We start from the raw sequence: 288,358 nt of genomic DNA, 5'->3' as shown, positions 1-288,358 counted from the left end.
AACAGACATTACTGTGAACCACCCAGAGAGCTTCAGCTATGGGGCAGTATTCAAATGCAATAAATAAATAAATGAATAAATAAATTTACTTCAAAGCATAAAGCAAATGGATAGCTATTTTGAAAGAGGAAGCCTGCCCCCCACCCCAATCTGGATCAGGCCCATAGCATGTGGAAAGGATTAAGGACTCCTTCACATGTGCACACTAGGGTCAGGACACATAAAAGGAAGTACTTCTCCATGCAGCACCTAGTTAAACTATGGAATTCACTACCCCCAAATATAGTGATGGCCACCAATTTGAATGGCTTTAAAAGGGGGGGGGTTGGATTAATTCCTGGAGGAGGAGGAGGCTATCCATGGCTACTAGCTCTGATGGCTATGTCCCACCTCCAGTGTCAGAGGCATTAACATCAGCTGTTAGGGAACATGGATGGGAGAGTGCTGTTGCGTCATGTCCTGCTTTGTGGGTTCCTGGTCAACAGCTGGTTGGCCACTGTGTGAAAAAGATTTTTATTTATTTATTTATTTATTTATTTAAGGATTTCTATGCCGCCACTCAGCTAAAAAAGGCTCTCACGGCGGCTTACAAAAGTATTTCTTGACAGTCCCTGCCCACAGGCTTACAATCTAAAAGACATGACACAAAAGGAAAGGAGATTGGGAGGGAGGAGGAGGAGGGGGGAAAGGAAAGCAAATTCAGGCACTACAATCTTAGTTGCAAAGTTCAGCAGTTACAGTTGACAGCAGGAGGGAGGGGGGCTCTCAGCTGGAGCTGGACCCAGGCACGATGGAGAGGTGCCTGGCTGCTGCTTCCTCTCTCACTGGTGGCCTCTGCAGAGACAGTTGGTAGCAGGAGGGAGGGGGCTCTGAGCTGGAGCTGGACCCAGGCACGGTGGAGGGGTGCCTGGCTGCTGCTTCCTCCCTCACTGGTGGCCTCTGCAGTGACAGTTGGTAGCAGGAGGGAGGGGGCTCTGAGCTGGAGCTGGACCCAGGCACGGTGGAGAGGTGCCTGGCTGCTGCTTCCTCCCTCACTGGTGGCCTCTGCAAAAGATGTTTGACTAGATGGACCCATGGTATAAGCCATCCTGGAACCTCTTATGTGCTTATGTCCCAATTGAGAATGGGTCATTACACCTCTTCTAAACTAAAAATGAGGCAAAGATGTAGCTGTTTAACCATTTAAATAAATGTCTGTTTTGTCCACTACATGACAAGGAAAAGGAAAGGAACCTCTCGTGCAAGCACTGAGTCATTACTGACTCTTGGAGGGATGCCAGCTTTCGCTGACGTTTTCTTGGCAGGCCTTATAGCGGGGTGGTTTGCCGTTGCCTTCCCTGGCCGTTATTACCTTTCCCCCAGCTAACTGGGTACTCATTGTACCGACCTCGGGAGGATGGCAGGCTGAGTCAACCCGAGCCGGCTGCCTGAGAACCAGCTTCCGCTGGGATTGAACTCAGGCTGTGGGGAGAGTTTCAGCTGCAGAAACTGCTGCTTTACCACTCTGCGCCACACGAGGCTCTACCACAATATGACAGCAACTACCTAATTGTGCTTTTAGGACTCTTTCTGTCTGCCTCCATGCTTTCAGATGGCATATGGTGTGTATTCGAATTCATAAGATGGGTTGGAGGGTGAGCATCTCTTGCAATCCAAATTCCTCCCTCTTTCTACCTTTTGCACCTCAACCTGCGTTCGCAGTTCTGTTGTGCCACAGGGTTTAGTCCAGTCCAGCTGCTGGAGAACATGCTATCTGTGCCAATTATGGCTTCCTCTCCGTGTGCTGTGACCCATCTAAAAGGCAGGGTGCCTGAAGGGCAGACACCTGCTTGGCTTTCCACGACAGATGCAAAGTGCTTCTGAGTGAGTGATTGCAAGGTTGTTTCACTGAGAAACTTAGAGGTGCATGAAAAAACACCTCCCAATTGCTGTGTGCAAAAAAGGAAGGGGAAAAAAAGACCTTCCTGTGGCTGGTGTGTGTGAAAGGAAGAGGGCAGGTGTCAGCAAGGTGGTGGAGATACACAGCACAACATGTCAATATTCAGAAAAGGTGACAGACAGAAAATTGGCCAGCAAAAGACCCAGTGTGTTCCACCGAGGCATCGGGGACTTTTTTCACACAGAGGCAAGAGATTGTTCTTCTGTTCACATTTTCCTGAAATCATGCCTCATTTCTCACTTTCAAAATGCGATGTGAACCAAAATTCACCTAATCATTTAAATTTTGCAAATTTTGAAGATCTTCACTCTAAAATATATATACAAAAATCTGCATATCAGGAAAAATAACAGCAACAACATTTTTTAAAAAACAAACATTAAAATGAATTATTTTAAGGACAAAGGTTTGCAAAAGTATGTATATCAGGAAGAACTGCATTTTAAAAAATGTGTGTATTAGGAGAAACATGCAGAAAGATGATAAAGAATGTTCAGGCAGGCAGTTTTTAAAAAACTCTCAATGTTTGGAATGAACCAAACTTTCAACTGGAGAAATTAGGGATACACATTACTGGGAAATCTGTTGTTGTTGTTTATTTTTTTATTACATTTCTATACTGCCCAATAGCCGAAGCTCTCTGGATGGTTCACAAAAATTAAAACCACAATAAAACAACCAACAGTTTAAAAACACAAACACAAAATACAGTATAAAAAGCACAACCAGGATAAAACCACGCAGCAGAAATTGATATAAGATTAAAATACAGAGTTAGAACAGTAAAATTTAAATTCAAGTTAAAATTAAGTGTTAAAATACTGAGAGAATAAAAAGGTCTTCAGCTGGCAATGAAAGGAGTACAGTGTAGGCGCCAGGCGGACCTCTCTGGGGAGCTCGTTCCACAGCTGGGGTGCCACAGCAGAGAAGGCCCTCCTTCTAGTAGCCACCTGCCTCACTTCCTTTGGCAGGGGCTCACCGAGAAGGACCCCTGTAGATGACCTTAAGGTCCGGGCAGGTACATATGGTAGGAGGCGTTCCTTCAAATAACCTGGCCCCAAACCGTTTAGGGCTTTGAATACCAGCACTTTGAATCTGACCCGGACCTGGACTGGCAGCCACTGAAGCTGGAAAAGGACTGGCGTAACGTGATCTCGCCAGCCAGTCCCTGTTAGTAAACAGGCTGCCCTGTTTTGTACCAGCTGAAGCTTCCAGACTGTTTTCAAAGGCAGCCCCACGTATAACGCATTGCAGTAATCCAAACGAGAGGTTATCAGAGCATGGATCACTGTAGCTAGGCTATCTCCGTCCAGATAAGGGCGTAGTTTTGTTTGACGGAGTTATGTGGTGTATATGACTTGTTTGTGTTTGTATGACAAGCTGGGACTCTTTCTCGGACTCTGAGAACTTCTTTGCACATTTTTAAGGTTTCACAATTTAAACTGATTTCTGAGCATTTCCCCCACATTACTGCCAAATCTATGCCAATTAAATAGCTCCAGCCATAATTTGTGCAATGTATGCACATTTGGCCATAACACGTGCAAATTCAGACATAATTTGTGCAAAGTCAAACATAATGCACACAAATTTGGCTGTAATTTCACAAATAATAATAATAATAATAATAATAATAATAATAAATTTATTTCTTACCCACCTCTCCCTTTGGATCGAGGCAGGGAACAACATTAGAACAGGAATCAACACATCTGTCTTCAAAGCTTCCTTAAAATCACAGAGAGAGTTAATTTTATGAATTTCCTCCGGCAGACCGTTCCACAATCCGGGGGCGACAAAAGAAAAGGTCTTCTGGGAAACCTCAGAAATATGTAGCAATGGCAGAACATTCCCCCTCCCAAAACGCACAGAATTCCCATAAAATCCCCAACGGTCCTGTCTCACTGCAGATCACTTTGGGAACCATAGTGGACATCAAAACAAAGTCCAGAGGGTCCAAGCCGAGGAAAACTCATAGAACTCCGCCCCGCAAATGGATTTCTCCAACATCCTAGGAGAAATTCTCCACGTTTGAGATTAACTGACTTTAAGATTGGGTCAAAAAAGATAAACTGAGAGAAATGGGAATTGATAGGAATATCCATCCCTACTTTTGCACCTACGGAGAAGTTGCAAGGAGGTTCTTCCTACCTCTTGAGAATGTATTCTCTAGCAAAATGCCCATGGTTGAGCTGGGTGGGGCATTTGTTGAATACCAATCTATCATAGTACCTGTAATAGTCTCTCCAATTGTCTCAAGTCATCATGGAGAGCCCTTGTTTTTAATCGGTTTTTAATGCTTTATGTGTGTATGTTCTGTGTTTTAGAGTTTTAAATTTTGTATTCTTGTTTTTACCTCAATTTTAGAATTTCTGTAAACCGCCCAGAGAGCCCTGGCTATGGGAGCGGTATATAAGTGTAATAAATAAATAAATAAATAAATAAATAAATAAATAAATAAATTGTCAGCTCAGAAGGATGGCACTCCAACATGAAGCTCTGGTGGCTCAGTGTGTGGAACAATGCCACATTGATCTGCAGGTCCATGGGGATATCCTGGTATCTCCTGTCATCTCAGTGCAGAAAGCTGGAGGTAACCCTCAGGACAACATTGCTCCAGGTTCTGGAGGAGAAGCTTATCAATGGCTAGTAGTCCTGGTTGGCCACTGTGTGAACAGAATGCTGGACTAGATGGATCCTTGGTCTGATCCAGCAGGACTCTTCTTATGTTCCTGAGCTGAAGTGATTGCACACATATATTCACAATTCAGGACCTTCGGCATGCAAATCACGTGGTCTACTACTGAGGCTACACCACCTGCCGTGTAGCTGTCACAGACAAGGATTTTGTCAGGAAAAACAAAAAGAAGAGAGAGATGGCAGCCCCAATTAAGTGCTAACTTGGTTGAATACATAGTTTCAAACCCAGACTTTAGGAACTATGGAGTCAAAGCCTGGAAGAATGAATCTGTTGCTTTCAGTCTCTCCCACATTCATTTAAAAATAATAAAAAAAGAAATCTCTAGTTCCCTTTGCCACAAAGATGGAGAGCTTTTGAAGTTTCCCCCCCCAGTTCATATCAAACTGAAGCAAAATTCTCAATGTCTGTAGTATTGTCATATGAAAATGTGAACCCCATGAATTTCTCACTCATTCCTAGTTTTGTAGCACCTTAAAGATGAAGGGTGCAATCCTCTCTTATAACAGTAGAACCCCAATGGGGTCATCCCATGAAGCTGACTGGTTGGAGCTTCAGGACAGATTAAAGGAAGGATGTCTTTACACGATGGAATTTGCTATCACAAGATGTAATGATGGCCACCAATTTGGATGGCTTGAAAAAGGGGGAGGATAAATTCCTGGTTAGGCCTCATCTAGGCCACAGCTAGACCTAAGGTTTATCCTGGGATCATCCAGGGTTCGCCCCTGCCTGAGCACTGGATCCCCTGTGTGTCACCTAGGTGAACAGGTTTGACCCCTGGATGATCCAGGGATAAACCTTAGGTCTAGCTATGGCCCCAGAGTATTGCGTCCAGTTCTGGGCTCCACAATTCAAGAAGGACACAGACAAGCTGGAGCGTGTTCAGAGGAGGGCAACCAGGATGATCAGGGGTCTGGAAACAAAGCCCTATGAGGAGAGACTGAAAGAACTGGGCATGTTTAGCCTGGAGAAGAGAAGACTGAGGGGAGACATGAGAGCACTCTTCAAATACTTCAAAGGTTGTCACACAGAGGAGGGCCAGGATCTCTTCTCGATCCTCCCAGAGTGTAGGACACGGAATAATGGGCTCAAGTTAAAGGAAGCCAGATTCCAGCTGGACATTAGGAAAAACTTCCTGACTGTTAGAGCAGTATGACAATGGAATCAGTTGCCTGGTGAGGTTGTGGTCTCTCCCACACTAGAGGCCTTCAAGAGGCAGCTGGACAACCATCTGTCAGGGATGCTTTAGGGTGGATTCCTGCATTGAGCAGGGGGTTGGACTCGATGGCCTTGTAGGCCCCTTCCAACTCTGCTATTCTATGATTCTAGGATTCAGTGGCTACTAGTCTTGATGGCATAACCTCCAGTATGCTTATCTACACCATTTGCTGGGGATCATGGGCATGAAGGCGCTGTTGCACCATGTCCTGCTGGTGGGTTTGACTGCTGATTGGCTACTGTGTGAACACAAAGCTGGACTAGATGGACTCTTGGTTTGGTTTGGATGGACAGCATGGCTCTTCTTATGTACTTATGTTCTATGCATGTTTAGGCAGAAGAAAAGCATGGCTGGGTTGGGAATGCTGGGGGTTGTTGGCCTTTTTTCTGTCTGAACTTGCATAGGGTTGCACCTTAACATATTTATTATGGTGTACACTTCTGTGGACAAGGGTGTATCAGATGAAGGAGAAGGTATTGACCCGTCCATGAAATCTTAAGCAATAATACACATTTGTTATTCTTTAAGATGCTACATTGCTACAAACCTCCTTGTTGTTTCTATTGATTGACTGATATTTGTATGATGTTTGAATTGTGTGTGTTTTTAATATTTATTTTGGTTTCCATGGTTGTGAGCTTTCTTCTACATCCTTCCCATTTAAAACATGATGTAAATAGTTGAGTAAAATAAACATGGAAGGTGTGTCCAGAAGTTACACCTGGATTTTTATGTGGTTATTTCAGTCTTCGGGGCAGATATCGTGACATATTCAAATATATATCAAATCTTTCCTCCCCAACATGCCTGTTCCACCCCTGCCTTGGAAACGGATTCATCTTCTCATGGCAAGAGAGGTAAGAAAAGTAAGAAAGTAGAAGAATGCAAAATTCTCAAGCACAATGGAACACCATTTTGCCTCTGCTTTTGAAAATCCAGGACATGGCTATTGTGAAAAAAGGGTATTTGTCAGCTTAAAGTTTCAACCACTCTTGCAAATTTCCTGTTTCCTTAAACACTGTTCATATGCATGCGGAGTCTGGAGTGGGATCGATGAGATAACCCACAGAAATATAGGTCAATATGCACATATCGATTTAAGCAAATGGAAATTGAGCAAGAACCTCCCTTGAAAAGGGCAATGTGGATAGCAGAGGAAAGATATTGCTTAGGTATGTTCCACAATTATTCCGAAATGTGTAATGAGTTAAACATTATGAACGAAATTGTTTTTTTTCACATACAGCAATGTTTCAATCTATTTATTTGTACAGTTTGTGATATGTAGTCCTGTATTTGTGCATCTTTTATTATTATTTACTTATCTGTAGTCATGATATTTTTGAAGCACTAAACATAATTACACAGATTCATGGGTTAAAAAGAAAAAAATAGTGATAGAAGATGCAGGAGTCAAACTTAGTTTGACACTCAAACTTAGAATGTAGAATTATGTCACGCACATGTGTGCCTTGCTTCTTTGTAGAAGTAGTGCCTGGATTGCGCTGTTAACCATTTAATAAATTCATTTCTCATGGCACACTAGCGTGCCCAGGTACACAGCCTGGCTATTGCCCACTGAGGGTGACCAGAAGAAAGAGCCATGCTGTCCATCCAAACCAAACCAAGAGTCCATCTAGTCCAGCTTTGTGTTCACACAGTAGCCAATCAGCAGTCAAACCCACCAGCAGGACATGGTGCAACAGCGCCTTCATGCCCATGATCCCCAGCAAATGGTGTAGATAAGCATACTGGAGGTTATGCCATCAAGACTAGTAGCCACTGAATCCTAGAATCATAGAATAGCAGAGTTGGAAGGGGCCTACAAGGCCATCGAGTCCAACCCCCTGCTCAATGCAGGAATCCACCCTAAAGCATCCCTGACAGATGGTTGTCCAGCTGCCTCTTGAAGGCCTCTACTGTGGGAGAACCCACAACCTCCCTAGGTAACTGATTCCATTGTCGTACTGCTCTAACAGTCAGGAAGTTTTTCCTGATGTTTATCAGATTTGGATAAAGCCTGAAGCCCACGCAGAACTGGACCACATTGGTTTGGTTCTGTTGCTTTCCAAGGAGAAGCAGACTTCCTTCTGAAGGCAACAGAATAGATCCTATTCCAGGATGAGGCTTCATTAGCGACTTGCATTTCATAGAAGTACAGGCTTTACGTGCCCTGTAAACAGCGTCTTTCGATTTCGTTTCTCTCCATGCTGATTATATAGGAAGGAGGAAGAGGGAGTCTGGTTCAGTGACTGACAGGGTCACCTTCTAATTCTATGGAATATTTTTCAAGGGGTTCTCCATTCTTTTGGGGAAGGCAAGAATGGGACCATTCTTCCAATGCCACCAGGCTCCATTATGAAAAAAAGAAGCCTTAAACTGTTTTTCTGTCATTGTAGTCCCTGAAATTATCCTTCTGAAACACTGCATGTTTCTTGCCAGGAGAGAGCTCTATGACATTTGCCAACTTAATGTCCCACCCAAAGCAAACAAAACCCCATACGCAGAGGGGGGGAGGGGAAGTGAAATAATTTAAAATGAAATACTGCACCTATCTTTCTGAAACTTCACAGATTTCATATTCAGGGACTCTAGAATGCCTGTGATTATTCACAACTATGATCTCCAAGAAACATACGGGCACAAGCACGTCCTCTATGGATGCCCTTGAAATGTCAACCCATATGCCTATCATCCAACTATGACAAATAGAAAAACAGGTACAGTCATTTCTTGATTTCTCATGATAATCAGCAGGAAACATGATCCCTTGGATTTCTGAACCTCTGCTTGTATTTTATACTGAGTTGAAGCAGCCGGCATCTGGCTTGGTTTGCACTATTTTTATTTTCAAATCAGGGTCCAGGTTGAAGCCAGGAGTTGTTACACATCTCTGATTTGTATGTTCCAGGCCAAACATCTGCCCAGGAAGTGTATAACTGGTCAGTTTCTACTGGGCTATGCAAATATCAAATTCCCCAAGGATCCCTACTTGCAAACTACTTCTCTTTCTTTATTTCTCCATATCGTGCACCCGGCATTTTTTTTCCCTGCGAGAATGAGATGTTCTGGCCCAATGATCTTCTCCTGTAATTTACGAATAAATGACACAAGCACAATGAACATGCCTTAATGTGTTCATTCTGACATTGACACAATGTCAGCGAATGAACTCCATGGCCCATTGCAATTGGCTCTTTTGGTGGCACATAAAAGCTGCAGGCAGCGAGGACTCATGGTCGGGCAGGGGCGAGGAAGGTGCTTTAAACAATTGCACACTTCTTCCCCCCCTCTTGATGGATTTTCATGTTTCATTTACTGAAAGGTGTTCCCACCAAGCAATATTCCGGCACAAGGCTTCCTAAAGAAATGGTGCAGGGCCCAGTGGGGGGTATGTTTGTGTCTGTGTGCTAGAGGTAAACTGGAATAAGCATCTCAATGCTGGGCAGTGTGTCACTGCAGAGGGAAGGTAGCTGTCCATGAGTCATGCTGCCTCCTCCTCAAAGGATGACTTAGAGCATTTTAAGCCAAATGTTGCAGAGGACCTAACATCATCAGAAAAACTTGAAGAAGATTAGGGTGATCTTGCGCCCTTGGGGGAGACAGCTGCCACCCTTTCCTGTCAAGATAGAGTTATTTATTTATTGCATTTATATCCCACCGTTTTTCCTCCAAGGAAGCCAAGGCGGCATACATAATCCTCCTCCTCTCCATTTTATCATCACAACAACAACCCTGTGAGAGTTTGTGACTGGCCTAAAGTCACCCAGTAAGCTTCCATGGCCATGTGGGGGTCTAGACCTCAGATCTCCTGACTCCTAGCCCAACACTTTAGCCACTACACCACACTGCAGTCTGAGTTATCTATCTACAAATCCCTCTACAAATCCATCAGATTATGCACACCCACAAGAGTGCAGGTGCTGAAAGGTTCAGGCTTCGTCTGGTACTGGTCATAGAATTGCTCCCCTGATGAATAAGGACTCCTCACGAGTAAAGGTAAATTCATGAGCTAGAGTCTGCTCATGAGTAGACCATTCCTCAAAGGACATGCTCTTAGACTCCTGCCTTGAAATGCAAAACCTAAGATTTCCAAAATCCTCCCAATCCCATTTCGGAGCGTCTTCCAACTTCAGTCTGTAGCAGATAGTGAGCTTCACTTTTTTTTCTTTCCGCATGAAAATTTGTGCATCTTTCGTGCGCATTTCCCAAAATGTACACATCAATTGTGCACATCTTTGAAGTGGACACATTCTTCTCTTATCGATTAAAGCGTATTTGTCTGCATTTTTCAAAAGTCTGTATTTTTCCTTGCACATTGTCCAAGTATACAAATGCTGTTGGACACATTTGTTTCGGTCCACGAATCACACTGCAAGCTCCAAAACGTACAGACTTTGGATAGAATCCAACGAAAGTCCTACTTTGTGTAGACCCATTGAAATGAATGGGATTAAGTTAGTCATGAGTAATTTAAGTTCTATTCACTTCAATGGATCTACTCATTGAGCTCTACCCTTTCATGCAGATTGGGTCCGTGTCTGTGTTCAATCCAGAAGATTCAAACTGAGTGAATCTAGATCAAAAATAAACTGAAATGAATTTCTCAGACATTCCTCGTCCTGTCTCATAGGCCTTAGCTAGTCCTAAGGATTATCCCAGGCAAATGGAGGGGACATCCCTGCCTGCTCCCAGGATGCCCTGTGTGTCATTTCGATGCACAGGGATGATCCCGGGATGGTCCCAGGATATAGGCCTGGTCTAGCTATGGCCATATATTTCTTGGTAACTTAGCTCTTCCCTGCCTATGGACCTTCTTTTTAGAACTGGCCCAAATTCATTCACTGGAACTCTGGCCTTAGCTAGACCTACCTGTTAGTCCGCGATGGAGGGGTGAAGATCTCACGATGGTTTTATTGTGAGATCCCCCTCTGTTTACATGTGACGCACAATGACCTCAGATGGAGGGGCGTTGCACCCGCCATTTTTATTTTCTTAAATGGGAAGATGCGCATGAATGCTCGTGCACAAAAGGTAATTTTTTTTCTAAAAAAATAATTACTTTCCCTGTTCACCCCATCCCACCCCTGATGGGCGCCGTGCTCCTGAGGAGCTCTGCACCCCATGCGTGGGTCCCAGGTCCTCGCGAGGAGCCAGGACAAACCTGGCCACATGTTCTGCAGTCTCAGGCTCAGCCTGAGACTGTGGAAAAACTGGGCTTAAAGGATAAGGCAAGATTCCCTGTGCATCATGTGAACGCACCGGGATGATCCCGGGAATCACCCCGGGATTTTGCCCCCTCTAGCTATGGCCAAAGTCTCTCCATCATTGCAAACAGGACAATAACCAAGAATGAGCCATGGGGAATTCCCAAGCATAATGTCCTGGGATATGGACCCGCCATTTTGGAAGCTTGGAATGATGGCGGAACATAACACATGATTGGGGTTAATGGGAGGGGGATACTAAAGGGAGATGATAGAGCAAAAGAGATAGGAATGGGTAATGATTTACTTTCAGTCAATGAGTTTATCCAGCAACCACAGTGCACTGCAAATGAAGACAGAAATAACCCCTTTGAAAAAGCCATACCTGCAGCGTCAGCTAGGTGGGTCATCAAAACAATTCAGGGGCTGGACCAATTCCCCTACCTGGAAAGGCGATAGCATTGGGAGCTTTTTAGCTTAGAAGAGAAGGGGATTGCAACTATGTTTTCTTTGCTCGATTCATTATTCCATTTTTGTTTTGTTATTCCCACTTGTTTTAATTTCTCATTCCGGATGGATGGATCTGTCAATCTCCTTCTTGACAAGATTGGCAGATTTTGAAGGTCAAGTTTGCTATTTTGGCATGAGTTTGCTTTTAAAAAATTGTATGTGTGTGTATACACGCACGCACACACACACACACACACACACACACACACACGTGCACAGTTTGCCCAAAGTACACATTTTCCCAAGTGCTTATATTGCCACAATTCAATTTTGTGTTCACGTCTCAAATATATACATTTTTCCCGGAGTTGAGCTGCATTTCAAAACTTGCAAAAATACAACTGTGTCTCAGCTCACTTAAAAGATCAGGAGGTGTGAATTAGGTGTTTCTGTTTTTAACCACCACCACCCTGAACATGTTTTTTCATCCATCCCTATTTCTCATTCCCTCAATTTGAAACCTTACTGTTAATCCGCTGCCTGTAAATTTCAGTGTTTCCCATCCAAAGGGCATTTTGTAAGGCATCCTATTAACTTTCAAAAGGATTAGGCTTGCTGATTTTCAGACAGAAAAAAGTGTACCTACTTTATAGGCAATTTAAAAGCCACATAGACTATTTGGAATATAGTGTATGTTTAATCCAAGTCCTGTACCCCAGTAACTATCCATGCAAACAAATTAAAAACCCTGTTTGAACATTTTAAGTTCTCAGGAATGGTAAGGAAATTTGGTGATGTTCCGAAGTCTTGGAGGAGGCATCCAATCCTCAAGCTTCTGTATTTAGCCTAAGACCGAAGAAAACACTATGATAGATTTTGCTAACTAGGCCATGCTTACATTCCATGTATGCCTTTTGATTATGGTTGAGACCAAAAAGACCGCCTCCCTAGATCCCTTGGGAGTGAAACATCTGGAGCGATTACTTTTTCTTATTTTAAAAAGCAGACTTCCTTCCAGATGGCTTTGAAGAGGATCGGGCCAATTCATGACTACCACTCATGGTGGTGATATGAACCTTCAGAAGAACCTAAGAAGAGCCCTGCTGGATTAGAGCAAGGGTTCATCTCGTCCTGCACTCTGTTCACACAATGGCCAACCAGCTGTTGACAGAAAACCCACAAGCAGGACATGAGTGCAACAGCACCCTTCCACCCATGTTCCCCAGTGCATAGGCATACTGCCTCTGATACTGGAGGTAGCATATAGCCAACATGTCTATTAGCCATTGATAGCCTTCTCTTCCAGTGCATCACTCCCCTTCTAAAGCCATCCAAACTGGTGGCCGTCACTCTGCCTTGTTGTAGAAAATTCCATAGTTTAACTCTGTGCGGTGTGAATCATAGAATCATAGAATAGCAGAGTTGGAAGGGGCCTACAAGGCCATCGAGTCCAACCCCCTGCTCAATGCAGGAATCCACCCTAAAGCATCCCTGACAGATGGCTATCTAGCTGCCTCTTGAATGCCTCTAGTGTGAGAGAGCCCACAACCTCCCTAGGGAACTGGTTCCATTGTCGTACTGCTCTAACTGTCAGGAAGTTTTTCCTGATGTCCAGCTGGAATCTGGCTTCCTTTAACTTGAGCCCGTTAGTCCGTGTCCTGCACTCTGGGAGGATCGAGAAGAGATCCTGGCCCTCCTCTGTGTGACAACCTTTTAAGTATTTGAAGAGTGCTATCATGTCTCCCCTCAATCTTCTCTTCTCCAGGCTAAACATGCCCAGTTCTTTCAGTCTCTCTTCATAGGGCTTCATTTCATCTGTCAAATCTACCACCAATCAGCTTCATGGGAAGACCCCACTAGGTTCTAGTATCATGTGAGAAGGAGAATAACTCCCATGTTAAGAGGCAGCATACTACAGTATGAGCATTTTGTTTCTGTTTGCAAATCAGATGAACATTATCCATCACAGTCCTGAAAGTAAACTCAAGTGGGCTCCCCCAAATGCTCACAAGTTCCAGAATTTGCAATCAAATTAGGAAAATGCAAGCTCATTCTTTCTTTCAAAATGCACACTTTAAAATCACTTCTTCTTTTCTTTCTAAAATGCATTTTCACACTTGATTCAATGGGGCAGTGATAGTGCACACTTTTGAAAAATGTGGACAGAAATGCACTTTTCCGATTCGAAATGTGCGCTTCCCCATTTGAATGAGCCAGAAGGCAGGTCAAAAATGTAAACAGGAAGGAGCTGAAATGAGTGGTGAAGAGATTTGGGGAGGATTTGGGGGTGCTCAAAATGGCTTCTTCTGTCCCTACACAGAATATCAGCTGTTGTGGGGGAAAAGATGTTGCCTGGGGACTAGATGAAGCTTGGTCTCAGGAAGTAGGACTCTTCTTACATTCTGTTGGATGCCTAGATGCCGTGTCAGGAAAAAGATGCTAACATCTGACTCTTACCAAGAAGATTTTCTCAGGGAATGTCTTCTAACTGTTCTAATGCTTGCAGACAGGGTAACATCTGTAAGCTTCCTGTGAAGTTGTTGAACATGATTTACTTCCAAGAGAAAGTGGAGTTGATAATGCCAGTTGGGTTTCCATCTGCTCAGGCATGGCAAACCTGCTTTGAACGCCTCTTGAGGCACATTGGTGTGGCATATTTACAGCAGGTCAGGAGCTGGGCCTCTGTGCCACATTTGGCCAGCTGGGTCTACACTGAAACCAACCCCCTCCCTGATTTTTCATTGATAACGTACAGGAATTGTGTGTGTGTGTGTGTGTGTGTGTGTGTGTGTGTGTGGCTGTTGTGGTGCTGGTATCATGACCTCTTAGATCAGAATTCCCCAATGTGGCACCCTCTAGATGTCTTGGACTACAATTCCCATCATGCTCTCTGGGAATGAGAGGACTCAGAGGGCATATATGGGGAAGGTTGTCTTAGATTAACTTGAGAGTGCCTTCTTTGTGTAGTGAAGTGTAATCCGCACCCCACCTGTCAACAATGTTTTAAAACCTTGCTCAAATTCTCACCCCCCCCACAATTTTTGTATGTTCATCTGAAAGCTGAGAGAGAAGTACAGCCACTTTTTTCACAATCTGTTTTTAGTACCCTTTGCAGGAAACTTCATTGCTCTGTTTACTTTGGGCCTGTTCAGACAACGTGCTAAGCCATGGTTAGGCTGCTAACAGAAAATAGTAGGTTAGCATCTTTAAACCATGGTTATGTAGCCACCATGGTTAGGAATGGTTCACGCAACATGCTTCATAGGGCTGTGCATGGACCGCCCAATCTGTAACTTCCGGATTGGGCCCGATCCTCTTTGGGCCAATCCACCCATCCCCCGCTCTGCAGAGCTGAGCAAGATCTGTCTCCACCTCTGTCGCTGCATGGACGCTGCCGCCACCAGGTAAACCAACCCCCCACCCCCTTACCTGTGTCCATCATCGTGGGCTTCAATTGAGGCCCTGGCTTGAAGCGGAAGAGGCCTCGGCCTTCACTTCCAGCTTCAACCGGGGCCTCAATTGAAGCCCGTAACAGACTGTGACAGACACAGGTAAGCCTCCCTCCTCCCTGCCCCCTTACCTGGCTCTGCTGCCGCCACTGCATGGACAGCATGCCAGGTAGGCCAACCCCCCTGCCCCCTTTCCTGCATCTGTTGCAGTCCGCCGCGGGCTTCAATTGAGGCCCCTGCTTAAAGCGGAAGAGAAGGCTGCGGCCTCTTCTGCTTGAAGCTGGGGCCTCAATTGAAGCCTGTGACAGACCACAATGGGTACAGGTAAGCCTCCCTCCTCTCTGCCCCCTTACCTGGCTCCATTGCCGTCACCACAGGGACTGCTGCAGTGGCAGCGCCAGATGAGTCCCCCTCCCCCCCACTTACCTATGTTCGGAGCTCCGGATCAAGGAGATCCTCTTCGCCTTGATCTGCAGCCCCCTGACTCGCTTCTCCTCCGCCTTTCCTGGCGGTGAATCAGGCCGCCTTGCTATCACTTCTACACTCCGAAGCAAAGCGGAGCACAACCCTAATGCTTAGCATGTCATCTGAATGTGGCTTAGTCTGCCTTCTGAACAGGGACATTAGCATCACTGCTCCTTGTTCTCCATTGCCTTTCCTGGCATCAATCCAGACCTAAACCCTACTTGCTCTGTAATATTGGAATGGCAGCCTATGCACCACGTAATCCTTGATTGGGTGTGACCCATCCAGAAAGAAGAAAGAAATGGCAGAGGTTGCGAAGTGGTTCTGAAGGACCACCGGTCATGAGGAAGTAGATATGCATGGGAATTTCATTTCAGTTCATTGTTAAGGACTGACTGAAATTCACAAAGTTCCTCATGTCTATGAATGTGGGAGAAACTAAAACTGATAGATTCGTCCCGGCAGGCCCAGGCCTTTGAGTGATGAATGGTTAAACATCTGGATTTGAAGCTCTGTGTATTCAACCATGTGTGTGGTACTTAATTGGGGTCACCCTATCTTTTTTATGTCAGGCTCCATGTCTTTAACAGCTATTTGGCACCTGTCGCTCCCAAATTTGGCTGTAGCGGATGGGTGAGAATTTTATTCAGTTATGTCTTGATCACAATTTACCAAAATTTACAACACTGTTCATATTCAGGAGAGTAAGAACTTAAGAGTAAAACAAACACAAACAAACAAACAAAAAAAATCAAATATCGCAGATGGACAAACTCACCCACATCCAGTTCATGGGATGCTCTCTATTCCACTGCTGCCACCCACCTCCGCTCATGCCTTTACTCTTGAATGCTCCATTCACACCATTGCTCTCGTGTAAATGGGGGCCTTTATGGCTGCGATTTACATAATGGGGAAATATATGTAATTTCTGGAGCCTCCATTGTTGCCCACAAAGGAGGCTCCAGACGAGGCCGGATGGCTGCTGGGCCAACAGGCTATGTGGATAGTTTAAGCACAGGTCCTTGAATGCACCACAGGCTCCTGATTGGGTTGGAGCAGATGTGGCGGAGTCCGTCAGATGCCTGGACCCATTCAGTTGCCTGAGACATCCCTAGGAGAAAGCAAAGTTGATAGATTTACCCATACCTATAAGAGGAACCCATAGTCAACACTCCCTTGTGACTCCACATGGATTGGAAGATCAGTAGTGGTAGGAAATTCGTGAGTGCTTGGCCATTTTGGCATATCATCTATCTATCTATCTATCTATCTATCTATCTATCTATCTATCTATCTATGAACTTCTATAATCTTGCGAGGAACCCTAGAGGGGCCACAGAACACAGTTTGAAACCCATCATAACGTTGAGCTGGCATTATGTTTCTACGTTGTCCTGCACACCACAAAGTTGACATTTTCAACCCAATTCATTTCTTCTTTTGTAATAAATTACTCAATGCTGTGCCTTTTTTTAAAAAAATCCTCTTTTCCACATGAACAATAATGTTGAACTGAATGTCAGTCATCAGGCAAGCATAATTGGATTGTGGAAAGTGTTATATTGTGAATTAAGTTGACTGATGGGGGAAATGTCAGTATTATTAACCAGCTTCCTTGGGATGATAATTTTATGTCTATAAGGATGAATTGCAAAAGAGTACTCCAAGGCATCCATTCAAAATGATGGAGTCATTTTAATAAAAGGCAGATTTCTCTTTCATATCATTGTTTTTAAACAGTTTATCTCCTTGCAGGAAAATGGAACCAAGTTAAGAGCCAAATGTCAAGGTGCCTCTATGTGAAAAAGCTGATGGAAACAGTTTTGCTTTAGAAACATGGACGGCCCTGCATCAAAACAGTTATGCATTGGAATTTAATTCCCATCATCCCCAGTCAGCATGGGAGTTGTAGTCCAACAGATATGGAGGGTGCCAGCTTGGGTGGGAATGGATCTATTTACTTATTTAAAACATGTATCCTTTGGCTTCTACCTGAAGCTAACTTCAAGGATAAAACCATAAATTAACAATTTAAAACATCCCCTGAGGTACAACAACAATGCACTGCAATATCAGAACAGCAGCATTTTATGGCACTGTGTCATAATCTGTTCCAGATCCTCCTCCCACTCCATCTCCTCTCCCCCATGAAAGAAAATTCTTTCTTTTTTCTGCTTTCTTCTCTGGACACGTTAGAATTTCCTTTGCTGGTGTTTTGAGCTGACTTCAAGGTTGCATGGTGGCTAAAGGAGCTGAGTATTTGTTTTGTTATGACACTCCTGTCCATCACTCTGCACCGTGACGTGCACTACAGACTTGTAGCTTTGAGTTGATTTCAGGACCATGGAGAGCAGCCATCTGGCTCTACTTCTGATAAATCACTAGGGCTGTGCTCTGCCTCGCTTCAGAGTGTAGAAGCAATAGCGAGGTGGCCTGATTTGTCCCCGACAAAGGTGGAGATGAAGTGGGTCAGGGGGGCTGCAGATCGAGGTGAAGAGGATCGAGACCAATCGGATTCTTCGCCTTGATCTGGAGCTCCAAAAAAAAAAAGGTAAGTGGGCTGCTGCAGTCTGTGTGGTGGCAGCGGTGGCAGAGCCAGGTAAGGGGGCAGAGGGGAGGGGGCCTTACCTGCCTCGGTTGCGGTCTGGCGGTGGCTTCAACTGAGGCTGAGGCTCAAACCGGAAGACCAGGCCGCAACCGCGGCCTGCCCTTCTGCTTTGAGCCTCGGCCTCTGGTGAAGCCGCTGCCGGAATGTGACAGATGCAGGTAAGGGGGGAGGGGGGCTTACCTGGTGCCACTGCTGCCACCGCAGTCCATGCAGCAATGGCGGCAGAGCCAGGTAAGGGGGCAGGGGGGAAGGGTCTTACCTGAGTCAGTCGTGTACCGGCAGCGGCTTCACCTGAGTCCGAGAATACAAACCGGGAGACCAGGCCACAACTGCGGCCTGCCCTTTTGCTTTGAGCCTTGGCCTCAGGTGAAGTCACTGCCAGAATGTGACGGATGCAGGTAAGGGGGGAGGAGGGAGGGGGGCCTTACCTGTCGCCACCACCACCACAGTTTGTGCGGTGATGGCGGCAGAGCCAGGTAAGGGGGCAGGGGGGAAGGGTCTTACCTGAGGCTGTCGCGTTCTGGCAGCGGCTTCACCTGAGCCTAAGGACTCAAACCGGAAGACCAGGCCACTGAGTCCTCGGGCTCAGTTGAAGCTGCTGCCGGACCGTGACGGATGCAGGTAAGGGGGGCGGAGGGAGGGGGGCCTTATCTGGCACCGCCGCTGCAGAGCTCCAATTTGGAGCCGGTGCTCCATAGTGTGGCAGAGCGGACCATAGGTGGATTGACGCGGGGCAGAGTGGGCCTAATCCAGAATTTGCAGATCGGGTGCAGAGCAGATCGGGGGGTCCGTGCACAGCCCTATAAATTACTCTAGCACTGGCTTCGAGCAACCTTCCTGCTCACTGAAAGATCTGTCCATTCCTTGGAGGCAGAGGGAGTGGTCAAGGGTCCAACATGGAGGCCTCACTTGTGAAGGACCAGGAACACATTTTGACTCCCCCTCAGAGTTGCTGCCACTTGGAACCTCAGTCTCAGAGGACACTCACTCCTGTCCCATGATAGAAATGGGAAATGTCTCATTCTGAAAACAGTGTCTCTCACTCATTTCACATTTTTGGATTCCTTAGAGCAGACTTCCCCAACTGTCCACTCTCCAGATGGGTTAGAGCCACAACTTTCAGCATCCCCAGCCGTTGCACCCATTGACCATGCTGGGTGGGGATGATGGGGTTTGTAGTCCAACCGCCTTGGAAGGCGAATGGTTAGAGAAGGCTGCCTTAGAGGATGAGCAAAATCATTTTCTCAGGGGCATCTTAGATTGGGTTGCCAACCATCGAGAAGAGCAATAGCAGTAATGTTACTTAATGTTGTGATAATTGAGAAATATGAACATTGACATCTCCTAAGGCCTGCCAAATATGATGTGAGTATTGTGGCACTGATAGCTTTCCTCTAGCTTCCACTTCTCAATGCCTGACATCCAACTCTCTCCCACAACTTAATTTGCATGCTTGCTGCTGGCATGCACTATTGATGAGATCCAAGCACCAGGAATGTTGGGAAATGTAGTTTTCCCAGTTCTACTGACAGATGCTGGGGGCAATGGATGTCATTGAAGTCTAAATTACCTCAGTGAAAAGGGATGGAGGGAAATTTGTTCAGTGCACATTTTTACAGAAACTAACCTAAATTTGTTCATTCAAACCAATACACAAACCAAAATCCATTTATCAATGAAACTTTGCACTTCTCTGAATCTTGCAATGAATTTTTCCAATCAAAACCTGCATACAAAAATGTGTATATAATGGGAAAGTGCAAACAAAAATACCAATATTTGTGAAAATAATGTTCAGTTTTCCAAATAAAATTGGCTTGCAAAAATGTGTGTCTTAGTCAAATTGCATCTACAAATGCATGTACTTGTATATGCAATTTTCCAAGCAAAATTAGAAGCTTAACTCTCTTGTGCACCACTTCTGCTTAAGCCAGAATGTTGTGCTCATTGGCAGAATCCTTTAATTTTAGTTGGGCTGGAGCATTTGGGGCCAAATTTAGCATCGCCTTTTTTTTTTTTTTTTAACCCAGCGCACATACTTGAATTGTGTTTTTGAACTGTCAGAAATATCCATGACAAAAATTAATAAAATGGTGAGCTGTTTCGCTGTTGTGCCTTCGCAGGCAGTCTCATTCCTCCTTTGGACGTATTAAGTCAACATCTCAACCCCAGGGAGGTAGAGAGGAAAATACGACTGCAGGATCCTCTCTCATCTTCCTAAATAACATCATAAGAGCTTCTTATCCGAGAATCTGACAGAACTTTAATTACTGAGAGCATTTCTGGGCCCCATGGCACACATCATACAAATCACAAAAAAAGTTCTGTTCAATTTGGGTTGCTCTCCCTCTTTTGACAGTAGTTTTTACTACCAAAGTTTTTTACTCCAGGCTTTCATAACCTGGTTATGAAAGTGTTTGACTACAGAAGTGTTTGACTACAAATACCATTATCCTCAGGCAGCTATGTATTAGACTACAGCTCCCATAACCTTAGACAGTTATGAATTGGATTACAGCTCTCATAGGCCATACGTAGACCTAAGGTTTATCCTGGGATCATCCTGGGTTCGACCCTGCCTGAGCACTGGATCCCCTGTATGGCATTTAGATGAACAGGTTTGACCCCAGGGAAATCCTGGGATAAACCTTAGGTCTAGCTATGGCCATAATCCCTCAGCCAGCTATGTATGGGACTACACCTTCCAAAATCTCTCATAACTGGTTGGGGATCATGGGAATTGTAATACAAAACATCTGGAGGACATCAGGTTCGGAAAAACTGGTTTACTCCATTTGCCCTTAGAGACCTCTAGAACTGGGTGAATGGCAGGCTCTCAGTAAAGAACCTTCAGGCCCTCCATTGAGTTGATATGGAAGTCCCTTGTTTTGTGAGGCTAATTAAGTTTAGAGGATAGCTCCTACCACCCACACTCCCTTCAGGTGTAAAGAAGTGTCTATTTACTGAATAAAACTTTGTGGATTGCACAGCAGGCTTCTTTATGGACTCACCTCTCAGTAGGAAGGCTTGCAATCCCAACAGTTTACACTCAGGCCTTAGCTAGACCTAAGGTTTATCCCTGGATCGTCCAGGGGTCAAACCTGTTCATCTAGGTGACACACAGGGGATCCAGTGCTCAGGCAGGGGCGAACCCGGGATGATCCCAGGATAAACCTTACGGCCAGCTGTGGCCTCAGTGATTCAGTGACCCTAACCCAAACCACCCAGTGAGCTTCATCAATGAATGGGGACTGGAACCCAGGTCTCCTGACTCCTAATCCAACACTCTAACCGTTAAACCACAACGACTCATGTTGTCGGCAGATGTGCATATTTTGCAACTACGTGGCCAGTGTTGATGGATGTGATTGACTGTTTCCCCATAATTCTTTTTGTTGAATTTATCAGCAGGATACAAAGATGATCTGAACACAAAAGAAGAGAATGAGTCAAACAAAATTAACCAAGAGCTCACATCCAATTTCAAGACCAAAATAAAATTAAAGATTTAAAAATGAATAGGAAACAAAGGTTGTCATGTAAGTTGAACAGTAAGGTATGAGCAGATAAAGTTGTATTCATCCAAATGTCTTTCCTAAATGCATTGATTAGCTAAGAGGGACTGGAGAAGGGATGAATTATTGTGGCTCACATCTCATATTAAGCAGAGATGCAGGTCCTCTAGCTGAGGGGCAAAATTCGGCCTTCATGGGTGGTCCCAATCTCACCTTTCAATCCAAGAACACCTATACCTGAGTCACCACCACCCTCTCAAGTATCTTGCCCCCCAAAGGGGTCTTCACCACCTGGTGGTACTTACTGTGAATCTCTGGATCAGGGGAGGTGTTTTCCCCCCAAGGAGTGGTCATGCCATCACCTCTTTAAGGGCAACAGGGACCACTCCTTCAGACAAGAATGCATTCATTGGCCACCTGGTCAATGGCATTGGCTAGTTTGCATTAGCTATGATGGACAAGGGTCAAAAAGGTATGCAGAAGAATCATAGCATCTAGAATAGTAGAATTGGAAGGGGGCTATAAAGCCATGTCCAACCCCTTGCTCAAGGCAGGAATCCACCCTAAAGCATCCCTGTCCATGTCCTCAGGGTGCAGAAGCTGGAACTAATCCCACAAAACTGGATAAGGGGGTTCATTGGACACCTCATTTGGACCTGTTGTAACAGCAGTGTTAGTATCTCTGTGAAGGTGAGCAGTTTTTTTGTCCTCAGAAAGTCTTGCAAAATTGTCACAGCAGGCCTCCCAAGGCTGCAGCATCAGGGTTGCATCACAGTCCTCATACCTATGAGGAAAGGTTACATCAACTGGGATTGTTTAGCTTGGAAAAAAGGAGGTTAAGGGGAGACATGATAGAGGTGTACAGAATTATGCATGGGGTGGAGAATGTGGAGAGGGAGACATTTTTCTCCCTTTCCCACAAGGTAAGAACCAGGGGACGTCCCATGAAGCTGGTTGGTGGGAGACCCAGGACAAATAAAAGGAAGGACTTCTTCACACAGTGCTTAGTTAAATTATGGAACTCACTACCACAAGTTGTGGTGATGGCCACCCATTTGGATGGCTTTAAAATGGGGTTGGATAAATTCCTGGAGGTGAAGGCTATCAATGGCTACCAGCCCTGATGGTTGTATGCTACGTCCAGTATTCAAGGCAGTAAGCCTGTGTGCACCAGTTGCTGGGGAACGTGGGTGGGAGGGTGCTGCTGGATAAGAGGAGGATTATGTAACCTGCCTTGGGCTCTTTGGAGGAAAGGCAGGATATGAATATAACAAATAAATAAAATAAAATAAATAACATGTCCTGCTTGTTGGTCCCTGGCCGATGGCTGGTTGGCCGCTGCGTAACCAGAGTGCTGCACTAGATGGACCCTCGGTCTGATCCAACAGGGCACTTCTTATGTTCTCACTAGTTGTAAAAGATCTGCTGGTGGGCTACATGGATTTACAACGGGGCTGGTGAATGGGAGATGCAGCCCAACAATATCTGTAGGGCCACTCAATCAATGCTGTTTTGGGCTGCATTAATAGAAGTGTAGCTTCCAAATTGCGTGAGGTCCTGGTTCGTCTCTATTCGGACTTGGTTAGGCCTCATCTAGAGTATTGTGTCCAGTTCTGGGCTCCACAATTCAAGAAGGATGCAGACAAGCTGGAGCGTGTCCAGGGGAGGGCAACCAGGATGATCAGGGGTCTAGAAACAAAGCCCTATGAAGAGAGACTGAAAGAACTGGGCATGTTGAGCCTGGAGAAGAGAAGATTGAGGGGAGACATGATAGCACTCTTCAAATACTTAAAAGGTTGTCACACAGAGGAGGGCCAGGATCTCTTCTCGGTCCTCCCAGAGTGCAGGACACGGAATAACGGGCTCAAGTTAAAGGAAGCCAGATTCCAGCTGGACATCAGGAAAAACTTCCTGACTGTTAGAGCAGTACGGCAATGGAATCAGTTACTTAGGGAGGTTGTGGGCTCTCTCACACTAGAGGCCTTCAAGAGGCAGCTGGACAACCCTCTGTCAGGGATGCTTTAGGGAGGATTCCTGCATTGAGCAGGGGGTTGGACTTGATGGCCTTGTAGGCCCCTTCCAACCCTGCTATTCTATGATTCTATGATTCTATGAATTGATTGAAGGCAACCAAAGACAGGTTTTAGCCAATTCACAACAGTTATACATAGAATTTAAAAGTGTGTTATATATAAAAAACAAACAAACAAACAAAAAAAACCCCCAGATAAAATATCATAAAATGTTAAAACATACATGCACATACAGCTAACACCTTACATTGTCTAAGCCGGGCAGCCTTCATGGCAAATTTGGCTGTGTTAAACATTACAAACCTGTTTGTAGTGGATATAGTAGGTATTTGACCTTATCCATATCACTGAGGGTAGGGAATCACCCTTAAGAACTTCTCTAAATATTGGTGTTTCATACAGTTTACAGTGTAGCATATAGTGTGTGGTGTCTTCTACCCATTGGCTGCCACAGATACATAGGCACTGATCTCTGGGGATTTGCTTGGATCTGCCTTCCATAAAGTTGGATTTCATTGCCTGGCAGTGCAGGGCAGTGAATGCCCTGTGAAGAGGTGGATTTAGATCAGACAAGTATTTCTCTATCCTGTGGTGCCGTTTTAAAAAAGGGTATTAGAAAATCTGGGTGGACAGATAGCGGAGGACCACTCATTCTCGAGCTTTGTGATAGCTCCAGCCCTTCCTCTGAGTAACTCCAGCCGGGGTTTCATTTCTAGGCCATGCCATAGTGTGAATGAACCCAGAAACTGGCTTTTACATAAAGATTATAAATAATAGAGGTGTTTTCGTTAGTTTGTTCGTTTGTTTAAGAGGCCAGATAATCTGGTTGCTTTTCCTCCAAGAAGCAGTAGCTTTCAGGATATTGCCTGAATAAATTCAAGTACTTGCAGACTTCTGTTTGTTTTTGTTTTAAAATCCTTATCACTATAAATTATACTTTTCTTTGTTGAATGCAATAAATGCCGATTGGGTTGGAGACAAGAGCCGGCAATGCTTTAGAATATCAGACAGGGTAGTTATTTTTTGAAACTGGGGGAAAAACCCCATGGGAAATGCTTCAGTAGCTTCCTAGGGCCCCATCCATGCACACACATGCATGTGTTCATTCATAAATGCTTTATATCTCTTTACTTTGAACTAGCAGACCACCAGAAGCTGAGCTGTGGGAGAAGCAAGGTTTGTGTTGGCATTAACACACAACAAGAGATTGTCTTTCAGGTTGTGGGGCAGTGCAGGGAACACAAGAGCTGTCTTGCTAGATCCAGACCAAACGTTCACCCAGTTAAGGGGTGGGCAACACCCCCCCCCCATTGATGACAAATAACATGTGACCTATGCTGCCCCACTAAAATTTGTTGGAGCAAAAATGTTGATGGTTCTCAAACTACATTTGAGCGCTTACCGCTCCATAGTGGTTTGTCACCGAAATGATAGTGGATTCCATAGCTTGACTACGCCATGTGTGAAGAAGTCGATCCTTTCATCTGTTCTGAATCTCTCGCCATTTAGCTTGATGGGATGACTCCATCGGGTTCTAGTATTTTGGGAGAGGGAGAAAAATGTCTCCCCATCCACATTCTCCACACCAGGCATCATTTTGTCCACCTCTATCCTGTCTCCCCTCAGCCTCCTTTTCTCCAAGCTAAACAATCTCAGCTGTTGTGAACCGCCCAGAGAGATTTGGCTATTGGGTGATATAAAAATGAAATAAATAAATAAATAAATAAATAAATAAATAAATAAATAAAATTGTAACCTTCCTTCATTGGGGAGATGCTCCAGACCCTTCGTCATTTTCTTTGTCCTTTCTGCACTTTTCCTTCAGAATGTGAACCCGGTCCCAGGTAGATGGGTATAGGATTGCAGCCTCAGTGTCCACCACCTTGCAGCTGATCTCTTGCAAAGGTCACCTTCCCTGGCAAACTTGTGGAAGAGGCCTTTGTGCTATGACTCATTGGGAAATCATAGCTTGGTGTGTGTGCATCATGTCTCCCCTTACTCACCATTTCCCCCCACTTGGCCAAAGATCTACTCAGCCATGATGCTTACTGGGCATGAGCTTGCACCCATCACCAACTCTTAGCCTACCTGGGCTGGTTGGTGATCCAGGTTGAGAGAGCTTTGTGCCTTCCAGCCCTGATTGCTCTTTGGGCAAAGAACCCATTCATCGTCCTCTGGATTGAGCCAGGATCTCCGAGGCTTTGCGAGAGGGGGAAATTGTTCCTCCAGCGTTACATGCATTTGGGGGGCAGCCGAGGAAATGTTGGAAGGAGGAGGATTCCTTACATCTTAGGTAAGCATTTTCTGGGCTGAGTGCATTAAACTAGCTTCCTTTCTGTCTTTGCCAACAGGAGAGATTAGCAGATGTTTTGCACAAGCCTGGGAAATAGCAAAGACTTCTGTGTCTGCAAAGCAAGAGTTTGGCTGTCCTACCTCTTCCCTATTCCATAGACAGTCCATTTCGAAGAAGAAGAAGAAGGAGGAGGAGGAGGAGGAGGAGACGACAACAATTGTCTTTCACTCAGATCTGAACTTCCATCTTTTCAAAGCATTGAGCGACAGAAAAAGGATTTGCATGGGGAATGAATTGCATTTGATGCACTTATAAATGCCTGTAAAGGTTAGATTTAAGACGGTTCTTATGTTTTGTTTCTCACTTATATTTTTTTTTAGTAATTTTTCACCCCTTGGGAGAAGCTTCATCTAGATGAAGAAGATTTTGTTTGGAATTCATTACTCTCTAACTGATCTAAAGGGAATGTTTGATTATTTTTTTAAGGCAAAGCTTAGAGGGGGGGGGAAGGAATCACACTGTTATGCTTTGAAGTGCGAAGGGAACAATTTATCATTGGATCAATATATATATATATATATATATATATATATATATATATATATGGAAAAGAACAAGCATATGAAATCTCTGACCGTAGAGCTTTTCCCCACCCCACCCCAAAATATTTTTTTTAACAAAAAAATTGCAAGACTGCTTCAGCAATGTACTAGCTTATTTTACTTGATGTTAGGGTTGTGTCAAATCATATCCAGTTTCAATTTTGGATTGGAAAGGGTACAAAATTAGATTTCTGTATATCCATTGTTTTCGAAGGAATACTAGAAACCCCCCATTGTAATTCTTTGCTGTTCCTTCTATTATCCCTGACCATTTGTGTTACTGGAGCACCTTCTACACATTGATAAAGTAAGAAGAAGAAGAAGAAGAAGAAGAAGAAGAAGAAGAAGAAGAAGAAGAAGAAGAAGAAGAAGAAGAAGAAACCTTGGTGTGATCTTCTGTGAGATTGCATCACACTTCTCCATGTCTGTGTCCATCTCTTTTCTGCTTTGGTGTTCCTGAAGATTAGTAAAGCCCTGCATAAATAGGATCTTGGGACAACCATATGTACTCTACCATCACAATGAGCTTGCTTGTTTTTGTGAGTTACATTAATGAAGGGTGCAATCCTATCACGAAGGCTGTAAGCTGACAAACTCTTCATGCTCCCTCCTGCTCTGCAATTTAGCTAGATGGGCTTCCCCCCCATCTAGCTGGGCCTCTGCAGAGTGGGAGGGAAATGGGCTTGGGAGGCCTGGGATACAGCATAACCCAGCCTCCCCAGTCCCCCCTTCCTTTCCACTGGCAGGCCCCCTTTCCCTCCTCTCTGAGGTTACGACCTCAAAGAGGCAGCTGGCATGGTTCACTCCATGCTGGCTGCAAGGGGGAGGCGGTTGGGTGCTCAGATTCCTGGTTCCGAGGCCAGTGTCGTGGTTCCAAGCCCTCCCGCTGGAGTGTGAGACAATAAAGAGGTCTGCCAAGTAACCATCAGAGCTTTGGGCGGGAGGGTGCTGTTGCACCATGTCCTGCTTGTTGATCCCTGGCCGATGGCTGGTTGGCCACTGTGTGAATAAAGTGCTGGACTAGATGGACCCTTGGTCCTATCCAGTATGTCCTTTATGTCCTTTATGTTCTTATGTCCTTTACGCAGTAAATAAACATCTATTTGCACCTCAAGAGATTTAGAGGGGGAATCCATACATCGTACCGAGACCGCTTCTAAGCGACCCCAGTGCGACGTGAAAGCGATTGTGTAACTTGCCTTTGGAAGAGCCGAAGAACCGGACGGAGAGCTCGGGGGAAGAAGGCGGGCTCTCCACCCCGCCTTCTTCAGCCGAGCTCTCCTCGCCAGCCGGTGAGGAGGTCTGTGGGTGGCGGCGGCAGCGGCGGCAAGGACGCCGGCTCTTCGGCTCTTCCAAAGGCCAGTTACACGATCGTTTTCACGTCGCACTGGGGTCGCTTAGAAGCGGTCTCGGTACGACGTGCGGATTCCCCCTAAGCCTACGAACCTTCCTCTAGGCTAACACTTGGCTAAACTAAGTGAGACAATTGTTCTTTCAACGAAGGCGGTGGTCTTTTCCCTGAGTCCCTTTCACTTCAAGGAGGATTTCTTTGAAGAAGCCTTTGGCGAGAGGCTGGCTGAACTGACCGCCTCTCGCCTACCATTAGCTCCATCCGTTTGAACATACGGCATACTCTGGGATCGGTCAGCTCTGAAGTCCCCTCAGCCTCAGAGGATTCCCGAGTTCCCACAGAGTGTGTGTTGTTAATGTTCTCACAGATAAGTTCCTGTAAAGATTAATCCCTGGCAGGTGAAGAGCCTGGGAGAATCACCTCCCCTATTTCCTGTGTAATGTGGGACATTTCTAGTCCTGTTTCTTCAGCTTCAGAATCTGATTCTGATTGATAGCTTGAAACTCCTTCCCCCACACCAATTTGCTGTCTCTGATCTTGGATCCAGGAATCTGAACTATCCTATGACTCTCTAGACTCTGTCTTAGGGGCCATAGGATAGCTTCCTAAGTCACCCCATTGGTGAGATACACTGGAGAAGAAACAAATTAACTGACCTTTGCAAAATCATGGAAGACGGGTGAGGTGCCGGACGACTGGAGGAGGGCTAACGTTGTCCCTATCTTCAAAAGGGCAAAAAGGAGGAACCTGGGAACTACAGACCAGTCAGTCTGACATCCATCCCTGGGAAAATTCTGGAGCAGATTATAAAGAAGTCAATCTGTAAACACCTTGAAATCAATGCAGTGATTACTAGAAGCCAACAAGGATTTGTCAGGAACAAATCCTGTCAGACTAATTTGATCTCATTTTTTGATAGGATAACCTCCCTTGTGGACTGTGGGAATGCTGTGGATGTCATATATCTTGACTTCAGCAAAGCTTTTGACAAAGTACCACATGACATTCTGATTAACAAACTAGCTAAAAGTGGGCTAGATGGAACAACTATTAGGTGGATTCACAGTTGGCTACAGAATCGGACTCAAAGAGTACTTATCAATGGAACCTTCTCAAACTGGGGAGACGCAACGAGTGGGGTGCCGCAGGGCTCAGTCCTGGGCCCAGTGCTCTTCAACATTTTTATTAATGATTTGGATGAGGAGGTGCAGGGAACGCTGATCAAATTTGCAGATAACACAAAATTGGGTGGGATAGCTAATACCCTGGAAGACAGAAACAAACTTCAAAGTGATCTTGATAGGCTGGAGTGCTGGGCTGAAAACAACAGAATGAAATTTAATAGGGATAAATGCCAAGTTCTACATTTAGGGAATAGAAACCAAATGCACAGTTACAAGATGGGGGACACTTGGCTCAGCAATACTACAAACGAGAAAGATCTTGGAATTGTTGTAGATCGCAAGCTGAATATGAGCCAACAGTGCGATATGGCTGCAAGAAAGGCAAATGCTATTTGGGGCTGCATTATTAGAAGTATAGCTTCCAAATCACGTGAGGTACTGGTTCCTCTCTATTCAGCCCTGGTTAGGCCTCATCTAGAGTATTGTGTCCAGTTCTGGGCTCCACAATTCAAGAAGGACACAGACAAGCTGGAGCGTGTTCAGAAGAGGGCAACCAGGATGATCAGGGGTCTAGAAACAAAGCCCTATGAAGAGAGACTGAAGGAACTGGGTATGTTTAGCCTGGAGAAGAGAAGATTGAGGGGAGACATGAGAGCACTCTTCAAATACTTAAAAGGTTGTCACACAGAGGAGGGCCAGGATCTCTTCTCGGTCCTCCCAGAGTGCAGGACACGGAATAACGGGCTCAAGTTAAAGGAAGCCAGATTCCGGCTGGACATCAGGAAAAACTTCCTGACTGTTAGAGCAGTGCGACGGTGGAATCAGTTACCTAGGGAGGTTGTGGGCTCTCCCACACTAGAGGCCTTCAAGAGGCAGCTGGACAACCATCTGTCAGGGATGCTTTAGGGTGGATTCCTGCATTGAGCAGGGGGTTGGACTCGATGGCCTTGTAGGCCCCTTCCAACTCTGCTATTCTATGATTCTATGATTCTATGATGGAAGGTCAAATTCCCATTATAAAAACAGGGGGGGGGGGAAACACCTTCAAGCAATCATGCATCCTATCACATTGCAGTCTTTCTTTCTTTCTTTCTTTCTTTCTTTCTTTCTTTCTTTCTTTCTTTCTTTTTTTTATCAATGCACAGATTGATGAAAGTGATATGTGTGGATTGATAAGGTGTGCAGGCATGTGTGTGTGTGTGTATGTGTAGACATAAATCTATTGGAGGACCTAAAAGCTTCATCATGCAGAGGACAATGTTAAGGAATAGAAAAATGAATGCTGCAGAATTTTGAATGCATCAATTTCACTTTGGAAACCATACCAAAAGCCTCCCCCCAAAAAAAAAGGCTTGGAAAAAAGGAGGCTAAGGGGAGACCTGATAGAGGTGTACAAAATTATGCATGGTATGGAGAATATGGACAGGGAGATATTTTTCTCCCTCTCTCAAAATGCTAGAACCCGGGGTCATCCCATGAAACTGATTGGTGGGAGATCCAGACAAATAAGAGGAAGGACTTCTTCACACAGTGCATAGTTAAATTATCGAACTAACGACCACAAGATGTAGTGATGGTCACCAATCTGGATGGCTTCAAAAGGGGGTTGGATATATTCCTGGAGGTGAAGGCTATCAATGGCTACTAGCCCTGATGGTTGTGTGCTGTCTCCAATATTCGAGGCAATAAGCCTGTGTGCACCAGTTGCTGGGGAACATGGGTGGGAGGGTGCTGTGGCACCAGGTCCTGCTTTGTTGGTTCCTGGTCAACAGCTGTTTGGCCCCTGTGTGAACAGAGTGCTGGGCTAGATGGACCCTTGGTCTGATCCAGCATCAGGGCACTTCTGGTGTTCTTAAGTATCCAATGCAACATAAGCACTAATGTATGCTGTGTTAGCATAAGGGACCTGTAGTACAACAGCAACGGCATTAGCTGAAACAACAGGGTTTGGGGGGAAATTCCACTATGCCTGCTAATGCTATTGGTGTTGTGCGAGAGATGAGGAAGTATACGGATTTCATTTCAATTTGCAAGCCCTGTGAATTTTCTGTGCAGACCTGAGCATGAACAAGAGTCCATTTTCTAGATAATGTTCACAGAGTCTTGAACTTATGATCGCATTCAAAAAATACAATTAAAAAAAACCCATGCGCACTTGGAATTGTGCATTTTTAAAGTGCATGTTCAGGCTTTAGCACTTTTCCCATTAGAAATGCACACTTTTCCCGTTCAAACGAAATTAACAGATTGGATCCAAGAATTGGGGGCCATGACATGCTGAGTGAAGTTAAGAAGAATTCTGTGAGCTCAAACGTCCCTGGATCTTCCATCCCTAGCTAGAATTTTCTTAGGTTTGACGTTGGCGTCATGACACAATGGATACTGTCCAAGTCCTAGAGTTGGATTGAGGTTCTGCCAACTCTGAGAAGGGCTCCAGGTAGCGATGTGCAAACCCATCCTTGCCAAAGTCCTCCAAATTTCATCTCAAAGCTTGTTCTGACTCAAGTCCACATCAGAATGAGAACTTTGTTTTTTGTTCGTTTTGCATGGGAAATCCATGTGTTTGGGGGGGGCACATTTTCTCCCCCAAAATGTACAGATCAATTTCGTGCGTCTTTGAAATGTAGGCATTCTTCTCACACTGATTACAGTGTATTTCTCTGCATTTTTTCAAATGCACGCATGCTGTTTGACGCATTTTCTTTGGGGTTCACGAATCACATCGCAAGCTCAGAAATGTAAAGACTTTGACCACAGTTTGCATCTGAGTCTGTGTTTGGTCTGGAAGGAACAAAGTGGGAAAATCCTGATCAAAAATTGAGCTCCAGCATCTTTGCCAGGGAGAAATCCAGATGAGGAGAATTTTAGAACCACCCTAACTTCTTCCTACCTTGCTTGGGATCATTGTTCCTCCTGCCTCCTGCTTTCTCTTCCTTTATGAATCAGTTGCAGACATGATCCCACTTAATCCTTTAAAAGGGACAAAGTTTAAAAGCTTCACATTTTAACACAGAGCTGCACAAAGACATCACTGAGGGTAAGTGAGGGCAGTTAAAAGTGAGGGCAATCAGAATGAATAAATTAACCTTTCCCCAAGGAGTTCTGAGAAACAGGGAGGCGCGCATATCATGCTGCATAATGTGCAGAGTGGCTTTAACTGGAGTTGATAGAGACCGCATCAGAAAGTCAGAAGCTGAGACGACGTTTCAGCTCAAACCTTTTCCCGTTCCCCTAATGCAAATTCACTTTATCGCTTGCTACATTGTGTATTCAGAGCAAGGAAACTTTTTAATGGAACAGGAGCCCAAGAAAGCCGCTTGCTGGATCTCCCCAACTGCCTCCTTCCCTCCCTACTTGCCTTTACTAACATGTCGAAAATTAAAAAATAATTGAACCAGATCCAATGCCTCCATTTATTTTCCTCTGAGTGGCAAGGGAGCTGTAGAGCTGTAACGCTCAGCTTTTGTCGCCTTGTCACTTTGATAAATTCTTCAGTAACATCTGACTTTAATGCAAAGAGAGACTTGCTTTACCCTGCGTTCGCTGTCACTTAAATGCCAGATGGAACAATAGCTCAGGTTGGAAATCAGGAAGCCTAATTTGGGAGGGGGGGGGAAAGGATGCGTACACATTTCTGGCTAATCAGCAATTTATGTTTCTTCTTGTAAAAGCAAATTATGCATGACAAAGGGATCTGTTAAAAAACGACTGCCGTCTCTTGTTGCTTCTTTTCTGGGTGGCTGAAAGTTTTGTGACACTCGCCTCTGCCTGGCCATTGAGTCTCTTCTCTGGCTGCCACTGGTTTGTAGAGGCACTCCTGCACTTTCACCCAGCAACACCAGAACCACATATTAGAACCCTGCTGGTCTTTGGAATTACGTGATACCAGTGGGCCAATCTGATACTTGAACATACGGTGCTTAGGAAACAGACCATTGGTCAACTTTGCAGAGGATTCTATGGCCTTAGCTAGACCTAAGGTTTATCCTGAGATCATCCCGGGGTCATCCTGGCCTGCTCCTGGGATCCCCTGTGTGTCATTTACATGAACAGGGATGACCCTGGGACGATCCCGGGATAAACCTTAGGTCTAGCTAAGGCCTATGTGGTTGCTGTTCTGCAGGCATTCTATCAAAGGTCTTTCAAACCTCTGCTACCTAAGAAAAGTCATCTGAGTTTCCTTCTAGACCAAGGGTTGGCAGCTTGGTATCCTCCATTAGAGATGCAAGAGAATTTTGTTTTTTCTTGCAAAACATGCCCTTGTTCAATGCCATAGAGTCTATCATGAGTGCAAACAGGTGTCCGTTGAAGATGTTCACAAAATGCTGGACACGTGCTCATGTTTGATTCACACAGTTCAAATTTGCACAAATTCCCTAATTTTTTGCAAAGCCCCCTGTAGACTGAATCAGGGGGGAATTCTGCATATTTCACATTGGATCGCTGCTGGATTTGTGCAGGTTTTTCTTCTGTCTGCACAGTGAGCAGCGATCACAAATGTGAACATGAATCTGGCTTGAGATGAGCAGTGACGTGCGGCTCAGGGAATCCTAGTGATCTCAAGCCATGCTCGTTCGCCCATCCCTTCCCTCCACCGTGGATGGCGCAAGTATCTGGCACTCCCCCATCACTCATCCCCCTGGAGCATGCTCACTGACCCACTGCCACTTACCTGAGTCAGTGCAACTGGAGGGATGCAGTCCACAAGCATATGGCAGCCACGTGCTCCCTCCCCGAGTTGCCGTATCACAAAAAAATGGAGGCTCAACTATTTCCCAAAATTTGTGCACCTGTAAAGGGGCCATTTCCGCATCACATGCTTCCTTGTCATCTTCCTCTGTAGTGTTGCGCAAATCGCCCCTTTATGGCTGCCGTTTGAGCAAGATTACATTTCCAAAATACCTGAGCTGCCATTTTTATGTGACATGGCGGCTGCCAGACCAGCACGTCAGGTGTGCAGAGGCTCAGCCTGCAGGTCCAGATAGCTCAACGTGTGGGTCCAGGGCATTTGAGCTGGAGTGGGGCATCTTATAGAGCACTCGGCCAATCTGGACAGAGGTGAGTCCATCCATGTCTACACTCTATATGTTGTTGGAATACAACAATCCCTGACTACTGGCCATGCTGGTTGGGACTTATGGGAGTTGTGGTCCAAAACAGTTACAGGGCATCAGGCTGCCTACCACAATTCTAAGTAGAAAGCCTCCATTGTGTTTGTTGGAGCAACATCTCTGCTGTTCTTTTGGAACTGTCCATGGTCTGGGCAGAGGATTCGCCACCTGTTAGCCACCTGTTAGCCACCTGCTCCTGCTTCTATAGATGGGCAACTCAACTGATGTCCTCTTTATGTCATATTCATGTGTGTTCATCCATCGGTCATTTCCATCTGTTTCTACATCAATCTGCACTTTTTAAAAAACAAACAAAACCAAACTGCATTCCAGTCTGTGATCAAAGGCATATTTAAATGCATATATTCCACACATTCTTCTCAAAATGTGCACTTCTAAATGTATTTTGATACTACATTTGAGCCAAGAACACCACCAGAACATTATAGAAGTGCAAAAATCCCGTGGGTAACTGAATTCTAATCCATACCTTAGACTGGGAGCTGTGAATTTGTGACAGTTCATTCTGGAATTTGCACAATGAATAAATACAAATGAATTCCTGTTTTTTCTTGGCTTTCTGTCCACACATGAAGCTCAAGGCTCAGTAGTTTGCACCCACTACTATGTGTGATGAAATGGCACCTGGAATTTTTCAGCCCCGTTCATGGGCTGCAAAATAGGGGGGGGGGGTGATTTCACAAATTTTCTAGTGGGGGGGTGGATTCTGAAATTCAGATGGGTGTGGAATTACCTTTAGAAATCAGGATGGCTGGCTACTTTCTACTTTAATCCCACCCCACCCCATACACATATTCACACTCCTGATGTTTTTTGTAGTAGCAAGAGCAAAACTCATATGTATTGTGTTGTATTTTATAATATTTATTTACTTAATATACTTTTAAACCACCTAAGAACCAGGAGTTTCTGGATTGTTTATAGCTCATAAAATGGGAAGATTACAAGTCCCGCCATGTCCTGGCTTTCTCCCTGATGACTCCCCTTAACGACAGAAGGAGAACACAAAACAAAGATTTGCTACACTGCAGAGGCTGAAGAGAGGTCAGAGAAGTGTAAAACATGTGTGTGTGTGTGCGCGCACACACAGATATGCACACGCACACACACACACACATTTTTATGCAACTCCCATAATTTTCCTTGATGAAATTTGTGCACAATAATGTAAAGTTTTTTTTAAAAAAATGTCCATAAGTCCATGGAATCTGTGCAGTTCTTAAAAGCTAGATCTCTGTGGATTCCATGGGGTGGATTAAAAGGAATCTGGTGTGCTTGTGAGCTGTTGAAGATTTTTCCGACATTCGTAGCCACAACACACAACCGTATATATCGCAGCCCATTCTACTGCTCCCTTCTCCATCACAAGAAAAGTCAACTCATTTCATCAATCCCTGATCCGGTTCTATGCAGTATCTATGGGCCCAATTGGGCCCTGACAGGACAGAGGCTCAGTCATTGCACCACAATTCCTTGGACAATGATATCTTCCAAAGAGAGCATGATTACAAAGGCAGTCTCCTTCCCCTTCCCCTCTTCAGCTGCATCGCCAAGGGAAGCTAGAGTAATTGCGTTGGAAATCTCTAAATCCCGTCAGTGCCGAAAAGCACACGAGATAGCCTGTGGGGAACTATTTGAGGATAATGATAATAACTGGATGTCCGGGGTGCAGAAGAATATTATTTAACGTCTTTGATAATTTCTTCAGAAAGCAGAACTCTCTGAACACACTTGGTTATTTTCCTTTTGGAATGGAGTTCAGGGTAACTAACCCATCACCCGTCAGAAGGTTACTGGTCTGATGGAAGAACATAAAAGCACACAAAGGACACAGTTGGATCAGACAAAAGGTCCGTCTAGTCTAGCATCCTTCCTGTTCCCCAGAAGCATGGCACAAAGGCTATAGGTCTCTCATGTGGATGCCTCTCCAACCAACTGTTAGTTAGAGGTACAAGTGGGACCTGAAACCAAAAAAGTTGCAATGTGAAGTGCTGCTTTTCACAGTTCTAGACAGACAGCCAAAGTGCCCTCTTCCAGGATACTCCATTGCATTCTCTGTCTTGCTATTTTCCAGTGCTTCATCCCGTGCCCCCAGAAACTGATCAGCACTCCATGCCCTCTGATCATACTCAATCCTCATTAGGCTGGTGGGGGGTGGTCCTCTTGAGTTTTGTACTTCAAGTAGCCCTTGATATCTCTCAATGAATCTCTAATTCCCTTTAAAAACCACCCAGTTTGGTGGCCATCACTGCATCTTGTGGTAGCAAATTCCGTAGCTTGACTGCTTGTTCAGCTTGACTGAAAAAGCTGGACCGTGTTCAGAGGAGGGCAACCAGGATGATCAGGGGTCTGGAAACAAAGCCCTATGAAGAGAGACTGAAAGAACTGGGTGTGTTTAGCCTGGAGAAGAGAAGATTGAGGGTAGACATGATAGCACTCTTCAAATACTTGAAAGGTTGTCACACAGAGGAGGGCCAGGATCTCTTCTTGATCCTCCCAGAGTGCAGGACATGGAATAATAGGCTCAAGAGAAAGGAAGCCAGATTCCAGCTGGACATCAGGAAAAACTTCCTGACTGTTAGAGCAGTATGATAATGGAATCAGTTACCTAGGGTAACTTCTAGGTAACTGATTCCCTCCTACCCATGTTCCCCAGCAACTGGTGCACACAGGCCTACTGCCTCAAATACTGGAGATAGCACACAACCACCAGGGCTAGTAGCCATTGATAGCCTTCCCCTCCAGGAATTTATCCAACCCCTTTTAAAGCCATCCAGATGGGTGGCCATCACTACATCTTGTGGTAGTGAGTTCCATAATTTAACTTCGCGCTGTGTGAAGAAGCCTTTCCTTTTATTTGTCCTTGATCTCCCACCAATCAGCTTCATGGGATGTCCCCTAGTTCTAGAATTTTGAGAGAGGGAGAAAAATTCTCTATACCATGAATAATTTTGTACACCTCTATCATGTTCAATAGCAGTCAGCATTTTTCTCTATGGAGTATGTTGAGTCTTTATTGGCCTGTTTTGGATCCTCCCTGCTTAGTATGTGTGACAACTGCGAACCTTGGGGTTCCCCAGAGCCTGCTGGCACCTCCGTCTGGTGCATGGCTGGTGTGTTTTCACTACATAAAGAATAGCACTTGGACAGCTGAGTTTGCTATTGAGTAATAGAACATGATTCTGCCTCTGAACACAGATGTTCCATCCAGCTACCATGCTTAACAGCTGTTTTAAGACCTGTTCACCATAATGGTTCTAATCATCTTTTAAAACCACCAGTTGACACCACCATAATCGTGGCAGTAAATCCTATAAATTATGGGTTAAATGCAGACTTAGTCATAATTATAGTGGACCTATTGAACTCTAAGTGGCTTACTGTATTTCTTCGATTCTAAGACACACTTTTTCCCCTAAATAAACAGCTCTAAAAATGGAGTGCGTCTTAGAATCGATGGCGTCTTAGAATTGAAGCAATACGGTAAGAGGAAAAGAGGAAGCTCCTGCAGCAGCCTCGAGCCATGGGAGCGAGGAGGAGCTGGTTTCGTAAGTGCCTGGTTTTTTGTTAGTTAAATTTATTCGTAAGTCCCATCGATTTCCATGGGACTTACTCGTGTGTCGTCCCCCCCTGGTGCACAGACAAGTAAAGAGCGGGACTGGAGAGTTAAGCATTTTAGCTCCTTAATTGCATCTTCTCCTCTCTCTCCCCGCCCAAAAGTATTGTTTACTCTTTGTTTCAACGCCCCCTTCTTCCCGCACAAACGGCGGTTTCTTCTCTCACAAAGGGAAAAAAGAAAAGGACACAACCATTAGAATAAAGTGCGGGCGGGGGGGAGGTTGGCTGGGCAGTGAGGGAAGAATTTCTTCGATTCTAAGATGCCCCTTTTTCCCAAATAAACATCTCTAAAAATGGGGTGCGTCTTAGAATCAAGGGCATCTTAGAATCGAAGAAATACGGTAAGTTAGTTAGCATTCTACTCTGAGTATAACTAAGTCTGGACCCACTCCATTGTGTCCTTTGAATAAGTCATCGCTCTCATTCGCAGGGATTAGGGGCCGATGAATCCGTCCATTTACTTATCTTTCAGTTTCTCCTACATTCAATGTTCTTCCCAAATTTGAAGACATTTGCAAATTTTGGATGAGGGATTATGAACAATTTCTTCACCCATTCCTAGTCCTGGATTTCCTGTCAATCAATTTAGCTGTATGTCCCTGAGCTTCAGTTTTTGAGAACAGAAGAAACACTTCTTTATATTCTGTTTCTGGGTGGAATTCAGAGAGCTGGATTTAAGCTTTGATGTGCTACACCCTGGGGTTCACTATTTTTTTTTAAAGGCTACATTTCAAAGAATATGATGGCTCCAATCACTCACAGCCATGAGCCAAAACACAGGCAAAGGGCTCTTGAGATTCCTCCCTCCGTAGGTCCTGCACCAGAGGCCTTGGCCTCCATACATCCTCAGCTGCGATTCAGATGTCGGTTCTGTCGCTCTTCACTAGGGATGTCATGAGAATCCACAGCAGGGTGGAGTCTGACAGACTCCCCCTCACTCAACTTCCCAGACCCCCACTCACCAAGCTGTAAATGGGCCATTTACACAATGCTACTTTTACAGAAAATCCCGAATCGCCATTTCTACACAAAATGGTGGCTTGCTATGGGTACGGGCAGCTGTTGGACATACCATTGGGTCCATGGCCACTCGGTGAGTGGGTCTGGGGTGTGCATGGAGGCTCAGCAAGCAGGATCTGGGGGGCGAGGGTTGAACTTTGATGGTGGTTTGGCAGCAACCCGGAGAAACTGAATGGATCATAACAAACTGTGGCAAGTTCTTGGTGGTAGGGGGATACCAAGTCATCTTGTCTGCCTCCTGAGGAATCTGTATAACGAACAAGTAGCAACGGTAAGAACAGACCACGGAACAACGGACTGGTTTAAGATTGGGAAAGGAGTACGGCAGGGCTGTATACTCTCACCTTATCTATTTAACCTGTATGCAGAACACATCATGCGACGTGCTGGGCTTGACGAATCCAAGGCTGGAGTTAAAATCGCAGGAAGAAACATTAACAATCTCAGATATGCAGATGACACCACTTTGATGGCTGAAAGCGAGAAGGAGCTGAGGAGCCTTATGATGAAGGAGAAAGAAGAAAGTGCAAAAGCTGGGTTGCAGTTAAACCTCAAAAAAAAAAAAAAAGATTATGGCAACCAGCTTGATTGATAGCTGGCAAATAGAGGGAGAAAACGTGGAGGCAGTGACAGACTTTGTAGTTCTGGGCGCAAAGATTACTGCAGACGCTGACTGCAGCCAGGAAATCAGAAGACGTTTACTTCTTGGGAGGAGAGCAATGACAAATCTTGATAAAATAGTTAAGAGCAGAGACCCCACACTGACAACAAAGGTCCGCATAGTTAAAGCAATGGTATTCCCCGTAGTAACCTATGGCTGCGAGAGCTGGACCATAAGGAAAGCTGAGCGAAGGAAGATAGATGCTTTTGAACTGTGGTGTTGGAGGAAAATTCTGAGAGTGCCTTGGACTGCAAGAAGATCAAACCAGTCCATACTCCAGGAAATAAAGCCAGACTGCTCACTTGAGGGAATGGTATTAAAGGCAAAACTGAAGTACTTTGGCCACATAATGAGAAGACAGGATACCCTGGAGAAGAGGCTGATGCTAGGGAAAGTGGAAGGCAAAAGGAAGAGGGGCTGACCAAGGGCAAGATGGAGGGATGATATTCTGGAGGTGACAGACTTGACCTTGGGGGAGCTAGGGGTGGCAACGACCGACAGAAAGGTCTGGCGTGGGCTGGTCCATGAAGTCACGAAGAGTCGGAAATGACTGAAGGAATAAACAACAACAACTCTTCACTCTAGAGAAAATGGGTGGAGGAAGTTTTTGTTCATATCATGGAATGAAGAGTTTCTGCAGCAGGCTGGCATTTTTCAAGTTGCATACATTCTGGGGACTTCTACACCGAGTTGTTTTGTTTATTTGTTTTTCCTTTGCGGGGGGATTTGTACAATTTCTTCCATTCACAAATGTACATTTGGACTATTTTGCACCACTGCTCATTTGCTAATGACCAAAACTGTTGTAAAAAAGATCAAATTCCATTTAATTAATTAATTATTATTGCATTTATATCCTGCCTTTTTTCCTCCAAGGAACTCAAGGCGGCATACATAATCCTCCTTCTCCTCTCCATTTTATCCTCACAACAACCACCCTGTGAGGTGGGTTGGGCTGAGAGTCTGTGAATGGTCCAAAGTCACTCAGTGGGCTTCCATTAGGGCTGTGCTCCGCTTCTCTTTGGGTCAGAGAAGCAATAGCGAGGCGGCCTGATTTGCCTCTGGAGAAGGCGGAGGAGAAGCGGATCGAGGCAAAGAGGATCGCTTCGATCCGGACCTCCGAATGCAGGTAAGTGCGGGGGGGAGGGGGACTCATCTGTCACTGCCGCTGCAATCCCTGCAGTGATGGCAATGGAGTCAGGTAAGGAGGAGGGAGACTTACCTGTGTCCGTCACAGGCTTCAATTGAGGCCCCGGTTGAAGCCAGAAGTGAAGGCTGAGGCCTCTTCCGGCTTCAAGCTGGGGCCTCAATTGAAGCCCATGATGAACCGCGATGGACTGCGATGGATGCAGGTAAGGGGGCGGGGGGGTGGCCCACCTGGCGCCGCCATCCATGCGGTTGCCGTGGCCGCGGAGCCAGGTAAGGGGCAGGGAGGAGGGAGGCTTACCTGTGTCTGCTGCAGGCTTCAATTGAGGCCCTGGTTGAAGCCAGAAGTGAAGGCCAAGGCCTCTTCTGGCTTCAAGCCAGGGCCTCAATTGAAGCCCGTGATGATGGACACAGGTAAGGGGGTGGGAGGCTTGGCTTACCTGGTGGCAGCGCCACCCAGGGACGGGCGGATCAGCCCAAAGTGGAGCAGGCCTGATCCGGAAGTTCCGGATTGAGCCACAAAGCAGAACAGGGGGTCTGTGCACAGCCCTGGTTTCCATGGCTGGGGATTAGAACCTGTATCTCCCGACTCCAAGTCCCAGTCCTACACCGGCTGAATGTGGTGTAGTGAGTGAACAATGCAATTACCGATGCCTCTTTATGTAAATAGACATTTGTGCACATTGCACACACAATTCAGGGAACTTGCACAAATTGGATTGTAATTTGCTGTAATTACAGCTGCAACTTGCACATTTTTTTTTGAAATTCTGCCTGCACTTTGCGTAAATTGCTATTTACTCAAATTAAAACAAAAGTGCCTGGATTTTGGGAAGGAATGTGTGGCTCATCTCACAAATGCAAGCTGAGTTGGGGGGTGTCATGAAAACCCAGCAAGCCCCCAAAGGGCTGGGTTTCCCAGGAACAGGCATCCTTAGTCTAACAGCTCCGACAGGTGGGGCAGATGGCAGTGGCTTCAGGTGCTGATATTAAAGTTCAGGCAAACTGATACAGGTGCTAGTGGTCCTTCAGATAGCCTGGTCTCAAGGTAGGAAGAAAGGGGTGATTCTCAAGTTTTTATGGTTTATAGACAATGGCTATCACAACATGAATAGAAAGTACACAAGTATAAAGCAGGAAAACATGTGACACAATAAAACAAGAATACATATAAAATGACCAGGATTTAGAACATTCCTTCTGCTTATCCCCCTTAGGATTTGACAGTGGTATGGTTTAGAAAGGCTGCTCTTCTCTTCCTTGTGTCTAGCACAAATAAAGCTACCCTACAGCTGATGAATTTGTCCACATCAGCCAACAGCCATCTCATTTTAAAATCCTCTGATTGGCCTTCTAAGGTGGTCTGGAAAGGGAGAATAAATTCAGCTCTGGGTGAATTATATAATGGACAGTATAAGATATAATGTATGAGATTTTACAGGTCTATTAGAAAATCTTCCAACCAGATACTCAGTGGGCCTCATTTGAAATCTGAGCTGGGTAAAAGCATACCTAACAGAGAAGAAAGTCAATTCTCGCAAAAAAAGTGGCCCTTTTATGATCCGTTTTGATTTTGGTATACCAAGTAGCAAATTTGCAGTTTTTTATGTATTCAGAATCTCTGTTGGCATAGGAAGAAAGGAGGTGGGGCCTTTTAAAAAGGGGTGTGGTCAAATAGGTAGATTGAATTTAGAATCAACAGCCCTGACCAACGGTAACCATCTTGTGTGAAGCGTGCCACCTATTTTATTTTGGGCATCAGAATTTTGGGGAAAGGGTGGCATTCTACCACTGCCCTATCTTGGTTCTGACAGATTGATCATGAAGTTTCTTCATGGAAACTTCCAGGGTGTGATATTAATTCCATTCTGTTTGTTCTGCTTGGACCCTTCAGAGTATTGGAATTCATGGATCCCCCCCACTGTGCCACAGAGGATCCATCCCCCCCACCCATGAGCCTTCCACAAAAATTAAAAAACAAACCCATGATTTAGAACGTTATCTGCTTGGGAGCTCTCTCTGAGCACAGCTGCCGCTTTGAATAGAGGGTTTGAATATTCATTTGCAAAATGTATAATTTATAGTTATGGCAGATGATTCATAATTTAAATGTTATTGCCCTAAATTAACTATAGCATTTCAAACTTGCGAGAGACACTTAAACATAAAATCATAAAACGATGCCCAAACAGGAAACACTCGCGCGCTCACACAAATCATTGAGCTGGAAAGGTCTCCCTCCGCAGCTACGTATTCGACCCCTGTGCTTTAAGTAGTCATAGATGCCTCTCATTAAGACATCAGTGTGGAAGAACTCGGGGTTTTGAACTGACTAAAATTCTCCAAATATCCCTTGGGAGCTGGGTTTGGCTGTTTTTCGGTTCATTCAAATGGGAAAAGAGTACATTTCTGGCCGCGTTTCCCCAAAATATGTTGGTTTTCCCCACTGCCAAAACCATGAAAAAACACTCTTTTCTTTTCTTGCTTTTCTTTTTCTTCCTTTTTGTGTTGTTGAAAATCTGCATTTCAAAGTGTGCCTTTAAAAAGCAACAACACATTTTTCTAACACATTTGCGAGTTCAAGGGGAAAAAAAGTTTGAAAAAAGGTGAACCTGTGAACTCAGGGACATTTATAATTTGTTTTGAAGTTGTTTTGTGATGGTTTTTTGAGCTTGCACTATGAGGCGGCCGAGTGTGCTCTGTGTGTTTTCTTTCTTTTATGCATCTCTCCACTGCTCTGCAGCCTCCCAGGCTCCCTGGGTTTCCTGACCCGAAAAAGCCCTATGGGAGAAATTACCTCATGATCATAGAATCATAGAATAGCAGAGTTGGAAGGGGCCTACAAGGCCATCGAGTCCAACCCCCTGCTCAATGCAGGAATCCACCCTAAAGCATCCCTGACAGATGCTTGTCCAGCTGCCTCTTGAAGGCCTCTAGTGTGGGAGAGCCCACCACCTCCCTAGGTAACTGATTCCATTGTCGCACTGCTCTAACAGTCAGGAAGTTTTTCCTGATGTCCAGCTGGCATCTGGCTTCCTTTAACTTGAGCCCGTTATTCCGTGTCCTGCATTCTGGGAGGATTGAGAAGAGATCCTGGCCCTCCTCTGTGTGACAACCTTTTAAGTATTTGAAGAGTGCTATCATGTCTCACTTCATGATGTTTTCTCCTGGGCTTTCATTGAAGTGTGGGAAGCCAAGGAGATGAAAGGCTGACAGAGAGATGAGTGGACAATGAAAGACAGGACACGGACGGACACACACACACACTCCTTGGCCACCTTGTAAGTAAGGTAAACCCAAGAACTCTGAACCCCAACCCATGAGCATTTCTCTCTGATATTGTCTTCTCCCTTGAATTTCTTTTGGAAAACAATTTATTTTGCTATCAAATTGAATGAGAATGGTTGAATGGTGGAAGACATGTTTGGCATAGTACTGGATGCTGTTGAGTGGTGGATTAAACTTTGCCTGTGGGCCAGAATTTCAGTTCTCTAACTTGGGGTGACACTAGGGTGACCATATGAAAAGGAGGACAGGGCTCCTGTATCTTTAACAGTTGCATAGAAAAGGGAATTTCAGCAGGTGTCATTTGTATATATGGAGAACCTGGTGAAATTCCCTCTTCATCACCACAGTTAAAGGTGCAGGAGCTATACTAGAGTGACCAGATTTCAAAGAGGGCAGGGCACCTGCAGCTTTAACTGGTGTGATGAAGAGGGAATTTCACCAGGTTCCCCATATATAGAAATGACACCTGCTGAAGTTTCCTTTTCTATGCAACTGTTAAAGATACAGGGGCCCTGTCCTCCTTTTCATATGGTCACTCTAGGTGACACCTAGAGTGTGATTTATAATCACACTCTTTCTCCTTATTGCGCAATGGAGGGGTGAAGATATTGTGATGTTTTTATTGCGAGATCCCCCCTCTGTTTACACATGGTGTGCAACGACCTCAGAGGGAGAGGTGTTGCACCCACCATTTTGGTTTTTTTTTTTCTTAAAGGGGAAGATGTGCACAAGTGCTCGTGCGCAAAAGGTAAGGGTTGGTTTTTTTTAAAGAAGTATTTCCCTGCTCTCCCCACCCCACTCCCTATGGGTGCAGTGCTCTGGAGGAGCTCTGTGCCCCATGCATGGGGCCCGGCTCCTTGTGAGGAACTGCGAGGAACCGGGACAAACCACGACGCCTGGCCACACATTCCGTGGTCTTGGGCTCAGCCCAGGACTGTGGAAAAACCACCCTCAAAGGGTAGGGCGAGATCCGTGGGCAAGGGAGGTGATCTAGTAGCATTGACTCCAAGGAGGAATTAGAACCTGTACCTGGAGCTTTGCAAGATGGAGACACGAAAGGTGTACAGAATTATGCCTGCTGTGGAGAATGTGGACAGGGAGACATTTTTCTCCTCTCAAAATACCAGAACCCAATGAGATCTTCCCATGACGCTGATGTAGCCATTAGTGTGCTAATCATGGCCTTAAAGGCCATCTCAAAACCTTGATGGCCCGCATTGGTGCAGGGAGTGGGGGAGAGAAAAGCCATTTCTCCAAGGCTGGGGACTGTAGGGAGAAAATCTGCAATTTCCCCTGCTGCATTAATGGTGGCCGAGGGAGAAGGACGAAGGACCTTTGGTAGCAATGGGGCAAAAATCCACTGGGTGCATCTGTCGGGGCCTGCGGGGGCTGGACATGGGGCCATCTGCTGTCATTGCGGGCCCAGGTGGATTCTTGCTACATCACTAATCAAAACTCAGACCAGTTAAACTGTCCCTGACAGTACATAAGGTTGTACTGAATCCTGGAAGTTACTGTTCCAATATAAAATAAAGAGAGCCCCTTTCCCCTATAAATACATAATTTACTGAACGTCCCTCTCTGACTCTAATTACTTTAGTTCATTTCATCATTGAGGCCATAACCCAAACTCCTCATACACCAATTGTCAATTGTTGGAGGATTTATTTATTTACTTAAAGCATTCCCGCCTCTGCTTCTTCTCCTCTGATAAGAGTTCCCAAAGCCGCTTACAGATTAAAAACAAAACAAAAGATAGTTCCTAAGCTCTGGGTTACAATTATGGATGTAGAGATTGTGTGAAATATGTTCAGCCTGTGTTTTGTGGATTCTCGGTCACCTTTCATTCCTTCGTCCACTCATCAATGGACTCAGGTTTTTGGTTTTTTAAGTTTCTGAATCTGCAAAAATGTGCAACCCCCTCAAATGTGCACTCCCCCCCCCAAATGTGCATGTTTACACTTTACCCTATGAGGGAAATACACATTTTCAGCTTTAAAAAATAAGTCTATTTCTCTATTACTTAAATTTGAACAAAATTCTGAAAAGTTAGAAAAATTCCATGGAATCCGACTGGGGGTTGGATTCATAAAAATGTGAAGTCATTTGATTGCATTGCGGATTTGTCCATTTCCCTAATTCCCATCAAAAAGATGCTGCTAAAGGAAAATGGGATGAGGAAGAGAGCAAATTCCTTCACCAGTTTTTTTTAAAATTCGAGTTCTTATAACAACCATCTGGGATGGAAGGAATCGAGGAAGCTGAGAGAAGGTAGCAGTTGAGGGATTAGAAGATAAAAAGTAAGTTGGACTCTCAGCAGGGCTTTTTCCTTCCTGTGCTGCAGGCTAACGGATCCATCAGTTGACGTCACAGGCAACATCCTATGCTGAGTCATAACCTTGGTCCATCTTGCCCTGTATTGTCCACACTGACTGGCAGCAAAGCCTCGCTAGGATTTCAGGCAGGATTCTTTCCTCGGTCTCCCTGGAGATGGCAGGGGTTGAAGCTGGGACATTCTGCACGCAGATGTGGTACTCTAAAACTGATGTGTGGATTGTGCAAAATCCATTCGGTCTGGGTCCTGCAGATCATCAGTTACCTGTTGTTCTGTTATCTACCTATCCATGTAATCAGATATTTTATATGTCCATGTGCAAATGTATAAATTTCCCCAATATGTACATTTTACACTTTAGCCTATGGGGAAAATGTACTTTTTTGGGGGGCTGGGTTATTTATTTGAGTGAAATCCAGAAGGTTAGGAAAATGGCCTGCAAATATGTGGGCTCCACCTGATAGGAGAAAAAGCCAGTCTGCTGTGGAATCTTGGGTCAGATTCATTAAAAAATTAAACTCATTTGGTTCCATTGGAGGTTTCTCTTGACATTGCTAGTTACAGTGTCAAAGCCAGCCATACATGAGGGCTCTGAGTTCAATTGGTGACATGCGAGTTGGGGGCTAAAAAAAAAGCAGGCAGAAGATACAGCACTATTGAGTAGAGGAGGGCAGAATCATGGTATCATTGTATACCAAGGTACAGGGATGTCCTGCTTCGAGTGCAGCAAACTCCGACTGTAGTGAAGTCAGTAAACCTTCAAGCCCACAACTGAAAATCTAATGAGGCTCAGGCTATGACAGAAGTGGCCTTAGTCCAGGCAGAAATCAGAACACAGGCATTGGGTCAGATAAGAGGATCAGGCAACAACAGGAGTGAGCACAATTACAGGCAAGAGGTCAAACAGAGTAAATCAGCCAGGTACATCATGCAGTCTAGAAACAGGGTCATTCAGCAGCCCAAAAAAGTCAGGAAGCAGAGCATCAATCACAGCTAAAGCAAGATAGATCAAATTGTTCCATCACTGGCTGAGTTTCTAGTGAAGGTTTTTAAACCCAGAGCCTGCTGGGCCCCACCCAGGGCTCAGCTGCAGTAATCAAGCCTCCCCTTCCAGGGCCTTACTCATGAGGAGTCCTTTTCTCCTTAGGAGACTTTTTCTGGAGGTGAGCAACTCCTTTGCACAGGAGTCCTACTAGCTTGTTGCTTGAGGCAATGACACTCCTAGGGGTCAGGAGGTGGGTCAGCCTCTACCTCAGAGGCAGAATAATTTTCCCCTGACAGGGATCATCCTACAACCACCTCCCCTGAGGGCTCAGGCTCCTGCGAGTCTGATGGCAGTCCCTGGTCTGGGGTGCCCTGGGCTTCTGGATCCTCTAGCTCTTCCTCTGAGGGCTCCTTCTCCAGTACGGATGAAGACCTCCTAGATGTTGGTGAGTCTGTGGCATTTGCTTTCAAGCCACCAGGGTTCCTCCCGTCATGTTAGTTTTTATTAGACACAAAGAGGCAGTGGGAAAGAGAGAAGAAAATTAAACATGAAAATTTAATTAAACCATCCACTGATCACTCTCTTCGGAATGGACTTTTGCTCCGAAGATTATTTGTAAGAGAGCAATAATAGCACCTAATTAGGATACGAATCAACCTGAAATGGGAGGGGGGGGGGAAATTACAAATCAACTTGCCCCATAAACATTGAGGGGAGCCGAATCTTATTAAACTTATGTTTTATAGCTCAATTATACGCCACTTTCCTTTTGCTTATTCACGGGTTCCTTTTGATTTAAGGCCAACGTACGTGTCTAATTGAGAGAATATGTGGCTGCATATTGCCTTTGTTTTGGGAGTAAATGTGGTGAGTCTTCATCTAATGGAAAATAGATGCGGAAAACACATGATTTCTGTTGTGTTAAGTCCATCTTCAAAAGGGATGAGTTCCCTGCAGGCTCAAACAGATTGGCTTTTGGGTGAAATCACTTGGCTTTATCCAAGCCAATCAGAATCGCTTTGGGCCTCGTGACTGGAAATACGACGTACGTGACACCTCTAATTCATCTTCTCCATATAGCTGAGAGGCATTTATTGGCATGTAGCCTTAGCAACAGAGTTGAGTGCTAGGAATAGTGGACTGCAAAACAGGTAAGGAGGGACCCCATTGCTGAACGTTTGCCCTACATAACAAAAAATCCTCCACGAAATCCAGAGATTTGTAGCTTAGATTGTTCCCTGCTCTAAAAAGTTTCTATTTGCAGGGAATGAAAAACTAATAAATAAAGTCAAGGGACATTTAAACAATGGCACAATCAATTTGCAGTCTGATGATGATGATTTATTTTATTTTATTTATGATTTTATTTATTACATTTTTATACCGCCCAATAGCCGAAGCTCTCTGGACGGTTCACAGAAATTAAAACCATGAAAAGCATAATAAAACAACCAACCGTCTAAAAACACAAATACAAAATACAATATAAAAAGAAAAACCACACAGCAGAAATTGATCTAGATTAAAATACGGAACTAAAACAGCAAAGTTTAAATTTAAGTTAATTTAGGTCTTAAAATACTGAGAAAATAATTCTTTATTATTCTTTATAAATAGCACCATCAATGTACATGACCACCGAATGGCCAGGCTTCTTATAAGTCCACTTCCTGAAAGCCAACTGTCTGTAACCTATGCCAGTGGTTCCCAATTAGCTAAGTACTGCGGACCCCTTGTTTTTCAAATGCCAAGCCATGGACCCCCTACTTTAGAAAAAAATGTTATCTCTATGGTAGTTACCTGTGCAGAGCAATTTTTTGTAAAAAAATTAGGGGTGGCTCCTAATAAGCAAAGGATTTTAGGTATACTAAAAAACAGACCATAACATTTGTGATATTTGTGATATTACCACGCAAAAATGACAATGGTTTAGTTAGGAATATAAAGACGAATTTAATTTTACTAACGTCTAGTTTACATTTGAAAAAATTATGACATGTCTAGCAGCTACTAAACCTAAATGTGATGGGAGAAATCATGCCTCTTTTTGTCCCAAACAATCCCTTCCACATCCAGTTCAATATTTCCTACTTTTAATCTCAAATCTGGATCAACATCGAGCTGATTTATAGGCTTGTTCTTCATATAACAAAATGTCAAAAAGGTTTGTTCACAAAGATATGTGGAACAAAAGGGAATTAGATGTTTCAAAGCTTTTTCGCCTAACTTCTTATAATCAGGAAAAACGTTCACCCAGAATTGGTCCAGTCTATATTCTTTGAAAAATGATTTCATCACAAGTCACGTCAACAAGTGCATCTCGCTCTTCCGCAGAGAGAGTTGTTTGTTGTGCATCACCACATTCAAAAGGATTCCTTATCCATGAGTTTTCAGGATTAGGTGCAGGGAAGTAACCTCTGAAGATAGTTGCTAAATCACGCAGGTGCTCAGGGATGTTATATTTTACTTCTGGTAGGAATTCGTCATCAGTGGACTCGAAATGAATGGTGAATATGTGAATGGTGCCACGGGCCCCCTGGGTGGTGCACGTGGACCCTCCGCAGAACCCCAATTGGGAACCACTGACCTATGCTGTTGTTCACCACCTGTAGGTCACAGACATGAAAGGAAATCTGACACTCTTCTATTCCATCATACAGCCTATTGCCAAAGTGCATACCAGTACAATTTGGGGGAAGTTTATACGGATTCTCCCTCCACCCACCCCTGCTCTGCACATGTAGCTGTCAGCTGAAAGGTTTTAGATTTTCACTAGTTTGGGAAATTAAAAATGAAATAGATCTCCCCTTTCAAGATGACTGGTTAAATTTTTATATCAAAAAGCAGGAGGGGTTTCATGGCTGGGGAAAATGAAGTGGCTCTTACATACAAAGTTTTTACATCCCGGTGCATAAACAAACAGACAGACATTTTAACGGCTTATGATTGTAATTTGTATTGTAAGGAACACGAACCAGAGGGTTTCTATATCTGAGGCCTCAAATGTGGTTGATGCACAGCGTGGAGAAAGTGGATTCGGAGATGAAGCCCAGATGCTAAGAAATTCAGCATGTGCAGAGTTGAACTCGTTCCCTGTAGAGAAGGCCACCAATTTGGATGGCTTTAAACGTGGGTTAGACCGATTCATACAGGAGAAGGCCTTCCATGGCTCCTAATCCTGATGGCTATGTGCTACCTCATTTGTGGTGTTATTCATTTAGATCAGCCTTCCTCAACCTGGGGCGCTCCAGATGTGTTGGACTGCAACGCCCCAGGTTGAGGAAGGCTGATTTAGATGGTCTAGATTTTGCACAGATCACGATTTCTATAAATATTTCCAGGCACAATTTTATGCAAATTCTGACTCGCAAATAATAAAAAAAAGAAAGCCAACCAAGTTCCCAAGTTTCAGGAACTGAACCGTTGCTTGGCTTGCAAATGCAGAGATCTCTCAGGACCCCAAAGGGCTAGATTTTCCCATTATGACCATCACTTGCTGGGGAACATGGGAGGGAGAGTTCTGTTGTTGTCATGTCCTACTTGTGGGTTTTCTGCAGGCACCCGATCAGCCACTGTGTGAATACAATGCTAGGCTAGATGGACCCTTGTTTTGATCCGGCGGAGTCTTATTTTCTTAGGGTGACATCACTGTGGACAAGGGTTTAGAAATCTCAAGAATGATCATAGAATCATAGAATAGTAGAGTTGGAAGGTGCCTATAAGGCCATCAAGTCCAACCCCCTGCTCAATGCAGGAATCCACCCTAAAGCATCCCTGACAGATGGTTGTCCAGCTGCTTCTTGAAGGCCTCCAGTGTGGGAGAGCCCACAACCTCCCTAGGTAACTGGTTCCATTGTTGTACTGCTCTAACAGTCAGGAAGTTTTTCTTGATGTCCAGCCAGAATCTGGCTTCCTGTAACTTCAGCTCATTATTCCGTGTCCTGCAATCTGGGATGATCAAGAAGAGATCAAGAAGAGATCCTGCCGCTCCTCTGTGTGACAATCTTTCAAGTATTTGAAGAGTGCTATCATATCTCCCCTCCGTCTTCTCTTCTCCAGGCTAAACATGCCCAGTTCTTTCAGTCTCTCCTCATCGGGCTGCCTCAGGTGGCTGCTAGCCTAACCCAGGTGCGGTGGAGGAAGCTGTCATGTCACCACTGTTGAAGTAAAGTACGGCTGGCAGCCTGGTTGACTTCTGATTGTGGAATTGGTGTGTGTGTGGGGAAGGGATTCCACCTTGTTTTTAGCAAATCACATAGCAAAATGTTCCGAGGCGTTCCACCTCACCATATGGCAACAGCTCCTGGGAGCATCTGTGGTTTAGCCACATGGTCTAGATTCTGTCATGCATGCTCATGACAAAGCTGAGGCCAGCACACTGCTAGGAACCCACGATGGGAAACGTAGTTCTCCTTCCTCCAGCGTCTGTTCTGAATCAGTTGGGAAATCCTTTCCCTCTCTCTGCCCTTCGGACGCCTCTCCTAGAATCATCTGCTTGCTCTTCAGCTCCATCTGCTGCTGCATTATAGCCTAATTTCAGAGAGTTGGGATTTTCCTGGACAACCAGCACAAGAGATGAGTACAAGGCAGAAGCTTACAGCATCAGCTGCTGTGGCAAGCTGGCCACAAGCCTGGAAGTTCTGAGTTCAACTCTCGCCTCCACAGCCAATTCATTGAGGTTGTCCTGAAACATGCGGGTGCACTATGAGGGGTAGAATGAATAATCATGGTCTGTCATTACAGTTACTTAGTTGTGAAGCAGGGCTGTGCACGGACCCCCACAATCCGATCCGCACCTGCTCCACAAATTCCGGATCGGGCCCGCTCCGCCCCGCATCGATCCGCCTATGGTCTGCTCCACTCCTCTGCAGAGCTCCAGATCTGAATCAGAGCTCTGCAGTGGTAGCGGCAGTGGCAGGTAAGGCCCCCTCCCTCCTCCCCCTTTACCTGCATCCATCGTGTTCCAGCAGTGGCTTCACCTGAGCCTGGCTCAGGTGAAGCCGCTGCCAGAACGCGACGGATGCAGATAAGACCCTTCCCCCCTGCCCCCTTACCTGGCTCCATCGCCGTCGCCGTACGGACTGTGGTGGCGGTGGAAGCACAAGGTAAGGCTCCTCTCCCTCCTACCCCCTTACCTGCGTAAGTCACGTTCTAGCAGTGGCTTCACCTGAGGCTGAGGCTCAAAGCAAAAGGGCAGGCCATGGTTGCAGCCTGGTCTTCCGGTTTGAGCCTCAGTCTCAGTTGAAGCTGCTGCCGGAATGTGACAGAGGCAGGTGAGCCCCCCTCCCCTCTGCCCCTTACCTGGCTCTGCCACCATCACCACACGGACTGCAGCAGCACCAGGTAAGCCCCCATGTACCTTTTTTTCTGAGCTCCGGATCGAGGCGATCCTCTTCGCCTTGATCCGCAGCCCCCCCGACCCGCTTCGTCTCCGCCTTTGTCGGAGGCAAATCAGGCCGCCACGCTATTGCTTCTACGTTCTGAAGTGAAGCGCAGTACAGCCCTATTGTGAAGAGCTAGGAAAACGTGCAGAGCTCAGCATCCTTTGGAGGGTCCAAATGTGGCAAGGATCCTTTGTGGAGGAATGAGATGTGGACGTGATAAGTGTCTGTGTGCTCTGGGGAAGGATGTCAGAGGAATCCATTCTGGGGTCCACCTCCTCACTGCTGTGTGCAAAATGAAGGACAGGGGAGCCACACACATACACACACATCTCACTACAAAAATGTATAAAGGTTTTGTTTGCTTATAAATGTAGGCCATTATACACAAGACAAAGGAAGCTGTCTTACACTGAGTCAAGCCCAGGATCCATCTAGCCTAGCGACTGTCCAGCGTTTTAGGCAGGATTCATTCCATGATGGAGATGCAGTAGATTGATCACTAGGGTTGTTGCGAGTGTCCGATTGGGTCCATAAGGCCAGCGGACCCCCCTTGCATCCAGCCTTCACGGACCCAGTGAGACTCCTCAGCAACAAGTGCAGACATCTGAGTGTGGAAGGGGGAAGCAGAATTTCTAGAACCTCCAGATATCTCTGGTCCCCCACCCCAGCATGAATGGGGGCCTTAAAGACCCCATTGACGCAAGGGTCAACCTTTCACCCATGGCAACTTTTCGCACACAAGGGAATCAGTGTAGGCTGGTAGCTCAAATTCAGTCTGCTTTGGGTTTCAGTCAGAACCATTCAGAATTTGAAAGTAGCTGTCCAAGAGCACCTTGGATTGCCCCTTTCATGTTCTGACTTGTTTTGGCTGAAACCTGAAGCAGATTTACAGCCCCACTGAAATGGGAGCCACCAGCCTCCACTGCAAGGGACGTGTTCTACCTCCCCTTATTAATGCGTGTTTGTGGGCATTTTCAATAGCACACCTTTTATTTTCACGCACATTTTCCTAATATACACATGCTGCAGAATGCAATTCGAAGAGGTCTGCCAATCACATTGCTAGCTCAGAAATCAACCACAGGTTGCTTTTGAGGATGTGTTTGATAAATCCTAGATTCACAGAATTATAGAATCATAGAACAGTAGAGCTGGAAGGGGCCTACAAGGCCATCGAGTCCAACCCCTCTCATTGCAGGAATCCACCCTAAAGCATCCCTGACTGATGGCTGTCCAGCTGCCTCTTGGGGGCCTCTAGTGTGGGAGAGCCCACCACCTCCCTTGGTCATAGAATCATAGAATAGTAGAGTTGGAAGGGGCCTACAAGGTGATCAAGTCCTGCTCAATGCAAGAATCCACCCTAAAGCATCCCTGACAGATGGTTGTCTAGCGGCCTCTTGAAGGCCTCTAGTGTGGGAGAGCCCACAACCTCTCCAGGTAATTGGTTCCATTGTTGTACTGCTCTAACTGTCAGGAATTCCTGATCAAACATGAAGTGCATAAATCCTGATTGACAATGAACTGGAAACTACTTTCTCATAGATCCCTAAAATAAACTGAAGCAACTAACAGGTAGCTGGGTCAGACTGCACATGTACATTCAGGAGATATGGAGTCTAGGGGCAGAGCAAACACATAGATTTGGGGGAACTGCTTACTTTCAGGGGTGAATGACTGTCATCTATTTTCCCCACACCTGGTGTTTCTCTCTTACAAATGGAGTTATCTCCATTTCACATCCTTTAATATGCTCTTACAATCCACTAGGACGTACCACGGAACAGCTTGGCCTTGGTTATTCCGGCTAATGTGTGCCGAGTCCTCATTTCAAGATTTCGGATTCCCTCAAGGCTGCCCCGATTGCCCCCTCTGCAGTATCTTGGCTGCCATCCCATCCCTAATACCACCGGGGCTTCGATCTCTATAAGTGGATCCAATTTAGCTGATTCATCTCCTGTGTTTAATTTTCATGTTAACATAACAAGATTATATAATTGCATCGGGAGGGTCCAGAAGACGGGATTGGAATTTCTGGCAGGCGGCAGTATTAAGAATCCATACAGAAGGTACATTACCAACATGGAGGCAGCGGGGTGGGGGTGGGCTCTTAAAACTCCAGTTTCAGTTCTAAGCACTTGGGAATCTTTCAGCTTGATTTAAAAATAAGATGAGAGCCGCTGGCTCCAAAATCTGTGGTTGACACGTTGCTAGACTCTGTGGTGCCTAAAGTAAAAGAACCAAGAGAGACATGCCAAATATTTATTTCTGTATTTATTTATGGTGTGTGTGTGTGTGTGTGTGTGTGTGTGTGTGTGTGTGTGTGTGTGTGTTTATACTGGCCAATTGTATCCCCAGACAGTTTACAAGAAAGAATGACACAATTAAAAAGAAAATCATCATCATTATCATCATCCATGAAAAGGCCTCAAGATCACAAAAGCAACATCAAACATTCCAGGAGATGAAAATGGTGTCTAAAAAGCTTGAATAAATAAAAATGACTTGGTGCCAACAATAAATGGCAGGTGCCAGGCGAACATCTCTGGGGTGTCACCACTGAGAAGGCCCTTTCTCTCGTAGCCATCTTGACTAGCAAGGGGCGGTAGACCCTATTTTCTGGTATTTATTTATGGTGAATCATTGCACTGTTCTTATTTTGCCAGGGGAGGCTGGTGGCTACAATTTCACTGGGGCTTTGATTCTGTTCTGGGTTTCAAGTCAGAACCAGTCAGTACTCTGAAGGAGCTATCCAAGGTATCAAAATCACTTTGGGGATTGGGTTCAGCACCTTGGGTAAGTAGTGGGAGTAAGTAGTGGTGGACCAGTATTTATCCATCCTCCGACGTTTATGCAGGGTAAACATCAATGGTCAAAGCAGAATTCACTCTGTTGTCTGAGGAATCAATCTCTATTTTGTTCTACTCATCCACCAATTGCAGTGGGCACCTCAGAGCTCATGGGAATCCAGTGGCCAAGGTGTGAAGTTTTAGGGAAGAGAGAATCAGTGAGATGTCACAGAATCACAGAATAGCAGAGTTGGAAGGGGCCTACAAGGCTATCGAGTCCAACCCCCTGCTCAATGCAGGAATCCACCTTAAAGCATCCCTGATAGATGGCTGTCCAGCTGCCTCTTGAAGGCCTCTAGGGTGGGAGAGCCCACAACCTCCCTAGGTAACTGGTTCCATTGTCATACTGCTCTAATAGGCAGGAAGTTTTTCCTGATGTCCAGCTGGAATCTGGCTTCCTTTAACTTGAGCCCATTGTTCCATGTCCTGCACTGTGGGAGGATCGAGAAGAGGTCCTGGGCCTTCTCTGTGTGACAACCTTTCAAGTATTCGAAGAGTGCTATCACATCTCCCCTCAGCCTTCTCTTCTGTAGGCTAAACATGCCCAGTTCTTTCAGTCTCTCCTCATAGGGCTTTGTTTCCAGACCCCTGATCATCCTCGTTGCCCTCCTCTGAACACGCTTAAGCTACAGCTTCTCAGAGTTCCACCTCGAAGCTTATTCGGCCTTATCCCCATTCCCTACTGCCAAGTTATTTTCTTTCCGTGTTCAAAACTGGTGAACTGCCCACCAAAAAAGGTATCCTTTCCCCCCCACAATTGAATAAAGACTGAAAATGTGCATTTTTATAATGTAAGCAAATTGCCATTACAGTGTACGAGCTTTGCAGGAAAGACACGGTCATGTTTGCCTTCGGAGACGAAAACAGGGCCTGTTGAGATCTTCAACAAACAAAAAATGTTGTAGATCCATTACGGGGTGTGTGTGTGAGTGAGCACAACCTTGGTACTGGGCCTTTCTGTCCCCTCGCCCGCGAATGTTGCGTCAAGGACGAAAATCACCCGCGTACCTTCTGGGAGGTCGTTCCTTCTCTCCTCATTATGTTTGCAAGAGCATCTGGGCTCCTGAGGGAGAAAGCACGGGCAAGAAAAAGGTGGCGGCTTAAACTTTGTTGAGTAGGAGAGGAAAAAAGGTGTTGTTATGGCAACTAATTGCTTGAATTCTCCCAAGAAAGCTCAGGTTCCGTTTTAATAAGCGGAGAAGCATCGGGAATGTAAAGGGATAATAATATTTCATATATATCCTTTTTTATGCGGCTGGTGTGTACAGTATTTCGCCGGGGGATGAGGGCAGAAATGTGGCATTTAGAAGCTGGTCTGACTGTACCGTGCGTGGGTGCTCTCTCTCTCTGCCGACGGGGCTACACACAGCAGATGCCAGGAAGGAAACCGTGGGCGTCTTAAGCCCGTCCTTTGCAGACTGCAATGTGCCGTGTGTTGGAATCCAGACTGTGTCCAGGATCGACTCTGTTCAGCTCATTGTTCAACCAGGATTTTCCTCCTCTGGTCGGTAAAACCGTCTTGTCTTGGAGGGGCCGTAGCTCAGTGGTACGGCCCCTGCTTTGATGGCAGAAGGCTCAAAGTTCAGTTCTCAGCATCTCCAGTTAGGGTTGGAAAATCTCCTTCCGGAACATCTGGAGAGCTGCTGACAATACTGGGCCAGATGGACCAGTAGAAGTCAACTTCTGATGTTCTTATCTTAGGTAACTAGTATTTGAGTGTTGAAAAGAACCAGTGGTGCACCTACATCTGGACATTGGAGCTACTGCACAGGGTCCTACAGCCCATGGTTACTTTTTTCTTTTTAATAAACTCCCAATGAGGGGTGATTTCAGCACCTTGTTGCGGCTGCATCTTTTCCTCTTATTTTTTAGAAGGGGGTGGCAAACCCTGTCTGTACACAGATGTGTGAAGTCCTTATTCCTCTCCACTCGGCACTAGTGAGACCACACTTGGAGTATTGTATATGGTTCTGGGCCCCACATTTCCAGAAGGACTTTGACAGGTTAGAAGAGGATCAGAGGAGGGCAACAAAGATGATGCGGGGACTTGAGGCCAGGCCCTGTGAGGAAAGCCTGAGGAACTTGGGATGTTCAGTCTGGAAAAAAGACAGAAGGAACACTGTGGGCAGTGTTCAGGTACGTAAAAGGATGCCACAGGGAAGATGGACAAGAACTATTTTCCGTGGCCACAGAAAGCAGGACCCAAAATAATGGTAATAAGTTACAGCACCCTAGATTTCGATGAAATATTAAACAATGCAGTGCCACTGTGCAGCCATGATGGGGTATACACAGCATATAGACAAGCCCTTGATTAGGAACAAAATTACCGCGACTTCGTCAACGATCTGTGGTCACCACGTTGTTTCTTCATCTGTCGGTGGTGGCCTTGGCTTGGGTTAACAAGTCGGCACTGCTAGGGGCAGATCCAAGAGCAGAGTGAGCGCGGGAACACAGGGCAGGTGGTGGGCTTGACAAACCAAATGGTTGCCGGTGCTGCTGCTGTGTAACGTTATGAATTCCGCCTTGCAGCAGCGATGCTGTGCAGTTTTAAGGGATGAGCTACCGAAGCCGTGTCATATGGATCCCCTTCCACTCGTTTGTATGTGATGTTTGAATTAAGCCTTTGTTTTTAAGCTGGGTTTTATTGCTGGCTGCCTCAAGTGCAATGGGGGGGGGGGGAGAAAGGTGGGATATAAATTAAAGCTGTTCACTGCTTCGGGATGAATCCCTGGATCTGAGACGGGGTGGGCCGATTTGGCCTGCCTCGGCCCGAATCTGGAGGGGCCTCGGTTTGGCCTGAGGTGCCCTGATGCTGAAGCAGATTGGCACTGAACTCAGGAACCTGCAAGGTGACCCACTTCAAGGGGGCAAATCTTGCCTCGGCTTTGGTACCAAGGCAAGATGGGCGCCCCCGAAGCACCCTGAGTGAAATCGGGGCCATTTCAGCGGCTCTGAAATGGCTTCTGAGGCTTGTAGGGTGTGCCTGTGCCCTGCACAGCCCTAATGTAAATAACAATCAACCCAACCATAAGAAATAAATGTGATGCACCATGAAAGAGGGTGGAAAGGCTACGTGACTTTGCCGTCCCTCGGGCGGGGACTTCATTTTGGGCGAGCTCTATTTCTTTCTAAGTTCACTCATTGCATCCGGTTGGTTCTACCGCCAACACTGCGTCCACGACAGGAGGCTGTGAGCCCAATTTAGCAGAGGTTCCCCTGGGCTGCAGCCCGCGTGTTTATTTAGTAGGTTTCAATTCCCCTTGTCTCCAAGGGGGCACTTGCTTGTCGGGGAAAAGGCTGTGTTGATAAGGAACAAGGTAATTAGGAACGTGCCAGAAATTGGGTATTAATAGAAGCACTATTAGAGGATTTATGGGGAATTTAAGATGCTGCGTCTCCGCTTGGCGAAGGCCTCGTCAGTTTAAGAGCAGTAATTGCCTATTACCTTGCAGCTTCTGATGGGAGACGCGGGGAGATACAGCCTATATTTAAAGTGTGAGCTCCAGTTCAAGGTGCCTGTCAGGTATTTCAATCAGGAGAGTTTAATAAAATCTTAAATGGTGGTGGTGGCAGGGAGGGAAAGAGGGAGCACGTAAGGAAGAGGAGATTTCCCATCTGTGATACGGAGTCGGGATGTGTGAGGATTGCGAGGAAGTCATGGAATGGAAGACTTGAAAGGGAAGTCAAAGATCATTTAGTCTGACCCCCTGCCAACGTAGGAAAGCAAGTCTGCGGTTCACCTAAGTCATCCACTCACTATGGCTACATTCCTATGCATGTTTAGGCAGGAAAAAAAAAGCCCTACAACTCAAAGGGTAACTTAATTTCATTTCACAAATTGGATCAAACATGTGGAATTGGGTTAGTTCATAGTGAAATGTGAACCAAGCTAAATTATTATTGCATTTATTTATTTATTTATTTATTTATTTATTTATTTATTTATTTTATATCCCAACTTTTTTCATCTTCAAGGAACTCAAGGAGGCACACATACTCCTCCTCCTCCTCCTCCTCCTCCTCCTCCTCCTCCTCCTCCTCTCCATTTTATCCTCACAACAGCAACCCTGCGAGGTAGGTTGGTCTGAGAGTCTTCCATGGCTGAGTAGAGACTAGAACCTGGATCTCCTTGTACCAATGCACCATGTACATTGATGGTGCTATATAAATAAATAATAATAATAATAATAATAATAATAATCTCCTGACTCCCAGTCCAGTACTCTAACCACTGCACCACACCAGCTCTCCCTCAATCTGCATCCCTTGTGGCAAGACGCTAGGGAGAAAAGGGCAGGAAAGAGTCATAGGCAAGAAGGGGAGAGGACCACAAGATGGAGCGAAGGCCACCAATTTGGATGGCTTCAAAAATGTATTGGACAAGAGCATGAAGGAAGAGAAAGTTATCAATGACTGCTAGTCTTGATGGCTATTTACTCCCTCAGAGGAATATTCTATATACCCATTTCTGGGGAACATGGGTAGGAGGGTGCTCTTGCACTCATGTCCTGCTTGTGTGTTTCCTATGGGTAGCTAGTTAGCCACTGTGTGAACTGAATGGTGGACAACTGGACAACCCTCTGTCAGGGATGCTTTAGGGTGGATTCCTGAACTGAGCAGGGGGTTGGACTCCATGGCCTTGTAGGCCCCTTCCAACTCTGCTATTCTATGATTCTATGACTAGGTGGGCCCTTGGTCTGATCCAGGATGGATTTTACTCATGTTATTATGCACCTTCCTGACCTAAAGGAGAGACAGTCAGTGGAGCAACATCCTGTCTGTGGAGTCTGCTTTATTATGAGGAGCAATGCGATGTCTCCTCTGTCAGGGATGCTTTAGGGTGGATTCCTGCATGGAGCAGGGGGTTGGACTCGATGGCCTTGTAGGCCCCTTCCAACTCTGCGATTCTATGATTCTATGATTCGATGATATAGGAATATGGGGTAACATTTGAATATATGATCAAATATGAATGTACTGTTGCCAAACCAGACACAGGCCTGATCTACTCCAAGCAGGAAAGGACACTTTGAAACCGGGCATAGGCATGCACATTAGGGTGTGCACTCAGGGAATGTTATTTATTTATTTTTCAGGAGAACATGTGTTGAATATCCGATCATACAGAACATTATTTTTATCCATTCATTTATTAAACACTGCAGACATTGATGCCCTATGCCACGTATGGCTTGCCTGACCATGGGGAAGGGACCTTTGCTGGTGAGGGGGGAGGAATGAGGAGACCCCCCTCAAGCCCCAGCGTTGGTGGGGCTTTGTGGTGACACTGGCTGGAGGAGGCGCTTACAAGGTGATATTAGCCTTCAGGGTCCATTCTCCTGGCCTCTTTGAAGTGTGGCTCCTGGCAAAGAGTCTCCTGGCAGAACGATTCCAGTAGTGAATAGTTTATTTGTTTATGGCACAAAGACCATTACAAAATACAGAATTGCTCACATATAGCAACACACAATATTTGAAATATTCAAAATATACAAAGTACGATCCTTGCTCAACCAAGGGGTCAGTCAGGGGGTCACTCTAGGGGTGCAAGGCAGAACGATTCATTTTTTATTCTGCTGCTGGGAACAACGGTGGTCTCTTAGAGGCAGCGGTGGCACCAGCAGCAGCAAAGAGCACCTAGAGGACTGTTCCCACTGCACCTGGGTCCCCCTAGAATCATAGAGTCATAGAATAGTAGAGTTGGAAAGGGCCTATAAGGCCATCGAGTCCAACCCCCTGCTCAATGCAGGAATCCACCTTAAAGCATCCCTGTCCAGCTGCCTCTTGAAGGCCTCTAGTATGGGAGAGCCCACAACCTCCCTAGGTAACTGGTTCCATTGTCATACTGCTCTAACAGTCAGGAAGTTTTTCCTGATGTCCAGCTGGAATCTGGCTTCCTTTAACTTGAGCCCGTTATTCCGTGTCTTGCACTCTGCGAGGATCGAGAAGAGATCCTGGCCCTCCTCTGTGTGACAACTTTTCAAGTATTTGAAGAGTGCTATCATGTCTCCCCTCTGGATGCCTACTCAATGGTCCCCTCAATGCGGTGCTTATTGCTTGAGACATTAGGGCGTGCCTGGGCACACCCCACAGACCCCTTGTGCACACCTATGAAAACAGTTTTAAAACTGTCTATGGCACGTGTCCTGGACCCCAACAGTTGTCACTACTGTTATAAACTGTTTTAAAACAGTAGTGTAGAGGCTGCCACACATGACAAAACCAAACCTGTTGTTGTTTTTTAAAAAATCTGTTTTATTATCATTGTTAGTACGTGCCAAAGAGAGGATAAGGAGACCGGTGCAATGTACACAGGCACGCTGGAGAGCTTGTGAGATTCTCTGGCAAGAGAGCGAAACAACTGAAGAAGATTGATGGGGATGAATGAAGAGGGGGAGGTATTTTTCCTCTTTCCCTTCAGATAAGCTTTTTTCCCCCCGCCACAGCCAAAAGACTTTCAAGTGATATGTCGATGAGGGACAGGAAACTATGGTAGCTGAAGCAGCAAATACGCCCTTCTCCTGTGGCAGTCAGAAAAATAAAACAGTCTCTCTCTCTCTCTCTCTCTGACTCTCCACTCTCTCTTCAACCCCTTATTGCAAACGCAGTGCTTGATCTGTCAATATTATTCCATCCTCTGTCATGTCACCTGGACAGGAAGGATTAGGCCAATAAGCACAAGAATTCAGAAGGAAGTTAAAACATGACCAGAGCTGGGACGAATATGATTGAGCTTCAGTTTTGAGGCAGCGGGTTCCCACAGAATTATTGTGTAGGAAAAAGGGTTGGGGATGGGGGGGGCATGAAGGCTGCCCACAATTCAATGAAGGAAGGATAAAGATTAGAAACAGCCTTACAACGAATGGCCCCATTCAGACAATACGCTAAACCATGCTGCTTAACCACAAAATGTGTCTGTTGGTCCACCTCTCTCAGCATCACCTGTACTGGATGGCAGCAGATGGCCAGCATTTCTGACAGGGGTCTTTCCCCGGTTTGGAGCAGTGGGGGGCTGTTGGCTCTGATTTTGGTGGGGCTAGGATTCCATTCTGGGTTTCATTCAGAACCAGGCAGAACTCTAAAGGAGCTATCCAAGGTGCTGAACCCATTTTGGGGATTGGGTTCTGTGTCTTGGATAGCAGAAGACATTGTGGTGTGGTCCTCCCCCCTTAACCCTTGAACTTGCAGAAGTCTTTTGAATTCGATCTCAATGTTCATTCCAACTTCAATCTGTATCGGATTGTTAGCGTTGTCCTTTGTACATGAAAACCTATGCATATTTCCTTGCATATTTTTCCAAATTTATGCCTCCATTGGGCACGTCTTTGAAATCTATGCATTCTTCTCCCAGATTAAGGCTGATTGATGCACATTTTTCAAACGTACACAATTTTTCTTGTGTGTTTTTCCAATGTACCTATGCTGTCGAATGGTGGGTTTTTTTGGTGGGTCCTCAAATTGCAAATAAACCTCGGAAAGGTATGGACTCTGACTATAGATTGTGTCTGAGCCTGTATTTTGTCCGGAAGCTGAAAATTGGGTAAACACAGATCAAAAATGAACTAAAACTAATTTCTCGTGCTATCAGAGTCCTTTTCCCTTGTCAGCATTCAAGAAGAGCTTCCCTAGCACTGACGAGGGAAATCCTGCTCTTATCTCCAACAGTGACTTGAGATAACACCACTCTTATCTCGATTCAGTTTCCCACATCAGTGCTAGCATTAGCCTTCTCTAACGCTGGCAAACAAGGAGGGATTGAAGCACTAAACAAAGGCAAATGGGTGTGATGTTGTGAAGGGGGCATGTCTGTCCTCGGAAGTGACGTGGGCCATACTGGGGACTCTGGTGGGCCGGGTTCAGGTCACAGGCTGGAGGTTCCACATCCTTGTGGACACAGCAAGCTTTGAACCAGATGCATCCACAGTGTCTTCCCACTGGTGGGGTATCTGGCATGTGCCTTTGAGCACCCCGAGGCTACGAGGGCCTCACCCGTGTGCCTTGCTTCCTGTCATAGCTGTGGCCTAGCCACCACCCTTTGGAGGAAGTGAGATGCTCCATCCTTATTTTGAAAAGTACAAGGCAACCTTTGTGTAAACATCAAGTTTCTAGTCCTCAGTTGTACCACCCTGTTTGGCTGTATTTTTTCCTCCCATCCATTTACATGCCTCCTTCAGGTTTATCTGCATGTGACACAGCTGAACTGAGAAAGCAGCCGCCTCTGTTGAGCTATACATTTCCCTTTGTTTGCTCATGTTAATTGACACCTTCTATTCATAGCTGATTACCCGTACCTGGGTTTCACTCATCTACATGAAATTTGCATAAAGAGGAATCTAGTGCAACTCTTATCGGCTGCATAAAAGGCCCTTTTATCATAACAGAGGACGTTCCAGGAGAACATAAGTGCAAAATGTCTGGAATATCAATTTACGTTCTGCCTGTTTTTTCTATCCTTTTCTAGAAATGGGTGAGTCTTAATCCCTCCCCAAACAACAACACCAAAACTACAACAACAAGCCAAAGATGGTGGACGAAAACATAGTTGTAAGCACTCAAATCTCACCTCTTCCATGAACTCACTCTGTAAACGTAGACAAACCATTCTCTCTTTTCCTCAGTTTCCCCCTCTGTAATGTGGACCATACTAACCCTGGCTTATCTTAAAGCAGCCTTCCCCAACTTGGCACTCTCTGGATGTTTTGGACTCCAACTCCCATCAGCCCCATCCAGCACTAGGGATATGCAAATCTGCAAAACTTGAGCTGGCTATAGTGTTCCAAAACCCAGCTGTAAACCTCACTTGTGCACGTCTTTGAAATGTACACATTCTTCTCCCATTGATCAAAGTGGATTTGTGTGTGTGTTCAAAAGTAGGCATTTTTCAAATGCACAGATGCTGTCAAACACACTTGTTTGGGTCTGCAACTTGTGTCTGAATCCATCTTTGCTCTGAACGGTGCAAATTGGGTAAAATTCTGATAAAAAGTGAACTGAAACAAATTTCTCGTACAACCCTAAGCATGGCCAATGCCTGTGAAGACTTACCCAAACATGCACTCCAACACATGTTAAGTGCTACGTCCAAGTCAACATCCATAGGATTTGGGGAGACCTTTGCTAAACCTGCACTGCTAGCATTTTTGTTATTGTTTAAAGAGAAAAAGGACGAAGCAGCCATTTGAAAAACAAACTCGTTAAAGGGAAAAGGTCATTGAGAAGTGTAAATATTTAAGGGCTGTGATCGATAAAGGTATTTGTCATGCAGCCTGAGAAGTACATAGTAATTCACTCGACAGAGGGGAACATGTGTTGCCAAAAAAAGAATTAATCACTCATGAGCGCAGCTCGTAGCATCCATCGCCTGACAAGGGTGAATGGAGTCACCCAAACTTAGGCTAGGGATGGTGCAATTCTCATATGGATGTGCAAATTAATGCTGGGCCAAATCCTGCTCCCTGTTTTGGGGAACTTCCTCTCTCCCTGCAAAAGAGGCTCCCCCCCCCGCCTCCTTCACAGGGAGAGGCAAAATTTCAGAGAATTTTCTCCTTGGGAAGGAAGGGGACACAGGATTTCCATATACTTTTTTTAAGTGTAGCCAATTGCTGAGTTGCCTTCTTCGTATTGTTTTAGCTTTTCAAAGAAAAGTATCCCCTTCCCCCAGCATTTCGAAGAGCTGAGCAGTTCTTAGTGAATGCCTCAACCAATTTTGGATGGGGCTACACTCCCCCCCCGAAAGACTGTGTTCGCAGCTTGGGGATGCTCCTTGGCCCATCACTCCAAATGACAGCCCAGATAGATGTGACGGCCAGGAGTGCCTACTATCAGCTTCGGCTGATATGCCAGCTGCGCCCCTTCCTAGAGTTGAAAGACCGAAAGATGGTAGTGTACATGCTGGTAACTTCGAGGCTTGATGTCTGCAATGCGCTCCACATAGGGCTACCTTTGTGCCTAGTCCAGAAACTTCAACTAGTTCAAAATATGGCAGCCAGGCTGGTCACCGGTACACCTAGGGGGGACCACATTACACCAGTCTTAAAATCCCTTCACTGGCTGCCAATTAGTTTCCGAGTGAAGTATGAAGTGTTGGTGATCACCTTTAAAGCACTACATGGTTTGGGTCCAGGCTACCTGCGGGATCGCCTTCTCCCGTACAATCCACCCCTCATACTCAGGTCCTCTGGGAAGAATCTACTTCAGTCTGCCAAAATTAGGCTGACAAGTATTACTCAGAGGACCTTCTCTTCTGCTGCTCCCAGACTATGGAGTGGCCTGCCAGAGGAGACGCATCAACTTAACAGTCTTTTAGCATTTAAGAAAGCTATAAAGACTGATCTCTTCTGGCAGACCTATCCAGTGGAATTTTAGGATGTTTTTAAGATGTTTTAATAATGTATACTATGTTTTTAATTCAGTTTTATGTATTTTATCCTTATTGTTGTTCCCAGCCTCGATCCAAATGGAGAGGCAGGTAAGAAATAAAATTATTATTATTATTATTATTATTATTATTATTATTATTATTATTAGAGACCGTGTGACCTTGCTCTCTCCAATAAGCATTCTGGAAGAACTCCTGGGCTCCTGAAAATGCCGGGGTGTTTAAAAAAAAAAGAAAAAAGAAAGAAGACCCCTCAACACCTGGCTACATTTAAAAAGGGAATGTGGAAACCTTTTCTTCCTCCCCAAGGAGAAAAGGTCTCCAAAATTCTCACCACACCCAGCCTCTGTTGCCCGAATTTTCATTCCTTCCCCCCCATGAAATGCTGAAAATGGAATACTCAGTACAGCCCTAGCGCAAACCATGCCCGGCGTTCCTTGATGTTTAAAACCAACCAACCAAACAACAAGGAAAAGAAGTCAAATCAGAAGTATTGCCTCTAAACCAACCCAAATTGTGGATCAGGCTGTACCATTTATTCTGCTTCATGAGATGCTGTGACTGTCCATTTATCGACATGGGCGGATGGGTTAATTCTGTAGAGGACACTTTTGCTCTGATGGGCTTGGATTAGAGCAGTGAAGCCACCCATCTCATAGGAAGCTGCCTTTGACCATCTAGCTCTGTATTGTCAACACTGACCGGCAGCAGCACTTCTCCAGGGTTTCAGGCAAGGGTTTTTCCATCCCTACTTGGAAATGCTGAGGGTTGGCCCTGAGACCTTCCGCATGGAAGGCACTGACTCTTTCACTGATCTACAACCCCTTTACCATAGCAAAAGTCTGTCAAACACAATGTTGACTGACAGTTCCTCCCCAAGGCCTTAGGCCAGCCTTCCTCAACCTGGGGCGCTCCAGATGTGTTGGACTACAACTCCCAGAATGCCCCAGCCAGCTGGCTGGGGCATTCTGGGAGATGCAGTACAACACATCTGGAGTGCCCCAGGTTGAGGAAGGCTGCCTTAGGCAGACATCGTCCCAGCTCTGTCACCAATAATCAGGGATGCACAAAATCTGTAAAGCTGAATCTAACTGAAGGTCTCCAAATTCCATCTCGAAGCTCAATCCAGCTTGAGAAGATGGAGAAGAGTTGTTCTCTTTTTCTGCAGAAAACAGAACTATAATCAATGGGTGGAAGTTGCAGGGACCCAGATTTCAGTGAGAAATGATGAGGTGGCCAAGGGTTTTGACTTTCCCTGATTTCCACATTTTTTAAAGTTTTGCCACCACTTCATGTAGCTCAGAAGCCCTCAGAAGCACTTAGATTTTGAACACAATTGTCCATGGGAACAAAGTTGTGTCACCTCCCATCATGTCATAACATTCTCCCAGACGGCTGTTCCCTTTGGCCAATATGGGAGCCATCTTTTTTGCCCAGGGATGCCTCTTGAAATGACACTACATTACGACATAGTGTGGTTCTTATGGGCATTCTGACCCAAATTAGAAAGGAACACCTCCAGGCTTCTGGATACAGCCTAGCGTCCATTTGACGTAGTGGCTAACCGCTCAAGTTGCCTGAAATCCATCCTAACACTCGTTTTGACCCAAGTCAATATCAGATTACAAGCTTTGTAGAGTGTTTTTTTCTCCTCTTTTTGAATGAAAATTCATCCATATTTTCATGCATTTCCTACCAATGTGTGCACCAGAGGTGCACATCACTAAATGGCAGATATTCTTCTCCTGTTAATTAAAGCATATTTGTGCCCATTTTTCAGAAGTGCACATTTTTGTCCTGAACAAATTTAAAATGTACGCATGGTATACACATTTATTTATTTATTTATTTACAGTGTTTATATGCCTTCCCCTTCCAAGAATTTTGGAGCAGTGGGCCAAAAAAATAAAAGAATAAACGTAGAATAAAAACATATGAAAAGTACATTTTTAAAAGAAACAAAGGGCAAATTTGTTTCTTTTAAAAATGAAACAGGAAGAGGGCTTTCTCCGCTGTGGCACCCCAGTTGTGGAATGAGCTCCCCAGAGAGGTCTGCCTGGCGCCTACACTGTACTCCTTTCGTTGCCAGCTGAAGTCCTTTTTATTCTCTCAGTATTTTAACACTTAATTTTAACTTAAATTGAAATTTTACTGTTCTAACTCTGTATTTTAATCTTATATCAATTTTGCTGCTTGGTTTTATCCTGGTTGTGCTTTTTATACTGTATTTAGTATTTGTGCTTTTAACCTGTTGGTTGTTTTATTATGGTTTTAATTTTTGTGAACTGCCCAGAGAGCTTTGGCTATTGGGTGGTATAAAAATGGAATAAATAAATAAAATAAATAAATAAATAATAAAACCATGGCTGGTCATTAAAGGAAGGCTTTCTGGAACAACAATGTTTTCAAGAGGCACCAAAAGGAATATAAAGTTGATACCTGCCTGACTTCCAGAGGCAGGGAATTCCATAGGAGCAAAACACATCACAAGCTCAGAAATGTATGGATGTCGACCAGAGTGTGCCTGAGTCCATGTTCAGTTTGGAAGGTGTAGACTGTGCAAATCCTGATCAAAAATGAACTGAAACAAATTTCTCATACATTCCTACCGAAGATTGAAGAAGATAATGAAGATAAATGGGACCTGCAATAAAATGTTGCAGTCTAAAAAGCTCTTGTTCAACGTTCCAGTTAGCAAGTCTTTCACGATTGCCATTGTGCATGGATGGTACTGTTTTGACGATATAAGAATCTACACTCACCTCTGAACTTCAAAAGTAGAGGGAACAATTGTGTTCCGATGGGAAGTGAGCAAAAGGACAACGAGGTCTGGAAATAACTGTTGCTCGTTAAGTTTCAAAAAACGTTATTGCCCTTCCACTCTGAAGCCTATTTCAGGAATCAAAGACTAATATCTGTTCTTGCCTCTGTGATTGGATTTATTATTATTTTTTGGTAGAGAAATGTTCAGTTCTTAGCGAAGGGAAGCCACACAGCAGATTAAAAGAAGTGTTCTGACCCTGGGGAACGCGACATTGCAATCTTGCTAAACAGGCTAGTTCAGAAGAGATGGAATACTTCAGCATGCACTTTCAGAGAGAACTCCGGAATGGTCCCACGGCGCGCCAACTTGAATGCAAAATAATTGGAGGCAGGTGAAGGCAAGGATATAAGGCGTCTGTTGGATCAGACCAAAGGTCCATGTGGTGTAGCATCTGGTTTTCCACAGGGACTGGTTGACATCAGACCTTTCTAGCCCCATTACTCTCCAGCAACTGGTATTCAGAAGTAAACTCTGCCTCTACTTAGCTAACATTGTTTACATAAGAAGAGATGGGCCAAAAATCTCTTTTTCAGCCATTCATTAGGGCCATGCAGTGGTCCTTGGAAGCAATTTCTCTGAAATTTGGGGTTCTGATGGAGGTGTATAGTTGTCACTTACCTTATCTAACTTTATAAAGTTTCTGTGAGAGTTTTTGAGATGCTCAAAACATCTGGTGCTCACTTGGTGAGATTTTATCTGCACTGCAGCATGGAATTATCTGCTGGTTCTGAATTCGATGGGACTGTGAATCCATTCTGGCTTTCAGACAGAACCAGCCATGACTCTAAAGGAGCTATCCAGTTTTTTTGGGGGGTGGGAGGGGCTTCAACATTTTGGATCGGAACCCAGAATGGATTTATAGTCCCACCAAAATAAGAGCCACCAGCCTCTACTGAGATTATTTGCAGACTCCTACTGGCTGCAGATACTCACATGCTTTTTGGAGGAGGGGGCTCCATGTCACATCATATCATTCCCAAGGTATTCTGGAAATTTTAACTGCCAGAAAGCCACAGAGAAAGCCTGGTCGCTCTGGTGTCATGGCTTTGGACCCTGAACCCTCCTCCTCAGAGGATTGTGATCCCATGCCCTCAGAATAGGCTCCAGGGAGAGGATGAGGCCACAGAAAGTTGTCACAAGGATTTCATCTGCCCAGGACACATTTCTCTAGAAATACCCCTTAGGGTGGGTCCCCTACATCCAGATGTGGTTGCATTTCCATCCTCAGACTCTAAAGACTAGGGTCATGAGGAAATTAGCATGCCAAATCCACTCCCGCTTCATTGCAGCCTGAGATTGTGAAAATTGGCCAAGCCTCTTTAGAAGACAAGGCCTTCTTCACTGTGGAGGTGGGGCAACCATCCTAAAACCAGCCAAACTCTTATTTAAGGCTCCGTCTTGCTCTGCTCCTTGTTGGAGCAATATACAGGCAAGTCTGTCAGGCTTCTAATCTCAGGACTGCTCAGAGCTTTCCATGGTGGTGTTTTACTCCTGTTCCCCTAACCTTGCTGAAAAAAAACCATCCATAAGGGAACCCTGAAATTCAGACCTCACCAACACCTAAATAATGCTAAGCTCTTGCCACATTAGAGGCAGAACATCTGTGCATGGTGTGGGACTTTAAACAAGTTTACAAAAAAAAAAAAAAGAAAAAGAAAAAAGAAAAAAAAAAAGAAATAGAAACTGCTCTTCTATCTCACAAGGTTAAGTATGATCAACCCGAAACTCTCTCTCTCTCTCTCTCTCTCTCTCTCTCTCTCTCTCTCTCTCACACACACACACACACACACAGAGGGAGAGACAAAACCTAGCAACCCTTCCCAATGACACATTAGAAAACCAGTCACTGTGATTTACAGAGGGTAATATTTTTCCAGAAAACTGGGGTTGGGGGTGTCAGCCAAAAAATGGAGGACAGTAACAAAGAGTATAAGAGGAACACTTTTAGAATTCTTTATGCCAGCCTTCCCCAACCTGCTGCCCACCAGATGTTTTAGATTTCAACTCCCATAATTGGAGAAATCTGCTTCTACCCACCCTGAGTCCTCAGTTTCTGTTCTCTGTACTTGGAGGTGACCTTGCTTCTCAAACCTCCTCCTCCACCATATGAAGTGGTATCCCGTTCAATCATTTTACTGTAACCCTGTTAGAGTGGAAACAATTTACTGCTTAAATAATTTATCCAGATTCAGTACAGAAAGTCTTTGAAGAGATTCATCAGCTAATAAAGAAAATTGATCCTGGGAGCCAAAGTCAATAAGAGGTGAGAGAAATGTTATGTCATTTGCATATGGCTTTAATTATGAGGTCTTCTGGTCTTCTGCGTGGCCAGATCCACACTGTGGCACCCTTTGAGTAACAGACAGTGGTCTTCTCATTCAGCTTTCCCCAACCCGATGGCCTCCAGATTCCAACATGGACAGTGGTGATGAATCCTCCTGAGACTTGTCGCCCAAAGATATTGAGGTCACTGTCTACTATTGTAGACCAAACTGCCTCCTTGAATGGATCTGAACCCTTGCATGTCACTATTGTTGACTCCTCCTTACACAATCTCTCCTCTATTTGAAGATTGCTGGTGCATTATAGGAAGATCCATTCTTGAAATAGCAACAAATGATAGGTCAGTTTCATAGGGCTTTAGACCAGCATAAAAACCAGGGATGGAGAAATCACAGCAGGATCCTATACACACCTGCTCAGATGTAGGTTCTGTTAAATTAAATGGGGCTTACTCTCAGGTAAATTGGTATAGGATTATGGCCTAAGTTGATTTCTGATCCATGTCACTTTCATATGGAGAAACTCATAAGAAGTCTGTTCTATTTAGAGCTGTATGCAAATGGCCTCCCAAAATTTCCCACCCTATTTGTGGGAAAAGAACAGGGGGATTTCACTACATTTTTTCATGGGGAGGAGAAATTCTCCAACAGTTCTTTGGGGGTGGGGCTAAGGGGTGCAGATGGGCGAACAAGCAATGTTCAAGGTAAGCGGGATTCTTGCATAAACTGAGCGGCAATCTAATGGGAGATTTGCACAAATCTTCCCAAATTTGTGAACATTTCCTAATTGGGGCAAATTTCCTCCACAGACTAAAGCAGAGGTGATTCCTTCAACTGAGAGTATTTACACGAATTATGAAATTTTGCACAAATCATCATGCAAATCAGGAATGAGGCAAATGTGAGCATGTGTTTGACAATTTGTGGATATTTTGGGGGCTCAGGTTTGGAGCTTTGAATGGGTCGTGCTTGCAAGCAAAAATATTTTCATACAGCCCTACTCAGGGGGAGTAGTACAGCTCTTTTCTTTTTTTTTCTTTTTTTGTAAAGTGTTTGCTTTTTTTCTTTCTGTTTACTGCTACTGCAAACATTTTGTATTTTTTTTTTGTCCCAATAAAATATCATGGGGAATCTTGGGAAAATTTCTCCAAAGTGGCCCCCTTTTCTGGCCAGTGTAGGGGAAGAGAAAAATCTCAAATAAATCTTGGGGGGGGGGAGTTCTCCTGAGAAATTTCAGTGAGCAACTAGTTCCACCCCATTTGCCTGTTAATCTTCAATGTTTCCATGAAAAATTCTGGGCAAAAGTGTGCATATAAATACATATTTAAAATACGAATTTGCCTAGGCAGTTCCTCACAAAATATGCATTTCTAAATGTATTTTTTTCGATGATACGCCATTTTCAGTGTGTTTTGATTGAACCCGTCTAGCATCAAATGCAACAAAAAGGTGATAACCGTAACCTAACACAATATAAATGAAAGCAAGGAAGTTAAGGGAACAGGTTAAAAAATGCAATTTTATAAACTAAAATATAATGTTAAAAGTAACATACACAGAGCATTTCACATGTACAATAATGCAACAAAACAATCAAACTGCTAGACAGAAAACTCTCAGTAGACTTAATCAATTTGGCCAGATGCGTTTCGACTCTTGGTCTTCCTCAAGGGCCAGTGGGCCAAGCTGACTTAAAAGTTTCGAACAATGTAGATAATCAGTAGGGCTGTGCTCCGCTTCACTTCGGATTGGAGAAGCAATAGCGAGGTGGCATGATTCACCTCCAACAAAGGCAGAGACGGATTGGGTCAGGGGAGCTGTGGCCTGGTCTTCCTGTTTGAGTCCTTGGCCTCAGTTGAAGCCGCCGCTGGACCACAATGGAGGCAGGTAAGTTGTGAGGGGATAAGGGGGACTTATATGCCGCTGCCGCGGTGGCAGAGCTCAAATTCGGATCTGGAGCTCCTCAGCAGAGCGGAGCGGACCATAGGCGGATTGACGCAGGGTGGAGCGGACCCAATCCGGAAGTTGCGGATTGGGAACCGGAGTGGATCGGGGGTGGTGGTGGCATGCACAGCCCTAAAAATCAGCATTATCATGCTTGTGAGCAGTAGCTGTTTAGAATACCTTCTATGGGCTTCCTTTGAATATTTGGAATTATACCATATATTGTGGGAAGTGACATCTGATTATCTATATTATTTGGAACTTTTAAGTCAGTCCCGAGAAAAATTAGCCCATGGTACTAATCAGCTTGGCCCACTGGCCACTGAGGAAGACCAAGGGTCGAAACACGTCTGGCCAAATTGATTAAGTCTACTGAGCATTTTCTGTCTAGCAGTTTGATCGTCTTGTTGCATGTGAAATACTCTGTGTATGTTACTTTTAACATTATATTTTAGTTTGTAAAATTGCATTTTTTTAACCTGTTCCCTTAACTTCCTTGCTTTCCATCTAACATCTCCAGTGAAAGATGGGTGGGCAGAGGCACTCCATATGTAAGCAAAGCCTAACAGATGGCAACGTAAGGTGGCTGATTTCTCCGAAGACCCATCCCTCCCGGTAAGAAGTCAATAGAATATTTGTATTCAGGAAGTGAATGGCCATCATTACTCTTTGCTTCCCCCTTGATGAGATATATCAAAGGCATGTCTTGAAGAGACCAGCTCCTTACATCGCCGTGGCCTCTGATAAGTGAGAAATAGCCCAATGTGCCCTTTTCAATTTCCTTGTTAACACCGATTTCTACTTAATGATCCGCCAGCAAATCCGTTCAGTTCATTTGTAAAACACCCTGTTTGCTTTCCTGGGACTGTCTGCCCACTGCCACTCACACACGCCTTGGTGTATCAATTTGCAAAGAAAGGGAGTCTTCTGTAGCCACGATGGGAACAGGTTTCTTTTCTTTTCTTTTTTTGGCACTATTTAGTCGGTTCTTCACTCCTCTTATCTCCCGCACACTCCTGCGGCAGGGCGCTATCTGGACACCAATTTTCCCTTCCTGTCAGCTGGCAGCGGCTTCCCTGTTCTCAGCTGTCTTGCAAAATGAGATGGGTGAAAAAAATCCTCCTGCAAATATGTAAAGTACCATCGCTCATTTGAAAGGGGGTGGGGGTGGGGGAAGAGAGTAACAGGGACTAATTCGTTATGATGTCCTCGTTGTGCATCTCCGTGATGTGTTTAAGGAATGGGAGTCAAAAGCAGAAGAGGTACTTAACAAATGGAAGTCAGGAGTTTGGAGTGTTTCAAAGTAGGGCATGTCTGGGTGCTGTGTTGATTTCAGGACCATGGACAGCAAAGCCATAGCTAGAGTCTTAGCACTTACTCCTGCACTGAAGGAGAGCAACTGGCAAGGTTTGATAGTCAGGCCAGGCGAGTCTTCCAGGAAGCCACACCTTCTCAGGTGCTTCATTTGCCTGATAAAGGGCCAGCAGCCCTTTCCTGAAGGTGTTGGCTTCTCCAGGGGAGTAAAGGTTGGAGGAGAGAGGACTCAATTGGGGACAGGTTCTCACTGCCCTCGAGAGGAGTCTGAGGTCCATTCCTCAGAGTCAGAGGTACCTCCTAGGCATCATATGGATAGGATATGGGAACTGAGGCAGTGGTCCTAAGTTCAGAAGGGCCAATTTCATAAAAGGCGGCATTTCCTAAAGGAAATAAGGAAAGAGGCTAATCTAACCTCCCTACAGAGATAATTCCATAAGTAGAGTGTGGCCATAGAAAAAGCCCTCCCTCATGTGACTTCAAAATAAAATTCTTTACATGGAGTACATAAGGCAGGTCCCCGGAAGGACCACAACCTACAGTCAGGTTCAAATTGCAGGAGGAGGTATTTCAGATTACCACTTGCCAAACCATTTTGTGTTTTATAGGTATTCCAAAGCCAATTCAAAGTGTTGTTTTTGACCTTTAAACCCTGAAATGGTCTGGGACCAAGTTACTTGAAGGACCACCTTCACCCATATCAGCCTGCCTACACCTTAAGATTAGAAAGAGGAACCCGTCTTATTTGCCTACCTGTGAGATCAATTAGGTGAGTGACCACATGGGAGAGGGTCTTCTCTGCAGTGACTCCACAGCTCTGGAAGAAGCTGTCATTGGAGGCCATGCATGCTCTCTTACTGCACACTTTTAAGAAGGCCTTGAAAACATATTAGTTTACCATGTCCTTCTCTTCATCTGACTGTAGTTGTTGCTGTTATTGGCGTTGTAATTATTGCTGGTTTTATTGTTGCCTTTTGTCGTTGATTTAATTGCTAATTAATTGTGCTTATGTATTTAGCGCTTTTAAAAGTCTAACTGTTTTTTTAAAAAATATTTATTGTTGTGAGCTGCCTTGGGAGTGCTTCTGCCCTGAAGGGTAGCCAAAAATGTTTTAAATAAAATAAAATAAATATGCACTAGCACATTGAATTGGGCCTGGAAAGAAGCTGCAATTGCAATTGATTTAAGATTTGTGTAAGATAGTCTGAAAAATGCACACCAGAAGGCGTTTTGTGTTTAAGGATGAGCCCATGCACTCATGTTCATTGGTAAAGCACCACATTAAATTATTCGGATACAACCTTGCATACAATGACATTAAGCTTGCTCTGTTTTTTTGGCAGTATCTTAACAAAAACTTGAGCATATGTGTGCATTGATAATATGATGCACAAAAAGAATTGTGAAGGAATTGTATGTACAATGACATGAAAAAAAATCTTTGTCTCTCTGTCTGTCTCTTTCTGGAAGTGTTTTGTCAGTGTGCACAGCCACAACAGTAATGCCTTGGAATAGTGTGTGCTTCCAAAAATGTACATCCCCCAGATCCTCATTTCAGCCATCACCCTGATCCATTTCAAAGGCCAATTTGAATTGGCCCCAATCTGCTTCGGGCCACTTCAGGCCCAGTCCAATCCGCTTCAGATCTGAATCCAGTTCCAGACATTTGAAGCAGGTTGGATGTTACATGTTCCCAGGGATGATGGACCATAAGGAAAGCTGAGTGAAGAAAGATAGATGCTTTTGAACTGTGGTGTTGGAGGAAAATTCTGAGAGTGCCTTGGACTGCAAGAAGATCAAACCAGTCCATACTCCAGGAAATAAAGCCAGACTGCTCACTTGAGGGAATGGTATTAAAGGCAAAACTGAAGTACTTTGGCCACCTAATGAGAAGACAGGATACCCTGGAGAAGAGGCTGATGCTAGGGAAAGTGGAAGGCAAAAGGAAGAGGGGCCAACCAAGGGCAAGATGGATGGATGATATTCTGGAGGTGACGGACTTGACCTTGGGGGAGCTGGGGGTGGCGATGGCCGACAGAAAGCTCTGGCGTGGGCTGGTCCATGAAGTCACGAAGAGTCGGAAGCGACTGAACGAATAAACAATGGGGATGATGCCTCACTAGGGCCAAAAGGTGATACAGAAATGCCTTAATTAATCTACACACAAAATGTTTATTCCTCAGTCCACAGATCATTGCAACACATACAAACTTGAAATTTTACTATACTGTTATACAGTACTACATATGGTTAAAACGACAGAGCTATCAAGTACATAACATTCATTACTGAAATGATGGTAAAATGGGGTGAACAGCAGACATACAGAAACATTTAATTACTTTTCAATCACAATTCATTTATATCTCTGAATCTTTATAGAACCTCACACCAATGTATCCAAAAACTTTGCTCTATATTTATTTATTTATTTATTTATTGCATTTACATGCCGCCCCACAGCCAAAGCTCTTTGGGTGGTTTACAAAAGTTAAAAACAGTAAACATTAAAAACAAATATACAAAGTTTAAAAACATAAAAAGCATAAAAACAACAGTATCCTTATAAAAACAGCTATTCTGGGGTCTGTTAAAAACAAACAAACTCAGGATATGTTGTTAAATGCTGTTAAAAGCCTGGGAGAAGAGAAAAGTCTTAACTTGGCACTGAAAAGTTAACAATGTTGCCTCCAGTCGAGCCTCATCAGGGAAATATTCCATAATTGGGGGACCACCACTGAAAAGGCCCTCTCCCTTGTTGCCATCCTCTGAGCTTCCCTCAGAGTAGGCACTCGGAGGAGGACCTTAGATGTAGAGCACAGTGAGTGGATAGGTTCATGTCGGGAGAGGCGTTCCATCTATTAGCTTTTGCTGCAAATAGTGCAACCCTCTGAATCACATATGGGTCAGGTGAGTGTAATAAATAATTAGTTTTTCCTTAACACCCATATATTTCATTTCATAAAACAGGCTCCAAATAACTTTTTCTTATGTCTGTGTATAAGGGACAGTCAAAAATGTAATGCGCTTATGTCCTCTGGAAATTGCTCTCCACAAACACACAACCTGTCTTCTACTGGTATGCCATGGAATCTCCCCCATTTCATCATAGTATCCATTTGTTCAAATCTTAAACACGTAAGAGCTTTCTGATGTTCCATTTTCATGGGTACTGATAGGTATTTCTCAAATTGGTGCAGATATTTTGTGCTAGCTAACCATTTTGCTGTTCTGAAGGATGTGAGCGCTGTTATATCGGTTTGTGCTCCTAGCCTTAATTAATCGATTGATTGGATGTACCAGCACTTCAAACATTACCTTTTGGGGTTGTGAGTTATGCACATCAGTAATGTAAAGTGAGAGGTATGAATGTAAATGAATAGATGGAACTAAAAGCTGCATAAAACTGTGCATGCTTCAATTCCAGATTTAATTGAAGGATTACTCCTAGTTAAATTCAGGCGGAAGGGAGTTTGGGGCAATATGAACCATAGGGACATAAAGGAATAGAAAAGGGGAGTATTTGTTTATCCCTGCAGATCACCAAAGGTTGGAGAAATGGTTATTTTGCAGCAATTATTTAAACACAGGGAGCATTCAAGGGTGGTAAAGTTCAAACCCGCTTTTGAAGCCAATGAATTGGAGAAGGTGTGTTCTAAGATTAAGTCTTACAAGATCCAGAGGAAATTAATTCTTTCGAAGCTGAGGGAAGAAAGGGGGGGGTAGGCGGGCTATAAAATTAATGAGATATTACTGAAAGAAAGATAAACAATTAGGTATATTAAAAAGAGAGAGCGGGAAGATGAATGTAAACCTGTTGCCACCCAAACTGCAGAAACTAATTAAAGTGAAAATTACAGCATAACCGGGTGAACACAAAAGCAACAACCACAAAAAACAGAAGATAAACACGAGGGTGAAAATTAACAGGCTTAATATGCTTTGACATTATGATTATTAGCAATGGGGGGTGGGGATGTGATTAAATCCATTCATTCTCGCATACAATGGGGTACAAAAATACATGTCCAGTGGGCCATGGGCTGTGGTTGGAGATGGTCAGTCCAATTGGCTCAGTGGTATTGCTGTGGCTGGAAAAAGATTTGGGAGTCAGAGTTTGCCAGAGTTAGCGGTGGGTGGGTTTCCCGGTCCCCATAGTGGGTGGGCACGCCACCTCAAATGGATCCACGATGCTGCTCCAGAAGAAAAACCCCCAGCAGCAGTAAGCATTGCTAACATTAACATACAAAGCCCTAAACATTTTGGGGCCAGGTTATCTGAAGGAATGCCTCCTCCCAGATGAGGAAAGTTGGGCCTGATCTGTCATTGAAAAGAAAAGAGGCTTAGAGGTGAAATCATATTTCAATCGTCCAACCTTCCCAATGATTAATAGTTGCACATATTCAGCAGTTTTACTAGAAATGTGCCATTTCAGTAGTGTAGACCCTGCCCTCCTGCCCCAAATACAGTTAAACTGTATAGATATTCACCAGTATCCACTCCAATCCTATTTGTAAGTGTTATTTCCCTCTGGTAGTTCCAATGTGAGCACCATGTACTTCGCTTGCTGCTTTTTCCTGTTCTTTGGAGATCCTACCCAATCAGGGATCACTCGGCGAATGCTCCACAGCCAATCAGATTTTTGGCAGCACTAACGACATCACTGGGGGCAAATGATTATTTATTTATTTTTTATTTCCTATGGGTTGCGCCCTGGCTACTCGTAAGCTCCTCCAGCTGGGAGTTCATAGAATCATAGAATAGTAGAGTTGGAAGGGGTCTCTAAGGCCCTTGTGTCTGGCCCCTGCTCAATGCAGGAATCCACCTTAAAGCATCCCTGACGGATGGCTGTCCAGCTGCCTCTTGAAGGCCTCTAGTGTGGGAGAGCCCACCACCTCCCTAGGTCACTGGTTCCATTATCAGACTGCTCTAACAGTCAGGGAGTTGCTCTAACAGCCAGAATCTGGCTTCCTTTAACTTGAGCCCGTTATTCCGTGTCCTGCACTCTGGGAGGATCGAGAAGAGATCCTGGCCCTCCTCTGTGTGACAACCCTTTAAGTATTTGAAGAGTGCTATCCTGTCTCCCCTCAATCTTCTCCAGGCTAAACATGCCCAGTTCTTTCAGTCTCTCTTCATAGGGCTTTGTTTCCAGACCCCTGACCATCCTGGTTGCCCTCCTCTGAACATCCTCCAGCTTGTCCACATCCTTCTTGAAGTGGGGAGCCCAGAACTGGATGCAATACTCAAGATGAGGCCTAACCAGGGCTGAATAGAGGGGAACCAAGACCTTATGTGGTTTGAAAGTTATGAGTGCAGGATGGCTGCAGCCCAGAGGGGATCATCTCCTCTGGGCTCTGCCCATGCTGCTTTTTCAGCTAGATGGCTGATTCTGCCTGTCTAGATAGGGTCATCAGAGTGCAATGAGCTGCTTAAGCCAGGTTCCATGGTGCCCTACTCTCCCTGCTCCCAGGACTGCCCATCGTTGGCCTCTCCACACTCAGTTTATCAAACACAGAGAGACAGCTGCTGCATTTCACTCCATGCTGATTCTGAGCTTGGGGGTGAGAGCAGGTTTTCCTGGCTCTGAGCATGGAAAACAGACAAATCCTATGTCTCCTGAGGTGCTGTCTGTATAGGATTGCTCCCTAAGGAATGAATACATAAGGCCAAGTGAGTAAAAATATAAATGACTGAAATGGCCTTTTGAAAAAGGGTGCTGAATATTGTATTTATTCTACATTTCTCCCCCCCCCCGCATAAAATTATGTGGCATTGAATTGGATTGGTTCCACATAAAGACAGGGACGTGTCCAATCTAATAGAATGAGCAGCAGCTAGTCCTCATTGTTTGTGATGAAAGGCAAGATTCCAAAGCCCAGCCTTAATGACTGATTATTTTAAAGCGCTCACTTGCTTTTTAAGCTGCTTTGTATCAGCCTACATCTCCAAAGTTCCAGCCCAGGTATTTCTGCATGTCAAGAGGTGTATCATTCTGAATTTGAGCTTAAAGGCTTTGTTCCTTTGTTAATTTGGGAGAAATGATCGATGAAAAACCAAATTACTTGCCAGAGTCCTGATTATTCCCGCGCCACCAAGACACGCAATGTAACGTTGAACTGACCTTGGAGAAGAAGGTGGCAGAAAAAGTCCGCTGAAATATTCCAAGTGGCAACCGTTAACAAATGTCTCTTTCAGACTTAATTTACAGGAACATAGTAATTCTGTCATCAGTTAAATAATATATTGCTCAGCTAGCAAAAAGAAAGAAAGAAAAAAGATTAATGTTAAAGGAAAATTATTAGCTGTACCTATAAGATCATCAAATGTTTCAGTGTTGCTGTATAGCTTCTTAATTTGGGTTAGTGTTGGGCACCGTTGAATAACAAGTTTTTTTAAAGAATGTAGAAACAATTTTATATGCAAGACCCTCCGTACACATAGTATTCCTTCCAGAACATCTTATCTAGAACAAGATAACACTGTCTGATTCTGAGGCAATCCCCATGTTAAAACATTTGTACCTGCAAGCAGACAGGAAGATTTTATTAAAGAAAATGCATTATATTATTGTTCAACGCCATAAATTCACTAGGTAAACACTAGAGTCTTCATAGAATCGTAGAATCATAGAATAGCAGTGTTGGAAGGGGCCCACAAGGCCATCGAGTCCAACCCCCTGCTCAATGCAGGAATCCACCCTAAAGCATCCCTGACAGATGGTTGTCCAGCTGCCTCTTGAAGGCCTCCAGTGTGGGAGAGCCCACAACCTCCTTAGGTAACTGGTTCCATTCATGGTGAACAGAGAATTGGAGACCCTCCTTAACATAAGAAGATTAAAAAACAACAACTCTGAAAGGTATCAGGCCAAAGCTCCCTGTTCTCCAGGAGAGTAGAGTGCAAGGCCCCAATCCAGCCTATATTCCCTATCTGACCCACTGGAGATCACCAGATAGTCTTACTTACTTCCCTTTTCTTGACCCGCTTGCCTCTAACCCTGATCATTTAGTAGGGGTGGGCAAACTCACCTGCGCTCACCTCAGCAGGCACTCACCCTACTGTTGCAGCCTCCTGGCACACTTGCCTGGTTGTGTCTCATGACTAGGGTTGTTCACCTTAGGCTGGGGGAAGAAGTTTCTGATGATCAATAGGAATCAAACTGTGAAGCAGAAGAGACAGCGCCTACAAGGGAGGTGCGGGAGGTGATTCTCATGGGCTCTTCACCAGCTGGGGATGAATCTTCACCAGACCTTATCACTGAAAACGTTAACAACACACAGTCTGTGGGAAATCAGTATTCTTCAGAGGGGGAGGGCACTTCAGGGCTAGCTGATCCTAGAGTCCGCCGTAGACTCAAATGGGCAGAGCTAAATGAAGGTGAGAGAAGGTCGGCCCGGCTAGCTTCTTGCCAAGGCCTTCTTCAGAACGTAGGCCTTGATATTACAGTATTTTTGCAAGTAGCAGCCTATTCCCTCCTCAGCAGTCTCCTCCTCCTGACAATGCCTCCCTCCGTGTTGCAATCAGGTTTCTTAAAAAACCTCCACAGACAACAATGGAGGCTTTTTAAAAGCCTATATGTTATTTTGGTAGGGAAGCAGGCAGTTGATCTCCAATCAGCAAGAAGAGATAAGTCCTGGAAATGGGTAGGTTGGATGGGAACCAAGCTTGTGGGAGGGAGGCATCCTGTACCCACTAGTTGCCAGGTACTGGAATACCACTGCCCACCTGGTCTGCCCCATTGATTAGTGTTACCTTCCTGTTCAGGCATGACGTTAATCTTTTATGGCTCTGGCTTATTTTGACTCTTAGGTTGTTCTCTGGATTTGACCTCACATCTCTAGCTCCATCTCTCTTGACCTCCTGTCCCCATCCCATGTTTCCTAGATCCCTCTCTATGGCCTTAGATAGACCTACCTGTTAGTGCATGATGGAGGTGTGACAATCTCACGATGGCTTTATTGCAAGATCCCCCTCTGTTTACATATGGTGCGTGACGACCTCAGAGGGAGAGTTGTTGTGCCCGCCATTTTTTATTTTTTAAAGGGACAGCAGCACATGAACGCTCATGCGCAAAAGGTTTTTTTTTTTTAAAAAAAACCCAATTATTTCACCCACTTCCAATGGGTGCAGTGCTCCTAAGGAGCTCTGTGCCCTGTGCGCAGGTCTCGGCTCCTCGCGAGGAACTGGGAGGAGCTGGGACAAACCGCAGCACCTGGCCACATGTTCCACAGTCTCGGGCTCAGCCTGAGACTGTGGAAAAAACAGTCCTAAAGGGGAGGGTGAGATCCTGGGGCAAGAGCAAGATCATCCCTCCCTGATTCTGGGATCCCCGGTACATCATGTGAACGTACAGGGATGGTCTCGGGGATTGCCCCTGGATTTTGCCCTGTCTAGCTAAGGCCTATGGCTGCCTGTGGCTCCCCTCTAAAACCAGGATGCATTTATGTTTTTTTTTTTTTTTACATTTCTAATCCACCCCCCAAAAATTGTTTTCAGCCGCAACCCCCATGATGTCTCCGAGAAGTTCTTGTTCCTTCCAGCTTCGGAGAATATTTCCGTAATGACATTTCTTGAGATGTACAACATCCTCATCAAGTGGCAAAAAGAAGAGCCGATACTGGTTCCCTTAGCGGGGAAACCTAGAGAAACATGCCATATTCCACAATCCAATTGTCTATGTTTAATGGAAACAAATTGTTTCCTTTAGTACCGACGCTGCTGAATGGATTCAACTACCTGAAAGGTGTCCTGGGTCTCATTATCTTTGGGTAATTGGGGTTACGAACAGCTTCCCTTCCTTGTTTTGCTCAGCATCTGTCTCAGCAGCAGCGTGAAGGAGAAGAATCTCAAGGATAAATTGCCACATTTTTGGCAAATGAATGAAACCTAGAATATTTTGTAAACATGGACACAACTAGGGATACTGCAAGTGCTGTCTGGATCTGAACCCAGTCAGATCCTCCCGGACTCTGCTTGGCAAACCACCGCCCCCTCTCAGTGACCCACGTGACCCACCAGCCATTACTGGACTCATCCGTGAGTGCCTGGCAGTCCTCCATCTCTTCGGCAAGTCGCGATTTGCGTAAAAATGGCGACTTGTGTTTTTCCGTAAATCGATTCTTATGCAGATGGGGCCCATCAAGCAGCCATTGACTTGATATTACAGACACAAATGGTCCATGCACAGAGGCATGCTGTAACCAATGGGAGGAGAATCCAGACATTTCAAAGATGGGCAGAATTGATGGATACATTTGGAAAGAAGGAGCATAAATAGAGAAGGCAGTAGTTGATGCAAACAAGATACAACCGAATTAGTGCACAAGGCACACAACTACTATAGCATGAAAATTGGAGTCAAAGATAGGGTGAACAACAAGCAGAAGGTTTTATAACGAGAACAAAAATTCAACAATTTTGTACCAAAAGCAATCTTAACAGATAACATGAACATTATAAACAAATGCATGTTGTGCAATCATCATCATCATTATCATCATCATCATCATCATCATCTACAGTGTTGAGACATGAATAAGTCTCTAGAGTATTATAACTAAAACACACACAATACAATGTAATATAGTTACAATAAGAATCCACAGATTGAAGACACAAAACTGTCTCTGAAGTGTTTTTAAACCTTTTACTTTAAGATACAAAATTGTCTCTTCACTATTTTTGAAACCTTTAAACAGGCTACTGGTTTAAAAATCCTGTTTTTGCAGATTCTGCTTGTGTGAAGGGAAGAACTGAAAAGACCAGAAAAGCAAAGATGGCTCTTTTGTAGTTCTCTGCTTTGAAGTGCTTTAAAGTTAACCCCTGGCTCTTGATGAAACGCCATGAATTTTTAAAATGAACATGTTACTTACAAAAGACTACTGCTAGGTCAACAAACAAACCAGGGGAATGTCCGAACTAGGACGTTGCAGCATTCAGGTTCTTCAAAACCTCAGTCACAGGGATGGGAGAGAATTTCGTTCAGTTCTGATTTTAATGCAGGCTTGCCGAATTTCCCACTTTTGAACCAACGTGCGAAATGAAACTGTCCTCCTTCGAAATTGTCCTCCTCTGGATTTTGCAGTCAATCTCTCTCGTCCAGAATTGCTTAGAAATATTTGAATACTAAGGAAAAACACGCACAGAGTTGCACGCTGGGGTCTGCTATTTTGGGCTGCTTTGATAGAAGTACAGCTTCCAAATCACGCGAAGTACTGATTCTCCTCTGTTTGGCCCTGGTTAGGCCTCATCTTGAGTATTGCATCCAGTTCTGGGCACCACACTTCAAGAAGGAGGCAGACAATCTCCCCCCTCCCTCCTCAAAGGCTCTTAGGTGTTGAAAGGGCCAGATACAACATTGCCTCCTTACACCTGTGTTTGGGTGGATGCAAAATGGTAGCCAGGCTGCCAACACAGTTGATTCTGCAGCCACCTCAGTGACCATGCAACACATCCACCTCTGCCCAAAGAGAAGCTGTGCTATAAATCTTGCTAATAATTTGCCCTCCCTGAAGACATTTGGTGAAATTGTCGCCCCCACATTTTCTCTGTCCACATATAAGACACCATTTGCACACAGCTGTAGGTACTAGGGCTGTGCACCACCTCGGGCTGAGGTCCCGAATCTGAGCCGAGCCAGGCCGATTAGTCCCGCCTCGGTTCCGAGGCAGTTCTGGCTCAGCCTGAGGTGCCCCGAAGCTGAAGCCAATCAGCTCTGAAGCTTTGGGCTGCCTTGGGCCGCTTTGGAGCAGCACAGCCCTAGGCCTTACCTGCTGCCATCACCACCACCACATTTAAGGAGAACCAGGCCGCACGCTATTTTAAGGTATCGCAGGGGCTCACTCAGAGCCTCCGCGATATCTTAAAATCATGCGCGGCCTGGTTCTTCTTATATGCGGCAGCGGAGGCAGCATCAGGTAAGCAGGGAAAGGGGAGCTTTTCTGGGTACCAGCTGCACAGCTGGCACCTAAAAGGCCAAGTCACCTCGGAGGGCCTGAATCTCACCTTGGCTTCAGAACCGAGGCAAGGCAGGCAATTCCCGAAGCTCCCCGAGGCGAATTGGGGCTGCTTCTGGGGCTCCAAACCAGCCTCCGAGTTGAATCGGGTGTCCCTGCACAGCCCTAGTAGGTATTAGCACAAAGCATGCTGTGTATTCCTTAAGAAACACACAGACACATGGAGGTCATGGGCCTGTTCAGACAACATGTTAAACCATGATGGTTTACTGTGCTGAGTTCAACATTATGGCTCAGTGTGCCATGTGAACCATTCTTAACCATGGTGGCTACATAACTATGGTCGAAAGATGCTCACTAACTACTTGCAGCAAACAGGTTAGCAGCCTAATCATGGCTTAGTGTATTGTCTGAACAGGCCCTTTCTCTGTCTACCCATTTGCCCCCACACTCTCCATTCATCTCAGTTCGCCCTGTGAACAGCGTGGCTGGCATTACGCAGCAGTGACTTGGAGCGGAGCTAGGCCATCTTGGCAAACCTGAGGAGCTCATTCTGAATTCCCACTGTCCGGGTTTTTTGACAGACCAAAGCTTTTAATGGAATGGGGAAGTGTAAAATGAAAAGATTCTCGGATTAGACGTAACAGGAGGCCAAACAGCCAGGAGATAAAAGTGAGCAAACAGTGCAGGCGGGGCCCGCTTCATTACAGCCGGCCCTCCTGCATCTAATTTGGATCAGATAGCAGTTATCGGAAGCTGGAAAGTGCCCACGTTAATCTGCCCTTGCATTTTTGTACGGCTTTATCGGAATGACACCAAGAGCAGGGCCAGGCACAGAAGAGGGGAGAGGTCTTGAGGCTTGGTTACAACCATCAGATAGACGATAGGAGGGAGCTTTCGTGTTTTCTGCCGTCTCTGCAGAAACCAGCTGTATCGTCTTGGCAGAAGGTCCTGGGCAAGGGCTGAGAGAGAACATTGGCCTAATTGAACAATTCTGATTAGTTGTATGGATTTGAATTGATTATGGGAATAAAAAAACCACACTCTGAAGGAAGGAGCATAATCTCAATCTCTCTCTCTCTCTCTCTTCTGGGCATGGCTAGACCAGGGGGACGATCTCACAATGTGATGGTCGTGAGATCCTCCCCCTCCATTTATTTATTTATTTATTTATTTATTTATTTATTTTATTTATTACACTTATATACCACTCCCATAGCCAGGGCTCTCTGGGTGGTTATCAGAAATTCTAAAATTGAGTTAAAAACAAGTATACAATATTTAAAACTCTAAAACACAGAACATACACACATAAAGCAATTAAAAACCGATTAAAAACTAAACATGTGGGTGATTAAGATGTGCCGCCATATGCCTGGGCAAAGAGGAAAGTCTTAACCTGGCGCCGGAAAGATAGCAGCGTTGGTGTCCGGCGAGCCTCATCAGGGAGATCATTCTACAGTCTGGGGGCCACCACCGAAAAGGCCCTATCCCTTGTTGCCACACTTTGAGCCTCTCTCGGAGTAGGCACCCGGAGGAGGACCTTAGATGTTGAACGTAGTATATTCACGTCGGGAGAGGCGTTCCGTCAGGTATTGTGGTCCCAAGCCGTGTAAGGCTTTATAGGTCAAAACCAGCACCTTGAATTGGGCTCGGAAACATACAGGCAGCCAGTGCAAGTGGACCAGAGCAGGTGTTATATGGTCGAACCTTCTGGTTCCTGAAATCAATCTGGCCGCTGCATTTTGCACGAGCTGCAGCTTTCGAACCGTCTTCAAAGGCAGCCCTACGTAGAGCGCATTGCAGTAATCTAACTTGGAAGTTACCAGAGCATGGACAACTGAAGCCAGGTTATCCCTGTCCAGATAGGGGCGTAGCTGGGCCACCAACCGGAGTTGGTAGAAGGCACTCCGTGCCACTGAGGTCACCTGAGCCTCAAGTGACAATGATGGGTCTAAAAGAACCCCCAAGCTACGAACCTGCTCCTTCAGGGTGAGTGCAATCCCATCCAGAACCGGTAGAACACCCCCCATCCTGTCAGCGGAATCACCTACTAACAGCATCTCAGTCTTGTCTGGACATATGCACAACATCCTGTGAAGAAGAGGATGTCGCACCCACCATTTTTTTTTAATCGGGACTGAGCACAGGAGTGGTCCTACAAAAATGTATGTTTAAAACCTCCTGCTCCCCCCACCAATGTGCACAGTTACTCTCTCTCTCTCTCTCTCTCTCTCTCTCTCTCTCTCTCTCTCTCTCTCTCTCTCTCTCTCTCTCTCTCTCTCCCCCCCCCCCTCTCGGAATACTTTACAAGATATGATCACCAGGAGTGAGTTCAAATGATGTACAGCACAATTCTATCCGTGTCTACTCAGAACTAATCCCCATAGAATCCAATGAAATTTGCTCACAGGTAGGGAGGTACGGATTGGGTAAAAAACATTTTGTCTATGTTTTCAGGGGCCTTTCGTTCCATCGTCCACCCATCAACCTTTGCTCAGGTTCTCGTTTTGTTCATTTTCCAGTTCATTCCATCCTGTTTCCGAATCAATGACAATTAAAAAAAAAACCTGCATGAAAATGTCTATGTATTTTTCTGCACATCTTTAATGTGTGTGTGTGTTTGTGAAATCACATGGACCTTGTAGTCCTTGCAGCTCTTCCTGAAAGGAGGAAAGGTCAGGTGAACAGCTGAAGGCTGTTTTCTGCTCATCACCCATAAAACTGGAGGGATTTTTTAAAAAAAGGTTCACACCCTTCTCTAAGGTTTTGGGGCAATTTTCATGGACATGAAACATCAGTGAGGAGTTTTTCTTCAGCGCCCACTGGTGATAGAAGCAGTACCCCCTACAACATTGTCCTGGGGCATTCTGGGAAAAATGACTGCCTCCATTAGCATCCATTGAAAAGGTGTTCTTTGCTTTTCATAGAATCATAGAATAGCAGAGTTGGAAGGGGCCTACAAGGCCATCAGGTCCAACCCCCTGCTCAATGCAGGAATCCACCCTACAGCATCCCTGACAGATGGTTGTCCAGCTGCCTCTTGAATGACTCTAGTGTGGGAGAGCCCACAACCTCCCTAGGTAACTGATTCCATTGTCATACTGCTCTAACAGTCAGGAAGTTTTTCCTGATGTCCAGCTGGAATCTGGCTTCTTTTAACTTGAGCCCCTTATTCCATGTCCTACACTCTGGGAGGATCGAGAAGAGATCCTGGCCCTCCTCTGTGTGACAGCCTTTTAAGTATTTGAAGAGTAATAAGACCTCATTACCCTGGTTCCACCCTGTCAACAATGGTGAATCTGCGCCCCCTCCCTTAATTGTTTACAAAATCTTCCCTTGAAAATTTCCCCCCCAGGTTTCAGGGCTTCACATTTTAGCACATCAAATTTGAGCCACAACATTCCTTCATAGAACATTGGATGTGGCTTTGCTATACATCTCTTCTTTCAATGGTTTGTAGGTGTGACAGAGATCAGTAGGTAAGGCTGAATGAAAGAGCAAATTACTCAAAGAAAGCCTGGAGCAACTATTAGCTGAGAAAAGGAATGGCCTTGTGAAATATTAAAAGGGAAAGCTCATAAGTTAGGGGAAACGAAAGAACGGCCAGGCAGAGCTACATCGATTTCTAAAGGAAGCTACTGGGTGGAACCCGGTGGCTTTATTAACAAGGACGTTTTGGAGACCAGAATTGAGAAATTTCTAGAAAAAGCAAAACAGAGCAGAAAAAACAGTTTGGTTATGTATTTTCTTCAGAACTGTTGCTCTCAACCAACCGATCAAAATGTCTGAGGAGGACTGAACGAAGTCTGGGCTCAGCTTATGTCTATTTGGGCATGGGAGTGGGGGCAAAACCATAGTAATGGAGGCAATTCTGTGGAGAATTGTGGAGAATTCTGTGGAGACCCTTCCATCAGAAGGGTCTCCTTGTTTCGCATTCCGAAGAGCAAGCCTCACTGGGAAGCTTTTGTAGGTAGCACAGGATTGGGCCCAGGATCAGTTCCCTGCTCCCATTACCATGATAAATGGTGTTCAAAGGAGGAAACTGTACATTGTTGTAGTCAAGATCCTGAGGGTCAACCTGTACTTTAGATAGGGTGACCACATGGAAAAGAGGACAGGGCTCCTGTATCTTTAACAGTTGTAGTAAAAAGGGAATTTCAGCAGGTGTCATTTGTAAGCATGCAGCACCTGCTGAAAGTCCCTCTTCATCACAGCAGTTAAAGCTGCAGGAGCCCTGCCCTCTTTTGTATCTGGTCACTCTACAGTAGGGCTTTAACTCTTGTGATGAAGAGGCAATTTCATCAGGTGCTGCACGCATGCAAATAACAGCTTTCCTACAAAACTTTTAAAGTTACAGGAGCCCTGTCCTCCTTTCCATATGGTCACCCTACATTCATAGAATCATAGAATCATAGAATAGCAGAGTTGGAAGGGGCCTACAAGGCCATCGAGTCCAACCCCCTGCTCAATGCAGGAATCCACCCTAAAGCATTAGATCCGTCTTCCCCAACCTAGTGCCTTTCAGATGTTTGTGACTTCAAGTCCCATCATGGATAATGGTCAGGAATTCTGGGAGTTGTAGTCTAAAACATCTGGCGGACAGCTGTTTGGGGACAGCTGCAATAATAATAATAATAATAATAATAATAATAATAATAATAATAATTTATTTCTTACCCGCCTCTCCCTGTGGATCGAGGCAGGGAACAACATTTAATACAAAAATACCATGTAAATTAAATGCATAAAACTGATTAAAAACATTAGATTCAATGTGTAGCATGCTTCTAAAAAAAAAGAAAGCACGTTGATGAATTTCACTGGGACAATCGCACGTGAAGGGCGAGTTTGTGTGTCTCACCATTCCTTCTTTACCCACAATCCCCATGAAAATCCTCCTCTCGTGCACCAACTGAAGCTTCCTCCCTAAAGCTAACTCCTGTAGAAGAGGGATGATTTTCATTAGGATCACAGCTGGAAATGGAAGGTTTAAACCTTCCTTTCTTGTGCATTGAAACTCCAAAGAATAATTAAAATTATCAATAATATTTTCTTTTTTAAAATAATAATAATAAAGCCCTAGAAAACTGCATGCTATATATGTAAAGGAGTATGAGATGGTTTGATCCTCGCAGAGCAGTGCAGAATGTGCAGGGAGGAAAATAAATAAATAATATTGATATTAAATTTTAATAAATCAGCATGTCAGGTGATGTTTAACTCCTTTTCTCCACGGGGAGTTTGTGTTAAGAGAAAGAAGCATGAGTTGAGAAACATGACGGCTTTGCATTTGTAGTGTGAAGGGGTACCTATGGATCTTGTGGGAGTCCAGAAGACTCCCCCCCTGCCCCTTGGCCTTCTGGACCCTGCTCGCTGAGCTGCCGTGTAATACTGTGTAAATGGCCCTCATCTTGAGTATTGTGTCCAGTTCTGGGCACCACACTTCAAGGAGGATGCAGAGAAGATGGAGAGGGTTCAGAGAAGGGCAACCAGGATGATCAGGGGTCTGGAAACAAAGCCCTAGGAAGAGAGACTGAAAGAACTGGGCAGGTTTAGCCTGGAGAAGAGAAGAGTGAGAGGAGACATGATAGCATTCCTCAAATACTTAAAAGGTTGTCACACAGAGGAGGGCCAGGATCTCTTCTCAATCCTCCCAGAGTGCAGGACACGGAATAATGGGCTCAAGTTACAGGAAGCCAGATTCTGGCTGGACATCAGGAAAAACTTCCTGACATTAGAGCAGTACGACAATGGGACCAGTTACCTAGGGAGGTGGTGGGCTCTCCCACACTGGAGGCCTTCAAGAGGCAGCTGGATAGCCATCTGTCAGGGATGCTTTAGGGTGGATTCCTGCATGGAACAGGGAGTTGGACTTGATGGCCTTGTAGGCACCTCCCAACTCTACTAATCTATGATTCTATGATCTTCTTTCCCATCATTGAACCAGATTATCCACATCTTGCCTTAGCTTATTTTAGTGCTGTTTGGGAAAGTTTGGGAAAGTCAAACATTTTGCCTGGATTTGGGGTGGGGGGGATAGAAATAAAAAGTAGCGAAACAGCCCCCCTTCATTCACAGGTTGTTTGTTTGTTTTTCCTGGCAGTGGGGGGGGGAGGGCGGGGGGGAAGCATTGCAGGGCATGGGAAACGTATTGGCATTCTCCACGGATGAGAGAACCAGTGATTGTCAAGCTCTGAAAACCACTTCAAAGCTCATTTTGGCTGGCTCCTGTTTTCATTTTTGGCCAGTTTTTTGGCTTCTTCAAAGTGAGCCTTCGTGTGCGTGTGTGTGATTTTCAAACGTGCCCATTGACTGAACTGAAAATGCAATGAGAAAACAAAACAAGACACATTTTTCAAATGCAATAATAACTTTGAGATTTTGCAATGATCTCTGAAAGAAAGAAAGAAAAAGCCCCAAACCCCGATTCTGCTGATGTTCACATCTGAGGTTGTGAATGGGGTATGTTTGCATCCTTTGCAAACGGAAACAAAATTCTTGTACATCCCCCGCATTCTCCCATCTCCTCGCAACTGCTAGCTACCACCCTTCATTCCTCGCAATGCCCTGGGATGCTACGTCATGATGCAGAATTGCTTTTGGGCGTCGTGCAGAATTAAAACCAGGAGATTTGCAAAGGCCCGTTCGGGGTCACAATGAGTTTCACATCCCACCTTTAACATTCACCCCACCCCATCCTGAAAGTATTCACCACCTCCAATACTTTTCATTTCATTTATTATGTTTCTATACTGCCTTATAGCCAAAGCCCTCTGGGCGGTTCACAAAAATTAAAAGCAATTAAACTACATGATTACAATTATTACAGGTGAATTCTCATCTGTTTGGGTAAGTTCGCCCATCACTATTTAGATGTTGCATTCTTCATATGCAAGTTGGGCATGTCTAGACCTGGCGATATCCCGGGGATCACCCCGGGATCATTCCTGTGCGTCCACATGACACACAGGGAATCCCGGGGTCAGGGACGGATGACCCCCTCCCTTTCCTGGAGCTAACTGGGACGGCTTTAATCCTGACTTTTCCCAAGATCTTGGGAATGTCCTGAGACTGCAGGACATGTGGGTGGTTGTCCCAGCTTTGTCCTGGCTCCTCACGAGTAAACATGAGGAGCCGGGAACTGGGCATGGGGCACGGAGCTCTTCAGGAATGCCATGCCACTCCGGGATGGGAGGAGGAGTGGTTTTTTTTAAAATTACCTTTTTGATGGAGCACTCATGCGCTCATCTTCAATTTAAAAAAAAAAACCAAAATGGCGGGCATGACGTCCTCCTTCTTCCTGGGATGTTGCGTGCCATGTGTGGACTGAGGGGGAGGATTTCGTGAGCATAATACCATGAGATCCTTCCTTCTCCTTCCTGGAACCCCAGGAGGTCTAGACATGCCTGGCTCTCCCTTTTCCTTTCTGGGTTACTTGGCCATATTTTGCTGCTATGCTTTCCAGTTCTTCTGCCACCGCCCCAACCACAACCATGGGTATGTATCTTGATTTGATTTGATTGATTGATTACATTTATATACTGCCCCATAGCTGAAGCTCTCTGGGCGGTATCCACTGTACACCCAGACAGGGGCCGAGAGATAGTAGGGAGCTGTTGTAATAAACAGTGCAGTTTCTGCCTGCAAAATGCAGCCCCCTCCGAAAGCTGATGAATTAGAGTTCCCTCAATGGCTTCTGGCATCCCAACGAAAACATATCCAAGTGAGCAGCCGAGGCTAGTTGTGCAATAAAACAGAGTTTAAGAACATGTAGGCAAGAAAATCACAGTTGATGAGAACCAAAGAGCCCTGCAGCCAGAACTCCATGGCAGAAAACTCATATATTCCAAAAACAACCCAAGCTCATTAGCTCTTAAAGGGCTTGGAGCTTTGAAAATCCCATTCCCCCCCCACACCATTTCTGCACGGAGCGCTTAACTGCCAGAGAAAACAACCAAACAAACCATGTTTGATTTCCAGAGCAAGGCATTTTGTGAAAATGATTTCTCACATTTTATTGTTATTATTATTATTTTATTTTTCAAGCCTGGAAGTAAGAGTTGGAAACCAACGCATTCATTTTGGAGGTAAAGCAGGTAGTAATGTGTATTAATCCTTTCCCCAGGTAACTGTATTCCCCTTGTCTGAAAAAGTGATCATGTGAGGTGCTTTGCTATTGGTAAAACGCATGATGTTTGCGTCTGGGCATTCAAGCTCAATGAAAGAGCTGGGTTCTAACTCCTACTCACGGTAGAACAGCAGATAGAGCTGTGTCCAGGATTCACCCACCAGAGTCTGGCCCAGACTGGGCATCTGTAGAGGAAATTCACACAGCGCAGAGTTAAACTATGGAACTCACTACCATAAGATGTAGTGATGGCCACCAATTTGGATGGCTTTAAAAGGGGGTTCTATTAATTCCAGGAGGAGAAGGCTATCAATGGCTGCTAGCCCTGATGGTTATGTGCTACCTCCAGTATCAGAGGCAGTAAGCTTGTGTGCACCAGTTGCTGGGGAACATGGGTGGGAGGGTGCTGTTGCACCTGTGCCCTACTTGTGGGTTCCTGGTTGATAGCTGCTCAGCCACTGTGTGAATTAGATGGACCCTCAGTCTGATCCTGCATGGCTCTTCTTATGTTCTTAACTTTCCCACTCTGTTCACATGCTGTGAAATGAAGAGGGTGTTCAATGACTTGAGGGGATATAAACATGGGTAAGGTATGGGGTGAACCTACCTCTGATGTGCTTGGGGATGGAGGGACCTACCGCCATCCAGTTTTGCTATGAGCTCAATGAGCCATTGCTACCACAGTCCCAGCCATCTGGGCCGTGAGAAGCCCTGGACCCCACTACACCTGTAATATTTCAGAAAGTGCCCTTTTTATGGCTGCCATTTTGTGCAAAATAAATATACAAGAAAGCAGAGCCCTAATCGTCTGTAAAAATGCCAGCTCATTTCTAGGAGCAAGCTGAGGTGGGGTGTTCCTGGACTATGGAGGGGATACAAGCACCCCATGTCTCAGTGAGGGGGGTGAGCTGGACCCCTGGACCCAGCCATTGATAGCCGTCTCCTCCAGGAATTTATCCACCACCCTTTTTAAAACCATCCAAATTGGTGGCCATCACTACGTCTTGTGGTAGTGAGTTCCATAGTTTAACTATGACGCCATGGAGAGGGTGGGGTACACTCCTTTGACATCATATATTGTACTTTATACTGTTAGTTTTACCCTACCCTGTGCCTGTTTGCTTTCTCTTCCCCTCCTTATTGTTTTATCATGGTTTTATTAGATTGTAAGCCTATGCGGCAGGGTCTTGCTATTTACTGTTTTACTCTGTACAGCACCATGTACATTGATGGTGCTATATAAATTAATCATCATCATCATCATCATCATCATCATCATCATCATCATCATCCCGTTCAATCGTTTGATTTGGACAGGTAATCTGGTCCCTTGACCAAAAGTGACCCCCCTCCCCTGATGTATCTGGTCTGGAAAATATCTGTTTCTGGAGACCCTTGGAGACCCACTGCATAGGACAGACTCATGGTAACTTTGAGAAGATTAGCAACATTTCTCACAGGTTGGAGGCAAAAGCTCAAAATTTCCCTAAAAGAGACACTGAGGAATGAACTATGTGCAGCAAGGTTTGCAAGGAAACAAAACAAAAACCTCAACGGATTGCCAAAGAAAACCAAACCAACAATAAAAAGTCCCCCTGCACGAAACCAAAAACCATGCTGAGCGTCGTTCAGCCACGGGAAAGATCGACTACTTTATTTTCAGACACGGAAACAATTGGCTCCAAGCAAACACAAAGAAATCTCCAACATGGCCAGTGACTTCCTCCCTATATTTATGGGACAATTGCAATGATTTACAGGCAATGATCAGAAGTATATTTATGCAATGGAAATTCTTGGCAATGTTTCAAGCCGTTCACCTCCTCTACAGAAGTTCCTTTGTCACTTGTCCTTGTAGCTCTGCTTTAAGCATTTTTTTCTTTGCCTTGGCTTAGACAACCAGATTGCCAGCGAATTAGGTGGTGTTCAAATCCCCCTATGCACACACACACACATTATTGGTTTTGGGGGGCTATTTTAAACAGAGCCCTGTTCAAAATTAGCTACATCATCAAGCCACTTATTGGTTTGGATATAAGGGGCTTGTAATACTCACTTTAACTACAAAGAATTATGGCCTCCAAATGCTTCTCTGGGACAGATTTTAATCTGTGGGGAGGGGCATTAGGGTTTGGTGGGTGAAGGCCTGGTAGGCCTGGCTATCCCCCCCACACCCCAAAATCAGGAATACTCTGATTTGAGCCAAACAGGTGGGAAACTCACCAATCACTACCAGAAAGTGAACTGCAACCTACCAGAGTCTGGAAGGGTTCCAGAACATTCCAGGGAAGTTTTAGGCCTTCCTAGATATGATCCAATTATGCTGGGTTATGCCTGGGACATGTTAGCTAGGCTTCTTTCCATGCTTGAATATGAGCCAACTGTGTGATGTGGCTGCAAAAAAAGCAAATGCTATTTTGGGATGCATTGATAGAAGTAGAGCTTCCAAATCGCATGAGGTACTGGTTCCCCTCTAGTCATCAATGGACCAAGGTTGTGGGCTCTCCCACACTAGAAGCCTTCAAGAGGCAGCTGGACAGCCATCTGTCAGGGATGCTTTAAGGTAGATTCCTGCACTGAGCAGGGGGTTGGACTTGATGGCTTTAGAGGCCCCTTCCAACTCTACTATTCTATGATTCCATGATTCTAAGTAGGCCCACTTTTGGTGTTCAGGATTGGGTGTGGTATCATAAAAAGAGCTCTGTTGGAGCGAACACTTGTAGGTTTATTTATTTATTTTAAACATTTGTATCCCACCCTATATCATTAAGATCTCAGGGTGGCATACAGATGAAAGCATACAGTCTAAAACAATAAATATACACAACTAAAAACAAATTAAACCATGAACCAAATTAAAACAATATATAATTTTAAAGTAGTAAAAAACAATTAAAACAGTTAAAACGATGTGCCATCTTAGTGAATTTAACCATCAAAGGCTTTGTTAAAAAGCCATCTTTTCTCCTGGCGCCGGAATAAAATCAGTGTTGGTGCTAGTCGGGCCTCCAAGGGGAGGGCATTCCACTGTTGGGGTGCCACAACAGAGAAGGCCCTCTCCCACGTCCCACCATAGCATATGTGTTGCGTTGGTGGGATGTGGAGGAGGGCTCCACCAACAGATCTCAAGTCTTGGGCCAGTATATATAAGGAGAGGCGCTCCCTCAAGTATCGAGGTCCCAAGCTGTTTAAGGGCTTTAAACATCATTACTAACACCTTGAATCCCAACCAGAAGCATATAGGTAGCCAGTGCAATTCCTTTAAGACCAGTGTTATGCAGTTTCCCGTGGGTAACTGGTTGGTCACTATGTGAACAGCATGCTGGACTAGGTAGACCCTTGATTTGATCCGGCAGGGCATTCCTTCTTGCTGCTCATCTCATGCTGGATTCCCATTCCCCATTTGCTCTCACTGCTCCTCTTTGCATGGATGGAAAACTGTGCAAATGGAGTCGTGATTGAACATGTAAGTTGTGCAAATTTCTCAAGATCTGCATGAGTTTCCTAATTCGTGCAGATATCCTAATTTGTGTGAATTTCCTCCATACACGAAAGCTGGGCTGGTTCAAGCTAAGGGAAAAATTTGCACGCATTAAACCGGGAAAGCCAAAAACTGAACGTCAGCAAAGGTTTCCGTTCGGCGTGGGCTCGTGCTCAGAGTTATGGGCATAGGGCATTTTCAGATTAGAAAGTGCATCTACCCAAAAACACCACCAACACACATTCAAAATGAATTCTGAAAGGATAATATTTCAGGCATGCCAAAATTCAAATAGGCAGATTTTTCATAGATATCTACTGCTCAGAGCTGGGGAAATGTTAAGCCCACCCTGTGGATTTTGGCACGCACCGAAATGATAGCCATTTGGGACACACTGCACACAGACATATATCTTCGGAGCGGAAAACAATACATAACGTTAACAAGACATTCCCTGACCGAGGTCTCTCAGTGGTCTTGAAATAAACCAGACAGCCTTTCGTGTCTGGGGAGACAAATGATCCCTGTGACCTTCTTCTAAGGAATGGCTTCTGCGGGTTTAACAGGTATTTGATAGATGGATTGAGACAGTCTGTTTAGGGAGCCATCTACACAGAAAGAATTGCCTCCCATGTTTTGCTTTCAAAAATGCACGGCCCCTAAGAGGGAAGGATGAAATAAGATGGGCAGAAGAACATCAGAACACACTTTGGTGATCCATCTGAGCCAGTATTCTGGAAGCAACTGGGAGCCACTGTGTGCTTCTGGAAACTCCGGCAAAGAGGTTCTGAAGACAACAGCATTTCCACATTGATTGTCTTGAAAACCTCCCATTCAAAACTTGAGTGACCTCCTGTCCTGGTCAATAGCAGTGGATCAGCACATCTGCCACAGATGTATCAAATTCCATCTAATATTCATCTGCTGCAGGAAAACAACAAGAAGTCTTGTGACATGCTGAAAACTAAAAATTGATAATGGCAGAAGCTTTTGTGGGCCGGAAAAGATTTCACACATGAATGAGGAGGACCCTTCAGGCATCTGATAAAGTGGGCTCTTCTCCATCAAAGCTTGTGCTATAATACAAGTGTGGGCACCACACTTCAAGAAGGATGCAGACAAGCTGGAGGAGTTTGGAGGACGGCAAGCAGGATCATCAGGGATCTGGAAACAAAGCCCTATGAGGAGAGACTGAAAGAACTGGGCATGTTTAGCCTGGAGAAGAGAAGATTGAGGGGAGACATGAGAGCACTCTTCAAATACTTGAAAGGTTGTCACACAGAGGAGGGCCAGGATCTCTTCTCGATCCTCCCAGAGTGCTGGACACAGAATAATGGGCTCAAGTTACAGGAAGCCAGATTCCAGCTGGACATCAGGAAAAACTTCCTGACTGTTAGAGCAGTATGACAATGGAACCAATGGCCTAGGGAGGTGGTGGGCTCTCCCACACTAGAGGCCTTCAAGAGGCAGCTATCTGTCAGGGATGCTTTGAGGTGGATTCCTGCATTGAGCAGAGGGTTGGACTCGATGGCCTTACAAGCCCCTTCCAACTCTACTATTCTATGATTCTATGATTTGTTGGGGTTTATCTAAACATGTCTAATGCTTTGTAAGAACACAAAAGGTAGCCCTGCTAGATCAGATGATAGGTGGATCTAGTCCTGCATAGGGGTGGGCGAATTCACCTGTGCATGCCTTGGCGGGCCCTCGCCCTGTAGCTGCCTGCCCCCATTTGCCGGGCCGCATGAGGCTCAGAAGAGGCATGCAAGGCCTCAGTGAGTACTTGGCAGCCACCTGGCCATGTGCTGAAATTGCACATTTCCTCTTCCTGCTTCTGTGGTGGCTGCCATGGTTTCCACGTGGGGAATTGGGGAATTTATGGAAGCTCTAAATACTGCACAATTCTCCCCTTGTGTCAATCATAGAATCATAGAATATCAGAGTTGGAAGGGGCCTACAAGGCCATTGAGTCCAACCCCCTGCTCAATGCAGGAATCCACCCTAAAGCATCCCTGACAGATGGCTTTCCAGCTGCCTCTTGAAGGCCTCTAGTGTGGGAGAGCCCACCACCTCCCTAGGTAACTGATTCCATTGTCGTACTACTCTAACAGTCAGGATGTTTTTCCACATGTCCAGCTGGAATCTGGCTTCCTTTAACTTGAGCCTGTTATTCTGTGTCCTGCACTCTGGGAGGATCGAGAAGAGATCCTGGCCCTCCTCTGTGTGACAACCTTTTGCCACTACTGATGTAAGAAGGGAAGTGTGTGATCCCGGTGAATGGGCGGAGAGCTGCTAAGCACCTGACGGGGCTTTGGGAGCGCTTGGGTGGTGGTCTGCACTTGTGTCAGGCGTGCTCAGCTGGGGGCACTGGACTCCCAGACCCAGCTGGGTGCTGGTGACATGCCTATTATTTTATGTATATATTTATTTTACACACTTCTTAGCTGCCTTTCAGGGCAGACGCCTTCCCAATGCGGCTTACAACCGTCCGTAAAACAGCATAAACATTAAAAGCAATAAAATTGCAGACAGTAAAATATCAGTTAAAAACAATAGAAGCTAATGGTAAAAAACAGCAAGGGCAGTAGCATCAAAACAGTATTCAATTATGAGAAGGCCGGAGTAACATGGAACATTTTTAAGGACTTCTTAAAAGCTGAGAAGGACTGTGCATGGTGTCCGGCATCCCTTCTCACAGAGGCCGGGGGTGTGGGGATGGTATCTCTTCCAGCAGGCCTACCCAGTGGAATGTTAGGATGTTTTTAGGATGTGTACTATGTTTTTAATCAATTTTATGTATTTATACTTTTTGTTGTTCGTTGCCTCATTCCAAACAATCCAGAAAGAGGTGCCAGCCCTGCCCTGCTCTGCACCAGGTGTTCAGGGTTCTGCTGTGGCATACAAGAAAAAGATCCATGCAAGAAGTAGTGATGCCCACCAATTGGGATGGCTTTAAAAGGGGGTTGGATAAATTCCTGGAGGTGAAGGCTATCCATGGCTACTAGCCCTGATGGTTGTGTGCTGCCTCCAGGATTCGAGGCAGTCTGTCTAGGCACACAGTCGCTGGGGAACATGGGCGGGAGGGTGCTGTTTCACTCATGTCCTGCTTGTTCATTCCTGGTCGACGACTGGTTGGCCACTGTGTGAACAGAATGCTGGACTAGATGGACCCTTGGTCTGATCCAGCATCAGGGCTCTCCTGATGTTCTTACTGGGTGTGAATATTGAAGGTTTACTAAATCATCATGGCTAATATTTAGGCATTAACTGCTTAGAGATTTAGGGATCAATAAAAGAAATTACAGGTATCAGCGGAGCACTTTGTGGGCAAAGGGGAGGAGTCCACAAACACATTGTCTAGGTCTATCATTTTGGACATGTGAAATTCCGGTTCCAACATGTACATTTGCATTAAATAGTAAACCTGGAAAATGTCTTTTTCTGTCCCTGTTTGGGTTTCCAGGTGCTGGCAAATGTTCATAGAATCATAGAATAGCAGAGTTGGAAGGGGCCTACAAGGCCATCGAGTCCAACCCCCTGCTCAAGGCAGGAATCCACCCTAAAGCATCCCTGACAGATGGTTGTCCAGCTGCCTCTTGAAGGCCTCTAGTGTGGGAGAGCCCACAACCTCACCAGGCAACTGACTTCTTTGTCGTACTGCTCTAACAGTCAGGAGGTTTTTCTTGATGTTCAGCTGGAATCTGGCTTCCTTTAACTTGAGCCCATTATTCTGTGTCCTGCACTCTGGGAGGATCGAGAAGAGATCCTGGCCCTCCTCTGTGTGACAACCTTTCAAGTATTTGAAGAGTGCTCTCATGTCTCCCCTCCATCTTCTCTTCTCCAGGCTAAACATGCCCAGTTCTTTCAGTCTCTCTTCATAGGGCTTTGTTTCTGCTCATAAAAATGGAGAGATGGAAAAAGTGGACGTTGTACTCACTAACATATAAAAAAGTTCCATCCACCTAACATATGCAAACAATAATGCGTTATAAGATATTCATGTTGAAGGCTGTCATTCAAATGCTACAAAACGTAATAGCAAGATATAAAAAATGCATAACAAATACTCGCTGTCTATCATCATGACTAGGGATATTAAGAAAACAAAAAGCCTTGGATGAATCCCTTGAATTGTATCCCCATAATAACTCCGGCATTTCTTTGACTGACTTGCTGTTGAGTTGATGCAGTTCAAAAAGCTCAATGTGAACCCCACAGTTCCTTTGCTGCAGCTCTTCAAATGTTCTTAAAAGAGATCCATAGTTCCACAGCCTTCACAGCTGATCTACACAGGATTCTACCTTCTCCACAACTGAGAAACCTCTTCTATGGGATGCTGGTCCACAAACCTCCCTTTCAAAGAATGAGTTATTCACAGATGCTTCAAAAGTTGTCCTCATCTGAATTTCTCCACAGATTTTGGAATTGGTCTTACTTCAGAAATAGTGTTGATACATTAGAAACCCTGCAATGTTCTGCTTATTTGATTATTATTATTTTTTTAAAAAACCCAATGTGGCAGACTATTGCAGCTGCCAATTCTGTCTGTACTTTTATATTTCTCTCCTCCACATCCCATAAAACATTATGGGTTCATTGACAGTCAGTGTGGTGCAGTGGTTAGAGCATGAGACATGGAATCAGGAGACCTGGGTTCTAGTCCCCACTTGTCCATGAAGCTCACTGGGTCACTTTGGGCCATTCACTGACTCTTAGTCCAACCTACCTTACAGGGTTGTTGTTGTGAGGATAAATGGACATGGCCTTGGTGTGCCAGACATGATCTAGTCGATCCAGACAGCAGTACTGCTGCTACCTAGTCTCCCTTAGCTAGTAGTCTTGGTTGGCCACTGTGTGAACAGAGTGCTGGACTAGATGGAGCCTCGGTCTGATCCAGCAGGGCTCTTCTGATGTTCTTATGTTGTCAAGGTCAGGTGAGAAAATACAGGCTTCTGCCAGGCCAGGTCTGTCAGGACCCTGGACAGATCATTGACTGAAATTCATGCAAACTCATCCATGAAGTGTTTTTTCCCCAGCAACATGCAGATCACAAGCTTTCTCACATTTTGAATGAAAAATTGTGCATATTGTGTAGGGCTGTGTATGGACCCCTCAAACCGCTTCGTGGCCCGATCTGGAACTTCTGGATTGGGCCTGAACTGCTTCGGGCCGATCCGCCCATCCCCTGCTCGAGATCCGGAGGGGTGGATCGGGATTATGCCACCTTCCCTACTTATTTGCCTCCATGGCAGATGGCAGGGAAGGGCCCCCAAAATGGGGGCCAATAAGCCCAACTCCCCCCGCCCCCTTACCTATGTCCGTCGCGGTCCATCGTGGGCTTCAATTGAGGCCCTGGCTTGAAGCTGGAAGAGGAGGCCGTGGCCTCTTCTGGCTTGAAGCTGGAGCCTCAGTTGAAGCCCACAACAGACTGAGATGGAGACAGGTAAGCCCCCTTCCCCCTGCCCCCTTACCTGGCTCCACCGCCACACGGGCAGTGGTGGCGGAACCACGTAAGCGAAACTCCCCCACCCCCTTAACTGCCTCTGTCGTGGGCTTCAACTGAGGGCCAGGCCTCAAAGTGGTGGTGGTGGAACCAGGTAATCCCAACTCCCCCTGCCCCCTTACCTGTGTCTGTTGCGGTCCATCACAGACTTCAATTGAGGCCCGGGCTTGAAGCCAGAAGAGAAGGCTGTGGCCTCTTCCAGCTTGAAGCTGGGGCCTCAACTGAAGCCCATGATGGACACAGGTAAGCTCTCTCCCCCTGCCTCCTTACCTGGCTCCATTGCCACCCGCCGCCAGGTGAGTCCCCCTCCCCCCCACTTACCTGCATCCGGAGCTCCGGATCGAGGTGAACTGCTTTGCTTTTCGATCCACAGCCCCCCTGACCAGATCTGTCTCCACTTTTGTCAAAGGCGAATCAGGCCCCTCCACTATCGCTTCTCCGAAGCGAAGCGGAGCACAGCCCTAATACTGTGTCCGTATTTTCCCCAAATATGTGCATCAATTGTGCGCATTTTGAAAGGTATGCTGTTGTTTGCTAAAACCACTGCTAAAAGGCTGGTACTACAATATTAGAAACACAAAAGCTCACTGCCTATAATGTAATGGATTATAGGCCCAATGGCACTAGCAACATTTTAAAGAGTGAAAAATAGGCATGATTCACAAATGGACTTATATTTGGATATTTGGTCTGCCTTTACCAAAATTCATGTGTAATTCACTCCTTTTTTCTTTTCTTTTTTAGAATGTTGTAATGTTTGAAAATATGCAGATACACTGTATTTGTTTTACTTGTTTTGTTTTGTTGAAACTAACAATAAAAACATTAAAACATATGTTCTTGTCTCTCACTGATTTTAGTGTATTTTATGCATCCTTTTCACATGCATGCATTTTTTCAAATACATTTCTTTGGGTCCATGAATCACAGCGCAAGCTTGAACACGCGTGGATGTAGACCACAGATTGCATTTGGGCCTGGGAGGTGTGAAATGGGGAAATCATGATAAAAAGATGGGGGAATGAAGTGATTTCCCACCCCTATGCATCCCTAGATATATGCACACTGTTCTTTCTGCATAGATATAACATTGGCAAGATTGCAGAGTTGGAAGTTTACGAACGCTCAAATCATAATCATCTCTAGGGAGTCATTTAATGTTATTTATCATGTTTTCCATCAATAATGTAAGAACAGACAGCAATTTTAAGATCCCTGGAGTTGATAGAACAATGTAGTAATTTTCCATATCACTTGTTACAGAATGTAAACACAGAAGCAAGCAAAACAAATCAGAAGCCACCCTGATGTTCTGCTGAGATTCCCCCAAACCTTGCATTGCTTTCCTTCACACCTTGCTGCTTTTGGGAGACTGTCATGTCACCCTTTCATTTGGGGAGCTCAGTGGGTGTGAATTTCATACATTGATTCTAGTGTTTGTGAGACTTTAGATACCTCTACACATGGCAATTTGTGTTTTAGTATGGAGCAAACACTGTCCTTAAGCTCAATGTGTATATAGACATGCACAGCACATTTCATTAGGGCGTGCACCCAGGGATATTTTTTTTAAAGGCAAACATTTATTGCATATTCGATCACAAAGGACATTATTTTTATTCTTTTATTTATTAAACAGTGTAGACACTGACACCCTACTCTGTGTCTGGCTTGCCTGACCATGGGAAGGCCGTTGTGGTGGTGGTGGTGGTGGTGGTGGGGGGGGTTAAGGAGACGCTCCTCAAGCCTCACCATTGGTGGGGCTGTGTGCTGACACTGCCCAGAGGAGGGGCTTAAAAGGTGATATTAGCCTTCGGGGTCCCTCCTCCTGGCCTCTTGGAAGTGCGGCCTCTGGCAGAGAGGCTCCGAGCAGAGGAATTCCTTTTTGCTCCTGCAGCTGGGTGTAGCGGTGCTCTCTCAGAGGCAGAGGTTCTCCAGCATCGTCATGAGCAACCGGAGGACAACCAGGGGACCATTCCCACTGTATCTGCATCCCTAATCAATGGCCCCCTCAATTTGGTGCTTATTGCTTGAGACATTAGGGTGTGCCTGGGCACACACAGCACACCCCTTGTGCATGCCTATGAATTTTACTTATTTATTTATTTATTACATTTATACACCGCCCCATAGCCGAAGCTCTCTTGCAACTGAGATGAATGTGCAACTGAGCTCCTCAAACTGAGCCATTTCCTGAAAACAACCACCACCACAACTGCTGTCTAATAGCAATGGCTTGGTTTGCTCTAAGTGTAACTCAGAGCTAAATAAGCCAACTCTAATGAGATCTTTGGGGAAAGCAAATGGTTCTAGCCCTTCCTCATGTACTGCGAGCCTCAAGCCAACCCCTAGTCACCTACTTTGCAAATAAAATAAAATAAAATATTCCATTAGCCGTGAGCCTCTGCCCCATGCCTACCAGGTTGATTTGCGGCAGGTGGGGGTGGATAATTCCATACCACCACCATCCCTGCCAAGTCTGTTCTAATGCATTGCAGCAGCTCTGGAAAATGCAGTGGGTGGGTAGAATTGAGATTAAACTTAGAGCTGAGGAAGACACACACACACACACACACACACACACACACAGGGCAAGGGAATGTGTGTGTGTGTGTGTGTGTGTGTGTGTGTGTGTATAGAAAAATCTCACCTGAGACAACCATTACATGTCACTGGAGTTCACATTATGAACCAAGGTATTATGGTCTTCCTTCCTTTTATTTGTATATACCACCTTTCCCACAAATTACCCAAGGCAGGCGCTGAAGCCATGACATTCCAGGGTGAGAAAGTTGTGGGCTCTCCCACCCTAGAGGCCTTCAAGAGGCAGCTGGACAACCATCTGTCAGGGATGCTTTAAGGCGGGTTCCTGCATTGAGCAGGACTCCATGGCCTTTTAGACCCCTTCCAACTCTGCTGTTCTATGATTCTATGATTCTATGAGATGATATCACTATTCCACCCCTGCTGCAGTTCTGAGTCAGACTCTTCATATACTGGCTATTACAAATCTGTAATGCACTCTGTATGTTATAATGTATAAAACAGTAAAAAGAAAAAAAATAAAAGGAAAAAAAAAGGAACCAGCCACTTCTGCTGTTTTATAAATTATGTTTATGTAGGGGGTGAATAAAATAGCCAAGAAATAGCTTAGAGGCAATTAGTTCTTCTCCTCTCTCTCTCTCTCTCTCTCTCTCTCTCTCTCTCTCTCTCTCTCTCTCCACCAAGCAGGATATAATGCTATGAAAGTGGTATGAAAGCAGTATATGGTATGTGTCATGGGTCCCAACAGTTGTCAGTGCATTTCCATACCTCTATAAAGCAGTCGTATGGCTCCTGCCTTTTATATACCACTTTCATAGTGGAATATCTGCTTGGTGTAGATGACCCCCCTCTTACACACACACACACACACACACACACACACAGAGAGAGAGAGAGAGAGAGAGAGAGAGAGAGAGAGAGAGAGAGAGAGCTCCGAATATGGTCTTAACTCCCACACCAATTGAAGTGTGAAGAAGACATATTTAAGTCCAGGGTCACACTGAAATGCCTCCCCCATTTTCTGAGCTCACTGCACAAGCTGTCTCCAGGGCTACCTCATCCCACAATGCCGCGCTCTGAGGAAGGACCCCTCCAAGGCATTCAGGGCATCATGGACAGCTCTCTGGAAAGCCCATGCACTTGATACCTCACTCTGAGGTGGTGGCAGTTTTGTGACTCCGTTTGTGAATTCACCCTACCTAGTGGGAAGGCTGGCCCTTGGTAGAAGGAAATAGGAGCGGGGAAATGTTGACTGGGTGTCATAGACAGGATGTCTGCATATCTCCATCCCTCCAACAAACGCAACCTGCTTCTTATAACAGCTTGCCCGATGAGATTTGGAGATGTCAAAAGCTTGCATATTTTTAAGCGATCTTTGAGTTGGCTTAATAAAGGTATTACACTGTAAGGATTTTGCATTTTCTAACTTTTTGCAGTACACAGAGTGTATAATTGTTGCATGCAACTTCAGCTCATACAGGAAGTTAATAATATCACATGCAGCTGCCCTGCCCTTCACACAAAATGGACTTGGAGCATATTAAATGGTGATTTTAGTTTTATTTTAGTTTTTGGTTCTCTCCCCTTATGCATGCCCTTCCACCTAGGAATGGATGAATGTGGCTCTTCCTTCTGAATGTCTTTACAGATACATCTGTGATATTCTGTTTCCTCATTACTATGCATATTTTAGTTTTAGAGATCCCACAAACATTCATTTTTAAATACATATTTATATATGAATATTTGAATTATTTTCTTTTGATCTACGCATTTCTAAGGCTGGAATCCTATAGACTCTCACCTGGGAGTAAGTTCCACTGATCTCAATGGGACCTCTGTCACAGTAGACATTTATCATGCAAGTGTATTTGCATTTAAAAAAACATATTTATTGCAAAATACACTATTTCCATGCATTTTAATACTTTGTTTTTGGAACCAAGGACAGCTTCACAAATTTTAGAGAAAAGCAAAATCGAACGGACGGCTGCACCTTGAGCCACACAATGGTTGAGGCAATAAAGGTCAGGTCAGTTTGAAAGAATGAGCAAAGATCAAATTCTTCTAGCAATCTGGTTGTCACTTCCTTTGACTTGTGAGCCAAACTTTGGGCGTGGAGTGAGATTTTCTGTGTTATGGTGATGTTTCTGTCATCTGTAGCACAACTGGAATCTGGTGTACCAAGAGTCATCCTGATTTGGGATTATACCAGGATCCATATTGGCAGAGAGACATGCAGGGGTGGTAATGTAAGAGAAATTTGTTTCAGTTCGTTTTTGACAGGATTTACCCAGTTCATGTCTCTTTAACCAAATATGGATTTGGATGCAATCAGTGGCTGAAGATCATTTATTTTCAAGCTTGCAACATGATTCATGGACTCCCCAAAAAACATGTTCAAGAGCAAGGATAATTTGAAAAATGCACATCAGATGTGTAAAATGTGCACAAATATACTTTAATCAACAGGAGAAGAATTTCAAAGATGTGTACAATTGATGGGAACATTTGGGGGAAATGCATACAAAAATATGCATGGATTTTCATGCAAAGAAAATGAACTAAAACCTGTGGTCTGATTCGGAAAGAGCGTTGAGATGGAATTTGCAGAATGCTCATGAGCTAGTTTTTTGTGCATTTTTGAAATGAGCCTCGTGTGGCGCAGAGCAGTAAAACAGCAGTTTCTGCAGCTGAAACTCTCCCTACAGCCTGAGTTCGATCCCAGCGGAAGCTGGTTTCAGGCAGCTGGCTCGGGTCGACTCAGCCTTCCATCCTCCCGAGGTTGGTAAAATGAGTATCCAGTTAGCTGGGGGGAAAGGTAATAATGGCCGGGGAAGGCAATGGCAAACCACCCCGCTATAAGGCCTGCCAAGGAAACATCAGCGAAAGCTGGCGTCCCTCCAAGAGTCAGTAATGACTCAGTGCTTGCACGAGAGGTGCCTTTCCTTTCCTTGAAATGTACACAGTTTTTTTGTGCACATCCCTCCCCCCAAATATACACATGCCATAAAACACTTTTTTGCTTTAGTTCACGAATCACGCTGCAAGCTCAGAAAGGTATGGACTTCGATTCGCCAATTCCAAATCTGTGTTCGGTGTGGAATGTGCAAACTGGAGACATATTTCTCATAAATCTCTCTTCTTGTAGCACCCATGTTTGGCAATGGATACTCTAAGCTGTAGTTCATGTCTTTCCTTGTCATTACACCAATTGTCTGCGGAACAGCCATTCATTACACAGTGTCAAGGGTTATGCAATGTCAGGAATCGATTACTCTTGGCCACACGAAGACTAAAGTGTTCTGGGGTATTAACCACATTAGCTTGCAGTGTCTTATCGACATTTATATAACAAACGTTCCAGTTAATCACCTGGAACAGGAACCCTTTGAGGCTTTAAAGATTCATCCTCCACATTGCATGGGTATGTTAACAGTTTCCCTAACGAAAAATAAAGGTTCTCCTGTGGATGTTCAAAGTGAGTTTAAGATGTGGGAGAAGCACGGCTTCTATTTCCTTCGGTTTAGCTCTGGAAAAAAAAAAAGGCAAGGAAATGGAGGTATAATAGCGGCATACGAAATTATGCATGGTGTGGAGAAAGCAGATAGGGAGACTAATTTTCTTTGTCTCCTGTAATACTAGAACCCAAAAGGCTTATGCCATGAAACTCAATGGTGGGACATTCAGGACAGATACAGGAATGCATTCTACAGGATGATCAGGGGTCTGGAAACAAAGCCCTATGAAGAGAGACTGAAAGAACTGGACATGTTTAGCCTGGAGAAGAGAAGATTGAGGGGAGGCATGAAAGCACTCTTCAAATACTTAAAAGCTTGTCACACAGAGGAGGGCCAGGATCTCTTCTTGATCCTCCCAGAGTGCAGGACATGGAATAATGGGCTCAAGTTAAAGGAAGCCAGATTCCGGCTGGACATCAGGAAAAACTTCCTGACTGTTAGAGCAGTACGACAATGGAACCAGTTACCTAGGAAGGTTGTGGGCTCTCTCACATTAGAGGCATTCAAGAGGCAGCTGGACAACCATCTGTCAGGGACGCTTTAGGGTGGATTCCTGCATTAAGCAGGGGGTTGGAGTCGATGGCCTTGTAGGTCCCTTCCAACTCTGCTATTCTATGATTCTATGAATCTATGGAGATTGCTACCACAAGATGTAGTGATGGTCACCACAATTTGGATGGCTTTAAAAGGGGGTTGGATAAATTCCTGGAGGGAAAGGCTAACAATGGCTATGAGTCCTGATGACTATATCCTATCTCCAGGATCAGAGGTAGTACATGTATGCGCACCAGTCGCTGGAGAACCCAACTGGGAGAGTGGTATTGTAGTTATGTCCAATTTAGTGGTTTCCCAGATGTAGTTGGTTGCACATTGGGTGAACAGAATGCTGGATCAGACAGGTCCTGGATTAGATCCAGCCTCAGGGCTCTTCTGATGTTCTTATGTTCACAATGATGATAACAGGCAGCCAGTGAGGTTCTTTTCATACAGGTTTTTGTGAGCAGAGCATCCTAGCTGCTGCGTTCTGCACTAGCTGCAGCTTCCAAACCACACGCAAGGGTAGCCCCACATAGAGTGTGCTACAGTAGTCTAATCGTGAGCTTGTCTAACTAAACTCCGAGGAAGCTTCATCACCCAGCCTGAGAAGCAAGTCAAAGCCTTTGTGGTTTCTTCAAATTCTGTAATGCCTTCATGCAATATTCCCTTCACTTCTTCAGCTGATTGTTACGTGATGTGCTCTCATTAGACCCATGTACAAACTTGCACACATTCTAATGAGACTTACACCCGCTTATAAGGAATCATTTGACATTGGCAATAGAGCGTCTGTGGCTAAGTAAGGTGATTCTTACTCAAGAAACTTACAGCGCTGAAGGGGATAACGCCACAATGGCACGTTTATTGAGGTTGAAACAAATACAAAGGCACAAGCTAGTTTTGGGGAAATTAGCTGAGCAAGTAGAGGCTTAGAAGTAGTTTCAAGACTGAAAAATAGACTTTTTGAGACTTAAGAGCATACACAGCAGGGGAAAGAGTAGAGGGGATCTTTAAAGGCAATATACCTTTCCCTGGGCTGCAGCCCATTCCTGTAGAGCAGAACTGGGGGGCATTGCAACTCCTGGTCCTAGGTGAAGAGGAAAAGAATAAAGCGAGGCAAAGCACTCACCCAAGGCAGCTTGCTCTCGCAAGCTGGAATGTGTAGTATGCTCTGTGTTTCTGGTTCAAGAGAGAGAGAGCTAGCCTCCCTCTTCCCCCAAACTTGAGGGTTTTTGTATGATCTTATCTAAAGATCTACTTGCTATGGGAACAAAAGAGGGTGATTTGGGATGATGGCTGTACTTGATGCAGCCTGGAGTTCAGCAACAGGGCTACATTAGCATGTGTATGACCAGGTAAAACTCTTGCCATCCAGCATTCATATTCTGCTTAGTTTTACCCCTGCCTTTGTCTCTGGGGAATGCATTTGAAGAAGTCTATCAAAAAATGGTTACTTGACCTAGGCCTTCTGTGAATGCTCTCAGTCTGTAGGTGGGGTTTTCCGTCACTTCAAAACGGAGTCAGTACTGCTCACAGAAGCTACCTTGTAACATGATGTTGAGATTTGAGATCCCCCCAAAGAGACTTACATCATCCCAAATGCCTTGGGTATTCAGTGCAAGGGAGCGAGCAGAAGAGTCATCACCAGTATCCGGTATTTGGATTAAAAATAGACTTGAGTCAAAACTGCTCTCCCCTCCTGCCCTCCCTTCCTGTAATTTTCATCTGACCTAACGACTTCCAAATGAAAGGAATGAGCAGCAGATGTATACATGGCTGAACAGAACTCATTCATTACTCTGGGACGGGCTTCATAATGAATGAAACGAATGGGCCCCAATGGTTTCCATTTTTCATTGATTAGAGACGAACACAGACCCAAAAACACACACACCCAGGAAAGGATAAGGTCTCAGAATGGAGAACAGAAATGAGGGAGTCAAGTTGTTGTTGTTGTTATTTGCCTGAGACATTTTGATGTTAGCTCCACCACTGACCAGAGTTACCTCTAGTATACAAAGCAGTAGCTGATATACTCCAGCTGCTGGGGAACATGGGTGTGAGGATGCTGTTGCACCATGTCCTGCTTGTTCATCCCTGGCCGATGGCTGGTTGGCCACTGTGTGAACAGAGTGCTGGACTAGATGGACCCTCGGTCTGATCCAGCCTCAGGGCTCTTCTTGTGTAGTTATGCGTTTCTGACTCTTAGCCTCCAGGCTCAGCCCCTGAAACTCAGATTCTGAACTTTTGGGGACCTGACAACTTTATCTTTGACTATGGGGGGTTCTTCAGCCATTAGGGGTGCAATTCTATTGTGATGACCATAAGCCTCCAAACCTGGAGGCTTATGGTAATCCTGTGCATTGTGGAAGGAGTGGCAGAAGTGTTCTTTACCTCCCCACCCCCATCCTCCCACCTTGCATTTTGCTAGATGGGCTATTTTTACCCATCTAGCGAAAGCATCTCACAAGGGGAGATTCTTTCACAAATAAGATAATGTGCAAATAGGGCCAAGGTTGGCAAAATGGGTGGGGGGATTTCACCAATTTGGGGTAAAAGTAGTGGTGGGAAGAATTTACTCCCAGGAAGTGGAGGTTGGTAGTGGTGGGTACTAACTCCATTCTGGATTTCAATTAAAACTGGTCAGAGCTCTAAAGGACTTGTTCAAGGAGCTGAATCCCTTTTGGGGATAGGCTTCAGCACTTAGGATAAATCTTTTAGAGTTCTGATCCATTCTGACTGAAGCCCAGATTAGATGCATTGCCCCACGGACATGGGAGTGGTCAGCCTCCACTGCCCCCAGGACTTTTGTTCTTGGGTGTCGTGACTAGGCCTGTTTCCCTTAGGCTGGGAGAAGGAGTTTCTGGTGCTCAATTGAAATCAGTATCCGAAGCAGGAGAGTCAGCGCCAGAAACATACTGGCCTACATGGGAGGTGGGGGAGGTGATTCTCCCAGGCTCTTCACCAGCTGGGGATGAACCTTCACCAGACCTTGTCACTGAAAACATTAACAACACACAGCCTGTGGGAAATCAGTATTCTTCAGAGAGAGAGGGCACTTCAGGGCTAGCTGATCCTAGAGTCCATCGCAGACTCAAATGGGCAGAGCTAAAGGAAGGCGAGAGAAGGTCAGCCTGGCTAGCTTCTTGCCAAAGGCTTCTTCAGAACCAGCCTCCTTGAAGTTAAAGCATTCTGGGGAAAGGATTTCCCTTTTTCTTGAAAGGACAATTGTCTCACTGAGTTTGCATAGCTTTGCCTAGAGGAAAGTTCCTAGAGGTTCGACTCTCTTCAGGTGTGAAGAGATGTTTATTGCCTTTGTGGATTACATGGCAGACCTCTTCATTGGCTCCCAATAAGGCTGGAGGTTTTGGGGAAACATGACAGTGGGGCAGCGGATGACAACCACTTTTCCCCCCCTGCCTAGTGTTATAGAATAACAAAATGTTCAGGGCATTTGGGGAGAGGGCAGGATGAGCCACGAAGTGGTCCACAGCTGCTGGGGAGAGGCAAAAGGAAGATGATGGAAGAGGCCTATGAATTTCCACTCAGTTGCTCTACATCCCATCAGTGCTCCCCAATCCTCTATCATTTCACACACCCTCTGCATAACGGAGCAACACTTCAAAAATCTCAAACGTTTGGCTCAATGTTAGCCAATGTTAATCTCTTACATTTGGCTCATCGTTATTTGCAATGCACAATTAGGGTTGGATCGGGACCATTTTCCTCCTCCCCACCCACCTTGGCTGTGTGAGATGGCTAACAGTCCAAGGGCTTTGTATCAATGGTGAGGATCTCACGGAGAGACGAAAATGCCTTTTTTCCTTCTACAGTTTAACCTACAGCGGCATGCTTTATAGATCTGCCCTGTTATCTGATGAAAGCTGCACAATTGGAGTCCATCATGTGTAGAAGTGGTGGATTTGGGGAGAACTTGTTCTCTTAACAACTGATTATCCTGCTAGCAGGGGAGGGAAAAAAGAAGAGAAGAGAAATTGAGGCAGGCCTCTGCTTAGGTTGGAAGAGTCACAAGAAATGTAGTTTATTTTAAGCAATCGCATGTCACATTTCTGCTTAAAAAGTCTCCACGGCACCTCCCAGAGATGTATAAGGACTTGGTTTTGCTTGCAAAACATGTGAGCAGGAACCGTTCAAGCTTTGCATGTATGAGTCTGCCGGAAATATTCGTCAATTTTAAATTATGTGCTCATTCCCAGTTCCGAGTCTGACTGGCACAAATGTCCTAATTTGCAGAACTTTCCTCTGTACACTTAATCAGCCCTGCTTTAGCCTATGGATGTGCAAATCTCCCATCTGGTCACTGCTCAGTTTGCACAAATTTCCCCTTCGCACAGAGTTAGCGGCGATCGCAAATGTAAAAGGCAATTGGGCCTGAGACTTCCAGCGATGGAACATTTGGAGAATCCTGACGATCTCCGACGCTGCTCATTCACCCATCCTTACACCTCAGCGTAAAAACAAACAATTTGGGCACAATCCTCTCTGATCCACCCTGGGCACTCATAAGCCTCCAAACCCAGGGTGTCCTGTTCAGAGTGGGAGGTGTTTTGCATTTAAACTAGATGGGCATATCCGTGTCTAGCAGAGACTTCATTGAAGGGGAGGGAAAGGGCAGCTATAGGATTTTTTGTATGGTTGCTGGTACAGTCTCCTCCCTCCCCATCCCTGGGAATGCCCCCTGTTCCCCATCATAGAATCATAGAATAACAGAGTTGGAAGGGGCCTACAAGGCCATCGAGTCCAACCCCTTGCTCAATGCACGAATCCACCTTAAATTATCCCTGACAGATGGCTATCCAGCTGCCTCTTGAAGGCCTCTAGTGTGGGAGAGCCCACAACCTCCCTAGGTAACTGGTTCCATTGTCATACTGCTCTAACAGTCAGGAAGTTTTTCCTGATGTCCAGCTGGAATCTGCCTTCCTTTAATTTGAGCCCGTTATTCCGTGTCCTGCACTCTGGGAGGATTGAGAAGAGATCCTGGCCCTCCTCTGTGTGACAACATTTTAAGTATTTGAAGAGTGCTATCATGTCTCCCCCCAATCTTCTCTTCTCCAGGCTAAACATGCCCAGTTCTTTCAATCTCTCTTCATAGGGCTTTGTTTCCACCCCCATTTTCCTTTTTGCAAGGGGGGCAGGGAGTGTGTTTTCTTAGCTCCAAGCTCAGAGCCCTGATTCTGACCACAAAGCCAAGAAATCCAACAACCTTATGTCTCCCAGCGTTAACCAATCACTCACAGTGTTTAATGAAACCGAGTAGCAGGCTGTCAGTTTCTCTTTCTCTTGCATTCATTCCCCCCCCTTTTTTTAAAATCATAACGTTCTTTCTCAACTGAAGTTGAAGAACTTTGTGAAATGTGGCAAATTCTTAGGAGAAATGAACTCCGTCGGAAGACTCCCTCATGCACTCCAGCCAAATTCAAAGGGCTCAGCATGTCGCTGCCTCCCATGCTGCTGTAAAAGATGTGGATCCTGTCAGAAACAGAGCACTGCCAATTCTTACGAAGCACTAGCATGGCTGAATACACACGGATCCAAACCAGGGCTTAGAAGAGCTCAGCACTCAAACCTGAATACCTGGAAGGACAAAACCACTCGTTTTGCTTTCTCCAAGATGTTGATCTCAAGTTTTTTCTGTCCCGAATACTTGTGATTCTTTTTGCTAAAGCCTCATCAAAACCGAACTGAAACATTCTCACCTACGTGCAGGTGGGAGTGAAGGAAAAAAAAAACAAAAAACAATGAGGGAATCAGTTAAAAGCGGCAGAGGAATTAAAAACCTTTCCGTCCCTCCAGCATGGTTCCAGGGGGGGGGGGAGAAAAAGAAGGGGGGTGAGATGAATAATCACTTCTTCTCTGTACCAAACAAGCCTCCATTGAAATTCAGCCTCCTGACCCCATCATACACATGTATTAACTTTTAAAAAGTGGGGGATAGGGGCCCTCCGAACTGCAGACCAGTTTTCAGATCAAATCTATCCACCTCCAGAGAAGGAAAAGACAGCAGGGTCCACATACCCTTTTTCCTGCAGGGAGAAATTTTTATTTATTTATTTTTTTATTTTTTTATTTTTTTATTTATTGCCTGTCTTTTTCCCAGTACAGGACTCAAGGTGGTATACAAGATTAAAAAATGTACAATTAAAACATATAAATGTAAATTACAAAAGTTAAAATAGAATTAAGGAAAGGAAAGGATCCTCTCGTGCAAGCACTGAGTCATTATTGACTCTTGAAGGGATGCCAGCTTTCGCTGATGTTTTCTTGGCCAGCCTTATAGCGGGGTGGTTTGCCGTTGCCTTCCCCGGCCATTATTACCTTTCCCCCAGAGCTAGCTGGATACTCATTTTACCGACCTCGGGAGGATGGAAGGCTGAGTCGACCTGAGCCGGCTGCCTGAAACCAGCTTCCGCTGGGATCGAACTCAGGCCGTGGGGAGAGTTTCAGCTGCAGAAACTGCTGCTTTAAACCTACAGTAAAATTATTTTTTTTAAAAAAAAAAAACTATAACAGATTAAAAGGGGGAGGGGATCCAATACATAAACACAGGTCCAGTGTTGTTCCACACGCTTGCTGAAACAAAAAAGTTTTTGCCTACCTCTGAAACTGTAGCACAGAGGAAGCCAGCTTATCCTCCTTAGGAAGGGCGTTCCAGAGCCTTGGAGCAACCACCGAGAAGGCCCTCTCCTGTGTACCCATCAGGCGTGCCTGGGATGTTGTTGGGACTGAAAGTCCTCCCCAGAAGATCTCAGAGCACGGGCAGGATCATATGGGAGAATGTGGTCTTTCAGATAACCTGGACCTCAGCCATAGAGGGCTTTATTGGTGATAACCAGCACTTTGAATTGCGCCCGGAAACAGACCGGAAGCCAGTGGAGACGTTTTAACAGGAGAGTTGTTGTGTGCTCCCTGTAACCAGCCCTGGTCAACAATCTGGGTGCAACTCTTTGAACCAGCTGAAGTTTCCAAACGGTCTTCAAAGGCAGCCCCACGCAGAGCGCATGGTTATGGTTGGGGTGAAGGGTGTTCAGCTGAAAAAATTGCCTACGGAAGAAAAATTAAAACACCCCTCCCCCTAATGTTGCTCTTATCAAATTCAAATTCTCCTCCATCACTAATTAGGAACATGGAAAGCTGCACTATACTGAGTCCCAGCCTTGGCTCAGTCAGGTCTACACCAGGGGCAGACAGGTTTGGGGCTTCTGGGGCCATTTTCACCCATACATATCCTAGAAACCCACTCCCAGAGCCTGTACTTCGTGGGGCACCCACCAGCCAAATTTAGTTTGTTCTGAAGACTATGTCAGGTGTATTCCTTTGAGAGATAGAACTTGTAGAGGTATCCTTTTGGAGAGATAGCCACACTACTGCTTTATAGTGCTATTGAAGTGCCCTGACAACTGTTGGAGCCCATTGACACATTTCATATACCACTTTCACACTGCTGTATCCTGCTTGGTGTGGCTCCTGCCTTTTATAGACTACTTCCCTATCACTTTCATAGTGCAATATTCTGCTTGGTGTACATTAGGTCCTGGTTGTTGGTCCTTGGTCAACAGCAGGTTGGCCACTGTGTGAACAGATTGCTGGACTAGATGGACCCTTGGTCTGATCCAGCAGGGCTCTCATGTTCTGAGACTCTCCCGCTTGTGTCTGAGGTATAGCATGAAGAGAAGGTCACATAGCCCTGGTAAGTTGCAGCATGGGTTGTTTGACAGTTAGTCATACAATCATAGAATTGTGGAGTTGGAAGAACCCACAAGGATCATCTCCAGCCTTTCTCAACCTGGGGTGCTCCAGATGTGTTGGACTACAACTCCCAGAATGCCCCAGCCAGCTGGCTGGGGCATTCTGGGAGATGCAGTCCAACACATCTGGAGGAAAATCTAGTGCAGGAAAAGCAATTGAACCATCCCTGGCAGGTGCCTGTCCAGCCTCTCCTTAAAAAAACTCTAGAGGTGGAGAAGCCACAACCTCCATAGGTACACTGTTCCGCTGTTGTACAGATCACTGCCAGGAAGTTTTTCCTTATATTTAATTGCAATCTGGGTAGCTGTAACTTATACCAATTATTTCAGGTCCTAATTTCTGTGGCAATGGGAAGTCCTCAGGCAGGCCAGGAGGAAAATGCAAGCAAACTGAAGGAACTGAATTATTATGGTGATCTCTGAAAATACACGGGTTCCACTTCCAAAATGCATCCAGCTAATTCAAAGCCTCCAAATCTTGGGAGGAATTCAGAGGAAGACGCTTTTGGATGCATCCCAAAGCACAACTAATAACAAAACCTTTCTTTTTGTTCCTATGTCTTGTGCTGGTCGATACAGTGGATTGAGGGCTGTGTTTGGGTTATGAATGTAAGGAAAGTCCCATGTCCTCTTTCCCACAGTGGTCAAGGGGATTACTTCTCCCATCCCACAGGAAGCCCAGAAACACGATATGAGGAAAATAGCTTTATTCCACTCTTGTTCCCTGGCATCTGGTATTCAGATGGTTTTAGTAAGGAGTGAAGGAGCTATGGAGGAAGAGGGGCAGAAGAGAAACCTCCATAAATGCTTTCACCATGTTCCAGGTTGTTTTCCTAGCACCAACCCAGCCTCATTTGGCTGAACCCAATGTGTGGGGCAACTACATAGATGTACCATTCAGTTTCATCACACTCACAGGTCAAATGGTCAACTGGAACCATCAATGCTTCCAGTCATCCTGCTTCAATAGTGCTCAATCAGATTCCCCTTCATGGCCAGGGCCCAGGGCTCTTCAGCATTTTTATTAATGATTTGGATGAGGAGGTTCAGGAAACACTTATCAAATTTGCAGATGACACAAAATTGGGTGGGATAGCTAATACCCTGGAAGACAGAAACAAACTTCAAAGTGATCTTGATAGGCTGGAGTGCTGGGCTGAAAACCACGGAATGAAATTTAATAGGAATAAATGCCAAGTTCTACATCTAGGAAATAGAAACCAAATGCACAGTTATAAGGTGGGGGATACTTGGCTCAGCAATACTACAAATGAGAAGGATCTTGGAATTGTTGTAGAGCACAAGCTGAATATGAGCCAACAGTGCGATATGGCTGCAAGAAAGGCAAATGTTATTTTGGGCTGCATTAATCGAAGTATAGCTTCCAAATCACGTGAGGTACTGGTTCCCCTCTATTCGGCCCTGGTTAGGCCTCATCTAGAGTATTGCGTCCAGTTCTGGGCTCCACAATTCAAGAAGGACTCAGACAAGTTGGAGCGTGTTCAGAGGAGGGCAACCAGGATGATCAGGGGTCTGGAAACAAAGCCCTATGAAGAGAGGCTGAAAGAACTGGGCCTGTTTAGCCTGGAGAAGAGAAGATTGAGGAGAGACTTGATAACACTCTTCAAATACTTAAAAGGTTGTCACACAGAGGAGGGCCAGGATCTCTTCTCAGTCATCCCAGAGTGCAGGACAAGGAATAATGAGCTCAAGTTACAGGAAGCCAGATTCCAGCTGGACATTAGGAAAAACTTTCAGACTGTTAGAGCAGTATGACAATGGAACCAGTTACCTAGTGTGGGGTCTCCCACACTAGAGGCCTTCAAGAGGCAGCTGGACAGCTATCCGTCAGGGATGCTTTAAGGTGGATTCTTGCATTGAGCAGGGGGTTGGACTCAATGGCTTTAGAGGATCCTTCCAACTCAACTATTCTATGATTCTACTTGCAGGTATGAGGAAGCATGGATCACATGGACAACCTTGTTTCCTACAGGTAGGGAGGTGTGAGAAATGCGCTCCATCAGAGATTTAACAAGTGATTCTAATTTGCACCTCCTGGAATGAACGTGGACGCAAAGGCAATTTGCAGTCTGAAACCTCTGCATTTCTGAGCCTGTGATGCATTCCGGCAAAAACAAACTGTGTTCATCAACATGCACGAGTTTGGGCTCAGCCAGTGTCAGAGAAATCCTCAACAGAATCAAACAAGTTTGGAAATCCATGAACCCAACCTGTGAATTCTCCAGCCAATCAGTGGCACAGATTCTGTGGACTTGTAGATCATTTAAAAAAAATGTCCATAATTAGTTGTATAAAAATACATAAAATGTTTGTGAACCACACAGAGAACTTCAGCTATTGGGTGGCATAAAAATGCAATAAAATAATAATAAATAAATAAAATAAAACAGAAATACTGGCTGAAATGTACACATCCCTCACTGCATAAAACTGCAGGTTTTTTGGGTGGATTTACACATTTTGGGGTGCCTGGGAGACAGCAACATGAGAGATCAGCCCAAGGACTAGCAAGATAAAGGTTTTGCAGTACAGGAAGCAGAAGGAAGGGCAGTCTTCTAGCAGCTAGTAAAGCCCAACTGAATGCTTATCAGCTGGAGCTTCCAGAGCCCCACCCAAGACTCAGCTGCAGCACATCAGAGGATTCTGGAAGAAGTCCTCCTCATGAGGAGAGTCCTACTCACAAGGAGCCCTTTCCTCTCAAGTAGTCCAGTTGCTGTGGTTCTGGAGGTGTGTGCTTTGCGTCTGAGTGGCCCACCTTCTGAAGCCACCACATTCTAGGGCTGGGCAGTTAGTCAGCTCCTCTGACTCTATGGTAACAGTCCTCAGGGGTCCTGGCTTGGGGTACCCCAAGGTCCACTGCTGTTGAAGGGCCTGATGTAGATCCCCAGAGGTGCCTGGGGTTTCACTAGGGTCAGTGGAGTCCCACAAGGTCTTTAGGCTCTGTAATGTCAGGCTCTTTATCTGAAGAGACATCCTGGCCTGGTCCTGGGTCAGGCATGACATGTGTAAGCGGACGGTCGTGCTGTTGAACGGCTGGCGCCTCTATTGGGAGCGGAGAAGCTGGCAGAGAAGGCAGCCTTCATTGCTGCCGACTTTGATAAAATAATCATCATGGGGGAAAGCATGCACGGAGTTCAATTACTCCGTCAGCGGTAATGCCGGAATATTCCGCCCTGAGAAAATTGGAATGCCTGAATAGCAGAGCCCCTTTCTCCTCTTGAAGAGATGAAATAAAACAATGATTAGAGCCGAATGCTCCACATATGAGAGTGTAAGGTAATACGTCTGCTATGCATTGATAAATAGCACCGTCAAATAATTGGAGCCCCAGGCACAGTGACGAGGGCGAGGGAGGGACGGCACTAAAAGTGGCTTGCATAAGTAGGAGATGCATCGTTTCCTCCTCGACGGAAGAACTCCATGAGTCTGATTTGCAAAATTAAGTGGATGTGCTTCAAGGCAGGAGCCCAGCGATGGATGAGAAACCTGCATGCCCCAAAGGAGACTGAATCTCTGGGAGACCCCAGGAGAGTCATTGCCCAGGGATCTTTATGAAGGACACCTCTGAGAGAGTGGATGGGCTTATTCAATTAACTGACAGACGTGGAGCTGATTCTGCTAATAGCTAAGGGTGTAAAAGGGTCTAAAATGGAGGCCAAGGGTGTGGGACAGTAATTAGGAGGCTGGGTGATCCCCCACAAGCCCTTTGGTGGGTCAGAGGGTGTCACTGGGACAATTGCCCCGCCATCTGGGCCTCTCCCACCTTGGAGAAAGGGACATGTGCAGTGTAAGGGAGAGTGTGTCAGCTGAGTTCCTGGCTTCATGTGTCCTTCAGCATGCCCACGAAGCAAATCAGCTGGTACTGTGGAATCTGGTCACTCTTCCTGGTGCTGGCTGAGCTCCTGGCTTTGTGTGGCACCTGCATCCCAGGGAAGCAACTTGGCTGGAACCAGGAAGAGCAGCCACTCTTTCCAGTGCTGGCTGAGTCCCCACCAGTGCCTATCCCTGCTGTTATCTCCATTTCCAGGTTGGAGATAACGGCAGGGATTCCAAAAGGGAGGGAGAGCACTGTGCAGGGAAATCTCCACTGTTCTCTCCAATGAGAGATAGCAGCAGGGATTTCCTCCACTGGTGATTCTTCTAGGGGGACAGCCTTTCAGATCAAGCCCCCCCCCTCTAGAAGGAGCCCTAGGAGGCCCTGTGGGTAAATTGGGGAGCCTAGGATGGCCATTACAGGGAGATTTCAGCAGGGGTCATTTGTATGCATAAAGCACCTGGTGAAATTCTCTCTTCATCACAACAGTTAAAGCTGTAGGAGCCCTTCCTACCATAGAATCATAGAATAGAGTTGGAAGGGGCCTAAAAGGCCATCAAGTCCAACCCCCTGCTCAATGCAGAAATCCACCCTACAGCATCCCTGACAGATGGTTGATCTGATACAAAAGAGGGCAGGCTTCCTGCAGTTTTAACTGTTGTGATGAAGAGAGAATTTCAGCAGGTGCTGCATGCATAAATGACACCTGTGGAAACTCCCTTTTCTATGCAACTTTTAAAGATACAAGAGCCCTGTCTTCCTTTTCATATGGTCACCCTATATAAAGGCCATTATATGGCAGAGTTGGGGAACCTATGGCCTCCCAGTTGTTACTGTACTACAGTGCCTATCAGCCCCTTCTTCTCCACCTCTGCAATACATAGGGTGACCATATGGAAAAGAGGACAGGGCTCCTCTATCTTTAAGAGTTGCATAGAAAAGGGAGTTTCAGCAGGTGTCATTTGTATGCATGCAGCACCTGCTGAAATTCTCTCTTCATCACAACAGTTAAAGCTGCAGGAGCTATACTAGAGTGACCAGACACAAAAGAGGGCAGGGCTCCTGCATTTTTAACTGTTGTGTTGAAAAGAGAATTTCATCAGGTGCTGCATGCATACAAATGGCACTGGATGAAATTCCCCTTTCAATACAACTGTTAAAGATACAGGAGCCCAGTCCTCCTTTCCATAGGGTCACCCTACAATACAAGGAGGGCCCAGAGTTCAGTGGTAGCAGTGATGCTTGAGGAATTTGATTTTTTTCCCTTTCAAATCCCAATATGATTGGCCCTGATCCACACTTGCACCAGCCCACTACGTAGCCCCACAGAGGGATCTTCTGTATGTGTCAAAATGCGTCAGTTTGATGCTCCACTTTGGAGTTTCCCGAATGAAGTGGTGCGGGAGCACTGAAGTGGAGGATGAAACTGACAAGGACTTTGACAAGTATGGAAAAATGGCTCTAGGTGGAGAGGCTGCAACTGACAAGGATATTTACAAGAGAGAGGGGTTATACCTCTGCAGGGTTCCAGGACAGACAAGTGGACTTCTGAAAATGCACACTTGTGCAAGACCCCCACTTAGCCCAATTTGTGCAGATTTAAACACCTCCCAAAAGAATCCCATTTGTGCAAATTGCAACTATTGTAAACAAATGAAACCAAACAGAACAGATTCACAACCTCCACGGGGCTGGTTGTTGCAACTCACCAGCCAAGGGAATTTCACCAGGTGCTGCATGCATACAAATGGCATCTGCTGAAATTCCCTTTTCTATATAACTGTTAAAGATACAGGAGCCCGGTCCTCCTTTCCATATGGTCACCCTAGCTTTACATTAAGGGAAGACTTCCTGGAACAACATTTTCAAGAAGTGCTGGAAGGAATACAAAGTTGGCACCTGCCTGAGCTCCTGAGGCAGGGAATTCCATTGGAGGGGGTCCACCACGCTGAAGGCTGTTCTGCTGGTGCATTCCAGTCGGACCATAGGTCCATGTGGAACCACCAGGAGCATGCCCTCAGATGACGTCCGTGACCAGGCAGGTTGATAGGGGAGAAGGCGCATTCTCAGGTATCCTGACATTACCCTTGCACACTTTGAAACTAGTGAAATGTAGCCCCTGAAATCTACATTCAGTAGGGAAAAAATGTGTCTCAGCTATAACAGGTTTTGGAAGCACAAGCACCAATTCTGATATGGCGTAAATACATGTACCATCTCATGCTGTGAACTTGTGAACCGCCCAGAGAGCTCCGGCTATTGGGCGGTATAAAAATGTAATAAATAAATAAATAAATAAATAAATGTTCATTTGGGGGTTCCTTGTGCACTTAAAAAACAACACCCTTCTAAAATTATTTTTACATTTCTCAGAATGAACATACAGTGTCGGATATTTCTCCTGATTTGGTGTGAGCACATTTTTTTTGGATTTTCAGCATCCTTCAGAGAGCTGTGGAAAATAAAATAAAGTTGGAATGCAGATAGCATGTCAGGCTGGTCACGCAATGCCAGGATCTGGGTACTCGAATCCAGTTTTCATTTGTAGCAAAGATGTAACTTTTGTGTGAGGGGGGGGGAATCACTTTTTCAGCTCTCCTTGCACAGCATGAAACAATCCATTGCCTTCAATGGACACGCTTCTGAGAGAGGCATTTTGGGATGGCCTCTGTCATTCAGTGTCTCTTCCCCAACCAATTAAGTGATCCAATTTAATGGTGGCTGTGGCAAGGGTTTGCCCTGTTAAGAACAACATGTATATATGGGCCAGTACAAATGAGTGCATTTTTTGGACTGACTCAGGTTTGAACAGACTAGTGTCATTCTGTTGGTTAGTAAATAGCACACAGAACATGTCCATTCTTTGGATGGCGGTGGAAAATTCAGCACAAAGGTAGCTAGAATTGGCCAGGACTGCAGTAGAAAGAGAAGGTCTGGAACAGGGCTGCATAACCTACGGCAGACCTCACAGGTGTCCTGACCTTCTGAATTTACCTCCTGACAAATTTCCCTGTTGCTTGTAACCCCTGCTCCAGGGGTTCCCAGTGCTGTGCACTCATGCACCCATAAAACTTTTTAATTTTTCCAATTCTTTTTAAAACATATGTACATGGATTTGCATATCTGTAGCAACAAATAGATCTGAAATGCATACAACTTTCCAGCAATTTTACATATGCTTCAACAAAAGCAGAGCAAATATCCATATGACAAAAGAAGAGCCTTGCTGGATCAGACCAAGGGCCCATCTAGTCATAGAACCATAGAATCCTAGAATAGCAGAGTTGGAAGGGGCCTACAAGGCCATCGAGTCCAACCCCCTGCTCAATGCAGGAATCCACCCTAAAGCATCCCTGACAGATGGCTGTCCAGCTGTCTCTTGAAGGCCTCTAGGGTGGGAGAGCTCACAACCTCCCTAGGTAACTGGTTCCATTGTCATACTGCTCTAATAGTCAGGAAGTTTTTCCTGATGTCCTGCTGGAATCTGGCTTCCAGCATTCTGTTCCCATGGTGGTCCATCAGCTTTTGACCAGGAACCCACAAGTGGGACATGGATATGACAGTACCCTGATGCCCATGTTCCCCAGCAACTGGTGTATATAGGCACACTGCCTCGGATACAGGAGGTAGCACATAGACATCAAGGCTAGTAGCCATGGATAATCTTCTCCTCCAGGAATTGACCCAACCCCCTTTTAAAGCTATCCAAAATGGTGGCCATCACTACATCTTGGGGATGTGAATTCCATAGTTTAACTGTGTCAGGTTCTGTCTTACAGCACCACCTGGTGGCCACAGTGCACCTTGCTGGCTGCAGAGTAGTTGCAGGACCCAGGCCCATGTCAGCAAGCACTCCCAGATGGGCTAATGCAGACCAGCTGGGAGCAGCCAGGAAAGGGCTGTATAAGAACTGCATTTCCACCCCAGCCTTTGTCACAGCAACACAGTCTCCTGTAATTTCAGGCCTGGCCTTGGCTTTTGCCTCTGGCCCTGCTTGAACCCTGCTCGTCTCTGGACCATGCCTTTTGCCTCTGGCCCTGCTTGGACTCTGTTTTGCCTTTGGTGTCTGAACCCTGCTTGCTTCTAGATCTTGCCTTTGCCTCCAGCTCTGCCTGGACTCTGTTGCTGGTTCGACCACCGTCCATCCTGGCCCCGGTGTTCCTGTGCTGAAGCCTTGCTGCCCATGCCCAGGACCCTGACACACTATGTGAAAAAGTCCTTCTTTTTACCTCTCCTGAATCTCCCACCAATCAGCTTCATGGGAAGACCCCACTGAGTTCTAGCATTATGAGAGAGAGAGAGAGGTCTGGTATTATGAGAGAGGGAGAAGACTACCAATGGCTGCCCTACAGCAGGGGGACAGAACTATAACTCTACTCCTTGGCCTGCTAGCCTTCCCTGGCTTCACATGGTATGGATTGCAAAGCCATGTACTGGTTTGGGAAGTCTAGTGGCTGAAGAGAGTACTGCAAGTTTCAGCCACAAGGACACATTTAAATTAATCAAACCCAACCAGTATATTTGTAATGAATCTGAGGCCATAGCTAGACCTAAGGTTTATCCCTGGATCATCCAGGGGTCAAACCTGTTCATCTAGGTGACACACAGGGGATCCAGTGCTCAGGCAGAGGTGAACCCTGGATGATCTCAGGATAAACCTTAGGTCTAGCTGTGGCCATAGAATCATAGAATAGCAGAGTTGGAAGGGGCCTACAAGGCCAGAGAGTCCAACCCCCTGCTCAATGCAGGAATCCACCCTAAAGCATCCCTGACAGACGGCTCTCCAGCTGCCTCTTGAAGGCCTCTATTGTGGGAGAACCCACAACCTCACCAGGCAACTGATTCCATTGTTGTACTGCTCTAACAGTCAGGACGTTTTTCCTGATGTCCAGGCAGAATTTGGCTTCCTGTCACTTCAGCCCGTTATTCCATGTCCTGCACTTTGGGAGGATCGAGAAGAGATCCTGGCCCTCCTCTGTGTGACAACCTTTTAAGTATTTGAAGAGTGCTCTCATGTCTCCCCTCAATCTTCTCTTCTCCAGGCTAAACATGCCCAGTTCTTTCAGTCTCTCTTCATAGGGCTTTGTTTCCAGACCCCTGATCATCCTGGTTGCCCTCCTCTGAACACGCTCCAGCTTGTCTGCGTCCTTCTTGAATTGTGGAGCCCAGAACTGGATGCAATACTCTGAATAACTCTGAAGTGCACACCTCTAGAATCCCTCCAGTGTGCAGGCCAACCATCATGTGTCTAGATTTCATGGTCTTGGCGATATAGTGCTGATGGATGGATGAGTAGGCAGAGTCACAGGCTTTTATATTATTATAAACTCCCCCCCCCCCCATTGTAAAATGATCCCAAGACGGTCACAATGGACAATGTATCACAATTATAAAATTCAATAAAATGCACACAGTCAGTGTCAAATGCAATGCAAAGGACAACATCAGCATTTTGAATTGCTCCAACACACCATTGGAATGACAGACTGGATTATTCTCCTGAGATTTGAACAACAATTAAAGTTTATTAGCTGCCAGTTATAGCTATAACAGTGCTGCTATTTTAATGGTTTGCCTGATTTGCTGATTCATCATTTTGGGTGGTTATTATTGTTATTATTATTATTATTATTATTATTATTATTATTATTATTATTTTATTTTTTTTAATTAGATTTATGAACTGCCTTGGGGATTAGTGTGATGGAACAGTTGGGCACAGCTCTTTTGAAGGAGGGTGTTTGTTTATTTATAATTAATAAACAAAATATTGCAGTGTGGAATGTGAATCTATCTATCAATCAGTCATCTATTTATTTATTGCCTTTCTACACTGCCCAACCACCAGAGCTCACGCCAATTAAAACGATAAAATGCAAGACAGTAAAATGCAATAGATATTTAGAAGTTTAAAACGACAAGATAAAAATAAAGATAATGACCAAATAGAACCTTAGATGCAGTGCAACGATTTAGAATCCAATACCAGATTTAAAACAGAAATTGAAAGAAAGAAATGCTTGGGAAAGTAAAAAGGTCTTCAGTTGGCACCAAAGACAGCGCAGTGTAGGCTCCAGGTGAACCTCTAAGAGAAATTCGCTCCCCAACTGCGGTGCCACAGCAGAAAAGGCCCTGCTCCTGGGAGCACCCACCTCACCCATTCTGTCCATTTTATTCCTCCCCCTACTAATTTTCTTATTCCCCCTCCCCGTAGGCCCTCTCAGAATATTCTGTGACATCTACACACACCACAGGATTGCCTCCAGTCTGCTAATATCTCCCACTTGAGCATCAGTGTTGCCATTTCGACTACAGCTCTGTGAGCCTATGGAAAACGGGAATTGGAAATAGTACCATCCTAATCAAAGGCAGAGTAAACACAGACAGCATTTTAAGCTCTTGAAAGCCCTTCTTCAAGGAGAGCCCTTGAATAAAAACATAAGGAGATAATATAGAGCTACACATAAAAAAATTGGTTGCTTGTACACACGGGCAGAAAAAGATGGATGGTCCTAACAGGGTCCCTTGACATTATTTCAAAGATTAAGCCAGCTATTTCTGCCCTGAAGTTTTCATATATCAGGCACAGATGTTTCTCCCCCGGATTAAAATGGAAGAATACTTCCTTCTTACACTTAAAGATGCATCAATATCCCCCCACCTCCAGACATCTCCCCAGATGTGGGGCTGGCAACGTTCTCAGTGTCCATATTGCCTTCCCTTCAATCTGTCACTCAGGTCTACAAGCGTCTGCATTAGAGACAAGCTGTATTCACAAGCACTTTTCTTATCCCCCTAGAAATAAAAATTGCAGAATGTTCTCCAAATTTTATTCGTTGTTGTTGATGGGTGGGGGGAGGGATGGCTACTTTCCTTCCCACAATGCCTCGCAGTGATGCTGTTTATGGGGCACTGTGGATGATGCAAAATGGGAGCCCGGCTACCATTTTGCATGCCGTGGCCTCTTTGCAAACACGCAAACACACTGAAGAAAAAAGAAGAATGAAGTTGTGCTGCTACGCCTGTTAATTGTGAATCCAAAGAAAGTCTCCATCTCCTGGAGAAATTCTGTGATATTGTCCTCCTAATTTCTCTATGGGAAGTGTGGCAACTGAAGCCCATGTATTACTCCACTGTCCTTTTTACTGTGACCTCCGTAAAGATCTTATTACCCCAATTCTTTTTAAAAAACCAGGGAGATCTGAAGTATTTTATTTAAAACACCTATTATCAGATCAGAACCCTCTGATTACACACAATGTAGCGCAATTCTGTGCATCTGCTATCACCTGCAAACAATTTATGATAAACCAAGGATAGTAACCCTCTGCTATTACTATTTCGTTTATGACGTTTTGTGTTTCAGACTCCTGTTCTTCAGACTCCTGTTCTTCAGTCTTTAACAAGACTGTCTTTATAATAGTTATAATTGTAGTTATTCTAACCTGATGGAGACTTTTCTCTCCCTGTTCTTAATTTGGCTTGCTTTTATAATTACTGTATTTTGCTTTTATAATGATTGTATTTCTAGAACTTTCTATTTTGCTGGTCTATGACCATAATAAATCTTGACTTTGGCTTTGACTCCTAATTTCTCTGTTCCAAAATAGGGTGGAGAATTTGGAGATGCTATTTGTGCACAGCTCTGTATCAGTGATCATATAATCATAGAATAGCAGAGTTGGAAGGGGCCTACAAGGCCATCAAGTCCAACCCCCTGCTCAATGCAGGAATCCACCCCAAAGCATCCCTGACAGATGCTTGTCCAGCTGCCTCTTGAAGGCATCTAGTGTGGGAGAGCCCACAACCTCCCTAGGTAACTGGTTCTATTGTCGTACTGCTATAACAGTCAGGAAGTTTTTCCTGATGTCCAGCTGGAATCTGGCTTCCTTTAACTTGAGCCCGTTATTCTGTGTCTTACACTCTGGGAGGATCGAGAAGAGATCCTGGCCCTCCTCTGTGTGACAACCTTTTAAGTATTTGAAGAGTGCTCTCATGTCTCCCCTCAATCTTCTCTTCTCCAGGCTAAACAGGCCCAGTTCTTTCAGTCTCTCTTCATAGGGCTTTGTTTCCAGACCCCTGATCATCCTGGTTGCCCTCCTCTGAACACGCTCCAGCTTGTCTGCGTCCTTCTTGAATTGTGGAGCCCAGAACTGGATGCAATACTCTAGATGAGGCCTAACCCGGGCCGAATAGAGAGGAACCAGTACCTCACGTGATTTGGAAGCTATACTTCTATTAATGCAGCCCAAAATAGCATTTGCCTTTCTTGCAGCCATATTGCACTGTTGGCTCATATTCAGCTTGTGATCTACAACAAGGACTGCTTTCTGGGCAATGGTGAGTGGAGTTGCTCATTTTGGATTCCATGGGCCAGTTGGCTTCATATAGCATCCTGATGCATCCTTATTCTTTCAGGACAATGTTGTATCCCAACAGATATTGATAAGGGGGGTGTCAATTCTACAGAGGCGACCCAAGGGTTATCGAGTGGTAGATGCAGTTGTTCAAGGGGCATGTTATTCCCTCCTGAAATGCACTAGCGTGCTCTGCCTAAGGTTCCATGAGGAATTCTTTTCAGTTCATGTTATATTTCAAATCTTGCTCTCGAGACTCAACAATGCCATGTCTCCTAGTTATTTCCTCAAAAAGTATTGCCCCATCTTATTCCATGGTTCAGGGGCAATTCATGGATTCCATAAGTTATGCTAAGGCACGTAACCCACATGTAATCATAACTCCGGTTGTTATCTGTCCGTATCCCATGCTAACTATTCTAAGAATTTTAAGTTGGGGCAAGGAAAGAAAAAAATGAACAGTGATGCTGAAAATTTCTTTTCTGGGCTGAGGAATATGAACGTCAGCAGATTTGGAATGCTCTCCTCAATATGAAGTACACATTATTGCTGCAAAAGTTCGTCTCCGGCTTGGATTACAATGTGAGCCAGAACAGAAGTCCAGCCTTCCTTGTCTCTTTGGCATTGTGTCAGGTTTCAGTAAGGGGAGGGTGAAAGAGCCTCCTTCCCTTCTAACCTTTTAGGGAAAGTAAGAGGCTCCGATCCAGCCACGTTCCCAATGAGAAAATCCGGGCTGTGATGGGGTCTGACTCCAGATCAGAATGGGCTCAGAATAAACTGAGTTTGGAAGGGGGCCTGGTTTGTTTCTCCGAACCTAACTGGGGAATTGCTCCCCATCATGAAGAAAAATCGAACAGATATTCTATTTATCTCCCTTTCTTTTTTTTCACGGTGAGATTGCTTTTCTCTGCATTATTTGGCATCCGACTCCCAAGCTGCTTTTGAAATGTAGCAGACCTTAAGGAGGACGTGGTGGTCCTGTCAGCATTGTTTGGAAACAACAGGGGTGCTCTAAAAAGAATTCCCGGGTGCCATGGTCACCCATAGTCTCTGCGGGAGTTGATGACTGACGATTCAACTTTTAAAAAGCAAAGGGGGCGTACAGGTTATTAGTTCTCAGGGGGACAGGGGAACCCAAACATGCCTGTAACAGGCTTCTTCTTTTATATATCAAAGCTTTCCTAATAAAGGGTGAGAGGACCTGGTGGCTATTCACGGGGACGGAGCTGCGTTCAGAGGCAGGACTAACAGAAATAGACAGTGCTGGGATTAGCTCCCACTTTCCTGTTCTTCTCCCAAGATTTTGGGAAACAGCTGATCTTGGTTTTCAAAGTGGTCTCCATCCAGTAAGAATGTGCTTTCTTTGTCCTCAAATGGTCCATCTTCTAGCAGTTGATTGTCATTGCTTATTTGGTGTTTCCCATTCTTCTATGCTATTTCTAAGTGCCTCTGTGTCGTGTTTTGGAACAGCCTCCCCCAGATGCTTTGGTACCCGGTACCTTCCAGATGTTTTGGATGACAACTGCCGGGATTCCTGAACATTGGCCATGTCAACTGGGGCCCATAGGAGTTGGAGTCCACAGCATCTGGAAGAAGGAAGTTTAGGAAGTGTCAGGCTGGAACTGAGGAGTCCTAAATTCAAATTGTATAGTTCTTGTCATTCAAGTTGCTCCTCAACGAGGAGGCTCACTAGGTGGCTGTAGGCCTGCCACTACCTTTCAGCCTAGCCTACTTCACAGGGTTGTTAGGAGGATTGTTGTGAGGAAAATATATGCTATCTTGAGCTCCAGGAAGAAATGGTACTATATATATATATATATATATATATATATATATATATGTTAACTGCTTTGAGCTGCTAGAAAAAGCGGCATAACGTTATTATAAATAAATGAATTCCTCTGAATGCTTTACAGAGCTTTGTGTCTGCATGTATTTACTCCTGATTATTATTATTATTATTATTATTATTTATTCTGATGCTTTCTGGGTAGTTTACAAATTACTAATGCCCTGATTTTTTTGTATTTTTTAATGCTTCATGTGGTCATAGGCATGATCCCATCAAGATCCTTTTCACACAGAATTTTACCAATGTGCAGGTACCTTCACGCATACTGATAGAGTAACGACAACTCCTCCCACCTGCCTGCCACCGCAACTTAGCAGAGAGTCATAGAATCATAGAATAGTAGAGTTGGAAGGGGCCTATAAGGACATGGAGTCCACCCTAAAGCATCCCTGACAGATGGTTGTCCAGCTGCCTCTTGAAGGCCTCTAGTGTGGGAGAGCCCACCACCTCCCTAGGTAACTGGTTCCATTGCTGTACTGCTCTAACAGTTTTTCCTGATGTCCAATTGGAATCTGGCTTCCTGTAACTTCAGCCCGTTATTCCGTGTCCTGCACTCTGGGAGGATCGAGAAGAGATCCTGGCCCTCCTCTGTGTGTCAACCTTTCAAGTATTTGAAGAGTGTTATCATGTCTCCCCTCAGTACTCTAGATGAGGCCTAACCAGGGCCGAATAGAGAGGAACCAGGACCTCATGTGATTTGGAAGCTATACTTCTATTAATGCAGCCCAAACTAGCATTTGCCTTTCTTGCAGCCATATCGCACTGTTGGCTCCTATTCAGCTTGTTGTCTCCAACAATTCCAAGATCCAATTCTAGGATGATTGCACCTGAGGCTTTTCCTGGATTGTTTTTGTAATAATCATCTGTTGTAATTTACCCTGCTGGGGTGGGGTGAAGAGCCTGTTGAAAGTGCAAATCCTGCCAGGTCTGTGCATTCCGAAGTGTCGAACAGCTGAGAAGTGCAGGAAATGAAGGGAGAGGTTGGGATATAGATAAAATTAAACTTTATCTGCAGCACCACCACCCTTCCCACCCCCCCCACTGCTCAGCTGTTGTGTGGGGAAGGGAGATTCAACTCCCCCACCCCGTGATTCCTTTTCAGATTGCCCCCTTGGTGTTATTAAGCTTAGGAAAAAGGTTAAAAGATTCAGGGAGGGGATTAAACCTCCTTGCAATACTGATGTGTGTGTGAGGGGAGTTGTATTTTGACTGCAACACCACCCCTGTGGCCCTTGGCAGATTTCCCCTGAACCCTTGGAGGTAAAAACGGTGTTGATTCCTGCTCTCTGAAACGACTTCTCAGACTTGCGTGTAGGTTGCGATTTAGCTAACCACTGGATTTCACATTGAATGACGTGACTCAGTTTGCCGCAGTTTAGATTTTGTTCAGTTATTATCTGATTTCTATAGCGCCCAAGAGCCGAAGATCTCTGGTTTGCAACAGTTCATAAGATAATAAAATGCAGCCTAAAATACAGCAAAAATTATAAATATACAAAATGTAGAACAATTTAGACAATGAGGCACAGTTTTAGTAGAATACTGGACCAGTGATGGGGCACTTTGAATAATTGCTCCCAGGATAAATGCTTGGGAGTAGAGGACAGTCTTAACTCGGTACCCAAAAGATGACAGTATCGGTGCCAGGTAGGTGTCAGTGGAGGGTTCATTCCATAGTTTTGGGGTCACCACTGGGAAGTCCTGCCTCTGAGCCTCCCTTGGAGGAGACCTTGGAGGGGGGGGGGAGACGTTGATCATAGTGTCTGGGTATGTTCAGGTCAGGGAGAGGCATTCTGTCACTTAATGTGGCCCCCAGCCATATACAGCTTTACAGGTTAAAACCACCACCTTGAATTGGGCTCAGAAGCATGCATGTATCAAAATATACAATGAAATACCTTTAAAAACGAATACTTGCAGATTATTATTATTATTATTATTATTATTATTATTATTATTATTAATTGCATTTGTACATTGCTCCATAGCCGATGCTCTCTGGGTGGTTCACATAAACAGATTCATTCAGAAATGCAACAGAATCGAATGATGGATTTAAAACATCATGCAAACATCATGCAAATGTGACCTGGACCAGGGATAAATGGGTTCATCCATCTTTCTGTGTCAGCAATTTTGTGTGTGTTCATTGTTGAAGTATGGGGTGGGGTGGGGTGGGGTGGGTGGAGAGATATAGATGAACCAGAGGTATGGGGAGTTGTGGCAAATGGCACATGGTCCAAATTCATTTTAGAAATGCTCCCAATTTCTACAATTCCCAAATCCAGTTGGAATGGAGGAGAGGGAAGATGGAAGGTAGAGGAAAGACCTAGAAGGTGGAAGATCCTGCCATCCTTAGTTGTGCAATAGTTGCAGATGGATGTGTAAATGGGATGAGACGGACTGATGAATAAACACATTAGGGTGACCCTACAGAAAGGAGGACCATGCTCCTGTATCTTTAACAGTTGTATAAAAAAGGGAATTTCAGCAGGTGTCATCTGTATGCATGCAGCACCTGGTGAAATTCTGTCTTCATCGTGACAGTTAAAGCTGCAGGTGCCCTGCCCTCTTTTGTATCTGGTCGCTCTAATATAGCTCCTGCAGCTTTAACTGTCGTGATGAAGAGGGAATGTCACCAGGTGCTGCATGCATACAAAGGACACCTGCTGAAATTCCTTTTTCTATGCAACTGCTCACCACTCCAGAATCTATGTTAGAGATGGGGCAGTATATAAATATTGTAAATAAATAAATAAATGCTAGCTCTATTTTCCTTTTTGATTTATTTTTTAAAAAGTCTAGGGCCTTCCATGGGCCTTCCATGGCCACATCCATTTGGAATTCCTATACTTGGGTGATGGAGATTTCCACCCGAGACAGACAGGAAATGGTTAAGTCTTGCCTGGTTTGATTGCCAAGGCAATCCTGAGATACTCCTCCTTGGTTACTGTATCCAGGACAGCATCTTTTTTTCCGCCCACAGGCGAATTAGCAGACACTTCCGTCAAGGGCAAGATCGAGGTTTGTAAAGCAGGGCTGGAAACTTTCCTGAGCACCCACATTCATTGGGGGAAACAAAGGGTTATAGATAGGGAGGGACGCAGTGATACAGTACAGTGCTGGGTATTCATGGAGAGAGAGAGAGAGAGAGAGAGAGAGAGAGAGAGAGAGAGAGAGAGAGAGAGAGAGAGAGAGAGAGATTAAAACCCCCAGAGAAATTTGGCTTTCCAGGCAGATGAGAGTTCTGTGTGGGGCTGCTATTTCAAGTCACATTTCTCTTGTATATTGATGGTGCTATATAAATAAATAATAATAAAATAATAATCTTTAGGAGGCCATTGAGAGCCTCATCATGTTCGCAGGGGACTCTGGTTTGCCAGTGGCCAAATAAAGAGGTTCCATGACTACTTGAGCAGTGAAGGAGAAGCATTATGACAGGTGAAGAACATAAAACCATGAGAAGAGCCCTGATGCTGGATCCGACCAAGGGTCCATCTAGTCCAGCACTCTGTTCACAAAGTGGCCAACCAGCCATTGGCCAGGAATGAACAAGCAGGACATGGTGCAACAGCACCCTCCCACCCATGTTCCCCAGCAACTGGTGCACACAGGCTTACTGCCTCAGATACTGAAGGTAGCACACAACTATCAGGGCTAGTAGGCATTGATAGCCTTTGCCTCCAGGAATTTATCCATCGTCTCTCCAGAGAGAGAGAGAGAGAGGGAGAGAGAGAGAGTATTTGAGGCAATAATCTTGTTTGCACCAGTTGCTGGGGAACATGGGTGGGAGGGTGCTGTTGCACCATGTCCTATTTGTGATTCCCTGTTTGACGGCTGGTTGGCCACTGTGCAAACAGAGTGCTGGACTAGATGGACCCATAGTCTGATCCAGCATCAGGGCTCTTCTTACGTTCTTATGAGAGAGAGGGAGGGGGGAGATAGGGAGGGAGGGAGGGTACCAAAATCCTTCCATCAGAGAGCAGGTTGCAAATTAAAATCAATCAATAAATCTTGAGATTAACACATAAATCAAATGTGGGAGATATCAAAATGGATGGGTTCATCCATTGAGGCTTTGAGTGTCTGCCTCTTAAAAGTCTGCATTTGAATCTCTGTGTATTCAACCATGTTAGCACTTAATGCATGTTGTCACTTCTTCTTTTTTTCTGAGAAGCTACTCATCTTTAACAACTACATAGCAGGCAGGTACAACATGATCCTCACCATGCTGGGAAGAGCAGCACGTCTTGCATTTGGCTGGTGCCGAGGGGCGACGATTTTCTTTCAGTTCCTTTTTCACGTGTATATAAGAATTTATTAAAATGCACATAGTTGCTCAAACAAATGGAGGACAACGTGAAAGTGACAGATTCGGCCATACCTGTTCTGGAGAAGAAAGTGAGAAGTATTCACTGTGTTGGGGTCTTTCCGTGCGTTTCCACAATCCACACCATCTGAAAACAGACATATGCACAGATGCTCTTTGTGCACATAAATCCATATGTTCCAGGATGTATTCCAGATAGGGATGGGTGCCCTCACTGCATCGGATTCGTCAGAGGCCTGACCCACTGACACCTTGTTCATGCCACCACGTGAGCTTCTATTTGGAGACTTCATTGCATGTGACAACAGAGGCTCTGCAAATGGCGCATTGCCCCCATTGCATAAAAGACGGCCGTAAAGGCCCCATTTACACAAGAGTCAAGGTGCAAATGCTCCGGTCACGCCTTGACTCTTGTGCAAATGGGGCCTTTACAGCCGCCATTTCTGCAACAGTTGTAAATTTCACAAACATGCCGCCACACAACTGGGTCCGGGGAGAGGTGGTCGCGGGGGAATCCATCAGGAGCCCACGACATTTCTAATTCCAGATAACAGGTGAAAAGAAGGGAGAAGCAGGTTCTCAGGATGCAAAGCATTAATTGATACAAAGCCCGACACGTTTCAGGCTGTGTCTTTTCAAAAGGCCTTCTTCCAGGGGTTGTATTGTTGTTGTTGTGGTTGTTATTGCATTCATATCCTACCTTTTTTCTGCCAAGGACCCCTCACAACAACCACCCTGTGAGCAGGGCCGGTGCCAGGCTTTTTTGCGCCCTAGGCAAGGTGAGCTGCTTTCACCCCCCACCCCCCAGTGTACCCCCTACCACCACTCCACCGTACCCACCCCACCCCAGGTAGGCGGAGACAGGCGGGGATGGAAGCCGCATTACCTTTCTTCGCCAGAAGTCGTCCCAGCTTGGCTTCAGTAGGGCGGGCCGCTGCGGTGGGGTGGGCGGGCGGCTCCACGTTCTGATGTCCGGCATCCCTGGATGCCAGAATGTGGAGCCGTCTGTTCACCCCCACTCGAGCGTCCCGGCTTGGCTTTGGCTGGGCGGGCCCAGCCAAAGCCAAGCCGGGAAGCTGGGGGAGGGGCAGTCAGATGGCTCCACGTTCTGACTTCTGGTGCACGCCGGAAGTCAGAACGTGGAGCCGTCCACTCACCCCACCCCCACCCCAGCGTCCCAGCTTGGCTTCTGAAGCCAAGCCAGGGATGCTGGGGTGGGGGGCGGAAGGGCGGCTTCGGAGTGGTGTGCCTGGAAGCTACCCTCGCTCAGCCAGAGCAGCTCTGGGAGTGGGAGGGTGAGTTCCGGGCGCAGCATTCAGTGCCCCCTGACCTTGGTGCTCCAGGCGGCCGCCTGACTGGCCTCTATGGCAGCGCCGGCCCTGCCTATGAGGTAGGCTGGGCTGAGAGTCTGTGACTGGCCCAAAGCCACCCAGTGAGCTTCTATGGCTGAGTGGGGACGAGAACCCGGATCTCCTGACTCCCAGTCCAACACTTTTGCCACTACACCACACTGGCTCTTGTAAAAAGGAGTCTGCAGATTTTCTTCTGACACCAACGAATATCAGATGACGCAGCCCAGGGTTAGAGGAAAATCTGCAGACTCCTTTTGAGGCCGAAACAGGTTGGGCTTTGTATCAATAAATCCTTTGCATCCTGAGAACCTGTTTCTTCCTTCTTTGGACACGTTCCTCCCCTGTTTTTAAATTCCACAGCACTAAATGATGAGTGACATTAGACGCAGCCTTATACTGACTCACATCCGTGATCCATTTAGCTCTGGGTTGCCAATACTGACTGGCAGCAATAACTCCACAGGGTTTCAGGTGGCATTTTTTCCAGCTTTACCTGGAGATGCCGGGAATCGAACCTGTGATGGTCTTCATGCCAACCAGGGGCAGATGGCGAGCCCTTATTGGTTGACATCTCCCCGGACAGGGAGGAGGGGGCGGGCCAGTGAGCTGAATGACAGCTGCAATGTCTCCGCGCTTCTCTACCATGGGGAAAAGGAAACGCTTGGCGGAGAAAGCCAAGGTGAAAAAAAAGGTGAAAAAATGGGGGGGGGGGGAAAACACATGGACATGGTCATGCGATGTTGCGCAGTGGTGTGACAGTGCATAGGGTGGTGGTGCACAGGGCAATAGCGGCTCCTCCTCCTCCAATGCAAACCCTGCAGGAGTGCAATTTCAACACCCTGGGATTGTTATTTTTCACTGTGACCATTTTATGCACTGGGGTGGTTATTTTTCATTTTATTTTCATTTTAATCATATTTTCCTTCCCCCCCCAAAGTGGTGGTGGTGGGGAGGAAAAACTCATCAGCTTGATGCAGGAGCCTCCGAGGCCCACCCAGTGAGGAGAAGAGCCTGAGGCGATTAAGAGAAACAGCTGGGGCTAATGAGCTGGCGGGCGAGGTGCGCGCAAGGCGGTGGGGATCCGTGCCAGTAGCTCCCACAGAAGGACGCCTTGCAGGCTTGGCGAAGCAGAAGGCAAAGAAGCGATTTGCTGACAGGCAGGGCTCGGCTGCTGGTGGAACTGAGGTGTGAAACCGGCTTCAGAGTCGAAGATGAGCAGGCCGCTTCCTGAGCTGGGAGATTTGCGGTTTCACACTTTCCAAAGGTAATCGGCTGAAAACTGATGCACATTCATCCAGTATTTTGCCTGGAGGGGTTCCTAAATCCTAGCTCAGCCAAGACAAGAACTCAGGTAGGTTACTTCGTGGACTTGCCTCTCTCTCTCTCCCCCTCTCTAAGGTCTCCCCACTGGCCAAAACTTAGATTGTGTGTTCTTTGGTGTTAGGGACCTGTCACTTTGAATGCTCTGAAAACCCTATCTCTGTCATACACCATAATGTGAAATAAGCACATCAGAAGAGCCCTGATGCTGGATCAAACCAAGGGTCCATCTAGTCCAGCACTCTGTTCACACAGGGGCCAACCAGCTGTGGACCAGGGACCCACAAGAAGGACACAGTGCAACAGCACCCTCCCACCCATGTTCCCCAGCAACTGGTGCACACAGGCTTACTGCCTCTGTTACTGGAGATAACCATCAGGGCTGGTAGCCATTCATAGCCCTCTCCTCCTCCTCCTCCTCCTCCTCCTGGAATTTATCCAACCGCCCTTTAAAGCCATCCAAATTGGTGGCCATCACCACATCTTGTGGCAGTGAAATCCATAGTTTAACTATGCACTGGGTGAAAAGTAAAGTCCTTCCTTTTATCTGTCCTGACTCTCCCACCAATCAGCTTCACGGGATGGCCCCATTGGGTTCTAGTATTATGTGAGAGGTAGAAAAATGTCTCCCTACTCACATTCTCCACACCAGGCATCATTTTGTACACCTTCATCATGTCTGCTTCAAGCTAAATACCAGCTGTTCTTACCTTTCCTCATACGGGAGATGCTCCAGCCCCTTGATCATTTTGATTGCCCTCTTCACTTTTTGCATCTCTACAATATCTCCCTCCACTGCCCCGGTGTGGTGACCAGAATGGATATAAATGATAATACAGATGTGCTATACAACAAATTGTCCAGGCATGATCACCCTGATTAACGCCCTTTAGCTTCTGATTTGTTCACGCAGGTTCGCACATACATGGATCAATGGAGCATTCCACATGGTCTTGGAGGAGGAGGAGGAGGAGGAGGAGGAGGAGGAGGAGGAGGAGGAGGAGGAGGAAAGGAAAAAAAGAAATAAGCTGTGCTACTTCTCATTCTGTTGTGGTGTCAAATCATTGGAACCTATGATTATCAGAGGTTATTGCATCATATTCCATCCCTTCAAGCATTCCAGTTTCCTCTCAACTTAGCTGTGATCCTCAAATTGTGTGTGTGTGTGTGTGTGTGTGTGTGTGTGTGTGTGTGTGTTTGTGTGTATCTTTCCAGCAACAATATAATTTGGGGGAGTCTATGCTTCTTATAACTCAAAGTATTTTGGGCTGGCAGTTAAGACTCCCAAGGCCTGCTCTTTGTAGAGATGAAAATTCCTGGAACTGGTTTTTTTTAAAAAAAGTTGGATAGACACAACTTTAAACTGCCCCCTTCAGAGTGGCTATGGGCATACCCACCTAAATCTGCTCCAGAAATGATCCAGAGTGAATGGGCTGATTTCGCTGGGATCTGGTAATTCATTCAGACTCTGACCGAATGCAGGGCCTCAGGAAGCCGGGCTATTATGGATCCATTTCAGTGTGAGGTGCTGAACATTAAGCCCATTCCACAAGAAAAACCGGGAGGGTTTCTCAAATTCATTGCTCAGACTTCCCCCTATTTTCCCCTCCCTGGATTTCACCCCATTCCTGGCATCATCCCTGCAAGACAAAGCCCCCATTTTCAATCGCTAACCATGGTAGGTGAGAATGCAGTTTCTCCGGCAGACAGAACACAAACGAGCCATCAGTCTGCGAGAGACCAACGCTGTCAATTTCATGACATCCAGATGCATAATAAAGTTGGTGAATGAAGGGAGAAAAATACCCCCCCACACACACCCACACCCACACATGCACCATCACCTCTAAACTGACACCGGATTATACAGTGATTCATTTGCATCATGAACAGTGAGCTAGCATTCAACATTAGTGTAAATCATACATCAGCTGTGTATTCCCCTGATATTTGCATGTACGGGCAGAAATCAGCTGTGAAAAGCTGGGCAACTGCCCTCCTTTCACCCGCCTGCACTCCTACAGCGTTGAATTAAATGATAAGGACCTCTCCTCCCGGCCCAACGTTCTCGTCCTCTTAAAGCTTTCTCTCCCACCTGCGCCAATAAAAGAAACATATTTCCTGGCCAACCCTGACTGCACCCAATCTGTAAAATGGAATGTTGTTTGGGGTCTACTTCTCCTAATCCATACTTCACCCTGTATATTGGGCTTTTGGATTGACCTGATGTCATTTCCAATGTGGGACGAATGTATTTGGAACCCTTCTCTTTTAAGGAAAGAAAGAAAGAAAGAAAGAAAGAAAGAAAGAAAGACAAAAATGTGAAGCACGCACAGTTTGACACAACTTTCAGATCATTTGTGAGTGCCCCGCATGTCTACATTAGCAACATGTACATGTACACGGATAAACACAGCAAGAAAAATTATGTTGGATGGGTGTATGTACCAAATATGTTTTAATTCTTGATGTTACCAAATTCCGTAATTAGTCCTCTCATTGGTCAAAACTCTTTCATTGATAATGTTCACCTTTATAGCAAGCCTGGGTCAATGTATTATGAAGTTCAGAACTGATTGTGAGCTTTGGAGCATGCACAGATGCCCCCGCTATATTTTCAGTTATCCTACCACCTATAAACTAACTTGAAGTAGTCTCAGTAGCTGCTTTGCTCATTATCACCACTAGGGGTGTCCTGAGAGTCTGGGAAAAGGGTGGAGTCCAGTGGCCTTTCCCATAGACTTGAGTCTTCTAGATGTGCTTGCTGAGCCTCCACACACCCAGATCCATTCTTCAAGAGGCTGTACATAGAATCATAGAATACTAGGGTTGGAAAGGGCCTATAAGGTCATCAAGTCCAACCCCCCTGCATCCAACAAGTGAGTTTGGCAGCCACTTGTCCCCATAGTAAGCTGCCCCTTTGCTTAGAAATAGCTGTAAAGGGTCCATTCTGGAAATCGAATGTTGCTATAAAGGGGCCATTCATGCAACGTTGCCTGTCAAGCCTTCACAATCAGGGGCCACGTAAAGTGATGACACACAACCTCATACAGCATGATGCAATTCCAATCTACAGCTGCCAAGATGTACTTGAATTGTGCATTCACAAAAAGTCAACAATGTATACATGGATGAATCTGTTACTTTCCTGGGTAAACAATGAATTTACTGGGCAATTTCATAGAATCATAGAATCATAGAATAACAGAGTTGGAAGGGGCCTACAAGGCCATCGAGTCCCCCACCCCACCACTGCTCAATGCAGGAATCCACCCTAAAGCATCTATTACTGGCTCCAACCAACACATTGAAATGTAGACGTGCATCATTAAAACACTGCACATAAAAGCACACAAAGTATCTTGATGCAGTCATGTGCTCATGAGACATACATGAGATGGCCTTTCGGCAGTGTTTTATATATGAACGCACACACCAGCACTGCATATGTGTTCCTCAGTAACAACAGGAAAATGTGCAAATGAATATAAAGTAGTGTGCATGATCCAGTTCTGAAATTATTTTAGAAATTCTTCTAGTCACAGTGGACTTCAGGAGGAGTGGAATAAAAGGTAGAGTGAGTCAGAATAACAATAAATGAATAGTAATGGAAAATCCTCTCATCTCAAGTTACATGCAAGCTAAGCACCTTCTATTGAGAATATACATCCCTGGCCATAGAAAACACTGTTCCTATTTTGCATTTGGGGTAGACATAAGGGCTTCTAGAAGGTATATCTCCAGAATGAGAACAAATGTTCCATTGTAAATGCATGCAAATTAATACTGTCCTGTTACAGAGATACTTGAGTCTCAGTCACCTGAGGGAGAATTCACTCATCCCTGATGGAATCAAGTCAAGACTCAGAGGAGGAGTCAGAGGCAGAACAGGCCTCATGCATTAACTGACCATATGTTATTTCAAGACTTCCCTGGTCGGAGGACATGGCTTTATACATGGCACACTTCTAATGTGGTCCTTACCACTCCCTTGCTGTAAGAGGCAGTGGCTACAGAAAGAATCAATGACCCTTTAGGAAATAGACAGGTCCTCAGAGCAGGCTGGGTTAACAGCAAGTCCCAGCCTGCCAGCCTTCAGAAGATCTCTGTCTGTCACTGAGACAACAGCTCACCTTGACTGAGTCCTAAGTAACTTAGACCTGTCCAGGGTGCTGATAGCCTCGGCCTGGTCTGGCCTTGCTTTGCCAATCTAAAAACCTGACTTGATCTGACTCTGCTTCATTGTACTCCACTTTCCACCTTTCCACACACCCCACTTGGCTCAATATCAACACTTCCTTTTAAATGGAAGCCCCACATCATGTTCTCACTATGCGTTATGGGTTTAGCAATATTATGGCTCTGTTGCATACATGTTTTTGCTTGAGATCTTGAAAATGCTATGAAGAGAGAGAGAGAGGTGTGTGTGTTGGGTCTTGGGTCAAGCACAACTTGGCGTTTTTAGATCCATTTAAGGTTCCACATTTCCCCAGTCCTTTTCATAGCCCACTACCAGGCCGAAATCCATCAGGGCATACTTCAGTCAGCCACAGCTAGGCTGGCAACTGTTACCCAGAGGAGCTTTTCTTCTGCCGCCCCGAGACTGTGGAATGGCCTGCTGGAGTAGATTTATCAGCTTAATGCTCTCTCTGAGTTTAAGACATCCGTAAAGACTAGTCTCTTCCGGCAGGCCTAACCAGATAAATTTTAAACCTAAGAATTTTGAGAGGCTGTGATTGTTATTTCAATATTATCTTGGTTTTATTTGCTCTTTTAACTAATTTTATGTATTATATTGTATTTTGTGTAGTTCCCCACTTGATCCAGAAGGAGAGGGGGTAATAAATATATTATTATTATTATTATTATTATTATTATTATTATTATTATTATTATTATTCAAAGGCTTTACCTGTTGAATGACTACCTTCCACGTGCTTGTAAAACTCAGCACCGCAAATAGGTTGATCAGCATTTCTCACCCTCTATAGCCAGCATGGGATCCCCCCTTTCATCGCTCACCCCTGCCTTAGCCAAGCTGCCCTTTTGGTGCTCTGCAAAAAGGTACAAGATCAACCTGCCTTACAAGGCCATCGTAAAGATGATAGCAAGATCATACCTGTGCAGTGCTTCGGTCAGCCTTCCACGTTGAGATGGCCTAGATTTCATGACTGGGGTGAGTTAAGGTGAGCTAAGGTGACTCCCAGGTGGGGTGAAAGATGCCTCCTTCTGTCCTCCCACCCACCCCGCCCTCCAGATCCTGCTGTGTTTTCAACACCCTTCCAAAAAAGAGGATGCTTTTGACGGCTATTTAAGCACATTCCCTTAAGACTTGTGACAGAACTCGCGAATGTCGCACCTTCATCCTGACTCAAGCACCAGCCTGCTGAAGCCTCTATGGCATAGCCTGCTGGGGAGGTTTTTTTTTTTTTTAAGAAGTGGGGGAGGCATTTTATGCCCCTCGGAAGCATGACCCACACTGACGTCTCCCTCCTGCTCTGCTTTGCCCTGTCCCTTGTTGCCTCCTCTTCTCTGGGGACCTGGCTGAGAACATTCCTCCCAGTTGCCATGGAAACTCCATCATTCTGCCGGATCCTAATCTCTCTCTCTCTCTCTCTCTCTCTCTCTCTCTCTCTCTCTCTCTCTCTCTCTGTGCTCTTGGTAGACTGAACAGAGAATGACTCTAACCAGACAATTGAATGGGAGCACCTGAGCACTGAATTTCCATTCCTTAGACCCCCTCCCTGTGATCCAGTCCATATCTGTTTTCTTGCAACATATTGCTATCAACATGGAGCATAGCAAGTCTGTCACAGGTCCAGTGCCAGCAGGTGGTACAATTGGGCAACTGATGAGGGCTCCTGGTATTGATGTTGCTGACCAGGCCCACTCTTTTGGTGCTCTGAGGAGCCTTTGGGATTATGTGTTCCAAAGCACTGCAAATCATTACAATGGTGGCCACTCAGAATTATTGTCCCCCATCAATAGCTGGTTGGCCACTGTATGGACAGAATGCTGGACTAGATGGACCCCCAATCTGATCCAGCAGGGCTCTTCTTAGGTTCTTATGTCCCCTTTAAAAGAGGACCCATGGCAATTGGGAGCTGGACGTGTTCTGTCTCCTCCACCCCATGACAAGGAGAATGATTTATCAGTGCAGCTCTGCTGCCCCTCTCCTTGTTCTGCCCACAGGATGCCTCTTCTTAAATTGCTCTGGTGGCTCCTGGATCCAGTGTCAACTCCTCAGCCATCCTTCCAAAGCACTGTAGGGTCTTGGTGTCTCCGCCTCCTCTACCAATTAGGTAAAGGACCAGAGAAGGTCCCAGGTTTGCTCTTCAGCATCTCCAAGTTGGGTTAGGAAGGAATCCTGCCTGAAACCCCAGAGAGTCCTGCCAGTCAGGGTCAATCGTCCTGGGCTAGGTGAACCAGGGCTCTGACTCAGTAGAAGACCGCGTCCAGCATTGCTCCTTTTACATCTCTGCCCATTTTTTTGGGGGGGGGGGGCTTTATATCCTGTTTCTCCCCCAACACAGTTGTGCAAGCAAGCCATGGTGGCTTTGATAGCCCTTCTCCTCTCTATTTTGTCCTCACAACAACCCTGTTAAGTAGGTTAGGCTGAGAGTCAGTGAGGGGCCCAAAGTCAGTAGTGAGGTTCATGACCCAAGTGTGGACTAGAACCCAGATCTCCTGAGTCCCAGTCTAACACTCTAAACACTACACCAAACTGTTTCTCCTTTGATTCTTCTGGCTACACCATCCTCAGTCATCTAAAGATCTCCTGCTCTTCCCTTCCCTCACACACAAAATCTGTCTTTTCTCTGTTACCTCACTGTCTGCCAGGACATTTGTGTGATATCTTCAAAACCCACCACTCCTTGGCCTAACTGCCTTGTCCCCATCTCTGGCTTAACTCATAGAATCATTGAATCATAGAATAGTAGAGTTGGAAGGTGCCTCTGAGGCCATCGAGTCCAACCCCCTGCTCAATGCAGGAATCCACCTTAAAGCATCTCTGACAGATGGCTGTCCAGCTGCCTCTTGAATGCCTCTAGTGAGGGAGAGCCCACAAGCCTCCCTAGGTTCCATTGTCATACTGCTGTAATAGTAAGGAAGTTTTTCCTGATGTCCAGCTGGAATCTGGCTTCCTTTAACTTGAGCCCGTTATTCCGTGTCCTGCACTCTGGGAGGATCGAGAAGAGATCCTGGCCCTCCTCTGTGTGACAGCCTTTTAAGTATTTGAAAAGTGCTATCACGTCTCCCCTCAATCTTCTCTTCTCCAGGCTAAACCTGCCCAGTTCTTTCAGTCTCTCTTCATAGGGCTTTGTTTCCAGACCCCTGATCATCCTAGTTGCCCTTAGCCCATGCCATTAAAATAAATCAGGGTCTTCACCTCTTTCAGGAAGGGGGCTGAATTCAATAATTTTTGGAGATGTAATGCATCTAATGCTTCTCTTATGCATATGTTTCGGCAATTCCCAATTCTGTTTGGGAGGACATTATAATATGGATAAACTTTGTATTGGAACACTCTTTAATATTGAATGATATGCATGTCTTCTTAAATATTTACCAGTTTGTTGGAAGTTAACCCATGGTTTTCCAAGGCCTTATGACAGCCCAAACACTGATATTACAACATTGGAAGCATAAATGTTCACCTCCTATAATACAATGGTTTGAGGAGCTAACAATGTTATCAACATTTGAATGGGTAGTGTATAGGTGGCGCCATTTGTAAATGGATAAATATATGGATATTTTCTTTTTTTTTCTTGATGCTTACACATAAATAATAATAATAATAATAATAATAATAATAATAATCTCCCCTTTAAAAAAATGGTTGTTATTGATGGAATATTGACATTTCTATGCATGTAATTTCTTGTTCTTTTTTCTTCTTTTCACATTTTTCTTTCATTCACAATAAAAAGGGGGGAAAGGTTAATAAAATGCTTATGCCTGTGATGTGAACTAATGCTTCTTTTTCTTTTTTTAAGTGTAGGGGAAAATACAACAAAACAGAGGCAGGAGAGATGTTTAACAGATTGTGAGTAATGCAGAAAAAGAAGATGTGTTTACCTTCCCCCTCATCATACGAGAACTCAGAGTCACCTGGTGCATCATCATCATCATTATTATTATTATTATTATTATTATTATTATTATTGAGGAAAAGACAGAAGGAAGGACTTCACCACCACACAAACACAATGGGCTTGCAACTGCCTGCCACAGGATGTGGTAGAGGATCCTACTAGTTTGCATGGCTTTCCAATGACAAACGCATTAGCCAAAATCATTGAGGACCAGCCTGTCAGTGGCTAGCGGTAACTTTTCTTTAATGTCTCTAATGTTGCTAGTGGAATGGAACCTCCTGATTCGGAGACAGTGTACATGTAAAGTCCAGGTATTGAGGCCAAACAAAAGATTATGTGTATTTCACATCATGCCTTAGAGCATCAGGTGGACTGCTGTGTTTCAGCCATGATGCTACAGTAGGCTAAATGGATTTTTCAAATTTAAACCAGCCTTCCCCTACCTGGTGCCTATGAGAGGCATTGGACATCAATTCCATCATCCCCAGCCAGCCTGGTCCCTACCCATCTCAGAGACACCAGGTTGGGGAAGGCTGGTTTAAGGTGATCCAGTAAAGCCATCTGTATGCTCTTAGAGCGAAGGAGAGGGTTTGCCTGGACTTATTGAAGGTGGATTTCTCTGCTTTAGACTTGGATATGAGTGGCTGGTGGCTGATTATTCCATGGTGTGCTTTGGTACTCTGAACATGCTCCTGTTCACACACTCCCACAATGCCTTTCCAGGTTCCAGAGTGATACCCTGGCTGCTACAGCTCATTTGGAGTTCTAGGTGTGATTGTACAAATGTGCTGCCAATCTTTTCTTGCTTGCTTGCTTGCTTGCTTGCTTTTTCAAAAAGCATCGTGAATGTGCATTTTGACTCACCGTTTCTCTTGCAACCAAACTCCCCCCAATCACTAAGCAAGTAAGAGAAATGACTGCGTGACATGCACAGAGCCCAAACGGCTTTAAGCAATGGTATTTGCCCACAACTGTAGGCTGTGATCGAAAAAAACAAAACAAAACGACTCAAAAATGACACATTGCACAACCAAATACTCAAATATTTAGTACAGTTTGTGTGAGACACCAAATATCTTTATTTAATTATTTATTTGTCCTGGACAGGATATTTACTGCATTTCTATACCGCCCAATAGCCGGAGCTCTCTGGGCGGTTCACAAAATTAAGACAATTCAAGTATAAAACAACAGTATAAAACCATAATATAAAACCCAATATAAAAGCACAACCATGATAAAAACAGCAGCAATGCAAAAATACACATTTAAAATACACATTTAAAACAGCAAGTTCAAATTAATTTATAGACTGTTAAAATACTGTCGCAATGGGCTGGCTTGGAATCATTTCAACAAAATCAAATGTGACTCCTGTCCAGGGGCAGGCTTCCCTTTCTTTCTTTCAAAAGAAAAAAAGAAAGAAAGAAAGAAAGAAAGAAAGCCCAGCCCTCTTGAGAGAGAACTGCTCTCATTCCCAGATTCTCCAAGATTGCTTCAACAGGAGGTCCTGGATGGACATTTTCCAAAGATGGCGCTGGGCAATTTCTGCTCGGCTCCAGGGGATCTTTGTTTCATTGTCCCACAAGCAAACAGCTTGTCCTCACAGTGTTTAACATCTACATGAAGTCACTGAGAGAAGTCATGTAGGAGTCTGGAGTGCGTCATTCTCTACAGAGCCAGGTGAGGCTGTGGTTTGATGGACAGGTCCATGGCCATGGCCATGAATTGGATGAGGGCTAGCAAACAGAAGCACACCCCAGACAAGCCAGAGGCACTAGTAGTGGCTTGTTCCTCAGACTGGATAAGAGGGATTTTACTTATTCCAAAGGTGTTTGCTCTCTCTCTAAATGACCATGGATCCAGGTACAACCTAAAAGCCTTGGGGTTGTACCGGGAACCATTGCTCAAACCTTCAGAGGCCTCTGGAGCTTCTAGGGTCTTTTATGAGCTTTGGCTGGTGGTATCCCAGCTACAACCCTCTCTGGTGGTGGAGAGTCCTACTGCAGTGATTCATGCCCTGTTTAGATGCTAGGGTGACCATAGGAAAAGGAGGATAGGGCTCCTGTATCTTTAACAGTTGCATAGAAAAGGGAATTTCAGCAGGGGTCATTTGTATATATGGAGAACCTGGTGAAATTCCCTCTTCATCACCACAGTTAAAGCTGCAGGAGCTATACTAGAGTGACCAGATTTAAAAGAGGGCAGCTTTAACGGGTGTGATGAAGAGGAAATTTCACCAGGTTCCCCATATATATAAATGACACCTGCTGAAATTCCTTTTCAATACAATTGTTAAAGATACAGGAGCCCTGCCCTCCTTTTCATATGCTCACCCTATGTAATGCACCATTCTTGGGGTTTCCTTTGAAGACAGTCCAGAAACTTCATCTGGTACAAAATATGGCAGTGAGAATTCCAACCGATACAATCCTCTCTTGCCTGCACGGGCCCCCAGTTTGTTTCCAGGTTCAATTCAACGTGCTGTTTTTGACTTTTAAGGCTTGGGACCTCGGTATCTGCTGGAGCACCTCTTCCTATATGCAATGGAGGCTGTTGGCTCTGAAGCCAGGAGGACGGTGAATCCATTTCGGGTTTATGTCAGACCCACTCAGAGCTCTCCAAGTTCCTTTAGAGTTCTGACTCAAACCCGGACAGGATTTACTGCCCCACTGGTCATCAGCCTCCACTCCCTATATATACACCTTTCTTTAAAGACATCCCCATAGAGATATATGGATTTTTTTGCTTCAGCCCTGTCTGTGTTTCGTGGATCACCAGGCCTCTTTTCCCCACCCACCCCACTCATTGATTTTTCCTCAATTTCCCAAACTTGCATTTGCCCTGGAAAGTGGGCACTCACACAAAAATGCACAAGCCACCCCAAAGGCGCAAACCACCCATGCTCATTTTCACACCTAGGAGGGGGAATGTGCATTTTCAGTTTGTCTTAAAAAAAAAAAAGTTAAATATTTTATGTATTGTTACATGGATAAAGTTCTGTCCAATTCCAGAAAGTTCAAAACAAAACCAAACCAGTCTGCAAGTCTTCTCGCAACTTGGAAACACTTGGATTTCCTGCAGGTTCTGCAAGTTGGATTCCAGCAAAGGGATTTGTTCAAAGCAAAGGGATTTGTTTCTTTGGACTGCACACCTGCTACTCAGGTAGGTTTGCCCACTGATTAGGGAAAAGCAGAAGAAGGAAAAAAACCCCACCCTAACCTGATACAGTACCACTAGGAGCACCTGTATTTGCATCAATCTGTTTGTGAACTTTTTACAGTATGGAGATAAACATAAGAGTTTGCTGATGACTGCAGATACAGCTGCTGTAAGAGAAGGCGCAGTAGCGGAGGCAGTAGGAAACGTGACAGCCCTGTATATAACGGTGCCATGCAATTGTTTGTCACACAAGCAGCAGTATTCAGAGTGCTGTTATGAACCTAGAAAGCCCTACGTAGCTTGGGGACAGGTTGCCTGAATGAGGGGCTCTTTCCATGTATGTCTCCCTGGGTCATCAGAGGCTCTTCTTTGGGTGCCCCCACCAGATAGGGTGAGACAGGGGGCTGCAAAAATCCCAAAACCAAGTATAAGGTGATGGGATCTGAGCAAGCCATGACTGACCAAGAAAGAGATCTTGGGGCTGTGGTGGACAGTTCGGTGAAAATGTCAACCCAGGGTGCAGCTGCTGTGAAAAAAAAGGCAAATTCCATGCTAGGCATAATTAGGAAAGGGATTAAGAATACAACTACCGATATTACCCCAATATAAATCTATGGTGCAGCCACACTTAGAATACTGTGTACACCTCACCTAAAAAAAAAAAAGAGAAAAAGATATTGTGGAATTGGAAAAAGTGCAGAAAAGGGCAACTCAGATGATCCCGGGTCTGGAGCATCTTTCCTACGAGGGAAGGTTGCAACAGCTGGGATGGTTTAAGTTGGAAAAAAGGAGGCTGAGGGGAGATAGGATAGAGGTGGACAAAATGATGCCTGGTGTGGAGAAAGTGGAGAGGGAGACATTTTTCTCCCTCTCTCAAAATACCAGAACCCAAAGCGGGTGTCCCATGAAGCTGATGGGTGGGAGATCCAGGACGAATCAGAGGGCGTACTTCTTCACACAGGGCATAAACTGTGGACTGAGCTTCCACACCATGTAGAGATGGCTACCAATTTGGATGGCTTTAAAAGGGGGTGGACGCATTCCTGGGGGAGGAGGTTGTGGGAGGCTGTCATTTTCTTATGCTGTGGGTGAGGGTATCAACAGCTGTTCGGTCAACGGAACCTCCATTTTCATGGGCAGTCTATCTTTCGAGCCCAAGGCTAGGGACAACCAAAAAGAGTGAGCTCTTGGCTCCCTGTTCTGCGTATGGGCTGGCCAAACCAGAATGCTGGACTGGAGGACAGTGGAGGCTGTTGACTCCAGGGACAGTGGGGCGGTGAATCCGCTCTGCGTTTCAGTCAGAACCAATCAGAACTCTAGAAGGATAGCTCTTTTAAAGTTCCGGGAGAGCTCCTTTGGAGCTTCTGACTGGTTCTCACTGAAACCCGGATGGGAATTCACCACTCCACTGTCCTCGGAGCCACTGGCCTCCACCACTAGATGGACCCGCTTTTGTTTCTTAATATGTTTATTAAAAAAATGTTTAACTCCATCTGTCTTCTCAATGGATACCAGAGCGGTGTGCAACCAGGTATGGCTGAAACTAACGGTACCAAAATAAATGCAAGAAAAAGAAAACTATCAATTTTGAAAACAATGACAAGAAATAAAGCAGTGTGGTAGGGGAGAGGCATCCCTCTGGTTGTTTGGGTCTCGGATAGCTCTGCTTATGAAGGGTTAGATCCGTTCTAAAGGGCTGACTTCTCTACAGATGCTGCATTAGCCGCGATAAGGTCATGGGACCTTCCATGTTCAGAAGCAGTCTATCTCAGGATACCAGATGCCAGGGAGACCCAATGTGGGAGATAGCCGATGGGGAGTTCCTGAGCAACATTTGCACACTGCGCTTGGAAACAGGATGGACTGGGTCAGCCTTCCCTGACCGCATGACCTCTGGATGTGTCCGACTGCACCTTCCATCACCCCTCTGCCATGGCCAAAGAACCATGCCTGGACTGCAGGCTCCATCATCCCCAGCACAGCCGAAGATATTTCCATGTACTTCAGAGCCCATCATCCCCAGTCAGCCCAGCTAATGACCCCCCTGGACTACAGGTTCTGTCATCCCCAGCCAGCACTGCTGAAGGGCTTTCCCTGCACTGCATATTCCCCCCCATGGACTGTAGCTTCCATCATCCCCAGACAACACTACTGAAGAGTCTTCCCTGGATGACAGCTTCTTCTAGCAACCCCAGGCAGCAGAGCCAAAGAGCCTTCCTTGGATTGCAGGGCCCATCTTCCCCAGCCAGAAGGCTCGAAGCCGGTTCTCCTGAGTTTCTCCTTCTGTTTTTTTAAGGAAAGTGAGGAAGAAAGTATGAAACAAACAAATAAATAAATCCACTCCTGCCGGGCTGGTCTGGCCACGCCGTTCGGCCCCGACAGCGGAGCTCCGGGGTCAGTGGCAGTCTACCGCCCGCCTCGGCTGCCAGCCCACCTCTGGGTTGACAGGCTGGGAGAACTCCCCTTCCTCGGCGTGGCGGCCGGCAGGGGGTGCGCTCCGATAACGGGGTCCGTCCCCCCTTGGCCAATTAGCTCCTTGTGGGGGGGGGTGACGTCAGGCGGGGCTGGACCACGCGGCGGCGGCGGCGGCGGAGCGGGCGGGCGAAGAGCGACTCGGAGGCGAGGAAGCGCGCGCGCTGCAGCGGCAGCAGAGCCCGAGCCGTTGCCGCCTGGATGCTGAGGCTGCCCGGCTGAGGACCCGCTCGCTGCAAGCTCCCCCCCCCCCGCATCCCCAAGGCTGACCGCCCCCCCCCCCCGCGCCCGCCAAGAAGGACCTTGGGCAGCGCCAGCCTCTCCGGGGGGGTCGAGTTCGCCACCCACCTTCCCATGGCTCTCGGATCCTCTCGGTGGGCTCTCTGCCCCCACCTGGGGGAGGAGCTGAAAGGGCTGCACCCCCTGTAGCCTTCACCCCACCCCCACAACCCTCGAATCGAATGAGCCCCCCTCCACAAAAGGAGGAAAAACTTGGGCGCCCACTTTTTTGGGGGGCCGCGATGCAGGGGTTTTGAAATAGGCGACCGCCCCTGAAATCCATAGGGGCTGGAACAGAAACACCCCCCCCCCCCGATCCATCCCTCACCCCCCTCTCTTTTTGCCAACTCTTCCTCTCCGCGATTTCTCTTCTCTCTCCCTGTCATCCGAAACGAAGGACAGTTTTCCGCCGCCCCCCCTTCCTATGCACCCCCAGGTAACGCACATGGCTGGGGCAGCGAACATTTGATCCCCCCCCCCGTTCCTGGGATCCCAGACGTGACAATGTGGATACAGCGGTTTTTAGTTACCAGGTAAGAGATCTCAACGGAGGAGGGGGGCTGTTATCTTTTGGGGGTGTTGGGGGAACTCAGTGGCAATGTGGGGAGCGTGTGACCAAAAAGCGTTCGTTTCGGAAGATCTCGATGGATATGGAGGGGTGGGTGGTTTATGCTGAAGGTGGCTTTTTTTGGGTGGAGGGGGTGTTTATGGAATGACCTTCTGCTTAACTTCTATCAGCCAAAGGAAGCGAATGGATGCAGATGCAATTAAGCCAAAAAGTCTTTTGCTAGTTCTGCCCAGAGGTGGTTGTTTCTTCTTCTTCTTCTTCTTCTTCTTCTTCTTCTTCTTCTTCTTCTTCTTCTTCTTCTTCTTCTTCTTCTTCTTCTTCTTCTTCTTCTTCCTGTCTCTGGGAGAATTCGCTCCAGCTTCCCTCATGGGCAGGCGTCTTCTAGAACGAGACATGCCTCCTCCTTGAAGGAAAGGACCCTTGGGCGGTGGGACCTTCAAAACTGGGACAAATCGCCCCACCGCAGTTACAGCACCGGATTGGGGCAGCTGGGATCTGACCGGCAGCAATTGCAGCTTTCCCCCCTCCCCCGCTCCTGATCTTAACCATGTATTGGGGTCAAATAGATTGCGCAGTTTAACAAGCGCGTGTTTATGTGGTCTTGAGAAGACCCCTCCTTTGCACATGGGCTGTGGTGGATGCCTCGATGCCTTTTAATCGGGACGTCGATGGCACTTACTCCCAAGTAAGCGTGCACAGGATTACAGTTTAGGATTGTCTGTTTAAAAAGGCAGAGGAGAAGGAGAGAGAGAGAGGAAGGAGGAGGAGGAGGAGGAGGAAGGACAGACAGACCGACCGACACAATTTCCAGTGAACTACGGACACACTGCTCAGCTCCCAGAAGATTGCTGAGAAATGGAAAACATGCAGGAAAGTGAGGTGGAAGCGGTGTTCCTCTGTCCTCGGTGTGCCTGTGTCCTCTTGTAGGAACTTGACATCCATTGGCTGGTGGTTTTACATGTAGAGACATGCATGAATCGAACCCATAAGTTGCACGGATGTTTACGCAACAGATTTCGCACACACTGAAACACACTGAAGCCCCTCCAATTGATGTGGCGCCTTTGGCCGTTTGAATCTTGGCAAGGGAACGGGAGGAAGAAGTTGCATGCAATTGTGGTTTACTTTTGATGATGATGATGACGATAATTAATAAACATTTGGGTTGTAAACTTTCCCTCTGCTCATCACCAAGGCATGGTCTTAAGGAGCATGGAGGGGAATGAACAGCTACTGTAGCTCTCATCCCTGGTTCAAGGACTCCAATTAACGTATGTGTAAATGTTGCCAAGGAACCTGCAGGCGCAGGATCAATTTGATGGCACAATTTGAAGGTGAAATTGTTTCCTGTTTCTGGGAGATTCTGTGTCTCTGTAGCAAACTCTCCGTGTGTGTGTGTGTGTGTGTGTGTGTGTGTGTGTGCATGTGTGTTGGGGCGGGCAGATTGTGAAAGCCAAATTGTTCTTCATGTGATTGTCCACTGGGATGCAGTAGACACCCGGTTTGGGGAGAATATTTTATACACAGGCTTACACATGCACACACACACACACACACATGCACACACACACACACACACACACACACACACACACACCTGCCTTTAAAAAATCATAATAGAACAATCCACCGATGGGTGTGGATGGCTCTTAAGCGTATGAGTGTTTTGTAAAGCAATTTGGGGTCATGCTTTTACAGCATGCTTCGGTTTTGTAGTCTGGAGGGTGGCGGTAATGTGTAAAGGCAAAGGGACGCAGGGATTATCTCAGCCCCCTGCTGTGGTGCACCTGTCCCCTTCCAGCCTGAAACCGTCCCAAGGGCATTGGCTGGGTGCTGTTGAAGAAGCACCGACACCCATTCCCTGTGTGCAGAGCTGCTTGTGCCGTTCTCTCTCTCTCATGGAAACGGCGCCGGTTGGCAGTCCGTTAGACATGCTGGAGTTGGTCCTGGGGATGAAATTCAGAAAAGATGTATTTCATTTGCTGTCTTCTAAAATCTCTCCGCCTCCAACACACACACACTCCTGCTCCCCTGGACCCCATGGCTGGTGAGGAGTTGTGATAAGGAGCTGAGATGATCCATGGTGCCGTCTCCTCTGGCACGTTGGGCTTTGACTGGGCGTTCCACGAACTTGGTGAAAGGGGGGGGGTCTTTCCATGGGGCCCTTTTACTCAAAGATGCCGGGAATCTCTGCATGCGAAGTGTGATTTCTGACTCGGGGTCATCCTGGTTGTTCCATGTGCTGCGTGTGTTAATTTCTGCTTGCTGTGGCTGGGGGTGGGTGGGGAACAGCTTGTGGCAAAGCGTTGATGTGGCATGCAACAGAGCTCCTCTGTGGAGCTCCTCTGTCCCGGAGGGTGGATGGTGGACAAGATGACCCTGGCCTGCCTCCCTGACCTGTCAGTCATGCTCCCCTTCCTTGACCATCTGGCTGGGCTCACTCTCGCCCTGCGCTAGTCTGCCTGTCGCAGAAGCCAGGAAAGGATTCTCAGGTGGCCTCTTGTCATCTGTTGTTCTGTGGATTTGCTCTCGTGGCCGTTTACGGCGTGGGAAGCGTTTCACAATCTTCTTGTGGATGGGAGCAGCAGGAGACGAATCATCTCACGTGGAGACAGGAGTGAAGTGCGGGCCTTCCTTGAAGAGCCCTGCTGTGGAAGTCTTACGTAACATGTTTTTTGTTATGATGGCGAAATGGCCCACACCACAAGTTTGCGGTTGCCAGCCTAAGTTTTACAGTGATTTCTAAGAGAGAGGGAGGACAGCCTTGAAGTAATAAAGGCACAATCAAACCAGGAATGGCAGCATAACATGTCTACAGCTGGACGATCCCTATATACATGGGGTGGGGAAAAATTTCCCCTCTATCTTTCCCCTTTTTTCATCCCTACTATTTAACGCTGCCCTCAGCCAATCGAAAGCAGAGGTCCAAATGGAATTAGGGGTTCCAGTGTTGCAAGAGCAAAGCAGGGCTTTCCTTGCATTTTCCTTGTGGTGTTATGCGCATCTGTGACTTGTCTGGACTTCACTGCCTACAGAGGAGAGCTGGGCGCACGCAGTGCTCTATCAGCGCATCTGTTGAATCAGAGGTCCGTTGTCCCTTCATATTGTAAAGATGATGGACTGGTATGCTACAGCTGGGGTGCAGTTATTGAGGAACCGAGTCATGGCGCAGTCCAGGATAACCCCGGTCAATAACACAAGTGAGGAACACACGAAAAGCCATTTCAAAGGAGCTGACACTGCCACATCTTTTGTGGGTAAGGGAGGGAACCAAACCTTGCACCTCCTCCACAGCTGCTCTCTTCTGTGCATCATGCAATTTTTCATCCCGGCAGGAATATTTTATTTAAAGCATGAAATAAATACACATGCAGAACCCTGCTCCCTTTGCTGGATTGGGCCCACTGGGCTAATTTCACCCACTAATGCGAGTCTGGCAAATGTCTCTGCCAAACAGTTCTGATGGCTTTTCGCTGTTTTTATTTTCTGCTGTGTGTTAACTCAAATCTAGAAAAAAAGGGGTTATTTATTTATTATATGTATATCCCGCCTTTTCTCCTCCTTGACGAATCCAAGGCGGCGTACATAATCCTCCTCCTCTCCATTTTATCCTCACGACAACAACCCTGTGAAGTAAAAGTTGAGCTGAAAGTCTGTGACCGACCCAAAGTCACCCATGGCAACACTTTAGCCGCTACACCACACTGGCTCTCACACCACATGAGAACATATGAACAGCCATGTTGGATCAGACCAAGGGTCCATCTAGTCCAGCGCTCTGTTCACACAGTGGCCAACCAGCTGTGGACCAGGGACCCACAAGCAGGACACGGTGCTAAAGCACCCTCCCACCCATGTTCCCCAGCAACTGGTGCACACAGGCTTGCTGCCTTTGATACTGGAGGTAACACACAACCATCATCATCATCATCATCATCATCATCATCATCATTATTATTATTATTATTATTATTATTATTATTATTATTATGCTCCTCAGCCAAAGAAAAATTCCAGGAGTGGCTTACACACAATCAGTACAAAAAGGCTTGCTACCTTACAATCCAAAAACACACGTCGCAGAAGGAAAATGTGAACGGGATGGAAGAGGAGGAGTTGGAATGAAGACTTCCCGCTGGGCTGGTGGCATGGCTTTCCCAGCTCAGCTCCTTGGAACCAAACATGCGCAAACTTCCCTCCCATCAGATCCAAACATGTGCAAACACCCCTCTTGCTGTGTGGTGCAAACCAAACCCAGTGACGTGTTTGGAATGGTTCAGGAAGAGATGGGAAACAAACCCGCGCTTCTCTCCGTCAATGTATGGTGTGTTTGCGTTCGGAATCACCTGCACCCCCATGTCCGAAAGGATATGATAGAGTTAGAATAGGGTCACGCAAATGAGCACTTTCCTTCCGATCGGGGCACATGATGCGGTGCCTGTCAGAAGGCTTGAACGCTTCTTTTAATATAAGGCGTTACGCAGTCAGAGAAGAACAGGCCTTCCAATAGTAATTAGCTTCAATAGCTGCGTGGGAACTAAGCAGGCACACTAAGATCTTATTGATATAGGGCGGGATATAAATGTTTTAAATAAATAAATAAATAAATAAATAATGTAGGCAGTATAGCTCTCCGAGTCCCAGATACTGGGGACTCTAGCAGAGTTCTTCAATCCCTACTAACCATCACCTTTGCATAGTGTTGAAACGTTTTACATGCATTATTTATTTATTTATTTATTTATTTATAAAGCACCATCAGTGCACATGGTGCTGTACAGAGTAAAACAATAAAACAGCAAAACCTTGCCGCATGGGCTTACATTCTAATAGAATCATAATAAAACAATTAGAAGGGGAAGAGAATGCACCAATCAGGCACAGGGTAGAGTAAAACTAACAGTATAAAAGTAAGATCTAATTGTCATCTTTGCAACACCCCTGTGTTAAGTCAGTATTATTAACCTTATCGTCCCCACATTGCAGATGGGGGCGGCGGGTGAGGCTCAGAGAGAGCAGCTTGCCTAAGGCCACCTAGTAAGTTTATGGCCAAGGGGAGATTCGAACTGGAGTCTTCCTGATTCACACAGCTCAGTCTCTTTGCCACAACATTCCTGTCACCTTTATACCTTGGTTGTGGCTTCCAGAGCCCTCTGCCGGGAACTGTGTTGGAATAAAGAAGCTCAATTCACCTCGGTCTGATTCAGCAAGGCTTTTATTTGGTTTCTTGCTGCTCAATGACTCACAGAGATGCCTTGATCTACCGATGCAGCAGAGTCAGCTGCTAAAACCTGGATGGAGATTGTATCCCTTTCAGGCTACACACTGGGGTGGCTGCCATTTTTCTTTTAATGACCCCAGCATCAAGACAAACAAACCCAAAGCAAGCAAGGAGAAAAAGTCCTGGGTAAATTAAGAAATACGATTCAATTGTCCTAATTTCAGAAGCCCACTTTTACTGGTGCAAAATTGACGATCTTTCTTTCTCTGCTGAAATAAAAAAAATACCGATTTAGAACAAATTCAATTATCAGTGATGTGATAAATCAATTTGATTGGTATGTATTCTTTTATCTCTCTCTCTCTCTCTCCCCTATTCCATCATTAATATGTTTGGTTCATTCTGTGCTACTTTTTTCTCTGCTGTCTTTATTTATTTTTTGTAGGGTTTATTTATTAAATAATTAAACAGAGCTCTAATCCATCGTGTTTTCTGCTGTGCTAGTTGTCTGCTTGCAGAGAGTTCTTCAGTGAATATTGAAATATCGAAATGCATCACCTGCAGTGTGAAATATTACAGTCTCTTCATTCAACTTCAGGAAAAACTCACTGATTGGCAAGGTCTTCTCTAGACCTTCCATCCCATGATGGCATTGGGCCTGGGACCTTCTACATGCAAAATGTGCGCTCTGTCATTGAGCCTTAGTCGTTCCACATAAGCTCAGGGCAAAGTGGATATTCTAGTATTACCTTAACCAAAATAACAAATACCCCCTTGGCTTTCAAATTAGCGGAGAACAGATTTCTGCCTGCTAAACAAGAAGTGCATGCATTGAATGGATGAGAGCCTCCAGAGATGTTGTGGTAGTGTACAGAGGTGATGGACACGAAGTCTTGATTTCCAGATGTGGAATGTTGGGGGATATGGGAAAGCTCTCTGCAGTGGGGTGGATCTGACATGATTCGCCCCCATGCCCTGATGGCCTTTGGGATTGTGGCCATCAAGGGCTGAACATACAGATGTGTTAATTGGTTCCAAGAAAGGGAGAGAGAGAGGAAGACAGAGAAGTGGCATGGATAAACAACATTGAAGGAATGTGAGGAATTGGCACCTCTCCTGTTACATCTTCTGGGGAGCTGTGGAGGACATTTCAATGGATCTCTTCCAAGATCTCTTCCACAAAACGTGGCAGAAGGATGAATCTAGACTTCTCCAACCTGGTGCCCTTCCACAGTTCCACATGCTTTGGACTACAACTCCCATCGTGTCCAGCCAGCAGGGGAATAATAAGTTCTGTGGAGTTCCAGTGGCCATGCTGGCTTGGATTGGTGAGAGAGAGTTGCTGTCCGATGTGTCTGGAAGGCACCAGGTTGAGGAACGTCTCATAGTTGAGCAGGCCAGCTGCAACAGAAATGTCTCTGCTAGAGTTAGTTACAGCCAATAAGAGCATTCAGCTAAAATGTTCTGGTATTTTGGTTCTCCGCCCTCTTTCCCTTTGGCCTGCCCATCTCCAAAACTGAATTCACCCTTTGGGCTGAAAGAGGTTCAACCCATGACCTTAGTGCATGCATCTAATGTGGGTGGTCGCCAGGTGCATTAATGTTGTTTCCAAACCATTTCTCTTAGGAGCCTCATCATTCGTTATCCCAAATTTGGGATTCTACCTGCTTTAGATTTTTATGTGTGTGTGTGTGTGTGTGTGTTTCTTTCTTTGTCATGGCACTATCATGAGGTGTAGGAGATATATCGGACTTGATCCTCTCTGGCTTACGAAAGGCAATACCAACCCACCCTCGCCTGGCTTCTGAGGAGAAACCCCCCTGATGAACCTTATTAGGGGGAAAGAACAGAGATGGTAGCTCAAAGCCAGATTCCTGTCATCTGGATGTTTATTTGGTGTTGTAAAGAATGTGTTATGGAAGAAGCAGGAGACAGAGAAAGAGAGAATATATGGTTTTAAAGCCCTTGAATTTATCAGCTTGTTTCACCGTTTCTCTGGGCTATGTAGCAGCTTTTGTAAGGGTGGTCCATACGCACATGCAGCCCAGCTTAAGTGCCATGGGTTTCTGTCCAGGGATCTCTGAATTTTAGGGGGCAGTCCTATGTGTGCTTAGACAGGAAAAAAAAAGTCCTATAACTCCTTGCATTCCCCAGCTAGCCATGGGAGTTTTTGCTGTCTAAACATGCAGAGGACAGCATCCTGAAATAGTTTTCTATTGCTGCAGAGGAGTAGGTGTCTCAGGGAAGCCATGCTGGTCGAACTAGAGTTGAAGACATTAGGGTTGTGCCTGGGCACACCTGGCACACCCCTTGCACATGCCTATACTGTCCATCTGATGGTGGGTTGGAGAAATTCAGATGATTTATTCAGGCGGGGCGGGGGCATACATTTCGCAGTCAGAGCCAGTAATAAAATGAAAGGTTTCCTCTCTTTCTTTAAAGTCCCCCTTCCTTTCTTTTAAAGAGTTTTTTTGTTGCTGCAGGAAAGCAGAGGCAGCAATCTCCTCCACCATCTCACCCCACAATGCATCTAGACAAGGATGCTACACAGATGCATTGTGGGTTGAGAATGGCCCTGTCGGAAAATGATCAATGCTATTGAAGGTCATGGTTACCAGGATAATACAGCCCATGCACCCGGGGACAGGAATCCAGAGGCTGTAGGCTCTGACGTCAGTGGGACAATGGATTTGCTCTGGGTTTCAGTTGGAACCAGTCAGAACTCTAAAGATGCTCTCCAAGGTCCTGAACACTTTCATCAACTGTGAAGTACCTTGGAGAATTCCTTGTATTGAGCTCCATCAATGAGACACATGTTCAGAAATGCATATTTTCAGAGACAATGCATTTAAAATCATGGCGTTGATTTGTTTCATGGGGCGTATAAGTTATAACCCGCCATTCAACGAATGCCCAGGGTCTCATTGTAAAATCAGCTGATTTACCAATCCTTAGTTTCAGCGTGAGGAATTGAGAGGATTTCCGTAAGGTTAGGGGAATATTTGTTAGGGTGTGTGTGTGAGAGAGAGAGAGCGAGACACTTCTTTTAATTGACACATACATCTGTGTCTGACGGATCCAATAGTAACTGAAAAGGGGGAGAGGGAGCAATTTCACAGATGAAAAGAAGGGAGAGATTCAGAAGCCCCTGATCTCTGCCCCCCGCCACCCCGGCCCCAGGCAGTCTGAATAATTGCAGCAATAATGTTTAGAACTGCAATACATGCGTGTGTGCGTGCGTGCGTGCACTTGTTGAAGTGCAGGAGGGCCAGCTGACTCAGTTGCTTAGCAGACAGCCAGCATTTCCCTTGCTATCTTTTATTCAGCGTAGCCTGGGCCCTGGGCTGAGACAGCTGAAGCAGCTACAGAGAGATTCCCCTTTCATGATCTCCAGAGAAGTGCTGGTGTTGCAGTTTTCTGTTGTATCCTCTAGCGGTCGAACAGCGGCTGCATTATGCATGCAGAGGAGTGGGTTTAAAAAACAGCAACCCCGCTTTTTCCGTCAGTTCCTTCTCTACATTCCTCTGCCCTTCCTTCCCCATACAAATAAATTGGCTTCCAAACCTCGTAACATGTGCTCTCCTTTACAGCTTAGCAATTTGGAGATTTCCACCCAGGGTCTTTTGGAAGAATGCGTCCTTACTCATCCGTGTCAATAACGATTACACCTTGGATTGTCCGTCGTCTGTGTACACGACGACATCGGCTCCAACCACCCGGCTGCCCATCTGCTTGGGGGCTGTGGTGCCTCTTATGTAACTGTCATCTGATTAAAATAGGTAATTGCTACAGTTTCTCCCAAGGATAGGAAAGGCAGGAGGGAGACAGACGCATAATCTGCTGCAGAAATGATTCCTTATGTAGGGATGATGCTGGATCAGCTTAAAAAAAAATAGAACATGGGCGTGTTGGATGAAGCATTAGATACAGCCGTCGAACACTTGGGAGATCTGGAAAAGTTTCTGGAAGGAGACGTTAAGTCAGTAGATGCTGCTGGAAATAGAACCCATGCATCTCTCCCTTTCCTTTCCTATCCTTAGTCTGGGTTTTATGACATGTGGGCTGCAGGCAAGACGTGAGCTTCTTACCTGGCTCGGAGGCTTAGTGGGGGCAGCAGGTCAGGCAGAGTGGCACCAGTGCAGCTTCTCATTGGTTCTGTGGCTAGAGCCTAACACAGTAAAGCACAGCCAGCCCCAATGAATTTTTGATGGCAGGAAGGGGGAAATCAGTGACGTGGGAGGGGGGGGAACTAGCTATCCTGGGTTTTACACAAGAATTCACAGCTGATTAGTTGTAGAACAGGATGAATGTGCTCCTAGTTCACAAAGAGTGGGGTGGAAAATGCGGAGCTGCCCCAGCTACAACACTGTATACAGATGTTTAGAGAGGAGAAAGTGTTGGTGGTTTTTTTTGTTTTTAATTTATACTAAGATGTTTATTTCCCAGCCTTTATTTTCCACCAATCCCTCCCACAAACCTGAAGGTAGCTAAAAAATACAACAAAGAACAACATGTACCCTATTTCTTCAATTCTAAGACACACTTTCCCCCCATATAAACATCTCTAAAAATGGGGTGCGTCTTAGAATCGCGGGTGTGTCTTAGGGTTTTCTTTCTGTTGTTGGTACTGAAATTAGTGTGTGTCTTACAATTGATGGTGTCTTACAATCGAAGAAATACGGTAATCATCACAAGTCCCCCAAAATACACAAACACAGCAGATAAAACAATAAAACCGCCACCAAGCAATGGAGAACAAGAACAGAGTTGTTTTCCATACCAAAGTCATGTCAGAATGGCACAGGTTTTGCCCAGAGAGCTCCAGCTATGGGGTGGTATATTAATGTAAATAATAATAAGTAATGTAATATTTACATATTAATGTAAATAATAATAAGTACCATCAGAGAGAGGCATTAGCTGAACCTCCTGTGGCAGAGAGTTCCATAAGTTGAGTGATGTAGCCAAGATGCCCGGCCCTGCATTCCCACTGGCTGCAAGTTGATGGGCATCTAAGCTCCATCAAGGACTTGAGTGAGAGTATGTAGGATCATATGGAAGAAGATGTTGATTCAATGTCCAGCTCATAAACCAAGACTATTGAGATGGGGGTGCTTCTCCTGTAATGGAACCCATCAATATACTGCAATCATCATCTCAGACCCCACCCCCCTGGTCCACGCGGAGGTTTGGAAGATGGCAACAAGGGAGAGGATCTTCTCTGTGGTGGCCCCTCGATGATGGAACGTTCTCTGGAACGTTCTCCACAGTGAGGCCCACCTGGAACCAACATTAACTCCTTTCAAGCACCAGTTTAAGACTTTCCTCTACTCACAGGATGCATCTGTTTGGTCAGTAGAAGGCTGGACTAGATAGACCTTTGGTCTGATCCAAATTCATTTGTTTGTTTCAAGTATTTTTCTCCCAGTCTACAGCCAGAGACACTTCCAGGGCAGCTTGCATTATTATTATTATTTATTTATTTATTTATTTATTTATTTATTTATTTATATAGCACCATCAATGTACATGGTGCTGTACAGAGTAAAACAGTAAATAGCAAGACTCTGCTGCATACAAGATTGTCCTTAACCTGCAGGGCGATAATCTAAAAGGAGACAATACCCAAGGAGAAAGGAATAGGAAGGGAAGAGTGGAAAGGTGGCCCCCCGATAGCTCCTCTGAAATGGAATCCAGCTCTGGGGCCAAACAACGTCTTGCTCCACAGCTTAAAGCCACTTACGAACATGAGAACATATGAGGAGCCCTGATGCTGGATCAGACCAAGGGTCCATCTAGTCCAGCACTCTGTTCACACAGTGGCCAATCAGCCATTGGCCAGGGATGAACAAACAGGACATGGTGCAACAGCACCCTCCCACCCATATTCCCCTGCAACTGGTGCACACGGGCTTATTCCCTCGAATACTGGAGAGAGCACACAACCATCAGGGCTAGTATCCATTGATAGATTTTGCTTCCAGGAATTTATCCAACCTCCTTATAAGAACTTAAACCAGGAGGCAATATTACCATATCTCATGGCAGTGAGTTCCATAAGTGAATGAGGTGTTGCAAGAAACAGTCCTTTCTTTTGACTCTATTTTGGTGGTAAATTTGTTTCGCCCTTGGGTACCTGTGCTCTGGGTGGTGTGCAGGAATTCACACACCACCACTGGAGAGAATTTGGCTTAGATTGAATGACTCACCTGGCAGTTACTTGGCCTTAGTTCAGGTGCTGGGGGGGTGTTCCCCCCCAGTCCTTCATAAATGCAAGCCATTAGTTCTCACCACAGCAACGAAGGGGTAAAACAGAGCAAGGGTGTGAAAAACCGCATGAACATATTTCTCTCGGAGGCGTTTCTGCCAGGCTCTAAAGGCATCCACTTTGGAAGGCTTTTTATTATAACCAAATAAACGTAGAGTGTTACAGTATTTAGCCCCAACCTCTCTGCAATCAGCTGTTGGCATCAGCCAAGCGCCTTAGCAAAGAATCCATTTCCCTGCCATGGAAGCGGGATTTAAGGGAGAGGGTTGTTAGAACCGGCTTTCAGGCACTGGTTTATAGCTCTATAAATGGACAGCTGAAGAGCGTTGGTTTTAACAGACTCAGTCAAAGGCAGTAGCCTGTGCTCCTGAAACAGTGAGGGAATATTTCAGGCAAGGGTCATAGCCAGGCATGGAAACATCTTAAGTTCTTTTAGGGATGTGCAAGGAATTAGTTTGTTTCATTTTTGATCAGGCTTTTACCAAAATAGACAACTCCAGGCAACGCTGGGGAAGACATTGCTCTAAAATCTTGGAGATCTGCTACCAGTCACCGTAAAGTAGCAATCCCCAGACCTGTGGACCCACCTCCAAGGTGGTTCCATGGGTCTTCTCCCCTTATGGTCAGTTCCCTCCATTTTCTTTTTCAATGCAGATCTTCGGTGGATTTTTCAAGTTGTTTGCATTTTTCATCATCAACTTTATTACGGTCACCGACCAGACTTTACACATAGAATTATAGAATCATAGAATTGCAGAGTTGGAAGGGGCCTACAAGGCCATCGAGTCCAACCCCCTGCTCAATGCAGGAATCCACCCTAAAGCATCCCTGACAGATGGTTGTCCAGCTGCCTCTTGAAGGCCTCTAGTGTGGGAGAACCCACAACCTCCCTAGGTAACTGATTCCATTGTCGTACTGCTCTAACAGTCAGGAAGTTTTTCCTCATGTCCAGCTGGAATCTGGCTTCCTGTAACTTGAGCCCGTTATTCCATGTCCTGCACTCTGGGAGGATGGAGAAGAGATCCTGGCCCTCCTCTGTGTGACAACCGTTTAAGTATCTGAAGAGTGCTATCATGTCTCCCCTCAATCTTCTCTTCTCCAGGCTAAACATGCCCAGTTCTTTCAGTCTCTCTTCATAGGACTTTGTTTCCAGACCCCTGATCCACAAGAGTAGGGCAAAATCACATACAGATTTGAAAAGTATGCAGCAGAATCAATTCTGGAGAGACCCGATTCTCATAGCATTCAAAAAGAATTTTGCAAAAGCCTCGATTATGTCTCTGTCCTCTGTGGCGCTGAAGCAATGCACTCCTCCGCCTGTCAATGAATATGTGCTTGCAGACACTTCGAAGATCAAGCCGTTTTCCTTTGTGCACTTTTCCAAGGCATGCATTTTATTTATTTATTTGATACATTTATATACCGCCCCATAGCCGAAACTCTCTGGGCAGTTTACAAAGATTTGACCAGATGTGATTCTTCTGCTCCACAGAATGCATCACAAGCCCTGAAATGTACGGATTTTCGAAGGGGAGGTGCATCCCAGCAATGCAGGCTACAGAAATCTGCCCACCCCGCCCCACCAAAAATACAAACAAAGCAAGTAAACAAACAGATGAAGCAAATGTCTCACACATCCCTAGTGTGGACAATCCTGAGTCAGGAGGACCATTGACTTGACCTATATAGGGTTTGAAATTCAAAAGCGTCTATTATTATTATTATTATTATTATTATTATTATTATTATTATTATTTCTTATACTGCCCCATAGCCAAAGCTCTCTGGGTGGTTTACATAAGATTAAAACAATTAAAAACTATATACCAAATTGTAAACCATACAAACATACTGTATACACAAAAACAGGCATCCAAAAATAATTATCAACAACTATAAGCTGTCAGATGAACCTAAAAACAGAACTGGGATCAGTGACGCTCATCACATATTGCTAAATGCCTCGGAAAAAGAGAAAAGTCTTGAACTGATGCCAAAAAGATATTGTTTGTATATTGTTTTTAAGTGTTTTTATCTTATGTAAACCACCCAGAGAGCTTCGGCTATGGGGTGGTATACAAATGCAATAAATAAATAAATAAATAAATAGCAATGTTGGTGCCAGGCTGGCCTCATCAGGGAGAGCATTCCATAAGTGGGGGGCCACCACAGAGAAGGTCCTCTTCCAGTTAGCCTGGACTAGATGGACCAAGGGCTGAAATGGGGCTAGATGGCCAAAGAGTCTGTGTTATGGGCTACCTGTGTGCCCAGGGATGAGAATAGGTCTGTTGAGAGCCTGACCCCATGTTCATTGCAGAACTATTGGAGGGTATGTGACTGCCTGAATCCGGAGGGTTTGGTTGCTCTGGAGGTGGCACATCGCCTCTAGCTAATTATAGGTTTACTGAACCGAGAGCTGATGACGACCATTGCCAGTTATTGTGCTGCTTGAGCTGGAAATAAGCACAGCTGTGGCATCATCCGCCCCAGGTGTCTGCCTGGAGGGACTTCTTTGTAGGCAGGAACAGATGGAGACAGAGGGGGGAAATGGGTGGGATCATCAGTGAAGAGCTCAGAACCTGGCTCAGCCCGGAAGAGAAATTTCCTGGTCATATGTTCCTGCCAGATTTCTCAGATCGTCTTCAAAGGCTCTTCTGTACATGTCACCACTCACAAGCATGAAACGGAGAGCTACCAGGGAAGACCCTTCTCTGTAGTGGCCCCCAGCATCTGTGAAATTCTCTTCCCAAGGAGATGTAGCCAAAGTCTTCACTCTACTTCACATACTTTTAGACACCAAGTGGGAATCTACACTGGTGTTATTCTAATGTTTTGAATGGGTTACAGTGACGCATAGTATCACATGACCCTGGGTCTCCAACGTTGTAAATGAGTCGTACTTACAGGTTCTGTTTCTTAGTTCCAGCGTGGCTGCAGATTCATGTGCCTCCTTATACTGGTAATTCTCCTCTCACAACCCAGAGCTGCTGAGTTTGCTCCGCCCACTTCCTGTTCTCCTTCCTTCACCCCGTTTGCTATCTTATCTGCTACAGCAGATAAATCACACCAGCCTTATACTGTGCAATCACTGACAATTGTATGCAAAGGACTCAGAAGTTTTCCACCTTAGAATCTGCTTTTATTGTGAAGTACTCCCATGCATCCTGCCTTAAAATTTGAATCAAATTGGGTCATCGGTTGATTTTTAATGATTTTTTAAAAAACATTTTCCCCCTCTTTGCAAAGGAGCTGTAGCTCCCTGCAGGAAAATTAACAAGGGTCCAAAGTCCAAAACTCATGACCAGCGGGGCTTAAATGGGGCTGCTGCTAAAACTTTTCAATTCGGTCTCCCATCCCAACCCTGACCAGACCCAACCCAGCTTAGCTTCAGCTGGCTGGCTCCTGTGCATTGAGGCAATTCCCTGGGACTTGTGTTAAGATGTTTTGCGAGGGAGGGAGGGACTTTGTGTGTGCTTATGACTTGCCCTGCACTGCTGGCTAGGAATGAGGCAGGCAGTGGGCGGAGCAAACCCAGCAACGAAAGGATTGAACCATGTGCCCTGCAGTAACGTTACAGCTACAGAGAACCGATACAGAGAACCACGTTAGAAAGGGACACTAGCAACGTTATAAGACTAGTGTAGATTATTATTATTATTATTATTATTATTATTATTATTATTATTATTTATTTATTTATTTATTTATCCGGCCCAGGTTAACAACTTCACCTTCCAACAGGCATTTGATTTTTTTTAACCTATTGCTCTGATGATTAATTTTTTCTGCTGGCTGTTTAAACTTCTTTAAAAATATATTTTCATATCCCTAATGTTTAAATATTGTATTAGGCTGATATTTTTATTCTTGTATTGAATGTTTTAGTTGTGATTTGATTCTTGTTGATTTCACTGGCTGCCTCCTCTTAGAGGTGGGGTTTACTCTTAGGGCATGTCTAGATGGGGTGATGTCCCGGGGATTGTCCCTGTGCCTCCACATGATGCACAGGGGATCCCGGGAGCAGGGAGGGATGATTCCTCCCTTTCCCTGGGATATGGCCCTACCCTTCCATCCCAGTTTTTCCCATGGTCTTGGAATGATCCCGAGACGATGGGACGTGTGGCCCACCTTCGCAGTTTTGTCCCGGGCCCTGGGCCCTGCAAGCGCTCTGTGTCCATCAGGGGTGGGAAGCGTGGTCAGGGCATTTTTTAAAACAACAACAACACACCTAACCTTTGTGATGGAGCGCTGGTGTGCTCCAGCTCCTGTTGGTTTTTTAAAAATGACGGGCGCGACGTCCTCTTCCTCCTGGGATGTTGTGTGCCTTGTGTGGATGAGGGGGATGATCTCGTGATCATAAAATCATGAGTTCATACCCCTCCACCCCCCCCTCGTCTAGACATGCCCTTAGACATGAGGTGGTTAACACCCCCCCCAAAAGATACCACAATGTTTTTAAAAAATGTTTAAAATTTTATTGAAGAAAAATAATAACAGGGGGAAATTAAATCTGAAAGGAGAGAGAGAGATATTTGAGCAGTAGAGTAATTAAAACAACCAGAAATGAACAGACCCAGCTAACCTTACTAGAATGTATCCCTATAAACTAAGTAGTTAATACTTAGGTCTCTTAATTAGTTCTCTAGTTCCATCTGTTGTCTAGTACTCTAAGCTTCTTCCATTCCTTCATTCCCTCTACCCTTCTCCGTGTTTCTCTGTCTTCTTGCCCTATGAAACAAAGCCCTATGAAGAGACTGAAAGAACTGGGCAATGGGCCTGTTTAGCCTGGAGAAGAGAAGATTGAGGGGAGACATGAGAGCACTCTTCAAATACTTGAAAGGTTGTCACACAGAGGAGGGCCAGGATCTCTTCTCAATCATCCCAGAGTGCAGGATACAGAATCATGGGCTCAAGTGACAGGAAGCCAGATTCCGGCTGGACATCAGGAAAAACTTCCTGACTGTTAGAGCAGTATGACAATGGAACTAGTTACCTAGGGAGGTTGTGGGCTCTCCCACACTAGAGGCATTCAAGAGGCAGCTGGACAGCCATCTGTTAGGGATGCTTTAGGGTGGATTCCTGCATTGAGCAGGAGGTTGGACTCAATGGCCTTATAGGCCCCTTCCAACTCTACTATTCTATGATTCTATGCCTTAGACTTTTGTATCTTAAAATTAGGGTGTTTCTCTATCTTTTTTTAAACTCTCTCTACCTGGCTCTAACCAATCAAGAGGGTAATTTCTTGTTCATTTCTGCAAATGAAGTTTCCAATTCCTTAGTTAAATATTTCCTCTTCCCCGTTCTTTCAGTTGAACTTTAACATCTCCTGGCTTTGTGAGCAAAACCCCCACAACCTCTACAGTCCACCTAAACTTTGGACTTCTACGTGATTAGCCTTTTGGCTGAAACTGACTAGCACACAATATTAGACCCCTAACAGCAAACTAAACACACAAAAATGGGAGGACGGTTGTGTTCCTTCACAATGTCATACCTGTTTCCTTAAAACAAGAATTGTGGTGAAATATGGGAGGGGGTTGGGCACAGTCACAGAGGAGCTGGTCAGATCTTGAGAAGTGTGGGACTTCTCTGGCACAAAGCCTGAGTCTGAATTGAAGACCTTCAGACCAAGATCCCCAGAGATGTTACCTCCTGAGACTGGCTTCCTCAAAGGGCCAAGCCCTATCTTGGAGTCCCAATGCCCATTCATCAGTGCAGGCAGAAAATCAAGATGGAATTAACAATGCCTTGTCTCCAGACTGGAGGGATCTCCACTGCAAGGATCTTCATGCTTCAGGTGGAGTCTTGGAGGGACAGTCAAGGACAGGAGAAAGGTGGCTTAGTTATTGTTGGGATTTTGGGTCAGTCTAGACATGACATCAATTGCCTGAAAGCAGTTAATGTGCACTTCTTTTTTGCAACGTGAATAGAAGCTGCAAGGGATGGTGGTTGTGGGTGACCAACGTTACGGTGGTAGAGATAGGGAAGGAGAGGTTAAGCCTTTTGCCAATCCCCCTTTGCCAAGGCCCTAAGAACAACCCCCATTGGAGGCAAGTGCCATTGGATACTTCCCCGCCTCTCTCTCTCTCTCTCTCTCTCTCTCTCTCTCTCTCTCTCTCACACACACACACACACACACACACACACAGAGCTGTCAGGTCCATGGCTGTGGGGGAGGGGTTTAAAATGCTTAAATACCCCACCTTGCAGTCCCAATGCTGCTTGTTTTCACCCCAGTTGTTGCTATTTACATTATCCCAAAAAATGTGCATGTTAACTGTGTTCACCTTATTAACATCAACTCCAGCTTGGCCCTCTGTTGGAGCAAGCAGCCAAGTCAGCACTGAGTGACCTGTCCATGGTCCTGAAAGTGTTGTAACCCACCAATACCCACCGTGCTCATTCTCTACATGCGGGATTTTGATCTATATTCTCCTCCCTCTCTCTCTCTCTCTGTGTGTGTGTGTGTGTGTGTGTGAGAGAGAGAGAGAGAGAGAGAGATAGAAAGAGAGAGAGAGAGAGAGAGAGAGAGAGAGAGAGAGAGAGACACCCCTAGTCCCCCACTCTTTTCACTCTAGAGTTTTGAGTATCATATTGAACTCCTGCCTGTCTCAATTCCAGTTCTTATCACTTTATTTATTTATTTATTTATTACATTTTTATACCGCCCAATAGCCGAAGCTCTCTGGGCAGTTCACACTTACCACCACTTGCCTCCATCCCAGGTGTAATTAAGTGATGAATGGGTTAAAGCAAGCAGGGTCCCAAGGGCCCCAATTAACAAGACATGCAAGAGATCCCACCACCCCCTGCTGCCCCAATCTATGCCCTTTCATTTTCTTTCTTTCCTTTTTCCTTTTTCCTGGGAACATATTAGCTCCTGTTTTAATTTCTTCTCTTCGTTTGACTCTTGTTAATGAGATGCAAATAATGCCAGAAACTCTGACTCACAAAGCAATTAGAGTCCTCAAAGTTGTGTGCCCAACAAACCGATGCAATATTTTTGAATCTTTTGACAAATAAACCCCCACCCTTTCACACACAAAAAAGAAAGAAAGAAAGAAAAAGAAAAGAAAAGAAAAAGGCAGGAGATGAAAGAATCAGTATGGTGACTCATGTTCACCTTTCTCATGCTGCTGTAACAGAGATCATCTTAGCTTGAAAGAAAACCCACACAACACCAGGAGCCAACTGTAATCTTTAACGTGGCATGGAACAAAACAGCTAAAATAAGTTGAATTTCTGAGCTGTTCTATGCAGTCCAACTGTCCGTATTATGTAGGGGCTTTGATTGCCAACTCTTTCCTGGCCATCTGCTACTGTGCTTTTGACAACTGCTTGGTATACCGAAAGTAGCAGGGAATAATTCCGACCATGGCTATTGAACATAGGGTCTCTCTCTCTCTCTCTCTCTCTCTCTCTCTCTCTCTCTCTCTCTCTCTCTCTCTCTCTCTCTCTCTGTGTGTGTGTGTGTGTGTGTGTGTGTGTGTGTGGAAGTGCTCCTTCATCTTCCTGTTCCTTTAAATTAAACTTCTGCATATGTCCTGAGCCTGAGTCTGGAAACAAAGCCCTATGAAGAGAGACTGAAAGAACTGGGCGTGTTTAGCCTGGAGAAGAGAAGATTGAGGGGAGACATGAGAGCACTCTTCAAATACATAAAAGGTTGTCACACAGAGGACGGCCAGGATCTCTTCTCAATCCTCCCAGAGTGCAGGACATGGAATAATGGGCTCAAATGACAGGAAGCCAGATTCCGGCTGGACATCAGGAAAAACTTCCTGACTGTTAGAGCAGTATGACAATGGAACCAGTGACCTAGGGAGGTTGTGGGCTCTCCCACACAAAAGGCATTCAAGAGGCAACTGGAGAGCCATCTGTCAGGGATGCTTAAGGTGGATTCCTGCATTGAGCAGGGGGTTGGACTCAATGACATTATAGGCCCCTTCCAACTCTACTATTCTATTATTCTATGCTGTTCCCTCCCCCTTGTCCCTCAATGGCTACAGTCCCCCCAAGTGTGCTGAATCTTCCCTCTTCTTCCTATTTTGGCTACATTCCTGTTGACACTCACCACTTTAGCCTGCTCTTAGAGGGAGAGATCATGTATAATAGGCAGAGAAGGTCTTTGACAATGTCATTTTCTTTTGGAATTGGTACAACAGTAGTCCCTGGTGAGAAAAATGACAGTGTTACGAGTACCAACATTTGTTTGCGTTTGCATCCATGAAATTGTGGAGGGGATTCTCTTGGGGATCTTGACTTAAAAGAATTTGAGCAATAACACAGTCACCCTTTCCACAACAGGGTGTATTTTGGAGGGGGACAAATAAGTCAGTTGGTTCGGGCAGGGACGTGCCCTGAACAGGTGGGTAGAATATTTTGGTATTCTGAGAATCAGCCTGTTGCTGGTAGGAACTAGTTCCACTTCAGTTTGGGAATGAGAGTAACAGATGGATGTTGGTGTCACGATTAGACTACTGTAACACGCTCTATGCCGGGCTACCCATGCGTGTGGTTCGGAAGCTGCAGCTTGTGCAGAACGCAGCAGTGAGGCTGCTCATGGGGACGCCACGTGCAAGGTTATGCTATCCTACAAAGCCCTAAAGAACTTGGGACCAGGATACCTAGCAGGCCACCTTCCCTTATACACACCCAGACAGCATATACGATCTTCGGAGGAGGTCCTGCTCGTCAGAATGTTGTCACGAAGAACCTCGATGCACCCTGCCTCCTCTGTAGCGGCCCCCTCCCTCTGGAAAACCCTCCCTCCTGCGGTTCAGGAGGCAGAAAATACAGCATCTTTCAAACACCTCCAGAAAACATATCTTTTTTGCTGGATTATAACTTTTTTGTGTGGATTATAACCTTTTAATTTTGTTATAGTTTTAAAATTTGACCTCTGGTTTCAATTGTGAGCTGCCCAGAGCCTTGGCTGTTGGACAATAAAAATCTATAATTAAATAAATAAATAAATAAATAAATAAATAAATGGATTGTGTGGCTCTCTAGATGTTGCCAACATAGCTAATGATCAGGGGTAATTGGAGTTGCAGTGCAATAATATATGAAGGGTCCCCATATTCTCCGTCCCTGGCTTATGGTAATTGCTTTGGCAGTGGGAAGTAGGCAGTATAAAAGGACGGCATGGATGGATTCTTCAAGGCAGAGGTGTTTAAGCCTCTTGGTTTCCCTCTTGGTTTCTGGATTCTTTTATGTACAGTGCCTGTGTGTCGTCGTCCCCCAACTCATCTCATGATGGATAGAAACTTGCTTGTTCTATTTTAAGAAAATCTAGGAGGCAAACTACAGATTCCATCATTCATCTCCGTGCTGGGTGGAATGATGGGTTCTGTAGCCCAGCACATCCGTAAAGCATGAGCTTGGGAGAAGGTTGTGTTAGAGTGTTGGACTAGGATTACAGAGACCTGGGTTCAAATCTCCACTCAGCCGTGATGCTTGATGGGTGAACTTATGCCAGTTCTCACTCTAATCTACTTCACAGGGTTGTTGTGAGGCTAAAATGGATGGGGGAAAACCATATACAGTCCCTTGAGCTGAAGAGAGGATAAGCAGGTGTTATAGACAATAAATAAATAAATAAATAAATAAATAAATAAATAAATAAATAATAGTTTGGTCCCCCGCCCCCCTTTTTTTGCTTGCATTCTACCTCTATTTCTTTATATTAGATACTTCTTCCGCACTCTTAAAAGAAGTTCCCAGGATGGCTTGCACACGGCATATTAATGCAATCCCAAATCTGACAGTAAAACAGAAACAGAATCAAACATTAGCTGATGCCAGTCCGTTGGCCTTATCCCAGGGGCAGTTCTGCTTCATGCCAGCATGGCGTGAAGAGGAGACGTATTCCACAACCAGGGAAGCCGTTCAGAGAGACAGCAGGAAGAATCCCATGTGGGTTGGGCTTGCAGGATCCTTTAGGCTGCAAGCCACTGGATTGCGAATAAGTCCCACTGAACTCAGAGGGACTAAAGACATAAGATTGTGCTGTTTACCATTTAAAGCATTTATTTCTCATGGCACACTAGCGTGCCCAGGTACACAGCCTGGCTATTGCCCACTGAGGGTGACCAGAAGAAATGAAAGACAAGACTCATGTATCTTTTAGAGTTGCATAATAATAAGAAGGGGAAGCCCTTCTTTCAGTCCCACCATCTTCGCAGGCACGCGTGGTGTGAACATGGGAGGGGGCCTTCTCGGTGGCTGCTCCAGTGCTCTGGAACTCTCTTCCCGGGGAAGCTAGACCGGCTCCCTCCTTGATGGGCTTTCGGAAGCAGGCAAAAACTTCTTTGTTCCGGCAGGTCTTTGGCGAAAAACCTGGTCCTCCATCTGTGTTAAGGACTTGTAAAATTGCCGTTGTATTTTAAACCTTTAAATGTTTTAATATTGCATTTTGTTTTAATTTTTGTACATTTCTTTTCCTAGGTTTTAAAATGTTTATGTTTTAAATTTTGTAAGGCTGCCTTGAGGCCCAGCATTGGGCAAAATGCGGGATACAAATATAATAATAATAATAATAATAATAATAATAATAATAATAATAATAATAGAGGAAGTCTGCATTCCCTTGATGTAGCGTCATCTTTAAAAGTGTGTTAACAGCATTTGGGCAGCAATCATGATGGCAGGAGGGTCTGTTTTCTTCCTTCTTGATATCCTCCCCCTCCCCCTGCCTTTTAAAGTCTAATTTTCACTTTCAGTTCCTGGCTCTGAAATTGATTCCTTCCCCATGCCTTGGGGGCAGGCTTTAATCCCAGTGACTCACCCACTTGCTCAGTAAATGGGGGGAAATTGGCTGCGTGAGGTTGCAAAGATTAATTAACTGGCATGCCCCATAGGCCAGGAATATCATGCAGCTCTTTCTGCTGAACTCATGAAACTGCACATCATGGGTTTCTTCTCTCACATCTTTAGAAAAGGGCTAGATTGGGTGGGGGGGAGGGCATTGGGGTTGGGCTTGAATCGGGAGTTCTCAAATTAAGAGGGTTTGGTGAAGCCACTCTCTATGGCTAAGTTCGGACAACATATTCATCCACAGAGATGTATGAATTTCCCTGAAGACTTTAAAATAAACAACTTGAACAAATTGGAGCTTGATCTTAAAAACTAGGGGTGTGCTCCGCTCTGTTTCAGATTCCCGAATCCAAAGTGGAGTGGGCTGATCTGGACCTCCTAAACCTGGTTCTGGAGTGGAGTGGGGGAGGTCTGGATTGACCCAAAGTGGTTCGGAACGGTCCAAATTGAGTCAGACCATTCCGAAGCTTTGGAGACAGGTAAGTGGGGAGGGGGGCTTACCTGGCTCCCCCGTCTGCTGCTGCCGCAGTCCGTGTGGTGGCTTCGAGTGCCGCCCATGCGTGGGCAACAGTCGAAGCCGCTGCATGTACTGCGGCTGCGATGGCGGCAGATCCAGATAAGGGGGGAGGGGGGGCTTACCTGGCTCCATCATCTGCCGCCGCCACAGTCCGTGCGGCAGCAGAAGGCAGAGCCAGGTGAGGGGGGAGGGGGGCTTATTCAGATGCCATTTTGTTCCCCCTTCCCCACTTACCTGCCTCCGCCGCCCACCATGGGGGCAGGTAAGTGGGGAAGGGTGGGCAAAATGGCATCCGAATATCAATCCGGACCTCTGGATCTGGTTGCGAAGGTCTGGATCAGGATCCGAAGCGGTTCAGGAGCGAGTGCACAGCCGTATTAAAAACCCAACGGCCTCAATGAGACTGAGATTGACAGATCTGTTTCTACTGGAAACACCCTCATTGGTTGATCTATGTCCATAGAGCTTTTTTGTACTGGTCATACAGGTGTCGTGACTTAGGCTGGGGGAAGGAGTTTCAGGTGATCAATCAGAATCAGATTCTGAAGCAGAAGAGATGGCCCCAGAAATGTACTAGCCTACATGGGCAGTGGGGGAGGTGATTCTCACAGGCTCTTCACTAGCTGGGGATGAACCTTCACCAGACCTTATCACTGAAAACGTTAACAACACACAGTCTGTCAGGAAACAGTATTCTTCAGAGGGGGAGGGCACCTCAGGGCTAGCTGATCCTAGAGTCTGCTGCAGACTCAAACGGGCAGAGCTAAAAGAAGGCGAGAGAAGTTAGCCTGGCTAGCTTCTCACCAAAGGCTTCTTCAAAACCAGCCTCCTTGAAGTTAAAGTGTTCTGGGAAAAGGCTTTCCCTTTTTCTGAAAGGACAATCGTCTCACTTAGTTTGCATAGTGTTGCCTGGAGGAAAGTTCTGAGAAGTTAGACTCTCTTCAGGTGGGAAGAGATGTTTATGGCCGAAATAAAGCTTTGTAGATTACATGGCAGACCTTTTTATTGTCTCCCAATCAGGTGAGAGTTTTTGAGAAACATGGCAACAGGGGGCACCGCACAGTACATGTCTCCAACAATGTAGCACCTCCTCTCCCTCAGTGGAAACCCAATTCTACACAACCCCCACCCCCCTTGGAAAGCCATCTGTCTGAGGAAGATTTGGGATTGGAGCCACCCAAAATGGTTTGCTGCCTGAGGCAAAGGACAAGGTGGTGCTCCCTCCCATTCCACATACAAAAGCTGACTGGACTGGCAGATTAATTTGTCTTCAACGCTGATGGTAGGATAGCATTGACCACCACACCTGAAGACCACCTGAGGTGACTGATTCACTCTGCCTAACCGTAGGGCCGAGCCGGGTCAGAATTGTGTTGCAATAAAGAAAGGAGAAAAATACATTAGAAGCATGATACTGAAGCAACGTCCAGTGTGGTGTAGTGGCTAGAGTGTCAGACTGGGAGTCAGGAGATCCGGGTTCTAGTCCCCACTCAGCTGTGGAAACCCAATGGGTGACTTTGGGCTAGTCACAAACTCTCAGCCCGACCTACCTCACAGGGTTGTTGTGAGGATAAAATGGAGAGGACGAGGAGGATTATGTATGCCACCTTGGGTTCCTTAGAGGAAAAAAAGGTGGGATATAAATAAATAAATAAATAAATAAATAAATAAATAAATAACAAACATCCTCCAGGAGAGGATTGAAAAAGTGAATATTTGCACCACTGAATTGTTGGTGTTGTCTTCCTTCTGTCTTTTAAACACTGAAATGAATACTATACCGTGTGGCTTTACTGTGACATTTTATCCAATTCACATTGCATTTTGCTCTAGGTGAAATATGGGGTAGCAGAGTTATAGCTCCAGGGGTCCAATTTGTCCCTCCTCCTGTAGGACTTTGATTCAATGGAAAGCAAGCTGCCATGGGTCAAATCACCCTTTGGATTCATCCCCTGGCTGTTAAGTGCTGATTTGTTTGTTTTCGTTGCACAAAGAAAGCTCAATGGCTATTTAGGGAAGGGGAAAAAAAAAGTCTGGCTCCTGAATTGATTCGGCAGAGAATATACACGTGAGAGAAAGTAAAGGACATCTTGAACAGGGTAGAGCAACCTGTCAGATTGAGCAGGCTCGTTTTTCATCTTCTGGCTCCAGGGAAAACATTCATCTCTCAAGCAAGCAGCATCGATCAGCATCCGCCTCAAGGATACCAAAGCACTAAATCTGGCAACACCTCTCTGGGTTCATCAAGAAGTAAAGGGGGGAAAATAAAGACACCTCCATATTAATGCAACCCCCTGTGAAGGTTTGAGGCCTACAGAGGCAAGGTAAAAAGGTCAGACTTAGAGGCCTGGGGTTTTCTGTTGGGGGGGAGGATGCCTCGGAGGAGGAGTTTCATTTTCTCAGTTAGGTACATTTTTCCCCAGGTTTGAAACAGTTCTTTTGGTTTGGGGGAGGAGGGGATAAAAGGAAAGAGCTGGGCAGGAAGAGCTAGCCAGAAAAAAATAAAATAAAAATGAAAGCATGGAGAAGGTTATGTGCAGCTAGGGTAAAGGAACTTGCATTCTGAAACTTTTATTCTCTTTTAATGCCTTTGTATCACTCAGCTCTATTGACTAAATGCCTTTATTTGTAAATTGGTTGTGTTGATGTACTAGTAAACTGGTGCATATTCCATTCACTTGGGGGGCTGTCCAGGGAGGGAGGTGGAAAGAACAGGAGAAAGAGAGTAGCCACACTAAATTCATATCAAAAATTGTCTGAAACAAAATTCCCACACCTCCCTGCTACACACACACCTGGCTAATAATAATAATAATAATAATAATAATAATAATAATAATAATAATGATTTTATTTGTTACCCGCCTCTCCCTCTGGATAGAAGTGGGGTACAACACAAATAAAAACAACATAAAATACATACAACTAATTCAAACGTTTAAAACCAGTGCATCATTAAAAGCAGCACACCATTAAAAAAGGCATCTTAAAATTCAGCTGGGTAGGCCTGCCGGAAGAGATCAGTCTTTATGGCTTTCTTAAATTCTGGAAGACTGTTAAGTTGATGAATCTCTCCCGGCAAGCCATTCCACAAACTGGGAGCGGCAGAAGGAAAGGTCCTCTGGGTAATGGTTGTCAGCCTTGTTTTTGTTGGCTGGAGAAAATTCTTCCCAGAGGACCCGAGTATGCGGGGCGGATTGTATGGAAGAAGGCGATCCCGCAGGTAGCCTGGGCCCAAACCATGTAGGGCTTCAAAGGTGATAAACAACACTTTATACTTTGCCTGGAAACTAATTGGCAGCCAGTGAAGAGATTTTAAGACTGGTGAAAGTTCTTTGAGATCCAAAGGAAAGGGTTCTATTCTAGCATGGACCTACAGAAACCAAGCACTGCAGAAGTGTTTTGCCTGCCAAGTCAAGGGCTGGAATTCCAAGACTCTTGTCCACCGTTGGCCGGAAATCTTTAATTAACACCCCTGTCATTTGGGGAAAAATGTCTTTGAGCCAGGTCAGCTCGATCAATAAAGCAATGAACTCAAGTGACTTGGAGCTTAAGGAACTTTATTCCTGAGGGACAGAGAGTCCAAGAAAACTTCCTGAGATTGCAGTTCAATACAGGCCAATTCAAATGTAATGTTGACGATGCGGATGGCAGGCACTCTCCCATGGTCAGCTTCCACATTGCATCAGTAACATCTGAAACCCTGGGTATTGTGGGTACTTTCCAGGGCTAAAAGAAAACAGGGAGGTGTCCATGTATTGGGTTGGAAGATGCCAGCAGAGCCATTAGAACAGGGACAGTCTCAGATCAGAGAGCTGCTGATGTCATTTGTGTTGAATGCAACCACACTTGGAGTGCTGTGTACAGTTCTGATCATGGCACCTCAAAAAAGAAAGAAAAAGGTCATAGAATAGTAGAGTTGGAAGGGGCCTATAAGGCCATCGAGTCCAGCCCCCTGATCAGTGCAGGAATCCACCTTCAAGCATCCCTGACAGATGGCTGTCCAGCCACCTCTTGAAGGCCTTTAGGGTGGGAGAACCCACAATCTCCCTAGGTCATTGGTTCCATTGTTGTACTGCTCCAACTGTCAAGAAGTTTTTCCTGATGTCCAGCCAGAATCTGGCTTCCTGTCACTTGAGCCCATTATTCCGTGTCCTGCACTCTGGGATGATCGAGAAGAGATCCTGGCCCTCATCTGTGTGACAACCTTTTAAGTATTTGAAGAGTGTTATCATGTCTCCCCTCAGTCTTCTCTTCTCCAGGCTAAACATGCTCAGTTTTTTTTCCAGCCTCTCCTCATAGGGCTTTGTTTCCAGACCCCTGATCATCCTCGTTGCCCTCCTGTGAACACATTCTAGCTTGTCTGCATCCTTCTTGAAGTGTGGTGCTTAGAACTGGACACAATACTCTAGGGGCCTTGCTAGACCCAGCCGGATAAGCTGGCAGGGAGGTAGGGTGATGGCACGCTAACTTTAGCGTGCGCCGCCCTGCCTCCTAGACACACAACATGCAGGGACTGCGGAAGCCCTGCAGCGTTGGCCATTTTTGTTGTTGTTAAAGGGGCCATGTGCGCCCCGAAGACTCTGGAGAAGGTAGGTGTTTTTTTTTTAATTAAGCCCCCCACCCTTTTTTAAATTAAGCCCCCTGCCCACTCTTTCCCTGCCCTCCCTCCCTGTCCCCGTCCCCGTCCCCTGTGTCGCCCTATGCCATCCCTCCCCGTTTCCTGTGTCGCCCTCCGCCATCCCTCCCCGTCTCCTGTGTCGCCCACCGCCTCCCTCCCCATCTCCTGTGTTGCCCTCCGCCATCCCTCCCCGTCCCGTGTCGCCCTCCGCCATTCCCCTCTCCAGCCGGTCCGGCCTTCCCCCCCCATCTCCCCCCCCCGGGATCCAGGCTACCTGCCCTCCGCCATTCCCCTCTCCTGCCGGTCCGGCCTTCCCCCCCATCTCTCCCCCGGGATCCAGGCTACCTACCGTATGAGCGCTGTGCCCAGTCCATGGCTTTTCATGGCTACTCGCGAGAAAGCGAGTACTGCAAAAAGCCATGGACCTTGCTAGACGTTCTGCAGCCCTGGCCTCAGTCCGGGGCTGCGGAAAAGGCGCGCCATAAGCGACTTCGCTTATGGCGCGTTAGGGGAGGCTTCAGTGCAGCCTGACCCCGGATTCCCCTGTGCGTCATCTGGACGCACAGCAGGGAAACCGGGCCTCACAGCGCGCTAAGGCCTCGTCTAGCAAGGCCCAAGATGAGGCCTAACCAGGGCTGAATAGAGAGGAACCAGTACCTCATGTGATTTGGAAGCTATACTTCTATTAATGCAGCCCAAAATAGCATTTGCCTTTCTTGCAGCCGTATCGCACTGTTGGCTCATATTCAGCTTGCGATCTACAACAATTCCAAGATCCTTCTCATTTGTAGTATTGCTGAGCCAAGTATACCCCATCTTCTAACTGTGCATTTGGTTTCTATTTCCTAGGTGTAGAACTTGGCATTTATCCCTATTCAATTTCATTCGGCTTTTTCAACCTATCACTCCAGCAGATCACTTTGAATCCCCCCCGTCTTCTAGAGTATTAGCTATCCCACCCAACTTTGTGTTGTCTGCTAATTTGATAAGCACCTCCTTGTCCAAATCATTGATGAAAATGTTGAAGCGCACTGGGCCCTGGACTGTTGTAGACCTGGAAGAGGTGCAGAAATAGAGAATTGAAATGACCAAACGGCTGAGACGCCTCCCCTATGAGGAAAGGTTGCAATCTTTGTCCCCTCTCTTACAATAAAGGCGAGTAAGTTGGGTAGGTGGGAGAGGTGCATAGAATGGTAGTGTGGATAAAGGTTAGAGTTCTAGTGAGCAGAAGGTAGGCTCCAAATGAGACCGTATTTCTGTGAATCCAACCGTAACATTCTGCAGCATAGAACTTTTGTGAACCTCCCAGAGAGCTCCGGCTATTGGGTGGTATAGAAATGTAATAAATAAATAAATAAATAAATAAATAAATAAATAGTAGAGTTGGAAGGGGCCTACAAGGCCATTGAGTCCAACCCCCTGCTCAATGCAGGAATCCACCCTAAAGCATCCCTGACAGATGGTTGTCCAGCTGCCTCTTGAAGGCCTCTAGGGTGGGAGAGCCCACCACCTCCCTAGGTAACTGATTCCATTTTCGTACTGCTCTAAGAGTCAGGAAGTTTTTCTGATGTCCAGCCAGAATCTGGCTTCTTGTAACTTCAGCCCGTTATTCCGTGTCCTGCACTCTGGGAGGATCGAAGAAAGCAGACCAGCTTTCTTCTGAGTCACACAGATTCCATGGATTTGTGGACTGTTTTATAAATGGTGTGTGTGTGTGTGTGTGTGTGTGTGGTGGTGGTGGTGGTGATATTTGTGTAAATGTGCACTTGCTCTAATCTGATTTCTGGTATTGAAGTGCACTGACACAGACCATATACCGCTTTCATACCACTTTCATAGTGTTATATCCTGCTTGGTATAGATGTGTCAACGGGCCCCAACAGTTGTCAGTGCACTTCAGTACCACTATAAAGCAGTCGTGTGGCTCATGGCTTTTATATACTGCTCTCATACCACTTTCACATTGGAATATCCTGCTTGGTGTATATGAGCCTAACCAAAATCACCCACTTTGAAAAACATTATTCTTTTAGGATAGTTCACCAATGAAAATAAGCAGCGGCAGGCAGCTGTGTGTGTCTGTGTTGACATTGGATGTTATGTAGGGGCTACATGCATCCATTGCTCAGTCAGAGAATTCATTTTAGGGATTCTGGAAACGGGGGTGATCCCTGAGAGTAACTCACCCTAATACGTTGCAACACAAAATGTAAAAAAATGGGACATGACCAGGACAGTGGTTTATCACAGGCCAGCAGGAAAAAATAGGCTCGTATTACAGATGGGCAAATTTGCTTTCAGGTTGTTTAAGGGCCAAATATTTTCCCTCCTGAACATGGAGGACTTTGCAAATTTCAGCAAATTCTTCTCCAAAGTGAATTGAACTGGATTTCTTACTCATCCCGAGCTCTCATAAATAAACTTAGACGGAGTGCATCGCTTGAGGATTTGGATATATTATTCTGCTAAACCTCGTGGGTAGGGAAGATTTTGGCAGTTCACCCTCTTGGTGAATTGCTGCTGGTACGGTGCACGCTTGCACGCCAGGGACGGAGAAAGCAGAGCTAATTCAATCCATGAGGCAGGTGCAGGTTTCAGCTTCGCACAAAACCCCTTTGTGAAAAGCAGACAAACTCTGAATGTTGGGGAGGGAGGGGGTTGCCTTCGGATTGATGAAGAACGCAACTGTCTGCTGCTACCACAATAATACACACAGTGTTTGGGGAACTCCTTCAGAAGGTGGGCTGGTTTCAAAGCACAGGCAGACGGAGAAACGGTGGCAAACTTTGACATCACGAAGCAAAGAGAAGGATGAGAGGCAGTAATATACCTTGCGACAATCGATATGTAAAATTGGTAACATGCCTGTTCTCATACCATGGGATTATTGCATGGTTCTGGCTGCTCTTTGTAAGGTATATTCATTTACTCTGCTGTACACTGCCCCTTGCTGGTTTAAAATCCAGGAGCATGGGGAGAAATGTGTCCATTTCTCATTTTAATGAAAACTTACCTAATTACGCACTTTTGAACCAATAGCCTGAAACTCAGTTATTCTTAGAAATTCACACTGCCCAAAATGTTGCAATGGAGTTCTCCTAATAATAACAATAATACTAATAATCACATACCTAAATGTGTAGACTAGGAAACATGCATCCAACAATGTGAATGTTAGTGAAAATGTTTTAAAAATGCCATTATATTAGGATAATGGCTTGCAAAAAATGTGTATATTTAGCAAACCTGTCTAGAAACGCACCCAAAGGTGTATACGACAGGTTCATGCAAACGTTTGAAATATTCTCCAGTTTTAGGATGAACCAAATTTCAGATTAAAGCTGGGAGAGAGAGAGAGAGAGAGAGAGAGGGAGGGAGGGAGGGAGGGAGAGAAACTGGAATAAACCTTTTTGATAAAATCATATTCAGAAAAATAGGCTTGTCTTGTTTTAGGTTATCAACAGCTGATAATATGTTTCTGTAGCTGCAGGTTTGAAGGGGTGGGCAGCATCCTGCGTGGCTTTGTGCAGTGATATATATATATCAGTGATATATATATATCAGTGATATATATATATATATATATATATATATATATATATACACACACACATACAAATACCAGTGAGTTTAATGGGGTAAATGGATATTGGGTTGCAGCCTTAATGCTCAGGTATGCTCATTTACTTACACTTGCAGTCGAGACAAGATGTATCTGATTTTTTCTGATATTTCACTTCTACTGACCCTGGGGAAGGAGATGAACCATGAAGAATGACAACTCACACTGTTATAATACGTCATCTGCAAATGATTTTATTGTTAAAGGGGACTGAGATTTCTTAAGGACAGGGCCCAGAAATTCAGATCTGTTCCTGGTTAATAGGGACTAGTGGGCTGCATGCCGTAACTCTTGTGTGCGCTATGCTCAGATGTTCCTTCTTCTTGTTGAGGTCCACATTGCCTCAGTTGAAAGCTTTCATGGTTCACTTTCCAGAAGTGGGTGTGGCTGGAGGCAGAAGTCGGCGTGGCCAGAGCCAAAAGAGGGTGGAGCGACATATGCGATTCTTACATTTGTTCAGTATTGAATGAGCGAGAAAAAAGGCACTTATAGAGGCATTCTCCTTCACCTACTTGTTCAAGGTTCCATCCTTTGGCTTTGTAGTCAGGAGGTATCTCAGCATAGAGCAATTCATATTACAATCCAAAGCATGTCTAGTGAGGGCATGTGGCCTCAGAAGAGTCCAAAGGTCCAGACTGAGAGGCCGGGAGATCTGCATTTGGGGTTCCTTCTGACGTTGTGAGAGTGAGTCTGCATGCATGAATTCTCCAGTTTCTGTTGACAGATCTCCATCTTAGGGCCTCTTCATTATCACCCATCATGCATAGATGGGTCTGACCTGCCGCCACATATACATTTGGGCCAACGCTCCACACCTGGGCCTCTGTGTCAACTCATGACGTGTTTATGCTGTGACGTGTTTATCCATTGCACTCTGCTCTCTCCTGCTCTATATCACTTATTGTTGGATTCTTTCAAAATCACCAATGGACACTATACCTGGGGCATGTCTACACCAGCCTTTTTTTCCTGGGGTCATCCTGAGGTCATCCCTGTACATCCAAATGACACACAGGGGATCCCTGGGGCAAGCAGGGATGACCCCTCCATTTTCCCGGAATAACCGAGACATCGGTTATCTCGATTTTGCCCATGGTCCTGGGGACCATGCTGACTGTGGGCAGTGTGGCGCCCGCTCCTGGCTTCTCTCTTCCTCCCCACGAGTAGCAAGCCTGGGCACAGAGCTGCATGGGGAGGTTCTGTGCCCATGGGAGGGGGGTCAGCAATTTCCCCCTGGGATGGTTGAGGTGGGGGTTGGGCATGTTTTGTTTTCGTTTTTACCTTTTCCCCCATGCGACTGGCTCCTCTTTTAAAAAAAAGACAAAATGGCAGCCAAAACATGCCTCTTCCCTTCCGGGATGTTGCACGGCCATCTAGACGCTGAAGGAGGGTAAGTCTGTGATCCTCCCCCTACAACCTTAGGTGTAGATGTGCCCTTAGTCTCCTTTCCTTTCACTTTGAGGGTTTTTTCAAATAGGAGGAGCGGTTTTATCCCAAACAATTTGGCATGTGATCTGAATTTATGGGGGGTAGGTTTACAATTCTAATGGGGAGTCTTCTTCTTCTTCTTCTTCTTCTTCTTCTTCTTCTTCTTCTTCTTCTTCTTCTTCTCCATCATCATCATCATCATTATCATCAAAAAACATTTAACCCCCCACCCCAAACTCTGTCTGCCTCTATTCTCAGAAGCCCTGGGACGGTGGCATCAGATGTAGATAATATATCTAAGGCTTTACAGAAGGACAAGAAATTATTTTGGGGGTTGAACAGGGTGGAGAATTGGAGGCCCACTCCAATGTACAGAGATGATGTTATATAAACAGCAATTAAACCAACGACTTAATGACAGTGTTTGCCAATTCTGCTCTAGGGAAACAACACCCTGGTTATCCTCCTCGGCGGTCGCTGGTTTTTTGGTTTTTTCCATTTTTGTTCTTTTTTCTTGAAGGAAGATCTCCCCCTCAGGTTTCCAAATATCCTTTCGGTCTTGTGGGCTCAGCAGGCGTCTGCCGCCAAATTGCTGCCCTCCGCTTCTCTGCCTGCAAGGCCTGAAATAAAAGAGGCGCTGAGGCGGCGAAAGCAGTGCTCTAAAGCCAGGCTGTTCTTGCTCTGTGATTTCTCGAGGATGAAACACTAAAGCGAGGGGTGTTCGTGGGGGGAGGCCAGCCTCACAGCAAGGGTCCTCTGATACTGTGCTGTAGACAATCCACCCCCACAGCGGCGGATCAGAACAACTGCCAAATAATAGAGCTTGGATCAGTCGGCAGGGAAGAGAAAATAATAACCCTCCTGATCTTGTGTATTTCAGGCTGAGGTCTTATATAAGCACTCCAGAGTTATGGTGCGACGCGGTTTTGAGCCTCCTCTCTGCATGGATGTTAAACGGTGGCTGTAGTCAACTGGGAACAAGTTTAGACATCAATTGAGAGCCAGTGTGGTGTAGTAGCTAGAGTGTTAGACTGGGAGTCAGGAGATCTGGGTTCTAGTCCCCACTCAGCCATGGAAACCCACTGGGTGACTTTGGGCCAGTCACAGACTCTCAGACCAACCCACCTCACAGGGTTGTTGTTGTGAGGGTAAAGTGGAGAGGAGGAGGATTATGTACGCCGCCTTGGGTTCCTTGGAGGAAAAAAGGCGGGATATAAATGCAATAATAGTAATTTTTGGTTACAATTAAAATACATTCAAACAATAAAAACAGATACTGTCAATTTGGGTGAATTTTGGGGCAAAAATAAATAAATAAATCTGAATATCAAGTATAACCTGATAGGATGTGAGCTGGCAGTGGCTGAACAAGAAAGAGATCTTGGGGTTGTGGTGGACAGCTTGATGAAAATGTCAACCCAGTGTGCAGCCACCGTGAATAAGGCAACCTCCATGTTAGGCATACTTAGAATGAAACTGCCAGTATCCTACTGCCCTTATACAAATCTATGGTGTGACCACACTTAGAAGACTGTGTAGAGTTCTGGTCAGCACACCTAAAATATATATATTGTAGAGCTGGAAAAAGTGTAGGAAAGGACAACGAAAATGATCCGTGGTCTGGAGCATCTCCCCTATGAGGGATAGTTAGAACAGCTGGGACTAGTTAGTTTGGATAAAAGGAGAGTAAGGGGAGACCTGATAGATGTGTACAAAATCATACATGGTGTGGAGAACATGGATAAGGAGAATTCCCCCCCCCACTTTTATAATACTACAACCCCAGGAAACTGATTGGTGGGAGGTTCAGGGAGGATAAAAGGAAGGACTTCTTCACACAGCGCATAGTTAAACTATGGAATTCACTACCACAAGATGTTGTGATGGCCATCAATTAGGCTGGCTTTAAAGAGGGTTGGATAAATTCCTGGAGGAGAAGGCTGTCAAGGGCTACTAGTCCTGATGGCTGTGTGTTAACTCCAGTATCAGAGACAGTAAGCCTGTATATACCAGTTGCTGGGGAACATGGGTGTGAGGGTGCTGTTGCACCATGTCTTGCTTGTGGGTCCCCAGTCGATAGCTGGTTGCCCACTGTGTGAAGAGAGTGCTGGACTAGATGGACCCTTGGTCTGATCCAGCATCAAGGTTCTTATGTTCTTATGAGGAGAGTGATGCTTAGAGATGGTAGATTTCATGGTGAAGGTGAGTTTCTGGCTTAGCAGGGTTCCTGATTCATTCTTCATAACATCTACAATGTTCAAACCTGGCCAAGATCAAGAGATTGCCATGGGAATGTCTGCCCCGCACACTCAGGTCCTCTGGGAAGAATTTTCTCCAGCCAACAAAAACAAGGCTGACAACTATTACCCAGAGGACCTTTTTTTCTGCCGCACCCAGTTTGTGGAATGGCTTGCGGGAGAGATTCGACAACTGAACAGTCTCCAGAATTTAAGAAAGCCATAAAGACTGATCTCTTCCGGCAGGCCGACCCGGTTGAATTTTAAGATGCCTTTTTAATGGTGTGCTGCTTTTAATGATGCACTGGTTTTAAACGTTTGAATTAGTTTTATGTATTTTGTGGTGTTTTTATTTGTGTTGTACCCCGCCTTGATCCAGAGGGAGAGGCGGGTAACAAATACATATTTTGTTGTTGTTGTTGTTATTATTATTCAAAACTGGAATGTTGTCGGGTTCAATGATCTAAGATTGGTTAACATGGACTCCTATGCATCTTGACATAGAAGTAAGTATGATTAAGTTCAATGAGACTTACTCCTGGGTGAGCCTGGGTAATATTGCCCCCTAAATTGTCAGATTAATTGTGAATGCATTTAGTTTGGCATTAGAGCAAATCAAATGTTCTTTACTTTGGTTTTTCAGGGAGAAAGTAGCAGTGTTGCGTAGAACTGAGGTAGACATCCCCCCCCCCCCCAAGAAATCTGAATTGTGCGAAAAGAGATGATTTGAAAGGATAATTGAGATTTGGTTCATATATTAGTTTGGAAGTCTGAGGTTAGGCCAACATGCATTAAAATGCAAAACAAACAAATGTATCTAATAGCATCATCCATCATGATGGTAGAGAAATTTGGTTTGCATTCTAATGTGAATCTACCTAATTCCAGACTGTTGAGTTTATTTGTGAACTGAAACCCAGTTGTCCTTTGAAAGTAAAATTCAAAATTGCATTATATTGGGGAAATTGCTTGCACAAATGGGTATATCAGGGGGAAAGGTGTGCATAAATTAGGAGAAATATGCAAAAGAATGAAGTACAAAGGTTCATGTGAACTGAAAAATAAAATCTCAAAGTTAAGCATCAACCAAATTTAAGAATGGATAATTTCTCAAAGTCCAGGATGAACCAATCTTAAGATGGGAAAAAATTAGTAGCCTTGAATAACTGAAATTAATGAATTCGTCCGTTTTTGTGAACCGCCCAGAGAGCTTCGGCTATTGGGCGGTAAAGAAATGAAATGAATGAATGAATGAATGAATAAATAAATAAATAAATAAAAATGGCTATGTGAGTTATTTTAGACTCAGCTCTAATTAAAAATATTTATTCCACTATTTATAATAGAAGCATGAAGATTTAGATGACCCAGCAAATTATACAGCCAAAATGATGAACAGCAAGAATAATTTCCATTCATTCGCTCCCATCACCTAAAGGTTTGATAGGTGGCATTTCAATCACATGGATTTTATGAATGATGAAATCATACTTATTTCCTTACCCAGAATTCTGTTCCTTTCCATTTCTGCATGAATCTGCATTTTTTTTTAAAAAAAGTACACAAATCTGCATATCAATACACATTTAGATATACATTTTCTATGTTTTTTTCTCTCTCAAAATATTCATTTTAAATATTTTTTCTTTCAAGGTATGTATTTCTCAAGGTATCTTCTGTCAAACCAGGCATTTTAAAACATGGTTTGATATGTCCTTGGAGCCAAGAACTGTATCAGAACATTCAGGAAGTGTGAAAGCTGGTGGATAAGAGCAGATCTACAGATTAGTCTGTGACGTAGAGATCAAGTCAACTCATGATGGAATTTGCAAAGAGCCTGCAGTTTAACACAGGGTGATACAAGATGGAGGAGCCCTTGGGTTTCATGACTGCCGTAGGCGTTGTGTTGGTACCGTAGGGAGAATCAAGGTTATGTCCTTGTGTCTAATGATTTATATGCTTGTGACATTTTCCATCTCCAAGAACTGAGCAAAATGCTATAAAAAACAAAATATTCACATAAGGACAAGGTCTACAAATGCTTGCTACAGTGGGACCTATTAAAATGAACATTCACAGGGTTCTAGCCACTGAAAAGTCTTCAAAAAAGGTTAAGTTCAGGCAGGACTGTATATAGTGAGATATGTCACAGATGTACAAGGAGTTGTTAAGATGAAGTTTCTGTTTTCAGCACAGAGGATTTTTTATTTATTGATAGCCACCAAGTTCAAACCATCACCCAGGGATGGAAGCAGGGATGTTGGATCTCTTTCAGCGGGGTGCTGAATTTAATTTCATAGAAGTTCTGACCTTCCAGTGGTGAGCAGGTTTGAAGGCAAATGCAGGTGGGGTCAAAATACAGATAAATAAATAAATACCAGCCAAAAAACGAACATTTCCCACAGAGGCTAAAGTGCAAAAATGCACATTTGGGGGAATTTGTGCAAATTCAAAAACTAAAATAAAAATAAAAAATCTGATTCCAGTGATGGGTGGGAAACAACCGAAGGCACCTGACCATCCATGAAACACAATCAATACACCCTTAACTGCAAAATACATGAATATATGCAGCTTTAAACACACATACAAACAACAGCCATATATACATTTCTGATCTCTCCTCAGCCTCTGCTCCGTAGTGCTCTGTTTTTGTATACGCTCTGCTCATTGAAGTTCTGCTGAGCTAAGAAAAATGCACAAAATGTTTCTTGAGAGCAAAAGTGACATCAATTGTTCGCGTCTTTTTTTGAGGGTGTTTAATTTCTCTCTAAACTTCACAACGGGCAAAGTTGAGAGAGAAATGAACAAAGCAGCATTTCGATGAGTTTAGCAGAATTTCTCGCTCTGTGCAGGTGAGGATGGATGGGAAAGGGGATTTCTACCCAACTCTGTAAGAGTTTACCGCTAAATTGCAGCGAAATTCAACACAGATTGGGAGGGATCTGATCACGTCAAATATCCGTAGGCATTTTAATAAAGGTTTAAAAATATTTTGGAAGATGAACAACCTTTCTTGGAGTGGAGCTGATGAGATTCACTCAACCATTCTCCTGAGCATCGACATTTTTTTTTTTTTTTGGTGATACACATCCTGGCAACATTTTATTTATTATTGCATTTATATCCCCCTTTTTTCCTTCAAGGAACCCCAAGGTGACGTACATAATCCTCCTCCTCCTCTCCATTTTATCCTCACAACAACAACCCTGTGAGGTAGGTTGGGCTGAGAGTCTGTGACTGGCCCAAAGTCACCTAGTGGGTTTCCACGGCTGAGTGGGGGACTAGAACCCAGATCTCCTGACTCCCAATCCAACATTTTAGCCCCTACACCACACTGGCTCTAAAAACCTTTTCTTTCTTTCTTTCTTTCTTTCTTTCTTTCTTTCTTTCTTTCTTTCTTTTCGGTAATACAACATCTCTCTAAACCTGAGAGAGAGCTTCAAGCAATATAGAAATGTACTAAATAAAATAAGGAAGGGTGCAACGCTATGTGTGGTTAGACAGGAAAAAAGCCTACAGCTCCCAGTATACTTATGCTGTCTGAATATGCATAAGATTGCACCTCAGTAATATTTAAAGGTGTCTCCTGAAGCTTCTGAATTCTTGCCTCCTTGTCTACTGAACCCAGGGTCATTCTCTCTCCTATGCTCAGTTCCAACTCTTGTATCCACATCTGCATTGTTACAGATGTATGTGCTTGGATTCCAGCTGGATCGAAGAATCCCCAGGAAAACATGCCCCCTCATTTCCATCCTGCTGTTTGCCATATGGGTTAGGTGCCTCTGCCTCACGGTATGGCTGGCCCCAGACTGGTGTGTGTGTGTGTGTGTGTGTGTGAGAGAGAGAAAATAGCCAGTCACCTTTCAAGTCCAATAGGTCTACGAGGGGAATGCCAATGGAGAGAGTTTCCTCATCACTCAATAGAACATAAAATAGTTTCTTCTTTCTGGTGTGTATAGGGGGGGGGGATGGAGAGGGAGCAGTGGAGAGAGAGAATGAAACATCTCAGGCCATTTCTACACCTGCCTTTCCCCCCTGGGATCGTCCCAGGATCATCCCTGTACATCCAAATGACACACGGGGGATCCCGGGAGCAGGCGGGGACTGAGATAATCCTTGGGTGTAGAAAGGGCCTCAGACACATTTACAGGAAAACAAAAGTTGTGATCTGAAAGATTTGAGCTCAGATCTAGCAATCATGTGGATGTGCAAAAGACTATAAGCCAAGGCCAAATGGCTTAAACACCCCCACCCCTACCCTCTTGACAGGGATGAACTTGAGCCAGGGGTTGGGTGGTTTGCATGTCAGTAAGCGCAACAGAGACGCAGGTCTGTCATATTTCTGAACTCTGAAACACGTGAAACGTTACCTGGAAGTTGTCAAGGCGTAACCTGCCATTCCTTTCCTATGCTGGGAGTCCCAGCAGCCTCTGACTGGCTGGTGTTTCAAAGAGAATGCAGGATGAAGGCCTGTGGCAAAGCAGACCTCTTGATCAATTTCCCCGGAATTTAGAATCATAGAAACGGATGCCGGAGCTGTGGATGCATACAGTGCTGGTTTCAGATTGTTTGAGGGCCATGGGCAAGGCATCTTTGATGGAACCTTCTCTTACTGAGACAACCTCCTCTTCCTCCTCCTCCTCAGCATCCATGCACTTCCTTCTAAGCATCATTGTTGTTTGTGTCAGAACGAGAGGCAAGCGAACAAGCAAGTTGCAAGGGTGAAGAGGAGAAGGAAGTCCAGTGCAGGGCCGGCCCTTACATGAGGCAGGGTGAGGCAGTCCCTCCGGTGGGAGATGCTAGGAAGGTGTTCCAACAGAGAACTCTGCACCATGCAGCCTGCTTTGCACCCCACTACGTCAGTGGTTCTCAACCTTTTTTACTCCATTCCCCCCTTTCACCATTCTTCAGTATATAATTCCCCCCTCCCCAAGATAGTCTAACTCAAAAGCTGCATTCCAAATAATATGCATATAATATTGAAAATCTTTTATTTATTTTTCTGTATTTGTCCCATTTAAAGGGGCCACACAAAGCATGGCCCCTTTTACATTCTCAGCTCCCATGCTTTGTGTTGCCCCTTTAAATGGGAAGCTTGAAACTTTGAGGATTGCGAGGGAGGGAGGGAGGCAAAAGAGAGCAAAGGCCTGGCTTTTGCAGACGACATGACACTTTTCTGGGACGTTTTTAATAACATGTGTAGGAAGACATAATCTACAGGACATCATACTTTGCTGAATAGTGGTCCCAATTCCCCCCCCCCGAACCCTAAAATCCCCCCCTTGTTGAGAACCCATGCCCTATGTTAAGCTGCTGCGTCCCATGCAGTGTTGCCCAAAGTACTGTTGAAGGGAGAGTCAACTTCTAATCTAGTTGTCTTTTGTAAATGGAACAGGAGAGGACATCATTTTGTCCTTTGCCTCAGGAAGCAAATTGTCTTGCTGCTGAACTGTGTGTGTGTTTGTGTGTGTGTGTGTGTGTGTGGGAGAGAGAGAGAGGGAGGGAGAGAGAGAGGGAGACCTTAGTCACTGTGAACATTATTGTCTAGACTGAATGATGAACCGCTTGGCTGACTGTTATGTGCCCGGCTGAGGAGTCAGCAACTGCCCTGGCTCTGGATGAATGAAACGTTTCCCAGCCTTCCTGAGTTTCAGAGCTTGACAGTCTTTGAAGCCTGGAAGTGAATTATAAACCAGACACCTTAGCAGGATAGCCAGCATTTGAACAAAAGCTTCTCTCCCTCACATAGTTGCTGTGGCCTCCAGACATTTGGACCCGATTCTTTGAGCTAGCGAAGCAGAGATGACAAACGTTAGGAGAATCCTCAAGACCACCAGGTTGTGGGAGGAAGCTGTGATCCTTCCCCTCTTGTTCCAAGCCTTGCTATATTGGCCAGGCATGGGCAGGTTGAGAAGACAAAGTCGAGAAGTTCTCAATACAGCAGCAGTGGGGGCACAGCCACGGAAGAGCAGGCAGGTCGGCCCGCTGAGCCTCTGAGTCCAGCACATTCACAGCAAACTGTTGCCAACAGGATGTGTCTGTTCCTTTCAAGAATCGAACGTCCACCCAGTGCACATGGTGGCTTTACTGAGCGCAGGAAATTACTGGTCAGCTGAGATTTGGAAGAGGGGCTTGATTTTATAAACAGTTTTGCACAAGGGTGTGTGATGCTGGGAATTTCATTCAGTTTAGAATCATAGAATCATAGAACAGTAGAGGAAGGGGCCCATAAAGCCATCGAGTCCAACCCCTGCTCAATGCAGGAATCCACCTTAAAGCATCCCTGACAGATGCTTGTCCAGCTGCCTCTTGAAGGCCTCTAGTGTGGGAGAGGCCACAACCTCCCTAGGTAACTGATTCCACTGTCGTACTGCTCTAACAGTCAGGAAGTTTTTCCTGATGTCCAGCTGGAATCTGGCTTCCTTTAACTTGAGCCCGTTATTCCGTGTCCTGCACTCTGGGAGGATGGAGAAGAGATCCTGCATATCAGAACCTGTTTCTGTTCTGATATGCAGCAGTGGACTGTTGCAGATTTCCACCCCTGCCTGCCCCCCAATTCCAGAAAATGTTGTATATTATTATTATTATTATTATTATTATTATTATTATTATTATTATTTTCATTCATTCAATAAGTAGATACATTTTGGGTGGGTCCTGGGATTGGTACAAATGGGATCATCTTAATTGGGTTGTTAGTTTTGCAGAAATTGGTGTGTGTGTGTGTGTGTGTGTGTGTGTGTGTGTGAGAGAGAGAGAGAGAGAGAGAGAGAGAGAGAGAGAGAGAGAGAGAGATTTAATTTTTCAGGTCTGTAAATTTGCACGAATGGGGACATTGCTATTATTGGTTTTTAGTCTGTGGTCTTTTGCAAGTCCTCCAGTCTGCTCTGTTACATGGGAATACCTGCCAGTTTCATCCTCTTCATAGTTTGCTCAGGAAAGGCAGAGTGGAGCATGAAATGGACACGCTCTTCCACAAGCATGGAATGGTGCTGCTGTGGAAAATTCCTTACAAGGAAATTGAGATTGCAAAGCTTTACATAACAGACAACTGAATGCCCACCCTTGCACACTTGCAAAAGACCAGGGGAAGTTGAAAAACAAAACAAAACAGAAAATTCAAGATCCACCAAAAAGGTAAAAAATAAATTTAAAAAATACAATAAAGTCAAAATCTCAACATGTGCAAAATATTTCTGGAATCAGGAGGGGGAAAAATCAGCTACATTCTGCGGCCACTTAACATAACAGAAACATTGTTCAATCTCGTGGGGCCCAAACCAAATGGAATTTCCAGCATCACACATCCCTTAGATGGCCCAACATCTAACTTGGAAAAAGTCTGCTTCCTACATTTCTAAAAGAGAACACATCCCTGTTGCAGTTGCATCAGGGCTGATGTGTCCTCACCCTGATCCATCTGGGCTGATCCATCTGGGTTTATGTGTCCTCACCCTGATCCATCTGGGCTGATCCATCTGGACTGATGTGTCCTCACCCTGATCCATCTGGGCTGATCCATCTGGGCTGATGTGTCCTCACCCTGATCCATCTGGGCTGATCCATCTGGGCTGATGTGTCCTCACCCTGATCCAGATGCATCTGGGCTGATGTGTTCTCACCCTGATCCATCTGGGCTGATGTGTTCTCACCCTGGTCCACATACATCTGGGCTGATGTGTCCTCACCCTGATCCGGTCATGCTTAGAAACTAGTTGGGGAAGAATGTAGATACTGGAGTTCATGTGAATGCACATCCCTTTAAAAAGCAACACAGTGTGGATGGATAACTGTCCCCAGCAACGACAACTTTCCAGCAGGAAATGAATATGAAATTTGGTCATTGGCCAATGAATATTTAGTTGGCCTGGAGAGTTAAAAGTAAACATCAAAACTATTTGGGGCACACAGCAGGCCTTGGACTTTCTGTAATCTAGCTATGGTAGAGGGTGGCAAAGACAGAGACAGACAGACAGACAGACACAGTGGGAGCCTCAGAAGGCAGCGACAAGGAAGAGGGCCTTCTCAGTGGTGGTCCCCCAATTATGGAATGATCTGCCCAATGATGCCAACCTGGCACCAACATTGTTATATTTTCAGCACCAGGTCTTCTCTCAGGCATTTTGCACCATGTGATGAAGTTCTAATCGGTCCTGGATTTTTGTTATTGCTGTTTTTTTCAAAATTGTTTAGATATATGTTTGTCTGTGTGTGCGCTCTCTGTTTCTAGGTTCATATAGAAATGATTTTTATATACTATGAAGAATGCATTTTGAAGGTTTGTGATCTTTGTAAACCACCCACAAAACTCTTGCTGTTGGGCAGTATAGAAATGGAAAAAATGAAATGAATGTTGAGCAATTGTATTGCCCATTTAAAAAATAATAGTATCACAATCTTTGAAAACAAGTTTCATTTGAGAGACCAAATGAGAAAAGGGCTCACCTGGTGGCCTTATTAAATCCTGCCAAACTTTAAATGCTAAAGCTACAGGCCTTAGCTTCTATGCCTGCAAATTCAATTTTATTTGAAAAGGTGCAGGACACACTCCTTTGAAAATCCAGTGAAATAACATTTCTGACTAATTAAGGCAACCTGTATATGGTTCTTCTCTATCCAATTTCATTTGCTTTGCTGTCAAATTGACATTGGGTTCACCTAATTTTGCATGACAAGGTACTCCGGGCACTGTTATTTCACAGAATAGTAAGTACACATGTATTTATTTTAGTGCTCTGCTCCTCCGTCCCTGTTGTATTCAAAACCACCACAGTACCCCTTATTTTCTAACTCCCCATCCCATCTTCCTTCTCCAGCTACCACCCAATTTCCCTCCTCATGGCTAGCCAATGGCATATGAACAGGTCAGACTGGAGAAAGGGGAGTCCAGGCTATAGACAACAGTCAGGGAAGGTTGTGGCTAGTAGTTAGAGTCTGGTCAATTTTGAGTACAGCGGGCACAACAAGCTAAGTAAGGACAGAAGCCCTCCTGTGTAAAGGACAGCTGAAACAGGATCATGGAGAGCTCAGAGTGAGCTTTCATGTCTGGTCCTCTCTCCTCCTAGAACCATAGGAGGATGTTGTTTCAGCAGCAAGCTGAGGCCTGATGTAATATGGTAAAATCCATCTGCCCTGCAGCAGTTGCATGGCTATTAAAGGTCCTCATCTGTTTGTAGTCCTGAACAGTTGTTCTTCTGCGTCCCGTCTTCCTGTCGGGGTCCCTTGGCAATACATCCTGGGCCCTCTGACCTTCACTTTTTTCACTGCTGTACCTGGATAACCTCTTGGCCTGGCTCGATAATTACATGCCACCATTGAGGAAAGAAAGTGTTTTAGTGGAGCAAAGTTCTCTCCCCCTCCACTACTTAGATTATGTGTGTATTCTCCCTTTGAAATCATGTCCAGAATAAATTTCCCCCACTTGATGCTGCTTTTTCAGGGTCACTCCCAGCCTCCCCCCCCAAACTCAGCTGTTTATACCTCCTTCCCGGAATAACCATGCATGCAGTTCCAACAAATTAGGAATCATACTGTGAATGGGATCATGTTAATCAGGTTTAGGTATGTAATGGTGTCACTGAGGGCAAGTGTAGGCAAGTGAGGGCAATGTAAATCAATCAATCAATCCCCCACAACAACCAAAAAGGATTCATTTTTTAAGTCCTGCTGAAAATAATTTCCAGCTCTTCCCACTTTACACCAAGAAGTCTTTAAGGAGGTGAGATTCCTTATTGTCAGTCTTTCTACCAGAGTTGCACAGACCTTTGTAATGTTCACTTCAAAAAACAGCACATGTAAGGAGTCTGAGAAATTCCTTTCAGTCCGTTCCTTGATCAGGATTTACATAGTTCGCACCTTCCGGACTGAACGCGGATTCGGTCACAATCTGCATCGGAGTCCATGCATTTCAAAGCTTGCAATACATTTGCAGACCTTCCAAACCTGCAAGAACATATGCGTGGATTTTCATGTTAAAAGAATATATCAACAAAGAAAATCACAACAATTTGATTCAGACTCGAGTCAGACCAAGTTTGAGATGGAATTCAGAGTTTGGTTAGGTTTTGTTGGTTTGTTTTGCTGATTCATATATCCCCAAAGCACATGTGACACACAAAATATTAGTCTTGTCCCATTTACACTGTTTGGATGGGACTTTTTTTTAACCCCTTGAACTCCTGGCTGCTGATCGTTCAATTCCTCCTTTTCTGGAACAGTCTTCACATCTCGACTTTGCCAGTGATGAACACCCACCGTGTCATACCTCAAGTGTATCATTGCAACGTCACGGGCAAAACAAGACCACCAGTATAATAAGAGTGATAACACTCAAACCACAAAGACATCAAAACAACTTTCATAGATGAATAATTCAGAAACTTTACAAATGTACAAAGAACAGGCACATCAACAATATTTATAGGATGTTCACACTAACATTCACAACAAAGCCTGCAATATCAACATCTAATGAAGCGTCTTTTATATAAACAGTAGTCCGGTACTAATTGCTGTTTCGAAGATTCTTCCTCAGGAAGAATCTTCGAAACAGCAATTAGTACCGGACTACTGTTTATATAAAAGACGCTTCATGTGAATAGTTCACTATATGTACATTAGATGTTGATATTGCAGGCTTTGTTGTGAATGTTAGTGTGAACATCCTATAAATATTGTTGATGTGCCTGTTCTTTGTACATTTGTAAAGTTTCTGAATTATTCATCTATGAAAGTTGATTTGATGTCTTTGTGGTTTGAGTGTTATCACTCTTATTATACTGTTGCTGTTTCCAAACCACAGCCTTCTATTTTCTTTATAAAACAAGACCACCGACATACATGTCACCATGTCCGTGGCAGAGCAGGGGAATGAAACCAAAGACAATGAGGACAAAGGACGAAGAAACCAGCCTAGAGACGGACAAAGGGGAGAGCAACGTTAATGCAATTCGTACTGCTGAAAATCACCCCAAATGAGAGACGTGATGCTGACGAAAACGAATTCAGACTGAAGCAGCGAGGCGTCATTTTCGTCTGAGCCCAACTTTCTACAACCCTCCAAAGCAGCTCTTGAAGAGGAAAATGACTTAATGACAGGAGATCCATCGCGGTATCAAGTGACACAACGGCTCCACTCGAAAATGCCGGCGCTGTTATCAGAGGTGCAACAAAGAGGAAGGGAACATTTCAGGCTTTGAAAGAGGGAAGGTGGGATGGGAGGGGGGGAATCCTCTCTCGAATCAAAGGCAGGCTCCGCACTCCCTTTCTAAGGGACAATTTAAAGCAAAATCACCCACCGGCGTGGTGAGCCTGCCTGAATCATGCTGATTACAGTAAATGCCACAGAAGCTTTTTTGCCGAAATGGTGTTACCTGATTGCCTGTTCCATTACTAATTTGTTATATGGAAAACATCTATTTTCTATATTAGCAGCCAAGGGTAAATATCCCTTCCCTCTCCCCCACCCCCCGCAGCTGTGTGTGTGTGTGTGTGTGTGTGTGTGTGTGTGTGTGTGTGCACAAGTATGTGTCCATATTGCATCCAAAATGCTAAGCAGCAGAACAGAGAGAGCTGGATTGCATCTAACTGGCTTCAAATGGCTTCTAACTTGCTTCAGATTGCGTCTATTGCTGAAGAGAAGAGGCAGATTATTCCTTGTCCTCTAAAAATCATATTGGAGAAATGTCCATGCACTGGAAGCTTAAAATCTTCGGTATATTTTCCATCCAAAGCGAGTCCCCCTCTTGTTCCCTGATTACTAAGTGTGAGGTAGTGGGAAGGTGAAGCAAGAGGGCATTGGGGATGATTTGGTAGATCAAAGGAGGGATCATTTCTTAATTAATGTATTGCATGAGCTCCCCAGAGTGGTCCGCCTGGCGCCTACACTGTACTCCTTTCGTCGCCAGCTGAAGACCTTTTTATTCTCTCAGTATTTTAACACTTAATTTTAACTTAAATTAAAATTTTACTGTTCTAACTCTGTATTTTAACCTTATATCAATTTTGCTGCATGGTTTTATCCTGGTTGTGCTTTTTATATTGTATTTTGTATTTGTGCTTTTAACCTGTTGGTTGTTTTATGAAGGTTTTAATTTTTGTGAACCGCCCAGAGAGCTTCGGCTATTGGGCGGTATAAAAATGTAATAAATAAATAAATAAATATTTATTGGAAACAAAGCCCTGTGAGGAGAGATTGAAAGAACAGGGCCTGTTTAGCCTAGAGAAGATACGGTTGAGGGGAGATGGGATAGCACTCTTCAAATACTTAAAAGGTTGTCACACAGAGGAGCGCCAGGATCTCTTCTCGATCCTCCCAGAGTGCAGGACATGGAATAACAGGCTCAAGTTAAAGGAAGCCAGATTCCAGCTGGCCATCAGGAAAAACTTCCTGACTGTTAGAGCAGTACGACAATGGAATCAGTTACCTAGGGAGGCCGTGGGCTCTCCCACACTAGAGGCCTTCAAGAGGCAGCTGGACAACCACCTGTCAGGTATGATGAAGGGGGTTGGACTCGATGGCCTTGTAGGCCACTTCCAACTCTACTATTCTATGATTCTATGATCCCAGTCCCATCTGCAGCCATCCTTTTGTGAGATCTGGAAGCCTTATGAAATTATGATTCTATGATTTGTTGCCCCTATGTGTGGTGATGGACGTGGTATTTAAAACTAGATGAGACAGTTTCTTGGAGGTAGCATAATAATAACCATGGTGCCTAAGTGCAGTGCTTTCTTTCCATTGAAGGTCTGGGTTGGAAATTGAGGTGGGGGGGGGGGACTTGATTTGAAGGAAGTCTAAACCCCAAGCAGATTTGGGCCACTTTAGACCAGTTCTGTTGGGTCTCGAGGCAAAGTGGTCCAAGCAAACTGCCCATGAGCATGTACAAAATCCAGGCGTTAAAATCAATATACACATTCATGGATCAATGGGGAATTTCCCAATGCATTGGTTCCACATGAGAACCTTCAGGAGCATCTGTTGCCTTGTAAAGCTGCAACTTTGTGATAGGACATCACAGACGTTCCTGTCTGAGGTTGGAGAGAGTGCTCCAACCTCAGAGGAGGAGATCTGACCACAGATCCCTTCTCCCAGCCTCTGAAGGTTGTTCCTTTATCTCTTACTTCCATGATGTCGGATCCCCATCCCCAGAAGAAGAGAAAAAGGGGTTGATTGAAAGTGTGGTTTGACAGATTGTGGGTACAGGGGTGGCTGAAGATATGGATGATCCAAAGCCCTCCTCATCCCTGAACATGGGACTGGCATAGCTCCCGGACTCATCGGAACAGCCTTGCCTTGCGGATCATGCCCTTCTGTGAATTTTGTGATGCAGTTCTCAAGCCTCATACCCCAAAACATCTAAAAAATTGCATCCTATTGGATAAATTTAGAACTAGAAATGTGTCCTTCGAGAACAAAAAAAAGGAACAGGAAAGGCCTTTTGTGAGAAAATATGTTCAGAAATTTTATTCCACAGATGAACACGGAAATGGGACTTAAGAATGAATACATGCAGCACTGAGAGGGACCAGAAACAGACATATCTTCCCCTCCGTAGCTGTAGCGTCCATCTCACTCAAAGGGGGAAGGACCCCCAGTTGCCCCCCAGAGTCTGCTTCTTGGGAACACAACATTTCCTTTAGCTGTCTCCAAACAATTTAGTGGCTTGTTGCCTAGACAACCGGAACTCCCACACATTGGTATTTTATTCGGAAAGACATTCTGTCATCACTCTTACACACACACACACCACAACATGACACAGACGATTTGGGTGTCTTGAGAGATACCTTCCTCCAAAAGTTGGGGGTCCATGCCCCAGTTCTGTCTTTCCAGGAAATGAGGGAGTGTTTGGGCCTTTCAGTCAGCGGGCTGTGTCCTCAGGGTTCGTGCTTCCTTGCCTGCGCCATGCAAGCGTACCATGAAATGTGAGGCTAATGGAGATGATTGAGGAACCCTGAGATGGGGTCAGGAAGCCGCCAAGCTCGTCTCTTCTTCAGATCAGCACAATTGCTTTGGACATCATGGGAAGGGATCTTATGAGCTGCCTGCTTTCTAGAGGTTGCTGTGGGTGACAGTCTGGAATCGAGATGCGTGAGCATCTCTCTGCTCACTCTAAGAACATAGGAAGAGCCCTGAGGCTGGATCAGACCAAGCGTCTATCTAGTCCAGCACTCGGTTCACACAGCAGCCTACCAGCTGTCGACCAGGGGCCCATGACCAGGACATGGGTGCAAGAGCACCCTCCTGCCCATGTTCTCCAGCAATTGGTGTATGCGGGCTTACTGTCTCTGATAATGGAGGTAGCACAGAGCCATCAGGACTAGTAGGCCTTGATAGCTTTCTCCTCCAGGGACCTATCCAACGCCCTTTTGAAGCCATCCAAACGGGTGGCCATCATCACATCTTGTGGTAGCGAATTCCATAGTTTCACTATGTGCTGTGTGTGTGAGAGAACGGGTAGTAGAATGAGGATGATCAGGGGTCTGGAAACAAAACCTTGTGAGGAGAAACTGAAAGAACTGGGCATGTTTAACCCGGAGAAGAGAAGATTGCGGGGAGACATGAGAGCACTCTTCAAATACTTGAAAGGTTGTCACACAGCGGAGGGCCAGGATCTCTTCTCCATCCTCCCAGAGTGCAGGAAACGGAATAACGGGCTCAAGTTACAGGAAGCCAGATTCCGGCTGGACATCAGGAAAAACTTACTGACTGTTAGAGCAGTGCGACAATGGAAGCAGTTGCCTGGTGAGGTTGTGGGCTCTCCCACACTCGAGGCCTTCAAGAGGCAGCTGGACAACCACCTGTCAGGTATGATGCAGGGGGTTGGACTCGATGGCCTTGTAGGCCCCTTCCAACTCAACTATTGTATGATTCTAGAATGAGAGACAGAAAGAGAGAAAGAGAGAGAGAGACTGCCAATAAGGGTGGTGTGAGCCTCCAACTCGTTCCGTGAGCCCTTGGCAGGGGCTCACATGGCCCAGTTAGTGGGCCTGGGGGGTGGCAGGGTGAACTCTCCCTGAGTTCACTCAGCCCTAACTGCCAGGGAGAGGATGGTGCTGGAGTTGGTGGTGTGTGTGTGTATGTGTGTGAAAGGGAGAGAGGGGGGTTTGGTATAAAGAGAGAAAAGGGGTAGCAGAGAGAGAGAGAGAGAGAGAGAGAGAGAGAGAGAGGAAGGTAGGGTTGGCAGAAAGACAGAGGGAAGAGTAGGTTTATCTCCCCCAATGCTGTCCTTAAATTTTGTTTAAAATAATCTTATTCTGCCTTTCCATGGCTTGGCAATGCACAGGCAAGGACTGAAACAGCATATAAAAACCAGCAGTGTAAAACACACAACATTCATAAAACAAAGAACAGGCAGAGCAATAAAGCGCTCTCAGCCAAATGGTTTCTGAAATGCCCTTCGCTTTCGTCGGTGGATGTGTTTGCAATGGACTCTGATGGGGGAGATTGAACTGGTGGGAACAGGGGAGTCGGGCTGGGTCAGCTCATCAATCCTGGTCAGTGGAGGCTGGTGGATCCGATGTCAGTTGGGCGGGGAATCCTCTCTGGATTTGGGTCAGAAGCAGCAGGAACCGTTAAGGAGCTCTCCAAGGCACTGAACCTATTACAGGGATCGGGTTCATCACCTTTGGGTAGCTCCTATCAAGGCCTGACTGGTTCTGATTGAAACATGGAGCGGATCCTTTTTAATCTCCCAGTAGTTTAACATTCCATAAATTAATTTTAATTTTGCTGTTTCAAATTTGTATTTTTGCATTGCTGCTGTTTTTATCTTGGTCATACTTTTATACTGTATTTGTTATTATGGTTTTATACTGTTGTTTTTGAATTGTCTTAATTTTGTAAACTGCCCAGAGAGCTTCGGCTATTGGGCAGTATAGAAATGCAATAAATAAATAAATAAATAATAATAAATAATTCACTGCTCCACTGACATTGGAGTCACCAGCCTTCACTGGGTTTACCTTCACGGCGGTCTGCCGCTTGTGGCCAAAGCCGTCATGGATCAGCCTTCAAAGTGTGTCAGACTACAATTCCCATCATTCCCTATGGCTGTGCTGGCTGGGGATGATGGGCATTGCAGTATGATAGATCTGGAGGTTGCTGTAAGCTCACCCCAAAATGTAAATTCCATCCCAGTGATAAGGGAATTCCTTCTGGGGCATGGTGGTAGCCTATTGAAATGGCCGTTAGCATGCCCTGTCAGGACACCCGGTTCACAACTGCGCTCCTCTTCTGGCGAGAAGAGATTTCAAATTGCATTAAAAGAGTTAGCCGGCGCCCGAGATGGAGCCTGACATGCCGTTACAAATGACAGCAGGACCAGGGATGTTTTTATTAAAGGAGAGTCTTGCTCTAATGTTCTCTCTGGAAACCTGAACTCCTGAAGTCTTCCCTGCAGAGGCTGGGAGGTACCTGCCGACGTGTGGCAGATGGGAACGGTTCCTTGGCGTGGCTTTCAATTACTAGTTCTCAGACTCGCAAGGCACCAGGGGCCTTATCAGAGGAACCAGGAAGGAGCGATGTTTCCAAACGCCATCCGCGCGGCACCTCCATCGAACGCCACGCAGGTGGCTGAACCAACTTCAGGGATAAAATGCAAGGGTGTATTAGCCCCTGCTAATAGCGGCTGCCTCCCAAGCATCGACCGTTTGGGGAATGCTGGAGTTGTAGGGAACCGGGGTGGGGAAGGTTGGTTTAACAACCCCCCTGTCGTTGGTATGACAGACAGTTATAGTGTGGACTAGGATGGTAGTGTCTAAAATGGCCGCTACTCTTGGGCTATGACAGACACATCACATCTGGCAGGGGTCCCAGTTCAGTCTCATTGATGCCGAGGAATGGCAAACTTTTTGGGTCTATGGGGCTTGAGGAAGGACTGACAATCAGGGAAGGAACTATGCAGGTGAGAGATGAAGGCTGCCACAAGGCGAGAGACGGGTCTGCCAGCCAACCTGTATTTGTAGGCTATTTGTGGAGAACCCTCGTGTGGAATGGAGACTTATTTATATGTGTTAATTTTTTTGTACTCTACATCATCATTACTATTATTTATTACATTTGTATACCGCCCCATAGCCGAGGCTCTCTGAGTAGTTTACATAGGATTAAAAACACTTAAAAACAATATACAAACAATTAAAATCACAAAAACCTACAATTTAAAACCACAAAAACATACAAAAACAAATTCTTCTGTTTAGTGAGGTTTAGTTAAGTTTATTTGTACTATTGTATTATATGTATTTATATTTCTAATATTTATTTATTATTATTTAGTTTTTTATTTATTACATTTATATCCTGCCTTTTCTCCTCCAAGGAACCCAAAGCGGCATACATAATCCTCCTCCTCTCCATGTTATCCTCACAACAACAACCCTGTGAGGTAGGTTGGGCTGAGAGTCTGTGACTGGCCCAAAATCACCCAGTGGGTTTCCATGGCCGATTTGGGACTAGAACCCAGATCTCCCAACTCCCAGTCCAACACTTTAGCTACTACACCACATTGGCTCTCTATTTGCCTGCCAACACTATGGTTATTATAGCTTTTGAATAATGTTCTATTTATTGCTCTTTGATACCTCGTAAATTGTATTTGTCATTGCTGATTTGTTACGTTGTGAGCCACTTTGGGCACAATGTTGTGGAAAAGTGGCAAAGAAATAAAAAGATGTATATGCAAATGTTGAGGTTCTTGTTTCTCCACTGACCTAATAATTCCTCTGACCGTTTAACTCAAGTAGGGATGCCAGATAAATACGTCATGGAATCAAATGGGCTCACACTTCTGTGAATCCAACCGGTGGATTCTGCAGCAACCTGGCTTTCTGGAGTCACACAGAAACTGTGGAGTTGTTCTATCTGGAATTTTACACAAATATAGTCATAGAAGAATACTTAAAATATTTTTTTTAAAAAAAATTGGCTGGAAAATGTGCATTTCCCCCATAGCGTAAAGCACAAAAATGCACATTCTGGGGAGGGATTTTCACATTTTCACAAGTGGAAATATAGGCACCCTCTATATTTTTCTACTACAACCTCCATAGGCCCCAGCTGGCATGGCCAATGATCCGGGATTAGAGGAGTTGTAGTCCAAAAACATCTGGAAGGCACCAAGCTGACTGCTCTTATTTTAAAGTTTTGAATTGCTTTTTATGTTTGAACATTTGGACTCAGAGCTGACAAATAAATTTATTAATATAAAAAAAACCCAATTAGATTAATTTATCCATAAGAACCTGGGAATACACTGTTGCCTTCATGGTTCACCACAACAGAGCATTCATGGGCTGCCTAGGGCCACTCAGCAGGCAGAAGAATGAGCAGTTTTGGAAATGAGGACTAGAAACATGACATTGAGAAAAAGCTCTCCTCTTGATGCCAATAGAGCTGAGATGTTCAATCCCTTTGTTGGGTTCACTTATTTGTTTGCTTGCTATGTTTGCTTGTTTGCTTCCTGGAGGAGAAGGTGATCAATGGCTGCTAGGCCTGGTGACTATGTGCTACCTCTGGTAGCAGAGTGAATAAACCTATGTACACTAGTTGCTGGGGAACATGGGTGGGAAGGTGCTGTTGCACCATGTCCTGCTTTGATGGTCAGTTGGTTGGCCACTGTGCAAACAGAGTGCTGGACTAGATGGACCCTTGGTCTGATCCAGGAAGACTCTTCTGATGTTCTTATGTCTGACACTGTTCTTTGTCTTTCCCCAGGTCAGGTTATCCTGTACAAAGCCATGCTTGGATTTTAATAGCCATGTTTCGACTTGCCATGGATTTCACCTCTTGCGAATCTTTGGGCCACGGCCATAGGCGCCTGTTCATGCAAAGACCTGCGCACCATCATGGATTCCCTCATAGCTCTTTGTGGAGCCTTAGATCCGGGCAGCATGCACGGAGTCGTGGGCTTCTAGGGAGCCATGCCTCTTCCTCTTTGGAACGCTCTAATGTCCTGCCAAATATGTATCATTCCAAAAGGCTACACAAAGCCGTGGACCTCCTCTGGAAACACGGGCGTCCGGAGCCCTTTCCTCCTGGGAAATCACACCCTTCTCTGGCAGACGGGAATACAGAGCGCCAGACTTACTTGAAACGGAGGAAACGGTACCGCCGGGCCATAAGCAAGCCCACGCTGGAGACCGAGGTGATCGTCTGGGGATCAACGAGTCCTTTGGAACCGCTAGAAACTAGCACATTCCCGGGGATTTATCACAGCACCACCGCCTCTGTTTTACATAGCAAGGCCACCACCACCACCATTACCACCACCACAACCACCACCAAGGCTACTTCCACAACTATACAACCCAAAGGGCCTGGGCCTGGAACTGGTACACCCAAGAGCACCCCTGGCGGGGCTAGCACAATGATCCCACCCGCCACGTCTGACGGTAACCGGAAAGAAGTTGACGCTCCTCCTCCTAAGATCCCAGGAGACACTTCAGGTATATTTATATATGCATTTCCTTGTGGGTGCGCGGCTGACATGTTCATTTCTAGCTGAGGATGAAAGCCACCCAAGAGTAGGGATGTACAGTACGAGAACTTAGTTTCTGTTCACAAATCATGCAAAGATCAGATTTTTTATTATTATGCGATCACAGACCCAATAGAAACAATACCAACAATCATTAATTTAAAACCATAAAATCACAGTCATTTGTTCATTATACGAACAGGCTAAAAGAGTTATTTAAAACATACACATATTTAAAATATATAGGCATGGTTAGTAAAATTGGGAAAGTGGGTCCCATGCTGCAGGTTGGGAATCCGAGGTGGGTCATGGGTCTGGACCAGTTGAAGACCACTAGCAAACATGTGCCACTGGCAATCCCAAATGTGGAAGCTTAGCAGTATCCGTTTCATTTTTCAAAATTTCTTTCAAACGCGATTGCAAATTTGGGGATTCGCAAAAAGAAATTTTGAAAAATGAAACGGCTACTGCTAAGCTTCCACATTTCAAACGCGATTGCAAATTTGGGGTTTTGCAAAAATAAATTTGCAAATATATTATCTCACACCCATGAACATTTGAAATTTTCATCCTTTAGTCAGTGGGAGAAGAGAAGATGATTTAAATACGCGCACAGAAATGTGGTCTCATGTTTGAATTAGCTGAAAAACCAAAAAAATTGAATGAAAAGGAAAGGGAGGACAAGCTGAAATAAGCTTTGAAGTAATTTTGGGGGAGAGTTTAGCTTGAAAACTGCTGGTTGGAAACAAAGGAGCTCTCTATCTTTCTATCTATTTATCTGTCTTTGTGAGCAGAAAGATTGGCATGTCTCTCATAGCAGAGAAAATGACAAATGCACACCTAATTGGTGCAGGGAGCTAATTAGTCCCAGCACTGTCCAACGTATTTCGTACATTGGCTTCTTCCTCTGCAGAGGTTCACTCTCAACAGCTCAGAGAGTGGAATAATTCACTAAGGCTAATATTTGAAACTTGCACAGCAGTTATGGGACAGCTCATCACTGGGGCAATGGGAATGCTGAAATCCTGGACCGTGGTAACTGCTGGGAGCCGGACACCATGCAAAATGGTTTCACAGAGTGTTTATATTTTAGATATGTGGGTGGAGAAATGCTACTTTGAGATGAGGATCTCATTTGTCCATGCTAAAAGACCTTTTAGAGCTGAGAACAATTCCCACGTTGAGATGGCTACTATGGGACATCTACACCTTGCAAGGGATCACATGAGGGACTGGTCCCCCTCTGTTCAGCACTGGTTAGGTCTTGTCTTGAGTACTTGTATCCAGTTCTGGGCACCACACTTCAAGAAGGGGGCAGATAGGGGGTTCAGAGGAAGGCAACGAAGAAGATCAGGGATCTGGAAACAAAGCCTTATGAGGAGAGACTGAAAGAACTGGGCATGTTGAGCCTGGAGAAGAGAAGATGGAGGGGAGACATGATAGCACTCTTCAAATACTTGAAAGGTTGTCACACAGAGGAGTGCCAGAATCTGTTCTCGATCATCCCAGAGTGCAGGACATGGAATAATGGGCTCAAGTGACAGGAAGCCAGATTCCAGCTGGACATGAGGAAAAACTTCCTGACTGTTAGAGCAGTGTGACAATGGAACCCATGACCTAGGGAGGTTGTGGGTTCTCCCACACTAGAGGCCTTCAAGAGGCAGGTACACAGCTGTCTGTCAGGGATGCTTTAAGGTGGATTCCTGCATTGAGCAGGGGGTTGAACTCAATGGCCTTAGAGGCCACTTCCAACTCTACTATTCTATGATTCTATGAATTCTGGGGCATGTTGTACAAGGAGACATGACATGACTGTATTGGTCTTTCCCATAACCCCATGAGAACTAAGTGTGCCCCTTTGAATATAAACAGGTCTCCCCATGATTCCAGCTCCAAGGGAGTGACAGGCAATACATAGAATCACAGAATCATAGAACAGCAGAGTTGGAAGGGGCCTACAAGGCCATCGAGTCCAACCCCCTGCTCAATGCAGGAAGCCACCCTAAAGCATCCCTGACAGATGGTTGTCCAGCTGCCTCTTGAAGGCCTCTAGTGTGGGAGAGGCCACAACCTCACCAGGCAACTGATTCCATTGTCGTATTGCTCTAACAGTCGGGAAGTTTCAATGAAGCCTCTCTGGCCATCCCCACAAGTGGGGCTCACCCCATCCCATCTCCCATCTGGCAGCCACTTAAGGGTGTGACTTCGCCTTACCTTATGCCAGAAACACCCCCCAAACCAACCCTATTGCAGATCAAAGGCCTTCTCAGAAGAGGCATTTCAACTTTGCAGAAGTTTGGGGGAACTTATACAATAGCTGGGAAACTGTCTGTTGAGATAGGGACTGGGATGACCTTGTGCAGGAATGGTAGAAGGCCAGATTAAGACCCTAGGAGGGCAAGGATTGAAGTTCAGCTCTGGCACCACAAGACTCCTCTCAGCTGCTGGTTGTGTAACCTACACTGCCCCTCACCATTTATTTATTTTTTAAAAAATTTCTGAAATTTCCCCGGGCATTCTGTAGCCTTCCAAAGAAACTCACACTGCTGCCTGCTGAGCTCCAAACCCCTATTAGTAGTAATTACAATTGCATGGCAGAAAATCTCTCCCCCTCCAGTCCTGTAATGGTCTGCACTCCAGAAGACCTTAGAAAGGAGCATTTTCCTAGTAAAAAATAAATAAAAGGAAATAGGAAAGAGGGGGGATTACAATGAAAAAATGGAATTAAATATGAGTTCCAAGGAAATGTTCAGCCACTGAACAAACTCTCACTCTCTCTCTCTCTCTCTCTCTCTCTCTCTCTCTCTCTCTCTCTCTGATCCTTCATTGCTATGTGAGGCGCTCACTTGGGGTTTAATGGGAGTTTGTCCGTAAGCTCAGTAAATCCATGCACCATCGGCATAATCGAATTGAAGCCCTGTGCTCATTCCTTGCATTGATCCCACCCAATATAATTTGCTCGGCAGACACAGATGAGAAAGTGGACTTTCCAGTTATTGCAAATTCTGTTTGTCATTACTAAACTGGGCATCTCTTTGGTGCACTTGGAGTAAATTAAATCCCAGAATGTTGGTTGTGACTTAGATGGCCAGAAAGATGCTTCTCTCTCTCTCTCTCTCTCTCTCTCTCTCTCTCTCTCTCTCTCTCTCTCTCTCTCTCAAGAATTGTCAGGCTTTACGATATAATACATATCCAGATTAATTTATTTAATGGACCCGCCTTCTGAAAGAATGGATATTTAACTTATTCTCTGCATTCTGCTTTTTTAACCACTTACTGATCCATACGAGGACTTTCCCTCTTTTCCCCTGGCTACTCAGTTTGCTCAGTAGTCCTAAGTGAAGGCCCCAGCTACTTCCAGAAGCATTTATAACTTTGCCAGGGACAGTGGAAACAAGGAGATGTTTGGGAAGGTGCAGCTAAGGTGAAGAACATCAGAACATCAGAAGAACTCTGCTGGATCAGACCAAGGGTCCATCTAGTCTAGTACTCTGTTCACACAGTGGCCGACCTGCCACAGTGGGACCAGGGATCCACAAGTAGGGTACAGTGCAATAGCACCCTCCTGCCCATGTTCCCCAGCAACATGTGTAAATAAGCATTCTGTCCAGGCTACTGGAAGTCGAACATAGCCATTTGAGCTTTTTGGGCATTGATAGCCTTCTCCTCCAGGAATTTAGCCAACCACCTTTTAAAGCCATCCAAACTGGTGGCCATCACGACACCTATGAGCTGTGAATTCACTTTGTGCTGTGTGAAGAAGTTCTTCCTTTTCTCTGTCCTGAATCTCCCACCAATCAGCTCCATAGGAGGACCTCGGGTTCTAGCATTATGGGAGAGGGAGAAAAATGCCTGCCTGTCCACATTCTCCACACCATGCATGACTTTTGTCCACCTCTATCCTGTCTCCCCACAGCCTCCTTTTTCCCAAGCTGAACAACCCCAGCTGTAACCTTCCCTCATAGGGGAGATGCTCCAGCCCCCTGGATCATATTAATTGCCCTTTTCTGCCAGGTTGAACCTGGGAGGGATAATTAGGTACATATGAGGAATTTATTTCAGTTCGGGTTTGATCAGGATTTACACAGTTTGCACATCTCAGACTAAACATGGACTCAGATGCAATCTGCAGTCAAAGCGTCAAAGCTTGCAGTGGGATTCACAGACCAAAATCAGTGTGTTCATCACCATGCATTTATTTGAACATTGTGCATGAGATATGTGTACTTAAAACACACACACACACAAATGTGCTGTAATCAATCAGAGAAGAATGAGCCCTATGAAGAGAGACTGAAACAGCTGGGCATGTTTAGCCTGGAGAAGAGAAGATTGAGGGGAGACATGAGAGCACTCTTCAAATACTTAAAAGGTTGTCACACAGCGGAGGGCCACGATCTCTTCTTGATCCTCCCAGAGTTCAGAACACAGAATAACGGGTTCAAGTGACAGGAAGCCAGATTCCGGCTGGACATCAGGAAAAACTTCCTGACTGTTAGAGCAGTACGACAATGAAACCAGTGATGTAGGGAGGAGGTGGGCTCTCCCACAGTAGAGGCCTTCAAGAGGCAGCTGGACAGCTGTCTATCAGGGATGCTTTAGGGCGGATTCCTGCATTGAGCAGGGGGTTGGACTCGATGGCCTTGTAGGCCCCTTCCAACTCTACTATTCTATGATTCTAGGAGTGCATTTTAAAGATGTGCACAATAGATGCATACATTTGGGACATCTATTTAAGAAAATACACGTGGAGTTTCATGCAGAAAGAAAGAAAATCTCCCAGCTTGATAAGGACTCAGGTCAGAATGAACAGAATCTGGAGAACTTTCACAAAGTCATATTTTTGTATAGCTCTACAGATAATACACTTTGTCATTCAGTGCCTCGTGCCAACAAGGCAGCAGTACGCAATCTGGGTTGTCTCCAGTTCTCATCGTAGTTGCTTCTGCCACCTGGCCATTGGGTGAGCCATGGATGGATGCAGAAAATGCTCAGTTATGGTGCTTGCAGACGTTTTGCAACTGATCCTGACCACAAAACTCTTACAGCCTTTCCTCCTGATGGGCCATCCTCCGGGAGGCCCGTCAATTTCCTATGAAGTGAACCAGGCTTCCTGGAGCTCTGTTGCTATTAGCAACACATTTTGACATGTGTTTGAAGTGGAGCGAGTTTCACCCACACACATTCATACTGAGAGAACGCCAGTGTGTCGTCGGGAATAAAACAGGCCGGGCAAGCATTTCAGGGCCTTTTTTCGGCAGGTTGGAGGTGAGAGAAAGAGATTTGACAGGCATTCTCTGTAAATCTGACAAAATAACTTTTTTAAAAAATAAAAAACCCTTTATAAAACTTTATGAGAGTTCCATTCAATCTATAATAAATGATGTATCATTTTGGCTTCAGTACATCATGATAAATCTTGTATAACATATTATAAAGCACTTGTGTGCCATGAAAGAATTCCAGTGGGTCCCATGGAAACACAGAGTAACAAAGACCATGAGACTGCTAGAAACTGAATAATAATAATAATAATAATAATAATAATAATAATAATAATAATTTGTTACCCGCCTCTCCCTCTGGATTGAGGCGGGGTACAATACAAATAAAAACACCATAAAATAAATACAACTAATTCAAACGTTTAAAAACAGTTACCAATCAATTACCAATTGACGGAGGGAGCTGTCCCACTGCTTCTCTGCATGAGTCACTGTTCTGGAATTTCCCCCTTCCACCCATGTGGGCAGTTAATTCCATCCCATCTCTTCATCGGGTGTGATTGGATCATCCTGATGAGACATTACCTTGCCATAGCAGAAGCAGACTGCCACCTCTCTGCATGAGTTAGTGGTCTTGTCTCTCTGACTTTCAGGGTAAGTTCTGCCCAGATACGTGATTCATGCAGAAACGTGTGTTCAGGCTCCTCAGAATGGGAAATTCTCACTCTCTTTAAAAGTAAACCATGTTGACATTGACATGGTTTTCTGAAAGTTAGGAATGAGTGCTCTATTTGTGGTCCTCTGTGTGTGTGTATGTGTGTGTGTGTGTGTGTGTGTGTGTGTGTGTGTATGAGGAGAGAGAGAGAGAGAGAGAGAGAGAGAGAGAGAGAGAGAGAGAGAATGTGGATGCAGAAGATGAAAGACAACATTCTAAAGCCCAGATGTCTAATAGAAGCATAGAGTAGGACGAGGTGTTGAAAGCCATCTAGAGCAATACAACACAGGGTGCAACATACCTTACAGATATTTGACCACTGCCTTCTTAAATGTCTCCAGGGAATGAGAATCTACCACCTACCACAGTCAAACCCATTCCATGGTTAAACTCATTCTTACCAGTAGGACATTTTCCCTAACGTTTAGCTGAAATCTGTTGGGGCCAGAACTTTCCCTTGGGAATTCTGTTTGTGCTCAGAAACACAGCTCACAATGCAGGTCTTACTTAGCAGAGTAAGTTTATTAGCTTCAGACTTCTTTACAGTTCCGTGTCATTGTGCAGAGTGACAAAAACTATACACATATACATATATACACAGTTTTTTTTATCTATATTACATACAGCTGTGATTAGGCTAACCCAGCCTCAAGGATCTTTGGTATATTCATATCATTAACACCATGATATCTTAGAGAATCCTGGCAAGGTTCCCAGTACAGCTTCTATCTCAAGGTAATTGCTCACAGATAGTCTTCCTCTGTTTAGCCTTGAGATAGCCACACACACAATTTTTATGACTATGCAAGCCTTTTACTTTCTTAAACTTAACAGTCCTCCTCTTGCGTATGTTGTTTAAATTGTGTTACAATTGAGGCCTAGCTTTAAAAGCATCTCTTTGTGTTTCTCCATTGGTAGTGGCTTTGTGAATAAATCAGCCAGCATCATTTCAGATGGACAATATTCATTCCATGGTTAAACTCATTCTTACCAGTAGGACATTTTCCCTAACGTTTAGCTGAAATCTGCTTCCCTGCATTTTCCACCCATTGGTTCTAGCCTAGGGGTGTATGAGAAATTTGCTTCAGTTTGTTTTTGACCAGAATTAACCCAGTTTGGATCTGCCAGAACCTAATGAAGATCCGGATGCGATCTGCAGCTGATGTCTGTACATTTCTGAGCATTTAATGTGATGCATGGGGCAAAGATGAACACAAATTTACGTCAATAGGAAGGTATTCAAGAGGCAGCTGGACAATCATCTGTCAGGGACGCTTTAGGGTGGATTCCTGCACTGAGCAGGGGGTTGGACTCGATGGCCTCAGAGGCCCCTTCCAACTCTACTATTCTATAATTCTATGAAATGCATAACACACGTAAATTTTGAAAAAAAATGTACACAAAATATGCATTCGTTTTCATGCAAAAAGAAAATAACAAAGCTTACAATGTTATACGGGCATGAGTCAGAACGAACATAGAGGTGAGATTTGGATGAACTTTGACGAGCTTAGATTTTGCTGAACTATGTAATCTCTGGAACAAGAGAACAATTGTGTTCCACCTAGAGATGTTAGAGAATTCTGCAATGAAAACAAATAAGTTTGGCTTCTTAGGAATGCACCATGAACCCCTTTCCCCCTGTCTGGCAGATTCTGAATACTTGCATATGTTTATTCTAACTTCCTGAATTTTGTGCAAATTCAATAATAGAGAAAAATGCACAAATTTCAAAAGGCCAAAAATCTGCATTTCTGACATAGGCTAAAGTGTAAAATTTGTGCATTTCCACAAGTGTAAATTTATGCAAGTGAAAAGTTGTGCAAGAGCGACTTTACATGGGTGCAAATTTGCACTAATTCAGAAACTAAAGACTAATCCCATTCCATCAACGAGCGGATGACAGCATAAACGGCACCAGACAATCTGCAAAACGCGGTCAGAATGAATTTTACACAATCCGTACATGACTAGTTCCACCATCCCCATGGCAGCTTTCCTGATACTTGAAGAACGGTATCATGTTTCTTCTTAATCTTCTGCAGGCTATACACACACAACTTGGTGAGGGCAAGTTTAGCTGGAAGGAGACTGCAGGGCAAAATGTCAAATAGTCCTCTCAGTGGGCTTTTTCCTCTGAAGCTGCTCATTGACTTCCCAGACAGTTGTTAAAACACAAACACACACACACACACAGAGCCCAGAACTCCAAGTAACACATGATTGGCACCTGAAATACTGCGTATTGCATCACCTACCCTTCCGAACTCTGCAGTTGGCGACATTCATTTTTAACTGTTGACAACGTGTATTGTGGCAACCTTCTGCTCTCCTAAGGCTCGCTTTCACCAAAAGAACGCATTCCCTCTGCGCTCACAAATTTGTTGTAGGGTGAATTATTGCAGAGGGAACGAACACAGCATATGACAGGTGTGGAAGATGGTTTAGCAATGTGTAATTGGATCTCTGGAGGGAGAATCAAAGGCGCTACACACATCTTTGTGGGGTGTCCTTTTTAATCTGTGAAATGTTGGCAGACATTTACTTTAGGTATTTATTTACTGCATCTTTTTAGCCCGCCTTTTGGACGATCCTTCTCTCTCAAAGCAGCTCACATCGATAAAAGGGAGGGAGAGAGGTGGTGGGGAAGGTGGTCTGGCTATTAGGATTCCATACAAAAATGCCGTACTCACAAGGAAGGGGGAGTGGACGAATAAAAGGATATCAGTTTTTCAACGTCAGGATAAGCTGTAGCTCAGGGTAAGACTACATGCATTGTATGCAGATGGTTCCAGGTTCAATCTCTGACTTCTTCAGGAAGAGCTAGGATGAAATCCTGCCTGAACCCCTGGAGAACTGCTGCCGGCCAGTGATGACAATATTAGGCTAGATGGACCAAGAGTTTCACTCAGTATAAGGCCTCTTTCTATGTTCCGAAGTAGGTATTTAGATGCACTGCAGGCCAGGGCCATCTTCCTTTGCTTGTGCTTGAATAGCAATTGAGGGGATTTGGCAGATGTGTGGGTGGGTACTCTTTTCACTTACTTCCATGGTTCCATAGCCATAGACAGTTGGAGCTGACAGTTCTTTCAGGTAGGGAGGGGGCAGGTTAAGAACATGGATGGGCCAGGTTATGAACATTAGAAGAGCCGCCCTGGATCAGATGAAGGCTCCATCTAGTCCAGCACTCTGTTCACACAGTGGCCAACCAGTCATCAGCCAGGGATCAACAAAGCAGGACGTGGTGGAATAGCACCCTCCTACCTATGTTCCCCAGCAACTGGTGCAGGCAGACTTACTGCCTCAGATACTGGAGGTAGCACACAACATCAGGATTAGTAGCCTTTGAAAGCCTTCTCCTCCTCCAGGAGTTTATCCAACCCCCTTTTAAAGCCATCCAAATTGATGGCCATCACTACATCTTGTGGTAGCGAAGGGGGAAGTTGCTTTAGATCCTCAGCATGGATCTTTCCACATGCCCTTCCCCAGATGGGAAAAATGCCCGTTATCTCCCCTCGCCCCCAGCCTTTCTAAGCTTTGGAAACCGTTCCCCCCCCCTATTTTTGGCATGACCAAAACAGTGTGTTTAGCATCTCCCAACTGGGCTCCGCCTGGTGGTGTTCTGTAGGCAAATACCTCCGGTTGCTGCTAATTACTGCTTTACTCAAGGGTTAAGGTTTGCATGAAAGATGATCCTGCCATTTGGTAATGACATCTGACAGATCTGAGTCAAGCCAGGGAGAGTCGCCACGATGCATTTCTGCTTGAACCATCATTTAATGACTGCCGTTAATTGCCGTGGCATGGATTGGCCGTTAGCAGATTCCTTTCCCACTCGATGACTTCAGAAGGAGAAGTTCACAGTTAATTTGCTGGATTGCAGATCCAGAAGCGTGATGGTGAACTGCTTTGATTCCTGTCCCCCGCCGTTGCTCTCATGACCTATCAGCCACTATGTGGCCTCACTTGGAGATTTCATAGCCCACCCAAGACCCTCGGAAACTCACCTGAACAGGCTTCAGACTACAACTGGAATTAAACATGATGGTGGTGATGAGTGATTTCCTCCTTGTATTCCTTTATCATTCTGGGAGTTGATCTGCCCTTTAATTCCAGTCTTCCTTAATTCCATTTTAACTTGGAGCATTTGTAAAAAGGAAGTTCAGAAGTGGAGCTTGCACAGATTTATTCTGGAGCTTTTTAGGTCCTGGGTTCCTACGCTATCACAATACACACACACACACACATCCTCCATGTTACTGATGCACCCACCTGTTTTGATTAAACACTACAGTAAAGCAATCTGGATACTACTGTGTGTCAGAATGTACAGATTTTGTTAAACCATTCCACCTGTGTTTCGCAGTTTGTTGGGCATTTTTCATCATCTGATCATTGATGGAATCAGCTCTTTTTCTTTTTAACCAGAATTTTGTTTCATTTGCACTAATGCACATTAGCTCAAGATCATGCTGGTTCAATGCAAAGTAGCTCGAATCTCCCCCAAAGTGGGAAAAAAACAGCCGCACGCCAGCGGAATCCGTGCAACTTGGAAAAAAGCAATCCGGTACAACTCCACAGGTTGGATTACTTGAAATCTGGAAACAAAGCCCTATGAATACAGACTGAAAGAACTGGGCATGTGTAGCCTGGAGAAGAGAAGATTGAAGGGAGACATGATAGCACTCTTCAAATACTTGAAAGGTTGTCACACAGAGGAGGGCCAGGATCACTTCTTGATCCTCCCAGAGTGCAGGACATGGAATAATGGGCTGAAGTTACAGGAAGCCAGATTCCGGCTGGACATCAGGAAAAACTTCCTGACTCTTAGAGTAATACAACAATGAAACCAGTTACGTGGGGAGGTTGTGGACTCTCCCACACTAGAGGCCTTCAAGAGGCAGCTGGACAGCCGTCTGTCAGGGATGCTTTAGGGTGGATTCCTGCATTGAGCAGGGGGTTGGACTCGATGGCCTTAGAGGCACCTTCCAACTCTGCTATTCTATGGTTTTATGAATCTGAACTCATTTGGATCTGTTGCAGATTTCTTTCACATCTCTGAATAGATTATCTCCATCCCCAACCCACCAGAATGAAGACACAAGGCAGCACTTGGACAAAGAGTCAAAGTTTACCAACTATGCCAAATAATATCTGCAGTGAGCAATTCAGAAAACAATTTGTTATGAAATCTTCCCTCAGTCTCTGGCTGGGCAATTCCACCCTGGTTTGAGCTGCCAGATCCATGGTCTTGTTCCTCAGTGCTCTTCATCACTCATAAATGCAAACCCAGGGGTTTCTATCTAAGAACATAGGATGCAGCCTTACACTGAATTAGACCATGGGTCCATCTAGCCCAGTAACGTCAACACTGACAGGCAGCAGCGGTTCTCCAAGATTTCAGGTGTGATTCCTTCCTAGTTCTTCAGAGTTTCAGGCCGGAGTTTGTTTTTCCAACCTTACCTGGAGTAGAGATATCAGAGAAATGAGTTTGAAGCCTTGGGAGTGTGACCAATTTTCCCATCAGACCAAGCAGAATGGAATCAGAAATATTGATTATTTCCAGATTGGTTTCTTCTCACATTCAATCAATTCACATAAGTATGCCTGGTTGACAAAGAGAAGGTTAACAACAAAAACAGGACACGAAGGAACAGAAAGAACAGAAAGAACTGAAGACTTCAGGAAAAGTACAAGGCGTTCTTAACTAGGGGTGTGCACGGACCCCCCGATCCTCTTCGCGGCCGATCCGCAAATTGCGGATCAGGCCCGCTCCGCCCCACCTCGATCCGCCTGGGGGCCACTCCGCTCTGCTGCGGAGCTCCGGCTCCGAATCGGAGCTCTGCAGTAGTGGGGAGTGGCGTCAGGTAAGGCCCTTCCTCCCCCTTACCTGTGTCCGTCGCGGCCCATCCCAGCTTCACTAGAGTCCGCGGCTCAACCAGGAACTGTAGGCCCCGCGGCCTACACTTCCTGTTTGAGCCGCGGGCTCTAGTGAAGCTGGGATGGGCTGCGACGGACTCTGGCAAGACCCCCCTCCCCCTTGGTCCCTTACCTGGCTCTGCCGCCGTCACCGTATGGGCGGTGGCAGCAGCAGGGCCAGGTAAACCCCCTCCCTCCTCTCCCTTACCTGCATCCATCCGCGGTCCCGCAGCTGCTTCAACTGAGCCCGAGGACTCAACCTGGAAGACTAGGCCGCACTTGCAGCCTAGTCTTCCTGGTTGAGTCCTTGGGCTCAATTGAAGCAGCCACGGGACTGCGGAGGGACTCAGGTAAGACCCCCCTCCCCCTTGGTCCCTTACCTGGCTCTGCCGCCTTCGCCGCACGGGCAGCGGCGGCGGCAGGGCCAGGTAACCCCCCTCCCTCCTCTCCCTTACCTGCATCCGTATGCGGTCCCGCGGCTGCTTCAACCTGGTTGAGTCCTCTGGGCTCAATTGAAGCAGCTACGGGACCGCGGATGGACTCAGGTAAGACCCCCCTCCCCCTTGGTCCCTTCCCTGGCGGCGGCGACGGCAGGGCCAGGTAAACCCCCCTCCCTCCTCTCCCTTACCTGCGTCCGTCTGCGGTCCCACAGCTGCTTCAACTGAGCCCGAGGGCTCAAACAGGAAGACGAGTCCTTGGGCTCAGTTGAAGCAGCCGTGGGACCGCAGACGGACGCAGGTAAGGGAGAGGAGGGAGGGGGGGTTTACCTAGCCCTGCCACCGTCGCGGCAGGGCCAAGTAAACCCCACTTACCTTTTTGGCGGAGCTCCGGATCGAGGCGAAGGATCCGCCTTCACCTCGATCCGCTCCGCAACACTCCACGGGTCCCCCAATCCTCTTCGCCTCCGCCTTAAGGGTAGGCGAAGCCTCCCGCTCCGCTCCTGCTTCTCTGGTTCGAGGAGAAGCGGAGCACATCCCTATTCTTAACAAAATTCATATAATGGAACAATTTTTATTATGTCTGTCCCTTTTTGTAAACAAGACAATTGGGACCCCCCAAATTCAGGAGGAGTTTGCATGCAAATTCTTTTGCAACCATCCCACCTGCCTTTAAATAGAGCAATGGTGCTTTCTAAAAACAACAACAGCTGCTATGGGGCATAAGAGAGCCAGGGTGTGTAGTGGTTAGAGGGTTGGTCTGGTAGTGGGGAGATCTGGGTTCTAGTCTCCACTCGACCATAAAGCTCACTGGCTGACTCTCAGCCTAACCTACCTTACAACAGAGAGGAGAGGTATAGAACCATGTAAACTACTTTGCAAGAGGAAAGAAATACAGAACGTAAATGGAATAATAAACCATTTTTTAAAAAGTTGTGGTCCCTTATGGGGGAAGGGGGTCTCTCTGCCCTGTGACTTGTGTCCTGGACACATCCTTTTCAGTGACATAAAAGATGTGTTTGTAGCTCTTACTCATTTAGGCCCAGAAACCTGCCGGCCGCTTCACCTTGGATAAGTAGAGACAGGCAAATCCCTCAGTTCTGATTCCCCCCAGTCTCTCATTTTCCCGACTGTAAGTTGTTTCACTCCATTTCTGTAGCCATTTGTGAATTTATCAAAAACAAAAGGCTTCACGCATTCTCATAGAATCATAGAATAGCAGAGTTGGAAGGGGCCTACAAGGCCATCAAGTCTACCCCCCTGCTCAATGCAGGAATCTACCCTAAAGCATCCCTGACAGATGGTTGTCCAGCTGCCTCTTGAAGGCCTCTAGTGTGGGAGAGCCCACAACCTCCCTAGGCTCATGTTGATACACTGTTCCTTGTATGCACACTTTCCAAACACAGTTTTACTCTCAAATAATGCAATTCTTCTCCTTAATATATGCATTTCTGCACATTATATTAAGTTGCAAATAGAATCGCTTAAATCTAGGAAATGTGGATTTTGGTACATGTTTACACTCTGGGGATGTGTGAGAATGTCATTTCAGTTTGCAAATAACTAAATAAAAAAAAAACTCCCTTCGCAATCCCAAATGCGAACATGAATGCATTTTCTCCAAAAATGTTTGCAAATTCTGGTAATTTATTTATTGCATTCATATCCTACCTTTTTCTGCCAAGGAAAACAAAATGGCCTACATAATCCTATTCCTTTCCATTTCTATCCTCACAACAACAACCCTGTGGGATAGGATGGGCTGAGAGTCTGTGACTGGCCCAAAATCACCCAGTGGGTTTCCATGGCCAAGTGGGGACTAGAACCCAGACCTCCCAACTCCCAGTCTAATACTCTAGCCACTACACCACACTTGCCTTCACTGCTGCAAAATGTGTACTTGAAAAACACACAACTTTCTCAAAATACACACATTTTAAACCACCCACACTTTAGTCTATGGCGTGAATGGGCTCAATTTTGCACCCGAGGCCTTTACATTTTGCACCAAACTGAACAACGTGGCATGCCTGGCCCTATCCTAGTGAGAATTTCTCTTGTCTAAGGCTTCCTCACCCTAAGAGGAACCATCTTCTCACAAACACTGGATTTTGCTGCCCCAAGAACCTTTAAGGATCAGGCCCAACACTTCTCCTTCTATAACCTTGTATTTTTCCTTTTATTACCTCCCTCTTACATAGCCAAGAGCAGAAGGTGTAGGGTTTTATGAAGAAATCTTTATTAATTACAGTAAATTAGTGGTTAAGTAATTAAGAAGTTAACTCTTAATGGCTCTATCAATATATGCTCTTCCATTCACAGTTCACCAAACTCACTGGCTGAGTTTGGACCACGCTAATCAACAGTTGTTTCCCATTCTGTTCCTATTATTCCCCCGCCCCAGTTGATTAGCATGTTGTCCGAACTCAGCAACACTAGAAGCATTCAAGAGGCAGCTGGACAACCATCTGTCAGGGATGCTTTAGGGTGGATTCCTGCATTGAGCAGGGGGTTGGACTCGATGGCCTTAGAGGCCCCTTCCAACTCTGTGATTCTGTGGTTCTATGACTGTCTCAAACAATCCTTGTACAATCACCGGAGACCTACACTGAATCTTTAACTCACTTTCTCCTTCCTAACGTCCTATCTCTGATCTAACCCCTCTGTCATCTTGACCCTGTCTCTAACTCAATCTCTGTTTTACACCATCTCACAGCAAAACCCTGTCTGCAGCACAACACTCAGCTTTTCTAGCTTCCTTCTCACTCTCTCAGCCAATCAGCTTACACATGCAAATCCACCGTTTTCACCCTAGAGATACTTACCACACCATAGATCTATACCAACAACACACAGTTATAAACACACAGCCTCCGTATGTAAGTCCACAAACAGCTATTGCAAATGCAAGTGCAAATGAAGGCGAGATGAGCAGTGAGCTGATGTTTCTAGGTTCTTGGTGAAATCAAACATTTCATGTTCGCCCATCCGTAGTTCTGGAGGTGTGAACTGGGTACTTCTGGACAGAAATTCAGTCTGAATGACTTACTCATCCATCACTATCACTGAGTGCATCTTTTATTTTGACCAGAGCAAAATGAGAGTTCCTAGCTTTCTCTTGAAGCTTGAAAAATGTAAGTTTCTCTTTCTCCCTGCGCTGAAAGCAGAGTATGTCCAAAGTCAGGTCCTTGCACTGGGGACTCTCTCTGATCCTGCACTAAGCCTCAAAGACATCCAGAAACCACCAAGACTTCTCTCTGCTTTCTGAGGCTCAACAAAAGCTGGAGCGTATTCAGAGGAGGGCAACCAGGATGATCAGGGGTCTGGAAATAAGCCCTATGAAGAGAGACTGAAAGAACTGGGCATGTTTAGCCTGGAGAAGAGAAGATTGAGGGGAGCCATGATAGCACTCTTCAAATACTTAAAAGGTTGCCACACAGAGGAGGGCCAGGATCTCTTCTCGATCCTCCCAGAGTGCAGGACACGGAATAACGAGCTCAAGTGAAAGGAAGCCAGATTCCAGCTGGACATCAGGAAAAACTTCCTGACTGTTAGAGCAGTACGACAATGGAATCAGTTACCTAGGGAGGTTGTGGGCTCTCTCACACTAGAGGCCTTCAAGAGGCAGCTGGACAACCATCTGTCAGGGATGCTTTAGGGTGGATTCCTGCATTGAGCAGGGGGTTGGACTCGATGGCCTTGTAGGCCCCTTCCAACTCTGCTATCCTATGATTCTGTGATTCTATGAAAGCAGCTATGAGCCCCTGCCAGAAATGTGTTAGGATTTCATTCTGTTTTGTATTTGGATGCAAAGTATCCTGATTTTTACCTCCGAAACTTACATTCATATCAGCCTCTTTCTTTTTTGAAGCATCTCCCATTTGTGTGATGCAGTTTTCAGCTTTAAAAAATGAATCAGAATGTGCATATAAATGCCTGGTTTAACAGAACATGTGTACAGGATGCATAATTTACCATACAATGCATACTAAATATATATCTTAACATAAATTGTGTATAAAATGCATATTTTACCATCAGTTATAAATTACATATGAATTTTCATGCAGAGTTCCCCCCCTAACCCTCTACACAAGAAAAACAAAACAAATAAACATCAAAACAAAGACAAAAAAACTGAATCAGATTCCATGCAGATTTATGCAAAAACAGGATGGAGCAAAGTTATGAATGGATTCCTGACATGGGCCAAAAATGGTCCAATCCATCCTTTCCAAGTTCCCATTCCCCTCCCAAGACGTGACGTTCCACCCCTCTATCACGGGGGGCCTCAAATTCAGTGTGATTCAAGTCCATCCCTCCCATGAGTTCAGGGCAACATTCAGACAACCGAACTCTGTGGATCTGTGCCTTGGTGTACACCATTTGGTGATGTCCGGGAAAGCCGCCAAATGGCTTGACAAAGAAAGATAAGACCAGCCGGTAGCTAGGCAACGAAGGTGTTTATTTACAGAAGCTAAACAGTGCAGGGAAAGGAGGGGGAAACGGGGGTTTGAATGCAAAAGTCAATGAACAGGAACAGTTCAGGAAGCAGGCTTTTAGAGCAGTCAATGTCCAGTCCAAAGTCGAGGGAGCGTGGCAAAGAGGAGATTCGATAATGCAGTCCAAGTTCAAACACAGCCAACAGTCAGCAACAAACCAGAAACACAGTCCAGAGTCAGGGGCAACAACAGGCAAGACGTAGTCACAAACCGGTCCCAGGTTGAAGCAGGGATCCAGAGTAGGCAGACGTGGTCACGGGGTCCGGGAATCAAGACAGGAATCAGAATCCAGGCGTCCAGGAACAAGGCACGTGGTCACAAGATCTAAGAGCAAAGGCTTCCGCCAGAATGCTCAGATAATCTCTGACCACTTTGCATGGCTCACGGCTGCGCTTTTATGCTCAGTCAAAGTGCTGAGTCATGGTCTCTCAGCTGATCCCTAATTGGCTGGCGTTTCTGGTGGAGGCGGCGAGACCGGCGTCTGGTTGCCTTCTCCGCCCGCAACTGGCTGAAACTAGGCTTCTCCGCCTCCTCCTCAGACCTCTGCAGCTCCTCCGTAGTCTTTGCTGGCATCAAGCCCTCAGAGCTGGCAGAGGTCCCAGCTGGCCTTGGCTCTTCTCCCTGAGGCTCTGCCACAGTCTCTGCTAGTCCAGCCTCCTCACTACCTGAGCTGGGCTTCTCGGTACTAGATCCAGCCTCTGCCACCTCCTCCTCATCTCCTGACTCCATCTCTGTGCAGGGCATGACAGGTGATCTAGAAAAGGATTGTTTTCCAGCTTGTTTTCTAGCAGATAGAACCTGGAGTTGGTCAATTTGAATCTGCATCATGGGTTGGGTTGAGACTTAGGAGTGTGTGGAAATCAGTTGGAAGGACCTTCCATGAATCAAGCTCTTCTATCAACCAAAAGCAGATCCTGGTGCCAACTCTATCTTTTTTTAGTTCTTAAGAAAGGAACTCCCACCACACCACAAACACACGCACACTGGCCGTTCCTACATCTGTCTTTCCCCCCAGGATCATCCCAGGATCGTTCCTGTGCAGGCAAAAGACACACAGGGGATCTCAGGAGCAGGCAGGGATGATCCCTCCATTTTCCTAGGATAACCGTTAGGTAGGGTGACCCTATGAAAAGGAGGACAGGGCTCCTGTATCTTTAACAGTTGCATAGAAAAGGGAATTTCAAAAGGTGTCATTTGTATATATGGGGAACCCGGTGAAATTCCCTCTTCATCACAACAGTTAAAGCTGCAGGAGCTATACTAGAGTGACCAGATTTAAAAGAGGGCAGGGCACCTGCAGCTTTAACTGTTGTGATGAAAAGGAAATTTCACCAGGTTCTCCATATATACAAATGACACCTGCTGAAATTCCCTTTTCTATGCAACTGTTAAAGATACAGGAGCCTTGTCCTCCTTTTCATATGGTCACCCTACGTTAGGTGTAGAAAGGGCCACTGATGATCCTAGTCACATTTTCCTTGCAAGTAAGGGCCTCCATATTAAATTAAGCTGAGAGAAAGTGACTTGCCCAAAGCCAAGTAGTTCGCTTCATGGCCGAGTGGAGAGTTGTTGCTACTGCTTTATGATATGTCAGATAAACCTGAGCATGTTGTAATGTTCTTGAACTTCATCACTTTTCATAGTTTGCTTTCTAACTGAGATCCGTCAAAGCCTATGAAGATCTGGATGGAGGCTGGCTTTGTACTCTCTCCCCTCCCCCCGCCATTTTGCGTATGCACTCCCAAGGAGCCTCCTTTGTCCTTGTCAACACAGATCCTTTCGGTGCATTCAGCTGCTGACATTCACAAAATCCCGCCGAGAATGGGTTGGTGACGTCGGTGCCACAGTGTCAGAGGGAGCGGGGCACTTCTAATTAAAATCAAAGTCAAGGAAAAGCTGTTAAAGGGGAAATTGCAGGTGATGGTGGAGGACAAGGCATCCTGTATGAGACCTTTCCTTTCAATCATTTCAATGAAACACCTTCCTTTCTTCCCTGCAAGAAAATATATTCGGATTTGGATCATGCAAACGTGAATGAAAGAGAAAATCTGTAAAAGCTGATATGTGTCATCTCTATATAAATCTGGTTTCCTCTATTCATGTACATTCTCTCAACGTTCTGCCACATGCTGTTAGGATCACGAAATAGAATGCAGGTGGAAGAGAAAGGCTATGCAACTCAGAGAGGGGTGATCTCTGGGCAGAATCAGTTCAATAACTGCAAGTTTTCTTGCCGGCTGATCATAAAGGGTGGGGGAATCTGCTTTCTCAACATTCTCCCCTGGCTTGTAATATTGGTCCATGCACGTGAATGGAATACACATGTGTTCTATCACATTGACCCCACTGAAGGAATCCTCTACAGAGGAGGCACGTAGAGCTCCCAGAGGCAAACAGCGTTGAGGAACAACCCATGCCATAAGACCTAGAGGAGCTGGGCCCTTGGGGGAGATGGTCGTGGGTCCATACACAGAAGTGGTACAGAACCCACCTCTGAGACAGGGCTGAGTGGCCACCTCACCCCAAGAGCACTATCATCTCAAGTACCAGACCAGAAGGCATGCTCATTTGTAAAGGAAGGCTCCTCATTAGTAAAGGACTCCTCGTGAGTAGGGCCCTTCTCATGAGGAGGATGTCTTCCAAAAACCTCTGATGTGCTGCAGCTGAGTCCTGGGTGGGGCTCTGGAAGCTCCAGACTATGAGAGTCTTATCCTAGGGAGAGAATGTTGCTGGAACAATGTCTGGGCATCAGTTCCTAGTAACTTTTACATTAGTTTTCCTGAGTAAGGATATATGAGAATTTTGTTTTTGTTTGCAAAGCATGTGCTGCTTGAAACCCCATATGCTGTTTTGAGCATGTGTTGCCTGTACATGTTTGCATGTTGCTGGACATCCCAGTTTCATTTTGTGTAAGTTTCCTACCTTGCACAAACTTACCAGTAGACTGAATCTATGGAGGGCATTTGGGAAATTTGCATAAATTTCATGATTGCTTGATTTGGGCAACTGTCCCAATCATGCAGATTGAGCTATGCAGGCAAATGTGAACAGGATTTGTCAAGAAGACTAACGCTGAGACAATGTTCTCAAAATCCTAATGATCTCAAATATCTCTCATTTGCCCATCTGTATTCCTGACCTTGCTTCTCTCTTTGATGGATCTCTTTGTGATCCTGATCCCTAGATTCCCAATAAGATCTCATTTCTTGGTTCATGCTTGATGTGGACTGCTTGGTTGTACCTCTGCCTGCCATTTGACCTTTGTGATGATTTGGCCCAGGACTGACCCTGAATCAGCATTAGCAGTGAGCATTCTGGGAATGGTCATTACTAGCAATAGCCATGGCTGGTCTCCCCCCTCCCCAATATCTATCTATCTATCTATCTATCTATCTATCTATCTATCTATCTATCTATCTTGGAAATAGAAGCATTTAGGTCTAGATGAAGAGCCAGTGTGGTGTAGTGGCTAGAGTGTCAGACTGGGAGTCAGGAGATCCGGGTTCTAGTCCCCACTCGGCCATGGAAGCCCACTGGGTGACTTTAGGCCAGTCACAGACTCTCAGACCAACACACCTTACAGGGTTGTTGTTGTGAGGATAAAGTGGAGAGGAGGAGGATTATATACACCCTCTTGGGTTCCTTGCAGGAACAAAGGCATGATATGAATGCAATAATAAAACACACACACAAAAAAGTCCATAAACTGTATGGAAGGAGCTAGAAAATGGACATGCACAGAAGATTTATATTGGGCATAACCCATACAGTCCGCCCCACACACTCAGGTCCTCTGGGGTGAACTTACTTCAGTCAGCTAAAACTAGGCTGACATCAGTTTCCCAGAGGACCTTTTCTTCTGTCACCCCCAGATTGTGGAATGGCCTGCCAGAGGAGATTCGTAATAGTAACTCCCTCTGTGATTTTAAGGCAGCTTTATTAAAGACTAGCCTTTTCCAGATCAATGCAAAATCAAGAATTTTTAAGATGTATTGATTCTGTACTAATGTTGTTCCCCACCTTGATCCAAAGGGAGAGGCGGGTAAGAAATAAATTATTATTATTATTATTATTATTATTATTATTATTATTATTATTATTATTTTAAAAAGGACTGAAAATGTTTCCTCGAAATAGTGCATAATATTTGATTTGGCTCTTTGCAGAGCAAACTTGCAGGGGAATTTATGACTCAGGATCACACCCAATTCATCTTTATGGCTCCACCCTGTTATTTTAAATTTACATACTATTAAACTATTGCTATTTATTTCATCTGTGACATCTGTATACCGCTGAATATTATTAAAATTCCTCAGAATTTTAATAATATTCAGCGGTATACAGATGTCACAGATGAAATAAATAGCAATAGTTTAATAGTATGTAAATTTAAAATAACAGGGTGGATCTTGGACTTCTGATCTCTGGGCTTTAATGATATTTTGACAGGCTATACAAACATTCCACAAGATGGTTTTATTTCATGCAGAAGGCCTGGCGTTCCACTTGGAGACACCATATGCTCAGCAATGAATGGAGACGAGGTAGCTTGTCAGTACCTCTTAATCTGGTTGATTGAATATTATGATTTGCTGTATTCATCTTGTTAAATTTAGTGTGGCAATAAACAGAAAGAGAAATCTGCTTATTAGGTTGAACAGCCCCCTGTTTATTGGGTTTTTTTTAAAAAATGTTGGTTTTTCAACAGGCACAAAGATGAAATGAAAAGACATTCCCCCCCCCCCATTTAATACCCTAATTATAAAAGGGGATGTTGGGTAGTGAAGCTGCACCGGAAGGCGAACAAAGCATAATCTATTTGGGAAGCAGTGGATGGATTTGACTTTGTGCTGTGTTAGGGGGCCCAGATTTCTGGCTACCTTGGGCAATATTTATTTATTTATTTATTTATTACATTTCTATACCGCCCAATAGCCAGAGCTCTCTGGGCGGTTCACAAAAATTAAAACCATTCAAAGTATAAAATAACAGTATAAAACCATAATATAAAATACAATATAAAAGCTCAACCAGATAAAAACAGCAGCAATGCAAAATTACGAATGTAAAACACCGAGTTAAAATTTATTTATAGACTGGTAAAATGCTGGGAGAATAAAAAGGTCTTCACTTGTCGTCTAAAGGCATATAATGTAGGTGCCAAGCAAACCTCCTTAGGGAGCTCATTCCACAGCCGGGGTGCCACAGCAGAGAAGGCCCTCCTCCTGGTAGCCACCTGCCTCACTTCCTTTGGCAGGGGCTCACGGAGAAGGGCTCCTGAGGATGACCTTAGGGTCTGGGCAGGTACATATGGGAGGAGGCGTTCCTTCAGTTAGCCTGGCCCCAAGCCGTTTAGGACTTTAAATGTTAATACCAGCACTTTCAATCGGGCCTGGACCTGGACTGGCAGCCAATGAAGCTGGAAAAGGACTGGCGTAATGTGGTCTCGTCGGCCAGTCCCTGTTAGTAACTGTGCTGCCCTGTTTTGCACCAGTTGAAGTTTCCAGACCATTTTCAAAGGCAGCCCCTGTCTAACGCATTGCAGTAATCCAAATGAGAGGTTATCAGCGCATGGATAACTGTAGCTAAGCTATCTCCGTCCAGATAAGGGCGCAGTTGCTATATCAACCTAAGCTGATAAAAGGTGCTCTTTGCCACTGAGTTCACCTGTGCCTCAAGTGACAGTTCTGGATCCAAGAGCACCCCCAAACTACAGACCGATCCTTTAGGGAGAGTGCAACCCCGTCCAGGACAGGGCAAACATCACCTGGTGACCACCATAATTGAACACTTTCAGGGTTGAATGCAAAGGGATTCAAACCCTACTTTAAGAGTGAAAAACTCAGCCTCCTCTACCTGGAAGAACGGATCTCTTTCGGTTTCACCCTCATTCAATTTCCATCCCAAATACAAAGACATTTGTGAATTTATCAAAAACCAACGCATGCAACTTTATTTCATCCCTATTTAAGATTGCGTTAGCGTTTTTAGCAGCTGCATCACATTCCTGGCTGAGGGTTGCCTGATGATCAGCAAGACAATGGCATCCTTGTCACATATTAGCACAATATGACATATTAGCACAATATTAGCACATATTAGCACAATAAGAGTGCTAATTCACTTATTCACAAATTCACAATTCACAAAAATTCACAAAAATTCACAAAAATTCACTTAGAGATGTAAAATAGACGCAATATATTAGAGATGTAAGTGGTATTTACAACATATATACAGTTTGTAATCAATCTACAGAACAACTTCTCTTAGCTGGTACATATTCTTAAATCCCTTTAAACAAATCCAACAGTGAAAAACCTCCACAATAACAATTAGTAAAGAAAAACAGAAACAAAAAACAAAACAAAAATATGTCCAATGTCACCAGCACTGAAGTTCACAGTAGCATTTTATGTTTTTACAAAACTGTCTAAGAGCAAAACTTTTAGATAATAATAGTTCAGAAGTATATCACTCCACACATACACAATGTCAGGTGTCTAGATGACATTCATAAGGTGTCTATTAAACATTCATAATGAAGCGTCTAATAAATAAAGCATCTATTAAACATTCATAATAAAGCATCTAATAAATTCATAATAAGGCGTCTAATAAAACAGTTGTCCGGTACATGTCCTGTTTCGAAGTATCTTCATCAGTTGGACGTTGTTCATAAAGGGAGCCATGGCTGGACATTTAGGGTGGAACGCTCCAACATTGTCACCATATCATTTTCACATTTCAGACCACCAGATAATGCTCTCAACTACTAGCTGGCTTGGCAGCTGTTGATATGAATAGGAAAGCATAGATGAGCACACAGCATGGCTCCAGATTTCCTTCCCTGAGCAAATGCTGTTACTGAATAGTATTCTGCAATGAACTGAGGAGACTTGAAAGTATCGATGCAGGTGCGGAACTGTCGTCCTGCATGGTGATGGGACCTCCTGTTGTGCTGTTGACACCTTCTGCACGATCATTTGTGTGCATAACGCTTCGGTCCCAAACTCATTTACCAGTAGAATTCACTGGGGGGGGGGGGGATAATTTACACCTCCTTCTGCCATCCGAAGAGAAGGAGCTCATTCTGTGGGTTTTCTAATCTAGTTATGGATTTATTTATTTATTTATTTATTGCATTTCTATATCACCTAATAGCCGGAGCTCTCTGGGCGATTCACAAAAATTAAAAACATTCAAAGTATAAAACAACAGTATAAATTATAAAACCATACTATAAAATATAATATAAAAGCTCAACCAGATAAAAACAGCAGCAATGCAAAATTACAAATTTAAAACACCAAGTTAAAATTTATTTATAGACTCTTAAAATGCTGGGAGAATAAAAAGGTCTTCACCTGGCATCTAAAAGCATATAATGTAGGTGCCAAGCGAACCTCCTTAGGGAGCTCATTTCACAGCCGGGGTGACACAGCAGAGAAGGCCCTCCTCCTGGTAGCCACCTGCCTCACTTCCTTTGGCAGGGGCTCACGGAGAATGACCCCTGAGGATGACCTTAGGGTCCGGGCAGGTACATATGGGAGGAGGCGTTCCTTCAGATAGCCTGGCCCCAAGCTATTTAGGGCTTTAAATGTTAATACCAGCACTTTGAATTGGGCCCGGACCTGGACTGGCAGCCAATGAAGCTGGAAAAGGACTGGCGTAATGTGGTCTCGTCGGCCAGTCCCTGTTAGTAAACGTGCTGCCCTGTTTTCTTACAAGCTTCAGGTTGCCTGCAGCAAAGAAATACTTCAGCTAATGCCATCTCAGAAGAGATGGGAGGGGAGCTGGCTCAGGAATGATGTGCTGGCATCCTGGTATGTTATTATTGTTATTAATAAGAGCAATGGGGAGCTGTCATGCCTTCCTATTGGGCGAAAGGAAAATAATAATGGCCAGGACTCTGAAGGACATGAGGATGAGCTGATTAGAGTTGGTGGAAGCTGGCACAGGTGTTCCTGCTAATTGGCATAATCAGTCCCTCAAAATGTGCTGAGATCAGGTGCTGGATGAAGGATATAGGACGAGAAGGTGGGGGAGGATCCCAGGGAGTGTAAGTCCCCCCATTAAGCTTTAAGAGGAAATCCTGACCCAAAATAGTTTCAGCTGGATTGGTTGACCTCTGCATCATTTCGCAACTCAAGACCTGGCGGAGCTCACTTCATGCTTTGTAACTACCTGTACGTCCTCGTTTTTCAGAGGTGTGTGTAACTTAGGGTGACCATACTTTGGAAACCAAAAAGGAGGACAACATGGTCGCCCCCAAGGGGGCGTGTCCAGTACCAAGGGGGCGTGCCCACCCGAACATAGCCTTGGTCACAAGTCTGATTTTACAGCACACATTAAAGACAAATCTGTTCTACATAACATCTTAATGTTAAAATCACTGAAATAAAGAACAAGTGAGAGATTCAGTGTATCTGAAATTAACTTCACTCACTCCTACTTTTGTAGGTTTTGCTGTACTTTGAAGCTTTTGCTATACTCTGTGTGTTACATTCTCCCCTTCCCTCAAATATCTTTTCTGACTGTATCTTCACTCATTGCAAGCTGCTGTTGTTGTTAACAGGGTTTGCTGCTGCCACCAGATCTGTTTCAAATTTGGTATGGCTAAAGCTCTACCTAAAAGCTTTCATGGTGCCAACTTTCAGCTCTTTATCTTTAAAAATGATAGTTTTAAAAATAATAATTTTAAAAACTCATTTAAAAAAAAATTCCTAAAAAATCAATGGATGAACAGATCTGTTTCAAATTTGGTGTGGCTAAAGCTCTACCTAAATCCTATCATGGTACAAAGTTTCATCTCTTTAACTTTAAAAATGACGATTTAAAAAATAATAATTTTAAAACCTCAATTTTTAAAAAATGCCTAAAAAATCAATGGATGAACGGATCTGTTTCAAATTTGGTGTGGCTAAAGCTCTACCTAAATCCTTTCATGGTACAAAGTTTCATCTCTTTATCTTTAAAACTGATGATTAAAAATAATAATTTTAAAACCTTAATTTTTTAAAAAATTCCAAAAAATATATATGGATAAACGGATCTGTTTCAAATTTGGTATGACTAAAGCCCTTCCTAAGAGCTACCATTGTGCCATGTTTCATGTCTTTATCTTAAAAAATGATGGAGTTATAAGCATTTTTGTTAATTCCCATTAGAGCTGCTCTTTGAAAAAAAATCCGGATTTCCCCTCCCTCTCCCGGATTTGCCATCAAAACCCCGGACAAATCCAGGCAAATCCGGTCATATGGTCACCCTAGTGTAACTAGGAAGTTGGAGTAATCTGCAATGGAATGAGATGAGTTCAGGTTGTTGTGGATTCCGCAGCAGTCTGGCTGTCCAAGTCGCATGGATTTTGCAAAGTTGCAGATTGGGATTTTTTTTAATATACTTTCTGGAGTTTTACACAAAGAAAAAAATCATAGAGAGAAAAAAACATAAAATGAAAAGCACCAGCATAAAATGTGTGTTTCCCGCAATAGGCAAAAGCATGAAAATGCACATTGGGGGGGGGGGGGGGAGATATTTGGACTTTCTCATGAGTGTATTTGCGCGAATTCAGGAAAATGGGCAAAATCTGATTCCATCAATGAGCAGACAGCGGAATGGAAGGCACCTGGCAACCCACGAAATGGAGACAAAATGGATTTGATGAAATGGAATCAGTTACCTAGGGAGGTGGTGGGCTCTACCACCCTAGAGGCCTTCAAGGGGCAGCTGGACAACCATCTGTCAGGGATGCTTTAGGGTGGATTCCTGCCTTGAGCAGGGGGTTGGACTCGATGGCCTTGTAGGCCCCTTCCAACTCTGCTATTCTATGATTCTATGAAATCTATACATCCCTTATGTGTGTGTGTGTGTGTGTGTGTGTGTAGGGGGGGGTCTTTTGCTTTTACCGCCCCACCCAACATATACTCATCACATGCAAGGAGATTTAGGGCCCAATCCGATGGGATGGCTGCCAGCTAGATGGAAGCCTCCAATCTTGGAGGCTTCATAGTATCCGGTGCCCAGTTTGCAAGCAGTGATGCTGGTGATTTCCACCCCTCTGTTCTCCTTTTAGTTTTTAATTTTTATTTCTGTCTTCTAGAGAGACCTCTTAGCCCGTCTCGAGGACTTATGCTGCAGAGGCAGAGCTGGGGAGCATGTGCTGTGGTTCTTTCCACACCGGCTGTGAAGGGGCAAAGGGAGGGATCACATCTCAAAGTCATAGAAGTGTCTTTCTATTTCCCACCTGACAGTTCTCATTAAATTTGAAAGAAAAATGGCTATTCTGCATACATAGATTGGCATATATCCACATCAATGAATACTTACACAATGCCTTTAGACGAAAATGCAACTTTCTAGTACTTATACATCAGCCTTTTCTTCTTTTCTCTTCTTTCTTTTCCCCCATTTTGTTGAAATAACACAATAAAATGAATTTAAAATGAAAGAAAAAAAATTGCTTTCAAAAAAGACACTGAAAGAAGATTTCAAAAATGTCCTCATGGCTAGTGTTTACCTTACTCATGTAGAGGCCAAAGAATGTGCACAAGTGAGGACACTGTCTTTCACTGTACACTCGTCTGCCTGGCAGGCTGTAGATTCCTCAGTGTCGTGTTTCTCAAAACTTCCCGGCTTCTTGGGAGACAATAAAGAGGCCTGCTAAGTAATCCACAAAGCTTCTGAAGAGAGTCTAATTTCTTGGAACTTTCCCCTAGGCAAAACTATGCAAACTAAGCGAGACGATTGTCCTTTCAAGAAGAACGGAAAGCCCTTCCCCAAGACGCATTAACTTCAGAGAGACTAGTTGTGATGCAGCTTCTACCGGGATGCCAGCCAGGCTGACTTTATCTCACCTTCTTTTAGCTCTGCCCATTTCAGTCTGTGGCGTACTCTAGGATTGGCTAACCTCTCCATGCTCTCCCCCTCAGAAGGATATTGGGTTTCCACTGACTGTGTATTGTTTGCCCTTGAGGAGATAAGCTCTGGAGAGGGTTCCCTCCCAGCTGGGGAATCTCCCATGAGAGCTTTCTCACCCACTGGTACAGGCTGGCCTGTGACTGGTGTCGACTCCTCTACTTCAGAGTCTGATTCTGATTGATCACCTGAAACATCTTTGTCCAACCTAGGGGGAGCAGCGCTAGACATGACAGCTTCCTGGAGTTAAATTAAAGCCCAGGGGAAGACGTCTGCCATGATGTCATTCCTCCCATAGGGTTTCTTTGTATGAGGAAGTGCAGGCAGCCTGGAAGACTGCACAGCAATGGGGAGATGTAGGAATGCCAGAAAAATCTGTTTGGGGGTTGGAGTGCGAATAGCTTTTGTTCAGCACCTTGGACCACGTTCCAGTCCCTGTTGCAACACCCGACTTGGTCTTCAGCCAGTTGGTCCCTTTCCCAGATTTTCCAGGCATTTTGCACATTTTCCCTGACAGGTTCTGCAATTTGTACAAGTTCCTATACAATTTGTGGAAATTATAAGTGAATTAGCATGGATTTTCTCTGAATTCGCACAGATTGCTTGGAAAGTGCAGAACCTGCAGGCAAAAAAGTTCCCAGAGTTCGACGGAAAGCCCGCAGCTCAGTTCTCAAATGCAAATCAAGCCGTACATGCTGCAGAACTTTGTCAAGTCAAAAATGAACTGGCTTCCCAAGTGATGGACATCCCTCGGAAGCTGTATAAATGAAAGGAAACACACCCACTGCCCTTGCTAATTTCCCCCACCCTCTTTGGGGTGGCTTCCCCCACCCCACAGCACTCTTGACTGGTGCTAGGTATAGGCATAGTAAAGGATGCAAAATGGTGACCAGGCTGTGGACACCTTTACTGCTGTTCCCACTTGTGACGGTGGTACAAAAAGCAAAAACCCTGAGGGAAAAGAAGAAAGGGTCTGTGTCAACAACCGCTGCTCCACCTCTGAGGAACAGTTTAAGAATTCCTCCCCTCAGGAAATGTGGTGAAATTTTCCTCTCACCAATAGGATGGACAGCTTCAAGAAGACATTTGTGTATCGCTCTGTGTTGGCATCCTCTACAAAGCCCTGGAGTTTGTGTTGTCCTTGGACAACGTGGGTGTGGGCTGTGTGACTTCCCTCAAATCGTGGTGGAGAATATTTGGAGAAAATTCTGCCTTCTTTTTCTTGGAGGGAGGGAGGGAGGGAGGGAGAGAGAGAGAGAGAGAGAGAGAGAAACTCAGACAAACTCAGATAAATATCAGCTCAGCTCTAGTCTGAGTCAACAGGAACGTTGAACGTATAGAGATTGTCTGTAATGTCTCCATATGGTTTTCCATCACCTTATTAGCCCCACGGTTCTTATTTTCTCGCCTAAAGGATCTTCTGCTTTGGGGATTTGAAGATCTCAGGTATGATGGAATGTGCTTTCACAAAACCCAGGGGAAGAAAACAACCCAAAAATTCTCTAGTGGGGGCGGGGGCACACAACAAATGGCTCTTGTAAGTCGTCTTGACTGTCGTGGTGCCCTGAGCTGTCACTTATATTAAAAGTGACATGCTAAAAGCTTTCTCCTTTGCTCTGGCCCATCAATACTGGAGCAGCGAGCCTGGCAGAGAAAGAAGAAAAAGGAGGAAAGGAAGACAAACTCTTTTCTCCATGCTGCTATTGATTCTTCCGCTTTTAAAAGGCTACATTCTCCCCTGATTGAAACCTCCGTCGGAGGCTTAAGATAGCTCTTTTCATGCTTGAGTTAACCGTAAAGGAGCGGGCCTCTTATTGACTGGTCAACTGACTCATTTTCCCCTTGATTTACCTCCAGGTAGGGACGGGGTTTTGGAGGCTCTTTCCTTTGGGCCTCTTGCTGCATGACAAGGTGTGCAGCGGGGCTTGACAGTGGGAGTTTAGAAAGAGGGGGGTTATATTGCTTCATCAGCCCCACTCCCAAGCTGTGGGAAGATGAGAAAGAGGCTCTATAGGGACAGTGTCCTATGGGAAAGAAAGTTCTGGAAATGAAACGGTGTCAACGTCTGCTGGTTTATAAACTGGTAAATTATGCTTGCCTTCATGCAATGCTGGAGAGGAAACTGAATTGAATTCCCAGATCCCAGCCTTTTCTTCTCGGTGCAGCTTGGGTCACTCTCACCTGGGATGCTGGTACAAGATATAATCCATGTTTCGGTCGTTGTGTGCAAGGCCCTTCTCCTCCTCCTCCTCCTCCTCCTCCTCCTCCTCCTCCTCCTCCTCCTCCTCAATAGTAGAGTTGGAAGGGTCCTATAAGGCCATCAAGACCAAAAACCCCTGCTCAATGCAGGAATCCACACTAAAGCATACCTGACAGATCACTGCCCAGCTGCCTCTTGAAGGCCTCTAGTGTGGGAGTGCCCACAACCTCCCTAGGTTACTGGTTCCATTGTCGTACTGCTCTAACAGTCAGGAAGTTTTTCTTGATGTCCAGCCAGAATCTGGCTTCCTGTAACTTCAGCCCATTATTCCATGTCCTGCACTCTGGGATGATCGAGAAGAGATCCTGGCCCTCATCTGTGTGATGAGCTTTTAAGTATTTGAAGAGTGCTCTCATGTCTCCCCTTAGTCTTCTCTTCTCCAGGCTAAATGTTTGGGATCTTAATTTGGCACCAAAAAGATAACTACGTTGGTGCCAGGCAGACCTCATCAGGGAGATCATTCCATAATTGGGGTGGTGGTGTTATCTCAGCCTGTGCTGGTTCAGAGATAAATCCTTCCCCATTTCTCAGCACTGGGAAATGGAGAGGTCTTGATCAAGAGGCTTGGGCCGGATCTACACCAAGCAGGATATAACACTCTGGAAGCGGTTTAAAAACCGTATGAGGAATGTGTCCTGGGTCCCAACAGTTCTCAGTGCACTTCAGTACTGCTATAAAGCAGTAGATCAGATCCTGCCTTGGTGAGGCAGATGAGAAACCCACACAGGATGTATTTGGGCTGTGGATAGAGGTTCCCCATGCCAGGTATATTATAAACATTTTGGTAGGTGAAAATTGAAGACAGTTGGAGCACTTGCACAGCACCAACTCTGCTGAGGTGTGGGTCTTTGGCAGAAGCCTGACCATACCTACCTTGATGGTGGCTCTCCATGTATCCTTGGTGTTGATACTTCTGAAGCTCTGGACAGCCAGTGTGGAACTGTATCCATTTGGCTTAGAGCAGCTTTTCCCAACAGGGTGCCCTCCTGCTGTCTTGGATCACAACTCCCATCATTCTCATCAGTGATGGGACCTATAGTCCAACCCATCTGGAGAGCACAGGGTTGGGATAGTTTGGCCTTGAGCAATGGTGTTCCAGCTTCCTAACTTCAAACTATACTTCCAACATCTGCTGTCAAATCCCTCTGCACATCACAGAAGACTCCTAGCACATGTTCTAGGGCACACGTTCTGTTTCCACAAGGCCTCTTGGGATTCCCCACTGCCCTATGGAAATGGGAAGGTAAACTATTCCCATCAGCACTCTTCTGCAAAAGTGCTTTGAAGATGATGAGTGTCATTGAAATTGGAGCCAAGGCATCCATTTATGAAACTTGAGAAATACCCAGTTTTTGGAGCCACCATTTTTGTGTACCGTCGAGGCTCTGTATGAGATGGGTGGCCCCACAGTTTTGTCGGGTTCTCACCAGGCCATGAAGAAGCTGGCCCAGCACCATGAGTGGTGGAGAGCAGTGTTGGTGGCGTGACAGGGACCCGACGGAGCCCAACATGGGTGAGTCCATCCATCTGCTGGTCAACCAGATTATAGGGCATTCTACTCCCATCTTCACAACTCCATTTTTTCCAGCTGTCACTCAAGGTTCTGTGTCTACTGCGGAGGCTCAGTTCCCATTGGGCTATTTGCTGGAGGTTGCCTTTTCAGTTGTATCCTATTTCCCCCCTTTTTTTGTAGCTGCAAACCTTGCAATTCCCCCGAGCATGCTGAGATCTCCCTCTTGCTTCTCAGGCCATAGCTAGACCTAAGGTTTATCCCTGGATCGTCCAGGGGTCAGACCAGTTCATCTAGGTGACACACAGGGGATCCCGTGCTCAGGCAGGGGCGAACCCTGGATGATCCCAGGATAAACCTTAGGTCTAGCTGTGGCCTCAGTGGTCCATTCAAACCTGAGTTTGCTATTAGTGGGAGTGATAGTCTGCCATCACTTATTTATTTATTTATTGCAATTTTCATACCTCCCAATAGCTGAAGCTCTCTGGGTGGTTCACAAAACTTAAAACCATTCAAAGTATAAAACAAACAGTATAAAGCATGATATCAGAATATAATCATCAGAAGTGCAGAAATACAAATTTAAAATACAAATTTAAAACAGCAAAGTTAAAATTAAATTTATACACTGTTAAAATGCTAAGAGAATAAAAAGGTCTTCACCTGGTGTCTAAAAGCATATAACATAGGTGCCAAGCGAACCTCCCTAGGGAGCTCATTCCACAGCAGAGAAGGCCCTCCTCCTGATAGCCACCTGCCTCACTTCCTTTGGCAGGGGCTCACGGAGAAGGACCCCTGAGGATGATCTTAGGTTCTGGGCAAGTACTGAGGAACACGTGGTAAGCTACTAGAGATCTCTGGAAGATAGGTATGTCAGGGAATCCCTCAATGGATTCAAATTAGTTTGGATTTCTATGAATCTGCCTGGTGGATTCCTCAGTGAACTGGCTTTTTCCAACTTGTGTGGATTCTGCAGACTTGTGGGCCATTTTAATTTATTTTTTAACTGGGAGGGTTGCATAAGTGATGGCCACCAGTCTGGATGGGCTTCAAAAGAGGTTGGATAAATTCCTGGAGGAGAAGGCTATCAATGGCTACTAGCCCTGATGGTTATGTGGATTATCCCAGGAAAATGGAGGAATCATCCCTGCCTGCTCTCAGGATCCCCTGTGTGTCATTTGGATACACTGGGATGATCCCAGTACATCCAAAGACAGGTGAAGAAACGGCATGTGTGAACAGAGTCCTGGACCAGATGGACCCTCAGTCTGATCCAGCAGGGCTCTTCTGATGTTCTTATGTTCGTAAGTCTTCATGAGCACAAATGCAAATTTGCAAATAGGAATGAAACTCCTATTCTTGAAACTCGTTCAAGAATCCGATTCTGTCCATGAATGGATGATAGAAAGAAAGACACCTGACATTTCACAAAACACAAATGGAATTCATAGAATCATAGAATAGCAGAGTTGGAAGGAGCCTCTAAGGCCATCGAGTCCAACCACCTGCTCAATGCAGGAATCCACCGTAAAGCATCCCTGACAGATGGTTGTCCAGCTGCCTCTTGAAGGCCTCTAGTGTGGGAGAGCCCACAACCTCCCTAGGTAACTGAATTTACAAAACCTATATATTGATTTCACAAAACCTGTATATCCCCACCAGTAGATAGTTCGCAAATAACTGGTTTGGGGCCAGGAAGGCGCAGGAGAGCGGTCTGGATGAAGAAGCGAGAGTAGCCTGCAGAGACCCCGTCTAACACACAATGAATTTGTTCAAACATTGCGAAGCTCAGAGGTCCCTGCAGCACCTGCTCTTTCAATTGCAACCTTTCTGATTATTTTGACATCTTCTGTTAGAGTCAATTACACTCTTTTTACAGCGGTTGGAGCCCTGGACTCCGCTCTGGCAGAGATGAACTTTTAGTCTCAGCTTCTGAGCATGCCGAATAACCTTTGGGCATCGAGGAAAGGGGATGGAGGAACAAGCAGGAGGGAATATGAGCCATCAGCTCCAATAATGCTGCCTCATTAATCCCCCCAGGAACACAAAACACAAATGCCAGTTACCGCAGGAGCCTAAATGACTTTCGTGTTATCCAAACACATGTAAAACGGGGCGATTTGATAAGTGCCCTGAACTTCACCTTTTTAATCTCTCTTTCTCTTTCTGTCTGTCTTGCTGTCTCTCACACGCCCATCCACACATATGAGAGGTGAGGGAGGGGGAGAGAGTGGATTGGAAAGGTAAATTGTATGTACCCAGTAATGGATGAATTTCCTGGAATCCCAATTTGGAACTGGAGATAAAAATCTATGGTAAGACCACACTTAGAATACTGTGTACAGTTTTGGGCACCACACATAAAAAGAAAGAAAGATATCATAGAGCTTGAAAAAGTGCAGCAAAAGGCAATTAAAATTATCAAGGGGGCTGGAGCATCTCCCTTATGAGGGAAGGGTACAACAGCTGGAATTGTTTAGCTTATTGAAAAGGAGGCTCAGGGGAGACTTGATAGAGGTGTACAAAATTATGCATTGGTGTGGAGAATGTGGAGAGCAAGGAATTTTTCTCCCTCTCTCATAATACTAGAACCCAATGGTCATGCCTTGAAGCTGATTGGTGGGAGATTCAGGACAGTCCTCCCTTGTGGACTGTGGGAATGCTGAAATCAATGCAGTGATTACTAGAAGCCAACATGGATTTGTCAGGAACAAATCCTGTCAGACTAATTTGATCTCATTTTTTGATAGGATAACCTCCCTTGTGGACTGTGGGAATGCTGTGGATGTCATATATCTTGACTTCAGCAAAGCTTTTGACAAAGTACCACATGACATTCTGATTAACAAACTAGCTAAAAGTGGGCTAGATGGAACAACTATTAGGTGGATTCACAGTTGGCTACAGAATCGGACTCAAAGAGTACTTATCGATGGAACCTTCTCAAACTGGGGAGAGGCAACGAGTGGGGTACCGCAGGGCTCAGTCCAGGGCCCAGTGCTCTTCAACATTGTTATTAATGATTTGGACAAGGAGGTGCAGGGAACGCTGATCAAATTTGTAGATGACACAAAATTGGGTGGGATAGCTAATACCCTGGAAGACAGAAACAAACTTCAAAGTGATCTTGATAGGCTGGAGTCCTGGGCTGAAAACAACAGAATGAAATTTAATAGGGATAAATGCGAAGTTCTACATCTAGGAAATAGAAACCAAATGCACAGTTACAAGATGGGGGATACTTGGCTCAGCAATACTACAAACGAGAAGGATCTTGGAATTGTTGTAGATCACAAGCTGAATAGGAGCCAACAGTGCGATATGGCTGCAAGAAAGGCCAATGCTATTTTGGGCTGCATTAATAGAAGTATAACTTCCAAATCACATGAGGTACTGGTTCCTCTCTTATCAGCCCTGGTTAGGCCTCATCTAGAGTACTGTGTCCAGTTCTAAGCACCACACTTCAAGAAGGATGCAGACAAGCTAGAGTGTGTTCACAGGAGGGCAACGAGGATGATCAGGGGTTTGGAAACAAAGCCCTATGAGGAAAGGCTGGAAAAAAAAACTGAGCATGTTTAGCCTGGAGAAGAGAAGAATGAGGGGAGACATGATAACACTCTTCAAATACTTAAAAGGTTGTCACAAAGAGGAGGGCCAGGATCTTTTCTCGATCCTCCCAGAGTGCAGGACACAGAATAACGGGCTCAAGTTAAAGGAAGCCAGATTCCAGCTGGACATCAGGAAAAACTTCCTGACTCTTAGAGCAGTACGACAATGGAATCAGTTGCCTGGTGAGGTTGTGACCTCTCCCACACTAGAGGCCTTCAAGAGGCAGCTGGACAACCATCTGTCAGGGATGCTTTAGGGTGGATTCCTGCATTGAGCAGGGGGTTGGACTCGGCCTTGTAGGCCCCTTCCAACTCTGCTATTCTATGATTCTATGATTCTAAGTACTTTTTCTCACAGTGCAGAGTTAAATTATGGAATTCACAATCAAAAGATGTGGTGATGGCCAACAATTTGGACGGCTTTAAAAGGGGGTTGGATGCATTCCTGGAAGAGACAGCTATCAATAGCTACTAGTCCTGATGGTTAAGTGCAACCTCTAGTATCAGAGGCAGTAAGCCTGTATATACTAGTTGCTGGGGAGCTAGTTGAACCCATGTCCTGCTTTGTTGGTCCCTAGTCGACAGGTGGCTGGCCTCTATATGAACAAAGTGACTGCTTTCTGGGTGGTGGTGTGGATGTATTTTTGTAGGCCCAATTTCTGAAGGTTTCCTGTATAGTTTTTTGATGTGATGCTGGTGACTGATGTGACTGACTGAATAATTGTGACCTTTTCCTGTTGCCATAGTTCTTTGACTTCCATGGCCACTGGTGTATATTTCTCTCTCTTTTCCTCTTCCTTTTCAACAACATTTTTGTCATTCGGTATTGCTTTGTCAATGAGGTATTTGTGTTTTTTTCTTTTTGTCTATGACCGTTATTTCTGGTCAGTTGCAAGGTATGGTTTTGTCAGTATGAATTTTTCTGTCCCAGTATATTTTATGATCTGCATTTTCCAGGATTGTTTCGGGTGACCCTTCCTGAGCTATTTATTACATTTATATACCACCCCAGCCAAAGATCTCTGGGTGGTTAACAAAGAATAAAAACATTGAACAATTAAAAACTAATAAACAAAATTTTAAACCATGAAAAGCATAAAAATGACTACATACTAACTTCCCAGGGGTCTGTTAAAGATCTCAAAATATGTTGTTAAATGCCTGGGAGAAGAGAAAAGTCTTGAACTGGCAGGAAAGATAACAATGTTGGTGCCAGGTGAATCGCATCAGGGAGATTGTTCCATAGTTGTGGGGGCCACCACTGAACAGACCCTCTCCCTTGTTTCCATCCTCCAAACTTTCCTAGGAGCAGGCACTCAGAGGAAGACCTTTAACGATGCATAAGTGGGGCCTTCATGGCCTGTTTCCGCAACTTTGCAAATACCCCATTTCCAGAGCACAAAGACCACTTTGGACAAGGCTGGGGAGTAGCTGGGTGCTGACTAAGCTGTGGGGATCTCAAAGAGCAGGCTGATGAACACTCTGTGGTTCAGGCCATTGCTAGATGAGGGTTTAGCCTGGTCTGATACCTGGGTTCGCCCCTGTGCATCCAGATGATGCACAGGGGATCCCGGGGTCAGCCCGGGCTAAACCCTCCCTTGACCTGGGGTAACCGGATCCGCTTGTGGCCCAGTATTTCTGCAGCCCTGGGTTAAGCCTGGGCTGTGGAAGGTCTAGCTGGTTCCGCGGCTTTTCCCGGCTCTGTGGCTTACTTGCAAGTAGCTGGGAGAAGCTGCACACTGGGCACAGCGCTCCTATGGGGCCAGGGGGGGAATCGTGGCGGAGAGAGATGGGGGAATCATGGGGGGAGAGATGGGGCTGGGGTGGAATAGCGGACCCGGCAGGAGAGATAGGGGGAAGAGCCGAGCCAGGGGGGGAAGATCGCGGCCGGGGGGGGCATTGGAGATGGCGAGCGGAGGGGCGGGTGAGCGAGCGAGTGAGTGGGGGCCTCCGAGCGAGCGAGGGGGCGGGCGGGTGGGGGGTGGATGGGTGAGCGGGCGGGTGGGGGGCATCAGACATTGTGTGGGGGAAATCAGGGGTAGGGGGGAGCGGGGAACCCCCTTTTTTTAAAAAAAGAGCTACCTTATCGTTGGTGCGCTCCTGCGCACATGGCCCCTTTAAGTTTTTTTAAAAAATGGCCGACGCGACAGGGCTTTCCCTTACCCCATCGCGTGTCACGTGTAGACTGGGGCGACGGCCCGCGCTAGCTGCAGCACGGGCTCGCCTCTACTCCCCACCGGATTAACAGGTAGGTCCAGCAAGGCTCTCGGTAAACTGGGTCGAGGAAGGCAGGCATAGAGAAGCCCAGTGGACTCCCAGACCTAGTCAGGAACCTGCAACATCACTAATCTCACTTGGGTTTTCTATCTTTGAACTCAGCTCCCTTTCCCAAGCCGAGTAGTGATGCTGCTCAGCCGAAAAGAAGCCTAGGAACAGTTTGGGGGCTCTTTTGTATCCGGGAACCCCAAACACCATTTTCCTAATACCACACTTTTGAAAGAGAGAGAGCCCTTGGGGGAAAAGGAGGTTTTCTTTGTTGTTAATTAGGAACGTCTGCTTCTTTTGCCATCACAACGCTGGCTTTTATAGCCACGGCTCAGCAGAAACCTTAGTCCCAAATCAATTTCCATCAGAAATGAATAACATGCCCTCAGAACGTTCACGATGGCTCCGAACCCTGCACAAGCCCTCTAGGGTAGAAAACAGGCTTGCGCTGGAGAGCCTCAGCTTCTGGTTTTCAAGTGGAAATGAGCCATTCCTTGGAGTGGATCTCTTGCCTGGGAAATCAAGGCAGTGCTCTGATTCAGTGACCTTCTGCCTGCCCAGAAGAAAGCGGTCAGACACAGGCCCCGGGTGCCCTAGCTCCACTAATTATTTAGGGTGCAATTGCCTAGAACTCCCAGCATGCTCTTGCCAGCTTTGCAGGGGGCAAGGAAAAAAGTCAAAGCAGGTGAGGCCCCAATAATAAAAAACAAACGAACAAAAACCCACCATCATATTTTAGTTTATAATGCCAATAACTAAGTCTTAAGTGAGAGATGTCTGCCTTTTACAATGGGAGGGGGGGTCTGCATTAAATTCAGGACACCACCGAATGATTGGCAGTCAGGGAGAAGAGTAGGGGGCATCTGGAGAACACTGGAAGACTGGATTCATCCCTATGAGGTTTGGATCTGGCCCACTGGCTTGAGGTTCCCAAAAGACCCTGCCATAAACCAGCTACATTGGGGTGCAGTGTGTGTTTGTCCTAGGAGGACCTGGCCCTTCCTCCCTACAAAGGTGGATGCAAACTGGCCCCCATGGAGCATGCATGGTCCTGTGGAGTTTCAAAATTTCCTTTTGTTTTACCCTATTCATTCGGTGTTAATCCTGAACTCCCTCCAGATGTTGCTCCCCCCCCCCGGTTTCCTGGATAAGTCAAAAGGGTAAACTCATTCAACTTCCTGACTGTTAGAGCAGTACGACAATGGAATCAGTTACCAAGGGAGGCAGTGGGCTCTCCCACACTAGAGTCATTCAAGAGGCAGCTGGACAACCCTCCGTCAGGGATGCTTTAGGGTGGATTCCTGCATTGAGCAGGGGGTTGGACTCGATGGCCTTGTAGGCCCCTTCCAAATCTGCTATTCTATGACTCTATGACCAAGGGAGGTGGTGGGTTCTCCCACACTCAAGGCCTTCAAGAGGCAGCTGGACAACCCTCGGTCAGGGATGCTTTAGGGTGGATTCCTGCATTGAGCAGGGTGTTGACTTGATGGCCTTGTAGGCCCCTTCCAACTCTGCTATTCTATGATTCTATGATTCTGTGATTCTAACTCATGGGGTTCATTTTCACCTATGAGCCTTCCAGGAGGGATGGGGAGGATCCTGGGATTTCCTGCTTCCAGGATTGTCCCCCAGCATCCAAACGCCAGCGCAACATCCCGGAAGGAAAGAGGGACGTCCAGCATGGCGTTTTTATTTTGTTTTTTGAAGGAGACTTTGCGCAACAATGTGGGTGTTATTGTGCACCAAAAAGTATGTAGATTAAAACAACAACAACCAAGAGCCATCACTGTGATGGCAAAACAACTCCCCCTCACCGCAGATGGGGACGGAGCCCCCCCCGCCCGAGCCCTGTCCCCAGTGGCCGAGCCCTGCTACTCATGGGGAAGAAGGGAGAACCCTCAGAGTGGCCACCACAGTGCCTGCGGTCCTCGGGGGTGTCCTGGGACCACGGAAAAACTGGGAAATCTGTGGCCCCAGTTATCACAGGGAAAGTCTCTGGTTGTCCCTGCTTGACCCCAGGATACCCTCTGCATCATTTGGACTCACAAGGCTGACCTAGAGATGATACCAGGATACATGGATGGTGTAGACGTGCACAAGGTGGCACCAATGCAGCATACCTGGTCCGATCTAGCTATGTGATGTCATCCCAGAAAGCAAGGGAGGGCAATGGGTGGCGTGAGTGATGCAAATGAATGAGGGGAAGTTTTTAGAGGATTTGTTAAGTAGGGAATGTGTTAGTTTATTTATACATTCATTACGGAACTTGTTCAGAAAGTTGGCCAAAAGAGGAAGGCATTTCCGTCTACTGCTTCTTTTGACCGTGCCAACAAAAGTTCTGGAAGGAACTATGCCTGTGGGAAGCCCATAAACATGAGTGCAACAGCACCCTCCTGCCCATGTTCCCCAGCAACTGCTGTTGAGAAGAATACTGCCTCTGATACTAGAGGTAACAGATAACTATCCTCAATAACCCTTAAATCCCGTCCTCCCTGAACTATTAGCTATGCTAGCCAGGGCTGATGGTTGCCCCCAATACCTTGAGGCTGTTCTAGACCTTCTCAATTTCTGGCTTACAAATCTCCTATGTACTAAACTGATCACATAGATATGTCACTAGAGACTGAGTTTTGGTTCGGTTCCTTGAGTTCATCATTAGGTGGGGAGTCTTTAACTCTTCAGTGAATCTCTTAGCCTGCACATCCTGCCTTCAGCCTAGAATTGCAGATTCTCCATCACATTTGACAGCTCCATGGAGAACGTGGCTATTTTGCCTCTGTGATGATCGAGGGGGTGTTGGCAGTACTTCCGCTGAGCAGGAATTCTAGTTTCAAGCTTGCATCCTTGCAGTGTTCCGGTGATGAAGCCGTCTGCTCTGTGTAATTTCCTGAAGCAATCTGTTCTGTGTGGTAATTAACATGTAATTAAGCATTCTCTTCCAGTTTTGAGCTCTTCAGAATTATACACCTAATTATCCTTCATTCCACCAGCTTACAGTCAGGTGAAACATTAACCTCCATTGTCCAACGCAGCAGTAGTTAACTGACATAATCTTGAGCATTGCTCTATTATCCAGTCCATGGTCTGGGGGCTGAAAGGTCTCTTTGGCTGACCAACTACAAGTGACCATCCAAGCAAAGTATGAAGGCCTTTCAGACTTGTAGCACTGCTCTGAATATTCTCTAGTTTCAATCTTCATATCAGAATGTACACATTCAGCACAACTGAATGGATGAACCTCCCTCCCAAAACAACAAGCCCTTACTTTGCTGAAAATGTGCTTTCTTTCAATATTATTCATTGGCCTCTTACTTCCCGAGCTACTGTTGCTTCTCAGCAACCTCAACAAATAGAGAAATCACAGAACATCTCTCCCCCTGACCCCAAATCTGCATCAGTTTCCACAAGGCAATCTCAGGGTGCTTGAGAAAATCACCCTGCAAGGTAGTCTTCGTGAAGAATACCTTGCACGGTTCCTCTCTATTCGGCCCTGGTTAGGCCTCATCTTGAGTATTGCGTCCAATTCTGGGCTCCACAATTCAAGAAGGACACAGACAAGCTGGAGTGTGTTCAGAGGAGGCAACCAGAATGATCAGGAGTCTGGAAACAAAGCCCTATGAAGAGAGACTGAAAGAACTGGGCCTGTTTAGCCTGGAGAAGAGAAGATTGAGGGGAGACATGAGAGCACTCTTCAAATACTTAAAAGGTTGTCACACAGAGGAGGGCAGGATCCCTTCTCGATCCTCCCAGAGTGCAGGACACAGAATAACAGGCTCAAGTGACAGGAAGCCAGATTCCAGCTGGACATCAGGAGAAACTTCCTGACTGTTAGAGCAGTACGACAATGGAATCAGTTATCTAGGGAGGTTGTGGGCTCTCCCACACTAGAGGCATTCAAGAGGTAGCTGGACAACCATCTGTCAGGGATACTTTAGGGTGGATTCCTGCATTGAACAGGGGGTTGGACTCGATGGCCTTATAAGCCCCTCCTAACTCTGCTATTTTATGATTCTATGATTCTATAAGTATTTCTGCTCTGATGCAACCTAAAACAGTCAAAGTTGCATGGTTAGCTTGCATGTAGGGATATGTGAGAAGTTCATTTCATTTCATTTTTTATCAGGATTTACCAAGTTCATACGTTCCAGACCAAACATGGACTTGGATGCAACTTGTGGTCTAAGTCTGTGGTCTCAGATGCAACTTGTGGTCTAAGCATTTCTGAGTTTGCAATGTGATTCGCAAATCTAAAAGAAAATGAAAAAAATTGAAAGCATGGATGCATTTCAGAAACAAATACATTTTAAAAGGAATCCATGTCAAAAAATGTCCGCAAATGTGCTTTAATCATTGGCGAAGAATGTGCACGTCCCAAATGCGTACATTTCAAAACGAGCACATTTCAAAAATTCATACATTTCAAAAACTTGCACAGTTAAGCCAAACATTTTTTTTTGGGGGGGGGGGAAACGCACGGAAATAAACACTGATTTTCTTGCAAAAAATGAAAGCTCACAATAGGATACTGATTCAAGTCGGAACAAATTTTGAGATGTAATTTGGAGGACATACCCTACTTGTTCCTCATCAGGGGTTCGACCACCTTTCTCTACCCTTAGCACGGGACTTTGAAGCCTCTGACTTTTCCTCTATGCCTTTTAATGAAGTTCCAATGCATTGCAAAGTAGAAACCAACAATTTCTCCAGAGCTTCAGTTGAAATAGAAGCCATAAACATAATTATGTGAATCACAATCAGCAGGGAGGGGCAACTGAGGCTGAGGGAAGCTAAAACTGGAAAATTGCCCTGGAGGGGATTTACACTAGTATATGAAACATTGTTTTTACAGTCATTGAACGTTTTGTTTTTGAACGATTTAAAACGCAGCAGTTTTTAAAACTTTTACTTACTTTTCTCTTTGGGTGGGAATGCATTCCTTTTGGCCACACTAAGAAAAGAAATCCATTTGTTCTTTTTCCCCGTCTGCCAATTTCCCCTCCCACTTCCTCTTCTCTCCAAGAATCCTCCACTTACAAATGATCCAGCATGCAGCCTCCCAAAAGTGAAACTAAAAGTGTCTGCAAAAAAGAGGCTTGAAAGAAAAAAAACCCAGCTCCAACTTTGGGTGCGAAAATTACAGAAACATGCCCCCACCCCAGGAATGCGATTGGCTAATTAAGAACTACAGGAAACTCATTTCATACGATGAAATTGGCCACATCATACTAAATAGAACGACTTATTTCAGAGAAGTTCAAAATAAAAACCGGAGAACAGACAACATAAAACGTCACAAACTGAATGTCATGTGGTGAAATACTACCAAACACACACTTAAAAATGGTAAGACACATTCTAACTTGACTAGTGTAGATCCCCTCCTGGTCACAGCCCATAACAATGTTTTTATTATTATTTTCCTATAGAAGCCTGGATTCTTTGTTCCATTAACTTAGAACAAGCACATCTATTTTCTTCTATCAAACATCATTAGAGAGTTAGTGATAGATGGACTGAAATTGGCTCGGCCAATCTATTAATTCTTTCAGGCAATTCTTGGGGAAAACTCACTTGTTTTACAAGTCTCCTTTTCTTGTTCTTAAAATTGATGCATGTGTACTGATTGTAGGGCATGCGTGTGCATTATCATCCATCCCCTGGTGATTATAGTTTGGTTTTTCCTGCCCTGTATCTCCTACTCACTCCATAGTGCTAGCTGAGGGGGAGGGGGGGCAGCCTTCTGGAAATTCAACCACCCTGTTTCTCAGACTCACTCAGGGATGAGCAAGTGGTATGGATGAAAGACAAGAGCCACAAAAAGGGTCATGAGAAACAATTAAGAGAATTGATTGACTCAAATGCAGATGATACCATGAAACAAGAGGTCTTTCCACATAGTTAACAGGAGTCAGTGACAGGTTCATGATGAGAGAGGGGTTAACATTTAAAAAAATCAGCATATTTCCTATTAAGCTTCTGCTTTGTAATTCCTATAAGCTTCATAGTAATCAGCTAGACGTTCAGTGAGAATAAGGGTCTATTCTTATTGAATAATCTGTGCCTCTGTGTCTGCAAAGAAGCATAATTAGTCTGAGCATTACTTCCATCAAATGTTTCCTTTCAATTGAAGAGCCCTGTTCTAGTTAGAATCTAGTTTCACTGGGCACAGTAATGACCTGTTCATAGTGAGGATTTGGGGCAAGGCAGGTTCAATGGATTCTGACCAAGCAGAAGACAGGTTTCCCAGAGAGATAGGAACCAAAACAGCACCACGGAGAGCTCTGAATTGTGTTGTGTCTGAAAGCTTGCCTGCATCTTACTCCAACAAGCAGCAGATTGTGATTGAGCCTTCAGTATGTTTTTGGCTTCCTCTAGGCTTATTAGCTCTGCTTCCCTCCTTGGCTGTGACCTTGTCCCATAAACAGGTGTAGTCTTTTTCTGAAAGGTTGTGTTTCAATGACATGGAAGTGGCTGTGTCATGGTAGTGTGTGTCTTCATGACTAGACTCTGAGGATGACAAGCAGAGATGGGGGAATGAGTGAGGTTCGAGCTAATGAAGGTTCTTTCTTTTTCCACACATAGGCTAAAATTTGAAAATGCAGTTTGGGGTGTGTGTGTGTGTGCACGCATTTTTTTGGAAGTACACTTCTGGAAAAAAAATCCAGAAAATTACACACCTGCTCATGTTCTCATTTGGGATGGTAGACAGGACATGTTTGCATGATTTGGGAACAGAAACAAGATTCTAGTGCATTCCTCATGGCAACATGACTTCCTCTGGACACAGGGGAGCTGGATCCTGGAGAAATAGGCCCTGAGGAGGTGGAAACTTCATGATGACCTTCTGTAACCATGTCCTTCCACTGATCTGTTAACTCAGGAGCCTCATCCTCTGAGGCTGAGGGGCAAGTGTCCTGGCCCAGGACAACAAGAAGTTGCCCTTGACTCCAACCTGGAAAGTAGAGCAGGAGTCTGTCCAAGCACAATTGCAGTTTGAGGGGAAGTTCCTACCTCAATTTGACGTACTTCAAGATTTGAACAGATGTTCACTTAGGTGAGCATGCCTGAATGAATGCATGCAAAGCGTGTGTTCTGAGTCACAGAGGGGTGTATGAGGGAAATTATGCTCCTTTTGCCATACATTCAAGAAGCTGGACTGGACAATTTTGTATCCCCAATCTCATGATTCCAAACTCTGCTGTGGAAGGTTCTGCAGAGACACCAAACCACCACCTAACCCCTGGGCGTTTAAGGCTGCAATTCTACGCATATGTGAAAGTTTGAGGCCTACAGAGGCAAGATAATAAGGTCAGGCCTAGAGACCTGAGGTTTTCTGTTGGGAGGGGTTATCCTTGGGATGAGTAGTTTCATTTCCCAGTTAAGCTTCAATTCCTGAATTTAGTTTCATTTCTTCAAAGCTGAAACACTACTTTCTGTTTTGAAAATATTGTTTCAAAACAGAGAGAGGGGAAAAATAAGACCAGAGCATGGAGAAGGAGCAGGAGGAAGCAGCCTGGAAAAGTCTAAATGCAGCTAGGGTAAAAGAACTTGCATTTTTGCACGTTTTGTTTTCACTTAATGCCTTTTGTATCACTCAGCTCTATTCAGTAAATACCTTTATTTGTAAGTTGCTTGTTTTAATATACTAGTAAACTGTCGTGTTAAGACAAGTGTCTGGAGTGTGACTCACCCCACATCCACAGCCTAAACCCTATGTAATTGGAAAGGGGGACGTAAAGGAAGAAAGGTGAGACTCTTAAGGAGGCAAAAGATCTCTAAAGAGTTGCTCAGGGGGTCCATGTCATGGGTGGAACCCTGACAGCATGTTTGGACAGAAAACAAGCAAACAAACTGGGTGTACTAAGAATTTGGGGTATTTTTTCTCTCTCTAAACATATAGAGTTACATACTAAATCCAGATTATGTCTGCATGTGGATGTTGCACAGTTCTTTAATGCTAATACAAAATTAGCTCAAATCCTCCTCCTCCTCTTCCATTTCAAAAACCCGGGATCAGCTGCTTCTGCTAAGAAGTCGGAAAGATGAAACTGTTTTGCTGAGTAAAGATGGTTTAATCCAATCTCAAGGCCTTTGTGGTGTAAGTATCTGATCGCTTATGCAATAAAGCTGGCGGATGGATCAAACTTTAGCCGGTAGACATCTCAGGCCAAGAGGGCAACATATGGAAAAGTCTCTTGCCATTTCAAACTCAGCGGCTGGGGCTTTGCCACGGGGTGCGGGGGGGGGGGGGGGATGACTCAAACTGACAGGATTTGATTCTGCAAGAATAATTCAGTTTCAAGAGACAGAGGCCTCAGCTAGACCTACGGGTCTAGCATGACGGAGGGGTGAAGATCTTGCGATATTTTTTATCGTGAGATCTCCCCCTCTGTTTAGAATTATAGAATCATAGAATAGTAGAGTTGGAAGGGGTCTATAAGGCCATCGAGTCCAACCCCGCTCAACGCAGGAATCCACCCTAAAGCATGCAGCATGCAACAATCTTGAAGGGAGAGGACGTTGCACCTGCCATTTTTTAAGAAGAAAACAGAAGATGTGCATGAGCACTCGTGCGCTCAAAGGTAGTTGGTTTTTTAAAAAGTACGTTCCCCGCTCCCCCCCACACACACACCGATGGGCACAGAGGAGCTCTGTGGGCGGTGTGAGGGTCCCGACTGCTCACGACGAGCCAGGACAAACCGTGATGCCCGGTCTTGGGATCAGCACAGAAACACAGAAAAACCAGGCTCAAAGGGTAAGGCGAGATCCCGGGGCAAGGGAGGGATCCCCTGTGCATCATGTGAACACACAGTGACGATGCTAGGGATTGCCCCGGGATTTCGCCCCATCTAGCTATGGCCCGAGTTGAGCAGGAAGCTGTAAAGGCCACAGTATGGTTGAATTTCCAAGTGGCAGGAATGATAATGCAATCAGTATCTGTCCTGGCATTACAAGCGAGGCGAGAACGCTCATAAACAGATGCTTTTGTTTGTTTGTTTGTTTGTGGGTTTTTTGTTTTGTTTATTTGTTTCTGAAGAGGCACAGAGAAAGTTTGTTACTCACAAACCAGAATTGAATTGAGCAGGGAGAGTTTACAGATCCCCAATTTAAATATTGCTTCCCATTCTTTTTGAAGGGTTGTGATGAGAACGGCTTTGTGTATAGCAGGGGACATTTGACAAATCCCAGCAAACAAAACCAACCCAAAAACACAAGTGTACTTCAGTACATTGAGAGGAAAACAGATGCAGAAGTATGTATTTTAGTTCATGTCAGCTCTTCAGTTAAATTCAAAAGGGATGGATTTAAATACATCATTCAAAGTGGGGGAAAAAACAGATTTTTTTTTTTAAAAAAATCACAGATTAATACAGAAATAGGATTCAACAGAACTTTGAATGATATATGCAAAAATGACACAGTCCAGAAATAAAATGGTTTATCCATCATTATTGGGGTGGGTGGGTGGGATTATTGAGGTTTTTTTAGTGTGTGATTAAGTTATTTTGGGGAGTGGTAATTTTTGATTCTTTAAATGAGCAATCATGACAAAAATCAGAAAAATCAACAGAAGGGTTATAAATAAACAGGCTTTGTTTTAGCAGAGTTCATTAGGAATTGTAATTGTCTCTTCAACGTTGCCGTTGTTCAGTCTTGTCTAGTGGTATCATGGGCCCTTGACTGGATCGGGGAGTCCCTGGTGTCCACTTCCCTGGTGCAGCGTGTTCGTGGACCTGCTCTTGAGTGCTCTGTGGCTCAGTGACCACACAGCAACCAGCAATTGTTGTCTGTAGCCTCTGTTGTGCACAACAATGGAGACTCCAGAAATTGTGTATTTCCCACGTTTTATAAATGGCGGCCATAAAGACCCCCTTTTCACAAGATTAAAGGCATGAATACTCCATTCACGCCTTTAATCGTGTTCAACAGCGGAGGCTCTAGATGAGTGCGGGTGGCCTTGAAGCTTTGTCAGACACTTGCCAGGCTGCAAAGAAGCTCACATGGCACCAGTGGCTTGGTGGACATCCAACAGACGTGCGTCAGTCCGTCCATCTGTAGTCTTGTCTTTCTGAAGTAGTCTCCTTGGAGGTTCACGTGCATCTTTCGAGGTTCTCTTCCATTCTCTTTGCTGTTTACCTTCATCATCATCACCATCACCATCATCATATATTTATTTATTTCTTACTTGCCTCTCCCTTTGGATTGAGAGGGGGAACAACATTAGTACAATAATCAACACATCTTAAAAATTCTTGATTTCACATTCATCAGGGTAGGCCTGCTGGAAAAGGCTAGTCTTCAAAGCTGTCTTAAAATCACACAGAGAGTTAATTTTACAAATCTCCTCTGGCAGGCCGTTCCATCATCTGGGGGTGACAGAAGAAAAGGTCCTCTGGGTAACAGATGCCAGCTTAGTTTGGGCTGACTGAAGTAAGTTCACCCCAGAGAACCTGAGTGTGCAGGGCGGACTGTTCGGGAGAAGGCGATCCTGCAGGTAACCTGGACCCAAACCATGTAGGGCTTTAAAGGTTATGACCAACACTTTGTACTTTGCCTGGAAATTAATTGGCAGCCAGTGGAGTGATTTTAATGTTGGGGTAATATGCTCACCCCTAGATGTACAGGTGACCAACCTGGCTGCCATATTTTGAACTAGTTGAAGTTTCTGGACTAGGCACAAAGGTAGCCCTATGTACAGCACATTGCAGTAGTTGAGCCTTGAGGTTACCAGTGCGTGCACTACTGTCTTTAGGTCTTCCAACTCTAGAAAAGGTCACAGCTGGTGCAACAGCCAAAGCTGATAGTAGGCACTCCTGGCTGTCGCATCTATCTGGGCTGTCATTTGGAGCGACGGATCCAGAAGCACCCCCAAGCTGCGAACACAGTCTTTCAGGGGAGTATAGCCCATCCAGAACTGGTTGACACACCTCCAAACCTAGGTCAGAGCCCTTGACAGCAAGCACCTCTGCCTTGTCTGGATTCAGCTTCAGTTTGTTTTTCCTCATCCAGCCCATTGCCGCCTCCAAGCATTCATTCAGAGGAGACACACTATCCTTAGCTGATGCTGTTATTGAAGGCATAGAGAAATATATTAGAAGTGAATGAGGTGGCTTGAAAATGATTTGAGTGTGTTCCCAAGGCTCAGGTCTGTTTTGTCAGCTTTTCAGCTAACATCCCATCCCATAATAAGTAGTACCACATGCCCATTGTTAAATAAGATAGTGTGTTGGACTGGGAGTTGGGAGATCCGGGTTTTAGTCCCCACTTGGCCATGGAAGTTCACTGGGTGACTTTGGGCCAGTCACAGGACATAGCTAGACCTAAGGTTTATCCCTGGATTGTCCAAGGGTCAAACCTGTTCACCTAGGTAACATACGAGATCCAGTGTTCAGGTAGGGGCGAACCTTGGATGATCCCAGGATAAACCTTAGGTCTAGCTGTTGCCACAGACTCTCATCCCAGCCCACCTCACAGGGTTGTTGTTGTGAGGATAAAAATGGAGAGGAGGAGGATTATGTATGCCACCTTGGGTTTCTTGGAGGAAAAAACAGTGGGATATAAAAGCAATAAATAAATAACTAAACATAAAACAAGCTTCAAGGTGGAGTTCAGAGAATTTTGATGAACTCGTGTTTTGCTGATTTACACATTCCTAAAATCCACCAGTAACTCCTAAGAAGCTTCAGTTTTACTGCCTCGTCTGTTGCTAGTGTACACCATGTCTGTATATTCTAAGACTGTCAGTGTTTCTTTATTCAGTGAATAACCATTTAACCAAACTGAATAGTCCCTTCCCATGGGGTGTATTTTTTACCTGGCCATCACACCACGGATTTTAGTGCAAAGAGTCTTTTTGGAAGCCCATAAGACATCTCCTAGTACTTTGAAAAGACTTCAAATAAATAATGACATCATAATTCATCCGTTGGAGACTGGGAATGATGGGGGCAAAGGGAGAAACCCCAGTGCTCTTAAGGCATTTGCCAAAATAATTATCTAACAAACAAAATCCTTAGGTGCGTTGCTAAATTGTGGGTTTCATGGTCCTTTTTTAAGAGGGGAAGGAAGTGCCTTGTAAAAGTTACTCTGAAGCCTCCATTACTTTTACAGCCCTTGTCAAGTTGATGCAGGGATCTAGCCGAAAAGAAAGATGAAGCAAGACAGAGTTCATAACTCCTGGCAGCCATAAAATAAAGTCAAGGAGCTCTACAATTCACTCAGCAGTCATCCTGTAATTACTTTTGATGAGGAAACTCTCTTTACTTGCTTGGGGGTAATTTTCTGGCAGTTAGGGAAGAGCTAAATTGCAGAGACCTAGGAGGTCAGGGAGGCAGCCCGGAGATGGACACAATGGCTGTGAGTGGTTTACACCACTGGTTTATGAATGGCTGGTTGTGAGTCAGACCTGGGGTAAACAGTAATAGCTTAGTGGAAGAGGTCATGTTTTGCATGTGGATGGTCCCAGGTTCAATTCCTGGCTTCTCCAATGGGGCTGGGAAGGACCCCCTATCTGAAACCCTGGAAAGCTGTTGCCAGTCAGTGCTGACGATACTGATATAGCAGCAGGGGTTGGATGTATCTGCCAGCTTTGGGTTTTTTCAGCTTCTCATTTTCTCTACATTAAATGTCTTCTGTCCTATTTGTTCATTAGCTGCAGAAATGCATACATATGAAAATGCATACATATTTGCAAGCACATTTATCTAAATGTGCTCAATTTTTTGTACACGCTTTTGAAATATACACCTTTTTCTAACAACTGTTGTGTACGCTTTTCTAAATCCATGTAATTTTGCAAGCAATTTTCCTTGATAGAATGCAATTTTGCATGCACTTCCTCTAATTGTACTCATTCATTCTTCACATTTTCCCCTAATATACGTTTGTGTGTGTGTGCGTGTGTGTGTGTGTGTGTGTTCTATTTGCACACCCAATCAGAATATTCAAGGAAGTGTAAATATTGTTCTATTATGGCATTCCAGTTCATGGAATGCAGCTAGGACCAGCATTTTGACTGGGTATTAACAAGTTTTCTATTTTTATTAGGAGCTTCCATAGCTGAGAGAGAAAGAGAGAGGGAGAAAAAATGTCTCCCTATCCACTAGGGGTGTGCACGGACCCCCCGCTCCGCTTCACTTGCAGATCCGCCATTTTTCGGAGCGGGTCGCTCCGCCCCGCCCCCGCTCCGCCCACTTCCGCTCCGCTCCGCTCGGAGCTCCGGATCCGGATCCGGAGCTCCGTTTTTGCCCCCCCATAGGGTTGCATTGAAAGCTAAAAAAGTAAACAACTTTTTTTCCGTTGAAGTTAGAAACCTCACGTTTGGCACCATGACACCTCATGGGCGTATACACACACACGCCAAGTTTCAAGGCAATCCCATCATCCCCTGATTTTTGGCGAATTTTTGAAAATCGGGCACCCCACACACAACATCCCTGCGAGGTGGGCAGGGGAGGAGGGAGGGAAGGCAGGCAGGCATGCAGCTGGCATTTCTGGGGGCATAAGGAAGGGAGCCAAGGATAAGCCAGTAATGCATAGAAAATGGAATAAATCAATCAATAAACAAAGGAGGGGTGGAATTAAAAGCAGCAGTGTTGCTCAATAAACAGCAAGAAGAATTAAAAAAAAAAGGCTATATCTGTCTTTTACCAGCAATAGGGGGACGTGCCCGGGGGAGGGGGAAGTAGCTGCCAGTTCAAGACAGCCACCAACAGCTCTGAGAAGAAGTAAAACGCTCACTTCAACTCATAACAGGCATTGCTCCACCACTGAAAAGTGACCATTCACTTCAACTCATGATAGGCATTGCTCCACCGTTTTACTCTCTTTGGAAGGCTCTATGGCCTTCCAGTGCAGAAGAGAGTGGGGGCACGTCCACGATGAGATGCCCTAGGGGAGCTCATCCCCTTGCACCACATCGATTCAGTTGTTCACCAAGGTTAGGGTGGGGAGCAGTGCTGTGTTTTCTATCTCTTATTCTTGGCTTAGTATATGATTTCAGGTTGTGTTTGTGCATTTGGTGGGGCTACTGTGTTAAAAAACACGGGGAAAAGCCCGTTCAGATGAAGAAAGAGAAGTTTCCCAGAATCCCAAGTTACCTGTTTTGCCTATGCCCTCCTCCAACTTTGGGATCATCATGACCGGGAGCTGACTCTGCCCCTCAGCCCTTTGAAAAAGGTATTTTTCCCGCCGATTTTTAAAAAACTTCTAGCCCGCGACCCGTACGATGCAGAAAGTTGAGAGTGGTCTCAAAATGACCCCCATCCACGACTCTCTGTGCACAAGAATTTTCAGAACGATAGCTTAAACCCCCCCCCAGTTATCCCCGATTCTTTCCCTCAATGCAATCCTATGGGCGAAAAGCCGAAACGGAGCCCCGCGGTTGACCCTATTTTTAAAAAACTTCTAGCCCGCGACCCGTACGATGCAGAAAGTTGAGAGTGGTCTCAAAATGACCCCCATCCACGACTCTCTGTGCACAAGAATTTTCAGAACGATAGCTTAAACCCCCCCCCAGTTATCCCCGATTCTTTCCCTCAATGCAATCCTATGGGCGAAAAGCCGAAACGGAGCCCCGCGGTTGACCCTATTTTTAAAAAACTTCTAGCCCGCGACCCGTACGATGCAGAAAGTTGAGAGTGGTCTCAAAATGACCCCCATCCACGACTCTCTGTGCACAAGAATTTTCAGAACGATAGCTTAAACCCCCCCCCCAGTTATCCCCGATTCTTTCCCTCAATGCAATCCTATGGGCGAAAAGCCGAAACGGAGCCCCGCGGTTGACCCTATTTTTAAAAAACTTCTAGCCCGCGACCCGTACGATGCAGAAAGTTGAGAGTGGTCTCAAAATGACCCCCATCCACGACTCTCTGTGCACAAGAATTTTCAGAACGATAGCTTAAACCCCCCCCCAGTTATCCCCGATTCTTTCCCTCAATGCAATCCTATGGGCGAAAAGCCGAAACGCAGTTTGAGCCCCGCGGTTGACCCGATTTTTAAAAAAATATTGCACGTGAACCACAGCACGCAGAGAGGTGAGAGTGGTCTCAAAATGACCCCCATCCACGACTCTCTGTGCACAAGAATTTCCAGAACGATAGCTTCAAAAACAACGTAGTTATGCGCGATTATTTGCCGCAATGCAATCCTATGGCGAAATGTTTTCAAGATGGCGACCGGAGCGCTCCGACTGAACTCGGAGCTCCGAAAAATGGTCGCTTCTCTTCGCCTTGCTTCTAGGGGGTCCGCGGTCCGCTCCTACTCCGCCTCTGGGTAAGGCGGAGCAGGCCAATCCGCTACTGCTTCTACGCTCCTAATCGGAGCGGAGCACATCCCTACTATCCACTTTCTCCACACCATGCATAATTTTGCACGCCTCTAACACCTCTCCCCTTATTTGCAAAGCCAATCCCAGCTGCTGTAACATGTATAATTCTGAATCCCATGCTGAAGAGGTCAGAGAGGTGAAAATTTCCTCCATCATGTCTTTTGCTGTACTGGGTGTCTCCTTGCAGAGCAGGGCATGTTCAGAGCAGTCTACATTGGAGTGCTTCTTCAAAGGTCATAGGATTGGCCTCTAAAGTCATTTTAAAAAAAACCTCATGGAACAAATTGAAGCCTGGGAGGTGGTCTTCACCAACGTCATGCTTTGTATGTGAGGGTAGTGTTCTTCAGCTCACAATCAGAACCGAACCTTCCATGATGCATATAGAAGGGCAGAGAAAGGAAACTAAATGATCAAGGTGCTGGAACGTCTCCCCCATTGAGGAAAGATTTCAACAGTTAGGACTGTTTAGCTTGGAAAAAAGGAGGCTAAAGAGAGACATGATAGAGGTGGACAAACTTATGCACAGTGTGTTGAATGTGGAAAGGGAGACAGGAAGCTGATTGGTGGGAGATTCAGGACAGAGAAAAGGAAGGACTTCTTCACACAACACATTATTAAACTCTGGAAGACATTTCTCTCCCTCTTCCAAAATACTAGAACCCAATGGGGTCATCCCATGAAGCTGATTGGTGGGAGATCCAGGACAAATAAAAGGAAGGACTTCTTCACACAGTGCGAAGTTAAATTATGGAACTCACTACCACAAGATGTAGTGATGGCCACCCATCTGGATGGCTTGAAAAGAGGGGGTGGATAAATTCCTGGAGGAGAAGGCTATCCATGGCTACTAGTCCTGATGGCTACGTGCAGCCTCCAGTATTTGAGGCAATAAGCCTGTGTGCACCAGTTGTTGGGGAACATGGGTGGGAGGGTGCTGTTGCACGTGTTCTGCTTGTTGTTTCTTGGTCAATGGCTGGTTGGATGAATTCCCAGAGTAGAAGGCTATCAAGGGTTACTAGTCCTGATGGCTATGTACTACTTCCAGTATCAGAAGCAGTATTTATTTGTTTGTTGCATTTTTATACAGCCCAATAGCCGAAGCTCTCTGGGCGGTTTACAAAAATTAAAACCACGAAAAGCATTCACAATATAAAACAAACAGTATAAAAGCATATTGTAAAATAAAATATAAAAACACACTCAGTAAGCCTATATATACCAGTTGTGGGTCCTGGTTGTTGGTGTTGTTGCATTGTATCCTGGTTGTGGGTCCCTGGTTGACAGCTGTTTGGCCACTGTGTGACCTGGACTAGATGGACCCTTGATCTGATCCAGCATAGCTCTTGTTAGGTTCTTCTGTTCACCCCCTTCTAAATAGCCCAACACTGCTATTCTTTCTCCAGCTACTAAACTGGGAGACACGTATTCCCTCTACAACTTCATGCTATCAAGAACTGCAACTCTGGGGACACATGGCAGGATGCAAAACCATTTACTGTTGCACCAGGGACATAATTGAGAGTGACAGTAAATCATTAGAGTTTGACTAAAGCCGCTCGACGGTGGACGTGCAAACTGTTTAGCACTGTCGGCTTAGACCGGCCCCTAATGGATTGATGTCCGCTCTTGCTTCCATAGCTCCAGTGTTCTTTTAGCACTGAATCCAAGAACTGTGTTGGGTACTGTGGCTGGATTTACTAAAGGGCAGAGCGAAAATACCAAGAAAATGGATATATTTTAGCTTAGAGGTTTTACTGTCCGTAACGGAACCTTAGATGAGGCATTTCAAGCGTTTAGAAGCAGGAGCAGAACTGCAGGGGGGAAAAAAATCAAAATAAAAAAACAGGAAATCAAATGATGGGTGGTTTGGAGAAAGGGGGAAAACCAAGGAAAGGTGAAGAGGGAGGGGGAAAGGGTGATGACCTTCTGGGAAACCAAGATGGTTTGATTGGGAACCCAAAGTGACTACATTTGGCCCTAGGCTTAGGGATGTCAGAGAAATGGCTTTGAATTTCTATTAATCTGACCCATATATTCCACAATAGAGCAGCTTTTCCCAAATCACCCAGATTCCATAAACATTTGCTTTGAAATGACCCCAGCTGCCAGTAAGAACTACTGTTGTAGAAGAAGAAGAAGAAGAAGAAGAAGAAGAAGAAGAAGAAGAAGAAGAAGGGGTTAGACACTTCACTGGGCACCTAGAAATGTGTCTGAAGGCCATCCTTGTAATAGAGGAAATAATAATAATAATAATAATAATAATAATAATAATAATAATAATAATACACATTATATTAGGAACATAGTTTGCTAAAAAAACACATATTAGGCAAAAATGCATATAACAATAATTTTCATGGGAACTTCAAAAAGAAAGAAAGAAAATCTCAATATTTAGGGCAAACTGAACTTAAGAAATTCTCAATGTTCAAGATGAACCGAATTTAAGATTGGGGGTGGGGAAGTGAAACTGAGAGAAATTGGAATTGACGTGTCCTTCCATCCCAAGACCTGCTTTTATGCCTTGCCTGGTTCTCGAAATGACTGGTTGTGTCTACCTCCAGGTAAATCTTGTTATAAAACAAACAGCTAAGAACTTTTGAGATGTGTTTTTGCCTTGTATTGAGCCCTCTCAGTCTCAGCGCTGTGTCAAATCTCCTTGTTTAATTTACTCCCAGGAGTGTGACAGCTGAGGGAACTGAAGATCCTCATCTGTAAACAGTGAAACACCTCCGAGCTGAAGTAGGGTCTGTCTCTAGCCAACTGCTGTTTTAATGCAGCCAGCAGCAGGAGGAGAGTGGTTTATCTCAATGGTTCATTAAAGCCTCTGTAGACTGAGGAAGGTTTGGGGTGAAATGCTAGGTTGCTTAAAAAACTGGAAGGGAAATTTATACTGGCTCAGTAGGCAAAGGACAATCTCTTTCCTGCTGTGATGTTGTGGAGACCCTGGACAGCAATTCTCAAGGGGAAAGGCCATTAGGCGGGACAGTGGGGGACGCAGCACCTCATTAAAGCAAAATCATCAAAACTATCACAATCCCAGGCAGCCAAAGGCATGGCCATAGAGCAAGCTAACCCTCCTATAGCAACTCTCATATAGAATGTGGAGAGGGAGACATTTTTCTCCCTCTCTCCTAACAATAGAACTCAATGGGGTCCTCCTATGAAGCTGATTGGTGGGAGATTCAGGAGAGATCAAAGGAAGAACTTCTCCACACAGTGCATAGTTAAAGTTTTTAACTTTTGTAAACCACCCAGAGAGCTTCGGCTATGGGGCGGTATATAAATTTAATAAATAAATAAAGTATGGAATTTGCTACCATGAGATATGGTGATGGTCAACATCTTGGGTGGCTTTAAAATGGGGTTGGAGAGAGTCCTGTTGGAGAAGGCTATTCATGGCTACTAGTCCTGATGGCTCTCTGCTACCTTCAGTATCATAGGCAGGAAGCCAATATACACCAGTCCTGCTTGTGGGTCCCTGGTCCCTGGACAGCCATCTGTCGGAGATGCTTTAAGGTGGGTTCCTGCATTGAGCAGGGGGTTGGACTTGTTGGCCTCATAGACCCCTTCCAACTCTACTATTCTATGAATTAGTACAACCAATGGGTTTAATCCTCTGCCTGCCTTTCAGTCTCCTCCACCCCAGTTGCAGTTTGTGATGGAAACAGAGATCTCTAATCTGGGCTGGAGACTGAGGCCACAGCTAGACCTAAGGTTTATCCTGGGATCATCCAGGATTCACCCCTGCCTGAGCACTGGATGCCCTGTGTGGCACTTAGATGAACAGGTTTGACCCCAGGACAATCCTGGGATAAACCTTAGGTCTAGCTATGGCCTGAGAAGCAGCTGCTAAATGGGCGGGGATGATGACACATGTGAAGTCCATTCCCTCTGCTGCAATCTACTCTCGTGTAAACCATGCCCTCCTAGCTCAGGCATGCAGCGGGAGCAGCCAGATTTTAAAGACACAAGACTGAGACAGAATGTGTCGTTCCACCCCCAGATTTTGAAACAAATGGAGGGTTTTACAGGCATTTGCAGAGCTGGCTGGCAGTGCTTAGCGTTATGTTCCATTAAAGTGGTAAAAAGCAAAGTGTGGTGCTGTAAAAAAAAATAGTGCGTGTGGAAATGTGGGGAAAGAGAGGAGAGGTTGTCTGGGTGTGCTGACAAGTATGCCAGGGAACATAATTTAGAGCTGGAGCCAACTTCGGCCTGCACATGGTCTCTGACACTGCTACCCTAGCCATCTTGTCCTGTGTTCTGATCTAAATCCATCCCCGAATAGCAGGGATAAACCAATCAGCCCATTTCAGCCTATATCACTTCCATGCACATTCATTCATAAAACAACACTGTCTGTTTTCCATATTCATTAGGCGGTATAAAAATGTCATGAATAAATAAATATTTCCTTTTAAAAGCAGAATGAGTACTCATATTTAAAGACGTCCTTTTTTAGGGGCTGGCAAAGAAGCTATGTTGTTAGTGCTCACCGGGATTCTCTGAACGTTTTCTTGCTGCCTGTCTAGCGCCTGATTCTCTTTCTGATGGCTGCGCGAATGGGAAATTTGTGCAAGTCAAGCAGTGATGGAATGAGAGGATTATGCAAATCTCCCAGAAATTTGCACAAATCTCCTAAATGTGCACAGATTTCCCCCATGGAGTAAAGTGGGGTTAATTTTGTCTATGGTGGAAATTTGGGCAAATTAGGACATTTCTTCAGTAGACTGAATTGAGGATAGAACTTTGGTTCAGAGTTAGACAAATGTGAGCATACACTTGGCAATTTGTGGCTGGTTTTAGTGGACACATGCTCACACACGTGTCTGGAGCTTGGCACAGGCGATGAGCTCATGTTTTGTGAGCAAGAATGAAATTCCCATGTTTCCCTATTAGTTTTGAATAAATTCTCCCTCACAACATATTTCCAGGTCCATTTTCTCTCAAGCTACACATTTCGAAATGGACTGTATCCTAAAATATGCAGTTCTACTTGCGTTAAGGTCCATTTTGTTTGAGCAACACCATTGCAAAATCCAGAGAGGGATGATTTTGTGAACTCTGAAGAAGAACACCATTGCGATCTGCACATTCGTCTGGTCAGTTCGTGTTGGAATTCACAAACAGCAATTCCTCAAGCATCCCTTGATAGCAAAGTATGGAGCAGAACGAATGTTACATGCTACTGAAAATGCTGTTGCTGCTGAGTCTTGGCAACGTCCTCTGCCAAATTATGTTCTTCATGCCCAAAAATCCTGATGAAAGCCCCTGAATCCCCCCCCCCACCCAAATTCATAATATATTTTTCTTCTTCCTGGTAGGGTGTCAACTCTACTGTTGTTGTTTTCATTGGCATCTGTTGTGATATTCACTGTTGCCTGTTCCTAGCAAAGGTTCTTGCTGTACCTGGCCGGTTCTGTCCCTTGCTGCTCTGAGTGATTCCTCTGGTCTATCAGAGCTAACAAAAAGAACTTGAAGGAGAAAGAAAATAAAGAACCCGTCCTCAGGCTATCATTAGCCAGGCAGCTTGGCAGGAGCTGTCTTCGTGACTCATGCTAACAAAGGTGACCTTGGCTTTATTATATGAGATTGTCAGTGTTGGTGTCTCCGGGTCTTTGATTGATACTTTGGATGTGCCTTGGCAGAAGGGACTGCTGTGCTTCCTGAAAAGGCATCTCAGCGGGTTGGCACTTTTGGTCATCTCAAATACATCGGCCTGTTTGCCTACATCAGAGGTGGAGAACCTCTTTAGTGTGAGGACCAAATTCAATTTTGGAGAAGCTGTCAAGGGCCCCATTGCAGTGGTCGCTGGGTCTGAAGGCTGTCATAAATCATGGGAGTTCAGAGATAAACAGCAGCTAAACATGGTTATTAAACAGTCCAAGCTCAATAAGGCAATGATATATATTTGAAGTCAAGGGGGAAAAAACAAACAGATATAGAATAGTCTAAGTCATTCCAGGTTCAAGAATAACCCAAGCTGGGTCCAGGAGCTGGCAGAAATGCTACAGCTATGGACAAGCAGAAATAACAATTGCTTCCAACATCTGAACTGGGCTTGATAGATGAGTGAGGCCAGTTGGGTTGAGCTGCAGCTGGCTACTGCTTGCCCATGTGCTGCGCCCCCTCCCCAGACACTCTCACGCTCAGCTGTTCTGTGTCCTCCTCCATCCCAAATGGAGGCACAACAAAAGCAAAGATGGCAGAGGCCAAAATACAAAAATTGCCAGTACAGTTTAGCTTGCAGTTCTTACTGCCAGTAACTAAGGCCACAGCTAGACCTAAGGTTTATCCTGGGATCATCCAGGGTTCGCCCCTGCCTGAGCACTGGATCCCCTGTTTGTCACCTAGATGAACAGGTTTGACCCCTGGACGATCCAGGGATAAACCTTAGGTCTAGCTATGGCCTAAGTCTTAGGAGAGGCATTTCAGCTTTTTCTTTTGGAATGGAGAAATCCCTGCAGAAAAGCTGGGGAACCATTGGGGGAAATGGAATGGGGATGAAAGAAGGGAGTTTGGCCTCCTGGCCCATGGATTCTGCAGAAGTCTGGCTTTTTCCTTGTGAGGCGATGTTTGCAGACCTGCAGATCATGTTCCTAACCTTTGGGGATTTTACACAAATGTTGTCATTAAAAACTGCATATTTTCTCCAAAGGCTAAAGCACAAAAATGCTCATTTTGGGGGGGGGGATTTGCACTTTTGGGGGGCGGGTGCACATTTTTGCAAGTGCAAATTCATGCAATTGCAAATTTGCACAAATTCAGGAAACTGGAAAAATCCAGATTCTGTGGATGAGCGGACAATGCAACAAAGGACAACTGACACCAATGGAATGGGTTTTACACAGTCCATTGCATCCCTAGGAGCGTATAAATTAAATTTCTGTGTGGTGCAGGGGGAGGGCTGTAGCTCAGCAGTAGATTAATCCCACACACCTCCAATGGGTGTGATCTCTGCCTGAGATTCTGGAGTCCAGAAAGGGTGAATATTCACAAATTCTACCCCACTGAAATTGCTGGCTTTAGACTGAAAATTAAAGCCGTGGAAGATTGTGCATGGTTCTAGTACTCTCCTGAATGAAGATTGCTACAATTGTTGGTGTTAAGATGAAGAAATAGTTGCACAGATGGCCTGGATAGGAGTTAATCAACATGAATGACTGTTGCGAATGATAGCCTTCAGCCGCGAGACAAAGAAAAATGCAAGCAACGTAATAGCTGCTCTGTGTTATGACACTTCCCCACCTAAATGGCACAGGAAAGGCGTCTCCCATCTATCCTCGGAAGTTAAGGCATGTCACAACAGCAATCAGTTGTCAATGGTTACTTCTCCCACAGCCGTGAATTGTGTCCCAGTGTGTTATCTGCCACTGAATTTCCGGCAGCACTTGGTGACACTTGCCTTAGGTTGCACAGGCCACCCGAATAGGCCTGTGTGGTCTGTTGTTTCTGACAGTGGCTCTATAGGGTTTCAGGTAGACCTGTGTTCCATTTCAAGTGGAAATGATGGGTATTGAACATGGGTCCTTTGTGCTCTACCAATTAGCTATGGCACCTCGCCAAACTATTTGGAAAGCAGAATGCAGAAGGAGAAGCTACATGGTCCATTTTACTGGGTACGTAGCTACTGGATTTAAGCCAGTGAGATGCTCATTCTCCATCTAATGGAGATGAAATTAGAACTAGTGGAGCACTAACCATCCTCAAATGTTCTGCGAATTCATGCAAACTGAGGGGTTTTTTTATTTCACCGTCAAGTGGACAATGGAATAAAAGGCATGTGACAATCTGTGAAATGCAGATGGATGGATTTTACAGAATCTGTACATCCATAATGTCTGCCACATTTAATAAACTTGGAAATTTCCTTCCAACTGCAAACAGAATGTTCAGGTGGAGTGTATGTGTGTGTGTGTGTGTGTGTAAGTGTGTGTAAGTGTGTGTGTGTATGGTGTGGTTAAACCTGAACACTCCCATTCAATCATAGTAGTCATGAAGGAACAGATACGTAGCCAGTCTCTAGGATACGTAGGACACAAGATATATGGGACCGTCTCGATACATACCAGCCACATCAGCCTGCCCAAAGTTTCCATTCATCATCTGAGACATTCATCTTCATCTTTCCCATTTAGAGAGGTGAGGTTGATGGTGACTGGAGACAGGGTTTTTTGTGTGGTAGCACCCTAGGGAGGTAATGTCTGTTTTATTGTCCTTCGAATGACTGGTGAAGACAATCATGTTCCATTTAGTTTTTCTCCTAGTGAACAACACTCCAATATTTATCTCTGGTTTTTATTGTCTTGCAACTCATCTTGTTCAGGCTTTGGTCCTTTGTGTATCTTATTCTTTTTGATTGCTTTCATTTGAGCGTCAGCTTGATAGCGCGTTGAATATGCTAAATAAATAATCTGCTAAATAAACATGTTAAAATAAATAATTGACCAAACAAATGGGTCAAAGTGAGCATCTTAACTTTCACCCAGAAACACACAGAAGATGAGGTGGTTTGAAATGACAAGCACAGGCAGCTGTATCTATAGCAGCCTTCCTCAACCTGGGGCGCTCCAGATGTGTTGGACTGCATCTCCCAGAATGCCCCAGCCATTCTGGGAGTTGTAGTCCATAGGGTTGAGGGCTATGAAGACTGAAGGAACACAGTTACTGAACCAACAGGAGAACCAGAATCAATGTTGAGATTAGCAAACTGGAGAGAATATGGGCTAGGGTGGGTGGAGGAACTGAGGAGCAAAGAACTAGAATTGTACACAAATGCCATCATAATAGTTTCCTCCCTATATATAGGCAGAGAAATCAGAGGGGTGTTTCATTGAGTTCTTTGAAGGGCGGAGATATTCTCCAACAACTTCTCAAGATGGTGCTCACCATCACCAATGACAATAACACAGCTTCTTTCTTTTTTTTTCTAACATTTTTTTTAAAAAATAGTCTTATTCCTATTTGTTGCTGGTGGCAGCGACTGTGTTGGCAGGCTGGCCGCCATTTTGCATCCCCCGCAGTGCCCCAGACCTAGCATAATTCCAGGACAAAATGGTGGCTGTGACCAAAATAAATAAATAAAGCAGAAGAGAACATTTAGAAGAAAGCCTGAAGAGTGGTTGTGTTTTTCTGAGAGGGGAGGGAGGAATTTTTTTTAAAAAAATCAGATATTTTCTTTGAAAACTCCCTGGGGGTTGGTCTTAGTTCTATAGAGAACAGATGAAAACTGGCCAAGTGGGAGGAAGCTGTGTAGCTCAGGCTGAAGATGTACCAGGAAGGTGGTAGATTATTTTGAAGTAGGTTACTAATAACTGTTTATCTGGGGAAAGAGTCCTCTATGGGAAGAACAGTAGGGGGAAATCTCCCTCCCTTTAGCCCCATTTTCATGTTTGACCAGTTATCACATCATCAGCCAGTAGACCCACTACCTCCACTTCTTCTCCTCTGAGAAGCCATAGGTTCTCAAAAGATTAAAATGCAAATGTGGGCAAGGCTGAAACTCTAACACCTCTGCCTGCTCCACAGTTTTTAAAGCTGGGGTGTAGAACATCAGCCCTGGTGGCCAAAACTTCTCCTCCATGGTGGCTCAGATGGCCACGTTGTTTTCTATTCCCCTTTGGCCAAAGATAATTTGGAAGCTTCCTGGCTTCTCTTCAGGTCTCAATTCTTAAGGTTTAGTTCCTGGCAGTAAGCGCTTTGAGCTAAAATTGACTCATGGGAGTGCTTGGGTCCCACCATGTTTAGCGACAGTTACCACTGCAATGCTGGTCCCAAGGGCTTCTCCAGAATGTAATTTAGCCTATGGACTGAAGGATGGTCTGCAGCCCTGTTTAAAAGGCAACGGAGGAGCAATGGGATACTGGGCTCTTGATGACCAACCCCTGCCAGAAGGCAAGGCATTCAAATGGGTCAAGGAGCTTGCGGTGGGTAAGGTTGGTTGGTTCACTCACTGCATATCCAAGTTTTCTTTTGCCTTCAATATACATCTCCATTCTTCCTTTTATTTTTTATTTCCTCTACAGGTCTGGCTGTCCATCAGATTATTACAATCACCGTCTCTCTCATCATGGTCATTGCTGCTCTGATAACGACGCTCGTCTTAAAAAATTGGTAAGGAACGTCCACCACCTGGGTTGGACCTCAGTGGGGGCGGGGGGATCCTGACGGCTGATGTTGGATGGAATTTAGAAAGGAGAGATTTTGCCAGCAAAAGTGGGGGCAAGAGGCGAGACAAGGTTGTTGGGTGAACCTGGAAAACTTTTATTTAATTTGACACAAATTCCCATCATTTCCTCCATAGACTAACGAGGGACTGATTCAGTCTGCATGGTGGGGGGATTTGTGCACATTACAAATATACAGAAATGTAAGAGATTTGTGCAAATTGAACACAGGTGCATATTTGACCATTGGCACACATTTTCAACAGGTGCATGCTTGCAATTGTGATTTGAAGTGGTGAACAGGACATGCAAGCAGAACCACAATTCTTATATAAGCCTAGGAGTATAGTCGGTAAATTCAACAGTGGACGCAGTTACATAGAGAGTTGGTGGGCTCCCCCAGCTTGTGTGTTTGTGTGTGTTTCCCCCCAAGCAGAAGCTGAAAAGCCATCAGTCAAGGATGTTTTAGATGTGATCACTGACAAGGCCCCCTCCAACTCTGTGATTCTCTTTTCTGTTGGAAGGAAGGAAGGAAGGAAGGAAGGAAGAAAGATGTCCAGCACATGCCACACAAGACAGTTACTCATTCATTTTGAAGGCTTGGGTTGGGTGTATCCCAAAGGTCTAAGAACAGTAGCCCAGAAAGGGGAAATGAGATGGTGCGAGGCCTGGAATGTCCTCAGTGTTTCCCCAATAAGTCCTTGCTTTTCCTCCTAGTGCTTTATTGGTCCTGTTCCATTCATGCCATGTGCAGGTCCTCCGTCGCCCGGCAGCATCGACCTGCTTGGACTTGTGTTGTGGCGTCTTCCTCTCTCTGAATGGGTGGGTTATTTCCTTTCCTTTGCTTTGATTGCCTGAACGCATCCATCAGAAGTTAGAGCAACCGAGACTTATGTGCCCTGCTTTGCCTGAAGACAGAACCTGACCAAAAATATCCTGGTGATGAAATCTGACTTCTTCTATGCCTCTAGCATAGACACCCTCAAACTGCTAGCTCACATATTTCTTTCTGGAAGTGTTTAGTTTTAGAATTGACCACCCTCCGAAAGAGTCCACCACCTATGTTTCTGCTGTGTTCTAGGCAAGGCTCCTCTCGTAGGGTTGTCACCTTGCAACTTGGATATGGATGCTTAAAACTCTTGATGAGACAAGGTAGCTACAACGCCAGCTCCATCTCTTCTCATTCTTGCTGTGTGCCTCCCCCACTTGCTATGTGGCATGTATGGACAGCACTGGCTCCAGGATTTGGGGAGCCCCTCAGGCCTGGCACCCTCAATGGACTCCTTTAACCCAGAAGAGGCAGGGTATGCAAACAGAACATGCTTGTCGTCTGCATCCAGTCTTCCTGGATACTCTGAGCGAAGTGGAAATGGCAGCATTGTTGGGGTGATGGGACCTCTGCTAGCCTTGGAACCCTTGCAAATGTCCAACATTTTGGAAGTACCCTTGTGTCTAGAGACTTGCTCTTCACAAAAGATAGTGGGGAAAGAGGAAGGAGGCCAAAAAACAAAATCTAGTGGGACAGGGTGAGCCATCCAGGAGTTAAGAGCATCAGAAGAGCCCTGCTGGATCAGACTGAGGTCCATCTAGGACAGCAGTGGCTAATCAGCTGCCCTGGGGAAACCACAAGCAAGAAACAAGTATAACCAACACCTTCTTGCTCATGTTCCCAATAGTTTACATAGGCTTACTGCCTCTGATACTGGAGGTAGCACATAGCTATCAGGACTAGTAGCCATTGATAGCCTTCTCCTCCTCCAGGAATTTTTCCAGACCCCCTTTCAAGCCATCCAAAATGATGGCCATAACTACATCTGCTGGCCGTTGTTGGTGCCTCTTCAATTGGAGATGTAACGGGCATTGCCCTGTGTCTGAGGAAGCAAGAGGTAGCAACTCTGATTCTCTGAATGTTCCTGTCACAACTGTTTCAGAGCTGGGGCAGAGTAACTTCTCCCCAGCCTGAATGGGAAGGAAGCGAGGTCAGAGCAGTGAATCATACAGAGACACAAAAAACAAAGGCAGCCATGTTGGCCATGGGAAAAGTTCCAAAATCCATATAGTGTAATACTTTTATTAGGCTAAATCAAAGGCCACGGGCAAAATGAGCAGATCTCTTCATCAGGCAAGATGTTAGAAAACGCAGGTCGGGGTGGGGTAAAAAAGGCTGACTGGATGTTGTAGTCAGGATGTCTCCATGAATACAGCAGTGCAGTGGATCATACAGAGAAGCACTGGGCAGCCTCCTGTGAGAGGAGATCGCCTTGCTGTCTCTCTGCATTGGGAGCAGCTGAACGGTCGCATAACCCGCATTTCAGGACAACACCCAACTGGGAGCTGATTGGAAGGAGGGAAGGTGAAATGCTCAGTGAATCAAGCGGAGGCACAGTGGGCAGCCTCTTCTCTGGGCCCTTTGGGCATTTCTCAGTTCATCCATTTCCCCTGACATACTTGGAGTAGTCCGTGTACTTGGCTGTGCACGGACCCCCCAATCTGCTCCGGACCTTTCGGATCGGTCCACTCCACTTCGGGTTGATCTGCCTCCACTCCACTCTGGATCCGGAGCTCCATTTCCCCCCCACATAGACTTGCATTGCAAATGTATAACTTTTTTAGTTTTCATGTTAGAAACATGAAAATGGGCACCATGATAGCGTCTAAATAGATAGTCATGGCCACTTTGAAAAATATTTTTCCCCCATTAACAGAAATGCAGTTATCTCCATTATTTTTTAAGATACACACATGTAGCTGGGCACCATGACAGCTTCCACATAGGATCTTAGGCATGGCCACTTTGAAGGAAATCAGATCATGCCCTAATTTTTGGGGAATTTTTAAAAGATTTTCCCCCATTTACAGAAATGCAGTTATCTTCGTCGTTTTTCAAGATACACACATGTAACCGGGCACCATGATAGCTTCCACATAGGACCTTAGGCATGACCACTTTGAAGGAAATCAAATCATGCCCTGATTTTGGGGGAATTTTAAAAACTATTTCCAACTATCTCCTTCAAACACAGCTCCAGAAAATTTCACTCCTCACTGACCGAAGTCCTACCCCATGAAGACAGAGAAAGAAAAGTTTCTCTGTGTGCTTCTGGCTTAGTCCCCACCTCCAACATTGGGATTGGAGGATGCTTCACATGGGGTGATCACTTAAAAGCACGATTGGGAGATGAAGCTATCTATCAATGCTGAAAAAGGCTTATTTCCCCCTCCTGCTTTTACCCATTAAATAAAAATTAATTGCAACCCAACTGTTGAACGGATATTTCTGAAGATCTACACAAATGACCCCCAATGAGCAATCAGTAATTTTCAGGGCTCTATCTTTAAAATTAAGGAAGTTGTAGGCGTTTTTTCGCCCAATACAAATCAATGGGAAAAAACGCTCAAAATGGCATCCGGAGCTCCGGATCAAGGCGAAGCGATCTGAAATGAAGCGAACCACTTTGCTTCAATCCGAAGGTCCATAGACCCGATTCAAATCCAAATTTAGCAGTTCCGGATTGGGTTGCTCCGCTCCCGATTCGGGGATCCGAATTGGAGTGGAGCACAGCCCTAACTTGGATGTCTCTTGTGGCACATGCAAAAACTGCCCTGGGAATGGGGGACGCAGCTCTGGAGGGACTGGCAAGCAGGAGCCTGTTTTACATGTTCCGTATCTCCGAGTTTCTGTATTCCCATCCATTTGCTCTCCTTTCTTCATCCCCATCAGCTATTCATATAGTCAAATAGGTTACGTCGTTGCTCCAGGCATCCCTGCCGTTACCTATTTTCCTATTCCAATTGACCTACTTTGAGGTCAGCTCTTTCTTGCTGTAATAATGTGACGGCACCTCTGGGAGGGAGGGAGGCGTTTCTGGGCCGTGCGGCATTGCTTTCCTTGGAAAGAGCGTTCAGGCCTCTGGTCTGCTCAGAAAATATGTTCCCTAAAAGCTTCAAATCTGTGGCATTTCGTAGCATAATTTGCCTGGGTGATGGGGCTGAATCTGATACAGAGGCAGCAAGTGAATTGGAAAGTCATCCGCGAGATCACCATCCCATGGCTTGTCAAAAGGAATTAAAGACCAAGCCCTGGGTGAAGCCAGAGAGGATTTTCTGAAACTCTCTCCCTTCACTAAGACATTTCTCAGCGTAAGTCCTCATCAAATATCCCTGGGAATGCTGTGCTACCAAATGGACGTGTTGATAACTATGGCCATGGCTAGACGATGGGGGGTGGGGGGTGGAGGGGGTGATCTCGCAATACAATGATTGTGAAATCCTCCCCCTCAGTCTACACATGTGCATGATGTCCCGGAAGGAAGAGGACATCATGCCTGCCATTTTTTTTTAATATCAGGACTGAGTGCAGGAGCGCTCCTACGAAAAACATATGTTTATTTTTTTAAAAAAAGACCTCCTGCTCCCCCCCCAACCCCCGATGGGCACAGAGCTCCTGAGGATTTCTGTGCCCAGTGCCCAACTCCCAGCTCCTCGCAGTTACTCATGAGGAACAGGGACGAAACTGGGATGGCAGCCCACACCTCCCACGGTTTCGGGATCATCCCGAGACCGCAGGAAAAGTCAGGATAAAAGTGGTGCCCGTTATCCCGGGGAAATGGAGGGATCATCCCTCCCTGCCCCTGGGATCCCCTGTGCGTCATGTGGACACACAGGGATGATCCCGGGGTGATCCCCGGGATAAACAGCCATCTAGACATGCCCTATGTCTTCCTGGAATATCCTTCCCTACAAGTGCATTGACGCCCACAAGGACCCAGGTGGAAATTGCAGGGAAGCAGTTTTCAACTAAACGTTAAGAGAAACCTCTTACAATAACTGGGGTTATTACCTGTTTTTTTCTCTCCCACGTTTGCATTTTCCCCCCAAATCACAAGTTTGGTTAATTCCTATGAGTCCAATCAGTTGTTGCCCCTCTGTATGAGTCACTCCTCTAGTGTTTCTTCTTTCCAACTAGGGATGTCTGTCCTTTGAAGGGTCCTTTGTCCGTCCATTTGAGGGCCTAACAGATCTGCCTATTCAGGTTGGCATGCATTTGCGAGCCAGGCTGCAGACTTTTCATGAAACCCAGGAACTTTTTGCTTCCCCACCTTGTCAATACGCAGTGGCACAAAGTGTGTGCACAATTTGTTTCATCTGTGCAAATTCCAGCCATAATTAGCAAATTCCAGCCATAATTGGCACAAATGAAGCAAATTCCAGCCACAAATTGCACCTGAAACTTTATATTGAACAGAAAAAGAAAACAAACCTGGAAAATGTGTAAACTGGCCTGACTTGGTGCACATAAAGTCAGAACAGATCCTGAGTAAGCGTGCTGATGTGTGTGTGTGGGGGAGTTGCTGAAAACCCAGCAAAGTCCACACCCCAGACAGATTCTTTTGACATCCCCATTTCCAACATCTCTCTCTCTCTCTCTCTCTCTCTCTCTCTGTGTGTGTGTGTGTGTGTGTAATTCCACTCTCTTTCTGTATCAGTTTTGAGCATTCAACATCTTCTCGTTATAATGCAAGAGAAAGAAAAACAAACAAACGAAAACAGAGTCTAAGTAGGCTTCTGTTGCAACACTGCATGAGTTCCTGTTCTGGAAGTAGAATTGCAGGGATGGGTTCCACTGAGGTGGAATTACTGTATTTCTTCAATTCTAAGACACACTTTTTCCCCCATATAAACATCTCTAAAAACGAGGTGCATCTTAGAATCACGGGTGTGTCTTAGCGTTGTTGTTTTTCTGTTGGTGGTACTGAAATTAGTGTGCGTCTTACAATCGATGGCATCTTACAATCGAAAAAATACGGTAATCCAACATTTCACATCCCAAACTCTCTTTCTCTCTCTCTCTCTCTCTCTCTTTCCCAAGTAGAAGACAGACGTGTACTTCTATTGATTAATTTGGGAGGGTGTGTTTGCTCCAGTCAACAGAAGTTTGGTTAAAGCCAAACTCCTATGCTAGAAAATGTAGATCAGTGCTTTCCCAGTTTCGCCGCCATATCTTCCGACAAAGCATTCTGGGAATGGTCCATTAGAGATCCCTAGGGATCTGTACATTCATAGGAGTTCTCTGATTTCCACTGCAAATGCATTCTGAGTTGAGGACATATTGGGCTGTAAACCCCTCTCCCATCCAACAAATTAATGCATATTTCAGCACACAGGTTTTCTTTTGTGTTTCTTTCAAAATGTACATTTCTGTGTGTGCTCGTTTTCCCATTGTACACAGCTTTCTCCCAAGTCATGTGTGCACACATTTTTAACATGGTCCCATTTTTTTCAGATACTATTCTTTTGTTGCTCAAATTGGATTTAGGGATGGACGAATGGGGATTCTATGAACATTGGGCATGTCTACCCCAAGGGGGTGGAGAGAGGATCTCGCGATACGGTGATCGCAAAATCCTCCCCCTCAGTCTACATGCAGCGTCCGTCATCCCGGGAGGATGGACGATGTTGCGGCCACCATTTTGTTTTTTGTTTTTGTTTTTAATTGAAGATTGAGTGCAGGAGCCCTCCTTCAAAGAGGTATTTTTAAAAACAAACAAACAAACAAAAACTTGCCCTCTCATCCACCCCCAATGGGCACAGAGCTCCTGAAGAGCTCACGAGGAGCTGGGAAGACACTGGGATGGCTGCTCACATGTCCCACGGTCTCGGGATGGTCCTGAGACCGCAGGAAAAGCTGGGATTAAAGCCATCCCGGCTATCACGGGGAAAGGGAGGGATCATTCCTCCCTGCCCCTGGGATCCCCTGTGCATCATGTGGATGCACAGGGATGATCCCAGGGTGATCCCCGGAATCTCGCCAGGTCTAGATGTGCCCATCATCCCATGGCTTCTCACATCACACATAGGTTGAAGTGGGGCTGATTAGGATATATCTGCAAATCGAACTGGCAATTGGGAACAAGAAGAACGCAAGCACCTGTTTGACCATTTGTGAATATTTTCCCCAGCGACATACTTGTGGTTACTCAGGGCATCAAACTGGGCATGCTCACCTGTTTCGTGAGCAAAAACCAAATTCACATCCACATTTAATCACATCGCCAACTTGGAACCCTATGGCAAGGATGTTACATGGCCTAACAACCGCAAATTGTGTTTGAGTCCACATCCACACCTGGGAAATTATTGTCCTTGCTTTTATTGGTGATTACAACAATATTATTCACCATGACATGGATGGTTTTGTGCCTGGTGACAGAGACCCTAAGGGACACAAATTCAACTTCATTGCTAGGGCTGCTTCCTAAATTATCCACATCTGTATTTCTTCCCATATTTTGGAGTAAACAATTTCCTCGCTTTGTTTCTGAAGTGGATTCGGTGCATTAGAAAATGTGTATCCTCAGAAAATCAGGACACAGCAGACTTCTGAATGAGACCATGAACTCTGTTCAATAGCTTTGACTATTGGGTGATATAGAAATGTAATAAATGGACACATAAATGAAATGTGTAAATGAAACAAATAGATCCGTTTCTAATTATTATTCCCCCATTGTTCTATCTATTTATTTATTTGCACTTTTTGTAGAGTGTCCCGTGTAAATGCCATTGAGTGTAGCTTTCTGTTACCTCTGTTCATTTGTGTGTCTCCGCCCTCTGTATATTACCAATGTGAATATATGCATGTTGATTAAGCATTGCAAAAAAGATAAACTGCTGATGTGTGTGTGTGTGTGTGTGTGTGTGTGTGTGAATGATTGCATCAATTTGTCCATGTATGTTCACTGCAAAAACAGAACACCAATATAGAAGTAATATTATATGCACAGTTGTATCAAAACCTTGTGTGTGTGTGTGTGGTGTTTTATGAATTTGCACAAGTGCACATGCCTCAGTAAAACACCACATAAAAGTATCTTGATTCACATTGTTCTATGAATGTGCATGTTGGATTCTATAAAGCAGAGGGAATAAAAGACACAGAAGAACTGCAGAAACTGAATGCGGATGGAGAGTGTACATGCTCCAATTCTGGAATTAATTAAAATTTCCCCTACTTAAATGAGAATCCATTGGAATGCAAGGCTGAGTGAGCAGGAGGAACAATAACCAAACCGAAAGGGGAAATAATCATGTATCTAGTAAAACAGGGAGAATTTGGGCTTCTGGCAAGTTGGAAAGTGTGTTAAGCACTCTAAAAATATATATCTTTGCAAATACCAAGAACTGTGTTTTTGCATACATGGACACACCACTTAACATCAATAATCTTCCCTTAATTATGAAGTTCCCCATTTACATTTCTAATTGGCTTATGCTCGATACATAAATGCATGCATAAACTATCTGAAATCTAATTGCTTGATTGAGGCCACTGAGTGATCATTCGATTTGATTTAAAGCCCTACATGGTTTGGGTCCAGGCTACCTGTGGAATTGCCTCCTCCCGTACAATCCGCCCCGCACACTCAGGTCCTCTGGGAAGAATCTACTCCAGCCAACAAAAACAAGGCTGACCACTATTACCCAGAGGTCCTTTTCTTCTGCCCCTCCCAGTTTGTGGAATGGCCAGCCGGGAGAGATTCATCAACTTAACAGTCTTCCAGAATTTAAGAAAGCCATAAAGACAGATCTCTTCCGGCAGGCCTACCCAGCTGAATTTTAAGATGCCTTTTTTTAATGGGGTGCTGCTTTTAATGATGCACTGGTTTTAAACGTTTGAATTATTTGTATGTGTTTTTATATTTGTGTTGTACCCCGCCTCGATCCAGAGGGACAAATATAACAAATAAATAAATAAATTTATTATTATTATTATTATTATTATTATTATTATTATTATTAATCACAGCTCTGATTAGCCGTGGACAATAGAGTATTCTCTTTCAGGAAACAAGCCGGTGTTTCCTCTCCTAACCATGGTCTTATTTAATGATTTACATTTTTATCCCACGTATTATTATTAATCACAGCTCTGATTAGCCGTGGACAATAGAGTATTCTCTTTCAGGAAACAAGCTGGTGTTTCCTCTCCTAACCATGGTCTTATTTAATGATTTACATTTTTATCCCACGTTTTCATCCAAGGAACTTGGGGTGTCCTACATGGTCACAACAGCATTGGCTCCATGATCATGACTTCTGCAATGTCACCAATAAGCCCTACCAGTTGGCCATCCCTGTTTTAATCTGCCTCCTTGTTCTTTTGTTGTTGTTGTTGTTGTCTGCAGCTGTGCGCAAAGTGGGAACACAAGAAGGAACAGTCACCAGCGGAAAATTAACCAGCAGGAAGAAAGTTGTCAGAACCTGACAGATTTCACCCCGGCCAGAGTGTCCAGTAACTTGGACATATTCACGGCCTACAACGAAACACTACAGTGCTCCCATGAGTGTGTGAGGACACCAGTGCCCATGTACGCCGAGGAGACGATACTTCCGCCAGGGGATTATAAGACATCCTTCAATGGAAATAGGTGAGGCAGTAGAACTTTAGACACTCAGTCTGTGGCTGTTCATCTCCCTTGGATGGATATTGGATTATGTTGCTGATACCAGCATAGTAATGGAGTTGTTTTTGCCCTGAGGGGAATGTCTTAAATGGCAGCTCCCATATCATTCTGTTTCTCGGTGGAGAAAAGCTGTCAACATTTCAGTTACAGCCAGCCAGGCGATGTGTATGTTCCATTGGTTGTCACTCCATCAGCTTCCTCCTACACCATGGTTGAAAGTCCCCATGCTCATCTCTGTGTACACCCTGTGCAGCGATCACAGAATGACGCACATGTATTGACATTCACAGCACTAGAGCAAAGATGGCTGTCTGTACGTGTGTAGGTGTCCCTTCTCCATGTGGCAACAGCCAAATGTGCCCAAACCTGGCGTGGCAAAAATTGTGTGGCAACCAACTCAGTTTGGTCCTTGGTGGGCCATAATCCATCAGGAAATGTTACCACCTCTTCATTTAGAAATAGGATTTTAACAGGCCCATAGTGGGCTTCCTGTAATGCAGTTAGGAGGAGCTGAGAATTGAGTCAAGGCCTCTTTCCTGGCACACCAACCCAGTTTGACTGTGTCCTAGGACCAATCCAGCAAGTTGAGGACTCCCTCTCTGATCTCACAAGCCAATCAATGTAACTCAGGGTGAATGCAGACAGTTGTGAACCACAGGGCGGTTGGCCTACTGAGTAACGGTGAAACGATGATAATGCTGGGCTTAAACATGTGGTCAGCAGCTGAGCTACCACGTGGTCCTCTATTCACTGATTAATCTCAGGTGGTGTGGAACATCCCCAGTTGCTAAACCAGGAACCAAAAAACCCAAACAAAACACAACCTCCCATAAATATTTCCCCCCAGGATTGTTTATTTCTCTAGCGGCCCAGGCTCCCATTGCCCCCAATGTGTCCCCCTAAGAACCATTATTTTAGAAATAAAATGGCACTCCATAGTGGTTACAGAGCACTAAAAGTGTTGTATTTAGCTTCCTAGCAAGCTGTGTTTAGCTGTTTAGGACTCACTGCATTTTGATGGTACAAACTGGCAATTCAAAACATATAGGAATATATCCCCTTCCCCCAGTGCAGCCCATACAGGGAGGGGGGCCATGGGTCTGTGAGAATGACCCCTGGGAATCCCTCACTTGCCCACTACTAATTTTGTCTATTTATTTGAAGTCCTTCAACAGTCTCCTTATCTTTTAATCTAGTTCATCAGATCATGTTATTTCTCTAACATGTTCCAAGCTGTGATAAATACATACATGTCCATATTAAGATGCTTAATTAAGACCTTTTCTCTGTGTAAGACTTGAGTGTGTTATCCCCTTGTAGATTTTTCCCCCACATCAGAAATCCTCCAGTTGTTTCTTTTTCTCAACTTGTAGGGGATCTCGGTGGCAACCATAGATAACACACACACACACACACACACACACACACACACACTATACCTCATGCTAGAGATTTGGTCGGGCGGTTCTAACTCATGTTGAGCTAAGTCTTGCAAATAAGATGGTTAATGTGAGAGCGTGTGAAAAATCTCCCTTACCCACCTTGGAATTGCATCATCTTGAATATGGGAGGGAAGGAGAGTACAGTATAATAATGTGGAACATTGAGGTTTTCATCCCAGGTCTGTATATCTGTTGTCTGTCTGGGTCTGGGACGCATATCCGACAAAATACTGATTGTTAACAAAGTTGCCTTTTTCACCATGGAAGTCCAGCATGCTGATGACCCAATTGCATTTCACTTTGAGGGCATCGTTAGTGTTGTGATATTTGTGTGTGTGCAGTTCAGTTCAGACAACACGTTTCTCAAAATAGAATCATAGACTAGCAGAGTTGGAAGGGGCCTACAAGGCCATGGAGTCCCACCCCCTGCTCACTGTAGGAATCCACCCTAAAGCATCCCTGACAGGTGGTTGTCCAGCTGCCTCTTGAATGCCTCCAGTGTGAGAGAGCCCACAACCTCCCTAGGTAACTGGTTCCATTGTCGTACTGCTCTAACAGTCAGGAAGTTTTTCCTGATGTCCAGCCGGAATCTGGCTTCCTGTCACTTAAGTGTGGCTTTAGAACACCATGGTGGAGTTTTTACAGCACTGTTGAGAAATGTGTTTTCTGGCAGGAAAATTCCATGTGACAGTGGAATTTTTTTTGTGGGGGGGGGGAAGCACTCCATGCAGAATAGCAATGTGGTGCAGAGGAGAATTTCTGCACAGCCATTGTGTTGCATGTTGTGTGGTGAGCTCCGTGGAGTTTTCCATTGGGTTGAGCTGACTTTTCCCACTGGCTACAGAGTTCTCTGGCAAGAGCGTTGAAAGGAGGGAGTGCCGCTCTAGGAGAGCCGCCGGGATTGTTTTTTCACAGCAATGGCTGATGGGATACATTGGTAGGACCAGTGGAGGAGAGAGGGTGGAGGAACTGTCAATCAACCAACATGATGGATTTTACTCAACTCCATGGTGGCCTACAGCCACACAACGGTGGAGTTAGAACATGTGTGGGGAGTACCTCCTAAAAATTCAACCATTGAGTGGAGTTTTCACACTGTGTTGACTAATGTGTTGTCTGAACTGAGCCTGTGTGTGTGTGTGTGTGTTTGAAGTTTAAATCATGACTCTCCACATGCAGCTCACCTTCTTAGTAGATATGAACAGTTTCTAGGGAAGGCAGAGCTTCTCTCTAGAACCTTCTAGAACCTCCCCTTGTCTCGATTCAGGGACTCCTCAACTAAGGCCGTAGCTAGACCTAAGGTTTATCCCAGGATCATCCCGGGTTCATTCCTGCTTGAGCGCTGGATGCCCTGTGTGGCACTTAGATGAACAGGTTTGACCCCAGGACAATCCTGGGATAAACCTGAGGTCTAGCTATGGCCTAAGTGGTTGAAGTTTTGAGGGTTATGTTCTAGTTCATTGGGTGCACTCTTGAACGTCCCACTCTCACTTCCTCCATTGTTCACAGAACCGTTGCTTCTTGTTGGTCCTTCCTTTAAAAGCCACTACGGGCCAACATGACCCTGCTTCATCCATATACCATGTTTCTTTTTAGATCAATTGACATGCTACTTTTGCAGTGTTGTTGCTCTTCTTCCATGGTTGACTCCCATTTTGCACTGGAAAAGGTTGAAATTCTTCATCACGTATATATATGGGAGGTTGATCAACTTGCTTCCCATGCAGAAGTTCAGTGCTGCAGCTAGAGGCCAACCATCAATGCATAGATCAGCACTGCATGTTATTCCTGCAACCATGAGGGTGTCATGATTTAAATCAGTTTAAAATGCCGATGTGTGCATGCTCAGGTTTTAAATCCGAATTGGTGGTTTTGTGGTGGTGGTAGTTCAAGGTGGTAGAAGCAGTTTGAAAGCATGGACCAGCAATTGGATGGCTGGGAGACAGAAATTTTATTTATTTATTTATTTATTGCGTTTTTATACTGTCCAATAGCCAAAGCTCTCTGGGCGGTTCACAGAAATTAAAGTCATTCAAAGTATAAAACAGCCGTATAAAAACTGATATAAAATACAATGTAAATGTTAGTTGTGTGCTTCACAAATCGACATGGCCATCTAAATGGGGTGGGTGGGTTAAGACAATTCAATCCAGGGTTTAAAATCACTTACCTGAACAATTGCAAAACAACCCACATAATCCAGAATTTGATGTTACAGATGCAACATGGGAGTTGGCCCCTGGGGAACAGGAACCATGTCACAAAGGTAATGTTAGAATTAGGTCTTGTCTGTATGACCCCCACCACCATCGTAGTCAGAGCACAATCACTGCAAACACACTTTGCATGTTTTTAGAGACGTTCCAGGCTTCCCCCATCCCACACCTTGGTTTGAGGAACCACAGTCCCTCAAGACAGGGTTCAGAGGGTTAATGATTTTCAACCAGGAATGACCTGCATGCTCAGAATATAATCTAGTAGCAACCCAATCAAGGACACCATCCTATGGATGTTTAGACAGCAAGGGGGAAAAAAAGGAAACAAGTTGTAGGACTTTTTATGTTTTTATTTATTTTAATTATTTATTTAAAATATTTATATCCCACCCTATATCACTAAGATAGGGCAGCGTACAGATAAAAACATACAGTATAAAACAATAAGTATGCACAGTTAAAAACAAATTAAACCATGATCCAGTTTAAAACAATATATAATTTAAAAGCAAAAGATGCAGTTAAAACAGTTAAAACAATGTGCCAGTGAGTTTAACCATCAAAGGCTTTGTTAAAAAGCCATTTTTTTACTTGGCGTCAAAATGCAATCAATGTTGGTGCCAATCGGGCCTCCAAGGGGAGGGCATTCCACAGTTGGGGTGCCACCACAGAGAAGGCCCTCTCCCTTGTCCCATCATAACGTATACGTTGCATTGGTGGGATGTGGAGAAGGGCTCCTCCAACAGATCTAAGGTCTTGGGCAGGCACATGTAAGGAGAGGCGCTCTCTCAAGTATCGAGGTCCCAAGCCGTTTGGGGCTTTAAACGTCATTACCAGCACCTTGAATTCTGACTGGAAGCGTACAGGCAGCCAGTGCAGTTCCTTTAAGATGTTATGTGGTCTCTGTAAGACGTGCCCGCCAGCAGTCTAGCAGCTACATTCTGCACCAGCTGCAACTTCCACGTCGTCTTCAAGGGCAGCCCCACATAGAGTGCATTGCAGTAGTCTAATCGAGAAGTTACCAGTGCATGCACTACTGTGGCTAGGTTGTCCCTGTCCAGGAAAGGCCGTAGCTGGCGGATCAGCCGAAGCTGGCCCCAAGGACTCCATGCCTCAGAGTCCACCTGGGCCTCCAGTGACAATGATGGATCTAGGAGTACTCCCAAGCTACGCACCTGCTCCTTCAGAGGGAGCGCCACCTCCTCCAGAACAGGTCACTTACCCAATTCCCGGACTCGGGAACCACCAATCCACAGAGCTTCCGTCTTATCAGGATTCAGCTTCAGTTTATTGGCCCTCATCCAGCCCATTACAGCCTCCTCCAGGCACTGGTCCAGCATCTTCACAGCCCCGGCTGACTCCGACGACAAGGAGAAGTAGAGCTGAGTATCATCAGCATACTGATGGCACCCAATCCCAAAACCCCTAATGACCTCACCCAACGGCTTCATATAGATGTTGAACAGCACGGGGGACAGAATAGAACCTCACTCTAACATTCTGAGACCCCATTCTTGGGGATGGGATCTGTATTTAGAACTAAGCTGAAGGGGATAATAATTCTTCAGGCTCCCTTTCCAAAGCACAAGCAAAAAGAAAATGGTAGAAAGAGTGCATGGATGATGATGATGATGATGATGATGATGATGATGAAGATACTAATAATCTTTAGAAATCTGTGACAGTGCCCTGGATATTGGCCAAGAGGTCAACTTTATGGGCTTTCTGGCAGGCAGATAACTGGCACGATTTTTAAAACCATTTCATTGTGTATCTGTTACTTGTGTGTTTGTGTGTTTTTAACATGAGCCCCAGCCAACCAGTGCCAGAATGATCATCCATGGGGTCATGGTTGGGTGTGTTTTTATACACGTGTGGTTGTGTGTGTGTTTTCCTGTTGTATCTGTGAACCGTGGCAAACTCTTTCATGTCACTGCGTTTCCATTATAGTCCTCTCTCTGTATTATTTCCTGGCAGGTATGCATTGGCTAGAAAGGGTTCATTACATTTTTTTTTAATTCTGATTTTTGTCTTAAGGTGATGCTTTGTTGTGAATTATTGGTCTCCGTGGAGTTCTTTCAAATCTGGCCCAACGTCGTTAGCCTTTTGGCTTTGGAAATTGGAAGGTAAAACATGCCATTGGCCTGGCTCAGCCAAATCCATCGGCACAACGTAAGGTGGATTCTACAGCAGGCCTTGATAGTGTCTGCAATTCCCATTGGGGAAGAATGAAATCAGGACATCAGAAAGATGCATTTATTTTTCAGGCATGTATCTGAGATCCATCAGCGTAACCACTAAGGCTCTAGTTAACATGTAGACCTGAACAAAAGAAAGGCGAAAGAGGGGAGAGATTTCCCCCCCCCCAAAAAAAGGTCATTCCCCTCTTGGCAAAGCGCTCGCCCACAAGAAACCAGTAAAAAAACACTCAAAGCATTATTTTAACATTTATTCGCCCCCCTCCAAATACAATACGATAACAGCTGATTTGGGGCTACAGGCCTATCTAGGCATGCTTGCTGAATATCACCTACTGCCACGTGCAAGTCGATTTTTCTGTTTGCTGTAGACCCTCCTCTTCTGACCGGCATCTAATCCCGGTGGCCTTTGTGTCTGAGAAATGGTTTGAAATCTCCTGCTGACCAGCCGAAGTCTGTTTTACTTCCTGGGGGCAGGGCAAACGCTATTCCCTGGTACGTACTTTCTCTTCCGCCATTTTTTTTTTAAAGAACATCCCCAAATCACTCGCTAGCAAGGTCCTGCCCACACTAACCAATGGCACCCCTGCTGTGATCACAGCCATCTATCCAATGCTAATTTTTATTTTTATATATATATATATAATTTGTTTCTGGCATTTGTAGACCACTCAGCGACTTGCTAGTGTAAATGAAATGTAAATGTCAGGTTTAAATGAAAAGTATTGCAAACCTCAAACATGTTCATCAACATTAATTTATCACACCCTTGGTTATTTTTTTATTTAAAAAGGAAAACTATTTTAGATTACTACAGTTACATGAGATGCTTATCACAGCAGGGCTGAAATTGGATGCCTACAGAGATGGTGCAGGAGGAACTAAGATTAAGCATGTTTCAGATTAATTTGAAATGTCGCAATGGACAACTTTCATTTTTTTTTTTTTTGCTTTGTTGCTTGATGTGATTACTTTATATTGGTTTGTAATAATCGATTATACATCGGGATTAATAAATGTGTAGTTATAAAAATGCCTTCTGAGAACAGAAGGGGGCTATAAAAAGGACTTTTCCCGTTGTGTACTAGATTTTCCCTGTTTCTTCGTAGTTGTGGAATTAGTAAGGGCAAAAGTATAGCGTACACACAAATTTTTTTAGGCACATGGTATAAATTAGAGGGATGGAGAAGAAGGTATATTGGGTCACAGGATCAAACAAGATAATGCTTTCGAAAATGTAGACTTGTCATCCAAAATGCCTCCCCTGCTACCACAAATAATCCATGTTCGATGAAGCATCACCCAACAGAAAATGTGGAGCAAATGGGGGGCACGGCCTACCCCAAAAAATGAAATAAAATTTACTTTGCAAACTCATTTCTGCTGGGGCTGCTCAAAACCAAAATGACCAGTTCCATTTTGCTTTCTCTTAAAATCCCCCCTTCTCTTTGTGGGCATCGTTTCACCAAATTTCTTGGGGGGGGAGGGAGGGATTCTCCTGACAGTTCCTCAGGGGTGGGTTCATCATGAGTGGTGGCAGTAGCACAGCTTCTTTCACACACACACACCCTTAAAAACACACATACACACAACCTGATTGGCAACCTGGCCACCATTTTGTCTCTTGGCCACAGTGCACTGTACCTGGCCTCATCTTGGGGTATTGTGTATCTGGCATGGGACAGGACAACTACCGTGAAAATAGAGGACAGTCTTGCCTGAAGTAGCTGCCTTTGATGGATGGGGGAGGGGGAGAAGAAAAAAGGTCTTCTGAGAAGTTTCAGTTCAGTACTAACTGCACCACAGCTCCAGAAAATCAGGGGCATTTCTCAGTTTCCTGGGCAGAGTGGGCACATTTCCCTACCATATCTACAGTGCAATGAGGGATGCACCCATGAGAAGTTCCTACAAGAGGAAACAAGCAAGAAAATCTATAGTGCCACTAAGGCCATTGCTAGACCAGGGTTCAGCCCGGAGCGAGCCCTGGGCTCGCCCCTGTGTGTCCAGATGATGCACAGGGGATCCCGGGCTCAGGCAGGGGTCCACCCTCCCTTGGCTTGGGGTAACTGGCACTACTTGTGGCCCGGTATTTCCTGCAGTCTTGGGCTGAGCCCCAGACCGCGGGCGTGTAGACCGGTCCGCAGCTTTTCCTGGCTACCAGAATTACTAGTGAGTAGCCAGGAAAAGTGGCAGATGGGGCACAGTGCTCCACAGGAATGGTGGGGCCATTGGGGCAGGGGGAGAGATCGGGTGTGGGGAGATCAAGGTGGGGAAAGCGGAGATCGCGCGGGGGAAGCGGAGATCGCATGGTGGGAAAGCGGAGATTGGGGGGAAGTGGAGATCGGGGGAAATCGCGGCCAGGGTGGGGCAGAGGGGGAGCGGGGAACACTTTAAAAACAACAACCCACCAACCTTGCATTTGTTGCTGGTGCGCTCCTGCGCACCCGGCTCTTTAAGACAAAAAAATGGCAGACGCAATGAGGCGTTCCTGTAGCCCATCGCATCTGATGTGTAGACTGGGGCGCCCCTCCTCCTACACGGATCACCAGGTAGGTCTAGCAACGGCCTCAGTAACCTCCCATAAGCCATTTCCGTTGCTTCAATTTCTCCTTCTGCAGTATGGAGATAGTCATTCTGTCCTACTTTTTTTTAAAAAAAGGTCATTGTGCAGACTGCTGAGCTAATTTGTGTGAAGTGCTTGGAATACTCTGAAGTGCAGCACAGATTTCAGCTACTTCATATCCACTGATGATGAGCCCAGGGAGCTGAGGAAAGAGAGCTGCATTGAGCCACACAGAAGAAGTCCAACATGAAAAGAGCTATACTGGATCAGGCCAAAGGTTGACCCAAGTTCAACATTCTGTTCCCCACAGTAGCCAGCCAGACGTTTCAATGGGAAGTCCATAAGGAGGACATGAATGCGACAGGAGAGTCTCACTCATGTTCCCCAAATTCCCTGCTCGTATAATAATAAATAAGTAGATAATCAACAACCAGCAATGAGAGGCATAGACACTCCAATACTGGAACTACTATGTAGCCATCTTGATTAGTAGCCATTGATAGCTTTATCCTCCATGAATTGGATGATTCTCTTTTAAAACCACCAACCTTGGCGGCCAACACTACACCTTCTAAGAAGTAAGAACCCTGCTGGATCAGACCAAGGCTCCATCTAGTCCAGCACTCTGTTCACACAGGGGCCGACCAGCAATCGGCCAGGAATGAACAAGCAGGACATGGTGCAACAGCACCCTCCCGCCCATGTTCCCCAGCAACTGGTGCACACGGGCTTACTGCCTCAAATACTGGAGAAAGCACACAACCATCAGGGCTAGTAGCCATTGATAGCCGTCTCCTCTAGGAATTTTATCCAACCCCCTTTTGACGCAGTCCAAATTGTTGACCATCACTATGTCTTGTGGTAGCAAATTCCATAATTTAACCCCTACTCTGGGTCCACTATGGATGCAGTGTCAGTCTTAAGATAAAATATATCAGGAAGATAACAACAGAGACTAACAACATATATATATATATATATATATATATATATATATATATATATATATATTCAACTACAACGTGGTGGAAGTTCAAATGTTTAGGTCCAAATATGTCTTTTTAGTCTTTCTATCAAATGCAAAATGTGAGTGGGGACCTCTTCCCATCTTCTACCTCTCAACTTATGCCCTAAGAAGTGAGGGCATCTCTCTCTCTCTCTCTCTCTCTCTCTCTTCCTGGTGGGTCTGGAACCCTTGTCCCAGGAGGGTGTCTCCATCACGGAGAT

General features: G+C 45.2%; 1 protein-coding gene across 1 annotated transcript; it reads left to right on the top strand.

Moving 5' to 3' along the window:
* Positions 1-152,095: 152,095 nt before the first annotated feature.
* AJAP1 (adherens junctions associated protein 1) lies at positions 152,096-285,012 on the top strand. The gene is made up of 5 exons (XM_063145292.1): positions 152,096-152,145; positions 205,631-206,361; positions 269,108-269,195; positions 278,434-278,676; positions 284,940-285,012. Exons 1-5 carry the CDS (start codon positions 152,117-152,119, stop codon positions 285,010-285,012), a joined length of 1,164 nt encoding a protein of 387 aa, XP_063001362.1. The 5' UTR covers positions 152,096-152,116.
* The last annotated feature ends 3,346 nt before the right edge of the window (positions 285,013-288,358 follow it).

Source organism: Elgaria multicarinata, chromosome 20, assembly GCF_023053635.1.
Source record: "Elgaria multicarinata webbii isolate HBS135686 ecotype San Diego chromosome 20, rElgMul1.1.pri, whole genome shotgun sequence".
NCBI classification, from domain to species: domain Eukaryota; kingdom Metazoa; phylum Chordata; class Lepidosauria; order Squamata; family Anguidae; genus Elgaria; species Elgaria multicarinata.
This window is presented reverse-complemented; position numbering and strand designations above follow the sequence as displayed.

What these genes read in the sequence shown, in the direction of transcription:
- AJAP1 (XM_063145292.1), top strand. Translation starts at nt 152,117, where the DNA reads ATGTGGATACAGCGGTTTTTAGTTACCAG. An exon ending in CAGCGGTTTTTAGTTACCAG is followed by an intron (nt 152,146 to 205,630) that starts GTAAGAGATCTC and finishes GTCTTTCCCCAG; the next exon opens with GTCAGGTTATCCTGTACAAA. An exon ending in ACGCTCGTCTTAAAAAATTG is followed by an intron (nt 269,196 to 278,433) that starts GTAAGGAACGTC and finishes TGTTGTCTGCAG; the next exon opens with CTGTGCGCAAAGTGGGAACA.